At 38.3% G+C, this 288,358-nt stretch overlaps 2 protein-coding genes across 24 annotated transcripts; one reads left to right on the top strand and one right to left on the bottom strand.

Moving 5' to 3' along the window:
* Positions 1-48,048: 48,048 nt before the first annotated feature.
* Positions 48,049-194,643, bottom strand: EYA4 (EYA transcriptional coactivator and phosphatase 4). 15 transcript variants are annotated; one of them, XM_088140969.1, is made up of 21 exons: positions 193,452-194,643; positions 171,886-171,974; positions 134,632-134,754; positions 120,416-120,465; positions 105,388-105,512; positions 99,714-99,782; positions 96,476-96,571; positions 91,698-91,764; positions 89,063-89,205; positions 88,807-88,950; positions 86,417-86,496; positions 86,094-86,259; positions 77,459-77,595; positions 76,309-76,392; positions 67,731-67,820; positions 62,159-62,217; positions 61,902-62,062; positions 58,100-58,214; positions 56,351-56,472; positions 55,348-55,448; positions 48,049-53,496 (listed from the first exon to the last, which is right to left on the bottom strand). In XM_088140969.1, the coding sequence occupies exons 2-21, from the start codon at positions 171,916-171,918 to the stop codon at positions 53,419-53,421; spliced, it is 2,043 nt and encodes a 680-aa protein (XP_087997095.1). In that variant the 5' UTR covers positions 171,919-171,974; positions 193,452-194,643; the 3' UTR covers positions 48,049-53,418. The 15 variants fall into 15 exon arrangements, with proteins under 15 accessions (XP_087997095.1, XP_087997089.1, XP_087997100.1 ...); XM_088140963.1 differs by having other exon boundaries at positions 48,049-53,345; positions 193,452-194,636; XM_088140974.1 differs by lacking the exon at positions 55,348-55,448 and adding an exon at positions 55,209-55,309 and having other exon boundaries at positions 48,049-53,345; positions 88,807-88,929; positions 193,452-194,636.
* LOC112540394 (uncharacterized) lies at positions 193,290-286,704 on the top strand. Of its 9 annotated transcripts, none has more exons than XR_015796170.1 (9): positions 193,295-193,428; positions 248,635-248,773; positions 249,250-249,394; positions 253,588-253,670; positions 255,493-255,543; positions 258,571-258,673; positions 264,724-264,806; positions 266,023-266,377; positions 273,116-286,704. XR_015796170.1 is itself a non-coding variant. In XM_088141013.1 (8 exons), exons 5-8 carry the CDS (start codon positions 255,538-255,540, stop codon positions 266,251-266,253), a joined length of 423 nt encoding a protein of 140 aa, XP_087997139.1. In that variant the 5' UTR covers positions 193,295-193,428; positions 248,635-248,773; positions 249,250-249,394; positions 253,588-253,670; positions 255,493-255,537; the 3' UTR covers positions 266,254-273,053. The 9 variants fall into 9 exon arrangements, 1 of the variants encoding a protein (XP_087997139.1); XR_015796172.1 differs by lacking the exon at positions 264,724-264,806 and having other exon boundaries at positions 273,116-273,363; positions 273,694-286,703; XR_015796171.1 differs by lacking the exon at positions 264,724-264,806 and adding an exon at positions 247,095-247,213 and having other exon boundaries at positions 193,350-193,428.
* The last annotated feature ends 1,654 nt before the right edge of the window (positions 286,705-288,358 follow it).

Below are 288,358 nucleotides of genomic sequence, written 5' to 3'. Positions count from 1 at the left end.
TAGCTGCTGCAAGAAGATCGCACAGACTGACTACAAACAATGGCACGACAAAGTAGCAACAATGGTGCATTGGAATATCTGCAAGAAATACCATTTGCCTGCAAGCAAGAACTGGTGGGACCACAAAACAGACAAAGTAATAGAAAATGAAGAAGCTAAAGTGCTCTGGCACTTTAGAATTCAGACAGACAAGCACCTGCCACATAACACCCCAGACTTAACAATTCTTGATAAGAAAGAGAAAAAAGTCTGGATAGTGGACATTGTGATACCTGGAGACAGTAGAACAGAAGTGAAAGAATTGGAGAAAATCACAAAATATAAAGACCTGCAAATAGAAGGAGAATGACTGTATCAAAAGAAAGCAAAGATAGTACCAATAGTTATAGGTGCCTTAGATGCAAGCCCAAAACATCTGGAGCACCACTTGAACACCATCGGCATTGACAGGATCACCATCAATCGATTGCAAAAGGTGGCTTTACTTGGAACAGTTTATATCCTGCGACAATACCTTTAACACTCTCAAACAACAACATCTGCTTATTCCACGTCCGTGGAAGGACTTGGTAGGTGAATAAAAATGCCAAATCCAGTCTAAACATCTGGCTGACTGTGCGACCAACCATCATCATCATCATCATCATCATATGAGGAGGAGGAGGAGGAGGAGATATGTGAAACAAACCAGGGGAAGTGTTCTTAAGTTTGTGGCCTGTGATCAGCTGCTGGAGCTGGATGTTTAAGCGGGAGGAGCATTCATGAAGGGAGCAAGCAATAGGTATTCCTCTGTGGAGCAAGGGTTGCCAAATGAGAAGCTTGAATTTCTGCACCATAATCAAAGCATCAGCTTAGAATATTTAGGTGTCTGTTCCTGACCACAGAAATGCCAAAATAGCAAAACAGAAACATGTGTTTTTATGTCATGATGCAAGCTCTGCCCTTTATTGTTTATTTTTTGTAGAGCTTACAACTTATAGAGGTGAATATGTGTAGCTCAGGGTTGAACTGTGGAGTCCTTGGGGTTCTCTGAGCTTGGTTCTTTTCTTGCAAATGTTTCATTACCCAGCTAGGTAACATCTTCAGCTGTTACCTAGCCGAGTAATGAAATGTTTGCAAGAAAAGAACCAAGCTCAGAAAACCCCAAGGACTCCACAACTTACAACCTGTCCCAGTCCAAAGCACTCTGAATGATGTTGAAGTTCAAATAGCAACAACAAAAGCTAAAATAAGAAAGAGTTAAAATCCAATTAATATTTAAAAATGGACACCAAAAGCAAAGATAACATCTCAGATAAAATCCAAGATGAAAGTACATTGAAATGCAACAGTTTTTACCTGTTGATGGCATTCCAAGAGGGCTACAGATAATTCCAGGGAGAGAATGTACCATAAGGTGAGGGCTATTCCAGAGAAACTTGCCATCTAATTTACCCCCCCCCCCCAGAAACCTCACAAGGTTCATGCCTGCATCACATCACCTACAAGTACACAAAAGTCTGCATCACAACATTGCAACATGCATTATATCTAATGCGGGCCTATGGAATATCACCCTGACAGTGAAGGAGACTCAGATTCCAGATTGACCCCATCATCTCAGGCTGGCCAGGCTGAGGTAGGACCATTTTTGAATGACATATGCTCTACCACTCACCTGTGACATCTCCCTATAATAGATCCACCAGTCTTGCATTTTCTCACTGGCAGTTTTTCAGTTAGCCAAATCCGATGTGGTGATACATTGAAAAGAGTAAAAGCAGAGGTTCTGGCCATACGTAATAATGACTGATGCCCACTGAGGCTGCAGAACTGAGCCAAGGGGGTCATCACACAGAACCAGAGAGGGGGAGGTGTCTAATTTTCCACCCAAACTTTTATTGCTCCAAAGGAAAAAGAGATAATGTTTGGTGACCTTGCTTGGAAGATTTTCACATATGAGGAAAATAAGGAATGCATTTTTTCCTGCCCTGCCCTGCACAGAAGCACTTGCTGAACTCATATTTTTGAACTCCATCAGCAAGCTACAGTAGCTTTCTGGACAATGTTTAGAAAATAGATTGTTCAACAGCAATGCCCAGGCAGCCCTAGGCATTTCTTTGAAAAATACAAAGACCTTCACATTAACAAGACTTTTCTCAGGTAAGTCAGGTGAAAAAGGGCTAAGCATGGGTGTCCAAAGGACCTGGCTGTTTTGGTCAGAATGAGGAAAGCAGCATCATGGCATGAGCTGGAATGCCACATTGTGATGTACAGTATGTACAAAGGGGCAGGGCTTGGGTCACAACACTGTGATGCTGCTTTTGTCCTTCTGGCCCACCTGCAGTTGCTGCTGGTGCAGAAAAGGGAAAATACCGTGATATTCAGTTTGTCTGCTAAAAGATTTGCTATACTGTACTCACTCTTCACTTAGTGGGAAGCTACTGGGTGAAGGGAGCAACTGGAACCTGATGTTCTTCCTGCTGCCAGAAACTTGAAACATGTGCGTGTCCTGGGTGCTTGAAGGATGACTGCAACTCAAGAGCAAGAGAATTCAAGAGGGAGGCATCTTTAAGCAGATGCTTTGCAAATGAGACAAGTATGACTGTAATGGCTATTGAGTAGACAGCTTTGCTGCTGGAGAACTTGGAAAAACAATCTAAAGATAATTTGGCACAAGGAAGCTTGTTCCTCTTTTAAAAGTTTAAGGTACTTTACAATTATGCGGCTTTTTTTTTTTTTTTTTAATTAAGGGCTTCATGACCTTGGAGGTAATAAAGGAACCCAGATGCAAAATTAAGAATGGTAGATGCAGAAATAAATTATTCTGACTCTAAACATGTAAAAACAAAATAAATATTGTTTCAGTGGTGTTATGTATTTTTACCTATAGTGTTCAAGTATTTTTATCCCTGTATGTATTTCTGCTAGAAATTGAGGAAATGCACAACTCAGAGTAACTCCTCAGATGATAACAATGTAATAATCTCGAACAGCTCTTCAAACAACTTCAATAATTGGAAATGCAGAGACACGCCTTGGTGTCTTCTCTACAGGGTGAGGCTCTTCATAGTTCTAAGTGGGAGCACATTCCAATGTTCGGAATCAACACAGGGAAAAGACCATTTTTTTCTCTAAACAGTGATGTCCACAAAAGGGCAACTTCTCATTTTTAATAGGCATGTTCGAAACAAAGTCTGCGAATAGCCAGACAATGAACCATGAATTGTTTTAAAGCTTGAAATCAACCCTGGGAGTTAAATCTAGAAATCATGTGGCAGCTAGAGAAGAAATCTGCCTTGTAATTTCTCAGAAGTTTCCTTTCCTTGCAGAAGAGATGTCTGTTTTCTGACTTCATTCTCAGTTGCTTCAGGGTTCCTTTCTAATTTCTCTTGAATGTTTTCCAGTTTCCTTTGCATAAGAGGGCTCAGCTATGGGGCAGCACCTTGCCAACCTTCGCTAATAATCTCAAAAAGCTATGCCAGGTTGGGCCTGGTTAGTAATTGGATTGGAGACCACCAGGGTGTCCCAGGGCTGGAGGATAGAGTGGGAAATTAAAAACAAAACAAAATAACCACCTCAGGAAAATGCAATGGCGAACCACATTCTGCACTGTTGCAAAGGAAGCTACCTGGACACGTGTCCAAGGCGTCACCAAGAGCTGAACTCAACCTGAAGGACACTTTGCTTTTACTCTATGGGGCAGCAGAGAGTGCTGCTGCTGCTGCTGCTGCTGCTGTTTTTGTTCATTTTGTTATACATCTGTCCATCACTTAGAAGCCTCCATAGCTGACTTCCCAATCTGAAAAAGCCCCATAGGAATGGGTCTGCATGATGTTTTCCTGTGCCATTAAAATAAAGCATAGGAAGCTAGCATGGCTGTAGCCTGTTGGAGAGAGTATTATAAAAAGAAAGGCAGGATATTGCCATACTGTATATTCCTTGGCCAATTCATAACTAAGTTCAGTGTAAGACCGCCACACTCCGCCAATGAGGATTTTACAAAAATTCTCTGCTCCTTTGAAATAACTTGCGAGCTTCCTTTTATCAAACTGAATGAGAGCTGATTGAAGAAAACAAACATTGCTCATTAATTTTAGTACTGTATTAATATGAACTCTGTACTGTGGCCTGGAGAATCTTCAAGGTTAATTTGAAGAGCTTGCATAAGTGAGTAAAGGTGAAGCCACAGTCATCATCTGAATATTCAGGGGTAGAACAGAATTAATTGAATCTATGAAGCTGATATTTCAGGAAGATCAAGTTGATCCTTCAAGAACAGACTGAATTTCAGTCACAGGTTGCCTTACTAAGCTGATCAAATCCTGCTTTTAGCCCTGGACTTCTCCATCTTTCCATCTCTCAGAGTAAGCCTGAGTGGATGAGTGTATCCAGCTTTATTGATGCTGCCATTAACAAATTGTCTAAAGAGTAACTTTTCCCATTCAGAAGACTTACAGAAGATGTGGTCTGAAATCTAAAGTTCTACGTCCCACCTTTCTTTCAGAAGCTCAAGGTGATGTGCACAATAGTCTCTTGTCCTGTTTTCCATACAGCACAACCCTGTGAAGTGGGCTGAGCTGAGAGAGACCTGTTGAGCTCCCCTGGCTAGGAATGGCGCAACAAACATGTGTAAAATGCATCACTCATACTTTGCAGTTCAAACTAATGAGGCACTATCATGATTTTTCTTGATTGCAGTTCACTGGATATTGAAACAGAAGCTTGATTTTGCAGAGCAATAGGATCATAACCATTTTTTAACTGTGCGAACAGCCCTAAGGACTTCAGATTACTGAGTTTAGATAATGACAGGTCTGCTTTTTATCTCCCCAAAGATAATAAACAAAACACAGTGTGAGTATGGAAGAGAAAAGAGAGAAACCCAATCACTTTTTAAAAATAGGTTGGATTCTGATAGTTAATTTTAACATTTGGTTGTGTTTTACCTGGGAATAATTGGCTGCAGCTTTATCAGGACACCTGTCAGCATGTGAAAGTTTCAAAGGCAAATGATTCCACTCTCAGCTCAAGTTTTCCATCTTCTGCCATTCCTCCAGGATGACCCAGAATGAATTTGAACTTTGAAAGCTAGGAGAGGTGTTTTAACATTTTCATCCCATCAGATCATATTCCTTTTCCAGTGTTCCATATAGCTGGGGTGCCTGGTATAAAAATGCTGCCGGTGACAGTATAGGTTTTACAAGTTGTTGCTGCTCATATTCCACAGTGAGCAATAAATCCTCAAGGAGATCTTTAATATAAACATTAATAGTTTCCCACATCTTTGTTTAGAGAATCAGCCAAGGATTTCTAAACTTGAAGAGCTTATTCTTCCCAGAAAAATGGTTCTACTCCTACAGTTTAACCTTTCTAAGATTGGGCTTATTAGGAAACTCATCACAAATTTATAGATTATTGTATTTTGCTCTCTAGGAGATATGATTTTGAGATACTTCCCAGGAACTGATTCCAGTTAGATCAGGCTATGTGGGCAGGCCTTTTTTCAGCTTTTTTCCAGTCTAAATTTTGTCCTTTTTCCACACTGGTTTGCAGTTTTGGTTTAAGTTCATACAGAAATTCATAAGTATTTCAAGATATTTACACACACACACACCACACACACAGAGAGAGCATCTCTCCTTGTTTAGCAACTGCAGTTGGTTCCAGTAAAATGGTCGCTAAGTGAACCACATGTCAGAGTGAGAGAGAGAGAGATGCTGCAAAGTTCACTGGTTGCTGCCATCTCATTTAGATAAAGTTCTCTCATGCAGCAATGCCAGTGTTACTCGCACTGAGTACAATAAGCATTGTTGTCAGATGCAGAAATTTGGGCATAAATGTGCACATTGGTTGGAAAATGATTTGTTCACTGCCATTTACTACTGTTGATTACCGTTGCATTTGCAAGTGGTCGCTAACTGAGGTAGTCAATAAAGAAGGACTGACTGTATTTGTATATTTATTATATCCTTACACAAGCATTTGACCATGCATTTTAAGTTATCTTCATCAATATATACATGTTCAGTTTCCCTCAGTCCTCCATTTTTATGCTTTTTTATGATGAAATGTGTGAAAATGAAAAGCATACTTTTTTTTACATGTATATTTTGCAAGTGAAAATTAGATACACAGAGATACACAGTGTCAGACAACTGCAGTAGATTTTTTGTTAAAGAATGGGAAGGATGGATGGATGGAAGGAAGGAAGGAAGGAAGGAAGGAAGGAAGGAAGGAAGGAAGGAAGGTCCTGCAAAACTGGCAAAACTGGTTGGGGGAGAGAAGGAAAAAAATATGGAGAGTGGAGAGTAAAAAAGTGAGGACCAGAGGTAGAAAATGCATGGGACAGCAAAGGATGTGACTGAGTCTCTAAGAGAGTGCCTAACTCAAGAACCTGACTTCAAGCACTGGGACAGTAAGGTTGGAGCCTGGGGATTGAAGAGATGAATAGGTATAGTTATGGGTTATCCTTGCTTTTTTTTTTTTTTTTTTTTTGCTTTCTTTTTGTATTGGTTTTATTGTTTGTGTTTTTATCACTGTTGTTAGCCCCTCAGAGTTGTGTGCTACAAGATGGGTAGCCATATAAATCTTTTTAATAAATAAATAATAAATAAAGGGGTTGCAAAACATGTCAGATATTTGATTCTCCATTTCTGTATATGCTCAGATACATTGAAGACAAAATAGAAGGTCCATCAGACCCCAAGAGTCCATCATAGCCTAGATCCTAGTCCTGATGACCTAGCCTTTACCACCTCCAATTGTTTTGTCAGCTGTGCTAGCTCCTGGAAATGCTTTGTCAGCTGTACTTGCTCCTATGCTTGCTCTTGGCACTGATGATGTTACCTAGTTGGGTAATGAAACGTCTGCAAGCAAACAACCAAGCTCAGAGAGCACCAAGGACTCCACAGTTCAACTCCGAGCTATATATATTCTCTTCTATTGTCCTTTCAGTGGTGGTAACTTCTAGGTAGTATTTCTGTAACATGCTTTATGTGATGCTGCATTTGTTTTGAAACACAGCCTGATTCAGAATGTGGTTGTTGGTCTACTGATGAATAGAGAAAGGGCAGGAGAAGAGAGTGATAGACACTGAAATAGTATACTGCATGCCATATTCAGGAGAACATAGGACCTACATCAAACAAACATTCATCCTAATAAAGTAGGCATAAAAAAACCCCAAATCCATTCATAAACTTTACTAAGATCCACCAGAACTCAAGTATCTAAGAAAATAAGGCTATATTTAGAGCTTTCTTTTAAAAAGAAAAAAAGAAGCAGAAGCAGAAGCAGAAACTCAATCTATGAACTTATTTTCTGTAAACTAGATTTTGATAGTTGTTCTTTGCTCCTGGCTTTTAAATTATATTTATTTTTAAAGTCTCTTCATCCATACTTATGGCATGTGTTTAAAATAATGTGCTTGTAAAAGAAGATTTTTTTTAAGGTCTGGGAAATTATATTGAAATGAAAGACTTAAAAGCCATAATTGGAGGTAAACTGGCAGTCTCTAATGGGACATTAGTAATTTAATTGTGTCACGGAGCAACAATAAATTTTCTTCCAGAGCTCATATCCATGTTGTTTTTATAATGAAGATAAAGTACTAACAATCACTTAAAATATGTAGGCCACAACTTCTTCCAGAAAGATAGTGAGGGCTCATGTCCTCTTTATGGTATTTTCACTTTATTGTTCAACAAAGTTTGTGACCAAAGTGTGTCTAACAGCTCATTCTACAGGCATCCAGTAACTTCAACACTTATTTATTTATTTCTGTAATCAGGATCTAATCTCCTGGAACCAAATCAGTAAAAATAACTGTAATGAAAGGGGGAACTCCACAAAGCTACACATGGATGTCTTATAGAAACTTTATGAGGATCCTGCATAATGTTTGATGTTTTCCCCAAGGAATGAAATGTTCTAACCTTCAGCACCAAAACTACATGTGGGTGGAACTCTTAAGGCCTCTCCATACTTCAGATCCTATCAGAGTCAACATTTAATGCAACAGGAAAACGATGAATGCTTTATCACCACATCTTTCTTACTGTCATTGTGCAAATTGGGAACAGATCATATTTATTTATTTGATTTATATTTCACCTTTCTATCAGGAGCCAAAGGCAACATAAGGCCTGTCAGTTTTTCCCATAACAACCCAGTGGAATAGGTGGAGTTGAAACTGACTGGCACAAAATTACCCAATGAGTTTTCATCACTGAGTGCAGGGCTGAACCCCAGTCTCCCCAGTATTAAACCCAACACTTTAATCTTACATTTACCTGGTTCTTTGTCATGTAGAATGCTCTCTGCTTGATCCTTTTTCACCAGGGCCAGTTACTTGAACATCTGCAAATTTAATTTCTCTCCTAGGTGTGAAAAGGATTATAAATGTCACAACACTGCTGTGTGACATCTGCTGAGTGAAGCATTGTTTTCAAGTATTTCAGATGTATATTAAGCTCTTAAGGAAGTTTCCACAAGAGGCAAGATTGTAGCTCAATTATAAAGGTATTGCATGGTGCCAGTTTCAGTTCCTGGCAACTTCAGAGAGGGCTGGGAAAGAAAGACCCTTGGGACATTGGCACAGTCTACATCTGGCAGTTTCCCCAATCTACTGCCTTCTAGATATCTTGGGATTGCAGTTCCCAGATAACATGGAGCCCAAAGTATGTTATATCTGGAGACTACAAATTGGAGAAGGCTACTGTAGGCTGAGGGGGCAATGGTCTCACATGTTATATTCTTATAGTCCTAACACGTTAGAAATGGCAGGTTTTAGTGAGATTGTTATGGGATCATCAGGGCCCCATGGCCCTCAGTTGCTGAAAATATAGATTTGAAAAGTACACCTTCGTATTTCACCTCTACCCTCCCACCCCATTTTAACAAAAAGAGAAAAAAAATCTGCTCAGATGTTTTTAAAAGAATAGCTACGGGCATTTGATTTTGTGAATAGTTTTATGAATATTCAAGTATATGTCCCTTTTCTTCAAACATTTCAGTGGGCTTCCAATATGAAAAATGGATCTTGTCCACTCCGTAACATTGTTATGTTGGTGGACATGTATTCTGTGACTTTCCATAGCACATATTTAAGGGGGAAAATATGGGCTCCCTCTGCTTTAGAATTTTTAAAGGTTATAACCAAGGTTTGAATTGTACTAGGAGGACAATTAAAGCATAGGACCCCACTGAAGAAAGTCCATGACATTGAAAAGTTGTCTCCAAATACCATATTCTGGAACTTACCTTCAGGTAAACTCTAATCCATCCTGTCCAAGCAATCCACAAGGGTACAGATGGTGTTGAGAGCCATTCAGAGTTCCAACAAAACAAACAGCAGTATGCTCCCCCAAACTAGTTGGCAGCTTAAATAATCGCCGGAGTGACCACATTCTGTACCTTGATTGAAATGAATTCACTTTGAAAGAGTGATAGGGTGATCAAAGGTATGGAATAAGGTATGTATAAAAGATAATTTGAGGAATCTTTGTATGGCTTCTACTCTGATGATGTTCAAGAAGTCCTTGAAGACCTGGCTGTTCCCCCAGGAGTTGGGTTAGGATAAAAACTTTGAGGAATTGCTTTTTCTAGACACATATGGCTTGCATTTCTTATTGTAATCCAATAAATAAGTAAATAACCTCAAGGAGCAGGGCTTTGCATTTGATACTCTGAATGTCCCCTTCTAACATCCTCTATGGCTCTATGATTAACTAAATAGATACATAGTGGAATTAGACAGTAACTATAAAAATACCATTTTATATTGAAAAACAGCTGACTATATATGCTTACATGTTTACATGTTCCATACAAACATTCTGCACAATCCATTGTTTATATTCAAACCCTACAATTCAGTGATGCCTATTCAGATTCAGAGACACACAGCTTAGAGATTGATGGACCCTACTGAGTTTAGAGGGAACTTAGTATTGTTCTTGAAGGTTTGATGCATGGTCTAGTTGAAACCTTAGTCACTACTTGGAATGAGAATGTGGCTGGAGCTTTTGATTATGCTAGACACTAGCCTTGAAGCATGTCCTATGGAACTGATAGAAGCTCACCCTTGCAATGTTATCTGGGCTGAATTTGATCCTGTTACTCCTAAGGAAGTAGGCAGGATTTTCAGCCATCTATGTGCTGGATCTTAGCTAAGGCTTTCCAGAAGGCGATATGCAGATGATTTCTGGCAGTAATGAGAAGGGATGGTCCCATTGACACTTAAGGAGGTGGTGGTCTGCCCCCTTCTCAAGCAACCATTGCTAAGCCCCACTATTTTAGATAATCTTTTCCTTGTCTTCAGCCTTTCTTTTTTAAAGAAGATTGTTGACAAGGTGGTCCCACTGCAGCTTCAGCGGACCCTGGAGGAAATTGATGAGCTGGGCCCCTTCCAGTTGGTTTTCATGTCTGGGTATAGGACCACAATGGGTACAGGAAGGGGATGCTCTGGGTTACAGCTATCAAGGAGCGTCATCTAGATGCAGGAAACATGCCTTTTTTGTTGCTGTGCCTGCCCTTTGGAACATAAATCCCCCTGAGGATTAGGCTGAATCCAACCTACCAATTTTTCAGAAAGCCTTAACACCTGACTGTTCTCCCAGGTATAGGGGTCAAGAGGTTAGGTAAGTCTGTGAATTATTATTATCACTGTTTATTATTTATTATTTCTGTTATTATTGTTGATGGCTATTCTTGGCTGTCATTCTTCTATATTTCTGTTGTGCGTTGTCATTTTTATGATTATATTGATGTTTTCACCTCTGTTTGGCACCTAGAGCTGCTTGTCTGAGATGGGCCACCATATAAATTGAATAAAATAAATTAAAATAAATAAATTTAAATCACGCACTTCTCAGTGAATTCACATGTTCAACAAAATGGAAAACAAACACGAAATTAGATCATCGATACTTGATTGGTACCCAGGAACAAGCTAAGACAACTTCTTAACTGAAGCCACTCAAACATTTTATCAATGATTTACAACTTTCCATGACATTCCTTTGACTCCTTGCTCTGACTTTATGGTTTTACTGTTTTAATTAAAAAGTTCAGCATGTCCTCAAAGATCTTCAACTAGGAACAGCAGAGAGATAAGATGGGCAGCCTTCCTGGGACTCTCTCTCTCTTTTTTTTTTTGAACTGCATCCAGCCAGTCAGAATGAACTGTCATTTAAGTTTGAGAATTTGGGCCTGAGGTTGCTCCTTTCTTCTTTGGCTTCTCCACCCCTTTTTCCTTTTGTATTATGTCTCTGAGATTATCAATCTTAGGCAAAGACGACCTCCTCCTGCTCCTCCTCCTCCTCCTCCTCCTCCTGCTGCTGCTCCTCCTCCTCTTCTTCTTCTTCTTCTTCTTCTTCTTCTTCTTCTTCTTCTTCTTCTTCTTCTTCTTCTTCTTCTTCTTCTTCTTCTTCTTCTTCTTCTTCTATAAATAAATTTGTTGTGGGTTTCTATTGGACACTAAAGCCTTCCATCTATGAAAAAAGGAGTGAAGAATTGGAGCATCTTCATGAGAAAGGCTAAAGAAAGATGTCAGCATTTCTCTCTTACCCCCTGGGTAAATGTGGAGCCTCTGCTGCTTCCCATGCATTGAAGAATCCCTTCTACTCATGGAAATGGCAGTCAGATCTCAGCAATATTAGCATATCTTAATTCCATCATTTATAACTAAGTTGTTTACTTTTCACCTTTGCAATGCCATAGTATCCAATAGTATCTATGCAACAAAAACAGCTGCCATTCTCAAAATTGGCATCATTGCCAGAGTACCATTTTGAATCTTGATTTAATATCTGAAGGAAATATGATATTTACCTGAAGTTCAAAATCAGAGCAGAATCATCAGGTTTTTTTAAAGCATCGAAACAGGCTATTTTCCCTTGAGAAAGATTATTTTATCCCTGTATAATTATAGGTATAGATAACCCTAGCCACAGCCCTAGAACCAAATTCCACTGAATGCAGGTGATGTTGCTTCAAGGTGAACCATTTTAGGATGGGGCTGTCATGTCAGATTTAGGTTTTAGATTAGATTCTGGGTCGTCAAGCCATATACATTTTAAGAAGAGCAGGATGTAAATCAGCTTCTGCAAACCTTTTTTTCCTAATCCTTCCATATGAAGCTGCCTTGCTGGGAATGTCCTAAGTGCAAATTAGTCTCAGGCAAAACCAAAAAGTTTATTGTGATGTGGCAGTTGGGGTGTTGACCCAGGACTGGGAACATCTAGATACAAGTTGACCTTGCAGCTGTCTAGGTGCCGGCCTCACTAGGGGATTGTTGGGAGAATAAAAAAGACAAGTGACCCCAAGTATGCCATTTTACTTTACTTTACTTTATTGTTTTGTTTTACTTGTTTGTAATACTTCTACCCTGCCTCCTAATTCAGTTTTATTAATTAAACTGTTATTTAAATTCCTTTTCTGAGTTCTGTCTCTCTCCACACATTTTTATGTACCCACCTTTTTTAAAAAAAATTGATTCTACATGTTAATAATGAATATGGGTAACTTTTATACTTTTTCAACTGAAAATCTCTTCAGGTTTATCTCTGGCTTACTGTTCTTTTCACACATTTTTAATGCAAAAAAGGAAAGAGAGACCCCATCCTTTGCCTTGGGAAAAGGACCACAGAGTATGGGCAAAAAAGTCAAGATGGTGCGGCTGAAGCTTCTCACATGCGACACCCATAAAAACAGTCAGAGCTTTAATTGCACCCTCCTGCCATCACATTTTTTACCATACTTTGAGCATATCCTGCTTGGGAGGGTCATAAGGAGGCTGAGTTGATGCTGAAGGAGGGTTTCCACAGCACTCTTCTGCCAATGTTAAGAAACCAGGGAGAAAATCCCATTTCCCTTCACTGACGGTAAAATAAACATGTTCTCTCATGGCTAGAACAAGGCAGGCAGACTAAAAATTGCATTTACAGCTCTTCTTGGATGGAAATGTTTATATTTTGTGCTGAAAATATACTGGGCACTTTAACAGTGTAGCTCAAAGTTCAGCTTGTTCAATGTGAAGAGAGCTGTGTGGGATGGAGACCCCAAGGTTAGTGTGGAGTATCCTCCCTGAGAATGCTTGCTAAAATATTTCCTACAATTGGGTGCATCCCAAGGGAAATAAATTGTATTCAATATGAACTCCTGGTCCTCTCTGATAAAGAATGATCTGGCAGAGATGTGATAAGAATGCAAATTCCATCAGGATATTCTATCAGAGGAAAACCCAAGACAATGCTCTGGCACATAACTCTTTAGAGCTCTAAAAGCCAAATTAATGGCAGGGTAAAAGAGTGCAAAGATTGTGTGCATTTTCTTACAAGACCAGGGAAGAAGCATGATTTCCTCCTCTGCCCAGACATGTGATCAAGATGGAAGACATACCTTTTTACACCGTAAGCAGAATGCTCCACAATCAGCTCAGGGATTGATATAACCCACTGGTTCTCAGCCAAGGGCCCCATGGCCCCCTGGAGCCTTAGGATATTTCACAGGGGCCACAGGTAAAAAACATGTAATGGGGGGCCATGGCACTTGCCAAGGGGGCCACAGAAAGGCAAAGTGTATTAAACTGCAAATATTGTCTTGTTGACACCAGAAAATGCACCAGTTACTGTCTTATGTCCATAGCCAGAATGAGGCCTTGGACAGGGGTCCACAGGAGAAAAACAAGGTTGGAAGGGGGTCATGAGCAAAAAAAAGAAGGTTGAGAAACATTGATACAGTCAATACTTACCAATCCCTACAGGGATTGAGTTGACCAGTGCTAACTTATCATGTGCATGTGTGAACTGGCTCCTTATTTTAGTTTGATTTGATGACTTCTTCTGCATAGATTTATCATGTATTTTATTGGGGTTGAGGTCTAAGAAGCCCACTCAATTTCTGCATGGTGACATTTCCTTAGGATATATTGCTATCTGGGGAGGTCTGTGATTTGTCATGCTTTACATAACTTTGGGGTCTCAAGCACATAAGATTCTTATCTGTTGCTGAACTAGTCCAGTGGTATGCTAAGTACGCTAGAGCAGGGCTTCTCAAACTTCATGATGCTATGACCTCCTAAAATAATACATTAATAAAACTGTCAGACCACACTCTGATGTGGCTCCTGAGCATGCTGGCCTTCTGTATTGAGGCACTGTCCTCCTGCAAGAAATAGAAGGGGTGCAGTGCTTTGACTGTCCAGACTGGGTGTCCAGGCTCAGTGCCAGGATCCAGTGTGATGCCCCCACAAGAGGCACTCTTGGAAGAAGTGGAAGGTGAGCCTAGGTAAGAACTGACCTAGGTTGTTGCAGGAACCTTGATGCCCATGCAGGGACCATCAAAGGAGAATCCTGATGCCTAGATCTTGTGCATGGCCCATTCTTCAGATTTGCTCAGCTAGAGAAACCCTGCCCTGCCGGTTACAGAAGTGATGTGGTCTTTGAGTACATGGCCCTTAGGCAAATGGACCTGGATAAGATGGATAACAGAAACAGAGAAAAAGCCAGTGAATATGCAAAAAGGTGGAGGGAATGTGGTGACTAGTGTAACAATAAATGATTATTAGAAACTGCTTTAATTCCAGTGAAACAACTAGAATGATTTCAAGCAGCCTTATGCATTATTCTTGATAGAATCCAGGGAATATTAAATAAACAACCACATGTTTCCCCCAGCTTTGGGACTGGTTTTAATGATAGAGTTAGATATTTGCAAATAAATACATGAATAACTCTTGACTGTCTTAGGAAACAGTCTACTTGTTGATAGCCACCAGTCATGTTTGACTACAATACACCGAACTAGTTCCTCCACCCCTGAACCCTTCTGGCAGAAAAATGTATGTGATATTTCTGCACAATATTCATTGGAGCTTGACCTCTTCTCAGTTGTTTTACTGACCATTGACAATTGCAGCAAAAACTTTGTCCTTGTTGGGGATATTTAGGGACTGGGTTTTTACTGATAAAATTTTAACATTCTATAATGTGGAATTCAAAATAATGTTGTTGCACAAACATAATAAGGAGACCACATGCCTTCTCCTCCCACCAAAGTAGGGTAGAGCTGAAGCCAGGCCATCAGGTTCTCAGATAATAGAGGACAGTACTCAGACATTACTCTGGAGGCTACAAAGAAGATAAAGGCTTTTGCTGGTTAAGAAGGAAGGAAGCTCCTTCTCTCAATATAAGGTGTTGCAAGTTGAGACAATTCTCAGATCATTCCATCTGCCAGGATCCTTATAAGGCCTTCTTGATATGAAAGAGACAATGAAAAAGGATTGTGATCCATGAGGCTAAGGGAAGTGTATTTCAAGGATTTGTTCCTATTCTCAGTCCTTATTGTCTCTCCTCTCCTCTAACCTGGATCTTTTTGGTGAGGAGACAAACTAGACTTCTATTATGGGCTAGTTGTGAGCTCCGCTGTCAGCTTTACCAGATTCTTGCAGTACTAGTCAAGGATGGGGGTTGGACCTTCATGGTCACTCACTACTGTTTCATCCTTCTGTCAGCCAGGTTATTTTTGAACATGGGTGTAGCACTTTTTTAGAAGAGTGTCAGAGCCATGTTTGGAAATAGCCCAAGTGATAGATAGGATGCATGGGGCACCTTCACACCTGCAACCTGTCAGTCAGATAACCTGGCAGGTGCCTAAGCCAGCCATTCGAAGGACCTGCCTAAACTGTCCTACACCTGAACCACTCTATATTACAGAAAACTGTTAGTGGTTTTTTCCCCCACCAGCAGATGTGCTCAGTGAGGGGAAAAATGAAGCCTGGAGAACTGACCAACTGGTTTTCTTAATTTCTCTCACATAAAGCCTCTAAGGACAGCACCACAGAACAGACATTGGCGCTGAAGTCAGCACAACTTAACACTGCTGTACTTTTCAGCTAGCTCATGGATTAGAGCAGTGTTTTTCAAATTTGGCAAGTTTAAGACGTGTGGACTTCAACTCCCAGAATTCCCCACCCATCAACAGGACGAGTGAATAGCAATTGTGGTGCCCAGAGACTTGCAAATCAATAAAGTTAAGCTAACCAGACTAAAACACCTTGGCAGCTTAAATGGATTTTAAGACACATGCAGAGTCTTTTGCATAGTGGATTGAGTAAAATCCATATATATTTACTGAAGAATGAAATATAGCATATCTGTAAGTTGCACCCTTGCCAAAGAATGTTCTCAGGGCAGATGCTCTGGTGTTGCTCTGTTCAGAATGATAGTATTCATGAGTTGGAATTGGAGGGATTTTTCTGCATTCCTGCAAGGATTATAGCCGGAGGGAGTTATGCCATAAGCCTGGACTTCCTCAGAGACCGACCCACAACTCCATCCCATGGATGTTCATAGCTATCCAGTTGCAGTCTTTTAAAGAACTTTAATATACATGAACATAAATTAATTAGATTAATATAATTGCTATACATTCTTGGCTGTACCACTTCATTCATTTTATCTGTCAGTTTCTTAAACAAATATAGGAGGATGAACCAGAAATCTAATATCTATCATAGAAAATAAAATCAGATTAGCTTTCATATAATTTAACACCTATTCATTATTTTATGAACTATTCCAAGTCCATCTCAGGTTTGAATAGTTAATAAGATTTGAATCAGGATTTATTACTTGCTTGGGCTTCATAGGAGAACAAGTCTCAGGCTGAGCTTTTTTATTTCATTTTTTGACAACAAACACTAGAAGTGATGTGTAATCGATTCTTTGATATGGTCTTGTGGTGTGATAATACCGGTCACATAGACTTACTCCTCACTTGGTTGCCTGTGAGAGTAATCAGAGGTTTCTGTTGAAGAAATATCTTTGATTGTATTACGTATCAATTTACAAACCATAGTTTATGATTACATGATCCACACACCAGAATGAGAAACTTTGAAGTGGGGAGGTGAACTGTGATTCATCACGATTTCTCATGTCAGACCATCAAGGTGGAGTAGAGAAAATGGCTAAATTGTGTGAACACTGATAAAGTCCAGGAAAGTCTGGATCATGCTGATTAGCTATTCTGAAGCCCCCCTGAAAGTGCCGGGAAGGCTGAATGGCACACTGATAGGGTTGCTTACACAGGGGATCTGAACAGCCTTCCCCATTCATTCAGTGGCAGGAAATGCTCCACACATATCATTCTGCAAATTGTTCTGAGCATTCCTTGACAGTGAAGTGAATGTCTTATGTGGACGCATTCATAAGCAGCTGAACAGATACGTAAAGCACCAGCTTTGTACCTTCCCAAGCAATCCCCTTTCAAAGGGCCTATTGGCCCCCAAATGGCCTGAAAATGCACCAGGAGTGGCTGCAGAGGTTAACAGTGAGGAGCTTAGCAGCTGCAAACTGTCATATAACATCTCACTTAAAATGTCCTGCATGCTACTTGGTTGAAACTGTCACCCCTCCAGCAATAAAAAACAATGCAGAGAAAGCAGATGTGTTTTCTATTTAGAATTAAACAGTTTATCTCAACGACTGTCATTGTTGCTGGGGGAAAATAAATAAATAGCCCTGGTAATGTAAACTTCAAAGGGATGGTCTTGCCAGAATGGCGAATTTTGAGTCTAGCGTCCACTGAGAACCTTCATTTTGGCCATAGAGGTTCTTCCCCCCCTTCTCTAGAAAAAGAAGGGGGATATTGGCAGCTTATACTGGAGTGGAGTGGTCAGAAAGAATTTCTGGCTACTCTCAACATCCCATAACTCATGTCGTTTGTACGTAATGGTCCAGAAAATTTAAGTAAACATCATAAATGTCTTCTGTTATTAAACTTTCCATTCAAGCATTTTGTTGAACTCTTAATGGATAGTAAAGGGAACATAATGAAGCATATACTGATTTGCCTACACGGTTCTTTCTGACTCACAAACCTTGAAATGGATGGCTGAACCAAAACCACGCCCCAAGTCTGCAGCTGCACAAGTAAAAGAAGAAGCTACAAGAGGAGTTATTAGTGAACAAGGCCTTTCCAGGTTGAAAACTAATGTACTTGACCAACTTACCTCACGCCGAGGCTGTCTAGGGATTTTGGACTACAACTCCCATCATACCTAGCCAGAATGACCAAAGACTATACTGGTGGGGGATATGGGAAATTGTTGCCCAACATAACTGGAAGATGACCGATTGGGAAAGGTTGCACTAAATGAACCTTGTGCTCTTCCAAGGAACTGATCATCATAATGATTACAATGCCATATTTTCTGGGAAGAGAATCCATCACTGGATTGTTCTTTGTCTTCAAAACACAAACAAGGAATATTTAAGGAAGATAAGAAAACACACACTATGTTGGCAATAATGTGCGAAGTCTATCGTCAAAGCAAGGCATGATCTGGCCAAGTTTTTATAAACATTCAAATAAAAAAGTTCAAATTATTCTAATGTGAACAATTATGCTTCTGGTGAAAACTCTCCCACCAAACTTGATGGAAATATTTCTAAGAAACTTTAGATTATACTTACAATACACAAAGAGAAGAGTATCTAAAGCTATGCCCAATGCTAAAAATTTCCAGAAAATTTAAGTAAACATCAGAAATGTATTGTCGAAGGCTTTCACGGCCGGCATACAATGGCTGGTGTGGGTCTTCTGGGCTGTGTGGCTGTGTTCTTGAAGTTTTGTTTCCTAACGTTTCGCCAGCACCTGTGACCGGCATCTTCAGAGTGCAGGAGCACAGATAGGAGCAGGGACACAGAGAGAACTGCTCCTGTCTGTGCTCCTGCACTCTGAAGATGCCGGTCACAGGCGCTGGTGAAACGTTAGGAAACAAAACTTCAAGAACACGGCCACACAGCCCGGAAGACCCACACCAGCCAAACATCAGAAATGTCTTCTGTTATTAAATTTTCCATTCAAGCTTTTGTTGAACTCTTAATGGAAATTTTCAGCTTCCCCTTCAAGCAATGCACCTTAACCCTAAAAGGTTCTTCCAAGCATGACACCTCCAGTGCACATTATCAAACAATTCAAAAGGTATGGTGCCAGAGGTCATTTGTAACCCTTGAAAGCAAAGATGATGATGATGATGATGATGATGATGATGATGATGATGGTGATGGTTGTGCTGCTGATTTTGCACCTTCAAGTTAGTCTTGACTCTTGGTGACTGCCTGGACAAATCCATGCATTTTTCTTGCAAGATTTTGGAAGTGGTTTGCCACTGTCTGCTTCTTAGGCCCAAGGTCACTCAGCTGGCTTTGTGCCCAAGGCAGGACTAGAACTCACCGTCTCCCAATTTCTAGCCTTGTGCCTTAACCACTAGACCAAACTGGCCCTCAGGGATATTTGAAAGCAGAGACGATGGAGCTAAACACAACTCCCAAAACAGTGGGTGCTCTTGCTTAGATATTTTAATCAGAGGATAAAGAAAGAAAATGTATTGTCTTTGGACCAGAATTCTACTTTGGTTTTAGTTATTTAAGCTAAATAGTTCCTGGATTTCTGTTTCACATGATAATCATACTATGATAATTAAAGGTGGGGTAAAGCAGAATCAAGCTTTAGGCTGAATAGAGACAGCTGCACCAGGATGGTCTCATCACTAGACTTCTAAATGATTGAATGCCAGGCCTTTTCTGGAATAGCCCCACCACTGTGAAATATGCTGCTCCTGGAAATATGCTTGGCCCTTTCACTCCTGGTTTTAGGAAATCTCTAAAGATGTCCCTTTTAAAAATACCTTCCTTTTAAAATGGGCTTTTGGTGGTCCAGATGCCAGTGAGGGAGAGGGGCTCTGTCTTATTTTAGTTGTTCTCACAGTTGTTCTGGGGATGGCTTAGTTAGGGTTAGGGGTAGGATTGCTAAGTTGTGAAATTCTTCTGAACGCTCTTTAGAGGTGTTTGATTGGGGTTGTAAATAAATCTTGTTAATAAATAAATAAGGAGCAACAATGTCTTTGCTGAAAAGTGATTAGAATGGACAATGTTGTACTTACTGGCTATGAATGTTTGACATCTGTTTACTTTTGTTTGATTACTCTGACAAGGAAAATTCAGCCCCACCAGAATACAGCTGGGATAACAGACTCAGTTCCTGCCCTTGAAGATAGAATTGAGTCTTCTTAGTAAAACTGAAGGTGAGAATAGCATTTTATTATTTATGATGCTTCAGATGGTATTTTTAATTAAGTTTGTTAATACTACTTTGGTCTATATTGTTTTTAGATTTATTCATCCTTGTTTGCCAACAGCAGCTTTCTGACATGCTAGAAAACTGACAAGCATCAAATGAAAAACTGAGCGAAACATTTCCCGATGTATATTTTGTAAATTCTAAATCTATCCTGGCAAGCTGCATACAGCATCCTAACCATTATATTTCATTGTCCTGCAATGAAAAGTAACTGTTTGCCTGCAGTGTGCTCTCTACCTGACTGGTTTCCCCCGCCCTCTTATTAGAAGGAGGGAAGGAGGAACAGAAGAATTAAATCTCCTGAAATGTGGGGCCTCTTTTAGGCTTACAGGAGCCACCGTACTTTGAACAGAGACCCACCAAATGACACCCTTTGTAAAGAATATACAAATATAATGTAAGAATTCTGAAAGCAATCCTTTATTTTGGGTACCAGAAATGCATGGAGCTCAGAGTCATCCTATCCCAGCTTCCAATATTTCTTAATTTCAGGAGGATAACCTGGGACCGTAGTTCTTAAACTGAGAGTAATTTGGGCCTAAACTGAGGTCATGGAGCAATTTGTAATTGCTTGTTTGTGAGTCGAGGATCCAATTTGGGTCTGCCACTGCTGAGACATTTGTGTGAAACAACAGAGTCTGGTTTGTGGGGAGGGGCAATGACATTATTTGACAGTGGGAAAAGGGGTAATTGGGTCAAACAATTTAAGAACAACTGCTTAAGAATAAGCATACGTGTCTTCATATGTGTGAATAGTTCTATTGCTGCTATTGTAGTGTTAAACAGTTCAGAACCAGAAATTTGCCAACTATGGCAGTTCACTGAGTGATCCATAAGTAGATCCAGATTTACCTTCTACTCATTCCTAGGATGCATGTTTGTATTTATGTCTGTGTCTGTGTATATATGTATGTATGTATATATTAGCATTCTGAAGAAATCTACCGCAGGATGAATGCTTCTTCACTGAAGGTTATGAACGGTAACATATCATGCTGATCCAATGCAGGTTGGTAAATAGTTGCTGTTCGACTTTTCAGTCTAGGGCTGAGAGACAGTGACTGGCCCAAAGTCAGCCAGTCACTGTCTCTCAGCCTGAGGAAGCACTAAAACCTGGGTCTCCCCTTTCCTAGTCCACTACTTTAACCACTATACCAACATGGCTCTCACTTATTTAGTTATATGAATAAATAAAAACATGGTGATTTGACTTGGGCTTATGATTACAAGAAATAGTTTCTCCTGGTACCAGGTTGAATTTATGCTTTTCTGTTTCTCTACTGATAGGTTCCAGTGTAGATATGAACAATCAATTCATTGTTAAAGCAGGTATATGCTATCACATTCATTCATACCAACATTGCTTCTTCTGTGTATTAGTCATGTGCCCCCTGTTAACTAAATTTAGAATTGTAAGGTCTCCATCATTAAGGGTATCCATCTAAGACACATCAGTCAGCCATATATTGGTATTATCCTTCCATCTTGCTCTGGATTTGTGGAAAAGCAATTTCTCAAAAGTGTACTAAGTCTGAACTAAGCCTGGGTTATTGCTTTAAAAGGAATGTAAAATTATGCAGATGGTCAATAATGGAAGACCAGGTGGACTGCATCTGGCAATGTTTATCATTTTTAATATTTTGAAAGCAGATGTTGGTGCTGAGATGCTGTGGGTTGCAGTCATAGGAAGCACTGTTGGACAGAGTGACTTACTAATCTCTGGTAAGAAACTACAATGTTTTGATCTAGTTAAGATCAGTTATTAATATACAACTGGCTAAGCATGGCTGCAGAATGTTTTTTTAAAAAAAATAAGGAACAGATGCTTGATAGAAAGAAAGCTATCAGCCAAAGCATTCCTGATCTTTACATAAAAATGTAAACTGAAAATATTTTATTTGTCTTTTAATGAACTGCTATGAAACAGCTTTAGTAGTCAAAATATTTCATGAGATTATGCATATGCAAGTTGTCACTGGTTAACATAATCCACCTTTCAACTGTGGCTCTGAGAAAATGGGCACTATGAGCTCTCATACACCAGGATGGCAAATATAATATGTCAGGATGTTCCTAAGATTTTCAGACCTCACATGTCAAATCTGCTGTCTGCCCTCATCTGGAATGACCCATTCCTCACTGCATTGCTTATCTGGCAGCTGGAGATACTGTATATAACCTGTGATTTAAAGAAAAGATACTGAGGTGTCACAGGTCCTAAGTCCAAATACCATTTGTATCCCAGATGGTAAAATCTAGTCCTGAATAAAAGCAATGCATGATCTTGTTCCATATAAGATAAAACTATGTATATCTATGAATGTTAGTGGAAAATCTGAAGACCTTACTGATGCTTGCTGACAAAATGCTGAAGCACAGAACATTCACACCACTAGAATAGAAGTTCTTTTACTGGTTGTTCAAAAAATCTGAACATTAGATCTGGCTGTTTTGCTAGTTGGTGCTTCAAGCCCAAATTCAGAAGCAATGAAGTTCTGTACCCTGTTTATATCCTGACCACTATAACAGACTGTAATGCTTCCAAGGAGATGGGCAATGTTCACAACCAAATTGTTTAGATTTTTGGTGATGAACATTTTCCATTTTTTTACTTTGGGCAGTTTTTCATCTCTTGTAGTCATGCTTTCTCCAATATATCTGGCAATCTTTTCTGGCCACTGGAACAAATTAGATAATTACATTGTTTTCTTTGAAGCGACTACCCCACTTCTAGTACATATGAGCCATCTCTTCCTCTTCCTCCCCCCAAATGTAATTAAACTATCATATAATCATATAATTCATTCACATTCATGACCTGGAATGGACTCAATAATTATTCAGTTTAACCAATTAAACCATATCCTTTATTCTCCATTATTCCTAGAGCATATTATTTTGATATCTTTTTTAGCAGAAAGTATACAGAGCATGGATCATTATATCTCCAAATGTGCTATAGTTCACATGCTAAAGTGAACTTGGGTTTGTAAAATAACCTTTTCTTATATATTATATATTTGAGCCTAATCCCCTTTCCTATGAGCTTGTTTTCTATAGGTATAAAAATATTTATTGCATAGAAAATCAACTGTCCCACTTGTGCTCAGAACTAGATACGGCCAAAGAAAGATTATCTCATATCTGTTTACAAAATGTGTGGGCTCCATTCTGAAAGAAGAAATTAAATCATGTGTTATCTGCTGAAAGGATGCAGAATCAATGTGAACCACATCTGATATTCTATGTTAATTTCAGCAGAAAAACCTATGATGTTTCTGTGGAAGAACTTGGAAACTGTGGTTTCCTTTTCCTATCTCAGACCTGAATTTGGCCATTCTTTTTCCCACTCCCTGCCCATGACTGGGAACTAGGTGCAGTGAAATATGACACTCTGAGTTGAATTCTTGACATGTACTGTGTTACAGTGACATAAAGAAATTTTCGTGAAGCTGCCTGCGTCTAGAGTTTGTTGGGTGGAGTAGGCCCAGGGATGGAGCACAACCAGAAAGAACAAGGCCACTCCTGCATTTACCATGCTTAAAGACCTTCACACAAATAGTACAAAGAAGGAAACTACTTCACATGCTACATAAATGCTATTCCTGTTCACTTCTACCCAATTTGACATGGAAGGACATTTGTCTAGGTAGAACTTATGATAAAGGCATGAGTTGGGCTTCCACAAGATAAAAACTTCAGTTTTTTAATGCAAACAGATATCTTTCATCATGAAATAATAACTCTTGACCGTATCAAGGCCAAACTAAATGTGACACAATACATAAAATGAGCAGTTTGTGTTAAATCAATTTTAATTAATAAATGTAATCTGTAGTATTTATTATTATTGTTCTATGTATCATTAGCATCTGTAAACTGCCTGGAGTTCACCAGGATTGAGATGATGGTTAAATTGCATCATTCATTCATTCATTCATTCATTCATTCATTCATCCATCCATCCATCCATCCATCCATCCATCCATCCATCCATTCATTCATTCATTCATTCATTCATTCATTCATTCATTCATTCATTCATTCATTCCAGCCTTCCATCTAGTACAAATATTAGTCACTGAGGACCAAATGCAGATTGGACCCACAGGAGTGAGAAGGAAAAGATTAAGAAATCTTTCTCTTGTATTGTCGAAGGCTTTCACAGCCGGCATACGATGACTGGTATGGGTCTTCCGGGCTGTGTAGCTGTGTTCTGGAAGTTTTGTTTCCTAACATTTCGCCAGCACCTATGACCGGCATCTTCAGAGTGCAGGAGCACAGACAGGAGCAGTTCTCTCTGTGCCCAGGGTGATGTGACCCTTTTGTGGGTATTTATAGAGATCTGAGGGGGGAAGGGGGAATGGGGGGTGTATGGGGGGGTTGGGTTACTGAGTGGCTGCTTGTTTTGGTGTCAGAATCTGTGTGTATCTTCCTGGGGATTAGGCAGGGTTTTTTCTTCTATTGAGTTGTTAACGAGGGGCTGCTGGGGGTGATTAGCAAGTTCATTGTGTGAACTGTTCACATGTCCTGGTGGCTGAGCTGAGTTCACTGACCTTTTGCAGGCTGTATTTTTCAGGATTGGTAGCCAGGTTTTGTTGATTTTTAGACTCTCCTCTTTTTTATTGAAACTGTGCCGGTGTTTGTGAATCTCAGTGGCTTCCCGGTATAGCCTGGTATAGTGGCTGTTGGTGTTGTCCAGTATCTCTGTGTTTTCAAATAGGATTTTGTGTCCAGTGTGCTTGAGAGCATGTTCAGCTACTGCAGATTTTTCTGGTTGCTGTAGTCTGCAGTTCTTTCGTGTTCTTTTATCCTGGTATGGATGCTGCGTTTTGTGGTCCCGATGTATACTTGCCCACAACTGCATGGTATGCGGTATACTCCTGCGGCGGTGAGGGGATCCCTTTTGTCTTTTGCTGATTTTAGCACTTCTTGTACTTCTTAGTACTTCTTGTACTTTTCTGGTGGGTCTGAAGATTGTTTGGAAATTGTGTTTTTCCATCAGAGATAGAATAAAGTCTGTTCTTTCTCTTAATGAGAGAATAAAAGTTGTTTTGTAAGAAAATATTTTAATATGTCCATAGGCTGACAATGATGACTGACATTCCTCTGCTCTAAATTGGGTCTTCTTGTGGCAAAAATTTGGTTACGTACAGAAGTGATATTCCTTAAATAGATGGGTAATTAAGAGAAAGAACAGAATTTATCCTATCTCTGTGATGGCCAAATTAAACTAAGATGTAGTTCATACAATTATTAATTTGCATGAATGGTGTTTTATTAGCATCAGCATTTGGTAAGGAAGAAAAAGATTTCTTAATCTTTTCCTTCTCACTCCTGTGGGTCCAATCTGCATTTGGTCCTCAGTGACTAATATTTGTACTAGATGGAAGGCTGGAATGAATGAATGAATGAATGAATGAATGAATGAATGAATGAATGAATGATGCAATTTAACCATCATCTCAATCCTGGTGAAGATAATATAAATAAAATATATAGAGTATATAATACTCTATATATTTTATTTACAATAAATATTACTGAGTTAATAATATGTAATATAAATAAAATATATAGAGTGTTATTCCCAGATTAATTTATATTCTAAGAGGAATTCCAGTTCATATATCTGGAAAATATTTTCAGAAAATAAATTCTTTGTTTAGAAAATTTTTATGGGGTTCTTCAATTCTGAGAATATACCCATAGAAAATGCAATTACCAATGAATGAGGGAGGATTCGGGTTTTCCAAATCTGGAGCTATGCCATCAAGCTTACCTACTGTCAAGTATTAAAAACTGGAAGCCAACAATTGGTATTAATTTTCCAATTTGGGCAATTTTGGAATATACATATATAGCACCTTTGGTTGGATGGACAGTATTAGGATCTAAATACATTAGAACTCTAGTATAACTGGAAACAATTATGTTAGTCACAAAGGTATGAATGTAATGTCTAATAAAAAAAGATCTGACCCCTTTTCTCATGCTAAATTGACTTTATAGGGAAACCCAACATTAAAAATTTGGAAAAAGATGGTGATATGGAAAAATTGGATGGAAGCAGGGATATTGACTTTGGACCAATTGATAGATGATGAAGATGAATTTTTAACATACACTGTATTAAGAGATACATATCGTCTATCAGATGTAACCCAATGGCAATATTTACGGCTACAACATTTGTTAACAATACTGTTTGAACCAGCAGCATTTTCCGCTTCTGAAACATCTGGGATACTAGAACAATTTGTTAAATCCTTTAAAACTAAAAAAAACTACTGTTAGTTTTATAGATATTTGTTATCAAATCAATTTGATATGCAGATGTTAAGAAATGAGTGGAATAAAGAATTAGAGGTTCCTATACTGCCTAGACAATGGGAGAGTGTCTTAACTTCTATAGCAAGAGTGTCAATGGACTTTAAATTACGATTTATACAACAAAAAATAATATTTAGGATTTATTGGACTCTACTGTGAGATTTGCCCCGTTCGACAGAGAAACGCTCGTGACACGTGTGGTTCACAAAGAAGGTTTACTCATGCGTAACGTAGTAGTCACAAGCAAAGCCAGGACTGGCTTGGTACAATTGCATCACTTGTTATATTCCCCCCTTCCCGCGCTTTTTCCCGCCTCGTGATCGCGTTGCGGCTGTGGGCTATTAGGCCCCCCAATGTCCCCCCTGATCGTTCATGATGGCAGGGGCGGTCAGAGTCCATTGTCCTTGATTGCCAGTCCCCCTCCGGCTGGGTTGGTCCCTCCCTGCTATGTGCAGACCCGCGGGTTCTGTGCTGCGTTGCAATCTTGTTTCGCTGCCCTGCGGCCCCGTTCCTTGCATGCTCGTGCCGTTATCAGTTCATAGTTGAAAGCTTCCGCTGTGGTTTTCCTGTTTAGCTGGCCGCAGGTGGCTCGTTAATTAGCGGCGCTTTCGGTTCCTCTTTTCCCCGCTAGCTACCGCCGGTGGATTCCGCGTGGTCTGGTTGCGAGCTTCCCTGCAACCCCGTGCTTCCCTGAAGCTTCGTGCTGACCGAACCTGACATGCCGCCCCCCTGACGACAACTTCCCCCCCTCGGTCCTATTTCGGTTTCCCGGGGTATTTACTGTAAAAGTCCCGCACTAGGTCCGGCGCCCTTATGTGGGTTTTACTCACCCATTCGCTGTGGGACTTGGGGAAATGTTTCCATTGCACTAGGAGCTGGGTCTGCCCCTTGTGCCTCCGGGCGTCCAGTATCCAGTTGATTTCGAAATGCTGCTCCCCCTTGGTCTGGCTTCGGGTCACCGCCTTTGCAGCCAGCCTGCTGGCGGGGATGACGGAGTCCACGATCTCCTCCCGTAGGCTGGCGTGTTGGGGCATGCGAGACAGTCCATCCGCTAAGAAGTTGTGCTTCCCGGGGATGTGTTTCAGTGTGAACCTGAACCTCCCGAAGTATTGGGACCACCGTGCCTGTTTGGGGGATAGCTTACGCGGGGTCTTCAGGGCCTCGAGGTTCTTATGGTCCGTCCACACCTCAAACGGTTCAGTTGCCCCCTCCAGTAGATGCCTCCACATGGCCAGCGCCCACTTGACCGCGTACGCCTCTTTCTCCCACACCATCCACCTCCTCTCCGTCTCGGTGAATTTGCGGGAGGCGTAGGCGCACGGGTGGATGGCCCCCTCCGGGCTGGGTTGGAGCAGGACTGCTCCCGTTGCCACGTCTGATGCATCCACTTGGATTATAAACCGCCGGTCTGGGTCGGGATGGCGCAGGATCGGCTCCGCGGTGAACCGCCGTTTTAGTTCCTCAAACGCCCCCTGGCATTCTGCAGTCCACGCGAGTGCCATGCTGGGCTTGGGGGGTTTCCCAGTGCCCTTGGTTTTTAGCAGGTCGGTTAGGGGAAGGGCGATTTGGGCGAAGTTCGGGATGAACTGACGATAGAAGTTCGCAAACCCTAGGAAGCTTTGGAGTTGCCTCCGGGTTCGCGGCGCTTCCCAGCCCAGGACATCCCTTACTTTCGCCGGGTCCATCTCAATTCCCCGGCTGGATATTCGGTAGCCGAGGTAGTCTAGTTGCTCTCGATGGAACTCGCATTTCGAGAGCTTTGCGTACAGCTGTGCCTTCAGCAGTCTCTGGAGCACCGTGCGCACCAGGCTCACGTGCTCCGCCAGGGTCTCGGTGTAGATGAGGATGTCGTCCAGGTAGACCAGGACGCCCCGGTAGAGTAGGTCGTGCAGCACCTCATTTATTAGCTGCATAAATACCCCCGGGGCCCCTTTTAATCCGAACGGCATCACGGAAAACTGGTAGCTTCCGAGCGGGGTGTTGAACGCCGTCTTCCACTCATCTTTTGCGCGGATCCTAACTCTGAAATAGGCTTCGCGCAAGTCCAGTTTTGTGAACACCCTCCCCTTCGACAGATGCGACATCAAGTCCTTCATCAGGGGGAGGGGGTATTTGTACTCCGTGCTGATTGCGTTCAGCCCCCGGTAGTCTACGCACATACGGAGCGAGCCGTCCTTCTTCTCCCGGAATAACACCGGGGCCGCTAATGGTGACTTCGCGGGTTGGATGAATCCCCGCGCTAGGTTCTTGTCTATGAACTTGCGCAGGGCCCCCATCTCCCTCCTCGACAGGGAGTACATTTTCGGCTTAGGCAGGGTCGCTCCTGGCTCTAGCTCGATGGCGCAATCACTGGGCCGGTGTGGTGGGAGCTGGTCGGACTCCTTCTCCCCGAACGCTGCCGCCAGGTCTCGATACTGCCTCGGGATTCCGCCGCCCGTCGGGGGTTCCCCGGGTCCGGCCCCTCGCTTTGCGGTCGCCTCGCCAGTCGCCGCTGCCTCCCCTCGCCTCGGGATCGTGGTGGGTCTCCGGGGTCCCGGCGCTGCTGCTGCTGCTGTTGCCGCCCGGGTCTCGGGCCCCATCTGCTCTTGCCCCGTCTCCCGGTGTCCCGGACCCTCCGTTTGCCCGCCGGTGGTTGCGGCTGCCTCCGTCTCCACGGCTCGGTCCCCTCTGCTCTTGCCCCTCGCCGGTCTGTCGACCCCGAACCGCACTGCCTCCGCCGTCCAGTCGACTCGTGGGTTCCGCCGCCGCAGCCACGCCAAGCCGAGTACCACCGCGTAGTCGGCCACCGGGACCACCACGAACCTCAGTTCTTCCCGGTGACTCCCGATCGTCATCTGGACCGGCTCGGTGTAATACTGAGCTGGCCCCCCCCCTGCCAGCGTGCCATCTAACTGGCTGAATGAAATGGGCTCCCGGAGGCGCCTCAGCTGTAGCCCGAGCCCCGAGACCACCGCTGGGTGCATCAAGCAGTGGGTGCAGCCCGAGTCCAGTAGCGCCCGTAGCTGCGCCTCCCCTCCGGATCTCACCCCCCGGACGTGTATCCTCACCCGGAACGGTGGGCAGTCCTCGTCTCCTATTGGGTCCGCGCGCCTCGACTCCCCTGCTCGCACTGGGACGCCGTTCAGTGCGAGCGCGCCTCGTTTCCCGCCGGCTCCGAGTCCTCTCCGGAGGATGCTGTCTCTGGGGTCGACCACCCCCCGCGTCCTTTCTCGGTCACCACCGCCACTGCCCCCTTCCGCGGTCGGTCACTGGTCCTTTTCCCGTTCGCACGCGGGGTTTTGACTTCGGGCCGTGGTGGGGCGCCTTCCCGCTCCGTCGGGCACTGCGCCGCTCGGTGGCCTCTGCCTCCGCATCGGAAGCACAGATTCGGGGCTCTGGTCGCCTCTCGCCTCCCGGTGGACTGCCGTCGACCGCTCCGTCTCTCCTCGGGGGTCCTCTCCCTCGGCCGGTCCCTTGTCTGGTCCCGTCGTCTTGTGCTCTGTTGGATCTGCCGCCACGCCGATTCCGCCGTTCCGGCCAGCCAGATCCAATCCTTCACTGTGGACGGGTCGTCCCGCCCCAGTGCCCGTTCCAGGATCTCTGGGTTGAGTCCCCTCTTAAAATACTTCACCTTCAGGGACTCCGGCCAGTCCGCGAGCTTCTCGGCCAACCTCCGGAACTCCAGGGCATATTCCGATACCGATTTGCCCCGCTGTCTGAACTGTAGGATGTCGTCCTCTGCCCGCTTGGCGCTCAATGTGTCCTCGAATCTGTCCCGGAGCGCCTGCATGAAGTCCGGGAAACTCCGTAGTTCCGCCGCGTTGGCATCGTACAGCCCGATCACCCAGCTGGCTGCTTGGCCATCTAGCAGCTCGGCCACGTAGGATACCCTGTCCTCGTCTCTAGCGAATAGGTGACCACCCCTCTGCATGAACCCCCTGACGTGCGTCAGAAAGTGCGGCAGCTGTTCGGGGTCCCCTGAGAACTTCCCAGTGATACCTCGAAGTCTCAGGGCGTCTGCTGCCCGTTGGTCCTCCGACCGGGGCGCCATGGGTGGTGCCGGCGGGGGTGTCGGACCGCCCCCCCTGTCGCTTGCCTCCTCGTTCACCGCCGGTGGCCCCACTCTCTGTAGTAGGGTCTGGAGCATCGCCTCCACGGCGTCTAGGCGTCGCTCGACTCTCTCCTCTAGTCGGGCGAATTTCTCGCTCCACTCACGGTTCCGGAACCCCGAACCCCGGGTCATCGTAACGCCTGAATCGTCTGGTCCTTGGTTCACGCCCATCGACCACCGCTCGGATGGAGTGCGCCCGGCCCTGGCCGCTGCCCCGTCGCTCCCGGGCGGCTCTGACCGCCCTTCCGCGAGCCTGGATCCCTCGCGCTCCAGCTGACCCACGGATTCCTCGTCGCTGGTCATGCCTGTATTGAGAAAGAAAACGCTCCTCGGTGGTACCGGGTAGCGCTGACGGTGAGTCCTGGCTTTATGTGAGATTTGCCCCGTTCGACAGAGAAACTCTCGTGACACGTGTGGTTCACAAAGAAGGTTTACTCATGCGTAACGTAGTAGTCACAAGCAAAGCCAGGACTGGCTTGGTACAATTGCATCACTTGTTATATTCCCCCCTTCCCGCGCTTTTTCCCGCCTCGTGATCGCGTTGCGGCTGTGGGCTATTAGGCCCCCCAGTGTCCCCCCTGATCGTTCATGATGGCAGGGGCGGTCAGAGTCCATTGTCCTTGATTGCCAGTCCCCCTCCGGCTGGGTTGGTCCCTCCCTGCTACGTGCAGACCCGCGGGTTCTGTGCTGCGTTGCGATCTTGTTTCGCTGCCCTGCGGCCCCGTTCCTTGCATGCTCGCGCCGTTATCAGTTCATAGTTGAAAGCTTCCGCTGTGGTTTTCCTGTTTAGCTGGCCGCAGGTGGCTCGTTAATTAGCGGCGCTTTCGGTTCCTCTTTTCCCCGCTAGCTACCGCCGGTGGATTCCGCGTGGTCTGGTTGCGAGCTTCCCTGCAACCCCGTGCTTCCCTGAAGCTTCGTGCTGACCGAACCTGACATCTACTACGTTTGTATAGAAAAGGATTGTCTAAGACAACGTTTTGTTGGAGATGTAATAAGGATAATGTGTCTTTAAAAAAACATGTTTTTACAATGTCCTGTACTTATTAAGTTTTGGGAGAAAGTAGTGGATTATATAAATGTGATTGTGCAACAAAAGCTAAAATTTCCAGAGGATAATATTCTCTTGAATTACATACCTAGCACATGGAATCTGACAACTGGACAACATAAATGGATTCTCCGTGCCCTTACTATGGCCAAAAGACTGATATTGCAGCATTGGAAAGGTAAATGTATGGCCCCATTTATTCAATGGATTGAAGATCTGATTGCACTTGCTGCTTATGAACGGATTGCCTATAGAGGTAGACTTTGTATGGACAAGCATAATGAAATATGGGACTCATTTATACAAAATACACTGGGTTTAAAGAAAAAAGCATGATAGCTATATAAGTATATTAGAAATAAGTATGTTTATATTTGCATAATATTTGCAATAATAAATGTGATATATAAATAAAATAAATAAATAAAATTAGATTAATATATATAGAATTGAAACTGTTTATTGTTGTAATGGTATATTATACTTTGTTTTTTTCTTTTTCCTGTTTTTTTAAACTTTTTTTAAAGTACTTTAAAGTACTTAAAGTACTGGTTTTTTCCCCTTTGACAATGTATGTATTTCTATCATGATTATCGTTGTTTTGTTGTTTTGTTCTTTTTCTGTTATTATTTTAAAAGCAATAAAAATAAATTTAAAAATTGGCTCTTCTTTTACAGAGTAAAATATCAGCCTGGAGAAATATCACCTATGGAAAAACAGCCTTCAGCACTGATTCTCCTCAGCTCTTCATGCTAGAGCGGCCTTTATAATCAAAATACGTTGAAAGTCTGGGACGGACTAGTCTGGAATTACCCAGATATCATGAAAAACAGTGTCTCTCACAGCACCACCCCAAATGTGACTGTGGCTTAATGTTATTATTAAGTTGCCAGGTATGTGGTTTTCTTAACATTACACATGGTGATACAGCTTTCACCAGCTAAATACACCTGATTATTTTTTAGATGAAGATGAATACTATTGAAATATTGTCTTAATATGTAGGGGGGGGGGGCGCGGAATTCTCAGATATCAAGAATTAATCTGCTATGCCAGCTTCCAAGCACTGGTTTAGTGGGAAATAAATATAGTATTAATAATTTATTTTCCTTTCTCACCAGAGCAAGGTATTGACACTGGAGTTAAAGAGTATAATGCCCTCTTGTGTTATTAAGGGACATAGCTAGACCTTGAATCAGAAAGAAAGAACAAAATATTACAATTTAAAATGTAAAAATCTACAATTAGGTGAGACTGTAAAGAATACAAAAATATTTGCATTTGAATAACTGAATAACTGAAACAAACTTGGAAGGATTAAGATTATTGTTGTGTAGGGACAGACAGGTTTGGGGGATATAGGTTCCCCCCCCCCAAACCTCTACAATTCTGAGAACCTTCAGTTGAAGCCTATTGCAAAAGACATAATTCAGGATTAAAAGTTGTGAATCTGTTTTCAGCTCACAGGAGCCGAAAATAACAACAATAAATAAAAAATTAAAAAAACAACAAACACAACAACAAAAATTGGTTACTCCACATTTTCAGCAGTGCAGTTTCGACCAGCAGGACAGGGGGAGAGTGATATAGTTGCAACTAAAGTTAAAACATTGGGAGTTAGACATTCTTATTGTTCGAGTGCCAGGTATTTAAAGATCATTTCTCGGCCTTTTGGCTAAGATCAAGTGTAAGATCTAGAAGCAGATGAAAATATATCTTCTGTCATCTGCTGTCCAAAACTAGGATTCAAAGCCCATCCAAGAATTAGGAGCCAGGGTTTCCACAAATAATAAGCAAGTTAGAGAATGGCCAAGAGACATTATTCCAGCAGTGATTACTCGGAATGAAAGCTCCTGAAACAAAACTAAAGTTTCATTTGTCAGTCATCTGTCAGCCTTGCAGGATAAACCAGATAGGAATCACAACCAGATGAGTTAATTCTACTTTATTGTAAAGCTACATTGACAGAATCTTGCAAGTCTGAAAGTACAATTCTTCCCCTCTGCTGAGCTCCCTGAGAAGGGGTGATACTTTAGCTCTTTTTTCTTGAAATATGGCAAGAGCCTCCTAAGTCATGTAATCCTAACGCAACTTTGAGGGCCTAGGACAGTGTTTCTCAACCTTGGCAGCTTTAAGTTGTGTGGACTTCAGCTCCCAAAATTCTCCACCCAGGGCACACCTTAATTCTTCGAGAAGCTGGGAGATGAAGTGCATAAAGAAAAACCTCAAGCACCTTATAAGGTAGAGTGAATCTGACCAAGCATCAGTAAGAGCCCATTTTAGGGATTTCAAAGCGGCAATAAGAGTGGCAAAATGTTCTTATTTCTCTGCCCATATGGCATCTGTTGATAGCTACTTGGTGGTCCTTTTGGAGGCAATCCAGTTCTGATGGGGGTGGGTGGGCTGCAGGAGCATCTCGAGGGCCTCTGTGTGGAATAATCTTGCTATCTGGCAGATAAAGTCAGTTGGATCCACTCAGAGTTAGATTCTGACTGAACAGATCTAGTTGAGGTGCTTGGGGCAAGGTTTGTGTGGTTATCCAGAATGAGTTTGATTCTGTAATTTCCAAGGAACTGGATAGGCTTCTCCAGTCTATTAGCTTGGCCACCTGCTTCTTAGATCCAGGTCCTTCCTATATGGTTAAAACTGACCAGGAGGTGACCTGAAGTTGGAACCATGTGGTGGTATCAGCTTTTTTGAATGAAGGATGATTCCCTTGGCCTTCAAAGAGACTGCGGTGCACCCTGTCCTCAAGAAATCATTGCTGAATCCAATGGTCCTGGACAATTACCATCCTGTGTCCAACCTTCCTTTTTAGGGGAATGGTGGGAAGGATGGTCAGGCTTTATCTCCGAAGACGCTAGAGGAAGTGCATTATTTTGATCCATTTCAGTCAGGTTTCAGGCTGAGATATAATACAGATACAGTCACAGTTTTTGACAACCTATGGCAGAGCCAGGATGGGGGTGGTGTAACCAACCTATTCCTCCTCAAATGAATCTCTTAGCAGCTTTCTATACTATCAATCACTTTTGGATTGACTTTGGGGATTGGGGGTGGCAGGCACCACTTTATGGTGGTTTTCCTCCTTTCTTTGTAGCCAGTTTCTACTGGTGTTGACAGGTGGGGAGAGATCATGGCCACAGCCCCTTACTTGCAGGGGTGCTGCAGGGTTCTCTCTCTCCTTCTGTTTAACATCTGTGTGAAACTGCTGGGTGAGGTCCTCTGCCAGTTTGGGGTCAGGTATCATCAATATGCTGATGATATCCAGTTGTATTACTTGATCCCTCTTAACCCAGTGCATGGAGGCTGTGAAGGTCTGGATAGACTTGGGCTCAATCCTGACAAGATGGAGTATCTATGTCTATTTGGGCCTTCCAAATCTGGAGGTATTCTATTGTTCACTATCAGTGTAGTTATACTTCCCCATTCAATACTTTTGTGCAATCTGGAGATCCTCTTGGATTCTCAGCTTCTGCTTGAGGAGAAGGTGGAAGCTATGGCTGAGAGGGCCTTTGCACAGGTAGATCTAGTGTATCAGTTGCATCCTTTCTTGGATTTCTTGGACTGGGAGGACTTTTATACAATCACTGATGCCCTAGTCAACTTACAATTGGATTATTGTAATGCACTGTACATGGGCTGCCCTTGAAGTCCATCTAGAAGCTAAAGCTGATCCAGAATGCAGTAGCATGGGCAGTGATAGGGGTGTCACATTATGTGCAAGTGACCCCACTGCTTTGCAAGCTGCACTGGTTACCAGTTGGCTTACAGGTGCAATTCAAAGTGCAGGTTTAAAGCCCTTCATGATATAGGCCCAGATAGAGGGACCACTTATCTCAATTGTCTCTGCCTGTCTAGTATGGTCTAGCAGGGTGGGTCTACTCTGGGTCCCATCATTTAAATAATGTCATCTTGTAGTACCCAGGATGCATACCTACTCTGTTGGCATTCCTGCCATTTGGAAAGATCTCACCCAGGGATTCATGTGGCTCCCACTCTTATGTCATTCATGAAATCACTGAACATCTGCCTGTTTTTCCAGGACAGGGTGACCAGGGAGACCTATTTGTTTTGTTTTGATCTGTTTTGATTTTGTTATGGTATTTTTGTTTTTCTGGTTGGTTATATTCTTTTATATGTTGGGTTTTTTTTTTAATTTATCAGCCATCCAGAGTCATTTAGGAGTCTGACAGCTATTAAATTAAATTAATTAAATTAATTAAATTAATAATCTCCATTATTAACCACCAACATTATATAATAGCTTATATCTGTATCCAGAATGCCTTGTTCAACTATAAAATCTGAAGATTTCTTAATTAATATTGGCATTCCTCTGCCTGTCACAAATTTTCATTTATCTGGTGTAGGCTTTCATGGCTGGTGTCAATCAAGCAGTGATGACATTTCAGGCTAAATGGCTGTAGTCTAGTTTCCTGGTGTCCTCACTTATCTGTTCCACCAAATTTTTAGCCAATACATCTTTTTCATCAGTTGAGAATAGCGCCTAGAAAATTTCCATGGTCCAATTGAAAAAACTTCTGTAACACTTCTCCATGTCAATGGCAAGAAATTGTTCATCTTCCACATAAGGAAAGTTTAAGTTACAGAAAAGTATATGGCATACCTGACCTTGAACCTGAGCAGGCTGCCAGATCTTTTTTCAAAATAACATCTACCATTTTTGAGGTTTGAATTCTCTTTTCATGTGATTCCAGACCTATTTTTCTAGGTTCTTTGGTGTCCTTTTGCAAGATTTCATACTTCTTGATATTTCCAATTTTAAAGCACAACGTGAGAGCCATCTGCTGACTAGAAACTCAGCCTGCCTCTGCCCAATTTCAGAAGGTAGCTCTGGAGTTCAAACTGTTTGGTGAATATCCCCCATCAGATACTAAGTAGGTTGTAAGCTGAAACGGTTACATCCTGATGAAGCATGATTGCTTTCTCAGTAAAAGCCACTTTCTCCAGCACTGAAAGATCTTCTTTAGAAACTGCCTCTTGACCTGGTTGAACAAAGGGAGGGGGAGAAGAGGCTTGCTTCTTATGGGTCCAAGGGATTTTTAATCCCTTGAGAATTCCAAATGTAGACGCAAATAATTCAATTAATGTTCCTGCTCACCAATTAATTTTTTATAAGTGGTCCAAAATATTGTTTCCAACAGGTTACAAAGAGAAACCTTGTCAGTCAACTAAATAAGGCTTTAATTTCACCTGAACACATCCCCTTTTCTTTTGACCAGGTTCATGTGAATGTGTGTGCACAAACCTGAGGTTGCATATTTGAAAGAGAAAAATAATCCTTGAATTTAATGTTTTTCCTGCTGCCTTTTTGTATGATCACCAAATGGTGCCAGGTTTGATTTCTTTTCATGGATCACATCTTAGGAGCTCTCCTCTAAGGATTTGCTACTAACAGTCTGCAGCTGACTGATCATCCCTTTTTATCCATTGGTTTAGCTTCAAATTCATTTGCATCCTTACCCCCCAAACTAATAGTAACATGGTGAATTGCTTCAGACCTTTAAATAGAATTCATAATGCTTACCAGATGAGGGCAGCATTTGACCATCTAGATTTTTTCTTGCACAAAGCTTTTCATAGATGGGCCACAAACCCCTTGCCAAAAAGATTTAGGGCCATCGTATGGCTTTCCAGAGCTCTGAATCTACAATTGCAACTGATATCCTATGTGAAAACTTTTTCTTGCTCAAAGAACAACAAGCAAAGATGTAAGAGATGGCAGATTGGCCTGACCAGCAAATAATGAAGTTACAACACTAGCAAAGCTGAGCAGAATACCGTCAAAGTACAAAAACATACTTTGTAGCTCAGCCTTATGGATGAAGAGCTTACAATGTCAGGCGTGGGCTAAATAAATCATTAGAGTTAATACAGTGACAAATTCCTTCTTCCACTTTCTTGCAAGCTTTGAAAGCGCAAAAGGCACATCTGTTTTTGTACTTCATTCAAAATATGTTTTTGAACTGCCTTCGGCCAAACGTCTTGTTTGTGTGTCTGTGGGAGCACCCTTTCTTTTTTGCATGGGGAGATAGTGTGCCAAGGGTGTTATCTTTTTTGTTACGGTTCTATCACTCTGTGAATGCCCAAGTGTTCAAGTATGGCGGGGGGGGGGGGGAGGATTCTGTGGGATGTTCCCTCATAGCCCTCTATTATCAGGATTTGAGTACCTGCAAACTGCAACATTATACTTGGGGGCAACTGATACAATAGGGCAACTTCCAGATGGTCAAAGCCAAAGGGATTCCAGCATTTTGGAATCAAATGTTCAGGCAGTATGAATAAGGATCTTATGCAATAAACTGTAGCATGCAGAAAAACTTAGTAAGTAGAGATTTAATTAATGTAGGGAAATGGAAGTCAGTTCTTAAACTTTGCTGGTCAAATGAGGATGCGGTAGCTGTGAAATAGATAAATACAATCAAGAAACAGAGATCAACATTACTTGGATTTTCCCCAACAACTCAGAAGCTCAGCTCAGTAATGAGTAGTTCAGCTGCTATTATCAACGAAGAACTTTTTTGTGGTCTTTATTCATTCTGGAGCTTCCAGGATGGACTCTAATTCTTTCCAGACTGAGAGCGATAGCTCATTTAGAAGATGTAACTGCAGTGGGCGGCACACACTTTGACTGTGAATCCAGCTCAGCTGCCCAAGGAAGGGAATTGGTGGCTCAATCTATTTCGCCACCAAAAGTTGCAGAATTTTTCCAGAAATAATCTATTTAAAGAAAGACAGTATTACAGTCTATTAGTTTGATTTCATTAACTAATGGCATTCTGGTAATGTTAACGTGTGATGTTTCCAGCAACTAACAAACTGAAAAAGGTGTGCTTAGTGGCTCTCCCACTAACCTTAGAGGAGTATTAAATGTTAAAAATGTATCTGCCATCAGGCAGAGTGAGACTGAGCATGATTGCAACTAAAGAAGTGGAAAATAATCTAAAGCAGAAGTCAGAATATTGCAATTATCCACCTTCTGTTTGTGTAAAATCCACACATTAAGCAAAGAGTTGCCCATGTGTGAACATGGATATGGAATCAGTACTGGGCCATCAGCAGGACCTTGAGATGATGCAGGAGAGAGGCTATCCAACATCTAAAACAAGCAGCAGACCAGAACTCATATCTGAATCACAACTGAGAAGCAAACTGGAAATGGTAGTCATGGCCAAAAGCAGAAAGGAGACAGGGATGCACCAAAGCTTGGAGACTTTATTCCTCATACAATCTTTTTAGTAGTCAAGGCCATCCAGGGGGATCTAATGGTCAGTCCAGAACTTCCCCCCCCCCCAAATAGTTCTATTCTTCAACTGAGAAAATAATTGGAGCTGCAAGTACACATTTATGGAGATGCATTCTTGTCCTGCCTGTCCTCAACCTCTCCAACGGCTACCAGCATTTGCTGGAATGGTGAATGACAATAGCCAGATCAAAACTACATTGGGAAGAAGAGGTGTTCATTCCCAGTTCATGTGGAAAAGGAGTGGTAGTTTGCTCACTGCTCACTCACGGATGGACGTGGGTACTCCATGTTCATACTCCAGCATGAAGAAAATGTCTCCCTTGCAGTTCTCACAAACCAGCTCCATTGGGGATATAAGTTGAAATGTTCTCCTTCTATGCAGCCTATGTAATGAAGCTGAACAATGCAATGATGAATGATAGAGATACCTTGTCTTTAAGTCTGAACTGCCTCTGAAAGCAGCTAGATCTCACTGGTTAGCATCCTGTGCTAGACAAGCAGCAACATACTGTAATTCTAATAGCATTGACTAAACAGTCTCGAGAGGCCTTGATTCCATGATCCAGAAAGTTGTGATGGGGGCAACTGAAAGTGGCATGAATACCAGGTCCATTAAGAATGGTTCTGTTGATCCCTGAATCAATTTTTCCACGCCTAAAACAAGAAGCAATTATTTTGTAGCACAAAGTGGGCTACAAGAAGCAATTATTTTGTAGCACAAAGTGGGCTGAAGCTTTTTTGTACCCAGAGCAATCCAGACCACCTCAGATTAATGAAACTTATTTTGTCTTTGGGCCTAAGTCAGAACATAGTCTAAAAATTTACTAATTGATATAATTGATGCCAATAATGTATTGCAGATCCTAACATTGTCATAAACACACTGGATAAACAGATAGTTCTCTTTTTTTGAATCAACCTATGTTACAGTTTCATACTCCAACACCTAGAACTACATAGTCATTTTCCCCCATAAGATATTTATAGATTTGTAGTACTTTCCATTCATGTATTCCATTTATGCTAGTTAGTGAAGCATTCCTATGTGGAAGGGGAAAAATAATTCATACGGTATGCAATTTTTAAATCCATTTTGTGGTTCGTATAAAAAAATGATAGAAAGTGCGTTTTTCTGTAGTAGTTACTTCTATTTCTCTAAGTGGTTACAGTGGTGTTATAGGAACAAAGAGGTACTAAAATGAGGCTGATCAGAAAAGGCTGATCAAATTTGCAACAAAACTGGACACTGTTTTGCCCTGTGGCAGCAGGTAGGAAGAGAGGATTCAGTGAACACACAGCTGGATGAAGTTTCTTGAATATGTTGTTTTAAGGATAAGAGGTACAAATATGTTTCTTCAGCTGTCATGAACCCCATAGATCACATCAGACAAACTGAAAACTGGCTTAGGTGCAACACCATCCTGGGATCCCCATCTATGCAGAGGGTTGTCTCTCGGGGATGAACTTGTCTGTCTGTCCTTCTGAATGAATCACATCTGTTGTTTTGAGAAAATATATTCCCAGCAGCTGGCACATGCCTCAGACATTCCATCATACATGGATAAAGAAGTCCACCTAACCACACCAGTCAGCTCCCTACTCCGGATGGCTAAACCTGGGATCAAAGCTCTGAGATCATGATATGCTGAACTAATTGAGGAAGGGTCTGGAAGAAACACTGACATCATGCTATGCTGATTATCAGGTCCCCAAAAAGCAAAGGCAGAAGAAATAAGATTGAAACCATCAACTACTGTTTTACACGTAGAAATCCTTAACAACTGTTTACAGTCTATATGCATTTATTACCTAAAAAAAAAAAGAGGGGTAACCACGCACATACGAAAAAGAGCACACCTTACCTTTCTTCTACAATTCCACTTACAAATACCGCTATGCAAATAGAAATATAAAATATATACAAGATATATTTTAGTGCAAAAGACTGATTTTAAGAAAGTCCACTGAAGGCTTATCTGCCTAGTATATCATGGCATGTGCCAAAGGCACGTATCTTTAAGGTGGAAGAAATTTGTTTTTTAAAACAGGATCAGCTGTAGCATCAGAGTTTTATGTTAATCAAACAAATCTTTGATGAGGCAGAAAAAAGATGAACCACTAATTTGAGGTCCACATTACTTAAACACCTGATGACGATGAATGAATAGAGCATACTATAGCTTGCTTCTATAGAGATAAGGTGTAATCCTTCAAGTTTCAGGAGCCATTCCTAGCTCTTTCTGGAGATGACAAGGTTTAAACGTGGGACTTTCAACAAACCAAGAATGTGCACTTTCCCTGAGCATGTGTGGAAGTATTAATCATGGCACCATAACCATATCATAACTTAGACAGAACACAATAATTAAAATAATCAAAATTATACACAATTGGATTCAAAGAATATGTTCCTGGAATGCAGCAAAAACAAATTTAAATTGAATCATGCAAATGGGAACTTAGCATATGTTGTTTCTTGCTTACGAGGAGGTATACCCATGCAATTTTTATTTATAGTTTATTTATTTGGTGACCAAATGGTTGAGAAGTATATTCTCTCCATATTGTTTAATTATTGTTTTACACAGAAGGTGAAACGGTTTGGAAAAATGATGGAATGGGATCCATATAAACATTAATTGCTCCTTGGAACCTTAAAATAATGCAGCAAGAATCATTCAGGAAACAGAGCCCATTCAGGAAATCTGCATACATATGGCTTAGCAGTAATATCAGGAGCACTTCTTGGTGGGGAAGGGATCAAAAAGACAAGACAGTGGCCACAGCCATGTGACTGAAACAGCCATCTTGACTTTTTTGACCCTCATCCACCCTGCTGATGCAGCTGAATAGTACAGAACCATAGATGTTTGCTGGGCCTCCTGTGCCGAAGGCAGGCTGTTCGTATTTTTCTATCCTCAACCTCTTGTGTAGTTGTTTTTTATCAGAAGGCTTTGTTTGTAAACAATAAATTTAGCTTTCAGATATGCTTGTGAATCAGGCAGAGTTTATCAGATTCCTAACTTGACTGGATTCAGGCTGCTTCTCCAGAAACTTATTTCTAAAAATAAGACAACCACAAGATTGCACAAAGAATTTCCCCCTTTTTCTTTGTAAAGGAAGCAGTAGGCCTAGTTTAGCCTGTGAATAAGTCACAGCTCCAGGCTTATATGTTTGGCTGACATTCAGAAACTCTCTGGGTTGCTTATCACGCGTGGTGCCAGTGCCAAAGTTTTGAAACAGTTATTGTGCACATCTCTCCTCCCTTTCTTAGCCAGCTACAGGGAACATACCCTGCGCTCTATTTAAACTTAGCCGCATCATATCCAATGTGCTCAGATTCCACAAGATCCTGGCTCAGATTTATAATGTCACCCCATCAAATAAATCTCTGAGGCTTTTAAAAGCAATTCCTATAAACTACCTTTTAGGAAAGAGGCCCTAGAATATGATCTGTCTGTCTTGTCTACCCCAGAATAGAAGCAGGCACTCCTTAAAAATAGGCAGAGCTCCTAGCAACATGTTGTGGTTAGTTATGTTGGGGTTAATTTCTCAAGTCCTGCATCTTCAATGTTTAGATTTTATTTTGTTGGCGGCTTATTTATTTTTAGCTATATTTGCCTCAGCTGCTTAATAGCTTCGGTGCAGCGCACAAAAATATCGGAACAACACTCAGCATTATGCAATATCAAAACCATGAAGAGGAACACAGCCAAAAACAAAACAACAACCAAAAAAAAACGTTCTACCAAAGAAAATATAAAACTAGCTTACCAGCACAAACATAAAACAAATTAGAGTTTCAAAGGACAGATTGTAAAATGTTAGATGATGGATTGGAGCCAAATTCAGTCTCGCTTAGTGTTAGATGCCTCCAAGTTCTACGGGACTAAGTCTAAGGATGAAATAACTAAATTTGGATTCAAGCAGTTTGCATTGTTATAATTAACCTTAATATTTATTACGTATTTTTTAGTATTGAGAAGAAAAACAAATACATTGAAAGTGCTTTAATAAGAAATTGAACGAAATACAACAAAGGAAAAAAACATGTTAATATGTCATTATAACAGTAAACAATTACAGTTCTATATATACTATATACTTAGGTATATAGTTCAAAAGAATATTATCCTTTGAAAATTTTAGTTTTGTCACACAATCATATTTATATAGTCCACTACTTTCTCCCAAAACTTGGTAAGTATAGGACATTGTAGAAACATGTGTTTTAAAGAAGCATTATCTTTATTACATCTCGAACAAATGCTGTTTTCCACAATCTTTTTCTGTACAAATATAACGGGGTCCAATATATTCTAAATATTATTTTTGGTGTATAAGTCATAATTTGAGGTCTGTTGACACTATTCCTTTAGAGTTAAAACACTCTCCCATTGTCTACACAAAATAGGAGCCTCTAATTCTTTATTCTACTCATTTCTTAACATCTACAAAACTGGGAAGTCAGAAAATGTTTTAATTGATTATACCACAATTCTATAGTTTTAGACATGCCTCTTGAGCACCTCAAACCATTTCAAAAGCTTGATGAGCAATAATTTGATCTAAAATTTAGCCTATGATTTCCAAATAAAGAATTTACCTGCAATTTTCTTTCTTTTTGTAATTTTCGAACTGGGACTATTCCAGTGTAAGACTTCTGTTCTAGCATCTTCCAAATATCCCTTGCAGTCTTTGGTGCTGGAAATATAATACAATTGTGACTGGGGGGAAAAAAACAACAATTCCCCTTGCCAACATGATTTTCAGCTTTATCACAGGGCATAAACTTTCTTCATGGAGTTTAAATGATCAAGTTCAAAACCACTATGGACCTAATTAGAAAGTTGTTAATCACCACTGTAAACTTACTTTTGGATATGGTTTAGTGCATGCTGTAAGACCACCTGTGAAATTAGTCCCAATTGTTCTTGAGACTGTGTATTAATGCAAGATTACAGTGGGCAATCTAGTCAATAATGTGAGATACAAGTTTTTAGTGACTTTTTTCTCCCCAAATTTTCATTTCAAATTTGTATCCTGAACATAGTTTGGTGTTCTATTGTGGAATTCTCTTGTAAGTTCCTACTCTGTAGTATAAAATGAGAAAATTGATTTGTGGGCTTTTTCCTACTGCAGGTTTTAGCTGCTGGTCTTCTGAGTGTAAACCATATGGAAATGAAGCCAGCTTAATAAATATTTTTCCAGTTTTCAATTTAAGAAATGCAAGATGAAATGCACACAACTGAGCTGTTTGCTACAAGAACCACTTTATCCAATTGAAAACTCTGAAAGGTTTAATGACACATTAAAATTTACCTCCATATTCCCCAGTCTCCAAACTTACCTTCTTGGCAAGGGAGTGCAAATACTTGGAAAGTTCCAGTGGAACATGTTTTCTGCTACAGACTGGGTCTGAAAACATTGACATTAGTAATAAAAACTGGTATCTACATTCTTCTCCTCGTAGGAATGGGTAAGCTTATCAGTTTTTAATTGGAGTCAATGTTCTGTTGATAAAAGAACTTCTGAAGAGACCTTGGGAATATCTGCCTATCTTCTCCCTCTTTTCCAAAGGACATTTCTTGCCTTCAGTGCAGGAAAAAAGAAGGTGGTATGGACCCAGCTTGGAGGACTGTGGGGAACAGAGGCCCCTAGTATTTCCAGTATCTTGGCTGTTTGCAGATATTTGAGGAAGATGTACATAAACCAAATGTTAAACATGCCAATGATGACAATGTTTGATCATCCATTGAAATATGTGCAGGGAAACTTATAGTGCTAACTGAAATTACAGTGGGGCAAAAAAGTATTTAGTCAGCCACCAATTGTGCAAATTCTCCCATTTAAAAAGATGAGAGAGGCCTGTAATTTTCATCATAGGTATACCTCAACTCTGAGAGACAAAATGGGGGAAAAAATCCAGAAAATCACATTGTCTGATTTTTAAAGAATTTATTTGCAAATCATGGTGGAAAATAAGTATTGGGTCACCTACAAACAAGCAAGATGTCTGGCTCTCACAGACCTGTAACTACTTCTTTAAGAGGCTCCTCTGTCCTCCACCTGTTACCTGTAGTAATGGCACCTGTTTGACCTTGTTATCAGTATAAAAGACACCTGTCCACAACCTCCAACAGTCACACTCCAAACTCCACTATGACCAAGGTCAAAGAGCTGTCGAAGGACACCAGAAAAAAAATTGTAGACCTGCACCAGGCTGGGAAGACTGAATCTGCAATAGGCAAGCAGCTTGGTGTGAAGAAATCAACTGTGGGAGCAATAATTAGAAAATGGAAGACATACAAGACCACTGATAATCTCCCTTGATCTGGGGCTCCATGCAAGATCTCACCCCGTGGGGTCAAAATGATCACAAGAACGGTGAGCAAAAATCCCAGAACCACATGGGGGGACCTAGTGAATGACCTGCAGAGAGCTGGGACCAAAGTAACAAAGGCTACCATCAGTAACACACTATGCTGCCAGGGACTCAAATCCTGCAGTGCCAGATGTGTCCCCCTGCTTAAGCCAGTACATGTCTGGGCCCGTCTGAAGTTTGCTAGAGAGCATTTGGATGATCCAGAAGAGGATTGGGAGAATGTCATATGGTCAGATGAAACCAAAGTAGAATGTTTTGGCCTAAACTCAACTCCTCATGTTTGGAGGAGAGAGAATGCTGAGTTGCATCCAAAGAACACCATACCTACTGTGAAGCATGAGGGTGGAAACATCATGCTTTGGGGCTGTTTTTCTGCAAAGGGACCAGGACGACTGATCCGTGTAAAGGAAAGAATGAATGGGGCCATGTATCGTGAGATTTGGAGTGAACACCTCCTTCCATCAGCAAGGGCATTGAAGATGAAACGTGGCTGGGTCTTTCAGCATGACAATGATCCCAAACACACCGCCCGGGCAACAAAGGAGTGGCTTCGTAAGAAGCATTTCAAGGTCCTGGAGTGGCCTAGCCAGTCTCCAGATCTCAACCCCACGGAAAACCTTTGGAGGGAGTTGAAAGTCCATGTTGCCCAGCGACAGCCCCAAAACATCACTGCTCTAGAGGAGATCTGCATGGAGGAATGGGCCAAATACCAGCAACAGTGTGTGAAAACCTTGTGAAGACTTACAGAAAACATTTGACCTCCGTCATTGCCAACGAAGGATATATAACAAAGTATTGAGATGAACTTTTGATATTGACCAAATACTTATTTTCCACCATGATTTGCAAATAAATTCTTTAAAAATCAGACAATATGATTTTTCTGGATTTTTTCCCCCATTTTGTCTCTCAGAGTTGAGGTATACCTATGATGAAAATTACAGGCCTCTCTCATCTTTTTAAGTGGGAGAACTTGCACAATTGGTGGCTGACTAAATACTTTTTTGCCCCACTGTAGATGCTGTAGGCCAGCCCATTACTTGTATGCTGTAGTTATTATAAATTCATCTTCCAATACACAATTTTGTCAAGGGTGGTATTAAATCAGGCTGCATTCAGTTGAAGAGAATTAAACTTGTGCAAGATGAGGAAACAATATTAGAGCAAGGTTGCATTTTTTCTTCTGCAGCTACTGTATATACTAAGAGTAGCATCAATCGTACTATTTGGGTCTCATACGAACTTTGATCCCCAATTAAATAGCTTGATAATGGAGAAATTTTTAAAAAGGAGGACATTTTCTATGCAAATGACTCTGTATGCCTTTTTTAAATGAAAAACAAATGCTCAAAAATTCTAGAAACACATATTTGCAATTGCTGATACCTTTTTTCAGACATGAACTTTCAAAATAATAGCAGTATCTTGCAGACAAGAGTGTAAATTATTAGACATTCTTCAATAGATACCCATTTGAATCAGACTAAGGGCTTAACCACATACCTTGATAATCTTAACTCAAAGATGCCTTGCTAAATGTTCTTTAAGGATATTTCCTGAATAAACCTTTTACTGGCTCCCCCCACAAAAATTCACCAATTGCTTTTTTTAACTTTTTGCAAATTAAAGCTGTAACTTTAATTTGCAACAAGAGAACTCAGCTGTTGGGACAGATCCAGTTGCTCAGCAGAGTGGATGAGATTTAAGTATATGACACCCCCCCTTGGGGGGGGAAGGAAGGGAAGACAGGTTGGTTATTCAGATGCAGGCTACATGTGAGAAGATTACCAGGACCTCATCAATTAACAATTGTATGTTAAAAACCCATTGTCTGAGATCCCTTAAACCTTTTGATTTAAATGCATTTAATGATTTCACATTCAATGGTGGAGTTAAAGTCCCATTTTTCCAAAACAATCATGTTGAGGTCCCTTGGAGGGTTGAAATGCTCTGATATTACTTTGCCCTTACTTTGAGTCCTGATGTCAAACTTATGTCCATTAATTCTTTTGCACAAATGGGAATCTCAGAAGGTCTCAGCTAGCACAAAAGGTTTTTAAGTGCTGTTCAAATTGGTACATCAATTGCAAAAGCATAGTATTCAGTACACTCTGTTTTAAGTGCACAATCTACTGTGTGTGTGTGTGTGTGCAGACACACATGTGAGAGAAAAAGGTATAAAACACCAATAGCAATCCAAACGATAATAGATTTAATTTGCACAAAACATTTTTTTTAAAAAAAATCAGGAACTGTTTGATACACTTCAACTTTCAGAAACTTCTTTCCCTAATTTTGTTGCAATTATTTTAACCTCTCTCAAAATGCCCAAGTCAGCTCACAAAAACTTGTGCTTTTCAATAAAACGTGGTAGTAGAAAATGCGCTAATAGATTCCTGAATTCTTCAGAAAACAAATGTCTCTGCATAGGAGAAAAGAGAACAACCAACTTTAAATTTCTATTGTGGAGAGGAATTCTGTAAAGCAATTGACTGTGCAAGTACTCTTCTACACAAGAATCTCATTTAGACAGTAGACACAAAATCTTGCATGTATGTTCCAACAGCTGAGATCATTACGCATGAAATCCTTTCCAAAGAGATAATTCCTCCCAACAGGAAAAGGACCAGGAGCAAGAAAACATTTCTGACTACACAGGCTTTTCATTTAGGGAATGACTGTATTTAAGCTGTTTTGTACATCTAAGCGCTCCTTTCTGGATAGGGCCAACTGTTCGTGCAACACATTGCAAAACAGAACACATTTCAAAAAGAAAATCAAGGATACGGCAGTACTGTGATTGTGCAGAAAATGACAACATTTCCACATGTATTTATTGAGAAATACTAAAGATATACACATTTTGTACAAGCTTTCAATATTAATTTACAATTTCTTAAATAATATTATCCCTAGATAAAATCATGATTTACATTACACAGGTCCTTGGCTTTGAAAGTTCCATAAGGCTGCTATCGCTGGGCATTCAAATGCTATATTGGCTCATGTCAATTTTGCTTCTCTCTAAAGAACTAAATATCACATTTATTCAGGCATCTAAACATGGCCCCAGCCCTTCCCCCCAAAATCCAAAATGAAAATCACATCTAAAACTGAAATGGACGCAGCCCATATTTTTTCAACATGCAGAAAGATTTAGATTAGGTTCTGTTGTTCAACTTATTTGAAGAGCATGTTTACTTTGGACTGCAACTCTTTTAATTCACATATGGTTTATGATATTTAAGTTGGTCCTAATTAAGGTGTTGCCCTACTACAGAATTTGCAAACATATTTTACTAATTTAAATGTGCTCAAATTGCTACCATTATTTGGGAAGTAGAACTAAAAAAACCCTCCAACTATTACAAATAATCTGTACAGTGAGAAAAAAAAAGATCCTCTCCACACAACTGCAGGCCGACAATGGAAGGAGTGGGCCATGTATAGGTCTCCCACCGCAAGTAATGGCTGATGCACTATACCAAAGTCCAATGATAAGGGGAGAAAGGAGGGCACATTATGTCCTAAAGGAACAGACTGTATGGAAAAATATAGAACGCTGTCTGCATACTACATTTTCCCATTTCACTTTAGTAGTTTATTGATTTGAATTCCTCTATCCCAATGTTTCTCAACCTCAGCAACTTTCAGATATGTGGACTTGAACTCCCAGAATTACCCAGCCAGCATGCTGGCTGGGGAATTCTGGGAGTTGAAGTCCACGCATCTGAAAGTTGCTGAGGTTGAGAAACACTGCTCTATCCATTATTATTTCGTACTTCTCTTAAACTAAATTGTGCTGTTTCTGTATCTCAAGCCTCATGTTTAAAGTGCTTAATATTTAAGTGCTGTTTCTGTTCAAATTGGTACAGCAATTGCAAAAGCATAAGCTTCAGTATACGCTGTTTTAAGTGCACAACCTGTTTAACAAACACTGTGTAGGTGTGCATGCGCACACAGACAGATGTGAGAGAAAAAGCTATACAATACCAATGGCAATCCAAATGACAATAGATTAAATTTGCACAAAACGTTTAAAAAAATCTAGAACTTAACCTTCTTCTCTTAATTGTACTGCAATTATTTTAACCTCTCTCAAATGTCCAAATCAGGCCAATTTAAGTTGCCTCAAATTTTAATTCAGCAGCAGTGTCCTGTTTTCCCTCATTAAGATTATCATCATTATTTTTTAAAGGAATCGTTTAAAAGGCCAGTATTTACACAGCTTATTTCTGCATCTCAAGTTTGGCATTTTAATCTCTTGTTATTCTCCATGTTATGCACAGCACTTAGAATTCATTTATTTATTCAATTATATTAATGGATATAACAGGAATAATGGAGCAATGTTTAGCAAACTCAAATGAAAAGCAGAATAAACAAAGGTAATTGTGTCAGTTGAAAACACTGCAATCTGTCAACTGTACGTTACTGCCAAATGAACATGTACTGTAGTGTCATTCTGTCATTGTGATAAAACAGCTTCAATTCATATTTTGCTAGAATATATTTAAAGGGTTGAAGAAAACTTTCTACGAGAAGTCTAATTTTATGGCTAGATTAGTCAAAAATACAAACTGTTTGAAGATGGATATTTTTATTATAATCCGAGACCAGGGATAAAGCCTTGTGAATATTCATCTTAAGTAATTAAAACATGTGACAAGTATAAATTGCTTGGACAGCTTACTTTATGAACATTTTAAGAACCTATTTATCTCTAAATGTCCAATGAAGACCAAAAAACATTTCTGTATTGATGAGCTGATACAATGATGTTCAGTGGTCCTTTGGGCAAATAAAACAAGTTTAAAATAACAAGTTAGAAAAAAAAAACTTGAATGTTTGCTGCATTAAAAAAATCGTAAGTGAAATTATGAGAAATAACTTCTCTAAGCCTCTTTTGAACTAGAATTAATTTTATTAATGCAGAGGATAGCACAGAAAAGGAATTCACTGCAACTGATATACGTTTTATATTCCTATTATATAGACCAATTCATATCTGAACACTATTATTTTGTGTGTTCCAGAGATGTAAATTTTGAGTACCTTAGTCATAGTACTCATCAAAGAATCTTACACACTGAAAAAATGAACTTTACATTTCACAGTGCATTTTGACGTAACTATTCTTTAAGGCAAAATGGCACCTGTGCTTTTCCATCATTAAGCTTCTGAACCTTGCAAGGGTTTTCACTCAGTCAGTAATGGTACAGGCAGTCTTCGCTTACCAACTTCTTGTTCAGTGACAGTTCGACATTATGACAGTGCTGAAAAAGGAGATTACTGTTCTTTGTAATTGTGGCCGTTGCAGCGGCCCTGCAGTCATGTGATTGCGATTTGGGTGCTTGGCAACTGCCGTGCATTTATAACCATCCCAGAGTCCTCCAGTCACGATTGCCATTTGTGACCTTCACAGCTGGCTTCTGACAAGCAGCGTTAATGGGGAAGCTGGCAGGAAGTTGCAGGTCACAGTCACATGATGTCACACTTAACCTTTGTGGGTGACTCGCTTAATGACCGCAGCTGGAACTAATGTGGTAAATGGAGTGCAGTCATGTGATGTTTCACTTTGTGACCAACTTGCTTAGTGACAGAGCTGCCAGTCCCAATTGCAGTCGATAAATGAGGACTACCTGTACAGAGATCCACTGCCCAATCACATAAATGTCTATCCAAAAAAAAAAAATGTGGTAACGAAGTACCAATTCATCTTACAGTTTCTCAGTTCTTTTCTTTCTTCGTGAAAGGGGCCAACCCTTTTCTATCTTATGGTCAAAGTGCTTCAGGTTTCTAAACTCCTGTGGTGGTGTTTTTGAGCTTGATCTGCTATCACAGCTAACAAATTGGGAAGCCCGTTCTCTTTATCCCATATCCAACTGGCCCTCAGCCATGCATGCAAAGAATAACTGCAACAGCCATTAATTACAACAGGAGGCTGGTAACCTGCTCTTAAATACTATCCAGTCTCATTACTTTCCCCCCTCCCACAAGGCATGCCCACAAGTTATGCATGACTAGAAAATCACAGGATTACTGAATTGGAACGAACAACTTGTGGCACCTTGAGAGGAGATAATCTGGCCCTAATGAAGGTGTACAAGGCAGTTTATAAGGAAAATACTACAAAATGGACTTTAAAAATAAAAGTAGTAAAACAGAACACTAAAATAAACAAGGTGAACTTAAAACCATCCATGTCATGTTAAAAATCCTTAAAAGAGGAACAAAAGTATCCACATCAAGGTCATCGGGGGCAGAGTTGTTTAAGCTCTCTGGGGACAAAATTCTAAAGCGGGGTGCTGCCACAGACAGGATGACCACACATGCTGCCCCCACCTCTTTGTAACCAATGACTTGCACACTCTTATTATACATGCATGGGGTCAAAATAATATGCAGGGCTAAATTTACACATTCTGCTAAGCCATAATATGATTTCTTTGATTTTGGCTTAATGTATTATATGAATCAAGCCAACTGTGGTTTATTCAAGAACCCATAATATACTCTAACGTTGCTGCAAATTAAGTGTAAGCATAGTGAGTATGTGTAGGAAAAACTGACTGGAGAAGAACAGAGTCCTCCACTGAGATTCATGCTGACCTGTTAGTTGCAAAGCCAGTTATGAAGGATTTAAATGCTGGTAGAAACTCATGAACTGAAGGATTTTTTTTTGTTTTTTTACTGGACCACATAGTGGGCAATTTATAGACTACATTTTAGTTTACTTAACAATTTAATTTTAGGAGAATATTATTGTTTTTCTAGTTATCTTTTGGTTTGTCTACTGTATCTTTTGTTGCATGAATAACTAGTAATTCCCTTTCCTTTTTGACTTCACTTTTTTCTTTGTTCTTTCCTTTTATTCTGAAAGTTTCATTGGACCATATATGTATCTTACTGCATGTTAAATATACTACATAATTTGATACCAGGTCAATAGGTAGCCTGTCGCTTTTTACACATATACCATAAAATTAAACTCACTGCAACACAGGTTATCCATGTTATAATTCTTTTCTTCAAAGACAAAAATGGAGGAAAAGTTCTCAAACAATTTGTCATATTATTTTCTCACCGTACCCAATATTCCAACTTTTTGATATTTTTTAAAACTTATTTGCATACAATCAGTGGAATTATTAAGAATCTAAATAAAAACACTAACTTTCAGCTATATATTTTTTTTCTCTTACTGCAACAAACACTTAAACTGCTTTTATGCAGTACTGATTATTTGAATTCAAAATTTGGTCATGTCAAAAATGATCACAAAGATTTATCTTTTTATCTACATAATTTTAAACCAATGTTACACTGTAACACACAAACAAGATCTTGTCATTTAAGGCACAACACATCATTATGCACATTCTGTCTGCCAAGTTTATAAAAGAGACCATTATTATTATATACCCCCTTCCCACACACCTCCAAAACAAAACAAAACAATATAATAAATTGCATCCACTTCCAAAGTCAGCTGCTAGTGTCACAGTAAATTATTTCTATTAATAATTTACACATATTACAGATTCATTGTATAGTCCAAGTGCAACCCAATTTTCTGGGTCAGGTAGGTAGCCTAAAGTTTGATTCAAACCTCCGTGCTGAGAATATATCCCATAGTGAGGAATGTTGTTGAATACCACCCTTGTCATTCAGAAAATGCATGCCATTCTTCTTCTTTTTCTTCTCCTCCTCCAAGTCTATTGCAAACGTTGCTCACTCTGGCTAGGGCTCATTTGGTGTGTACCAGCAACCATTGTTATAGTTCTTTAATAATCAAAAATGTTGAATATATAAGACCATGTATATGTAGTATTAAAATGTGTGTCTCCATTCGGTGATCTGAATTCTTCACCATAGAATCCAAATATTGCTTTTCCTTTTTAAGACCATAATATGTGTAAAGCCAGAGGCACCATATCCGAAGTAAAAAAATTCAGTGTACTTTGAAATATATATAAAAAAGAATTTGTCAACTATGTAACAACAGTTACAAATACTCTAATTCCAGCGCTTGGTGTAGAGCCAGGAGGTCAGAGTGGCTAGATATTCTCCAGAAAGGCATGTTATGCTGCATTAGTTAAGGGGAGGGAGAGAAGGCAAGAAGAAATGAACAATACATCTTACACATCACGTATTTGCTTTTATATGTTCTGATTATCCTGATTTTTCTTAGTAAGACACAGACAAGAAAACAAAACAAAGCAAATGTCCAAATAGATCTGAAAGAAATATAGAAAGGAGCTGCATAAGCACCTTAGTAAATTCAACTTTATTTACTGAGCATATATTAAGAATAATATTGTTTACACTTCAATGAAGTAAATTTAGTAGCAATCAGGTAGGTGATAATCTTCACTGCAAAATACATTTCTGCTAATCTAAGGTGAACCCATGGTGTATAAAATATTACTCAAATCATTTTTACCAGATCATTGCAACCAGTTTCAATTTACAACTGTCATGCCTTGTGATTTCTTCAGAATGTACAATAAGTGAGAATAAGCAGGCAGATGAATGATCCACATGTTAAATTTTAGTGCTTGTGTTCAGTTTAACATTTAAAAGAATATGTGCACATTTCTCCCTGTAAAGTGAATGCAGAGTATACCCACAACATAGAGAGAGGAACATATACCTCTGTCTATGTGGGAGATACAAAAAAATTCTGCATTTGTTGTTATATATGAAATTAAACTGCTGTCATGCATGAAACTTTCCTTGAAAGCAACCCTTTAGTTGTTAACAAAGTCACCTAGAATATATTTATCCAATAATTGAAACTTTTACTATGATTATCAAGTATCAGTCTGACTCCAGTGAACTATGAAAACAAACTCTTATGAGGAATACCCCTTTTCTGCCATTAAAAACATTGCAAAAAGTCATGCACATGTGTGATTTGCATTTTAATAACTTTATTTTCACCGACTGCAGATCTATTTGAAGAACTTGCCTTCTTTTTTTTTTTTAATTCTACCATTGTTCATGCACACAACAGGTACAGTTAGAGGATAGCATGCCAACTATAAAATGAAGAAACCAATCGCTTAGTTTCCTGAATAGGCTACCACACAATCTCAACACTGTACTGCATCTATAAAGCAACCATTTGGAACCAGCATTTAACTGTAACTAAAGTTGCTAGAAGAAAACCAGGAGATAATATTGATTATATATTAAAAAATCTCCTTTAAAATCCCCAACGCTAAGATTGCTCTAGGTATTTCTGAACGTATATGCTTTCTCCACATTATTGATATTTATTCTGAAGTCTGGAATGCACTGGAACATGGAAGATTTCTGGCTAGATTTCTTTAAGGACACTGATTACTGGGTGCTTACATGATCATATTTTAATTACTTCAAGTATGTAGTGCTGAAATCTTCAAGATGATTTTTCTATGCTGAACACAAAGTGTTCAAAGGTTTATTGTTCAATTTAATAGAAGTCACAGCTCTCTAAATGTAAATGAGGTATAGATGAAGCTGTACCTGTCTCAAGAATGAAATCGATTTAAATGTTAATCAATTTCTTAAATATATATTTTATAGCTAATACTTTGCAATAACTAGCTTTTGGCATATCATCCACTTTTCAGATTTGTCAGAAGATCTGTGTGCTTTTTCCATTAAATGACACAAAACCCACTTTTCTGGGCCTTACAAATCTATTTAATATGTTTAATTTGCTTAGAGTTCCTTAGCTTTTTTTAAGATCTTCAATCAATATATATTTTATTCAATTTCCATATCACATCCATCATCAGAGAGCCTGTGCTTGAATCCAAATGGTTTGATTATGCCTTATTCTTTAGATCTTGGCATCTGTTACTCAAACAGTTTGACAATGTGCCATACTAACAGAAATGCAAACAAAATGAGCTTGCATAAATATCTATATAACACACCAACATTTCATGAAACAAGTTACCTTTTTTGCTGCCTGTTCTTCTTCTACACCATCCCCAATTACAACATATACTACTTTTCTGCCAAACCTTTGCATTATTCGTTCAAAGCAACTTTCTTTTCCTGGAAGATAAATGAGATACAGTTCAGAGAGAAGTTACCTGGTTAGCTGCATGTTCTTCATCTCGGCCATCTCCAATCACAACATATGTTATGTTAGTGCCAAACCTGGACACTATACGTTCAAAACAGCTTTCTTTTCCTGAAAAATAATGCACTACTTATTTGAGCTCTCAAAAAAGAAGTATCACAGTAATCTATAAAAATGCTAAGAGATGAACACACAAAAAATCTTAGATTAGACATCCCTAATATTGGGGTTCTGCCTTTTTGTTTTCTTTTTATCTTCTGCGACAAATCAATTAAAAATCAGGTGAGCTACAATTTGGCATTTTAAGCCAACATGCAAGATGTCCTCTTAGAACCCTAACAAAGCACATAATTTTTTTGTTTGTCTGGATGTACACAGCCAGGTTGCCTGCTCTCTCTCAACTTGGGTATCTCAAAAGCTGCCCTGGTTTTCTTAGAAGTAGCCCTTTTTTATCCTCAAATTTTATAGCTTCAACATTTTCAAGTTCAACAAAGTTTCCAGACTGGGAGAGTGTCAGCTGTTTCTAGATAAGGATGTTGTGAGTCAATGAAGCATGCAAAGCATTTAAAAAAGGTGTATCACAATATCCAGGTGTATGAAGAAAACATCTTTTTTCAAATCATCAAAACAGCTGTATATTTGCACAGATGCTTTGAAAGGCATTCAAGCATGCAGAGACACTTTGCTTCAGAAATCGTTGGGCCTTGCAAAAAAAAAAAAAGAAGCCTATTTTAATGATTAGAGAAGAGAGACATGTTTGCACAGTGTCTCTTCCAAATGCTTGAATAACCCCATTAACTATAATAGAGTGAACATTACATCCAAAAGCATATTATATATATATTATCTGTGACTAGGTATCTCACTCTAGTCATCTGACTCTTTATATATAGTTTTTACATGATTCTCACAAGTGAAGAAGTTCCTTAACTGAACCAAAGTGCCATCATTATTGAAGAGGTTTGGAATCCATCCAGTAAACTATGTAAACTGAAAGAAACTGATATTCTTACCTATTTTAGTTGCACTGTAAATATTTTCAATAGGAAAAACACCTCCTAAACTATACAGCAGCACTTTTGCTAGGGCTGGTACAAGTTGAGTTGTTGTTACCAAGACATTTACACAGTTACTCCTATAGGGAAAGACAGAGTATACATCTGCACAATGATAAAATATAATTTTTAAAAACAAATCAGCTAATAATATAGCTATCAGCTATATTGATAGGTCAGCCATCAATTACTATTCTAATTATTATTACAGTAATAGTAAATAATCATTCCAATAATATTCTGTACACTATGAAAATTCATGACAGCGGTGATCTAGAAATCCAACAGATAAACACACACATTCAACTGAGTTTCTAGATTCAAAGACTATACTATTTTATGAAAATCAGAGCCTTTTTTTGGTCTGAGATACCATTTTCATTTTTTCAATTTACTGCAGCATTTCTCATTTTTTGAACTCACAAAGAAATCAATACAATTTTACTGGGTATACAGTGTATAGAATATGATGGGCCAATATTCTGGCTTGGTGTCAAGGGATTGGATTCCCATCACTAAGCAATGCAGCTGTAAAGCGCGACCGCTTTGTTTATTGATGGCAATCCCTGCAGTCCTGGTTGCCACCATAAACTGAATCCCACGGTTGTTAGGCAAGGCAACTTCCTGCTGGCTTCCCACAACCAAAGTCAATGGGGAAGCTGGCAGGAAAATGCAAGCCCCAGGCCAACATGCAGGTAAGTGGCTGCTGCTGGGTCGGGGAGGGTGTACGAGAGGCATGGCGTGGGAAGGGTGCGTGGGAAGGTGCACGAGGGTGTAGCGTAGGTCAGGCAGGATGCACGAGAGGCATGGCACAGGGAAGGTGCACAAGGGTGCAGTGCAGGTTGGGAAAGGTGTGTGAGGGTGCGGGTCAGGGACAGTGCATGAATGGCTGGCACAGGGTGAGTGCAGAGGGGCTGGGAGAGGTGCATAGGTGGGGGAGACTTACTCTAATGACTTGCAACTTTCCCTGCTGGCTTCCCCATTGACTTTCTGAAGCCAGCAGGGAAAATTGCAAATGGTGATCATGAGATCGTGGGGCGCTTTAACTGGTCATAAGTGCAAAGCAGTTGCCAAGTGCCCAGATCACAACCATGTGACCACAGGGATGCTGGGATGGCTGGAACTCCAAAGACTGGTCATAACCACCATTCATTCAGCACCGCGGTAACTTTGGTTGCTGAACGAATGGTCATAGGCTGAAGACTAATTCTACACCTACTGTTCTGTTTATAATACTACCTTTGCATTATATTAGAGATAGGTGGGTATTCTGTTGGCCAGGGGACACATTTGGAATATTGCTCTTACAAAATGCCTTCTATGTTGGGTGTGGTGAGTCACTAAACACTCATCACTCCCTCCTACCACTCTGCTCGCCTTCATCTATTTTCAAGTGGTGGCCATGCTTCCAAACCAAATATGCTGTTGCAGTAATCCTCTATTTTTATTTTCTAAGGATGCCTATGGGGCCTGGAGGTATTCCTATCAATAAAGACAATACTATTTGCTATCATTTCACCATCCATTTAATTTTTATTAAAACAGGAAAACCCCAAGTCAGCATATACAGGAAGCCTAATGGGTGTTGCAGGATATATCTGCAGGAAATTGAGTCCCTACAAGCATTTTGTTGTCTGCTTCTGCCTTTAATATTGTTTTGCTTTTGCAATATAGCAAATAATTTTTTAAAATTAAGCCTGTACTCACCTTGTACTAATAATTGATAATGATTTAAGTGCATTGGTCAGCCAGGAGTCTGTGAGAGCTTCAATCTCTGCTCTTAACTGTAGCCATGCATCTCTTTTGGCAGGGCCAAGAAGTCCTGATTCATAAAGGAAAAAAGTTCTTAAAAATGCATTCTGTTTACTAGGAATTACTGTCCCATGTTAATTTAGACCTATTACATATTTTTCTACAAAAGTATTTCAATTTACTTACTTGTGAATATAAAAGTTGAGTTTCTAAATTACCTTAATAACACATATTAAAGGATATTTTGTTCCAGAAGCCGTCCAAAAGGTGGTGGCTCCATGCACTAGTTGGGGCAGAAGGAGACCAAGTTAAAGCCAAGGATATTGATGGCCCTTGAAGGAAGGCATGTGGGTTGAAGGAAGGCAGTGGGAGTATGTGTTGCACTGGAAGCCTGTTCCTTGCTGCTGAGATCAGGGCAGTTTGGAACAGGTGCACAGGCTGGTCCATCAGTGGTGGCTGACTGAGGGGAGGGGAGGGGAGATGAGGGAAGACCTTGGGAAGCTCAAGGGATGGGCTGGCTTGGTGGGATATACAGTACTGAATGCTGAGGAAAGAGAGGGAAGCTGATGAGAAGACTGGGGATGGGTGAGCCCTGGGACATGCCATGCCGGAGAGACTGGCAGTGGTACTAATGGTAGCTGAGATGAGGGAGGGTAGATGCTGGGAAGTCTGGGAGCAAGCAGGCTGGTGGGACATGTTAAGATGTCAATGATGATGGGGCTAAAAGGAGGGAAAGGGAGGGAAGGGCAGACCTTGGGAAGACAAGGGGCAAACAGGTCAGTGAGATGTCCCATGGTGGTCACAGTGATGGTGACTGAGATAAGAAAGGTAAGGTGCTGGAAGATGAGAAGGTAGATGGGCTGTAAGATATGGTACACTGGAAGAAGCTGAGGAGAGAGGTTGGGCAGCACATGCCTACCTTACCCTACTTGTCCAATAACATCACTCCAGGTGTTGGCAGAGTTTGTTTCATTTGAAACTGGAACACTCAAAAACATAATGGATTTTGGCTTTGCTGAACAGTGGTTGTCCCACTGGAATAGAGGTTTTCTGAAACTGTATATATTCTAAATGTCTTCTCTCCCTTTCTTCTCTTCTAATGCCTTTTTTTCTGCTTAAACACAGGTATTCTCTCTCTCTTCACTATTTCCTGACACCACAACACACTCTTCCTTTTATACATTCTTCTAAGTGCTTGCTTATTCCTTGTTCACTTTTCTCCCATCACTAGGCAGCAGCAGACATAAAAAAGAAACCTTACTTATTTTTAAATCTGAAAAGAGTTGTACATGTTGTCCAACAAAAGGCCTACGCATAACCACAACCTTGTTCTAAAATATGCCAAAAATAATTTCTTAAGGGAATTTGGATTCTGTCCTTCACAACTCTCTAGATTGGGTTATGTGCTTGTTCTTGAACCCTGGCTGGTTTGAAATATGCATACAAATTATGTGACATCTACAGTCAGATCCAGAAATATTGGGACATCGACACAATTCTAACATCTTTGGCTCTATACACCACCACAATGGATTTGGAATGAAACAAACACAATATGCTTTAACTGCAGACTGTCAGCTTTAATTTGAGGGTATGTACATCCAACTCAGGTGAACGGTGTAGGAATTACAACAGTTTGCATATGTGCCTCCCACTTGTTAAGGGACCAAAAGTAATGGGACAGAATAATAATCATAAATCAAACTTTCCCTTTTTAATACTTGGTTGCAAATCCGTTGCAGTCAATCACAGCCTGAAGCCTGGAACGCATAGACATCACCAGACGCTGGGTTTCATCCCTGGTGATGCTCTGCCAGGCCTCTACTGCAACTGTCTTCAGTTCCTGCTTGTTCTTGGGGCATTTTCCCTTCAGTTTTGTCTTCAGCAAGTGAAATGCATGCTCAATGGGATTCAGGTCAGGTGATTGACTTGGCCATTGCATAACATTCCACTTCTGTCCCTTCAAAAACTCTTTGGTTGCTTTTGCAGTATGCTTTGGGTCATTGTCCATCTGTACTGTGAAGCGCCGTCCAATGAGTTCTGCAGCATTTGGCTGAATGTGAGCAGATAATATTGCCTGAAACACTGCAGAATTCATCCTGCTGCTTTTGTCAGCAGTCACATCATCAATAAATACAAGAGAACCAGTTCCATTGGCAGCCATACATGCCCACGCCATGACACTACCACCACCATGCTTCACTGATGAGGTGGTATGCTTAGGATCATGAGCAGTTCCTTTCCTTCTCCATACTCTTTTCTTCCATCACTCTGGTACAAGTTGATCTTGGTCTCATCTGTCCATAGGATGTTGTTCCAGAACTGTGAAGGCTTTTTTAGATGTCGTTTGGCAAACTCTAATCTGGCCTTCCTGTTTTTGAGGCTCACCAATGGTTTACATCTTGTGGTGAACCCTCTGTATTCACTCTGGTGAAGTCTTCTTTTGATTGTTGACTTTCACACACATACACCTACCTCCTGGAGAGTGTTCCTGATCTGGCCAACTGTTGTGAAGGGTGTTTTCTTCACCAGGGAAAGGATTCTTCGGTCATCCACCACAGTTGTTTTCCGTTGTCTCCCGGGTCTTTTGGTGTTGCTGAGCTCACCGGTGCGTTCCTTCTTTTTGGGAATGTTCCAAACAGTTGTTTTGGCCACACCTAATGTTCTTGCTATCTCTCTGATGGGTTTGTTTTGTTTCTTCAGCCTAATGATGGCTTGCTTCACTGATAGTGACAGCTCTTTGGATCTCATCTTGAGAGTTGACAGCAACAGATTCCAAATGCAAATAGCACACTTGAAATGAACTCTGGGCCTTTTATCTGCACATTGTAATTGGGGTACTGAGGGAATATCACACACCTGGCCATGGAACAGCTGAGAAGCCACTTGTCCCATTACTTTTGGTCCCTTAACAAGTGGGAGGCACATATGCAAACTGTTGTAATTCCTACACCGTTCACCTGAGTTGGATGTACATACCCTCAAATTAAAGCTGACAGTCTGCAGTTAAGGCACATTGTGTTTGTTTCATTCCGAATCCATTGTGGTGGTGTATAGAGCCAAAGATGTTAGAATTGTGTCGATGTCCCAATATTTCTGGACCTGACTGTAAAATACATTATTTTGGAATGCATGTGAAGAATAATGCTTTTGAATGCTACCCTGCATTAATAATATAGGTATTCCTCATTTAGCAACCACAATTGGGAGTAGCAACTCAGTTGTTAAATGAAGTGGTTGCTAAGTGAAACCGCGACTGTGCTTATGATCTTACTTCAGCTTTCCTTTGCTTTACAGACTTGCAAAGGTCATAAATGCAAGGATTGGTTGTAAAGTTACTTTTTCATCACTGTCATAACTATGAATGGTCATTGTATAGACAGTCACTAAATGAGGACTACCTGTAATGACAATCCAGAATATAGAAAGCTACAACATCAATAAGAAAACTATAGTAGAGCAATTTGCCTAGGAAGAGTCTCTTCATAGGCATGGAGGACTGTTTTAACTTGGCTAAAGGCTAAAGTGACTGTTTGTCATCTAAATTAACTAATGCAAGGGGAGTTGAAGAAATCTACAGTTTAAGCTCCAAACTTGTTAACGAAGCTTTTTCTTCATCGACTTTTCTTCATAGAAACTCCAAACCACCCATAGTTATTTTGTATTTGTATTTTAACAGTAATACAAAATACAGATCATTGTTTTCAGAAGAATATAACACTGATGTTAACGTCACATTGAAAAAAAACCCTCTTACCTCCTACATTGTTTTTGTAAGTATTATATAATTCTTTGACTCTTCTGTAACGGAATGCCAGCTTCCTCATCCAGTCAACTCCTCCTCTTACACCTGTTGGCAGACAAAGGTTTGCACTACTTGCAGCTGCATGGAAGCCATCAGTTGCAAAACTGTAGGTACTGCAAACACCCAAAATATGCAAAAGTGAATACTATTTCTTCCTAAAAATACATACTTATTTAATTTTGTTTCATTTTTTTCATGGTATATCTTACCTTAGGTCTTGTCCATTGTCATCTGAGGATACATCATCTATATGCACTTGATCACATTCCTGGTAAGAGAGTATATTTTAGAAAGGGCACTGATATCTTGTTCAACTTTTTACATGATGTAACAGTGCTTTAATGTGAAAAATCTAAATGATGAATAGCACCTGTATTGCCAGCAGATGGCAGAATATGAGCATTTACAATTTCATAAGATAAAGCTACTACTCCTTTTCCCCCCCAACATGATCAGCCTCAGGACTTCTTTCTTAAACTGGTATATTCCTAGATTTATTGCAATACTTCAAAGCTTTGTTACGGTTGTCAAGAATTCCATGTAGTAAATGAACAAACAAAAACCGAAAGGATTATTCCTCTTTGGTCAGATTAAGATTTAGGAGTCGTTAACTCAACACTTCAGTATATGTTTGCTTATGCTGCAAAATAAAGAAACCCAGATATAAAACACAAAAGTAAAAATAAAAAGTTATTATTATTAGCACCATATCAAAAAACCAAAATTCACATCAATGTATATTATATAATAAAAAAGATGTGATGAATAATTTTTAAAATTGTCTCTATTTTTTAATGTGCATTGGCAGCCAATCATATTAATCTTTTTGAGAATAAACAGATTTTTAAAAGAAAAAAATAACTTTGTATAAAAATAGATCAAACTGCAACAAAATCTTGATTGTGCATTTTGTTGTTTCTGCTAGCCTTATCAGCAGAAATAATAATAATAATAATAACAACAACAACAACAACAACAACTTCTTGAAATGCTACAAAACTGATTGAAAGCTGGCTAAAGGACTCTTTAAAAACCAAGTTAAAATATTAAAAGGCCTGGATAAAAATAAAGGTTTTGTTCTGTCCTAAACTGTAACAAGGAGAAGGGCAAACTTTGCTTTTGAGGCACCTTGTTTCATAGCCAAAGCTCAACCATGGAAGAGACAGAACTAACCACTTTTGCTAAGCACAACCATGGCGTAATTTGCAAAATGAACCTCGCTGGAAGATTTATGGCTGTGGGAAGAATATAGTGCATATACTCTTTGAGGTGGGTATATCAACTGAATGAATGAATGAATGAATGAATGAATGAATGAACGAATAAATAAATAAATAAATAAATAAATAAATAAATAAATAAATGCAATACAATACAATACAATACAATACAATACAATACAATACAATACAATACAATACAATACAATACAATACAATACAATACGTTAGCCTGCAAGTGACGTGACTCCTGCTGCATAAGGTCGTATCCGTGATAGTGAGTACCTTGAACTGAGCTTGGAAAGCACCCAATATCCTGTTCAGCTGTTTTGACACAGGGGCAAGGTAGCACTTCCCAGAGGCACCACACATCACTTGGGCTGCTGCATTCTGGAACAGCTGCAGTTTCCAGATTGTCTTCAAGGGACATCCTCTAAAGAGGACACTGCAGTATGCCCTGATATCATCAGGGCACATGTCTGATGCTGGATGTCCTTCCTTGATGCATGGGCATAACTAGTTTTTCAACTCTAGTTGATTAAAAAAAAATCATTGCCACTGATGTAATGTGGCTATACAATGTCAACACCAGAACTAAGCTTTAGGACTATAAGCAGTTATTATTTATAAAAAGTTGTACATTTTTACTTTTACGGTTGCTTCCTGCTGCTTCTGGAAGCTGTTTTAGTGTCAGATTCTAAATAATTGCGTTATAGCAAACTTTATTGTCGATTGCCTTGAACTCTTAGAAAAAGGGCAGGATGCAACTGTTTCAACAAGACAACCAACAGATACATAGCTTTTTAAAAATCACATTAAGTATTTTTTAAAATCTGAACACAACAAAATATAGAATTAAATGCTTAGAATTAATGAAGGAAAAATTATATGGGAAAAATTCCCAGTAGGGAGTTGTAATTTCTTCCACAATTTGAATGTGGAATAAATGTTACTTTTTTCTTATTAGAAACTCAACTTTTTTCTAGAATTTATAAAACGGTAAAGATTCTCAAACAGAAGATTTGGGCCACGGTCATAAAGAGGGACTGTAGCTTGGTGGACAAACAAGAACAATCCTAACTTTTTAAAAGCCTTTTTCTCTTAGTTACCTTAGTTCCTGCTTCATTTCTTTAATTCCTTCCTTGCTTTATCAGCCTACTTGCAAGGTTCCTGCAATTTTACTTTGTCTTGTGTCATTATTTCATTTTCCATTCATCATAAAGGGGAATGAACTTGGGATTGTCCTTATTCAGAGCATATATCCTACTGTCTTACTGTCACTCTCCTGATGCTACTTTAATGAATGTTTCGTTTGAATTAAGAGTATGTAAAATGTTTTGTATAATGACGTTCCTCTCCTATCTCAGTAGAGTCTGCTGGATTACAAGTCTCTTTGAGAGGTTCTCTCCCCAGCCAAAGTTCACAGATTTCCAACAAATAAATTGTTTACTACAGCAAAATAGGCACATCCCAGATCACACTAGGTTTGGTTCTCTTTCCTTGGTTTCTTCTTCTTCCTATTCTTTTCTTTCTCTGGCATTTGTTTCCTCTGTACCTGATTACCTCATTGCTTTCATTCTGTCAAGCTGAACCCATTTTTAATTCTTTCAAACCTATATGGCATGCTGGAAATAAATAATGCAAAGGGGATCTTGTCCTTCTGTCAGCAAGATAACTTTCTAAAGACTGAACAGAATGGAACCAAATTTGATGTTGGGGCCAGTACAAGAAAAATCAAGTTCAAAAATGGGTCAGGGGCTGCAGGAAAAAAAATCCCAATGGATCCCTATGGAAGAAGCAGCTGAACATTTTGTTAGAATATTGGCAACTGCATGATTCTAAGCCTTTATCTCTCAATCACATGATTCAGAGTGGAACTATTATTAAGGGGTTGCATAGGAGCATTTTCTCACCTTGTTATTACATTACAATGGAAACTTAATCTTTGAAAAGGAAAGCCAAAGTGAGCATTTTTTCCAGGTTTCTCTTTTTGAGATCCTTACAATCCTTACTACCACTCAGGTGCTGGGCTGATCTTTTTCTTATGTCTGATTGTTTTTTGCTGATCTGCCTGATGTTACTTCATGTTATTTCATTTGTTTTTATCTGTCAGCTCATTTTATATTGTTTCATCAAATCTACACTATTATAGAGCCGTTTCTGAATCTGCAATATCCACATTGCCCTTGTCTCAACTTTACAGTGTAGTGGAATAGAGTTATGCAAAGCAGTGATGAGGAGAGCGATGGAAATGGTATATTGGTGAGCGATGTCACCAAGACATTTCAAACTCTGAAATGACTTTTGGCTTTGTACCTCCTGGGGAGAAAGAATTCTTGCTCTTACTCTGTATCTGGCAAAAAGGCATAGATCTTGGAAACAAAAAAAGAGCATTCTGGACCTTTTAATTTCTCATGCTGTCTCTTCCTAATACCAGGAAACCAGTTCAGGAGGAAACAGTAAGCAGAGAGACTAGCAGACACATGGCAATTAATATATAAGATTTTATAAGAGTACTAGCTAATACAAATCTAGTAAGTAGAACACTTGATGTAAATCCCAGTTGAATGTATTCATAAATGTATTATCAAGCTGTCTTTTATTAATGACTCATGGGTCTTTTATTCTCATGTTCTTTTTTAATTGTGAAAAAAATTATTATAATTATGTGATAGTGGTTAAAATTACTGAGTATATCAATTTTGTCTGCTTTTCCCTATTTTTAAAAATCTGCTTATAATTTGGAAATACGATGGAAATGTGGCTTATCTATTTCTTTGTCTTCTGTGGTACACCCTTTTAACTTATTATTTTGTCATTTTCTATTATGTACTTTGAAGCACAAAATAGTTTTTGTACTCTATGCTGTTTGCAGAATTATTACTGAAAAAATATCTAGTTATTTAGGCTAAATCCATAAACTGTCAAGATTTTAGGCTAACTGTAGATAATACTATTAATATATAATCAAAGACTTTGAGGATATCGACCTAAATTAATCCCCTACCATTCCCAGTGGAAATTTATAATCTGCTTGCATAATATCAGGATATTGTTTGATTATAATAGAAATGAGGTAGAAATGGTGTTGTAAGGAAGCTCTCTGTTAATGTTAATTTAAGGTAAAATACCTTTTAAAACAGCTACAGAACTGGCTATACTCAAGTCACAGTGGGCCACTGGCTGTGCAAGTTCAAAACTAAGAAAGATCAAATATATTTTCCATTACTGAGCATTTACAAACTCATGTGCAATAACTGATTTTGACTGCTACAACATTAAATTAAATCATGTCTCAGTACAACTAGTTCCTTACCAAGAATTCTTCAGAACTTGACATTTTTACTAAGGAGTGTAAAACCTACAGTTGACCCACAAAAAATCATTTTGGAAATATCAGTAATTTCATTATCCAATAAAAACAATGACTCACTGCTAGTAAAAACAAAAACTCTATTATGCAGATCTTAGCAGTTATAGACTTCAGGGTGAACACAGCTTCTATTCAACATTATCTGCCGGATAATAGCAAATTTGGTATTGATTAAGTGCCAAACATAAGATAAAAGGTTTCCTTGACAGTAAAAATACAGTGTAGGCCAACTATTTGCATAATTAAAGGGATAAGTAAAATAAAATTGGACTTATCAACCCAACATGTAAATATAAGTTTAACAAATATTTTCATTGAAATATGTTCTTAAAATTAATTACAAAACTGCCCTAATGCAAAATTCTGTAACATTAAGGAAAGATATCATAAATTTTTTATTTTGCCTAAAAGTGGAATTGATTCTAGAAACTATTCTCTTTCGGTTCTTTCTAAATAGAACACCCAGTGTAGGTCAGCAAGTTTCCACACGCTAATTAAAATTTATAGGAATATAGGAACTTAAAGAGGACTAATATACAGAATGTTCACTGATCAAAAGATGAACACTCTGAATGTCGGGATTCTGATATTCCTTCTAAGCATGAGAAATACATGTGTTAGCTAATAATGAGAAATACCTGTTCTTTCAAATCTTAATGTTGTTTCTGAGCTATCCATAGCTATTTTTGTTGGATTTAGGAACTGGGACTGTTTGTTGAGGCAGGCCAGCCTGCGAAAAAACATGAATAACTGTTGCTCCTATTGTTTGCTATAGGAGTTTTAAAATTCTTCATTCTTTTTAACATCATCCCTTGGCAAATGTATTGGTAGGCTGGGTGATAGTAGAACTCAGCATGGACTATCAGCCCATCTATTTTAATATCCTAGGATGAAAAATGAGGGAGCAAGGGGCTTCTTTTTAATTCTTACTGTACTCTGTGATGGAACAATGGAAACTTAAATCTGATGGAATAGTCCAAGTAGGCCTGATTTTTAAAATTCATAACAATTATCTAATATTGTTAATCAGTTCTATATTTTGCCAGTCTAACAAAATAAAAAATACCCTGGGAAAATGATATCAATGGTTAACCTGGTTCACATTCTATTTCTGGCTACAACTAGAAGAAATTAGAGGTTATATGGCGGGGTATAGGTGGGCTAATATACATTATATAGTATACATACCTCCAAATCATTGAAAAATAAATGAGTATCAGCAAGATTAAAAATCATTTCTTCCATCCGAAGTCCAAGAGTCACTGCTACAGGTGGATCCTAGTTGGTGTGGGGGAAACATATTCTCGTCATGTAATGATCAATACAAATTTTAGAAACTTTAATTTTATACAGTTATATATATGTAAAATAGAAAAATAAAGAACATTAGCTGCACATAATTATGCAAAAAACTAATAAGAATTGCAGATAAGAATTAAGTATATGTTTTCTGTTTGTGGACTATAATGTCACACCAGAAGCAGAAATTCATATTATCAAAATCCTGGAAAGATAAGTAACTGGAAAGAAAATTTAAAGAGAGTGAAAACAGGCATTTTAAAAGTGAGTATCATGTTTTACTTAAGATAGAAGAATTACATAACAGTCACAATCTGTATGTTGTAGGTAAAAATACTACTGAGAGTACTAAAAATATTGCTATGAAACGAAATACTTTTTATCCAAATTTAATTATTAACACAAAAAGCCTATCCATGAATTATATCCTCAATGCAGAAAAGAAATTTCCAACTTGCAATCCCATCCCTTGGTAATGACTGATATAGCAGCATACCAGCAAGGGGAAAAAGGATATTCTGGTATGATAGGAAACCACTGTTGGTACAACAGGAAAATCTTGGGTCAATTTGAGTTGGGAGTGTGACAGGAGGGCCATAAACCTTTGTTGCAAGATGTCTAAAAATAAGTGATGAAAGCTAAAACACCTTAATGGAAAGCTGTAGAGGCTCTGTGTCCTCCCTTTGATCATCAGGCACAATGAAGAATTTGATTTCAGGTACTGCAATCAATCATGGCAATGTGCCTGGAGTATAAAAGATAAAGCACTAATATTTGCTGATCTAGATGCCTCTGTTGTATGAACTGGATCCCATCTTGTCCAGTTTTGTTGAACCTATTTCAGTTATAGAAATCTGAGGACAAGGCAAAGTCACTCAGTGGGGTGTATCTACTGTATGTCTTTTTAATCCCCGGACTTCACACCTAATTCCTTTAGCTAAAGAGGTTAGCTGATGGGCCCCTTGTATGCTAAATGCATTGCTAAGAGGAGGGATATGTGTTTTGAGAAAGCCACTTCAAGAAACTCACAGTAGGTCCTGGAGTTCTTAACGATTACTGGCTAGCACTACTAGATCTAGGGTGCAAAAATCAAGATGATTACTGAATGACAGCAAAGAAAGCTTGAACTCTTTGATATCATCTATTAGACATCTGGATTTTTGTGCCCCAATCTGGTAGTCCTATATTGGCCAGTTGCTATCATCTCCTCTGGGAAGATGTTTGAGACAGTAATGCCAATGCAACTTCAGACCCTTGTAGAAGAAACTGATCATGAGAACGTATTCCAGTTTTGGTTCAGGCCACATCATAGGACTGAGTTAGCCATGGTTGCCCTAACAGATGACATTAATAATGGAGAGGAATACAGGGAATACAGTCTTGCTGTGACTATTCTTCTATCTTGTCCTTGCCTGCACTACCTGAGAAGAGAAATGGATCTTTAGACTAGTGTCTCCATATCCCACCATTCAAAACTGTTGTTTATTGGCTTAATTTGCTTACTGCAAGATAGCAGGAGGTCCATTATTTTATCCTCCCAGAAGTGGGAAACTAGTAAGGAGAAGCTATGCTGATTTATTATTTATATGCTAATTTGCCAACAAGAAGATTCAACTCAAAATGGCTCTCAATAATAATAATACTATGTACAAATAACATTTTACTAATACACTCTGACAAGTAACATTGCAAAAATAACAATTTGGATCAAATGCAATAAAATCTTGTTATGTCAAAATTAACCTCTTTCAAAAATCAACATTTTATAACATGTCATAAAAGAAGCCTAAGAACAGTAAATGTACTTTATTGCATAAATACAACATAAATTGTACATATAGAGGAACAAGATTAAGATTACAATATTACAGGCTTTCTTGGGGAAATTGGGAGATGCGGGAATTCTCCATAATTGCTCAAGCCATAAATGGTGCCTTTTTTAAAGGGACACTAAGTTCGTATACTTCCCTTACTAACTACATTCTAACTGTGGAGTCCTTGGGGTTCTCTGAGCTTGGTTCTTTTCTTGCAAATGTTTCATTACCTGGCCAGGTAACATCTTCAGTGCTAAAATGGGATGGGGTTTGCTCTCTATTTATGTGCTGTGGCCTGCCTTGCCAGTGCTGGTAAGGGTGGGGTTGTTTTGTTTTGCTCCTCTGGTAGAAAAAGACCACTATACAACATCTTCCAACAAAATGGATATCCATGTAATTTTATCAAAAAGTGTCTGACCACTCAACCTACTACAACACAACCTACACAAGCTATGAAAAGGATCACATTGCCATACATCAGAAATGTCTCAGAAACCACCAACAGACTATTACAACCATATGGCATCTCTGTAGCACATAAACCAACAAAATCACTCCAAAATACCCTAAGTAAACCAAAAGACCCAGTAGCCCAAGAAGAAAAAGCAGGAGTCATCTACAACATACAGTGTAAGGACTGTAACAAACACTACGTAGCACAGACAGGCAGAAGGCTAGCAGAGTGCATCCACGAGCACCAACTAGCGTCAGAAGACATGATGAAAATTCCTTATCTCACAATACATGGACAGACTCAACCATAGTTTTAACTGGGAAACTGTCAGCATTTTAGACCAAGCTAAATCCAAATATGCAAGAGAATTCTTGGAAGCCTGGTATTCAGACAAGGAAGCAACACATAGAAATTAACAGCATCTACATACTATTCAAAAGAGACAAAAGACCAGAAGATCACCTCACCAGCAATCATCACCCAGATAAGCAAAGGTTACCTACCACCAGGCACACAATCAAGCAGGAAACATATGCCAATCAAAGAACTACCAGAGGAGCAAAACAAAACCCCCACCCTTACCAGCACTGGCAAGGCAGGCCACAGCACATAAATAGAGAGCAAACCCCATCCCATTTTAGCACTGAAGATGTTACCTAGCCGGGTAATGAAATGTTTGCAAGAAAAGAACCAAGCCCAGAGAACCCCAAGGACTCCACAGTTCAACCCTGAGCTACACATATTCACCTCTATTGGTACATTCTAACTGCCTATTAACTGCTTCAAAGAAGTTAGACACCTGCAAAGTGACAAGGCTGGAAATAGTCAGTGAGTGCCTTTAATCCTTAATAAAAGAGTATGAAGATGTATTTTTATAAATTTTAAGAGCTTAAAATAAACAGCAAAAGGCAAGATAAGGTTTTGGTTATAGAAAGTTTCTAAACGGATTAAGGGATCAGAAAGTGTTGGAAATTGGACTTTGAATATTAAGACTCTGAAATTACTCTTAAAGAATAACTGCATGTTTGTGGGAAAGAAAAATTGTTTTTGAGACTGAAGACATAATAAGACAAGTAATTTAAAATGACGTTTAGAGATATCATTGAGGAACTGTATAGGGATATTTAATCAATTATGTCAGCTATGTTGTGTTCTTCTGAGAACAATTTGTTCTCAGAAGATGTTATGGAACAAGATATGCAGCAAAACTTACCCAAGGAAAACATGGGTGAGAATCTGAATAAGAACTTTTCACCAGACATAAAGAAAAAACTGGATGAGAATTTGAAAATTAAGAAGGAAATAAAAATGAGAATCCTAGAGAGCAACTGGAATAATTTTTGCTGGAGTCACGAGAGAGATTGTTTAAAGTACTGAAGAAAGTTCCAACAAAAGTCAACTACCATCTGAATGGATTACAGAGAAAAACCATTCTGTACAGAAGGAAAAAAGAATATAAAATTGATTTATTCGACCAGGGATAAAATGGGACATTATTCTGGCTGGTTCTTTTTGGATTTGCAGATACCTCAACCGGAAAAAAAATGTGGTACACTGGATTTGGTTATACTTAATAAGGCATTTAAGTTCTTTCCTTTATCATTATTTTATGTATCTTAATTTCATTGTATTTAAATTGGTTTTATATTTAATTGTCTTTTTACTTAAAATAAGGAAGTCTGATCTTGTTTTCTTTAAAGGAGGAACTATTTCTCTATGTTATGCTAAATTTCAGTCTTTTGTGGATTTGCTTACAGTTCAGAGTTGAGATACGGAATGTTTATCAGAATGGGCTAAGTTATTTAGGGTAAAAATGTTGTGTATTGGGGCTTGTCTTTTGTAAAGAAGAAATGGTTCCTTTTTGTTATGTTAAACCTTTTACATTGTTTATATTGGGATATTAGGACCATTTTATGCCTTTTAAATGGGATTTATTTTAGCTAAGAGTGGAGATGTGGAATGCTGAATTTTAAATATGTTAACTAATGTTGATATTTTAGAGCTCTGTTTGGACTTTTTGGTGAGAATTGGATGGGAGAAGAGGTTACTTATTTGATTTGCCTGTTGTTAAGAGATGGGTTATGGGATGAAGAGTTGTATATTGGCTAAATAAGAAGAGGTGAAGAGATTATGGAACTGTTTATACTTGTCATGCTGAGGGTGGGAAGTCACTTTTGGGGGGGCTGTTTTGTTTTGTTTTTTACATTTTTTTTTGTTTTTGTATTCTTTTATTGTTCTATCTAAAACTCTTAATAAAATTATTGGAAAAAAATTCCAATTTTGAATTTTTCAAAAAAGTTTTGAATAGATAAACAATAGGAAGACAAATGCTTATGGCACTTACCCATGAAAATAATCATGTTATTCAGTGGTAATGAGTTGTAAGTAGGTGTGCAAAAGTTGGGTTGTAAATTTAGAAGGAAATAAAAAATTCACATCCTAATTCCTACAAATCACATTTGCTGCTGCTGCTTCTTTTTAAATAATATAATGCTGTTTTTAGTTAAAAAAGAATGATCAATACCTCCAGATTAGATTGCTGTAATGCACTCTGTGGGGAGCTGCCACTGGAAAGATCTGGAAGCTAAAATTAGGGAAGAATGTGGCAGCTAGGTCACTGATAGAATTTTATAGCTCAAGGTCCCAGAAAAGTGAATATCAGGTTACACTGAAGAACATATCCAGTTACATCAGCTCTCTAGTTACTATTCTTTGGGAGGAGGTGTGTCACAGATTGTGGATTCTACTTGATGAAACATGGATGTGGACCTTTCCTATCTCGTGCAATGACATTCACCCCCTTGCATCTTTGAAAAAAAATGTATCTTTTTTTACAGCCCTTCTCCAGCTACTAATACTCTCTCATCTTTCTTTTTTAATTAATTATTTTTACCTTGAAATATTATTTTTATAATGTTGTAAATTATTCAGAATTTTATAAAGAAGAGCAGAATGGAAATACATTAAATAAAAAATAAGAAAGCACAACTGTAGTTAATGTAGTATATTACCTTTCCAGCTGGAAGAATCCAACTTTCTAGAGTGGTATGTAAGGGGAAGAAGTTACAGAAGGATGTTCCCTATGAACTTTGGTAGTTTCTTAACAGAATACTGTACTACATTGCTTTGGAAGTACCAATAGAGGGAGGAAACTTGTAACAAGGATTCATTTAAAAAAATCTATGTAGTAAGTGACCAGATTAAAAAGATATGCATCTGATTAATGCAGAATTAAAGGAAAAGAGCCAGGAACAGCACCATGGTTAAAATGAAACAGCAAAAAGAATACATGTATTAGGGTAAATATCTGATTGATATAACCTGCTGTAACAAGTTGAGCAATGTGGGTTACTACTTCTTCTGTGGATAAAATGATAACATTCCAGTAAAAACAAGAGGTATGCAAATCAGTCAAGATGCACATATATATCAAAATTATTCTTCCAAATGTTAGAGAGGTTGTCCAAAAAAAAAAAAAGGTCACTTTTTTTCATTTGTGGCAGTCATGTGATAAAGTCATGCCTTTTTGGCGTAAAATTTTGGGGGACATAAGTACCATCACTAAACAATGCTCCCAAAAGTTAGGCTTACTGCATTTATTTATAGGACCAAACCTCAAGTTTAAAAATAAGGAAGTTATTATCTATTTAATTTTAGCAGCTAAAATAATAATTGCTGAACATTGGAAAACTCTAGATAACATAACAATTGAGATGTGGATTAACAAGGCCTCTTCAATTGCCACATTAGAAAAAATCATAGACAAAGTTAAAATAATGAGACATCAGAGGCAGGAACCACAATTTTATCAAATTTGGATGGATTTTATGGTTTACATCAATAGCAACAGACTATAATATGGCAATACTTTATATATATGATACATTTGTACATATATAGTACCTGTCTATTTACATTTTAGTAATTTGTCTGTATATTCTATATCTTTTTCCCCCTCTATGCATGTTGGATTTATGTACCTGAATATGTTTGTTAATCATAGTTCAATAAAAATAAATTTTTAAAAAGTGTCATCTGAAAATAACACATTATATGCTACTTGTTCAACAATTTTCTAAAAACAAACCTGAGAAATGTACATGTTATCACTATTGCATGTATAATACACAATGCCATCTAGAGATACTCTGTATTATATATAGTCTATCAGCAAGCACACTATCTCAGACCCACTCAGACAATGAAGATTCCTTGATACAGTACAAGATATAGACAAGTAGCAGAAAGAAACAGAATTGCTTTGGAGGGGAAATAGTAGGGAGAATGAAAAAGAGAACTAAAAAGCTGTAGAAATGCAGTCAGGTTGAGAGTTAAGGAACAGTAAGGAGTTTGAATTTAGAGAGAGACAAAGGTTCACATAAGAAAGAGCAAATTGGATTTTTTTTTTTTAAAAAATAGTATACTAAGTCCCTTTTTTCTCTCTCCAACCTAATCAAATTCAAGATGAGTGAGACAGAAGAGCAGCATTCCCCCAGCAGGGTTTACTTTCTGATGTACTCTGAAGGCACCTGATTCAAGACACCCAACTGAAGATTTGAAGATTCAATTTGAAAGGATAAATCAATCAAATCTCTTTCAAACTGAATTATCCCTCAAAAGCTTCATACAGCCCTACCAACAAAGAATATTTAGAGTTTTATATTAATATAGGTTTAAAGTACATTAACTGGTAAGCGCTATTCTACTTCTTTGAATATTTAAGCAATGCACTGTTATTATATCAAATTCATGTCAATTCTCCACAGTCCAGGGATTACAGAATATAATTCTGTAGCAAACCATAGCAGCTTTTCTTCCAAAGTGATTATTAGTCATGCATGAGATGAATTCCATGCATCAGCCCGTATATGAAAAATGAAATGTGAACAATTATTTTTAAAAGAATATATTATAAAAGGACATTAAGAGACAGTAAAGAAACAAACATTTTAAGTACTACTGTCAAATTACTCAAAACCAAACAGGAATGGTTCTGCGTTAACCCCCTCCAACTGTAATCATGTTTAAACCTTTTTTTCTTGTAGGTATTGCTACCATAGATATATTAAAAAAGCCTCTCAGGTTGTTGGCTCATGGGAATAAGGGCCTTATCCAGAGATTGCCAACATTGCAAGAGAGGCAAAATCAACTATAACACTTCCCTATATCAAGATACAAATGCCTATGACATTAGCAGTTGGCATAAATTGGAGCCAGACAGTCTGTCTGTTGACTTCTGTGCTAGATTGGGCCATCTCTACTAGAATGTCTGTTAGGAGACAAATACTTAAGGTTCTCAGGAGGCTGGGAAAGAAGCCTGAGCAATGTTAAAATTTGAAAGTTATGCAATGACATCAGGAGAGAATCAAACCTTGTTTAGAGTAAGAGAAATGAAAAGATTTTTTAGGAGCACAGCTTCCAGGACTTGGTACCAATTAGATTTCCAAACTGTATTGTGAGAATTATTAAATAAAGTAATAATTATATTTTATAAATTCTGTATTTAAGCAGAAAATCTCACTTTTAAAATAAGTTAATATTCCTTTTTTTTTAAGTATACTGACTACCTAAATTGTTTAGCTATTAGAATCCTATCTTAAAATCCTGATGGGTTGTGGACTGTGTCCTTCAAGCGCTGGCTATTTGGAAAGTATTTTGAATCCTTCCTTCCTTCCTTCCTTCCTTCCTTCCTTCCTTCCTTCCTTCCTTCCTTCCTTCCTTCCTTCCTTCCTTCCTTCCTTCCTCCCTCCCTCCCATCCATCCATCCATCCATCCATCCATCCATCCATCCTTTCTAACAACTGTGGCTGTTTCTGATAATTCTCATGAAATGTATTTTATTAAACTGCCAATTGTTTTACTGTTAACTTATTATGATTAAAAAGTAGTAATTAATTATTAGTTGAATATTTTCCCAATGAATCACAAAACATTTCAGTAACAGTGGTAAGACTGACATCTAAATGGTGTCATTTGCACTAAAACGTAGTGAACCCTTGAGTGAAGTCTGAATGAAAAAAAATTCTGTCAGATCTAGGACTATTAAAACCAAGTTTTACTTATATACCAGAAAGACTACTGAATCCTATATGAATGTTTCAAGGACTTTAAGATCATAACCAAACAGCAAATAAAATGTTGTAATGCACAATATTTAGTACAATCAAAGCATTTTGTAGGATTAGTACTTCTCACCTACCTTTCCATATTTCTGTGCATAAGATCCTGTCAGAAGCGAATGGAAGACAATGATAGTTTCATCCAAATCCCAAACAAATACACGCTGAAAACAAAAAAATTAACAAATCAATATATATAAATAGCACAAGAACTAGAGGCAGTTATCCAGAAAAAAAGGTGTAGCCCCAAACAGTTTTTGTGAAAAAAAAGTTTCTTATGACTCAGTTCACCCAGATCTTTTCTTCCCTTAAAAAAAAAGCCACAAATACCTACTTCAGGTCAAGAAAGACATTACTGAAAGAAAGAAATGCAGATGCTTTCAAGGAGCTGCAGAGAGATGCTACATGAAAATCCCTGATATACTCCCAAGCATCTTTTGAACTCCAAAGCATTGCCCAGCCCTGTAGCTGATTATTCATATTTGAATCACCAAGCCAAAAAATAGAGATTAAATATACATACTCTCATTTTCTCTTTTGTGCCCCACTTTCAAACAGCTTTGTTAGGTAGAAATATCAAATAACAATTTTAATTTTTACCACAAAAATTCATATTTATGATCAATTTTTGTGGTTATATTAAAAAGGGAAATCATACTTTTTAAAAAACGATCAAATACACTATTCTTTGGAATCATACATACACACATACATACACTCCCTAATGATATCCCATATAGATGTATTTTGTAATTTGTCTATATCTTTTAGCACCAGAAAGAAAAGTTCTGCATTTTTTTCCCTATCAAATGAAATACTGTTTTTTCCTATCAGTTTTCCACTTGATAAAAGATATTTAATTTTAATAATTGTTTCAAAGGGGAAGAGCATGTCAGAGAATTTACCAAGGGTGAACATTCAAGGTGCTCAAAATATTTCAAGCTTGAAACAGAAGTTCTAAGTTTGAGATAAGGGTCTGCAGATTCCCAGGCTTCTCACACTTCAATTACATTGCAACAGAAGGCATAATAAGGGGGAAATCAAGTGATACTTTTATGAAATTAATTTCTGATTTAAAAATTGTCTTAGTCTAATTATCAATAAACAGCATGTTCTATCAAAATTTATTATTTACATGTCTCTTTTTTTTAAAAAAAATATGAATTACTTCTTAACCTGCAAGTTGTAACTAGAACAATTTCATATTGGTATTCATTCAAAAGAACGTACCTCCAAATCACTATCAGGAGGAGGAGATGGGTTATTTTTCCTCCCTCTGCCCCTTGATTTTGACCCAGAACTCCTACATGTTCTTTCATCAAGGTCTTTGATTGGTGTTGAAGGGCTCTGCACAGTATCAAATTCTCCTGTAAATAAAATAGTATACATTTATCAAAATATAAAGTATTCCTTATTCAATTTTGTAGCTTGAATAATGTACTCCTAAAGTTTTGAACTGACAATTTGGATTATCTGTAAATCCCTATTCATCCAAGAGGAATGAAAATAATCTGCTTGCTGAGATTCCTCACCTTCTTTAACTACGAGTACTTGCCAAATTACAAAGTCAGGGTATGAGATGAATAAACAAATAGAAAGGCAAGAGTTAGAGGATATCCCAGGAATTTCTGTGTAATCTCACTGTGTAATCTCATATGTGCATACTGGGGAACAGACCATTCTTTTTAACTAGAAAGAAAGATAAATATACAAGCAATTTCCCATACTATGGGATGTACAAACACAGTTCTGTTCCAGGATGGATGTCCCTTTTAAAATTCAGTCTTTCAAATATTATGCAAAGGTCAAACGCTAAGTGGAACATGCCCAAATACTTGTTTACCAAAAGAACTTCCATCTCTGAAACTCTAGGAGCAGATGTTAAGGCCACCAGGAAATAGTTTTTAGCATTATGGATATTAATGGAACATAATGCTCTGTTGGGCACATTAAGAAATTATTCAGACTGAAAATGTCTAGCACCACTAGCATAGTAAGTTATTTCTTTCTATGAGTGACCTGAGATAATTTCTTACTTTTTAACTTTACAGCGTAAGACAGTAAGAACACAGGCAGTTCAGCACTAACACTTTTCTGAAGTGCAGATTGCAAATTAGGTTCCCTTATTGAAGCATCAAATGAACTTGTTCACATTCTGTCTGATGAGATCTTTCCCGGGTGGTGCTATCTTCTGTCAGTTTTATATTCTATTAACAGAAGAACTGGAAACTAGCAGGGTGAAGTATATTTGAATTTCTGAGCAGCAGCAGCAGCTAGGAATCAGTTATACAGAACATTTCTTGATGCAAGTCTTTGAGATAATATTAAATCAGAAATTCTTCTCAAGTGGGAATGGCTGTGGGGATTTGGACTGCCCAGATCTGGAGATATTCTATCTTTGACCTTGCACAGGGTAGCACTTCCACATTCAAGAGTGACGCACAATTTGGGAGCCTTCTGGACTCATGGCTCCTGCTTGATAAGTAGGTGGCAGCTGTGGCCAGGAAGGTCTTTGTCCAGCTTCATCTGGTGTGTCTGCTGTGCCGTCTCCTGGATTGGGGGGCCCTTTAGACAGTCACTCACGCTCTGGCCACCTCATGGCTTGACTACAGCAATGTGCTGCATGGGACTACCCTTGAAGACCACCCAGAAGCTTCAACTGGTCCAGAATGCAGCAGCGTGAGCAGTGATTGCCTTGGCTTCACGAGCTGCACTGCTTGTGAGTTTGCTTCTGGGTGTGATTCAAAGTGCTGCTCGCAACCTATAAAGCCCTATATGGCATAGGACCTGGTTACTTCAGGGATGACCTGTCTTCCATAGTATCTGCCCAGCCAGTCTGATCTGGCAAGATGGGTGCACTCCAGCTTCCTTCAGTTAAACAATGCGATCTATTGGGACCCTGGAAACACACCATCTCTGTAGCAACATATGCCGTCTGGAATGAGTTTCCCCTGAGATTTGAATGGCCCCCATGCTACTGGGGTGTTTTGAAGGGCCCTGAATATATGGCTTGTCACCCAGGCCTTTGGCATGGATGACTGATGCACCATTTTCTTCTTTTTCTTTGTTCCCATCCTGTTTCTTTTTCTCTGCCAACTTTGTTTTGTTTTGTGTTGTTTCTTTGTTTTTAAATGTTTGAACAATTTGTAAACCACTCAGAGTTGCTGGGAGTCAGGTGGCATATACATTTAATAAATTATTATTATTATTAGGCCACCCATAGCAACTTGATAAATCACAGCAAACTCTGTTTCCTCTCATCACTTCCCATATGTCCTTGATCTTCTTCAGCATTTCAGATGAAATGGCAGAAAACATAAAGAAGAAACTTACCCAACTATCCCTTATCTTTTGGTATCTTGCTGGGGGAAGTTGGACTTTTCTACTTATTGATTGCATATGGAAACAAAGAAATCTAATTGTAACATGTTGGGATATGTTAGAACATCAAATAGCTGAACAATTTTGTGACTTGACAGAGTACCAAATAATTGCTCTGGATACTTGCACATCCAATTAATAATAGTATTTGATATGCCTATCTAGTGTTTCATTAGAAATAATCCAAGATTTTTATCCTCCCATGTTAATCTGCTGGTTTTATATTGCCTGTAAACAAGAATGCTGTAATGCCTTAATTCATAAAAATAATGGCAATATGGCTGTCATCATCATTTATAGATATTTGAGACATTTATATTTTGATTAATTCCTTTGGCTATCAATTTCTGTCATAGTGAATATCACACACAAAGAAATACATCATATTGAGGACTCAAGACCTTCCTGCAGACTATCAAATAAATACATACATACATACATACATACATACATACATACATACATACATACATACATTTTAATGTGATCTTCAACAACCTGTGATCAGATATCATTAGATCCTATTGTAATAGGCAAGATGCTTTTGGAGGCATGGAATCTGGACTACAATACATCTACAGAACTACTTTTGGAGGAAAATTCCAGAAACCTGACTTCTCTCAGATTTCAGAAATGTCCTCAGCCAATCTGTAACTCTTTCACATGAGTCTGCCTCTGAGCATGATCTTTTTCATACAATGCATGATTTTCCAGATTCTGCAGCATCTTCCTAGTACTGAAAACTATCTGAATCTAACAGAAAACATCTTGGTCACTTTGTTATATGTAGTTCATTCTGTGATTGACAGCAGTAGTAGCAAAGTATTATTGAAAACTATATTGGCAAAAGAAACCCAAAATGCTACTGCTTGTGATCATATGTAATCCAGTAAAATGAACAGCCACTCTTTGATTAGAACTATGGAGTGAAGTATTCCCATTTCATTTTTAAAATGACTTGTGTAAATACTTTATTAAGTGGCCCATGCAACCCAAATTTAATTTGAATGGCGGAATAAATTCCTAGGAATTTACTAGGAAGTTGTCATTTCCTAGCAATATTGAATTTTCATAAGATGCTGTCTCCACCATCATAAGATGAACCACATAAAATAAAAGGCCAAGTTTGTGTCATATTAAGTAAAACATATGGATTTTCTTCCTTAAGTGAAATAAAAGGGTAAGCAAACAGGAGTTTGCTAAAAGAATTTGGCGGGAAGGTCTCTTTTAAAATGTCCATGTAATTGGACTGTATGTACTTAGCTAACTTGTACACTTGAGAAGGAAATAAAGGCATTTCTACTGGTGATGTTAAAGTATTTTTATTATTAAGCTTTATTTATAGGTGATTATAAAGTAGTGTGCCAGTTTGGTATAGAAGGCACCAGGCTAGAAACCGGGAGACCATGAGTTCTAGTCCCACTTTAGGCATAAAGCCAGTTGGGTGACCGTGGGCCAGTCACTCTCTCTCAGCCCTAGGAAGTAGGCAATGGCAAAATACTTCTGGAAAAACTTGCCAAGAAAACTACAGGGACTTCTCCAGGCAATTGCCAGGAGTCAACACTTACTCAAAGGCACACAGACACACATAAAGTAGTGCAGAGTTGTCACAGTGACTGAGGAAAAAAGGACTGGAAGAGCAAGTGGTTACTTTTCAGCTCATAAGAGATGATCAACATTTCTCGTTTTGACAGAGAAAGCACAGGTAGAAGAAAACTCACAAGAGGAGCAAGCTCAATAGAAACAGCAGTTGGTAGACTTAATAAGCTGCTTTTGAATTTCAGAGCAAAGAGAATTAAGGGGAGGAATAAGAGACTCCTTGGAATAAGGAAAGGAAACCAATGTGTGTCAGACAGGCACCCTGGCTCACCACAGATCCGAGATATGACATAACAATTACAGAAAGTATGTCAATGTAAAATATCTTGTTTCCAAAGCCATAGTTTACAGTTGGTGGATGTGGAAGCCTTCCCAGTGACTGGGGGGAAGAGGTTTGGCTGAAATAGGTGTTGCTTGATCAGGATAATTGTAAACAAATCCTGTTAAGAACTGAGACAAAAAGTCAGATATAAGGATTTCCATTAAATATTTAAGAACCACAAATGAACAGAAGCAAAAAAGAAGTATTGCACAGTATGCTGAAAATATTCACACTTGTTCAGAAACCCAAGAAAATAAACTTGGTGGTACTATTGAGAATGTCTGGATTAAAAAAAAATCAGTAAGGAAGAAATAAATTCAGTGCTGTTATTTGTATCTACTATCAAGCACACTACTAAGGAGAGAGTATTGATAATGCAGAACCTTCAGATAGGTATAAAATAGGTATAATGTGGATCTTTAATTATCCTGACTGTTGCTGGAAGACAAATTCTACTGAACGTGGTTCATTCAGGAAATTTCTGCCTTGCCTTGCAGATATCTTTTTGTTTCGGAGAGTGGAGGGAGACAAATGTTGACCAGCAACTTTTTAATTTATTCCACCCAACAAAGATGAAGGGAAAGTAGCGGGGTCATGGGAGAATGTGACCATATAATAATATGGTCATTCTTGGTTTTAAGGAAAAGTAAACCAGAGTTAAATGCATGTTTTGGACTTCAGGAAAGTAAGGTTTTAATAAACTTACAGCAATGATAAGAGAGAATCTATGGTAGGAAAAGCTAATTGGAAAAGCAGCTGAAAATTGGTGGCACTTCCTAAAATAGAGACATAATGCTACAAGTGTGAAAAATGTGATGAGGAAAAATGGAAGAGATCTGAAATAGACAGTGTCTCTGCCCAAAAGACTTAGTGACAAACTGAAAATTGAAGGGGACATAATAAGAAACAAAAAGAGGGATAAGTCATCAGTATACATAAAGATATTTTGGAATTGTAAAATTATTGTAAAAAAATTCTGTAAGTTTAGAATGACTTATTAGTCAGAAGGTCAACTAGAGGAGCCAAAGAGCAATTAAAGGAAAATATATCTTTTAACACAATGGAGGCGTATCCTTTCAAAGAAGACTTGTTAGCTGTTTGGAATCAATGTGTCCAGGAACTATTTCTAAAATTGGGACTAACAGAGTTTATAGAAGAAGAAAAGATTTCATTAGATAAAGCAGAAGTTAAGAAAGACTTGAAGACTTTAAAATGGAGTTTAAAGAAATGCCAGATTATGAGAAAGACACGGGAGATATGGAAAAGGATATGTGGATGTGAAGATGGACTCAAAGTTGCTTAATTATGAGAATGATATGAAGAAAGGAGCTGTAATGGATCAGAAGAATGACTTTGAGAGTTTGAACTCACAGAAGGGAAACAGCAAATCTCTGAAACCTTTTCTGAAAATAGACAGGGAGAGAATGATAAGAGATTACTATCTGGGGTTTTATTTGGAGAAGAAACTGAAGATTGAGCCTTTCAAAAAGAAAGGGAATTCAAAGAGGATTTATCAGATCAGGGTTAAATTGTCTAAGTTTTGATCTTGGATTGTTAATACTGAATTTTCTTTTTCTGACCAGGACTGTAAGACAATGATTTATATCTGTAAATGTGATTGATTTGATTTAGTTTAAAATACAATTATTATTGTTGTTGTTAGTTTTTGTAGGCTTATGGGGAGAGATCTTTTAGGTTTGATTTTTAGAAAAAATTTAGAAAAAAGTTAAAATGCAAAATAGACGTATTTATTTAAACTATCATTGGCACTCATAATGCTTTTGCTGATTAGATTGATTGTTGAATATTATTTATAATTTGGTTATTGTTTACAGATGAGAAAGGGAAGAAGAGGGCTTTTTTCAGTAATATTAGAGAAGGTGTTAAGTTACTGTTAATGCATATACTTGTTTGGAGGGGGAAAGTTTTCTTTCTTTCTTTCTTTCTTTCTTTCTTTCTTTCTTTCTTTCTTTCTTTCTTTCTTTCTTTTTTCCTTTCTTTCTAGGTCTTTTATAATTTTGCATTAGTTTTTATATATATAAACTTTAATAAAAATATTATAAAAAAAGCATCTTACAGCTGTAGTCCATCATAGCGTGAATATGAGCTACTAGTGTAGTACGATTACAAAAATGCAAACACAACATTAGACTGCATTAAGAGAAGCATAGTACCCAAATAAGTGGTACTTCTACTCCATTCTGCAATGATAGGACTATGTGATGTATTTATCATGAACATGCATGTGTATTCCAGGTTCTATGTAACATTCCACACATTCTGGAAACAAGCACAACTTTGCTTGCAAATTAAATGCTTCATCAATTCATCTGCACAAGCCTTATACATAATGCAAAGGCACTGAAGATGATTTTGGAGGGTGGTGCACTGCTTTAAGGCATGCCAACAATTTTCTTTATAATTTTGTTTAAAAATAAAATAAGCTATAAAAACAGAAAAAGCTGAGTTGGCAAGGTTCCAGCATGCTTATCAGTTCCACAGGAACTGTACTGGGGAACCCAGCCTAAGGTAATGTCTTAACCACCTGATTTTAATTACACTATTCCTCTCCCTATACCACGGAGTAAGTAATAAATAATTATTTCCACTTTATATTCACCACTACTACTTGCTTCAAGCTTTATTTTTACATGACGTTTGTACACAAGAATATAATTTCCCACTAACCAATTCAGTAAGTAACCGGTCAATCTTGTATGCCCTGCATATTTACAGCCAAGTGTATTTCGTTAAACTAATCTCTATATCAGAATGGCCAGCTATCTTGTTCTTGGATACAAGGTATGATCCTATTTTCAGATTGCAGAAGCCGATGGCTGTTTGAGTAACTTTAAATTTAACAGCTTCATTTGCTTTTTATAAGGAGCAATAGTTCATTGTGAATTGTTTAATACTAAAATGGACTCTCATTTGGTCTTAATATGCTTTGCATATTAAAAATCCTCATACAACAAATGCTGCATTTTTATCCATGATATTCAGACAGAGAAAATAAGGAAAATATGTAAGAATATATAATGTGTCACAATGTCACAACACCATATATACTTCATGGTTGGTGGGATGCAGACAGCAATATGCCAGCTTGCAGTATAGACTCTAGATTAGATATCCTAGTTTACACATAATAGCATGAACATGCTTAGGGTAAAATTGGGATTTTGTTGTCTTTGTGTCAAACCAGACAAAATATGACAGAACCAATCAGGACTGTTCTTAGTGACAGCAGGGAATGCTGCATGTGAAAGGGGCGTAGTTAAGGCTGGTGCCCACTAAAAAGCATTATATGAAAGTTTTGCTTGACCAAAGTCTGCCCAGAGTTGGTTTGGAGTTGGGCTGAACCAAAATTGAACCAAATAATAAATAAGTCATTATGAGTAATAGACACTATGAGCCCATCTGGTGATGATCATGGCATACAGAAGATTGTAAATAACAGAATTAAATGATAAAAACATAAATTAATGAACACAATGCGTCCTGGGAAAAATATATATTATTTTTCAAATATATATTATATATTTCAAAAGTAGAGTCCATTAAACTTGCTCATTTCCAATGAAATCCATTTCCCATTGAGCATTTTGCAGGTGATATAATCAGGCAGAGTGGGAATAATCCAGTTCCTACAGGGCCTCTGAGGTAGGTGTGGGCATGGCCCCTATCCACAGGTCTCTGAGCCACAGTTTGGGACAGCTGGCCATCCTCTCCTCTCCCAGCTGAGAATTACTGTGTAGCCCCTCCAAAGAATGTAAGCAGTTAAGAATGCAGGCAAAGAGTTAATAGGCATTCTTTTTGATGCAGTATATGAATGAGGACCAGAGCCTAAGCCAGCCTTCCTCTTGTTGAAATTGTTTTTATGCATGTTTTTTGTTCTAGATCTACTGGAGTGAAAAGAATGGAAATGATTAATTTTTATCATGAATTTTGTAGTGTATTAAGAGGACTCTCTATACTGAGCAGCTAGCTGAAACCCAGGATTCTTAGTTTTCAGTGGCTTACTGACAAGCTGGGGAAACTTTAGGATTTATTAGTTCACAACCACTGTCCTCTCCAGTGAGTAAGCCGGGTGGGATTTAGAAGGAGAGGAAGTTAGGAGTTTTCAGTGGGTTTTTGGCTTGGAATCCCTGTGGGAAGCAGGTATCAGCCCCAAAGAGAACAGGACACAGTCAGATAAAGTTGGCAGAGAATGTTTATTCAGCCATTTGAGAGTTGCTTTTTTTTTTCTTCATGCCTGATTTTGGGTGATTCTGTATCTGCCCCAATCCTTTTTTTTTACATGTGCTGTATTGGAACCATGTAAGAACATGCTTTATTTCTGAGGAGAAATAAATAAAGGAGATCTTCTCACTTAATGATAAATGATTATCTGTTGGTACTGGCACAAGCAAGACAACTTCTGATAAGGTTTCCTTGGATGTCAAATTTATACTGGTGAAATCTGTTCTTGTTCTCATTTAACTGCAATTAATGTTAACATGAACCTATACCATGACTGTACCAGTTCTAAATGAGTGGAACAACAAAATCACTGAATGGTACCTGGTTGGCTAGTAAGCCCTGGAAGGGATTCCTGGAGCTGGTATGTTGATGAGGATGAAGAGGTACCATCTGTGGTGTTATTCGATGTCATGTATGCACCGTACGTTGATGCTGAATAATACTGTGGATACTGATTTTGGCTGAATGCTGCATATGATGGATAATCCTAGAATGTTACAAACAATATTTTAATGAAGACTAACACCTCTAAAACTACATCAATTTTCACCTAAAAAATAGCAGTAGAACAACAATCTTGTCCACTGTAAATTGCCAAATCAACTTTATAATAGTTTGTATCTTATAAGGGGGGAAAAACATACCTGTTGTGAACTGTTGAAGTTTGTAGAATTTGATACTGAATTGTTTGCATAAATAGTGGAGGATGGTGTAAAACTAGAACCTAGAGTTAAAAGAATAATTCCCCATAAGAGCCAAGTAATACATTATTCAAAATTCAGACAAATGAGAAATAAAGGAAGTTTTCAAACAAACATATAGAGTGTGTAATTAAAATATGCAGTTATCTCACAGCTTCAGCTTTTAAGGAAATTTGTTATGCTTAACTATAGTACAGTACAGTATTGTTTATAAAGAGCACTGAATACTTTAAAAATCAAATAAACTGTCAATGTTTGTAGTTGCTTCCATATATAACAATCCAGCTTTCATAAATAACTTGTTTTGAGCTTCACAGAAACACTAACGCAGGCATTCATATATCAGCAAACCTACCCAGTTTCAAGAACTCCTTTCTTGATTCCTGGCTTTTTCCTTTCTTTAATACAGCTGTAGTAAAACACTGGTAAAATATATTGATAATGGCTTGGGGAGGACAGAATATGTAATGTAGTTTCAAGGATTAGGAGATCTTCTAGTTCATGAAATGAAGTGACCATATTTAAGATGGTCATACCACTGTCAAACAGAGAGTAGCTCATACCTCTCCAATATTATCAACATAAATAGGTAAGGAGTAGAATGATAGTGAGGACAGCAAAAAGATCACTTCAAATGTATAACAACCAAGGCTGAGAAACCTACAGCCTTGGATTGCATGGAACCCCAAAGTCCCCATTTTGTTGCTTTTGGAACCCTCTCCAACCAAGGCTGCTTAAAACTCATGGCAATTTTCTAAAATTTTTAGATGAACTTATGAAAACCGTAATGTGAGTTCTGAATTAGGCATATCACTATTAAAAAACAAAGAAAACTCTGGAAAATCTTCCCCAAACCCAGCCTTGACAATATCATGTAGTCTTTGTGACCTCCAGATTGGTTTTTGCAAACTTCAACTGGTTCCAAATGTGGAGGCGCGGGCAGTTACTGGTGCCAGTTACTCAGCACATGTGATACCACTGCTCTGTGACCTGCACTGGCTTTGGGGTTCAATCCAGGGTGCCTTCATGGCTTAGGACTGGGTTACTTATGGGACCATCTCCCCCAATTTTTTCTACCTGCCCTATCCAATCAGGCAGGAAGAGAATGCTCTGGGTACTGTGAGCTAGGGAGTGTCAGCTCACAGGGCCCAGAAAGGGAACTTTTCCTGCCATGGCACCTGCCCTTTGGAACAGCATCCGCCCGAAATTAGATTGGCTCCATTCCTACTGACCTCTCTTAAAGCCTTGAAAACTTGGCTTTGTGCTTGAGCCTGGGGCCCTGGGTGTGGGTTAGAGCTTGTCTTCTGATTGTATGGATGATAGGTTAGATCATGCCTGCCTGCTATGTGTTTTTATTTTTGTTTTATATTATGTATTTTGTGTTTTTATTTGTTTTATTATAAGCCACCTAGAGTCATGTAGAAATGAGATGGGCAGCTATATAAATTGAGTGAATAAAAAAATAAATATATCTTGACTGTATTGTGGTTTCACTCACTTTACAGTCCTCAGCAAGCCTCCCACCATGTTAGGTACCATGTTAATCACCAAAATGTTGCCTATCCCTATTGATTCTGTTAAAAACACTTCCTGTTCTAATATGGACACATGGCTATCCTACCCACACTTCCATTCCTAACCACTAAACCAAAATGACAAAACATGCATCATGATATCATAACACAAGGCCTGCCCTTTAATGCTTGTGTCACACCATTACATGTAACAAATGCTGCTTGCCTTGTGACACATATTTTATCACTTGCCCTCCCCTGCCAAATGCCTCTGAACCTACAAGCATTTTATTATTGAATGTTTTGTTTACATTTAAAAACCTATTATAGCTGTTTCTTGTCAAGCTACAACAGTACATAAATATAAGAACTGTCATAAACATTAAAAATATTATTAACTTTGGGCATGGTATTCCAGACCCAGAACTGTTAAAAGAGCACAAATTATACAGATATGATCAAGATATGGATCCCCAAAAGGCTATTTCATATAGGCTTTAGTTACGATTGTTGCCACTATCATTCTCACTATCAATATTTTCATATTAATATGATTTATTACTATGAATAAAATCTGTGTAAATTTATAATAGCTTTAGTAAATAGCTCTTCCATAAATTTTAAAATAAGTTATAATAAACGTGTAAAAATGCCAATAAAATTATCAAACTAAAATTTCAGATCATCATACTTTTTTTTAAAGAAATGAAAGAATCAGACAGGTAATAAGTTTTACTCATGACACTTACCCCTTATATAAGAAAGGCATGAATTTTAAAACAATTCAAAAAGAACAAGGAAAGACAATGGATTACCTACCTGGCATTTGGTATGAATATGGTGCTTGGCCCGGCTGTGGTGTGGAGAACCCCGGGCTGTAACTCAGACACCCAGTCTGCAGCGATGATTGTGTTTGTGAAAGTCCACTTTCTGTCTTGATGCCTGGCAACATTACACCCAAATCTGTTAAGAAATTAATTTTCAACTGATTCTTACCGATGGGGGGAAAGACATGGAAGTTCCATGATGCCAAATATATTTGTAAGAGAATAAAGAACAACTGGAAGTCAAATACCGTAAGCAGGTAAGCTGTAAGGTTGCCCAGTCTGTGAGTAGGCTGTATATACTGCTGGTTGCTGCATTCCTGAATACTGCGTCTGACTGGCATAGGCAGACATTGTTTGAGCTGCTGGTGTAGAAAGAATATGTGGATAGGGCCTAAACAGCAGGGGGTGGGAGAAAGACCAGTTACATAAGGTAATACAAAGAACGTTGATTCAAGCAATAATGCCTTAGTCCCCTCCCATATGGATTACTGTAACATGTTCCAAGAGCACTTGGAAGCTGCAGTTGGTCCAGAATGCATTGGCGCATACAGTGTTTGGCATTTCTCATTATACCCATTCTAAATAAAACAGTATTGCTCCACAAGCTGCACTGGCTCCCAGTGGGCTTCTGGGTATGATTCAAGGTGCTGGTTATCACTTATAAAACCATACATGGAATACAGCCAGGCTATTTGCAGGACTGGCTGTCTCCCACTGTTTTTGCTCAACCCATCAGGTCTAGCAGGGAGGGTTTGCTCCAGATCCCTTCTATCAAACAATGTCATCTTGTTGAACCCAGGAGTCATGCCTTGTCTGTGGCAGCACCTTCCCTGGAGAACAGCATCCCTTCAGAAATCCAGACCCTCTTAGCTTTCATAAGGCACTGAAGGTGTGGCTGTTCCCTAGGGTGTTTGGGCCAGGAGATTAGGCAAGTCAATGCTGTTTTTATAAATTGGGATTACTGTTTTGACTTTGGACATGTGGTTTAGACTGTAAAAGGAAAGGACTAAGGATGTAATTGAAGTGAAGGAATGTTGGAAAGAGTATTTTTGAGAATTGTAGGGAAGGCTGGTGTGGGTCTTCCGGGCTGTGTGGCCGTGTTCTGGAAGCCATCATATTCCAGCCGTGAAAGCCTTTGACAATACAATTGCAGGGAATTTACAATAATTTTACAATATCAAACTTTGGAATTGAATAATTTAATATTAGTGATTGAAGAAAAAATGACAAGGTTGTCATAAATACTATGAGTGTGTTGAGAAACAGTAAAAGCTAAGGTTAGGGTGCAAGTGTTGATGATGTCACTCAGATATTTTAAAACATGTACAGTATGTGATTTGCTTATGGAAAATGTATGGAACTTGTTTAAAATGTGGGCAAAGGCTGCATTTATGCTTGGCAATTGAAAGAATCTTGTTATTGTTCCAATAGGGAATATATGAAGACTGAATGCAAAAACTAAAAGGGTATTAGTTTGTTAAGTATGCCCGGGAAAGTATTTCGGAGAATTCTGATTGCAAAGGTTCGATGGGTGACAATGAGTAAAATCTGGGAAGTGCAATATGGCTTTATACCAGGAAGAAGGCATGCAGACCAGATTTTTGCTCTTCAGCAGATCAACAGGAAATGTATGAATGTGAGAAACAAAGTTTATTGTATGTTTGTTGATATAGAAAAAGTGCATAGGTTTGAATTTTGGAGTTTTTTGCACAAATATGGAACTGAAGGCTGGTTGTTCAATGTGGTAACAATAATATATAATGAAGTCAAGCATGCATGATAATGAATGGGGTGCTCAACAAATACTCAACACTGAGCAGGGAGTAACACAAAATCTTTGTCTTACCAAACAAATATTTGGTCAAGATATTTACACATAAATGTAGAAAGAAAAACTATTATGTTGTTGGGTTGTATTGGTTAGGGACATGAGTATGGAAGTACATTTGTACACAGATGGTGCTATGCTGTTGGCTGAGAACCTGAATGATTTGCAGTGAATGCTAGATAAACTGCATGACACAACAAGGGATATGGTTCTGGAAATTAATGCATCAAAAACTAAGATAGCTATGTTTGACAGGAAAAATGAAATGAATGAAAAATAGATAAATTAAATTTAACAAAATGATTTAATAAGTATACATTGTAATCCATTTTATTATTTATTTAACGTATTTCTATCAACTAAATAATCCCCAAATGCTGTACTGAATTTAACAAATGCTATAAATACAGTACAAACACATAAAAACAATAAAGTACATACAGTAATACAACAATGGCCATATGTTCTGCAACACAGTCCTTAAATGTCAAATGTCATGGGGAGTAGCAGGGTTTTAATATGCACTTAAGTAGTAAGAAAACTGATGCATGAGTAGTTTATTTACACATGAAACTGCAAATCTTTTACAACTATTATCCAATGCAAAGATACAAAAATAAGATTAATAGAGGGCTATACCTAATAGTAACCAGACTTAGAAACATACAGGTGCCTTGTCATTCTTGTCAACATTACTTTTCCTAGTAATGTTGCCCTAGATTTAATCAGGAGGATTTTACCATCCTCCAAAGATGTGTGCTTGCTGGATAGTTGGAGTGGTGATGATTGGGGATTACAAATCCAGAACATAATGATGCCAGTGCATATAAGTGAGAAATTTTAAAACTTTGATTCTTCATATAAATAAATCACCCAGATATTAATGGCATTAACCAAGCAAGAAATGAGTTTAAACCAGACCAAAGTGTCAATCTCCATATAACATGCATTTTATATAAATGCAATGTAGTTCTTAAATTTAAACCAATATTTAAATGAAATACCTGCAAAAAATGATAAGCAAATAAGGTATTAGAATATACATGCACACTAACTTGGAGGGATATAGCTGCGGTGAGTACTGATGTGATGATCTTGGACTGTAGCCACTACTTGTTATTACTGTAAAATAGAAAGTGTTTAGAATGTTTAATTGATCAATAATATAATTTATTTAAAATTTTGATTGCTCTAATTAAAGTTGGTAACATTTATATTATTCTTCCTATTTTTATTTGGAAACAAATAACTAATAAGTATAACCTCTAAATGCTTATGGTCTTATTTAGTTTGGTAGAAACATTTAAGCAGAACTAGTTTTCATAAAGATAAAAAGTACTTTTTAAAAAAGTCATTACCTGTTGTTTTCCACCATAAAGTCATGCCTGCACATTTTAAAAATACAATATTATCTATATGAAGCTGCTAGGAGAGGTCATTCGCTGGCATGGAGTTCGGTATCATCAGCATGCTGATGATATCCAATTACACATCTCTACCCCATGCCAGGCAAATGATGCTGTTCAGTGCCTGGAGGCTGTAAGGGCCTGAATAGGGAGAAACCGGCTGCGACTCAACCCTAGTAAGACAGAGTGGTTGTGGGTTTTTAGCCTCCAGGATCAGGAGAGTTGACACCTGTGACTCTGGATGGGGTAATATTCCCTTGCACAGATCTGGTGTGCAATTTTGGGGTCCTCTTGGAATCATGGCTCCTGCTGGAAGAGCAGGTAGCAGTCACCTTCACACAAATCCTTCTTGGGCACCAATTCTGCTCATTCCTGGACCGGGAAGCCTTGTTCACAGATGCCTTAGTCACCTCCAGTTTGGATTATTGCAACATACTCTACATGGGGCTGCCCCTGAAGACCATCTGGAACCTGCAACTGGTCCAGGATTCAGCAGCATGTGCAGTTTTGGGTGTTGTGAGATTCACCTGAGCAATATCACTGCTGCATGAGGTACACTGGGTTCCAGTTGTTTTCCAGGTGCAATTCAAGGTGTTGGTTATTACCTTTAAAGCCCTACTTGCTGGACTGCCTCTCCCTGAGGGTATCTGCCCATCCTACTAGGTTAGATAGGACGGGCACATTCCAGGTCCACTCCCTTAAATGATGCCACCTGACGGGACCTCAGAGGTGTGCCTTCTCGGTGACCACCCCAGCCCTTTTGAACAGCCTCCCCCCTGAGATCTGAGGGATCCCTACCCTTTTAGTCTTCCAGAGGGCTGTGAAGACCTGGCTCTTTCCTCAAGCACTGGGCCAGGATGGGGGTTGAGCTGTGAGGATGACTGGTCTGGCGCCTGAGGGGAAGGGTACCTTTGTTTTTAACTATGCTTTTTATGGATTGTTGTGAGTTGCCTAGAGTCATCATGCTTTTTTTTTTTTTTAATCCACTCAATTGGATCTGATTCTCAGAGACTGCCTGGACAAGTCCCTGCAGTTTTCTTGGCAAGGTTTTTCAGAAGTGGTTTGCCATTGCCTCCTTCCTAGGGCTAAGAGAAAGTGACTGGCCCAAGGTCACCCAGCTGGCTTTGTGCCTAGGCAGGACTAGAACTCATGGTCTCCTGGTTTTTAGCCTGATGCCTTAACCACTACACCAAACTGGTTTTCATCATATAGGTGGCTATATAAGTCCTGTAAATAAATAAATAAACTTTGTCATATAAAGCTTGTGCTAACATTACCAATGAAAAGCTTGAACGTAACATATTTTATGCAAATAAATCTTAACTAAGATTTGAAAAAAAAATCAAGTGTAGTGCCCTTTGTTAAGAGTGACAAGACCAACCAATTACTCAAAATTGGTCTTCTTCTTGTGCCCTGCACATACGAGTACATAAGCTAGTAATGTTTATGTATTATGGAATATGTTTTCTGTGCATTTATTTACCATGCTAACAAATACCTTATGAGTAATATTTTCTACTGCATTTACAACTGAGATCTGTTTTAATAGAAAGCATTTATACTCAAACCAGTTTGGGTACTCAATTTTCACCACTCCTTATTTACTGCAGGCTTCTACTTCATATCCTGTTTTGTTCCAGAAAATTAACACAGAATAGGGTGAAAAGCATATGGGAGTAAGGATCAGCAAAATGAGGATGTCCTGCTAAGTCAAACCCACCATTCAGTACAGACCCCTGATTTAAGGAGCAGTGGGAACAGCAGATATGTAAACATATCAACCACCATGCACAACATAACATAATATATCCACACAGCAGCTATGCCAGCAGAAGTCTTTTCCATCCTGGAACCCTCCAGATGTGGACTATACATCTGGCTGTAAATTCTGGGAGCAGAAGTTCAACATGTCTATAGGGCAACAGGTGGGGTAATGACTGTTATCCAGTTACCCCGGTGTAAGATTTGATGCACATAGCATTCCTGACCTTTAAATGGTCAACAATGCTTGAGATGCCATGTAGAATGGAGCTATCATCTCCATTAATGTAAAAAGGGAAACCTGCTCATAAGACAGCATAGTATGCATTATGGGATGTAAGCAGAACACTCTACATTAGTAGCAAATGAGTTCAATAATCTAAGAACAGAATTTCTCTTAAATCCATTTTCAACTTTTTAAAACTGATTTTCGGAAAGCTAAAAAAGTAGGACCACCATATGCAATTGCTTAAGCTTAGACAAGAGATTTTACTAGTCCAATACAATTTTAACAACTAATTCCCAAGCAATATCCTGCACTTTTCACATTTAGCTCAGATTCAAAAGCTCTTATGCTGAACTGCACAGAACTACACATTCCAAAGGGAACTAGTTTAAAATAAAGGAAAGGAAGCATGGGGTGTCCACAAGCCCTGGTCATTTGTTATCAAAATGACAAAAGCAGTGTTGTATCGTAAGCTCTGCCCCTTTTGGATCTGCAACACTGCTTTTGTCAGACTGACCTGTTTGAACCACCCCCTTCCACCCGCTAATACTGTTGAAAGGACTCATGGAAATATTTTCATATTTCTATGGATCCTTGTTAACAGTGTTGTTCTTAGCCAAGAAGCTAGAGCAATAGATTCTGCCTTAAGTTGTCAGTATTTATCTTATTATCTCCACCTATAAAAATACAATGTTTCATGCAGTGAGGGTGAAAGCAGTACTAATTTTTCCTTAGGAAGTAACAAATTCATTTAATTTGATACAGAAAATGCATCAGTATGGTCGCTATCAATTGCATACATGCCCATACAAAGAGCAGCTGTATTTTTCTGCAGAAGCTTAAATGATGATAATCATATCCTATTAAAACCATTCAAGAATACTGCCTAGTCTGGACTGATTCCAAAAAATGCCAAGTTTCTCTGTCGTCTAACCATCTGTCTTGGCTACAGCAAATGTGTTCCAAATATATATACTCTAAAATGCGAACGAAACCTTTCAGAGCCATTCCATATCAGCACTCTAACACAGAGTGTCTTTATTAGGCCATCTGCATTTCATTCACTTTTTAAAAGATAAAAGCACTGTACAAAAGGTAGCTCTGGAAATCCTTTCGTCTAATCAATCATGTTTTTACTTCAAAGTAGTTTGCTTTTTTCAATATGCCAGCCTTTAGAATTTTATAGATATGTAGCAGTTTCCTCACCATTTTGCAAAACAAGCTTTAGGAACAAGCTTAAGAAACTTTAGTTTCTTGAGCAACGTTCTCTGAATATCAAATTTATTTATTTAACCATAATTAGGCCTCCCCCCCCCCAAAAAAAATTCTTCTTGGCATTTCAAGAAATGTGGTTAATTTCAAAAGCACTTTGTGATGTACCATAAATCTCTGCTAATTAAAGAAAGTAAAACTTTTCACTGGGTATATTGAAGATTTTTGTTTCCCTCTTTACAACTCATCTAAATCTCTCTTTAATACATGACTTTAAAATAAACCCTCAATATCATAGAGTTTAAAATGATATTTTAAGTTATTTTAAATGCTGAAAATATTTTAAATGAGTTTTGGAGTCCAGCAGATATGATATACAAGGGTTTGTAAGTAGTAGAAAAAAGTCATAACTCATTACATTATGCAGTTCTAAGCTTTCTTAGAAGTGGTACTTGGAACTTAAGTACCTCAGACGTTGGCCACTCACAACAATTTTGGAGTTTAATCAATCTTGAGAAGCATATCCACTGCAATAAATGTGTCATAACTACATACAGCAAAGCCAACTGCCCATATTATCCCTAAACTGTTTTGTATTTCTTTATGATTTAAACATTAGAACTTTTCTTACAGGAATTAAGTTCCTTTTATGAACTCAAAACCAGAAATTCTTCAGTTCCTTTGCCATCTGGGTGATACTTGCAACTTTTCATTGTCAATTTACACATTTCACATCCACCTTGATTTTGTTTAATAAAAGAAATGATTTATTTTAAATATTAGTTCTGCCATTTCATGCAGTGGGAAGATAGGACACAGAAACTGACTTTAGTATATTATGATCTGTGAGACAGTAGTTGTGGGAAGCTGTCCAGAATAGGCAAAATTACATTTTTCCTAAATTCTTCTTCTTGACACTGGTTCATGTCACTCATTATTATCTAACTTTAGTAGCAGAAAAACATTAAGCTTGTCATCAGGTATTTTTCAACATTATTACTTGTAAAGGTTTTATGCAAAGATTCCAGGAGTTCTACCTTAGAGATTATAGATCCAAAAGCACTTTCTTTATCAGGGTAATAAAAGAGGTACAAAGTAACTGCCTGCATATTTTTCCATGCATCATTAAATGACTTACTGTTTGTTTTTGTAAAGAATAACTGGAAAAATCATAGATACAGATCTACAAGCAGTATTATGAGGAAATAATGAGCATTATGTCTTTTACCTGACCCAGTAAAATTGTCAAGAGATCCGTCTCCACTTGTTGTTGTTGTTGAGTCATTACTGTTCATAGGCTCCGTTTTGACTGCGAGAAGAGACACTATATAGAAGAATGAGCAGATATGAGATTGTATTTCTAAATTTATATATATCATGCCAACTAAAGCAAAAAAAAAAAAAAAAAAAAGAATTTGAGGTGTCAAACTATGCATACAGTGGAAAAAATTAGTAAGATTCTTAGAATAACCTTCAACCATAGAACCACAGCTTTAAAACCATGCACAACTTTTTAAAATTAAAAATGCTAATGTTTATCCAATTGAACTGAATATTATTTTATCTTGATCTAGTCTTGTCAAAAGAAGAGAGAAAGCTACAACTACTTTCAATAAATTCTTCAAACATTCCTCTAACAAAAAGAATCAGGGCTTTTCAAGACTATTTTAACAGAACAAACACTTGGTATTTATTTGTAATGAGCAATTCAAAGGCTTTTTCTCAACATAAATGATTTAGTGACAGGAAAATAAATACAACTATTCCTGTCCTTTGGGTGGCATCCAACTAATATGGAAGTCCTTCAGGTTCGAAGAAGACACGCTGTTGTGCAGTTCATCTGTGCTGACACGGAGGTGGTTCTGCAGTCCCAAGCGCAGAGTCTAGCACAATGGGGGCACTGGAAGTCCATTGTGGTAGTAAATTCCTGTCCTTTGGGTGGCATCCAATTAATATCCCCATGTTAAAGGAAGGCATCCATTAGAAGAACAGAATACCTCGGGTTACGATCTTAATCTGTTCCGTGACTCTGGTCGCAACCCAATTTGGTCGCAACCCAAAGCAAATTTTCCCGTAAGGTTCAATGTAATTACCGTTAATTCATTCCGGCGTCCACGGACCACGCGTCGGGGCGGAAAAATGGCTGTGGACCACGTGCCAGGGCGGAAAAACGGCGGCGGACTACGCGGCAGGGCGGAAAAACGGCCGCGGACCACGTGGCATGGGCGGAAAAACGGCTGCAGACCACGTGGCATGGGCGGAAAAACGGCTGCGGACCACGTGGAACAGGCGGAAAAACAGCCGTGGACCACGTGGAACGGGCAGAAAATGGCCGCGGACCACGTGGAACGGGCGGAAAATGGCCGCAGATCCGGTTCGTAACCCGAGGTAAATTTTTGCGGCCGGAGCTGGTCGCAACCCAAAAAGTTCGTTAGCAGAGGTGTTCGTAACCCGAGGTACCACTGTATTATAGAGTGATTTTTTTGGTTTTTCCTTTTCCTCTTTCAGGTTCTTGATCCCACCTCTTTTTGATTTCTAAAATTTGTTCTTACGGACTGATGTATGTCTTAGGTAAAAAGTGATAAACTCAGACAACTCTATCCCCAAGCTCTCCATGTAGAGCATAATGTATTTATGGGGTTTTCCTTTGTTGTTTAATTACCTGGAAGACATATTTTTCATATCTATGTCTGTAGCACATATTTTGCATATAAATCATACACAAAACATGGCTCACAGTTTCACTACTAACCCAGATTCATATTTATAAAAGCTTAGAGAATATATAAGGTTTAACCAAAATCAGGTAAAACTTAAATAAATAGCAAAATAGTTTTTGCTTCCATTTTAACTAACTGAAATTTATATCAGAGGCAAGATAAACTTTTTCTCTACTAAAGAAAGTAAGATAACTTTAAACCATGGATTATTTATTATGGGCTGCTTTTCAAAAGTATAGTGTAAACTAAAAATAATTTCAGGTTCATAAATACAAATTAACTGTGTTATTGTTATCAGCAATTCTAATCTCTGCCTCATAGCCAGTCCAGAAGAGAAAGGAAGTAAGAGCACATTAACAAAAGATTTGTGGAGGTAATGATGAAGCATAATTAAATTACATCTAAGATCAGTTATCGTTAAGTATGATTAAATTGTCAATTCAATTTTTAACTTTTAATCAGGTAATATGTAGTTAAATAAAATCACTACCTTAATTAAACGTAATTATTTTTCTTCTTCAGAATTATTTTCCTTTTCTCAGAAAATTTGAGGAAGGAATTCTTCAAATACATTAACTATATACTTCACTGAATTACATCTGTAATTTACTACATATTTATTTTATTTATTAATAAATTTATAAGGCCACCCCACTCCATGATGACTCTGGTGGCATATAATAAAAAAATCATTACTAAAAAAAGTAAAAGTAAAAAATGAAAGTCATCCAGAAGAAGACCGTTTATTCTAAAAACAATACAATACATAGGACCCACCATCTAGTCTAACCCAAGGCCTGGGGGAAGACTCAGGTTTTAAGGGCTCTTATAAACATGGTCATGGTAGGGGCCCAATAGATCTCAAGGGGAATCTTGGCCCAGAGAACAGACACTGTGACAGGAAAACACATTTCCCAGATTTCATCAGATGACCTGGAGCATGCCAACTCTGCCTGATCATACAGATGGGGAGAAACTACAGAAAATAGGTCTCTTAGATAACCAGGCCCTATGCCATGAAAGCCTTTATAGTTGAAAACCAGCACCTTGAACTGTAACCATAAATCTACTGATAATCACTGCAGCTCATGAAGCAAAGGTGTTACATGGGCATGATGCGGCATACTCATAATTGTTAGTGCCGTATACTGGACCAGCTGCAACTTCCAAATAGTTTTCAAGCCCTATGTGCAGTGCATTGCAATAGTCTACATGCAAGATGGCCCCAGCATGAGTGGCTGTGGGTTAAAGAAAATTCCCAAATAGAACTCAGTTCCGAAGGGGGAAATATAATTCCATTCAGGACTAAAGAGAGAATATCCCCAGTCCTGGTTGTTCCAAAAACTCACAGCTGCTCTTAATTACATTTATAAAATTTTTCCAAATACCTAAGATACCAGTAATTAGCATTATACTGGACCCACATCCATGCTATAGTGATATGTATGTGGTACACAGATCGACTCTCCTCCATACACAGTGATTTTTTTCTTCCAGAGGCTGAACTTATGTCAGTTTCTCTTTGTTTTAATTTATTTTATATACTATATCTTGATGTAAAATATAGCAGAAATTCTGTTACGACAAAATCTTACAAATTCCTTGCACAGTATTTATAGAAAGATTTCTAAGAAATAGAAGGGTACGCAGCTACAAAGCAAAAACAATAAAGCAAAATATCAGATGGTCAACACAATAAATCATCAATGCAGCCACACACATGCATTATGCTAGGATTGCTCATACTTGTTGCAGAAGAAGGAGTGCTGCAACTCAACAACCAGTCTGCAGTGTTTAAAACAGTCATGTTGTCTCCTGAGAATTGAAACAGTATACAGTGGTTCATTGTCTGAATATCTGCTTAATGTAAAGAAATATTTTTCAGGATAAAAAAAGAAAAAAAATCACTAAACTGCTTTAACATTGGGATATATGATCACATGCAGCTTTGATGTCTGTGTTGCTTCCAGACAAACACACAGACTACGCAAGTTAAAATATCACTTATTTTCAGTAATACATCTTTAGATATCATGGAAAATGGACTGAGTTCACTAGCATATTTTCAGGGGTCATAGTTCTCAAAACAAACCTCACTGGATGCATATTGTAGAAAGTGGGTAAATGAAATAAACATATACTTTCATGTAAAATCCTATCCTTAATCCAATATATTCGGTACAGGTAGTCCTTGAGTTATGACAGTAAGAGGACTGGAATTTCCATCGCTAAGCAATGTGGTTATCAGGCAAAACATCACGTGACTGCACTGCAGCCTTAGCCAGCCACCCCCGGGCCTCCACTTTAGCACTTCTAAGGCTTTCCAAAGCATTGCAAGAACTGGGCACACTATCTGGAGAACTGCGTGAGTGGCCTCAGGAAGGCCTGATGCAGCCAGCAGCTGCCTCACATAGCACTAGGCCTTGTGCACCTCATCAGCAGCAGGAGGAAAATGGCTACGGTCAGCTGGGTGTGGCAAAGCCTGCAAAGCACAGGTCAGCAGGGGCTTTGCGCTGTAGCAGCTGGCCACAGCGCAGGATGAGATAGGACTCCTTGGTGGAGGTGGTGGTGCTGGGGCTGAAGTAGAGGCCCGGGGGCAATAGCGGCCGGCTGGGACTGTTGAAGGTCCTGGGCCTCTACTTCAGCCCCAGCACTGCTGCTGAGGAGTGCTGCTGTGCAGGACAGCCAAAAGGGCAGAGATGGGAGGAGATAGGCAGGTGGAGGGAGCTGAAGTGTCCCCATGATCATAGGTGCTGGTGGGCTAAGCACCTGAATTTTGATCATGTGACCGCAGGGGCACTGCAACAGCCATAACCTCGGGGACTGGGCATAAGTACCATTTATTCGGTGCCGCTGTAACTTTGAATGGTCGCTGAACAAATGGTTCTAACTCAAGAACTACCCATAATACTTATTTTAAATTGATAGGAAAAATGACTTTCAGTACTTTCTAGTATGCACCAAATGTTTCAGCAGGATAATCTTATATACGCCAAGGATAGGCAAACACTTTGGATCACGGGCCCATTTGGAATATGAGATCTGATTCGGATACTCCCATAAAAGGGCTGTCATGGAGCTAATTTTGTTTTTTAAATAAAATCAAGCTAAGTATGGAGCTGGCAGGCATCAAAAGAAGCATCTGTAAGTATCAGTGCACTAAGCCAGTTTGGTGTAGTTGTTAAGGTATCAAGCTAGAAACCAGAGACTGTGATTTCTAGTCCTGTCCTAGGCACAAAGCCAGTTGGGTGACCTTGGGCCAGTCACACCCTCGCAGCCCTAGGAAGGAGGCAATGGCAAACCACTTGTGAAATCTTTTCAAGAAAACTGCAGGGACCTGGCCTGGTAGTCACTAGGAGTCAAAAACTGACTTGAAGCAGCACACGGATCTACAGCGAGGACATTGGGATGTCATTCGGACTGGAGAAGTGTGGCAGGATGATAGTAAAGAGAGGGAAGGCAGTTAAGACCGATGGAGTGGAACTACCAGTGGGCCACATAGCAGGCATAGAGACCAGCTATAAATACCTTGGTGTCCCACAGTCACACGGGAACCATGAGGAGGAGGCAAGGAAGACAGCAACATCCAAGTACCACCAAAGGATAGGACAGGTCCTGAAGAGCCAGCTCAATGGGAAGAACAAGATCCATGCCATCAACATGTATGCCCTGCCAGTCATCAGATACTCTGCCGGTATAGTGAGCTGGCCAAAGGAAGACATAGAGGCTGCCAATGTGAAGACGCGGAAGCTCCTCACAATGTACGGAGGTTTCCACCCCAAGTCCAACACCCAGACTGTACACCAGCCGCAAAGAGGGCAGGCGGGGTCTGATGAGTGTCAAAGCCACTGTCCTGGACGAAACCCAGAGCATCCATACTGAGTACATCAGTAAGATGGCACCCAAAGATGAGCTGCTGAGAGAATGCCTCAGGCAGCAGCAGACATGGGAGAAAGTTCAAGCAGAGGAAATACCATGGCAAGACAAGCCCCTGCATGGGATGTACCATTGACAGATAGCTGAGGTGGCTAACATTGGGAAATCCTATCAGTGGCCGGAAAGGGCCGGACTAAAAGACAGCACTGAGGCACTGATCATAGCAGCACAAGAACAGGCACTAAGCACCAGATCCATAGAAGCAGGGGTCTACCACACTAGACAGGACCCAAGGTGCAGATTATGCAAAGAGGCCTCAGAGACAGTCCAACACATAGTGGCAGGGTGTAAGATGCAGGCAGGAACAGCATACACTCAATGGCACAACCAAGTAGCTGGCATTGTGTACAGAAACATCTGCAGAGCATATGAGCTAGATCTCCCCCCCAAGTCCAGATGGGAGATTCCACAGAAGGTTGTGGAGAATAACAGGGCTAAGATCCTGAGGGACTTCCAGATCCAGACGGACAGGCAGGTACTGGCCAATCAACCAGACATCGTGGTAGTAGACAAAGACCAGAAGACAGCGGTAGTGATAGATGTAGCAGTGCCAAGTGACAGCAACATCAGGAAGAAGCATGAGAAGCTGGAGAAGTACCAGGGCCTGAAGGAGGAAATAGAGAGGATGTGGAAAGTAAAGGCCAAAGTGGTCCCAGTGGTGGTCGGAGCACTCGGGGCCGTGACTCCTAAGCTGGGAGAGTGGCTCCAACAGATCCCAGGAACAACATCAGAGCTCTCTGTGCAGAAGAGTACGGTGCTAGGAACAGCTAAGATACTGCACAGAACCCTCAAACTCCTAGGCCTCTGGTAGAGGACCCGAGATTGAGGAAGACACGTACCACCCGTAGGGGTGAGAGGGGGAAAACACACACACACACACACACACACACACACACAGAGTGTTATTTCATGATTTTAAAGTAGCGTTAAAAAAAGTATTGAGAAAATAATTTTTAATCCAAAAAATAAATCTAGAAATTTTCAAACTTAGTTTCCATTACACCCCACATGAAAGTATTTTGTTGCAGGTGGTCCTTGACTTACGACCATAGTTGGGACTGGAATTTCCACTGCTAAGTGATGCGGTCATAAAGTGTGATGACATTTGGCTGCATCGCTTAGTGATGGCAATCCCAGGCAGTCCCGGTTGCCATTGTAACTCCAAGACGCGCAGGTCGTTAGGCAAAGCCCCACCCCAATCCAAGCCATTCCCGGCTTGCTCCCTCCCAGCCCAGAGCCTCTGTAAGACAAAGGGCTGCCTCCCCTTCAACTCTCCCCAACTGCCTGTTCTTCTCCACCTCTGCCCTTTTGGCTACCTTGCACCCTGCTTTGCAGGGCAGCAGGCCCAAAACCACACAGCTTTGGGGCTGCTTGCCATGCTGTGGCTTAGGGGCTTCTTGGTGCACCGCAATTCTGGGGCTGAAGGAAGCCCTTGAGCCACAATGCAGCATGAAGCCACAGCTGCCCCTGGACGCCTCAGCAGCCCCAGCCCAGCCCAGCCCAGCCCAGCCCAGCAGCGCAGTGCAGCGCAAAGCCACAGTGTCCCGAGAAGCCCCAGCAGTATGGTGCGAAGCTGCAGTGTCCTGGGAAGCTCCAACAGCATGGCACAAAGCCACAGCATCCCAGGAAGACCCAGCAGTGCAGAGCAAAGCCGCTGCACCCTGGATAGCCTAGCTGCTGTCGCCCTCACCACCCTGTACTCTGAGGCCCCTGCCACCCTGCCGCCCTAGCTGAACTTCGCCATCTTCTTGCTCCCGCTTCTGATGAGGTGGGCCTGCTCTGGCTCTTCATGAGGCAGCTGCTGGCCACCTAAGGCCATCTTCTTTTCGTGAGGAAATTACCATGCATGACCTTGGGAAGAAAGCCTTGTGTGGCCAGCAGCTGCCTCACGAAGGGCCAAGTTGGGCATGCTTGGTCAGCAGCGGGAGCAAGAAGATGGCAAAAGTCAGCTAGGGCAGTAGGGGCCACAGACTATAGGGGGGCAAAAGGGCATAGATGGGGGGAGATAGATGGGTGGGGGGAGTTGAAGTACCCCTGTGGTAAGTGCGGGTGGGTTGCCAAGTGCCTGAATTTTGATCATGTGACACAGGGGCACTGCAACAGCTGTTACTTTGGGGACAGGTCATAAGTCCCTTTGTTCAGCACTGACATAACTTCAAATGGTCACTGAACGACTGGTCATATGTCGAGGATTACCTGTACTTCTCAGCAATGTTGATTCATATCTGGACAGACATTTCAAACTGGTTGAAATGGATGCTAAGGCTCAAAACCTTATAGAATTATTTATTGAATAAGAGTAAATGGGAATTAATGCATTGACTGAATTGTAAAGTACTGCTTGAGAATTGTGATTATCTGTATCTTGATAAGCTATGTTTTATTTTCTGTATGAATTTGAAATATGTAAATATGCAGAAGTACGTATTAGCACAAATTTTTCACAAGTCAACTGAAATTAAACAGATTCAAGAAGAGGTTTTTTTTACAAAACCAGGTCAACATGTTCTTTCTATCAAATGTGGGTTGTTTGAAAAAGCCTCTCATGTTATTCTTATCCATATCAAGAAGCTACACTGTGTTAAACCCTCCATGCCAGTTTGGAATCAGTGAGGGGAATTTAAAAATATGCATTGCAATCACTGAGTAAGTTAGGCAAGTTGTGGCAATGAGCAACCTTTCTGGCCCATAACATATGGGCCAGACTACAGCTCTAGTAGCAGAATCATTAAAAGCCATGGGAGCCAAAGAAATTCTCTAGCTGATTGTGGCATACCAATAAAAACTTGGCATACCAAACAAATTCTCATTAGGCATAATTCCACTGTATGAATAAAGTCAGATCATTTACTTTCAGCAGTATGAGAATTATTATCTTTTGTTAACAAATTCACATGCTGCAGACCTTCTCCCCTTGTCCTTTAAATGCTGGCTCTCGAACAGTTGGAGGCAGACCATCTGAATAGGTTTTGTAATATTTTAAGAACTGGAAGATTGTGGGGGGAAAACAAAATTAAAAAGCAGGTAGTGGTTGTTTATCATCCAAATTGAAGGAATGGGTGAAGCAAACAGATTTCACTTATTTGAAGTAAAGATTAAGTAGCAAAATTGGAAAAGGATAACGGGATTACAATACAAATAATATGAAAGTAGGCCCAGGTATTAATGTGCATACTGGAAATGGAAGGGAAGCAAAGGTTAGATCTGTAACAGCAAGGGCATACAGAAGAACAGAGGATATATTATAAAATTACACATTAAGGCACTATTCGGTAAACAAGCAAACAAACAAAAGGTCTCAATATAGGTCTTACTACCTCATATATAACTGATTACTTGGGCTTTTTTTAAAATCTAGTGTATACTTATCTATATTTTTCAGCTTTTTCAGGAATGTGATTATTGTCCCCATGAAACAATTACATCTTGAAAAATGCCACAGCATTTTCTGGATTTAAATTGAAAGAGGTAAGTCTTCACTCACCGCCTGTTCCATTTGTTGTAACAGATGTGGTGCTAAGATTAGATTTGTCCAGTTTAGAACTACCTGGTGCTTCACTGCTTCCCACAAGATTATGAGGACTTGCTAGATCCTGCATTTCCATAGATCTATTAGGGAAAGAATAAGGAAACACTATTACTATGTTATTTGTATCATAAAAACACACAGACTCCTCTGAGCTAGCTATAGTTTAAAATAAAAATTGAAAATGAACATTTCCTGAGAACTTTACATATGAAAACAAACACTAGTTTGCAATTAGCCTCATGACTATCATCATCATTATCACTGAGAGAGAAATTGGTAGAAAAGGAAAAGACGAGATTAGAAACATTCCACTTGAATCACTGTTTTCTATCAGGCGATTGATCTGAAAATTTTGTCCTGGAAACTTCAAATGCCTTTTGGATAGTAGCCTGCAATTATGCATGCTGCAATTTAATTGAAGTTATTCTTCAATTAAAAGTGGAAATTACAGTAGTAGCCAGAATAGAGTATTGTACTGTCATGGCTCATTTCACCCAGAAAGCATTTCTGCCAATTCAGAATGCAGACAGGGGTGGAGGTGGGGGTAATATAATTAATTTGAATTATTCCAGGAGAATTGAACAAAGACCTGAGGGAATTTTTTTTTAAAAAAAGAATAACAATATCAATAGGAAATATTCCTCTTCTGAAATATGACTAAATAAGAGACAAAGTATAGGGATGTAATTTCAATAGCTTGGTAAAAATAATAATAACAATTGGCATTCAATAGGAAGTCAATAAAAGGACTTTCATACAATTTTGCTAGCCCCAAATCACCATGTATTTATGAAACAGTAACTGAGACATGGAACTATGCAGGAACAGTGAAGCAGTGACATGAATAGCAAAAGGCAGCAATATTATGTAAGCAAGCACTGGCATGCTAATTGGAGAAAATGACAATTTCCTAAAAGTTGCCACTCTCTAAAACTATTTGTTGAGTGTAGAAAATTGAGATGGTTAAAATAAAAACCCAAATACATTCTGGAATACTGGAAAATTCTTGCAAATGGAATGTTCCTACAGTTTGTCATAATAAAATAACTATATGTACTGATAAAAATAAAGGATCCTAATACATAAATTAATACAATGGGAAAGACAATAACTTTTGTTAAGGAATAATACATCTTTAAAGTATGTGGCTGATTCAGACAACAAAAGTAAGTCATGCTTTCATTGTATAGCAAAATGTGGAGACTGGGCATTTGTAGCAAAAATATACTGTGAATATTCATCTCGGAGAATCAGTGGAAGGAAGTAGAATTCTTACCCCATCTCATATTTATATACGATTTTCTATGACTTCTCAATTTTTTAAAATAAATTTTCTTCCACCCTAGCTTTATAATATAAAAAAACTACAGTAGGCATTTGCAAGTGAGAAGTACATTTATAGTACTATTCTACCTGATCCTTCGTTCCCAGGTTTCATTTTTAGCATTTTCAAGTACAGCTATAAAATATTCCTGTCTAAAAATTTGAATATTTGCTGCCAATTGGTGTAGACAACAATGAGTTGATGGACTAATGGTTTGACTCAGTATAAGGAAATCTACGTTCTCTCTTTTGAAGCAAAGGGTAAGAGATAGCAAGGCACATAGCGCCAGTGAGTGGAAAGACAGTGTTCAGATCTGCCAGTGTTCAGGGAGTTCCAGCCCTGTGCATTTTAAGAAAGCCTCTGACTTCCATCAAATCCAAGATCTGATTCATGTTATATTTCATAACTGGAACTATTCATACTACCTTTAATCTAATCAAAATATCAATTTGATACAGAGTAAAATGTGTTATAAAGAAATACTTGACACAAGCAAGGTTGGAAATTTCTCCAAGCATGCAATTTTTAAAATGATTATTATTAAGTATTTGCAGGGGCCACAAGATTTTGTTCTGGGATCATCTACCCTTTTAGCCTTCTGGAGGGTTGTGAAGACCTGGCTCTTCCCCCAGGCACTGGGCTAGATGGGGGGCTGAGCTGTGATGATGTCTGGTCTGGTGCCTGGGGGGAAGGGTATATTTTTAAACTACGTTTTATGGATTGTTGTGAGCTGCCTAGAGTCACTGTATAAGATAGGCAGCCATATAAGTCCTGTAAGTAAGTAAGTAAGTAAGTAAGTAAGTAAGTAAATATCTGGAATAAATATTCAGGCTTTGGATGAACTACAGAATAACATCCCATTATCTAACATGTGAAAAATACAAACTTGCTATAACTTTTTCATTTCCTAACATAACAGGATAAAATGTGCAACAACATTTTACATTTCTTGTATGTATGTATGTTTGTATTTGTATGTAGGCACAAGATAAACCAAAAATTCTGAGCCTGGAACAAGGCAGTCCCCTTAAAAAGGTGGCATCATGATACTTCAATGAATACTGAAAATGCTTCAAGGGTTCCACCAAAACAAATAATAGGAATTTGAAAGAAGGCCTTGTTCTTCCTTTCAAGAACTACCTGTCATCAAACTACAAAAAAATTGGCCAAATGGATGTTTTATTAAAAAAAATAAAAGAGCTGTCAGGTTGCAAAAAAAATGCTTATTTTGCTTAATATTTTTTATTTGTTTTTATAATGAAATTATCCTCTTTGCCAATTTAAGTTGGTTAGGCAATTGGTAGCTCTCAATTTCTGTTGTGAAGTATGCTTCACATACTTCTGTCACCCTAGAGATAATTTCGTTCTCCTAAGTAGTTACAGCAGGTGAACTTGGTATTCTTACTCATTTCCATGATATCCTCTTGCTGAACATGATGTTCTAAGAATAACAGATAGTATCCTCAGATTCTTAGCCACCAGGGTTAATGTGCAAAGTACCCAGAGAAGATGATGAACTGATGACCTGGCTCCAGCTGGGGAGGTGACTAATTAAGGGTTACCTGACATAGTGTATAAAATGTCCTTTAATTTTTTAACTTGTTCATAAATGCAATCAGAACTTGTTTCAAGCTTCCATTATTTCTTATAACACTAGAAACAAAATGCCTCATTTTGTTGTGTTTGGGACAGAACTCCAAAAGGTTGAGTACTTTCTTCTGAATTACAACATTCAGCACAGCCATCTTAAACTTGGAATTCTTTCATACAATCATTCTAGAGGCCATCCAACTCCAAAAGGCAGCTTACAACATTAAAAGCAAGGAAAACAATAAAACAATGAGTATGAAAAGAAGTGGGTTAAGTGGTTAAAATTCCAAAGGGACTTGAGACCACTCTAACCCAGGACGGGGAGAACAGTAAGGTTTTGAGCAACTTTTTGAATGTCCATATGGATCTCCTGGAAGATGCTGCTGCAGAGGGGAGGAACATTTTGCATCTCTTTAAAGTCTTTATGAGAAGATAAGTGTGAGTTTTCAAACTCAAGCCTTAACACCTGACAATTTGATGTACTGAGACTGGTTGCACTGAAATTTACATAGATATAGTAGCCTCTTTGGAGAGGGACATTTATGTCAAATTTTAGACAAATGTTTGTGCTAAAAAGAGGGACTTCATAAGAAATGACTGATTGCCTTCCTAAATATTTGAAGTTGATTTCTTTTTATTTAGATTTTATTTTCTGCTTTTAATTTTCTTACTGACCGTTCTTACTCTTTTTCTACACTTCTTAATGCTGCTTATATTAAAATGAAATAGTGTGATGGGTATACATGAAATATTTCTCTTACATCCATAGGAGAATTACACAGATGCATAGTCAATAAAGTATTTCAATTCACCTAAGTGGTTGTCTCCAATTGCTTCCAATTCCTTCCCCAACTCCAGTTGTCTTGTGCAACATCCCATCCCATTCCATTTTCAGAAGATTGTTAGCACTGTTTATTTTACGATGTTTCAATAGAATTGTTTTTAAAAAATTAATAATATATTCTGTGCTAAATTTAGTAACAGCAATACAAAATCACAGTAAAATGAAATATAGATGCTGATTCAATATTATATACCAAAACCACAATACAAATAGTGATATACTTTCTTTTTAAGCATCTTAAGTTAATAAAAAAATGGGCAAAATTACTGAGAGGAAGGTCCACAATTTGCCTCAACTGATCAATGGAACACCAAACAATGATAATTACAATTTTAGGAACAAATATAAAAGAGTATAACTTATTTTTATCAGTCTCTTGTGAGAGTTAAGCTACAGCTCTATGTTAAACCAATCTAACAAAAACACTAAGTGTAGAGGCAAAAGAAATAGCAGCTCCAATATCTCAGGAAAAATATAGCTCAGAATTCATACTTTTTGGCTCATTGCCTTTGTCAGTATTATAAATGTGAATTCAGTCAACTAATGCCCCCCTTCCACCTATAGAGATTCCAGTATGAATCGTGCACTTTCTAACATACCTCTTCCAACTTATAACTTAATCATGACCTGCAACAACCTCATTATTCTGGTTCTGGGCCTCTTTGAGCAGCAGACATGAAACCTCTAAGGATCAGGCTGAGACCACCATACTCACTTTCACTTCTAACCAAATCCAGATTTCACCTTTGAAAACCTAAGGTAGAGAAATGATTATGGAAAGGCAAATCCATTTCTGCTTAAAAGGCTGAGTACAGTTACTGTTCTTTGGGAACTGATATTATATTTAGTCACTTTCAAAACTTTTTGGCAAAAATACAGCATGGAGAACACTGAAATACATCAATTGTATTATAAAATCTGACTATAGTAAGAAAAATGTTGGGTGAATACTTAAATATATAGGAGTCTGGTGGTCGTTATATGAAATACCTCAAGAGGGAATGTATGAAACTCATAAAGAATCTTATATACTGGAGAAAAAATGTGTGAGTCAAGAATTAATGAAATGGGGCAGGGGGGAAGTAATCCTTCAGGATACTCGCTTTGTGCAAACAGGCCATCTGTGATTCAACCACATAAAAGGTTCATGGGCAAATCCAAACGCATTAAGAGAAGTGCTTGAAGAATCTGCCAAGGAACCAGATGCACTGATTGCAGAATTTCTTCTCTAGCTGTCATCTGAATCTTCTAACTGCCATCCAAAATATGGGCAATGAAAAATTGTAACCTATAAGGCAAGATGCAATGACTACTACTTAAATCTAAATGACCATCTGCATCCAGGAATGGCTTTTTCAAAGGATTATGTGAAAAATAGTGAAGATATGTGTCCTGATGACAGTATTATTTATAAACTATCTCTTATATTATTAAGTTATTATTAAAACAGGATTTCCTGTTTCTCTGTTTAAGCAGAGTTTCTGCTCCTTTTTTGCTATCTTTTTTAACTCCCTCAGTACCTCCTTTTCTTTAGCACTCCTTACATGCTGTATCAGAGTTGTTTTTTTTAAACAAAAATATCTACAAGACAAAATTGTACGGGTTATTCAGGTCTTCTCTGACTACCACCTTTGTTGTAATTCCCTAACTCTGTCCATCCATACCAGTTATTGCTGGAGATGGACATACATATTAAACTCACATATAAGCAATGTCTGAAGTAAAGTGGCAATTTAATATGAAGGTTGTTTGCCTACGTCAACAAAACTGGAACAACCAAAACTGCTTCAAAATACACAAAACAGACTTTATCAGCCTTGTATGTGGAGTTCTGTCACAATCAGATGCTGTGATTTTCTATGATTCCCTTATTCTGACCACCCCCTTCTGGCTGTAGAATAGGAGTGCACAATCTGAAGCTTTAGAGCTATATGGAGTTGTAAAAAGCCCTATGGTTTCTCCAAAGGTTGATATGCTATTTTTCATGTAACAGAAGGAGAAAATTATTACATACTTAGGAGATATTCACATAAACTCTATGCATAAAAATTAAAAATTTAACTATTGTTCTGGTACCTTCTACTTTTTGGAGAGTGGTTCCCTCTGAAAGGCAAAGCACATCTTTCAACTCATAAAATATTATGCACCCCTTCTGCCGAGGGAAGGAGAAATTAATAAAAACCTTTCAGCCACCAAGAACGCTTGATGATGAATTCTGTTCACGGGAAGTATGCAGCTATTAATAAATCTGTATTTAGGTGTATTAAGGCTTAAAGATGAATATATTCTTTTGTGCACTATATTTTTCTTTAATAAAATATTTGTAATTTTAAAACAAACTATGATTTAGCAATAATAGTAGCAGTAAGTTTATTTCCTTACACAAAAATCGTTAGAAAACTAATAAAACAGACAGAAATCCACTTTTCATTATCCAATGCAAGAAAGACTGCCAGTGGCAGGGCCCAGAAGGAGAGCCTTCTCAGCCATTGTCCCTGCCCTATGGAATACTCTCCCCCCAAAGGTGAGGTGGGCCCCTACTCTCCTAACCTTCTGGAGAGGGGTGAAGACCTGGCTCTGCCAACTTGCATGGGTGAGAAGAGGGGCAACCAACCCTGGGGGTGGCTGGCACCTTGAAGATGCTCCCGTAGGTTAATAACCTTTATTTACCATCAGTATCTTGGAAGACATTATTTATGTATGAACATGTTTTTTCAATTGTATTTTAATTAATATTTACTCTTGTTTTACTGTAAACCGCCCAGAGTCGCTCCTGAGTGAGATGGGCGGTGACTAAATTTGAAATATAAATGAATAAATAAATAAATGAATGAATCATGTTCTTAAACTTTGTAGCTGCCTATATAATTTAACACAAATTTTGTGAGAAAATATCCTTATCCTTTAATCTAAAAAAAAAAAAAAGTTTAATAAAATGTTTCACAGAATCTCAAATCTCTACCAGGATACTTGAATAATAATAATCATATAAATTGTTTCTGTATTTCTCTATACAACTCCCAGAACAGTAAAACATGAGCTATTGTTTCTATGTCAAAAAGGCACTACAACATAGTATGGGGGCACTAATAAATTGTACCATATATTTTATAATACAAAATAATATATAACAATTTAATAATATTATTTAATAATAATATAAAAGTTATTTACCACTGCTGCTTTCTGGGATTTTTTTTCCCCCTCCCTACTCTAGCTTACAGCTCTGAGATTTGATGATGATCTCCCATCCAACTATTTTTATTGTTTATATTGTTAGTTCAGGGCCATCCAAAACCTCTACACCATAAATATAAACATTATGAGAGATACCTGGAGGATCTGTTGTCCTCCAGGTATACTGCATGTCTATTCTCATTTTCCCCAAAATGCTCCATCACAAGCTTACTCAGTTATTTTCAGGATGCAAAATAAGGCATCATTCTCAAGATGATCTCAGTGAATATGAGATAGTATGGAAGGAAGCAATCTTTGTAGGAATGCTGATCCTAAACATTTAAGGTAGGCCTGCACAATATACAGCCCATGGGTCACATGCGGCCCAACCAGCGTTTTTTGAAAGCTGAACAAATCCACTGTTGCTAAATGTTTCGGCCTCCGGGAAGAATCCTCACCTGCCTAGTTTTTCATAGTCACCTCCCCACTGAAAGACATGCTGCCAAGTGACTCCAGGCCTCACTATCTTATTGCCACCATGCTATACTGCTAGCTGTTGACAGCTGATTGGTGTACCAGCTATTTTTGGGGGCTCGTGTTTAAGATATCAATGTGGCTCTTTCCTCTGTACCAGTTGTACAGGTCTGATTTAAATTTTTAAAAGTTATAACTAAAGTAGATTCCACTAGAAATAAATTGAAATTCAGTATATACTAATGGTTACAGCTCCACAGAATTAGGTCTAATAAATAACTTCATATCTGAATTCTCAGGCAACTTAATTTTCAAACAAACTTCAAATTTATCTGAATACAGAGTTCTACAGTATACCAATACTAATGTAACTGGGCTACATACGACCATCTTCTCCAAATACAAGCTATCAATGTACCATCATCACCTGGGCAAAAAAATTTCAATGTGCTACTTCTGTCTAGAGACTTTGAAATAAAATTTAGTCAAACAGCACTCCCAAATATAAATCTGACTCTTTAAAGGAAAAGCATCTTTACTGCTAATCACCCACACACTCAGATAGACAGACAGACAGAGCCTGCCATCCTACCACATTCTAGTCTGTGGTGTATTTCTTGACTGCTGGTTCCTCTATTGTTGATAATTGATCCTAAAAGGCAGGAGATCCAGTTTGGTCTAGTAGATAAGGCTCCAGGCTAGAAAGGAGGAGACTGGGAGTTCTAGTCCCACCTTAGGCATGAAAGCCAGCTGTGGGTGACTTTGGGCCAGTTACTCTCTCTCAGCCCAACTCACCTCATAGGATTTTCTTGTGGGGAAAAGAGGAGGAAGGAGTATTAGGTACGTTCACCACCTTGAGTTATTTATAAAAATAATAAAGGCAGGATAAAAAAAATCTAAGAAAAAAAAAAGTTATCCACTACCTCAGTATCTGCATTGTTAATGTTATGGGGTGTGGTATCACCATGCCTAGATTGAAAGACCTCTCTGTGGCTTTCAGAAAGATTACAGATGCCTATGGGTCTGTGAAAGGATTTAAAAGGATTGCCAAACAATTGGACATCAACCATTCCACTGTCCAAAAGATCACCTACAACTGGAGAAGATTTTAAACAGCTGCCGACTTGCCCAGTCCAGGCCATCCCAGTAAGTTCAGGGCAGAGTGCAAGGTACTGAAAGAAGTCACTAAGAACCCCAGGATTTCATTACTTGACCTACAGGTAACATTTGCCACTAATGATGTCAAAGTACATGAGTTTACCATTAGAAAGAAGCTGCACAAATAAGATCTCCATGGGAGGTATGCCAGGAGTAAACCAGAAGAGATCCAGAAAGAACATCAGGGCAAGACTAACATATGCTCATATACACCTAGGCAAAGACAGAATTTTGGAACAATGTGCTCTGGACAGATGAGGCAAGGATAGAGTTATTTGGCTACAGTACCAGAAGACATGTTTGGCAAAAACTGAAGATAGCATTTCATCAAAAAAACTGATACCAACTGGTAAAGCTTGGTAGTAGAAATGCTATGGTTTGAGGTTGCTTTGCTGCATTAGGGCCTGGGCAGCTCGCCATCATAGAATCCACTATGAGTTCTTAATTGTTCCAGAGGTTACTTGAGAATAATGTGAAAAGACTGAAAGTGGACCTTGCAACATGACAATGACCATAAGCATTTCAGTCAATCCACCAAGAAATGGCTAGAAATAAACAGAAATGGAGGGTTCTAGAATGGCCAAGTCAAAGCCTGGATCTAAATCCCACTGAGATGTGTGGGGTGATTTGACATGGGTTGTGCATGCATGAAACCCCTCAAACATCACACAGCTGAAAAAATTCTGTATGGAGGATTGGGAAAAAATTCTTCCCAGTCAATATCAGAGATTGGTAGACAAAAAATAAAATAAAATAAAATAAAATAAAATAAAATAAAATAAAATAAAATAAAATAAAATAAAATAAAATAAAATAAATGCCTACTTGAGGTTGTTTCTGCCAAAGGGGGCAATACCAAGTATTAGAGCCAAGGGTGTACTTACTTTTTCCATACAAGGAAATGGCATGCCTGTTAATTTTTTGTTGAATAAATGATTGCTAAGTCAATTTTTCATAGGGTTTTTTTTGTTCAATTACATCACCTTTATCTTTATATACTGTTAAAATGAAGATAAAATATTAAGTCCACATATCTTAAAAAAGGGGGAAAAATTACATGGGGTATACTTACTTTTTTCGCATGACTGTATATGGGTGAGAATGGACTTGAACTTTGCTGTCCTAGGTCTTAATCTAATACCTTAACATTACACTTGCAGATAACATGTTAGTGCAATTATCAAATTAATTCAAGTTGCGGTATAAATGATAATAATGTACAGCAAGGGAAAACAGAAGATGTAAAGCTTCCAGGCAAAATATATTTTGAATTGTTTTTAAAATGTATAACCGCTATTTTAGTCAAAACAATGAATATCTAGTAAGAACTGGAGTACTGAAAAACTAAAAAATATAAATTGCAGTAAAAAGAAAAAAAAAACCCTGTCCTACAGGGTTTTATACAGCAGAACCAAGCACAACGCAAAATGTGACTGGACATGTGTTTCTTTGGAAGACTAGTTATCATAGAAATTTATCAGTGTTTTTCACCGATAATCTTTTCCTTGAAATAAGTCAAATATAATCATATTAAAATATTATGGCTAGATGTGCTCACTTTACTGTAAAAGTAGGTTTCTTATAAGTTTACCTGACAGTATGAAAATAGTTTAAATGGAAAAAACTATAATGAGTTTTCCTAGCAGGGCATGTTTAAGAGATGATACATCAGTAATGTTCCAGCCAATAGTAGCAACTCAAATAACAAGTTATAGGAGAAAGCTTCTAATTAAAAGGAAAGTCAGTCTGAAGAGCTTCAGTCACACTTTGGCAACCACAATAAATAATCTCATTTATTTGGATGAATTAATGGAAAAAAAATCACCACAAATCAGAGCTGAAGAACAACAGAATGACCACAGAAAGCACAGTCCCAGATTATACAGGTAATCCAGCATCCAATGAGTTTTAAAGTAATTATTTTCATGCTGTGTGTCTTGAGAATCTAACTGAAATTTCTATGATGTTCCAAAGTACATATGTACAATCTACAGAACGATAGCATACAGAAGTATTTTCAAGTTAACAAGATCTTGTTTAAATCAACACTTTGGTAAATTTCTTCCTTGAACATGCAAAAAACAGATATTAAAATATAGTAGGTAATCTAATGAAAGTTACTATCTTACAAAATGATTACATTAACAGTTCGTTATTATTCACTTTCCCTTCACTAACCTACAAATTAAATATTCTCTTTTTCATTCACAGCAGGTATATACTGGACTCATTTTTTCCCTAGATGTATTTTTATATCAGTAAATTCCTTCAGATAATTATGTATGCCACAAATAACAGCTTGCATATTTCTTATAAAAGAAAAGCTGAGACAAAGAATTTGCTGATACACTCATGTCGCTCCAAGAATTCTCCTGACAACGTTCCCACACCCAACTTAATTACTTCCCTACTGTAAAAACATATTCCATCTGCACTTATTCTAATACTCTCAAGTCCAAAACCAATACACAATAAAGTCAGTTAAATAAATGAAAGATTGAAACCCATATAAAAAGTCCTGAACTATTCTGCAAGTGAAAGCATCTCCAACACCCATTTTTATGCTGACATTTCACTTTATGTATAATATTTTCATAAGCCCTGTTTATGAAAGAATTATCATGCTCCAGGCACATTCTCTACCATAGCATGCTCTGTAGTGCTATGCTAGCCAAAGTTTATTGTTGATTTTAAGTAGTACTTTGCTATACTGTACTCCAAATTTCCATCTGAAATGTGTAAGTTCAATATGAAAAAAAGAGTTTGAATCAATTCATAAAAATATGAAGGAAAAGTTTTCAAGGAATCCCTATGATAAATGAAATCAATTTACCTTTATAAAGTAAACAAAAAATTAAATAGATTATTGCAAACATTTCAGTAATTTCATTCTGATTGATCTAGTATATTATAATATATATCATCATTTTCCTTGAGAGCTCAAATGGCACACACTTAGGATTCTCTTTTTATCCACGCAACAATAAATCCTGAACAACACATTGGACAGAGGGATCGTGACTAGCCCAAAGTAACCCAAGTGTGAATTTGAGCTAAGGTTTCCCTGGTCCCAGTCCAACACTTGCAATATACATATTGCAAAATCCTGTCTACTCATTGTAGCAATGAGCAATATATATAACCAGGTCCTAGGAAACGGTGTACAGTACTTTAAAATTTATCCTGCCCTTCAATCAACAATTTCATATACAACTATCAGTATGTCCACTGGATTTAACTGAAACCTGAATCTCAAGGGGAACACATGTAATTCAGAACAAACTGTTACGTAGGTGAGGCACAGCAGGCATGTTTTGATTCTGGGCTTCTACAAAATTCTGTTCCTAATCCTGTTCTCTGGCACACTGTGAATAGCAATACCATGAGGGCTGAACCCTTTTTGCCATATACAGTGGTACCTCGGTTCACGAACTTAATTCGTTCCGCGACTCTGGTCGCGACCCGAATTGGTCGCGACCCAAATCAAATTTTCCCATAAGGTTCAATGTAATTACGGTTAATCCGTTCTGAACCATATGTATTTTTTTTTTAAATTACAAAAATATGACACAAAGTACAGTACGAAGAGAGAGAATGCTAACCTTGCTCGACGCGACTTCTGGCATGGAGGACAGGAAGGCGGGTGGGGAGGCGGTTATTGCTTGGAGGGAGAGTCCCCCTCCCTACAGGAAGCCACGACCACATGTCACAGCAGGGAAAATGGCCGCGGATCCTGTTCGTCACCCGATCCGGTGTTCACGAACGGAAGCAAAATTTTGCGAACAGTGCTGTTCGTGACCCGAAATGGTCGTGAACAGAAGCATTCGTGACCCGAGATACCACTGTATTAATATATCATGGTGAAGGGTGGAATGGAGGGAAAATATTCCAGTGACTGACAAAACCACCTTCAAATTGAAGTGATTCTTATGATCCTTATGAACAGATTTCTACTGGCCATCCTTATCACACCAATCTAAACAAGCAGCTAGGGAGGGAAGGGGGAGAATGACCACCTTATTACTTAGCATCACTTCACTATTGCCTATTCTCTCAACAGTTGGGTGTGCCAATGTTCTATGTAGAATTGACAACTGCAATGAAACCATTTTTAATAAACTATGTTTGTCACACAAAGGCGTTTGTGTTTGTAAGGTATCCATGGATACACATGAGGTCTATGTTCTGGCTTCGGGAGAAACCAGAATCCGAAGTTATCTGGGATAGACTTTAACTCATTTAAGATACGACGTACTTGTCTCAGGTACTTCCAAAAATGTTCATGAAATGTTGTCCCCAATTTACTAATTTGGGCAACACTGAAATAATCATGTCAAAAGTGGGTGGGAGGATGATTTAAAATTCTTTAGTGCTTAGTTGCACAGAAGACCGAGGGAGGCGGAATATTGGGTTCAGGGACTGACAAAATAACTACCATGAATTGTCCAAGTCACCACCTTTGGTTGGGTTTTATTGCCCATTCTGCACAGCTTCAAGGTATCTGCTTTATTAAGATATATGGAAGAAAGAGGAAGTAGGTGACATCAATAGGGCTGGAAGACCCACACTAGTAGGGTTAGCTTTGGTAGCTCTAAAAGGGAAGGGTAGGAAGGTAGCCCTGTGACATAAAACATCACCTAAACCAGTGAGATGCAGTTTGTGGCTACAGAAGAGGAATACGTAAGTTCCTCTGATGAATAAGTCACGGCACTTCCCAGCAAGCATATGGAAAGCAGGGCCATCAGTACCATTGCAGATGCCCCTCCCCCTTTTATTCTAGCACCAGGAAAGAAGACCATCCAACACCCAGGAAGCGTTTCTGGAAGCGTTTCACAGGTGCTGAACATGGGCACATGTTTGAGATAATTATAGTTAGGAGAAAATATATCGGAAACTTTAATGTACAAGCTTATTTTATTGAAAGCAAAACCAGAAGCTTCATGCTTTTCTCTTTCAAAGTTAAAAGAGTATGGATCAATGTTACATATGGTTATGATCAAAATTATATTACTGCTACAATGATTTCTTTGTAACTTTTATTCTTTGATAAAAATTATCCAAATATTTTTATCATGGGACAGATGCTCAAACTAATAGCATCAGAAAGCATGGTATTTTAAAACTTTTGGGTGTGGCTTCTCTACAGATTTGCTGATTAAAGAGAATGGATACTTAAAAAACCTGGGACTGTAAAAGAAGCACTTTGGAAGATCCAACACAATGCAAGCTATACATTTTGATAACTATTCCATATATTCTAAACTTTAGGTCAATATCATTGGGGGAAATTTGCATTTCTCATAAAGTGGTTAGAGCAGAGTGTTATAACTGAATCAAAGAGACCCAGAATAAGATCCCAACCCAAGGAACTGTTAAGAATCTGAGCAAATTTCTTGACCTAAACTATTATTATGAAATGGATGAGATTGATCAAATACACTACCTGAATTATTAGCTGGAAGACTAAGAAAATAAATCTAAGGAATAAGAACTCAAGTACTAAAAAGGTAATTGGGAATCATTTATAATTTTACTTCCTCTTGAGAGTCCTCATGAATTCATTAATTTGGTATAGCTAACAATTATGCATTTAGGTTCTGTACCTAGTAGTTACAGATTCTTAAGAATTCCAGCATTTAAGGGAACGGGAAGAAAAAAATGTAATCTCATGAGATAGTATAAAAAGAAATATTTTGCTACTGATAGCAAAATGTTCATTCCTCTCTGTAGAAAAAAAGAGTAATGCTTTGAATAACACTTACTTACATTTGGACAACATTCATCCTAGAAAAAGAAAATAAAGGGATCTATAGTATGACTGAATAGTCACCTAGCCCACAGCTGTGATACTTAATTCCTGAAAAAAAATCAATTCAGAATAGGTTTGCAATTTACTCTTATTATTTAAAACTGCTATGTTCTGTTAAAATGCCAGTGATATCTCAAGTTGTATATAATGCTGAGAATGCTTAAAAAATAATAATATTTAAGCTGAGGTGAAAATGCAATAGAAGAAGCAACTCAGAAAAGGCCAGAATATTTCTTAGTCCAATTTTTACTCAAAACACATGTCATGTCAAAACATAAATACTGGATGCATATTTAGAGTTGTTCCAAAAAATAGAGCCAAAACCATCATTAAAACAATATATGCATACAATAAACATTGAGATATATTAGATGTAATATTTTTTAATACCTGTACCATTTTTATTCCATATAAAAGACAGAAATACTGAGATGTGATAAATCATAATTCATATTTTGTCTTAGTCCAAATCATGGCATATATATGTATCAAGAGTCATTTACAATTTCTGACAATAAATAATCCACCATCTTATTTCATTAACCTTTGGCTTTAATTATTACTTCCCTAAACTAATTGCTGATTATCACTCAAATTAATCAAATACCTGGAATTCTGAGGTTCTGAAACATCCGAATCTGGACACGTTTTCTTCACCTGCAATAAAAAAAAAAAAAAGAAGAACAAGAACAAGAAGAAAAAGTAGAAGGATCGTACTTACAAAAGTTCAAAACCAGAAAGATTTCCACATCTGCAGTTCACGGACTTACTTCATACAAACGGAATATGTATTATTCACCATGGTATCTGTAAAATGCTTCTCTTATTTTACAGTATGGACATGCAATGTAAACAGTGTGTTTCATAATTGCCCTATAAACAGATGCCAACTTAACTGCCCTTCTCCCTTAGTCTGTAAAATGCTCAACTAAAATGTTTGGGAATATTTTGGCTTGAAACACAGAAACCAACGTTTCTGATTTTTACATTTCTCCACGTAGAAATCAGAAAGCTAAACTGTTCTCAGTTTTATAAAGAAATGTTTTCTGAACTGTATCACTTCTATTTTTTACTGAGGCTCATAATAATAAATACTAGATTCTGTGAAAAAAGTGCGAGGTAATGCAGAAAATTTTGGAATTTAAATTCAAAATGAAACCACAACTTTTCTTACTGGGTATAATCTGAGAAAAAATCAGTAAGAAACATCATAATTTAATGAGATATATGCTTACAGCAGCAAGAATAAATTTTGCTCAACACTGGAATAAAGACACAATTCTGACAATACCTGATTGGGAACTTAAACTTGGAGAATATGCAACAATGGCAAAACTAACAGAATATATACACAGTAGTTTGGCTAAATGTAAGCAAGAAGGGTTCCTATACAGACAACACTTCATGCAGCATGGCAAATATAATCAGTTTGACTTCTAAGGGGGCCTAAATGTCCACAAACATTGCAAATTAGCAGATGTATAAAAAGGGGGAAATCAGAAACCTAATAGCTTTTTTATTATTATTATAAAGTAAGGTAATTTAATAATAATTGATTATTATATTATAAGGTAAGTGGCTGCTGCAGAGTGGGGGAGGGTACGAGAGGGTGCACAGAGGTGTGAGGGAGGCATGGTGTGGGAGGCGCAGCGAGGGTTGAGAAGGGTGTGCAAGATGTGAAGGAGGTGCGGTTAGGGCGCAAGGGAGGTACGGGGGAGGTGTGGGAAGGCTTGGGCAGCGTCTACAAGGGTGCACGGGATGCTCAAGAGCTGCAGCGAGGGCAGGGAAGTTGCATGGGGATGCACAAGCGGTAGGCAGGTGTGGCAAGGCTTGGGGAGGGTGCACAAGTGAAGGGGCAGCGTGAGCGCAGAGGGGCTGGGGAAGGGTGCATGGGTGGGGGAGACTTACCCCAGCAACTTGCAACCTTCCCTGCCGGCTTCCCCACTGACTTTCTAGGGATGCTGGCAGGGAAGGTCGCAAATGGCAATCAATTGCAAGACAATGCAATCAGTCATAAATGTGAGATGGTTGCCAATTGCCCTGATCACAATCACGTGACCTCAGGGGTGCTGGGATGGCAAGAACTCCGAGGACTGGTCGTAACCACCATTTGTTCAGCGTCGTCGTATCTTCAAACAGTCGCTGAATGGTCTTAAGTCAAGGATTACCTGTAAAAAGGGTGGGGGGAGGAACTGGCTGGGCTAGTTATAGAATTCATATACTAATTTTAGTCTTCTGACGTTGATACATTTATGTATTTTTGCCAATATGTGATGCTCCAGTTCAAATATTTTGCAGTGATCTAATGATATCTGTAAGATATTATGTCCTTTGCCTTTTCAGTCTAATACATGTAAAATTAGCATTCAATGAGCTTATATTTAAAAAAAATTAAGAGGTTCAAATTTCCATGCTTTACAGTTTGAGACTTCTGAATCTCATGTAAGCAATTTTTACTGTAACTCTGTATGTATACCAAATTAATACACTGAGTTTGCAACATCCATTATGAGTATGTATTTTAAAACTCTGAAAAATAACCTACTATTATCTTATATTTCACATTTTTGATAGAAGGCACTTTATAAGCCTAAACATATCCATAGTCCTATAATAAAGAAATACAGTCAAGAGCTACAAAGGGGATAACAGAAACTGAGAAAAATATTTTTTTTTCAGGATCAGATACAAGCTCCAATTCAAACTTTCATTAGTGAAAATATTTATTGGCTATGTTCAAAATACAACTGAAAATCATTGTTACATTTTACTCAACAGCAATAAATAGCAAGTCTTAACTCCCTCACCCCTTTTTTTCTCTTCTGCACCTGTTATCAAAAACTCAAAAGAAATCTACTGCCAATTTTTAATACACCAAAGTACATGATTTACAAATGTATGGAACTGTTTAATATTCTGAGAACAAACCAGGGTGTTCAGTACAGTAAAAAAGAAAGATATTAAGGGAGAAAAATAGGTGAATGGTCCATAAGGAAATGAAAGTACTTCAGATAAGTATATACAATAGGATTGTGCAAACTATTTAAAAGGAGCACTTTGTAGAATGTGTCGGCACAAGTAAAGCACCCCTCTGTGAAGAGCTAAAGCAGCCACATCCTACAGAAGGGTTCTTCCTTGGCTGGCTACCCACATGTACTTGCATAGATAATACGTTTCTGGGGACACCTGTGAAAAGGATTTGCATGCATACACATACACAGCCAGCTAAAGGAAGACTTTGATGCAGCTCAGACCACCATTCAAGAGGATGTATCTGCTTGAATATACAAAGAGAACGTACTCTGCAAAGTGCCCTTACAAATGCTTTGTAGAGACCTATTACAGAATCTTCCAATGTTATTTATTTATCTATATTACTTCTATACAGTTTATCTCTCTCCAGACCAGACTTATTAGTATAAGACCTGCACATATAAATGGAATTTAAGAAGATACTATGGAATATCTCTATTGTATTAATAAACATATTCTGAAATCTAAAACTTCAGAGACATTTTGTAATGGTATGTGGGAAAGACCTTGGGAGACCGTCAGACAGCATAGCCTGCAGCTGGACAGTGGGTGGGGCAAGAGGCTCAGAAGGGACTCTCCCTAGTTTCTCAGGCTGTAAAGGAGATGGGGGGGGAGAATTGTACTTTCAGACATGCGAAATTCTGTTAAGGTAGCTTTACAATAAAATAGAATTAGCTTATCTGGTTGTGTTTCCTGTCCGGTCTACCTGGTAAGGCTGACATCAATCTCACAAGTCTGAAAGTTGCAAGAAGAGGACAAAATATTCCCAGGTATTAATCTTCTATTTAAAAATCCTCACTGTAATTAAAACAACCTAATTCATTTAAAACAACAACAACAAAGAACAATGTTGTAATTCCCTCTTCCAACCCACCACTAAACTGACCTAACTTTCTCCTCCCATTTTTTCCCATCTCTCTGGAAAACAGCAGTATTCACTCCCATTCCAGTCCTTCCAACTGGCTACTTTCTTAGATGGTTCACTTCAGTACTTGCTAGAATAGAAAGGCAGGGTATAACTCAATTTAGTTCATTTATTTATGGTTGCTGACCAGTACATATCTACCCAGAAAAACATGAAAAAGAATAAAAATAATAATTATAATAAATGAATAACAATATGCTTCATCCTCTTTGCCAGGAAGGTCTCCAAACTGGGGTTGATTAATTCTGATCTCAGATTTTTATAAAAGTTACAACAGAATAGAACATGTGTAACGTATTATCCTCTCATAACGGGAGTGATAGTATAAATTTGGATAATATGCCCACTGAAACAATTTGATTCACAATATGAGTAATATTCCTATCTCCTGATATTAGGATCTCCATACAAAAATGTTTGATGATTTCATATATACCTTTGCCTCTCTGGCCTCCAAGATAAAACCCTTTTTGCGTTATGGATCACACAAATTCCATATTGTATTGATAACTCCTGGATATAATATCTGCAACCCATCTATTCTTGGCCAGTGTTCACCACACTTGGAAGATTCTCATAGAGAGAACGGCATTTGTTTTGGAAAAATTGGGACTGCTGAGAGAAGGAATTGTTGGAAAGCAGATACTTAATCTAGTGATATGACTAACAGTTAAAATATTGATTTAACTCTATACCATCTCCGGAAACACTGCTTCCAACATGTTGTTTGGTAAAGTGAAAGTTCAGGTAGCTATGTCAATCTACAATTTTCAGTTTGTAGAAACACAAGATACTTTTATTGGATTTCTTACTACATTGTTAAATTTTAGATCAAAAATTCATAGGAAAATCCATATGCATTTGTTTGCCTTTTCCCCAATGTATTTATTTTAATGAGCTGTTTTCCCTAATACGTGTTTTTATACATTCTTGCATGTATTCAGCTATATTTTTATTCAGAGAACTGCATCACATTTCAAAAAATTGACACTTTTTGACACAGAATATTTGTCTTTCAGTTCACATATTAGATCAAAATACCATGAATTAATTCAGTTTGTATTAAAATATAAATGAAATACATTTATTCCTCTGTGAGAAACTAGAGGGTTCTCACTAAAGAACTCCCTCCTTCATTAAATAAACTTACTATAAAACTGTAAATTAGTTCATTTCTAATTTACAGATCTAAACAAGAATCTAAACTAGAGCAATGCTCTTGTTAGTATCCCTGTTTCCTTGGCTGGAAAGCTTGCAAGACATGGTATGTATTCCCTTCTTGCTCCCTTGTGTCTGATCTTTAACTCCTTCTATTCAGGGAAATAATACTTTAGGAAAGTGAATGCTTGCTATCAAATCTCTTATAGGGTAGAAATTAAAGGCACAGTTTTTCTCTTTACTCTTTAATATGCAAACTTTAATTATTTTGTGGGTGGGCACTTCACTTCTAGATGTATCCTAAAATTCTCCCTTATTAGGGGTAAACATCCTGGGCATATTATTCAAATATTTTAATGTCTGAATTAATATATGCCAGTGAATAAAGATATTTATACTGCAATGACTAATTATTTGAAAATATGTAATGGCAGCACCTAATGCAGAAGCTAAGCAGGGTGGGATGGGAGATCATCCAGGAATTCTAGGGCTATTGGCTAGACTGGAAAGTTAAAAAAAAAAAAATCCCCAAAGAGAATGGCAAACTATTTCTATAATGTTGCCAAGAAAACTGCATGAATGCAGTCACCAAGAGTCAATCTTGATTCAATGGTCCCCATTAATTGTTCTATGCTTACCATTAGAAGAGAGTATGTGTAGCTCAGGGTTGAACTGTGGAGTCCTTGGGGTTCTCTGAGCTTGGTTGTTTTCTTGCAAACGTTTCATTACCTGGCTAGGTAACATCTTCAGTGCTAGAATGGAATGGGGTTTGCTCTCTGTTTAAATACAGTGGCCTGCCCTGCCAGTGTTGGTGGGGATGTGGGTAAAACAAAACAAACACCACACCCCCACCAACACTGGCAGGGCATGCCACTGTATTTAAACAGAGAGCAAACCCCATTCCATTCTAGCACTGAAGATGTTACCTAGCCGGGTAACGAATGTTTGCAAGAAAACAACTAAGCTCATAGAACCCCAAGGACTCCACAGTTCTATGCTTAATATTTTGCTGCTTCCATAGGTGGTATAATAACTAGCTGAATCTGGTTAACTGACCTCTGCATAGTATAAAGCCTATTTCCAACAGAATGGAAAAACAGAGTTTCTTAAAGCATTAAGTTTCAGCCATGTATGTTAATCATTAGGGTTGTCCAATGCTTCAGATACAGTTCAGAAGAGGGGCTTTAGACCGTACAGGACCACAGTATTTTTGGCTCATTAAAGTAACTGCATCTGTTCCTAGGATTGCACAGCTGCAGCAGAATTCTGCCTGAACTGCACAGCCTTATTACCCACTTTCTCTTCTATTACAAGGAGCCAACAGGAAATATTTGATTCTGTTTTTAACAAACCATCTTCCCTTGATATTCACTCAGAACTATGATTCGTTTAAATTATTTGCAATCAAAATGTGATTTTGTTTTCACTTTGCTTCATTGAACTGATCACTGGTAACTCCAAATTATGACACCTCAGGAAACTAACATTTGTATAACCTGCTCATCTTACCCTCCCTTTTCCTCCACTAATAAGGAAAAGGAAGCAACCAAGGATCACTGTAACAGAAAATTACAGTTTCTCATTACATCTGAACTGGACTCAACTTAATTTCTTAAAGCTGATGGGTTTCTGGGGATGAGGAAGAATACCTTCAATAGCTCGAATTAAGAGTTAGCCATTCTTTGAATGTGTTAATACTTTGTACTGGAACTAACTATGCAGCAGTACTGACATACTATTTCTGGAGTGATATGAACAACTAGAAGTATGAAGCAAAGTGAAATAGTAGGTTCCTTTGCTTTCATTACACCCTGAAGGACCTTTTTTTCCCCTGCCACTTGCTATGTGACTATTGCCAGACAGTTATTCATTCATGAGCCTCCCAACTTTTCTTAAGTAAGAAAAACAGAGGCAGCATGAGAGAGACTGTTCAGAGAAGTACATTTCCTCCATATTTATTATACTGTTTGTATTAAGCTTAAAATTCTCATGAACAAAGTTTACTTTACAAGCTAAATTATCCTTCCCATTTACTATTTCCTTTTACGGACCAAATTTACCTATGTTCTATCAAGGGAGAAATGAATGACTTCTCCAGGGGGACCTTCATGGAATTTTAAAATATTATAAACGTTGTATTACATTAATTCTCTATAACTAATACAGCTCCATTCCTTTCATATTGCTTAATCCAATAGTTCTGCCAAAGACAATATTATTTCTTCTGTTGTTCATAAACTGTCCCCCTGGCCCCCAATGTACCCACTGGTCTTTCATCAGTATCAGGGACAGGTAAACCTTTTGAGCCAGTGGGCATATTTGGAATTGTGGGAACATGTTACTGGCACAGTCAGAAAATAAGGAAATCTAATTGTGTGTTATTCAGGACAATTTTAAGTACAGCTTAAGCAATCAATTTTTGGGAAACCAGATAAGATGCTAATTCCAGAATGAAGTGTTTACATGGAAGTTTGTGGCATTTTGATTCTGTTTCTCCTTCAAGGACTATAAGACAAATTTGTATAATAACTTCTACAAATTTTATCCTCACAACTCTGGAATATGTTAAATTGAGAGATAATTGCCCATGGTCACTCTGAGTTTTATAGCTTAGCAAAGATTTGAAGTTAGCCTTCCCAGTCTCCATCATTTAGTTTATTATACTGTATTTGAGTCTATGTTCCATCTTTGCACCACTCAGCAGCAGATCGAATATGCCCATCCACATGCTGGTTGAACCCTAGAAGACATTTAGTCCAACCCCAAGCTCAGTGCAGGATCCACTGTAGCATCTCTAACAGGTGACAATCCAGTTTCTGCTTGGGTGGTTTTGGAATATGACATGCCAAAAGAAGAGAATATATGTAGCTCAGGGTTGAATTGTGGAGTCCTTGGGGTTCTCTGAGCTTGGTTGTTTTCTTGCAGACATTTCATTACCCATCTAGATAATATCTTCAGTGCTAGAAGGGAGTGGGTTTGCTCTCTGTTTATACACTATATAAAATGCTGTGCCCATGAAATTATTTCCATATATATATACAGGTAGTCCTCAGGTTATGACCATTTGTTCAGCAACTGTTTAAAGTTACAATGGCGCTGAAAAAAATGGACTTAGGACTGGTCCTTGAAGTTGCGGCTGTCACAGCATCCCTGTGGATGCTTTGATCAATTATCAAAATTCAGGCACTTGGTGACCAGCCCGCATTTACAACTGTTGCAATGCCCTATGGTCATCCTGCCCTGCGCAAACTGCCTCCACTTCAACTCCCCCACCCGCCTGTCTCCCCCATCTCTGCCCTTTTGGCCACCTTGCACAGCATGGCTGAGTGGAACAGGCTGCTGCCCCTCAATGACCTTTGTTGTCTTCTTTGCCTCCCTTCCCCTCTGCTGACCTCGACACTTCCAGCTGGCCTCAAGCCCCATGGCACGGGGGCTCTGCTGGCATGCATGCTTGCTGCTGCCCCCTGCTGCTGCATCCAGCTGACCTTTGTCATCTCCTTTGCCTTGCCTCTGCTGGGCTTGCTGACGCCAGTGGCAGACAGCATGCATGCCAGCGGCAGGCTGAGGCTGCTGATGCAGGGCAGGCCTGCCAGGAATCTGGTGGCCAGGGAGGCAGTGGCAGCAAGGGGTGGAAGTGAGCCCAACACCGACAGAGCCCCTGCACCATGAGGCTTGAAGCTGGCCAGTGTTGGCGAGCCCAATGGAGGGGAGGCAAGGAAAAGAAGATGATGAAGATCAGTGGGGGGCTGCAGAATACAGTGGCCTCTTCATCTGGGCCATGCTGTGCAATGCAGCCCAAAGGGCAGAGAGGGGGGGAGACAGGCCGGTAAGGGGAGTTGAAGTGGAGGCAGTATGTGCAGGGCAGAAAAGTGAGGTCCTTGCCTAACAACTGCAACCAGGACTGCCATTGCTAAGCAGTGTAGTCACATGAAGTTTTGCTTAACTGTCCCTTCGCTCAGCGATGGAAGTTCCAGTCCCAATTAGGGTCGTAACTCAAGAACTACCTGCATATATATATACACACACACACAACCCACACCCATTATCCCTGTATTTCTAAATGAAAGAGCTAAGTAGAAGTATTTACGAGATTCCTCAATTTAGTGGAGGAGCTGAATCTATACAAACTAACTTTCATGTATGTATAAACTTATATACAGGTAGTCCTCACTTACTGACCACTTATTCAGTGACCATTTGAATTTATGACTGTCCTGAAAAAATAACTTTATAGAGATTGGAGAGGAAGGGATTGCAAGAGAGTAAACTATTTTCTCTTCTACACATCAAAAGCAATGCGATTGTGCCAGCAGTGGGGAAGGGTCAAGCAAAGGAGAGATTACCTATAGAAATTGCTTGCTTTTTTTCTCCCACCCCCCTCATAGAGCAGAGAGATTGGAGAGGAAGAGATTTCAAGAGAGTACTGTAAGCTGCTTGTGTAGTATGTCTGAGGCTCCCAGCCTTGGGCTACCAGCACAATCACATTGGTTTTGATGTGTACAAGACAGTAAGCAGGCACTCAAGCATTCTAAAGAGCGTGGGAATGGTTAGGAGGCAAACAAAAGTCAAAGGTGTGGAACTGAGTAAAATAGTCTTGTCTCTTTCCAGCTGGAAAGCACAGTCACACTCACATGATTTCCCACTTAGTGACCACTTGGCCTAGCAGCAGAGTTGCCAGTCCCAATTAAGGTCATTAAGTGAGGACTACGTGTATTAAGAATTATGGAAGTAGCTCAGATAAGATTTGCATATTCTATCTTATACTGCTTTATTCACAATAGAACATGTATCATTTTGCAGCAATTCTAGAATGCAAAGTATAATAAGACTCTATTTGCACAAGCATCATCCATACTTCAAGAAGGAGAAAAGAATTCAGATGCTTAAACTGATACTATTATTTATTACTCAGTCTTAGGAAACCACTTCAATTTCAATCAACTCTAAGCAGCATACACTCCATATCAATAACAAATATTAAACAATAAATAACAAAAATGCATAATACAGTCATATTTTATATTCTTTTAAAACTTGATTGGATTACCAAAATGAAACAAAGTTTAGCGACAAGTATCTAAAAAGATTAGTGTTAGGATCATGTTCCAAAAACTGGAAGGACAAAGAAATTAGTGTCGTTAGGACAAACTGGATTTACTTTAAATTATGTGTAGGTCATATGATTGCTTCCTATGTATGTAACAATTTTATGTAATAATATTAAACATTCATAATAACTTTCTCCAAAGGTCATTTTCAAATAAACAATTTAGAATTATAGTTCAGTGACATATTTTGAAAATATTCTGGGATCTGCTATCCAAATGTCACAGGGGTCTGAATAAAGAAAAATAAACGGTTGCCAGGAAATGCTACTGTGTTCTATCTTATAACTCACATTTTAATTGCTCATTTTGTTTTATTTTGCATTTTAAAATCTTATCATTCTATATATATTTAATAAGTGCATGGTGAATGATTTTCTATTTTTTATTAAAGATTTATTACCTTTGTTTTAATGTAGTTTTTTTCAATTCTTACAACTATCTAAACATGCACTGCTTTTTTCCCAGCATATATTCTTTTATGATTCAGGCTGGGAAAAATATTTCTACAGAAAACTATTTTTGTGGAGTCATTTAGTGTAATTCTAAATAACCATATGCCTTTAAAAACAGTGCAAATATCAAGGATTTATTAGAAGAAATCACCTCTAGAATTGTAAAATCCTATTTTATAAACTTTAAAATTTGTAACTGATAAAAATATCAGGTCCACACAGTGTGCATCCTAATTAAAGAAACTTGTAATCTGATACTCCTGCATGCTGTTCCCTAGATCATATAAACTAAACTGTGGAACAAATCGGTTATAATAATTTATCATACTTTTCTACAAAATACTTTCTCTTAGCAACTTCTTGTAACTGTAAATCTGTTTTCACAAAGTGCTTTTTTCTCTGTGCAAAACTTTTCTATATTAAAATATTATACCTATAACAAATGTTAATTAATTTTAAAAATCCCCAAATTCTCTTGAATATGTTATCTTCAAGGAAACAGACTTTTCAAAAGCAGTATCTATTAACATTTACTGATATTATAGATCCTAAATACAATAACCATTTTAACTTTTACTCTATATTTGAACTATGTGTGTTTTAAAAACAGTAGGAAAATGTGCCAAACCAACAGTAAATAGGTCTGTTTTATAGACAGATACACCAGTGAAATCACTACAGTACTTATCAAAAAGCTATTTCTAGAAGGAAAAAAAATGATTCTGGGCTTTATGTTACTCTTTTAAAGTACTAGGGGAAAAAGGTATGTGTCATTGGCTTATACAGCAAATATTTGCTACCCCAATACAATAGTAGTATTCATGAAAACTTCACACACTTATATATACAATACACATAATCTGAATACTCTTTAAACAGCAGGATTTCTGAGTAAATGTCAACATAAGTATGCTGTTATTTAGAAAATCAATTTCTACCCAAGTTATAAGTTTCTTAATATTGCTTTCCCCACAAAATATAACTGAACAATTCAATTATTCATAAATTATCTGAGTTATCAATATGCATTTATATTTTTGTCTGTAAAACATACATTCAGATTATACAAATCTTTATAAAACAATGTTAGATACGATTAGTTGAGAACTTCTATAAGTAAAAGAGAATATACACACTACTTTATAATATGAAAGAAATTTATATTTTAATTAAAAAGATCTAATTCATGATAACACTAGTTTCTCTTAACATATCAATAATTAATCCATAATTATTCCTTAAGATATGTGTATTTTTGGTCTTCCCTTCCTTCCTTGCAAATTAGAAATGATATGGAAATAAATCTCAAGCTTACCTCATTCTCCTCTTAAGAGACTTAAGTAGATTAAGAGAATTCCCAAGTACAACAATTTTTAGCAAAGAAAAATTGTATTAGGCTTAGTACCAACTCTATTCCGCTACTAAGTGCTGAATTGTATTGGATCAGATAAATCTGCGGAGAGCATTATTGTCTCATTCAGGTAGAGCAGAGACACTTCGTTCTTCCTTGAGCAAACACAACAGATTCTGTTAGCCAAATCCAAATCTGAGTAACAAACAAGCTTGTCTCAAACATCTAGCTTTCTACATGCTTCTGTTTATATGACTTGCATTCAGAGGTCGCTCACATCAACAGCTTTTGTCTTTCGCATGATATCTGATGTGGTGCATTTCTTTCAAGGCTCTTTTAATGAACCCAGTTCCAGAGCTCCTATTTGCCTGCTGTTACTGTGACACATATGCTTTGTATTCTGTGAAGTCTTTTAAATGCATATGCCTGTGAGGATCTATACAAACTAGTATTATATTTCATTATAGACAAAGGATCAGTAGCATTAAAAGGTTTTTTTTAAGATTACAAGGTTTTTCTAAGTACAATAGAAGTAATAATAGCAATAATAACTCTTCCAGGACATGCACACAAGCATGCATTTGACAAAGTCTCTTATAGAATAGACTAATACACCAGAAACAAAGGAAAGACCCTCTACAGCAACCTACTGAAAGAGCCAAATAAAGTGGGATACTAATCCAGTTGAAATAGCAAATTAACATTTTAGTTTACAAATGAACAGAATAAAATGTATACAAAGAGTGTGATTTGATAATTTCATTTTACTGATATCACTGCTGATATCATTTTCCATTTCTCCTTTCAAAAACACAAATATAAACTCAGTAGAGTGTGAATATTTAGAAATAAACAAACAAACAAACAAACAAATAAATAAATAAATAAATAAAAGCAATAACAATTACAATGTTTGGGTACAATATAAAAACCTGTATTGATAATATTATGTAAGCATTAAAATTCTTTAGAATATTGAAAGTAATACATATGAAATGTTTATATAGTAATTCAATACTAGTATTATTGGTCAATGTAAATGTATATATTTTAACTTCCCACTCTATTCTCATGTATAAAGCAGGCGGGAATAAATTCATATTCAAAAGACAAAACAAAAACAAACCTATACACAAAACATGTTCAATACTATTCTTCAACAGAGATTTGAAACTGAAGATGGCACTCTCTCCCAACATGAATACATGCCTAGTTTGCTACTGGGGCATAGGGTTTGAGTGAAAGTTACACCTGCAGAACACTGCCGGCACAATGTTCAATGCAAGCAATATTTAAATGACAGCAGCTTGCTGCTGTTAAAGCTAATAAAATATGATTGATGACTTGGATTAAAAAGCTATCTAAATAGATTAGGATATTTGTGCAATCATTTGACAGCTCCAAGCCTTTATTATTAGAAAGAATTGCCAGGACCACAAGGATCATTAATAATAGTTAAATGTAGGACTATCTTCCATGTGATTCTTTACCATGTGTTATAATAATAAAGTTACAGTGCAAGAACAACAGTTGACAAAACACAGAATCTAGTTATTTATTTATGCCCTTAAAAAACAGATTACAGTCTTTGAAACTATGGAAATACAGAAATACAATTAATGCCAGTGAAAACTCAGCAAGCATAATCCATACAAAACCAAAATAATGGTTTATGACAAAAATAATTACTAAATGCCTTTCAATTTTTTAAATGTTTTAACCCATCCCCTAATAGCCTGTGGATACCATTATACTGGATTAAAAGTCTCTTCCTGTTTTCAGAAAACTTTGAAGAAATCAATAACGGCAAATTTCCAGATGCTTAAACTACAGGTAGTCCTCGATTTACGACCACAATAAGGATTGGAAAATTTGTCATTAAGTGGTGTGGTCACTAAGTGAGGCATTGTGTGACTGCACCCAATTTTATGACATTTTTTTGCAGTGGTTAAGCAAATCAGGTGGTTGTTAAGTAATCATGTGGTTCCCCATTCATTTTGCTTGCTGGAAGGTGGCTGGGAAAGTTGCAAATGGCAATCACATGACCCCAGGATGCTGCAACCATTGTAAATACATGCCAGTTGCCAAGCATCCAAATGATTATGTGACTGTGGGTACATTACGATGGTCACAGGTGTGAGGACTGGTCATAACTCACTTTTTTCAGCACTGTTATAAGTTCGAATGGTTGCTAAACGAATGGTTGTAAGTTGAAGACTACCTGTACACCTTCCAGGATCATCAATGAAAAACTAAATACATTTGCTAAACAGTTGAAAATAAGTGTTGAGCCAAATCTGTCAACATTACAATGGATTAATTTAATTAATTTAAGCCAGCATTAAAATAAAAGTTAAAAATGCTGTTCCATAAGTATAATAAATAAATAAATAAATAATTTATAAATCAAATTTATATGCCACCCATTGCATTATATAAATAAATAATAAATTGAAGGGGGCATTTTTGTTTAACGCTTTAATAAGACATAAGTTTGTTTTAGCCCACATATAGGCTAAAACAGTATTGGAAGTGTATTGCTGAACCCTTGGGGTATAATGAGAACTCAAAACAAAAAAGTCACAACCTTGCTAATATATTTTTAGATAGTAGAAGACCTAAACAAAATATTCCACTAAGGCTATTCTATATTCTATACATTAAAGTCTATATAACTGAAAATACAAGGTAAACCTTACCCACTTAGCCTTATTTGAATTTTGATCAAGTATGAACCAACATGACAATACAGCCCAAGGGCAGAATCTAATTTCCCTCTGCTGATGGAAAACTTACATTAGTTGAACAGTGATGAGTGCAATTTTTCACAATCACCCTCTGACTTGTAGCTGCCAATGATCCTCCTTCCCAAGTTTTTGAGGGCCCACTCCAATAGATATGTGGAGGGAATGCAGAAGACTGAAAGATATGTTAAAAAATAGACCTTTTTTTTGTTTGCCTATGGAAGCTTTATATTGTTCAACATCCCAGTCTAGCTTACAGCCCTGGCAATTACTGCACCCAAATGGCTGCTGAGTAATTTAAAGGGCCAAAGACTTAGTAAAATTTGACCACTGGAGTACCTAGTTTATATGAGTGTGGGATACATGGTGCAAACAGAATGCTGGTGAATACCTTTTGGTAAACCATCACCAAGCCTATTGTTCCACAATATAACGTTGATAGATTACATAATTTAGAATGAAATAAGCAGATGATCCAAGTTCCTCACAGCTATTACTGAGAAACATAAAATGTATGGTCAGACATGCTCTCTGATGCCCAGGTTTCATCAGAAAAGTGAGATGATATTGACCTTCTGATAGTTATGTTTCAACATATAAACCTCTTGGCTAAGTTTGGGGGGGGGAATCCTCCCCCCATATTTTCTGACTTAAAGATAGATATATCATTTAGCATCTTAACTGTTTAACAAGATAACATCTGAGTTACAAACCAGCACTAAAGTCTGCTTCTTTCTTGTGAGATATATATAGCTACTCTTTGAATGCCAAAATTTCACTCCTATCATTGCATTACATACAACCGAGATTGTTTTTAGTTCATTTTTGTGATTATAGGAGGTATGCATACAAGGTACACATTCAGGGCAAAAACTTGTGACTCAGAGATTGATTTCTGAAATCACAATATTCAATAAGGGTTCAGGCTAAGTAGTGAGATACTAAATTCATTCATTCATTCATTCGATTTACATAGCCACCCATCTCACTTTTACATGACTCTTAGGTGACTTACAACGATTGGTGATTTAATTGCTGAATTTTTTAATTGTTAGTTTTTTATTATTGTTTTTATTGTACGCCGCCCAGAGTAACGAATCTGTGAGATGGGCACTATATTAATATGATTGACAGACTGACAGAGAGACAGACAATAAAAAACAAAATACAGGGCATAATCTAACCTATCATCCATACGACCAGTAGACAGGCTCTAATCCACATCTAGAGCCCCAGGCTCAGGCACAAAGCCAGGCCTTACAAAAGGCCATCAGGGACAGGGCTAATCTAATCTCAGGAGGAATGATGTTCCAAAAAGTGGGTGCCATGGCAGAAAAGACTCTCCTTCTGGGCCCTGCCAGCTGACACACACCCTAGCCAATGGTACCAAGAACATGCCCTTCCTGCCATATTGGGTAGAATGTGTAGAAACCAATGTGCTTATGTTATTATTTTTAGAAAAGTAGCTCAGACAATTACGATTCAAGTATCTACAATGTTTCTTAAGTTCCACATTCAGTGGTAGCACATCAGAATGGTGTTTTTTTTTTAAAAAAAAACTAGATGAAAATGCTGAATAAGCTCCTTATTTTTATTAGAAGGGATGTTGTTGTTCAGCCGTTAAGTCGCATCTGACTCTGCGTGACCCCATGAACCATATCGCGCCAGGCCTTCCTGTCCTTCACTGCCTCCCTGAGTTTGCTCAGTTTCATGCTCAATTAGAAGGGATACCAAGACCCATTTCAACATGAACTTATTTTTGCAATGTATTTCCCTCACCTCATATATGGCTATAAAGCAATTTACCCAGCCCAACAGTAAGACTGTTAAGACTATATCTACTGTACAATAATACGTATTTCCATAATGTCAAGAATTGAGAAGCAAAATGAGGCCACTCACAGATGAGTATTACACAAGTAAGAACTGCTACGAGAAAAAGAAAACAAAAAATGAACTCAATTTGAGCATGTTCCACACTTCCAAGACCCACATAATATTGAAACTAAACAGGGATGGAAGAAAAAGACAACCTGCAAGCCAATAGAATTTTTAGTTTCCTGAAAGATTTTTTATCAGGGGAACGTGTACCATAAAGTACATATATACCACACCATATAAACCCATTACAAGGAAGGTGAAAATAAGATACCATTTCTTTTCTCCTCTTTCCCCTTCCTCCCCCTTGTCATACCAATAGTACTATGAGGTTACTACTGTAGCCTAGCTGAAGTCCTAAAGGATTTGGGATAGATTTTAATACATTGCTTCAAGTTTCTCTAATAACAGAGAACTCTTATAACTTGGTAGTAAGAAACTACAATAGATAAAAACAAACCTGGAGGTTTTATGCCCAAAGCTAGGCACCTTCTTTAGATTTTGCACAGATAAAGAATCATAGAAATAAAAGGAAGGGACCCTTTAACCTATCAAATCTAATTCCTTGCTCAGTGTAGGAATATCAGTTAAAATGCCTCCTGCATTTGGTAATATACCCTTTGCTTGAATATATGCAGTCAAAGGGAAGACACCATCCCACTGCGTAAACGGCGTCACTTTCAATCAATGATATATGGACTTCTTACTAACCAGCAAGAATTACCATATAATATTTTTAAAACTAGATATAAAACAATTGAGAAAGGACAGACAACTTTGTACAAGGACACAAATGTTCTCTCTATAAATGAACGAACAGAACAATCTATGAGTGTGATAGAAAAGGTCAAAATGGGTATTATACCGTACAATGCCGGCAATATATAACTTGCTAATGTTAATTAGATTATAATGCTGTCATTTAAATCTTACAATTTATATCATACATTAAAATATATAATCTATAGCTTAAAGTAGCAGGGTTCTTGTACTTTCTACTGCAACATAAATAGAATTAACAAACATTAACAGCTGGGTCCCTATATTTAACACGCTACTCTATTTCTCAACATCCATGAATAAAGTTTTTTCTTTAACAAAATGATGCCAATCTGAACCAGATGAACCAATGGCCTGATTCAGTATAAATAGCTTCCATACTCTCACAAATACATAACTGAGGGGATAATTAAATATGACACAAGATAGGTGGTTTTAAAAATAGAAAACATTTTATATTATTAACTAAGCTTGTTAATTACCAATGGCCAAAGTCTTTCTGGATGCAAATAGTCTTAGCTATCTTTCATCCAAAAACTTAAGGCAACTAATATGTTATCCAATCATTTAATCTCAAATTTATTTAAAAGACAGGCTGGCCTAAGATATAACTGAATGACCATTTGAGCCTAGTTTTGTCCAGTTTCTGAAATAGGAAACCTGAGTCTCCCCAGATGTTACTGAAATATTGATTTATTTAAAAAATGAGTATCCTGGTCTCGTACAGAAACTTTGGATAGATAAATGCAACCCCAATACCCTTGACAGCATGGATAAGAGTGAGGATGGATGATCAGCACTGCATGAATTCTATGAATTATGTGCTGGTAGAATTCTACCAGTATTACTTCATAACTCTATCAAACGGTTTTAGATTAATTCACATATCCTATGTTTAGTTTCAGCTTCCATAAAAGTATCCATGGCTGAACAGACTGAAAAGGGAACTAAGTGTGTGTGTAGAGGTGTGTGTATTGTATTGTATTCAACCTGTGTAATAACTATCATTCAAAATGACTTGGCCCAAGTCAAAGAAATTGATTTCATATAGGAGTGTGTAAAATATTTTGAATTCAATATGCTCTCTTCTGAGTACCAAAACAGGTACTTTGAGGCTGAAATGGGTTGTTTTCACTATTCTAGATGTGTTTTAAGTTAACATTTCTCATTTTTAATACACCTGTACACATACCTCTACACACACATTTAGTTCCCTTTTCAGTCTGTTCGGCCATGGACACATTTTTGGAAGCTGAAACTAAACATAGGATATGTGAATTAATCTAAACCCTTTTGATAGAGTTATGAAGTAATACTGGTAGAATTCTACCAGCACATAATTCATAGAATTCATGCAGTGCTGATCATCCATCCTGAAAAATACAGATATTTCATGGCCATAGGATAATTCTCACGTGTACCCAAATTTAAATTTCTATTTGCTAAGTTAATTTTTGCTTGGTAAGATTCACCAAGGCTTATAAACACATCTTTGTTGCAGATATATTGATTTAAGGCATCACTATCCAACACAAATCTGTTTTTCTTTTCAAATTCAGCCAGGACAGCTTGGAATAAAAAGAATAGATTACTAAAGTCTGACATAATTATGAGGTTGAACTTGACAAATTGTTGGTTGATTCAAAATTGTGCTTCAGGAAAGAAGACCTGCAACAAGATAAGATAGGCATATGAACGCTAAGCAATGAACAGTAATAATTTAATGTTCACAAAACTCATAAATTTGAAATTTATCTGAGAGTTGAAGTTCAATGGAACTTATATCACCATACAGGTAGCCCTCACATACTGACCGCTTGTTCAGCTACCATTCAAAATTATAACAGTGCTGAAAAATGAGATTTACGACTGGTCGTCACCACTGAGGCTGTCACAGCATTCTTGCAGTCATGTGATCGTGATTCAGGCACTTGGCAACCAGCACACAGTTATGATGGTCACAGCATCCTGCAGTCACATGATCACCGTTTGCAACCTTCACAGCCAGCTTCCAACAAGCGAAGTTAATGGGGAAGCAGGCAGGAGGTTGCAAGTCAGAATCAATTATGTGGTGCTTAATGACCATAGGTGATTCTCTAATGACTGCAGCTGGAACTGTTGTCATAAATCAGTGTGGTCACATGACATCGCACTTAATGACCATGCCACTTAGCAGTGGAGTTGCCGGTCCCAACTGCCATCAGTAAGTGAGGACTACCTGTACCTCTCTATTCAGAACATACTAAAACAAAGCAGTGTGAACCTTTCTGATGATTTCATCAAGGAACTGCTATTAATACCATTACCAAAAACTATAATTATATAGTAAAGTTAATTCAACTTCATGATGAAATTTCCCTTGAGAATGTAATTGTCAAACTGGAGGCATCCCAGAATGATTTGAACAATTCGACTAAAAGGAATTCGGTTAAAAAGAACCATGAAGTAATGTTAATAGGAAAACACAATGGAGCTAATCTGCTAGAGATTAAGCAACCTAAAACAAGCAGAGCGGCAGTATGAATGCATAGTAATTGTGTAAAATGACATAAAAGGCTTGGTCACAGAGATAATTCTGTCATTAGGAAAATAAAGGAGAAGACTTAGTAATTGGACTTAATGTTGTCCTTGCAAGAAACAAGGGGAATTATAGTATGACTGTAGTTTCCAGAAACCAGGAGATTGTGAGTTCTAGTGCCACCTTAGGCACAAAGCCAGCTGGGTGACCTTGGACCCATCACTCTGAGCCCTAGGAACAAGGCAAGGGCAAACCACTTCTGAAATACTGTCAAGAAAACTGCAGGGACCAGTTTAGGCAGTTGCCAGGAGTCAACACTGACTTCAAGGTGCACATACCACACCCTGTTTAAAAAATAAGGGGGGGGGTGGTGGTGTGTGGAAACAATTTCCTAGGCTTGAATTCAAACAAGCCAGCCAGCCATTGGAACTTATTTTTTCAGATAATATGCATATATACCTAAAGAAAAAGGAATAATGCTGAGCTATCAATTAGGAATAAAAGGCTACAGCGTTCTGGACTGGAAAAGTAAACACATGCAATGCTGCTCATATTAATGAAGAATAACTCCAATTGAGCTACAATATTAAATACTAATGCAAACAACCTATTTTTACCAGTAGCATCTTGCACAGCCAGGAGGCGTTACTGAAAATGAATCTGGGACAGCCAGCAACATAGAAATGAAGGCACAGAAATGAAGAGAAGCTACATGGGAAGAAATGGAATTCTTGCACAAAAACAAAAGATGGAGTCTAACAGAACTACCAAAATGCAAAAAAGCCCTAAGATGTAAGTGGGGTTTTGAACAAAGCCCATTTTGCTAGTTAATTGTGTTTTATGTCTGTTGATGTTTAATAAATAAACTTCAAGTTATATTTTTGCTAGTTCAACTGAGTGGTGTGTGATTGCTCTGATCTAGATAGAGAGAATGATTGGGAATGTGCTGGGCACAAACTAAACTGGAAATTAGCCATAGTAATTTTCCAATAAGCACAATCATTCACACATAAAACATGTAGAAAGCTACAAGTAGGCTCCTTCCCCTGTAAGTACTTTGGTGCAGATTCATAGGAGGTTACACAGGCAAAGAATACAATTGTGTACTTTTTTCTAAATTTATTTAAATATTTTTTCAAAGTCAGCATGCTAAGTACACAACTTCCTATAAGAAATAAGAATAGCAAGAAAAGTTGCTAGCTTAAGAATATATGAAGATTCAGATATGAGAGTCAGATGACCAACACCTTTGTCTCCACTGAAAGCTCAGCCTGGGCTGAGAAAGATGTAAATAGCAATCAATGATGATGACCAAAAAAAAATAATAATAAATGCTGGATCTCCAGTTGAAAGCTCACAATACGTGTCACAAGGCTGATGGTGGAGCCCCTCTACTTGACATATGGGAGCATCACACGTTTAAGTTCTCAAAAGTCCTTACTACCTTCAAAAACCTTTGGTGCTGACTGGCTCTGGGCCATAATCTTGTTATTCTACAACTCCTATTGTTCAGTTCCACTATCTTCCATACATGAGTTATAAATTGGCTAGCAGTTACTAGCAAAAATGTCAATTCCTTAGGCAACAATTTTGCATTTGTTCCCTTGAATGATGATAATAAAGCCAACCTAGAGTCCACCACAGTATCTTGGTTAGTTATTTTCTTATTTAAATAAAACTGATTTGCCAAAACCACTGAAATTTTGCATGACAACCATATATGTAACTATGTTTCAATTCTGTTTCATCCTTGCCAATGCTTTGGACCTGTAGTGGTTTTATTAAGCTCAACCTCGTAGGAGTTAGATATCATCAATGTAACAACTTCAATAAACTTTCCCTAATTTTAGCTGATATTTGATTTAAACGGTTTTTTGCTTGATGAAGTCTGAAACTTACAGTGCAAATTAGCCCCTTACTGACATTAGCCAAGCTCCTTATTTCTTATCATTCCTCGCTTCCTAAAATATAGCATCTCCATTATACTTATGTTATAAACCAGAAGAGCATAAACAGATCATAGTTTGCTTACTTTTACAAAGCTCTAAAAATAGTAACAATAATAGTAATAATGGTAGCTCAATGCGAAAATAAGGTTGTGCCCCATCTTGTTTTTGCCATGGTGATCAATCAATGAAATACATGTCAATATACTCAACATTCAGCAGAGATAATGAAACGCTAATCAATCCATGTGAAATTCCAATAGCAAGTAGAAACAGGAAGAGAGAAAAAAAATACACATTAAATATAATGCAGGCATAAGCAACATTATCGACCCAATACCATACCATGATTACTACTTAAAATAGAAACAGGCCTAACATCTAGAATGGGCAAACAGGAGCTGATGAGTTTGTGAAGCTGATCATCTACATTTAAGGAGGCTTACTTGCCTAATTGGCTGAGGGATATGTTTTTCTTCTGGATGAGTAGAATGTGTGCTTGTTGCCTTGCTCTGAACACACAAATAAAAAAAGGGGGGGGCGCCTACAACTCATTAACTAATGGGTAAAGGAATTTCCTCAGCCAACCATTTGATCCCACTCAGCACTCTTTGGGAAGAGGAAAGGCAGTTGGGAGCTTGCAACTAAAGCAAGCAAATAGTAGAACAAGCAAGAAAAGGGGTGCTTTGTGAGGGAAATAAGCAAAAGAGATAAGCAGGGGAAAGAGCACACTGATCATCTGTCAGCCTTATGAGGTAGATCAGACAGGAAACACAATCAGATGAGCTAATTCTACTTTACTGTAACGCTACATTAACAGAATCTTGCAAGACTGAAAGTACAATTCTCCTGCTGCCTCCTTTAAACAGCCTAAGAAACCAGGGAGGGTCTCTTCTGAGCTGCTTGCCCCATCCACATTCCTGCTGCGGGCTCAGGTGCCTTTTATCTGACTGCTCCCTTGGCTGCATCTCCTTGCCCTGTCTCCCAAGGTCATTCTCACATACCATTACATCACCCATCTCCAGTCACTAAACATCAAGATGAATATACTTACTAAAGTGAGAAACAAAGGACCTCAAACTCAAAGTATTGCACACTGGCTATATTCTAGGTCAAACACTTTCTAAAGAAGAATACAATATTATTACAGATGTTGAAACAGTTCTGGGTATAGAACAGCTGTCTGGGGCAGGGTGTCCTCAAACCTAAATATGTTTCAGGTGTTTTGATCAATGGATATAACAAAGCAGGGCTGTTTTGTTTGAAGCAGAGACTGAAACACAGTTGTTCTAAACATAAGGTTTGTTTGAGTGGATTAAAGCAGAGAAGAACTCAAGGGTATCAGTGGTGAGGGCTGAGTGGAAGTATCAGAAGGAAGGTGCTGAGAAGAGCATAGGGCAGGTGGGTCACTGGTATGTGTTGTGCCAGTGTTATGACACTGGTAGTGAAGACAGTGGAAAAGGAGAGAGAAGGCACTGAGAACTTCATGTTGTGAGGGTAGGCTGGTGGGATATGCCGCACACATTAGCAGTGGCAGTAGCTGGAATGTCAAAAGTATGACTATTTGCCTGTTGGGTATATGTCATTGGTTCATGCATGGCATAATGAGCATTTTCCTCTCAGGGAACAGATTCATTCTGTTGAAACCAAGGTGACAGGTATACCACTAGGTAAATATGTAGATGAGATTCCCCAGGAAGTGAAAGAAGCCATTCAGACAGTAAACTGTGTCCCTTTGTCAATCACTCAGACAATACAAAATTCTTACAATCATATACTGTACATTCTTATACTGAAAACCTATACAGAGTAAGTCTTATTTCTGAATCTAAGTGTGCTGGAAACATTCTAGACAATCTTCTCTCATGTGAATTTATAATAATTCAGGTCCTATATGTACATATTTGCAAATGGACAATCCATTTCTTAAAAGAAAATAATACATTTTCATGCAAAGACAAACCAGTCAGTGTACTTCAAAATCTTAATCAGGGTGGACTTTCAAATTAGGGAGGGGGAGGGACGACCAGAATTACAAAAATGGGATTCCCCCCCCAAAAAAAAAAAAAATCATATCCATCTACAAATGACAGGTAATGTAGTTTTCTAGAAGTCCAGCAACAGTTAAAGTAATGGTCTCAGAATTGTATTGACGTTGTACCAATATAATTAGGGATCCACTGACAGTTATTTTGTCAATATAAAAATAATACGTTTTTCAGAAGTGTGTTTGTATAGCTAGACTTGCTCAATCAACTATGTTTAATTTGGCAAAATACTGAAACTCTGTCACTAGACTATTAAATATCAGTAGATACAAAAGTCTGTTGGGACTCCGGAATATTTGCTAGAATGCCCAAATATGTCATTTAAGAAGCTGAATGTACATGCAAAAAGGTTTAAAAATAATCTGTATTTCTTTATAACATTTTGAGCAGACAACCAAAATCAACCAAATCAGCTTATGCTTCTTTAGGAAATAAAATTCCTTATATCTTGCAGGCAAATCTTCATGTCAAAAATATTTTTGTGTGCAGATTCATAAAGAGAAATCTGAGTATTTTGCTTGCTTGACTATTGGAAAAAATATATTTTGTACAGCCTCCAGCTAAGTGAATGCTTTATACATATCTCAGTTAATTAAATTATTCTTCTTTAAAACATTTCCAGCTTAAATTCAAACATAATGTTCTTAGAAGTATCCCACTGATATCATTAAAATAAATAATTAGTCCTTAAAGACAGAGAGTGGGATTCTGCAATTTCAGAGAAAGAATTTACCAAGTGAAGTAACTCGGTAAGCATTACCTGCTTAAGCTTATATAAATAGCCATTGTTTAGAATAATATAATGTTTAAACTTAATGGCAGAAAGCGAAGAAGAACTAAAGAGCCTCTTGATGAGGGTGAAAGAGGAGAGTGCAAAAGCTGGCTTGAAACTCAACATTAAAAAAACTAAGATCATGGCATCTGGACCCATCAATTCCTGGCAAATAGAAGGGGTAGAAATGGAAGCAGTAACAGACTTTATTTATTTGTGCTCCAAGATCACCGCAGACAGAGACTGCAGTCATGAAATTAAAAGAAGCTTGCTCCTTGGGAGGAAAGCTATGGCAAACTTAGATAGCATATTAAAAAGCAGAGACGTCACCTTGCTGACAAAGATCCACATAGTCAAAGCTATGGTTTTTCCAGTAGTAATGTATGGCCGTGAGAGCTGGATCATAAAGAAGGCTGAGCGCTGAAGAATTGATGCCTTTGAACTGTGGTGCTGGAGAAGACTCTTAAGAGTCCCCTGGACTGCTAGGAGGTCAAACCAGTCAATCTTAAAGGAAATCAACCCTGACTGCTCATTGGAAGGACTGATAATGAAGCTCAAGCTCAGATACTTTGGTCACCTAATGCGAAGAGAGGACTCCTTGGAAAAGACCCTGATGGTGGGAAAGATTGAAGGCAACAGGAGAAGAGGACGGCAGAGAATGAGATGGTTAGATAGCATCACTGAAGCAATGAGCATGAAACTGAGGAAGGCCTGGCACAATATGGTTCATGGGGGTCACGAAGAGTCAGACACGACTTAACAACTGAACAACAACAACAACAACAAATGTTTAAACTAGAGACATAGCTAAGCTTACATGGCATATGGAAATAAGGGCCAAACTAGATATTATAGAGAACAGTTGTGCTTTGTATTATCCTACCCTTTTAAAAAATTGAAAATACTGTCACAGTTAATGGGTCTGTTTAGAAGAAAAGAACTGTTTTAACACAGCATTCATTTAAACTCACAATTTGCCAAACTCATTTTGGGTTTAAAAGAGGAAGATACACAACAGTTTTATAAAGCCTAGCTTGGTCTTATTTACATTAGCCACACAAACACTATTGTTCCTTTTGCTGAATCCCAGGGGGACAAAAATTTCATGCCAGAGGCTACAGATTCACAACAGATACAAAAACTGCTGATTCTACTTTACTATTTGCTTGGATCCAGTAATGCTTTGCCAACAAAAATAATGAGCAAGTAAGAAGAACAATGTTCAATGCTTCAACTTCTAAGCTTTATTTCAGGGCCAGATATTTACCTATTTGACATTGTCTTGGCATCAATATATTTGAGTTTGCAAGTCTGTCCAGACAGCATAACATCACTTACAATCCAGATGTCCATGTAAATCAATAGCTCTATTCAAGGTTCCTCATTATGTGTAAGACAGTAACCAAGCTTAGATGTACATGGCTTCAATCTGTCTTCAGGTTTTCTAGTACAACACAGTAAAATTAGTAAGGGGAAAATGGAGACAATAAGGCCAGGACAAGTATCCCCATATCCTTTCTACACTCAGACTTTTGAACATATATTCTTATATAAGAAGAGTACATCCTATGTGTCGATTCATTGCAGATATGTCTGAGGTTGCAATGTGTGGGCGAGTCCACTGGCTTGCAAGGTAGACAGATTAGAAATCCCAGCTTGTATAAAACAGAGTGAGCATACTTTAGGTAAATGGGCTTTGAATGTGCTTGTTGCATACTGCTTGCAATATGCCATACTAGCCAAAACGTGCCAGTATGCAACAATATTGTCTTTACTGTTAGCAGGGACTGCTGCATGTGGCATGGATAGCAATCTAGTCTACATCTTCTCTGTATCACTAGAAACAGTTATGTGAAAGTCTCAATTGACCAAGGCCATGGTGGGTAATGAAGATCAGTATAAATGGGCACATCAGGTGATGTCTATGGAACACCGAATGCTGTGACTTAGAATTTAGAGGAATAAATGGTAGAGGATGAAATAAAGAAGAAAGAAAAATAGATATGTTGTGTGTCTATAAAACGAAAAGAAAGGAGAAAGATGAATGAAGGTGGTCTGATATTATGGAATTGCGCTGATGAATATGGGCAGGGGAATGAAACTCTAGACTTCATTATGAATGAAAGGGCTAAAGCATTAATTGGTGTCATCTAGGCTGAGGATGCACATGAAAGTAGGAGCCCTCAACTAGCTTGATGATAGTTGCATGTTACATTCCAGTGAATGGTGATAATGGATGAATTAGAAATGACTTTGGGGGAAATTGTAGGACATTCTGAATGAATGCAATCCATGTCTGTTAGGTGACCTGAATGGATGGATGGAAATGAGACAAAAGAGTGGCTGAGTTATTCAGAGACCCAAGAATGAATGGGAATGGACCTGTTTGGTGAGCACCTGCTTAGAAAAATATTAGTTTCCTTGAATATGTGGTATAAGCATAAGTCTATTCATATACATGGCAAAGGAATGAATATGAATCTAAAAGCATGATTTGACCGTTTATGATGAAAGGGTGATGAGGGATTCTGAATGTAAGACAGAACATTTTTGGTAGTGCCAAAAGTAGATCTTTGGGGAAAAGAATCAGAGATGGAAAAAAGGAAACAGAAAAAAAGAGAGTAAAACAGAACAAAGGCAAGAAGAGGCAATTTGAGTCTTGTATGAAAACATATTAGAAGATAGATTCATTTCCCAAAAAGAATGAATGGAAAGCGGGCATAAGAAAAATGGGTGTTGAAGCTGCTTGGAATAGAGTGACACAAAAGTGGGTAGAGTCATGCTAATGAGAAATATAAAAAAGGATGCTTAAGGTAAGTAAGATTATGAAAGGAAGCAAAAGTATACAACAATTATGATGGACATTTTAAAAAAGTAGTCTCCATGAGACTGAATGAATTAAAAATAAAACTAGTGAAACAGTTTGGGATGAAGCTGAAATGAGGGAATGCAGAAAGGACTATTTTAGAAAGCTATATTGGAAAAATATGTCAGAATGGAACTGAAATGTTAGTCTGAAGAAAATTAAGAGAGAATAATAAATGCTGTGAAATTTATTCAAAGGTAACAACATGGTAGGTATAGATGGTATAACTGGATAAACTTTAAAATATGGATGCTTTGCTTATGAAATAGCTGTGTGACTTGTTTAACTTGTCTGGGCCTGATGATAGTACAGGGGAACAGTAACAGTATCCTTCTGAAGGGAAAAACTATTAGTTAAAGCTACCTTTAATGATACTTACATGGGTATTAGTTTAAGTGTGACTAGGAAGGTGTTGGCAAATTCTGATTTAAAGTATACTGGATGCGATAGTAACATCTGGGAAGAGCTTTAAGAGTGCACAGACCAGATTTTTGTTCTTCAGCAGGTAATTGAAATATATGAGTGTGAGAAGGAAAGTTAATTGTACATTTGCTGATTTAGATAAAACATATGTTAAAATGAATAGGTTTTAAGTATCAAATGTTTTGCACAAATATGTGTAATTGAACAGTTGTTGAATGTGGTAAGAGCAGTATACGATAGAAGTATGCATGAGAGTGAATGGAATGCTTAGCAAATGGTTCAACACGGAGCAGGGAGTAAGACAAGGATGTACAATGCCCCCCTGTTTATGTGTTTATGGCTAAATATATAAAGAGTATTAGCATGGTGTTAGAGGCATGTTGTTTGGAGATGTGAAAGTATGTATATATATGATGTCATATCATTAGCTGATGATCCAAATTATCTGCAGCAGATATAAAATGGTGTAGAGGTGTATGTAGATGGTTTTGAAGATGATATGTGGCAATCTTTGCAAAAACAGGAACTTAGCCCACAAAAACAGGAATGCATGAGAAAGAAACTCAAGACTGAACTTCCTTAACTCTCTTTGGTAAAAGAGGGAGGGAAGGCAAAAGTGTCAGGCTTTCAAGAGTCTGTTATTACAGCCTATATCAATGAAGTAAGTTCTAGTATTTCTTGTGGTGCCTGTTTTCTGACCTAGACTATCTCGAAGGGCTGACAAACATATTGTATGATGGATCAAGGAATAAGGTTATAAAAATTAATGTATCAAAGATAGCTTTGTTTTAACATAGAAAATGGAGCAAGTTAGTGCAATTTACTTAAATGGCAAAAACTAAAACAAGTAGATGATTTTGTGTAAAGGATAGGAAATGAATCAGGGAATAAGGATCAGAAGCAAGACATACTGAAGTTACTCTGTACCACTGAAATTCAGACACATTTTAGGTCCTTGCAGGTGAAACAGGCTCTGACTGTGAATCTCTAATGGATAGAGAGAATGATCAGGGTCTCGTAAGAGAAGAGTCACGGAAGTTGGTGATTCACCACTACAAGGAGCTGAAACTAAAGTTTAGCAAACAGACCCACTGGGCTCATGAAATGTGTTGTTTGCTAGAAGTAAGGATCAAGGATATGACAGAACAACTTCTAAGACTTAAAAAGTGCAATGATAAATTATATCTTCTTAATGACACATGTGGTGACAAATGGTACTGCAAAGAACAGCTACAAATGTAGCTGTACAAGTAATATTCAAAATAAAAAGACTCCATATACCAGCTGTTTAATGAACAAACTTAAAGCTAACAGAGAAGGAAGAGCTATTCAATTCTGATTTTGGTTTTGTTATTTCCAACGAAAACTATGTGTTCTGCTAGAAAACTATGAAGGGAAGGATGAAGGAGCAGGACTAAAACAGGAGAGTAATAGAAACATGACTAGGAAATGCCACTTTACTTGAAATGAGCTTAAATCTCCAGAATCAGATGAACTTCATCACTAGAATACTGAAGGAACTAGCTGATGGTCCTAGCCCTTATGTATTATTTTTGAGACACTGGACAACTGGTGAAGTGCCAGTTGATTGGAGAACAAATGCTGTCCCTATCTTTAACAAGAAGAAAAAAGAAAATCCAAGAAACTATAGATTGATCTGACATCAATTTCTAGGAAGATGCTGTCATAAAGACATTGATGTGATTGTTGTAATTACTAAGAGTCAGCATGGATATGTCAGGGACAAATCTTGCCAGACTCATTTTATACCCTTTGCTTTGTTTCTGATCAGGTGACTTTCTTCATAGGTTGTTCTCGACCAGCTGTTCTCAACAGCTGGGGCCCTAGGATATTTCAAGGGGACCACAGGTGAAAAGCATATTACAAGGGGGCCATGGCATGTGCCAAGGGGACCACAGAAAAGCAAAGTACATTATACTACAGGAACTGTCTTTATTATCAATAAAAACATTTATTCTATTTACCAGCCAAATGTGTAATTGGTGATCTTTTTTCACTGGTAATGGGATTTGGACGAGGGGCCACAGGAGAAAAACAAGATTGGAAGGGGGTCATGGGTGAAAAAAGGTTGAGAAATACTGCTTCAGGCATATCTTCAACTCAGCAAAGCACTGAAAAGTACTTTTTGACAGGTTGCTTAGAAAGCTAGTTAAGTGTAGGCTGGATTGAGTGAATACATACTGTAGCTGGCTCATATTCAAGGAGTCCTCATCTATAGTTCCTTATCAAATCAGAGAGGGGTCAAGTGGTGACCCTTATTCTATTTACCAGCCAAATGTGTAATTGGTGATCTTTTTTCAAGGACTGGCCCTAGATTCTCTACTCTTCAATATTTTCATTAACACTTTGATGAAGAGGGGGAGGGATGCTTACTAAATTTGTAGATAATATAAAATTGGGAGAGAGAGTTCATATTAAATAACATTACAAATGAACTGAAGAAGATGGGAAAAGTCTTCATTGACAAATAAAAAATCAAAAGCATAGGTATATAATGGGGAATACCTTGTTTGGTAATATCTGAAAAATAACTTGATATAGTATCTGACTGCAAACTGAATATGGGTCAATAGTTTGATGTGGCTGCAAAGACAGCAAATACAGTTTTAGGCTGCATCAACAGAAGTACAATTTTTATATCACAGGAAGTTCCACTCTGTTCTGCTTTGGTGAGATCCAAACGTGAGTACTGTGTTCAATTCTAGGCACCCTACTTTAAGATTCAAAGAAATTGAAACATAGTTCCAATTAAAGAAAATGCAACAGTTTCTTATGTAAACTAAACAATATGAAAAAACACTAAAGGAGCTTTATTGGGTACTTTATTTGCTTATGGTCCAAGACTAATTACAAAAATAAAGTGCAATAAAAACAATGAATAAAAGAGAAAAAATTAAAATTACAATAAAAATCTGAAAGAGTTAATAATGTGAAGGAGCAAGAATAAAGAATATCCTACGAGGAACCTAGATATTTTTAATAACCTACAGGTTCCTCATAGGAAATTCTTTACCCTTGCATGAATTGGGGCACTACCCATTAGGACAACAACCAGCAGACAGCTGACCTTTTCTACGAAAGCTGCACTTGCCTGTACTCAGATACAGAGGTTGAACCTGCATCACATATGTTGTTAAAATGCCTGTTATGTATCCAGTGGTGATCAAAACTCATAGTCCCAATTGTCACTAATTTCAGTTACTCCTGTGATTATGAGATTACCATTCTCCTTCTGTATGATCAATTCAAGGTGGCAAATATTTTATCAATAGCCATGGCTTTTAGAAACTGCCTGGTGCTCCTTTCTGGAGCTGTTCTGGGTATGATGCTATATGATGCTCAGTTATGTGCTGAGGACACAAGTCTTTTGGGAACTTCCCTGGAGTGGACTGTCCAAGGAGGGGGAGCAATTATGCTGGACAACAAAGAGGAAACACTGGCTTGGTCAATTTTAATATTTAAATCCTCTACCTCAATTCACCCAGAGTTTTATTCACTCCAACAGCAGAACGTATTGGCAAGGAAAGGCCACAATATGCCAAGTCATTCTTAATTTGACTTGTTAGGGTAGAGCCAAACCTGTCTAGCAAAGTGAGATGACCAGGGAAGTTCCCAAAAGACTTGCTTCATCCAGAACTTGATGTAGCATTAGAAGTCAAGTAAGGGGCACACTAATTTGTAAGAACTTTGACTGGATGACATCTAAGCTTAGGGTGTCCTCAGTACATAACTGAGCATCATATAGCATCATACCCAGAACTTTAGCTTTAAATAATTTAATAATTACTTCCAAAGGGATCTGTGAATTTAACAACTGTAAAATATGCTTTTGGGGCTCTTATAAGCAGCTCTCTCGTTTTTAAGAAAGATTTAACCTATTCAATAAGCTTACCACTGATCACCCATATAATTGGAGACTTAAAGTACTTCCTAGAGAATATCAAGACTTTCATTTTGGAGTAGTTAATTTCAAGATGTTCTCTAGCACAATAAAGGAATAAAGTTTTAGGACATCTCCAGAGGCCTCCTTGGGTAACAGACAGAATGGCTGCATCATCAGTAGACAGACAGACAGAAAGAAAAGGAGCAGCAGCAGTAGAGAGCTTGGTACATTTAGCCTCAAGAAAAGATGACTAAAGGGAGATACAGAATACTCTTCAAATAGCTGAAAATATGTCATATAGAAGGCAGATTCCAACTGCTTATTTTTTTGAAAAAATCCTAACAGTTTAACAATAGAACTAACTCCCAGAGAAGTAGTAGACCTCTCTTCACAGGGAGTGTTCCAGCACTCAGCAGGGAGTTGGACTTGATGGATTAAAAGTCTCTTTTCAACTCCATGACTCAATAATCAGAAGAGAGAAAACTCTTGGAAGTATGGAAAAAGTTTTCGGATTACTTGCAATGGTATATTCTTTTGGGGGATTTAGGGTTTGTTTTTATGAAGTTATTGCGTGTGTGTGTGTGTGTGTGAGTGAGAGAGAGAGAGAGAGAGAGACTATATCTCTATATATTGCTTTGATAGCTTCTGAAGAAAGATAGTATGAACACTAACAGATAACATGCCAGGCTTGGGAAAACAGTTTATTCCATATCAAACAGGTTCAAGAGATGGGGAAGCACATCCAAATCTTTTTTTCTGTCTTAAATTCTGAGAGAAAAACAAAGAAGGAAACAAATGAACCCCAAAAGTATGATGAAAAATCAGGAGAAATTAGCCTGGAGTCACAGGACACTGGAGCTACAGGAAGGCATCAATTTCTGCCAATATGTGCTTCTTGACACAACTTCATTATTTTTTTTTTCAAATATTTAAAGTTCTACATTATTTTCAAAGTAATAAAAATAGCTTAGGATTTGCTAGTTTAAAACATTCTATCAGCAATGGAAGTGTTACATTTACGATCTCAGTCCAGAGAAGATATATAACTCCACTGCAGAAAGTCAAATACTAGTTCATTAAAAAGTATTTCTGCAGTGAAGCAGGTCCTCAGCTAGAAACAGCAGACACAGCCTTCATCTATTATTTATGCTGCTTTGTGCCTATGTCAGCTCCTGATTAATAATTGATTTTAATCTCATTATGGCAGATTTTATTACAGTCTAAATTAATTAAACGGCGAATTGCCTCCCAGATGCCACCACTTGTACCATCTTTTAAATAAAGCTGATACAACACAGATTTGCTTGGGGTTTCATCCCAAATAAAAACAGCATAGAACCAAACTGACTCAAACATTTTATGTTGATATATGCAACGGATCCACTGTTTCTTAAATATCCAAATGAAGACATAGAGGTTTTGATGTAGCAACAGCACATTTCAATTCACAGCCTCAGTGAAATAATAGCTTTTATCATTCTTCATTCCAAATATCTGGATTACAAATTATTTTCTCTCCAAAGAGAACTTTAAAAAAAAGACAAAAGATTTAATATGTGAGCATGGTGTCAAGCCTTTATATGAAGATTGTTTTGGGCTTAAGATGGTAATGGAAGGTTACAAGCTTAATTAGATAGTACTTTGCCATGTGTTAAGATCTCAGGTTACATAAAGGCATTCTGAGATAAAGAAGCAATGAAAGCACTTCCTTTGAAGCTAAAAATATCAGTCTTCAGCCTTGCCTGATTTTAGCACAGGAAAGTTTTGTGAATTCTAATCAAACAAAACAGTATATATGTAATCATTGCATTATTTTTAAATTTTCTTAAACAGCAAGCTTCAACAAGATTTCACATTATGTTTATTTCATTCCAAATAGAGAAATATTGTAATTATTCAGAAAGGTTTCTAAATTATTACCACTGTCCAAGTCACATTCCACAAGTCCAAGTTTATGTTTCACCCAAAAGCCATTTTATAGGGTCAATATCCAAATATTGTGCATCCATACTCACCCTGCTGGTGGGAAAATATCTCCCAGTCAGATAGCTAGGGAACTATAGGGAACGGCAGATTTGTAAACATGGCCACCAATAAATTGATCATGTGTTTCTCTGCTACTGAATGGTGAAGGGAGATAATCCCTCAGGTTCCCAGGTTACAAAGGGCTGTAAGATCTCTCCTTATTTTAGTCCTTTGCGAATGTTTCCTCTTCCAAATTGTCAGCCTCCTCTACCTGTGTTTCACCATTGAGGATCCACTCTGATGCCTGAAATGCCAATGCTTTCCAAAAGGGGTAACAACAGTAATTTGTACAATAGTTATCATAAGGCTGAAGGGGTTGGATTGGCAGGAAAGCTGTGCCAACAGAGAAAGTGCCTAATAGCTGGAACCTTTTTTAAAAAAATAAGCTGCCAGGTGGATGTTTGTACAACCTTCTGATTAAGCCCCTCCCCCCAATGCCCCCCAGTTGTTGTTTGGCCCGTGCATTCTTCAGGTAAGAGGAAAATATTTCCCCGTGAAGCTGCACCTTTGCTTCCCATACTGTATCCCACTCCAGTAACTTTGGAGTCTTGCTTATGGGAAGAAGAAACTTGTTTGTTGTGCCAAGAAAAGGAGCACGTTTCTTAACCTTAAGAACATATAAAAATGTGGAAAGAGTCTGGGACCTAAATTATTTTTTTAAACAAATATGTATACATACACAGAAAAAGAGACAGACATGCACAATAGAGCAGTAATTCACATTATATATAATTGCTAAAAAATGGCATTGCTCACACTATAAACTAGCTACTGTATGTAGTACCCATGACACAATCTTGTCAACAAAACATCCAGAGTATATACTGTTGTTCACAAATAAACTATTTTGTCCGAAGATTGTAGAGTGCCGATATGGAGCTTTACATTCTGTAGAGAATTCTGATATCTGCAGCAATGATCAATTCTTGCTTTTCTATACTACTGGCATCAACATAAGTCTTCAACAGAACTGTATGTAACCTTAGAATTCACCATTATTGCTACCCCTTGTTGACAGAAAATACTGTTATAGGCTGAGTAGCAATCACTGATAATCTAGTTAGTTCTCAATTCAAGGTGTAGGTAACTTCATAGGATAAATACCCATCTTATCAAAGTTGCAAGTAGCAAAAATGTTACTAATAGATCTGTGAAGTGTCATTTACTAGATATCTGAATAATTGTTAGGCTGTTTACATGTAATACACTTGACTGAAAAATAAAATGGAGCTACATTTGATAAAAGCAGAACTACAGTTGTAACCACTAATCTGGGCATGTTTCTTAAAAACAAACAAAAACAAAACAAATTATCCTATCCTATCCTATCCTATCCTCATATACTACATATAAAACTATTTTTAATTTGCCAATATAGTTAATTATTTACAGCATAATTCTATAGGTGTCCACTTACAATTAAATTGTACTGTACTGCACAAACTTGGTGTTTAAAGGATTATAATGTTAATCAATATTTTTATATTAAGATACAGAACACTCCAATTTGTCGTAAGGATTGTTCTATGAATTAAGTTTCTGTTCAAACTATGGGATACAAATTAAGATTCCCAAGACACCTATATTTAAAATAAAACCTCCAGCTTCAACAAGTAATCCTACATACTGATCACCTACAAGTTTCCACTGTCCTCATCACCTATACAGACTTCCTGCATTGCCCCAAAACAAAAACAAAAAAACCAAAAAAGGAGAAAAGAGAAAAAGAAAAAATAAACAGCAAAATGAAAAAGCAGTAGAGAAGAAGCAAAAGCAACGGGGAAATTAATAGATTCTTATGGCTTCTCCTGAATAATTGATTTCATTAGAAGGCTCCAATTATATTATTATGAGGAACAAAAAAAAATATACAACCTCTAACCATGCATGTTTTCTTCTTTTAAATAAACTCTTATCATGTTCTTGTTCAAGCTTACTTTCATACCTTAGCTAAAATATACTTTCTTTGCTATTGTAAAGAAAGCTAAGCAGTTTTTAAAAGAATACAGCTAGGGATACTTTTAAATGGCATATAATCCAAAATTATCCCCAATTTTATTTAGTTGAAATCCTGCCTTGAAGAAAAAAAAACCTGGTCAATGAGAAATAGTTTATTATAATATTGGCACATAATATTTTATATCTATTCTAAGTTGAGATTCAGTTCTTAAGTGAGTTAGTATCTCCAAGCTGGTGGGATGTGAATAACAGTTTGTTGGCTTGAAAAGAATCTCTAAAGATTCTGGCTTGCATAGAATAGGGCAGTGTTGTCCAAACTTGGCCACTTTAAGATGAGTGCTGGCTGGGGAATTCTGGGAGTTGAAGTCCACACATCTTAAAGTGGCCAAGTTTGGGCAACACTGGAATAGGGTGAGCTTGTATAGGGCAAAACTGCATTTTGGTTATACTTGTGGAACAGTGAAAGTGTGCCCAAGCTGACAGGTACTTTCTTTAGCACTAGGAGGAATTTAGGATGGGAGTGATTAAGGCTGGAAAGTTAGTCTGATCCTCATTATATAAAAACCCCAACTGACCAAAGCCATAATAGGTTGCAGCTGTGGATACATTTGATGACAGCCAAGGCATATGGGGAGTGGACCGAGACCTCCTTTTCTTTTATCTCATTCTTCAACTTCTTCTATCTACTATTTCTTACTCCTTTCCTATTCTTTCTTATTTCTAGATTCTAGTTACTATTCCTTATTATCTTACACTTTGTACAGTATTCCTTACTCCAAAAGGGGGTACTGTGATGAGTATACTTGCATATAAATGGTGATTTCCTTTTCATTAAAACTTCATAGCAATATTTCAACCGATTTTTACATGAATATCATTCCAAACAGCTCAAATACAAGTAAAATTAATCTTAAAAACTATTAAGCAGGCCAAGTATGCTGTACAGGACCCACTCTAGGCATTCTATGAAAACAGTGGGGAAACTTCCTAATCCTCAAAATCCTGTAGTCCTCAAAACATTTCAGTCCTCAAAATATGATTGGATTCATATCAGTAACAGTCAGCACTGCCAACAGGTAGAGGTGCGGGAAGTTCAAGTGCACCAACACTACAATTTCTATAATGGAAAAACATCTGCCTGATATTATCATGAAGACCTCAAATTGCAACATAGGAAAATAGCACATACTTTGCTATACAGGATAAAATACTGATGTCTTGAAAGATAAGGTTAATCATTCCAGTTGCAAAATATGCTATAATGTAACAGAAAATACAGTAGAACTTGCATTCAGTAGAACCTACCACATGCACATCCTGTACATATTTTATATGTACAGGGACGCGGTGGCGCAAGGGCTTAATGACGTGGGAGTTGCCGGTCAGAATGATTGGCTCTCCAGCGGTTCGAGCCCATCCCCGCAGGACAGGGTGAGCTCCTGTCCCTTGTCCTAGCTCCTTGCTCATCCAGCAATTCGAAAGCTATTCCATCTGCGAGTAGATAAATGGGTACTCCCGTTTAGATGGGAGGAACTGGCGGTGCTGCGCAGGGGAGCAAAAGCGCTGGCATGAGCGGCAAGCGGCGAGGAAGATCTACGGAGGAGGAAAAAGCCCGGATGACCCCCTAGCGACCCCTGCCGGTCACATAACGTAATTAATTGTATAATTGTAATTGTATGATATGTACTTTGTGAGCTGCCCAGAGTTCCCCATTGGGGGGAGATGGGCGGACAATAAATCGAATGTATAAATAAATAAATAAATAAATAAACAAGTAAGTAAGTAAGTAAGTAAGTGGTACAGAGTAATACTTGTGCAATCATTATAAATTATTATAAATAAAAATAGTCACCATTCTTCTTCCCCCCTGTAAAAAAGATATCAAAGAACCCTTCAGTTAAATCAGGAAAGAGCACACATTTTTTGGACTTCTGGAAAAGAAATGGTGGACTGAAGACCATGGTAAAATGAAAGAGAATAGACGTGTACTTCATAATTCCTCTCAGGACAAGGAGACAACTTGAGATCACCCACAATAACTCCAGACAGTTGCTCCTTGTGAGGAGACTGCAAGGCAGTGGTGTCTGGTGAGTTTAGAGCTCTGGGAGACAAGGGAATAGCTATCATGCTCAAACCACGGTCGACGCCTTTAAAACGACATTGGGTTTGCACACTTCCTCTTCTAATCACTTTTGGAAATTGCTTGTTAACTGCTTTTCAGCTATTGGGAACCTTTGGATTGACACGTTTTACAGCACTAGTTTTAAAATAATTTTGTTTTTGGAATAAACAGCAAAAGGGTGATTAAAACTTTGATTTTAGAAAGTTACAAATAGACTGAGGGTCCAGATAAATTTGAAATAAGATGTTGGAATTAATTATATTAATTCTTCCAGTGGGAAAATGCTTTTGTTTTGAATTCTTTAAAAAGATGGGACTTTGAAGGTTGGTCACTAGAGGGAACTAGAAGGAACTAAAGATTACAATTAAATGACAAAAACATTTAAATTTGACTTACAAATATAGAATGATGCAAAATATTTTAACACTGGATATATTGAAGGGTATTTTTGAACAATGGACAAAGAATTAATTTTAAGAGTGTCTGCCTCTATAGATAGCGTTTAAAAAATGTTATGGAAGAGGAACAAGTTTTACCTGACAAGATTGAGACTGATCTGAAAGTGGATTTAAAAATGATAGGCTACAAGAATGATATGGATAAAGATGCTACACTGGACATACAAAGAAACTGGCTGATGTCTTAATAATTAAAAGGGGTATACAAATAACAAACCAAAAGAGTGACCTGGACAATTTCCAATATTGGATTTACAAGAGACTTGTTAAAGTTTTGAAGAATTTTGTGAGAAGGGACAAAGAAAACATGAAAAGAAATTAAGTTCTATGACATTATTTGTAGGGACTAAATATCAAGATTGTTAAAAGTAAAAGGAAGGAATATAAAGTTGGTTTATTTGACCTAGGTCAAAATAGATATGTTGTTATCTTTGGTAAACATATAATGGACTTTTGCTGACATCAGGACTGAAATGATGAAGCTTTAAGGAATTGTTTATAGGTAACAGATGGGATATGGGAAGAAGAGATTATTTGTTGTATTTTAAGAGAAGGTGATAAGTTACTAAAATTGCTTCTACTTGTTGTGATGAACATGTCCTATCCCAAGCCAACCACACACAAGCACACGAAGAGGTGGTTGCAACCTTTACTAAATAGTTTTTGCAAAGTAAATAAACGAGTGGCAAAAAACCTGCCAGTGTGAACACACACGCACATGCAGTAAAGAAATAAGTCCCCGAAAGTTTAGCAAGCTTGCCTTTAAAAAGTTCCAATCCAAAACAGCGGGCAGAAGAGTGGTCAGACAAAGTCCGAGGGTCAAAACTTTGTAGGTGGTTTGTCAAGCCGGTCCAGAGTCCAGGTCGTGAGGTTCACGGGTCAGGAGTCAAGGCACATAGAGTAGGAGTTAATGGCTGGCTGTTATCAACAGAGAGGCTTGAGCTCGCTGCTCTTCTTAAATAGGAACAGCCCCAGTGTTGCTCATTTGGAAGGGCAAGCCTTGCAGACTCTCCTCTTTGCACAGTGATCCCTTGTGCTGGGAGCAGGGAGCAGCTCAGCCTCTTCATCTTCGGAGACCGGCAGGGGCTGTGCCTGCTGGTTACTGGACAGCCCCACCTGCTCTGCCTGCAGCTGCTCAGACAGCAGTTCATCTGGTAACTCTGGAGCTGGTTACTCATTGTCAGTCTCCTCCTCTGAATTTGAGCTGAGGGGGAAGTCATTTCTTTATATATTTCTTTTTTCCCCTTTATTATATTATTTTTCCTTTCAATTTTTCTATTTTTTTTCCTGCACCTTCTATTTTTTCTTTTTTTAGTTTGTATTAGTTTTTACTGTTTTATTGTTGTATTTGTAATTCTAAATAAAATTACTATAAACAAAACACAAAAAAAGGAAAGAGCACACATTTTTCATTTAAATATTTATCAGTGGTCCGCTTACTGCAATAATCAATAAAGGTCCTGCAGAAATCACACTAAGCCACTAAAGAATCCAAGAGTCAAAAAACTAGCTTATAAATCACAGTGCTACCTTTCCTTCAAATATCTATTTTATTTGAAATATCCAAACAGTTTGACTTTAATTCAGCGATGGTAACTTTTACATGGCCAGATGCTTTTCCCCTTCGTTTTTATTGGTGGTCCACAACAGGCAGGGTTAATTATTTCTAATTGTAGTGACATTTAATGAAGATATAACGAATAGGAAGTTAATCCTAATTATGTTCTTGTAGACCTTTTTGGATTTTACACAATTTTGTTCTGTAACATCTGTTAAAATGATGTATAATATTTTTTTTTTAAATGACTTAAAATAATTAATTTACTGAATATAACATTTAATAGTATTCTACCAGGCACATTCACATATAACACAAAGAAATCTCAAGTTCCTGGTTTCAGATCCCACTTTAATTTAACTCCACAAATTACAGTACACTTGTGGTATACTGCAAACTAGATGCAACTTTTTTCTAATCTGTTTCGGCTCAGATGCAAAGGATGAAGGAAGGCGATCACAAAATAGCATGAAAGACTATCATCCAGTGCTTTTATTACCATATGAATAGGCTTTCAATACAATAAACAGAAGTAATCTTAATGTTCTGAATGATAATATCAACAAGTTTAGATAGCTTTATTATTATTAAAAACTGTAAATTTAATTTAGTCTTAGAAATAATTTAATGCAGTATGCCTATAAACTTTGCAAGTCATCTACGTTTTCTGCTAGCCTCCTCAAATTAACACAAGCTTCATTCAGCTTGAAAAGATTAGTCTGTGACCCTGGAAATTTTTGAGTCCATTAGATTCAAATGCACTTAAAACTTTAAAAAAAAAAAGATAAAAATAATAAAACTAATATAAAGAAGAAAAATGAAAAAGTAATCAAGGAGAAAGCAAGAAGTACAAGAAAAGAAAAAAAAAGTTAAAGAAAAATGGAAGAGATACAAAAAAGTGGCTTCCGATATTCTTCACAGCAGTTATAAGTAGAATTATATTTTAACCTCTCTCCAAAATTACATCATGATACTCTTTCTGTAATCTATCCTGTCTAATCATCAAAGCCATAAGTCACTAGTTCATTTTTTTCATTTTTACGCAAAAAGTCCATAAGAGGTTTCCAGTCACCAATAAATGTAGATAATATCTTTTCTCTAATCAAAGAAGTTAGTTTATCCATCTTAGCAAGATCTGTAGATTTCACCAACCATACCTCCATAGTGGGTAGTGTCGAATCTTTTCATCTCTGTGCATATAATAATCTTGCACAGAAATCACATATTGAAACAATCTTCCATGGCTTTCTTCTGTTTATCCATCAGGCCTCATTTTCTTTCATGCTCCTACTTCTGTCACTGGAAATCTACATGTTGGCTGCCCAGGTCTTTCCTTCCTTGACACCCAGAGCTAAGTGGATGAACTAGTTTCTGATAAATACCAGCCATGTAAGTTAGGCCAGATCAAGAAACAGACACCATATAGACCTAAATGTACTTTTATTAGAATGGCTACAGTAAAAGAATCTTGCAAATCTTTTTTATCTTCATGTGAATGGGGGTGGGGCTGCCTTAAGTATTGTCCTGAATCTCAGCCTTTGTATAGGGTTAAGCCACATTTATCTCTTCAGTGCCTTGGTAACGGATCATCCCTCTCTCCATCAAGGCCCTTCTCTCAACTCTCTACAATAATAAATTTGGTCACCTGTTCTTACTGAACTAATCCCCATCTATAAAAAGGGGGACAAGGGTGACCCCTCAAATTACCGACCAATTAGTTTAATAGACACAGTAGCCAAACTGTATGCTAAATATCTCCTATACAGTGGTACCTCGGGTTACGAACTTAATTCGTTCCATGACTCTGGTCATAGCCCGAATTGGTCGCAACCCGAAGCAAATTTCCCCATAAGGTTCAATGTAATTACTGTTAATCTGTTCTGACGTGGAGGACAGGGAGGCAGCTATTGCTTGGAGGGAGAGTCCCCCTCCCTACAACCACGTGTCAGGGGCGGAAAATGGCCGCGGACCACGTGTCAGGGGTGGAAAAATGGCCGTGGACCACGTGTCAGGGGCGGAAAAATGGCCGCGGACCACATGTCAGGGGCGGAAAAATGGCTGCGGACCGTGTCATGGGAGGGAAAATGGCCGCGTATCCTGTTCGTACCCCGAGGCAGAGTTCGCAAACCGAGGCAAAATTTTGCAGCTGGACCTGGTCATAACCTGAAAAGTTCGTTAACAGAAGCGTTCGTAACCCGAGGTTCCACTGTATAAGATTGAGGATTGGGTGAATGAAAAAGACCTGCTACCTGAACAGCAATCTGGTTTTAGACCTGGACGCTCAACCAGTGACAACTGTTTTACTCTATGTCACCTAATAGACAAATATTCAGCTAATGGGAATCAACTGTATACTACCTTCATCGATCTTAGGGTAGCTTATTTGACTCAATAAATAGGGACCTCCTTTGGAAGAAACTAATGGATATGAACATGGAACTCAGACTCCTTCTATTAATCAAGGCATTATATTCAAACTCCTGCCTAAGGGTACGTACTGGAGCAAATGGTGCCCTAACAGGGACCATTAATACTTACAAAGGGGTCAGACAAGGATGCATATTGGCCCCCATTTTGTTTAATCTATATATAAGTGACATCCCGAAGTTTTTATATTCAACAGACACACACATGCCCAAAATTAAAAACAAACACGTAAATATACTGCTCTACGCAGATGATATGGTACTGATGTCACACACCCAAGTAGGAATGAGAAGGCTGCTACGTAAGATTAGTACATATTGCACATGTAACTACCTGTCTATTAACACATCTAAGACCAAGGTAGTCATCTTTGGGAAAAGGAGGATCAGATACAATTGGACCCTGGACAGGGAACATATAGAACAGGTTAAGTCCCATCTATACCTAGGGCTCGTTTTTACTGAAACAGGTGCATGGCTCCCCCACTACAACAGAAGTTCCATAAAAGCTACAGCCTGTGCCAATGCCTTAAGGCAGTTAACTAACCACAGTTACCCAGGATCGTTAACACCAATCATAAAGCTTTATAACAGTAAAATCATCCCAATGCTTACCTATGGGGCAGAACTGTGGGGAAGCTCAAATGTCCCTTTGTTTGAACAGATACAGTCTTCATTTCTGAAATGTATTTTGGGGTGGATAACTCCACCCCAACCCGAGCTGTAAGAGCAGAGTTAGGCATTCGCCCCATACAAAGTCATTTAGTAACAAAAGTATTCAATTACTGGCTGAAGATCCTATCTATGGACTCAGAAAGATTACCAAAGCTTTGTTTTGAAGAACAGTTGCACAATAAGCCTCCTCGTGCTTGGGCAGCCTAACTTACCAATACAATTTCCCAATATGGATTTTCAACCCACTTCCCAGTACAATCAGACTTGAAGGCCAAAAAAAGTTTTAAACAAAGGGTTTTGGATGTGGCTCAAGAGGATATAGCACACCTTAAACATCTCAAGTCCTTGAAGTGGCTGGCCCAACACAAATCAGTCTTCCTATTAGAAAAGTATCTAACAACTCCTTTACCCCAATATCTTAGAAGAGCTTTCACCAGAGTTCGTTTTGACCAGTTAGACTCTATGGTAAGATATGGGAAATTTCAAGGAGTCCCATATGAAGAAAGACTATGTATTTGTGGCACCCCGGCTATTGAAGATATTGCACACATCCTGTTTGATTGTAGATTATCTTCAATAGAGAGGACTGACCATTTAGATTTATATTTAAAAAATAAAAAATACTGGAGCAGCCAGCAGAAACTTTCCTACTTTTTACAGGGCAAGAACCTCCGTATCACCAGTAAGACTGCACTCTTTATAACAAAGGCAGTTATAAAGAGGGCAGATTATTTAGATCAGATTGGTGTTGACTGCAGGGGTGATGGCCTGACATGAACTTGTATCATAGTTTTAGTTATATTTATATTTTTATTAATTCTTACTTGTATGTTTACAATGGCATTTATTTTATTTTATCTTATTTCCTTTATACTTAATATGGTCAATAGACTAAATCAATAAAGTTGAACTGAACTGAACTGCAACTTACAAATATTTTCTGTATCTACATAAATAGGTATCAGGCATTTTTTCAGAGTTATCCTTAAACAGCATCCAGAAAATGAGGTAGAAAATGAGTCAGCTATACTAAGTTGTACAAAACAGGCAGTTTATATTATTCCCATGCTAGACTTATACTGGTTGCCTATCACTTCAGAGATCAATCCTCTGTATTGGTTTTAACTTTTAAAGACCTAAATGATTTTGAGGCTATCTAAGAATTTTTATTTCTTTATTTCTTTATTAACCTCTTCTGCTATCAGGTTTTCTAGAAAGGCCTTCTGAGTTATTGCCACCCACAGAGGCCCATTTGTTGGGTATTTGGGCAATGCCCTCTACCTGTGTTGCTCCCAAATTCTGCAATATACTCCCTTCTAAAACTCTACTCTCTCAGCCTTTAGAAAAAAGTGCTAATATATTTTTAAAATATAATTTTCACATTACTATTAGTGTTCTGCTCACCCTTTTAAAAGATGCATTGATAGTATTTACTTTTATGAGTTGCTTTATTTATTAACCACTTAACAGTTATTATTAGCCACTTAGACCATGTTTTAAAGTTAGAAATCCTTCCATCATTCATAATCTAGTATGAATTATTTATAATACTTTTGGACCAAAAAAGAATGCCCCTGATCAACAGGAGAATCCTTTGAAGAAGTGTGAATTTGCCACCTCTTGTCTTCTTATATTATACTAACATTTGCTCTAACTTACCCACAAATCAAATGATATGCCATTTTCCCCCACCCTCCTCCATTAAATTGCCATGATATCTAACACAACCACATTGACATCTGACTAAAAAAATAAAGCCATTCCCAGCTAGGTTCCTAAAATGGAAGTAAGCTGCACCACTCCCATTGTGAGGCACTGGCCTGTAGGATGTCTCATTTCCCATCCAGAATAGAAGAAGGATTAGAGTAGCAATGAAGCCAGAATTGGAAGGGCTGGCAGAATGACATGCCAGTGACATACCATTCACTGGTATCCAACAGGTTAATATAAAAAAGATATGACCCTCCAGTTGCAGCATTATTTCATATGTTTTCACCTAATGACCCTGGCTTATTCTATAATTTACAGACCTCTGTATTTTGCTTATAAATTTAATGAAGGGAGAAAAAAATAATAAACAGGGTACCTATAAAATTCAATATTAGTTGAAGCGAAACTCTCCTGATTTTAATTCAAAGCATTCTTATAAGAATATCTATTTCTTCAAAGCTACGCATGAAAATCTTACAAGGCTTTTGCAAAAGAAACATTCACCAACTTTTGCAATCATATATGAAATAATTACATACATACGTACATACATACATACATACATTTTAGAGTGAAATGAAGAGGTGTAGAGAACTATTTAATTTATTCTGGATTTCCCTGAAAATAGGAATATTACCTCTTCATGACATGTCTAAAACAGCTTTAATGTTTAATGGCATAATTACATGACTTATTTACAGAGGACTGAACAAGATTAATATGTTTTGTTCTAGAAGTCTGAATGGGATAGGAGAGCAGAAGAGGTGCCTGAGAGGTCTCCCCCCCCACCTTGTGCTTTCCCAATTAGTTAATATTATAAACCAAGGAATTGAAAGAAATATAAGGAGAGATTTTTATTCCATTTTTTTAAATATTTCACTGGGGAAAATGTTTGTCTTCCTGCTTCTATTCATGAATCTGTTTTCTGGTAATCTTTAATCATTCACTATGCCATTTCAGACTGAAAACATATGTTACAATGATGTGTGCGTCTAAAACTTGAAAGAAAACCAATTTTAGGATTTGTAATTCCTTTCCCAAAGAGGTAATCCTTCCATGCAAGACATTATAGTATACAGACCACAAACCTGGAAGCCTTGCATTACAGCTTTTATTATAAGGACATGTGGGAATCTTGAAATAGATCCTGTTGTCATGAAATTATGGAAATGTGGAATTGGGAAAGCAAATTAGGAGTGAGAAAATAACATGTGAAGAGTAAGATATAAGTACAGCTAGGTCACGATTAACGCAAGTTCAACAAATGTGATATTCTATTTAGTGCAAATTGTACAATGATACCAGGTCACGTTTAATGCAAACCAAAATTCAGTTAATGCAAGGCTAGGACATGTACAATTGGGGTTACCGAATTACCTCTGGGGTTTGTTCTGTTCTTTGTACTTTATACAATTTAAAAAAAGAAACACCACAAATAGTATATTTTCTCAATAGCTTAACTTTTGTAATGCTACATGAAGTTAAGAGAAAGCTGCCCCATAGAATACAGAGAATTACATTACTGGGACATTAGCTGCAGCTTAGTATCAATATTTATTTAGACTGGAACCAGCAGGTAGAAAGTTGACATACATTTGATAATTAGATTATTAAGTAAAAATGGGAAGGACTATGGCTGACAGTGCAACCCCTTACTTTGTATATTAAAGATTCCAGGCTAAATTCCTAGAATATCAAATTGAAAAGACCTTTAGTAACTTCTTTCTTTTTTCCTTCCTAGCATTTTCCTGCTTGTGCAGGGTCCACTTCTTTTGGATCAACCAAATGTCGATCCTATGGTTCCAACAGGAATTGACCGACCGGCTAGAGAGTGTGACTGACCCAAAGTCACCCAGCCAGCTTTCATGCCTAAAATGGGACTAGAACTCACAGTCTCTGGGTTTCTAGCCTTGAGCTTTAACCACTAGACCAAACTGGCTTTCCTTTAATAACAATATTATGAAATTCTTTCTAGATGTTAAAGAGATGCTTTTAGTTAAAGCAAACAATAATTTAAGAAATCATCCTAATAATCTTACAAATACAACACCGGACAAAGTGGATTAATTAATTAATTAACTAACTAATACCCCTAAATTATCTTTCTTATTGACACATAGCAAAGTTTTGCTAGATCCTGGTCATTTTTACATTGCTTGCTAAAACCATAAATTAATTCAGTAAAAATCAGCCCAAATGAACCACATCAAGATTCAAGCTTATGTGCTGTTCCTTGCCATCTCCTCCTGTATACAGCTATGGGTTCTGTCCCAATTTTGTTAAATCAATTGGTTTATTTTGTCTAAACTGGTATCTCATATAACATAAAGAAATTATTTCTTTTAACATGTTTCTTGATCAAGCCAGAATAGTTGAAGTAGCACATAACACTAAGCCAAAACCGAAAAAGCCACTGCTTTTCCCACTGAATGGACTAGTATACTGATAAAATGTTTTAATTTAATTGATAATGACTGGATATTAAAAGAAATTTCAGTACTGAAAGACTGGATAAGGATTAGTGGGTAAAGGGAAGAGAACATGGGCAATCACCCTTTCATCTACAATAAAAGAAATAAAACAAATGCACATGTATGATTTTAACGTTCTGTCCCCAATTTTATCCCCAATTAAATCAAGCATAATTACATATTATTGTGAACACATCATTTGCAGTAGTTGAATCTATTGTTTAAGTTAAAAATGCAGTATCTGAAATACGTGAACTATATAAAAACTAAAAGATGATATTGCATCAGTCTTTAATAAGGCTTCTTTTGAAATCATATACCAGGAAGTTAAGTCATTTATTTTTCCTTTGTAGAAGTTTAGTTGTAAAACATTTAAAAAATAATGTGTTAACATTGTTTATCACAGACACATGTCTGTTTGCTATTCTAAAATGTTACAAATTTTGAGTGTTCATTTCTTTAAACGTTTTATTAAAAAATGTGATATACTATTTTTTTGAAGAAATTAACCTTGAACCTTGTTCTTCTATTTTTGAAATAAGGTTAAATAATTTAAATTTAAGAAATCAAAACCACAACAATTTGCCTTGAAATAAAAACCCTTTAATGTGATACTTCGAAGATTAAAACACAAAATCTTTTGTCATTGATAATATATCTCTCCTATAGATTTAGCCAGTTACAAGTGTAGAGTATATAATGATAAATACAGTGGTGCCTCGGGTCACGAACGCTTCTGTTCACGACCAATTCGGGTCATGAATAGCTCCGGTCGCAAAATTTTGCCTCCGTTCGCAAATGCCGGATCGGGTCACGAACAGGATCCTCGGCCATTTTCCCTCCCATGACACGGTCCGCAGCCATTTTCCCACCCGTGATATGTGGTCCGCGGCCATTTTCCGCCCCTGACACGTGGTCCGTGGCCATTTTTCCGCCCCTGACATGTGATCCGCGGCCATTTTTCCACCCTGACACGTGATCCGTGGCCATTTTCCACCCCTGACATGTGATCGTAGGGAGGGGGACTCTCCCTCCAAGCAACAGCCGCTTCCCTGTCCTCCACGCCAGAATGGATTAACGGTAATTACATTGACCCTTATGGGAAAATTTGCTTTGGGTCGTGACCAATTCGGGTCGCGACCAGAGTCACAGAACCAATTAAGTTCATGAACCAAGGTTCCACTGTACATTAATTTCCATTTCTATTTCTAATGTGAAAGAATGTATTCATTCCTACTGTTTTGAAAAATGATACAGGGTATTAAAGAAATTTATACCAATAAAAACAACCCAATTATGTCCGTGATACACAACTATTGCAAGCTGTATATGAGCTCAACTTTGACTTGTTCAAGCTAATACATTAGTCCTTTAATGTGTGCACTTACTCAAAGAATGAGGTTTTTTTCATACTGATATGCCAGTTTAATAAACCAGATATTAAAATCCTCATGACCACAGACAGTTCTTTTGCTTCATTCTATATATAAGGCAGTAATGAACTAAAAAAATTACCATTACAACAACATTAATCATTGTTTCCTATTTTGTCCAAGCTGGAAAACTATAATTAATGGTTTTAGGACAAGCTCAGATATTAAATCTACTTGAAACCATCTCTTGTTGCTAAGTAAGTATTCTTGTCTAGAAATAGGAATCGCTCCATGGGCCCCTGGATCAGTATAGCCATTCTGAGCTAAATGTCTATTACCTGTTCGATGGGCTTTAGAGTAAGAAAATGTACTATACTTGTAGACTTATCAGCTTCATTCCCTATTAGGCTTTCTATGGCTCACAGTTGCTCAACCTCCCAGATGATCACAAATGCTTCTTCAATAATTCACTGAATTCCATGAAAACAGAAGCAGCAAAGTATGATTCAAGCTTTTTATGAAGCTGACACTGCAGTTTCCTGAGGCCGCAGGGCTAAGAATGGTTCTGAAAGCACTGCCATAAGTAGGAAATGAGAGGTTAACACCTTGAAAGCTTAATATGAAGCTGGAAAAAGAGGGCCACAAAATTTGCAGTGGCTGAATGCAGTATAAGAATGGAGAGCCATTCTCATCCCTCTCAATTTTTCTCCACACTTCTTAAACCAAGGTCCCAGAATTAAACATCAAATTCTGTGTTAAATATCACCAGTTCTATGGAAGGCCTATTTGTTTTTGGAACCTCAGAAACCAATATAAGATAAATACTAACACCATACCCTGGTTGCAAAAATCCAGATAACCATTAGTTTTCAATAATGAGATATTCAATAATATCTCTTTACTGCCATATAGTGGTCATCCAAATTTTTGCAACCCAGATATAGTAGCCCTATACAAAAAAACTAGTCCAACAATGTATTCATAAATACAGTTATTATATATAGGTAGTCCTTGGGTTACGATGGCAAATGGACCGGGATTGCCGTTGCCAAGCAATGTGATTGTAAAGTGCGATGTCACATGACCTCATTGCTTAGTGACAACAATCCAGGCAGTTGTGGTTGCTGTCATAACTCCACGACGCGTTAAGCGGGAAGTGGCAGGAGTCCCAGGTAAGGAGCACAGGGGTACCACAAGGGGCTGGGGGAGGCCCTGGCAGGTTGCACATGAGTTGGGGGAGGGGGGTGCTGTGAGGCCTAGGGAAGGAGGTTGAGGGTTGGTGTGAGCACGAGGAGGCTGAGGGAAGGAGGGTACAGCGCAGTATGTAGGAAGGCTGGGGGAGACTTACCAGACTTTGACTTTGCTTGTGGGAAGTCGGCAGGGAAGGACATAAATGGCGATCATGTAACTGCGGGATGCTGCAACCATAGTAAGTGTGAGTTGGTTGCCAAGCACCGGAATCGCGATCATGTGAGCACATGATGTGATGTGATGGCCGGAACTTTGAAGACCAGTTGTAAGTACCACTCATTCAGCGCCATCAAAACTTCAAATGGTCGCTGAAAGAGTGGTTAGAAAGCAAGGACTACCTGTACTTTAAATCTGTCTACTAAAAGATACATTTTCTTCCATTTTTCCAAATCTGTGGTTGAATGGGATAATTCATAGTATGGGTTAATTTTACATCTGTTAGTGAAGACACTAAAAAAAGTAAAACCTGCTGCTTTTAACTTTCTAATGATCGCTGAACCTTGAAAACTAGTTTCACCTTCAGTAAATATATACATATCTTAAAGCAGGGATGGGCTACTTTTCTTCTGCTGTCCCATCATTTTTTTAAACAAACAGTGTGGTTGGGTTTCCTGGGGCTTGGGATTACCAAGCCTAAATCAGCCTTTGATGGGGCCTGAACATTTACTTAAAGTAAGTATATTAATCCTACCAGAAGCTTAACATACTTAGTTTAGGTCTTTTTAAAAAAATTTAGAATAGAAAAAAAAATAACTACAAAAACTATATTTGCCACAATTTCATCACTATTATTTTCCTGGAGAGCTCTAGGGATTGCAGGAAGGAAGGAAGGAAAGAACTTTCATGGAGCCTGTGAGCTACCCATTATGTCAAACTATGTCTGAATGTCACTTGGAATATGCCCAAAGATTTGTATATAGATATTGCACATCATATATATTCCCTAACCCAATCTATTTAATCTGTTAAGCCTAAACAGTGGCTATTATAATTAGCATACTGACTACTATTAAACTGCACTGTCTTTTAAGGCTTGATAATGAATGCTAATTATTAATTGTGATAAATGTTTAGCTCAATAACTATTTCCATAACAGAACTAAAGAATATTTAATTCAAAATCAAAAGCACTCCAAAATACAGTGGTACCTTGGGATACGAACGCCTCTACTAATGAACTTTTCGGGTTACGACCAGCTCTGGCCGCAAAAATTTACCTCGATGTGCGAACTCTGCCTCAGGGTACAGTCATTTTTCTGCCCTGACACATGGTCCGTGGCCATTTTTCCGCCCCTGACATGTGGTCCGCGGCCGTTCTCCCGTCGCGCCGCGCCCAGCTGTTCTCCCGCCACGCCGCGCAGCGCCCAGCATTTTTCCCACCGCAGCGCCCAGCCGTTCTCCCGCCCCTGACGCGTGATCCGCAAATGCCAGAACGGACTAACGGTAATTACATTGAACCTTATGGGAAAATTTGCTTCGGGGTGCGACCAAATTCGGAGGGCGGAATGGATTAACCAGATTTACATTGAACCCTATGGGGAAATTTACGTTGGGTTACGACCAACTCGGGATACGCCCAGAGTCATGGAACACATTAAGTTCGTATCCCGGGGTACCACTGTAAATAAATCTGAGGATATCCTATACTGTATTCAAGCAGTCCAACTCTACTCAAATCAGAAAAGAATGCTGGTTAAATATATTATTGTAATAGTAGTAGTAGTAGTAGTAGTAGTAGTAGTAGTATTTGGACAGGAATACAGACAACAAATACAGGAATAATACAAAAACTTTGTGCATGTTATTATAATGTAGTGTGGAATATACTCTATATATGTTATAAAAACTAATACCCACTAATACCCACAGAAATACACGTTCTTATAAACAGCTGAAAAACATCACTCAGACTATAACATGATGTGGATGTTACTCTGCTGCTGGAATTACATCTGTCAATGGAACAGATTTGTACCCCTCCCCATCTGTTCTAGAAGGCTATGGGACCTTCCAGAGCAAACTGGGGAGACACAGGGGAGTGGAAAGGAAAATGGAAAGTCCTGCTGTTTGAACAATTTTCTCACATGTTGGAGCTATCCCATTAAAAATAAATGTGTGATGATTTAACCAAATGTTTACTTACTGACTGTTCATTTAAATCCTGAGTATCTTCCATGGGGGTTACTCACTTTTCTTCCACAAAGAGAAGCAATTGAGAAGCAATTGGATGTCCTAATTTTAAAAACAACAAGGAGACAAAGTGTTATTTTGTTTCTGCAGTTACATATATACAGCTACATATTAGAAACTAGGTTCCATGGCTATACAGTATATTCATTTGTTCATAGCTGAAAAAAAAAGCATCTTTTTAAGTACAGCAATTAAATGTCATTGGATGTTTAAAAACAGATCTACACAATAAATTGAAAATGGAATTGACATCAATAATAGAAGGCTGACATTTTACTATCACCATTCTTTTCATTTTCAGCCACATCTTCCTCCAAATCATTATTTGTTGATGAAACAGAACAGAAAATTGTACGAAAAATTTCAGAATTTAACTGCAGATACAATCTTTGCTGGAAATCCCATGTCAAATCTAATTCCAGTTTTAAAATGGAAATGAGAGCCTCTGATAGAAATGAATTATATAAAAAAAAATCATTCTAGAATCAACTAGCAAAAACACTTAAGAATCAGAACTAACTATGCTTAAGCTTTAATGGATCCCTACCCAACCTAGAAAAGGCTATAGAACAGCATCTGATACAACATTTTATGTGCAGACCTTTTAAATTTAATGGTATTGCATGGTAAAATCTTTCTAAGTGGTCACTAAGAGTCAACAACAACTTGATGGCACATAATCAATCAATCATGTTAACATGGGGACTATAATATTTCATGTGAATAAATCCATAAATTTGTGATCCAATTTTAGAAACATAAGTTAACTGTTCCACTTAAAAGAATTACTTGGATCACTAATTTTTATATCTAAAAATGTAAATAATCCACTTTAATAGCCAATTCATGAAAGCAAGATGAGGAGAATCACACACTTCAGTTATACAGAATATAATTTCATACTTCATGGTAAATAACAGACCCCCCTCTTTTCTATAATAACTTGCTAAGTAGTAACTTTTACAACAGGGAGCCTTTAAGACATGCAATAATTCCTTATGAAACTTATTTTTCAAAGTTCATACATGAAAATTTTACTATCTTAGAGTCAGGATTATTGTTGACATATTTCTATACTGCTTTATTCCAAAATGACTCCAGGCAGTTTACAATAAACCAAACATACTCAATAACAATTCCATAAAATTATCAAAATTGAAATAAATTAAAATCATGATAAAAAACAACTAATATCCCCATGATGTTGTCAGGCATAATTAAGCTAGTCTGCAGGGCCTCTGAAAAAGTATAGTTTTACTGCCTTCCTGAAGGATAGGCTACTCCGATTTTAAAACCCAGGGAAAGTCATGTTAACATGGTCACAAGTTGCATCTGTTTTCAAGAAACATACCTAAAACGTACTACTAGCCAGTAAGACCTGTTCCCTATAGCAGGCCTTAGTCAACAATCTGACTGTAGCGTTCTGAACGAGCTGAAGTTTGAACACCATGTAGAAAGTATTTAAATAGGCCAAATGATAGCCAGACCTAAGATGTTCAGAAATATGTACAACTGGCACAGAGGGCGTAGCTCTGCAAATACAATCCTGAATATTTCCAAAATTGGAAATTTAAATGGAAAGGTTATTGGAAATTTAAATAAATCTGGTTCTCATCAGCATACTAGTGCCATTGAACTCTAAAACTGTAAATTTTCCTAGTGAAGTCATGTATATGTTAAATTGCATGGAAGCCTTGTACACCCTTCAGGTGAACAGCCATAGCATCAAAACATTATCAGTCTCATTCTTTGAAATCACTCTGCCAGGATTGATTGAAGCAGCTATAAGCTAATGAGTCCAACCTGCACCTTAACCAGGTAAATAATGACATCAAAAGTAACTCACTAGAATTTACTCCTTTTAACCCATTTATTGCAAGGTGAATAAAATAGCTCTTTTTAAAATAACTATCCCAAAAGTCAGATTAAAATGGATCCAGAAAATTTGCCTTATCTATAATTAAGCACTAAGAGCCACCACATATTCCAAACTTTCCCAGTAACAGAATGTGGTATATCAAATAATATATTTTTCATAGTAGAACACATTATAGGTTTTTGACTATCAGAAAACAGCAACAAATCAGTTAGATCATTCTGAACAAAAACAAAAATGGAAGTTATTTCTCCATCACCACCACCATCAAGCAGCTGTCCTTTTTAACACTCATGAATTGGTTCATCACACTAGTTATATTACTAGATCACACTAACCATCACACTAGTTATATTACTTCTCCATCTCTACTGAAAATAAGCAGGCTTATCTGGTTCTATTCAATGGGATATCAGGACTGTCAATGCCTGGGCCATTTCTCAGATTCAGAGATCAACCATAGCCTCAATATATTAATGTAAGAAATTTTTGTTACTGTATTTTTTTTCCATTTAAAAAAACTACTTCAATGATACAGCATATATATATATATCCATTCTAAATCCCTCTTTTAAGTACATCAACTGTACTATGTATTTGTTTATTATTATTATTACTACTAGTATTTTATCATCCTTCTTTTAAACAAAAGTATATTTTCAAAAAATATATTAACTATGAATAAACAGATGATGTCTGAGGTTGTACTATTATTACTCAATATTACAGTAGTAAAGGTTTCAAGCAGAGTATATTAAGTTACTTTTGTGAGAAGGCAGGGAGAAGTGAGGGCCTCAAACGAACCATGTTTGCTAAGGGAGAGCGCTGTGCACCATGGGGCAGCCTTGGGGGGACGGCAGGAGGGAGGATGGGCAGAAGGCACACTCGCATCAGAGTGGAGAAGGACGGCAGGAGGGAGGAAAGACTGCAGGCAAGAGGCACGTTCGCACCAGAGTGAAGAGAAACGGCAGGGGGCGGCTGTCGGGTCAAGTGGGGATTGGAATGTGTATTGCGCTGATTGGATTCGGAAAGTGGAATGTCTGCGGTTTTGCGGTTAATTAGCGGCGCTCCGGGGCGGTAAAAAAGGTGAGATTGTGAGCCAAGCCCTCGTAGGAGGGGGAGGACAGATAGGGGGTATAAAAACCTGTCAGACCTTGCTTCGGGGTTCCTCCATTGCTGCGGGAGGGACCCACCTTTGCAAACGTGCCCAATAAAAACTTCTGTCTACTGGATAACCGAACCCGTGTCTGTCGTTTTCTGACAAAATTGGCGAGCCAGCCAGGAGTCCTCGACGTGGACCGGACTGTGGGGAACCGGTGAGTAATCGGCCGTAACACCCCGTTGAGGTGTCTCCCATTTTCCCCGAAGTCGGGTCCAGGACGGGACTCCAATCGCCAGTCAGACAGAAGTAAAGAGGAAGTTGGCCGACGAGGGGACCTCCGGGAGGTCTGGTGAGTACAGCCTACCCATAATCTCGGGGAGATTAGCGTGGTTACGAGGCGTTGGACGCCGCAAGGGGACAGAAGAGTCCGGGACCTTCTGTAAGGTGGGAAACGTAGTCAGGAAGGATGGGTAAGGCGCAGAGTAAGAGTGTAAGGCCAGGGGCCAGTGGGAAAAACGCAGTAGGGGGAATCCCCACGGATTCTCCATTAGGACAATTGTTGCAACAATGGGAGACACCCTGGTTGTGGCCATTCACCAGGGGTCTGGAAAAACCAACCATGATAACTTTGTGCACTAAAGAATGGCCAAAATATCCACTAGTGGACCCCGAATTCCCCTACCATTGGGATACTCTTGGAATCCCCAGTAATTACTGGGTGACCCAACTAAAAAACTACATTGTGGAGCATAAAATGTTAACACAGGAACCCTATGTGGAAGTCTGGTTCCATGTTCATTGGGAGGGGCCTCGACCCAAGTTAGCCAAAATTTTTGTCCAAAAAGAACAGGAGGATGAGGAGGAGGACCTCTGGCTGACTAGACCTCAATGGGGGCCGCCACCTCCTCCTCCTCCTCCTCTTCCTACCGCTCCCCCTCCGGCGCCCCCACCCTATCCCGGGCTGCGGAAAGAGCTGGACCAGCTGAACCAAGACATTCAGAACTTGCCCTTTAGTCTAAGGTCGGCCAGTGCCTTCCCCGTCCGGGAAGTCCCGAACGGAACGAACGCACAGGGGGTGACCGTCACCAGTTACGTAACAGTTCCCATCAAACCCAGTGAGTTGAGGGAATTAAAAAAGACCCTCCCTCGTATGCAAGAGAATGCCCATACCGCCGCCGAACAATTGGAACTTTTCTCGGCCCGGTGGAATACTCCTGGGGGAACTGAATTACATTTTAGCCCACCTCTATACGCCAGAAGAGAGGGGCCAGATTCGGCGAGCTGCGCTCGGGGCTTGGGAGCGAAGAAATGCAAATGTCCCAAATGCCCCGGCCGCAGATACTAAATTCCCTCTGGCAGACCCAAATTGGGATCCCAATAATGCCGCACACCGGCAGAACATGAGAGACATGAAAGAGATGATTTTGGAGGGCATCCGAACAGCAGTGCCCCAGGGGAAGAATTTGACCAAGGCTTTTGAGGTAACCCAGGGGAAGGATGAATCGCCCGGAGATTTTTGTGAGAGGATCCGAGTTGGCCTGACCAAATTCTCGGGCGTGACTCCGGACACCCCAGCCTTTGAGACCTTGTTAAAAATGCAGTTCGTCACCAAAGCATGGCCAGACATTCAGAAGAAGATACAAAAACGGGAGGGTTGGACTGAACAGGGGATAGGGGAACTCCTAAGGATTGCTCAACAGACCTATGTGGGGAGGGAGGAGGCGAAGACCAGGCAGAAAACTCAAATGATGATGGCAGCCGTTCAGGCGGCGGCCAAGAATGAGACGAAGGGGGAGGGACTGAGGGAGGCGCGACCTTCTCCCCATCTGGTCCGGGGACCTTGGCCCCGGAGAGGTGGCGTCGACCCCAGAAGGGAGAGGTGGACTGGGGATAGGCAAGGTTGTTTCCGCTGCGGGCGAGTAGGACACTTTGCTCGGGACTGCCAGGTGGATCGCCCCACGGGTGAGAGGAGTTTCCCCCTGTACAACTAGGGGGGTTATGGTTCCCCAACCGGGACCCACGGGGAACCCTTGGTAAACATCACGGTGGGTCCCACCGGCGAGGAACGGCAGTTCCTCGTTGATACCGGAGCCTCTCGAACATCGTTGTGCCAACCGATCCCAGGGATTGCGAAATCCCGGGGCGCGTCGGTATCGGTGATGGGGGTGGGAGGTTCTCCGGTCAAGGCAGACGTACTGGAGGGAGTGAGACTGGAGTGGAATGGGAAGGAGGTAACTGCAGATGTGTTACTGATCCCACAGGCAGGGGTGAACTTGCTGGGAAGGGATCTAATGGGTAGTCTAGGAGTGGAGTTGTGGAATGTGGAACAGGCAGAAAGGATGTGTTTGTTGCGGGAGGCGGACGTGGAGGTTGTGAACCCTGAGGTATGGGCAGGAGAAGGGGGGGCGGGTCGGTTCCGCATTGCCCCAATTAGCATCCCCTTGAAACCGGGGGTGACTGGTTTGCGGCAAGCCCAATACCCGCTGTCCCGGGATGGGAGGCGTGGGCTGAAGCCCATCATAGATGGGCTGAGGCGGCAAGGGCTGTTGGAACCGGCTATGTCCCCCTTCAACTCCCCTATCTTAGCTGTGAAGAAGAAGGACAATAGTTACAGGCTGGTGCAGGATCTGAGGAGGGTCAACGATTTGGTCTTGGCCCGGACCCCGGTAGTGCCTGACCCCTACACTTTGATGGGGAAGATCCCTCCCGGGGATCGGTGGTTCACGATAGACTTGAAGGATGCTTTTTGGTCATGCCCTCTGGCAGAAGAAAGTAGGGATCTGTTCGCTTTTGAGTGGGAAGATCCGGAGACTGGGAGGAAGCAACAACTGAGATGGACGGTGCTGCCCCAGGGGTACACCGAGAGCCCCCTCTTGTTTGGACAGGCATTGGAAGAGAAACTCCAGGGGTTCTGGGCCCCTGGGGGTTCTCGGGTGCTGCAGTATGTGGATGATTTGTTGGTGTCTGGAGAGAAGGAAGTAAAGGTGAGAGAAGACTCAGTGGCTTTATTGAACTGGTTGGCTGAAGAAGGATTGAAGGTGTCAAAAGGGAAGGTCCAATTTGTGGAAAGGGAGGTCAAGTATTTAGGACATGTACTCCGGAAGGGCGAGAAGTTGATTGATCCTTCTCGGATACAGGGGATAATGCAGTTGAAGCCCCCTCATACTAAAACGGAGGTGCGGCGGTTTCTGGGTCTAGTAGGATATTGCAGGCTATGGATAGATGAGTACATGAGCAAGGCTCAGTTTCTATATGAGAAGTTGAAAGGATCATCTGACAGGGTAGAATGGACAGACAGGGACACAGAGAAGTGGGGGGAATTACGAAGGAGCCTGGTGATGGCCCCGGCTCTGGCTCTACCGAACTTGGCCCTCCCCTTTCACCTATACGTTACAGCCCATGGGGGAACTGCCATTGGAGTACTGACTCAGAGACGGGCTGGGAAATATCAACCAGTGGCCTTCCTGAGCAAAGCCCTAGAACCAGTGGTGAGGGGATGGCCGACTTGTGTGCAGGCAGTGGCTGCCGCTGCTGTGCTAGTGACAGAAGGGAAAAAACTCACTTTTGGGAGCCCCGTGATTGTCCATTCACCCCATCAGATCTTAAGTGTGCTTAGTCAGCAGGCGGCTGCTTGGATGACAGAAGGGAGGATGTTGAAATATGAGACAGTTCTCCGGATAAGTCCTGATGTGGTGGTAGGAACAGACAGGAATTTGAACCCAGCGGAGTTTTTTGCGGGGGAGCGGAAAGAATGGGAGCCGGCGGAGCACGAGTGCTCCACCCTGTTGCAGCTGCAAACAAAGACCCGGGAGGACCTGCAGGAGGTCCCGCTGGAAGAGGGTGAGGTCTGGTTCGTGGATGGGTCTAGCCGAGTAGAGCAGGGACAAAGGAAGTCAGGGTACGCGATAGTGACTGCGGAGGGAGAGACAATAGAGAAGGGGGCACTACCAGCGGACTGGTCGGCTCAGCTGTGTGAAGTGCACGCTTTGAAACGGGCACTAGAGTTGGGAAAGGGAGTGTCCCTCACCGTCTACACAGACTCGCGATACGCCTGGGGAGTAGTGCACACTTTCGGGAAAATTTGGCTGGAACGGGGTTTACTCACAACTGCTGGGAAGGAGGTGAAAGCTCGGCAACTGATAGAGGGGATGATGGAAGCTCTTCAAGAACCCGACAGGATTGCAGTGGTGCATATAATGGGACATCAGAAGGGGGACTCGATGGAGGCAAGAGGGAACCGACTTGCTGATCGAGTAGCAAAGGAGGCAGCGGAGGGTGTCCCCATTGCCATCATGATTGCAATCCCCCAGATAGAAGAACCTCCGGCTTGGACGCCGGGGAAGTTGGATGAGGTGCTGCTGGAAAGGGAAGGTTGCAGGGAGGAAGCAGGTCATTGGGTTACAATTGAGGGGACCCCAGTAGTGAGCCGTGCTGACATGAGGGGGATGTTGGAGAAACTGCACGAAGGGTCTCACTGGGGGGTGCAGGCTTTGATAGATACTGTAAAGCCGTGGTACTGGAGCCTGGGGATGTGGACAGAGGCGCAGGCTGTGTGCTGGAAATGCCTGATTTGTCAGAAAACCAATCGCAAAGCCATGAGGAGAAGGGAGAGGGGAGGAAGGCCCTTGGCAATATGGCCCTTTCAGCGAGTCCAGGTGGACTTTACGGAACTCCCTCCTGTGGCTGGGTTGAAGTACCTGTTGGTACTCAAAGATCACCTCACTGGCTGGGTGGAAGCGGTGCCCAGCCGGAGGGCGACTGCACAGGTAGTAGCAAAAGTTCTCCTGGAACAGATCGTCCCCCGGTATGGGATAGTAGAGAGTCTGGATTCTGACAGGGGGACCCACTTCACCCACAAGGTGCTGCAGGAGGTCATGCAAAGCCTGGGGGTTCGATGGGAACTCCACACCCCTTGGCATCCTGAATCCAGTGGGAAAGTGGAAAGAGCTAACGGGGTATTGAAGCAACATCTCACCAAACTGGGATTGGAAACAGGGCTACCTTGGACAAAGACACTTCCGGTTGCCCTGCTTCGAATGCGGACAGCCCCTCGCAAGGATGTGGGGGTCTCCCCATTCGAGCTGATGATGGGAAGACCTTTCCTGGCTCCAATGGGAGAGCCTATCCCCGAGCTAAAGGATGCCTTCCTGAGAAAGTATCTCCTGGTACTGTCACAATCTCTCTTATCTTTAAGAAAACAGGGACTCCTCGCTCAGCGGCCCCCCTTGCTGGAAGACCAACACCCCCACAAGCCAGGGGATTGGGTCCTGATAAAGACGTGGAAGGATGAGAAACTGAAACCGTCTTGGGAGGGACCATACCAAGTTCTCCTGACAACTGAATCGGCGGTTCGAACCCGACAGGGGGGTTGGACCCACTACCATCGGGTTAAGCGAGCTCCCGACCCCCGACCGTGGACTGCCCAACCAGGAGACGGACTCAAAGTAAAACTTAAAAGGAACTGAACTAAGGCAGGGGAGGAGATGAACAACATGAAGGCTTGCATCCAGGTTATTCTATTATGTCACTGCTTAGATGCTCTACAGCACAGCTCTAACAACAATTTTTTTGTAGAATTGGCACAGACAGCTTTGAACAGCACAACTTTTTGTGTGGGGCAACTCTTGACTGTGAAGGGTGTCACCTCCACCTGTTTCTTTGGAATGCCCATCAGCTTGGAAGCATTGAAGAATGTTACTCAGATAGCGAATATTGATATCACTGGGGATGATCCCCCGTGGGGGGGGATGTTCTATCATTTTGGGTCTTCTCCCACTCCAAGACCCTGGACTAATCAAAGGCAAATAGCTCTAAATCTCTTGGGGATAACCAATGCAACTCAATGTGTATATTTCAACAATACCCAGAACCGTACCCACCCACTGCCCTCAAAAGGTCCTGCTTTCACTTGTGGAGGGATCTATAATATCCCTTACGCCTCAACCCCTCTATACCTACCTAAAGGTTTCTTTTTGTTATGTGGACATGAAGCTTACACCTATGTTCCAGCCTATAGTTCAGGGGGCCCTTGTGCCATAGGGCGCCTGACCTCTCTATATGCCCTGCCTCCAATACAAGCGCACCCATCAAAAGAAAAAGAAAAAGGGAGCTGCCATCTGATTGTGAGAGTGATGTGACACTCTTGTCTGAAACAGAAGCCATGGCTCTGGCCCTCTCCTTAGTAGGGGTTCCTGCACTAAGTGGAAGGGCTTACCTGGACCTAAGGAAGGTGGCCTGCCTCCTGGCTAAAAGTGTCAACCTTACATCCTCTCTCATTGCAGCCCTCACTGAAGAAGTCACTGAGATCAGGAGGGCGGTCATTCAAAATCGGATAGCTATAGACTATCTCCTATTAAGGGCAGGACAAGGCTGTGAATCTTTTCAAGGTCTTTGTTGCTTTAACCTAACCAACAATAAGAATTATGTTGAAGCAAAACTAGCCAAGTTGAAGACCTTAGCCTCTCGCATATCCGAGGATCCAGAGGGATGGAATTGGTCGTGGCTCACTAGTTGGTTACCTAACTTTGCTTGGTTAAAACAACTTTTTGTACTAGCCATTGGTTTCATTGCCTTACTGGTCCTAGTATGTTGCTTAATGCAATGTCTCCCTGCTTGTGGGAATTACCTGTCCCAGTGTGTGAAGCCCCGGGTCCGGGACGAGGGAGCAATCCTGTTAGCCAGGTTTGAGGCCCAACAGAGGCGTGAAAAGAAAAAGGGGGATTGTGAGAAGGCAGGGAGAAGTGAGGGCCTCAAACGAACCATGTTTGCTAAGGGAGAGCGCTGTGCACCATGGGGCAGCCTTGGGGGGACGGCAGGAGGGAGGATGGGCAGAAGGCACACTCGCATCAGAGTGGAGAAGGACGGCAGGAGGGAGGAAAGACTGCAGGCAAGAGGCACGTTTGCACCAGAGTGAAGAGAAACGGCAGGGGGCGGCTGTCGGGTCAAGTGGGGATTGGAATGTGTATTGCGCTGATTGGATTCGGAAAGTGGAATGTCTGCGGTTTTGCGGTTAATTAGCGGCGCTCCGGGGCGGTAAAAAAGGTGAGATTGTGAGCCAAGCCCTCGTAGGAGGGGGAGGACAGATAGGGGGTATAAAAACCTGTCAGACCTTGCTTCGGGGTTCCTCCATTGCTGCGGGAGGGACCCACCTTTGCAAACGTGCCCAATAAAAACTTCTGTCTACTGGATAACCGAACCCGTGTCTGTCGTTTTCTGACACTTTTATGATATCAAAAAGTATACATTTAAGTTGAATGCCAAAATCTCCACTATATTATTGCTTATGAATATTACAAAAAAAAAGGAAAAGGAAAAAAAAGAGGAAAAAAACCCTTAAATATAGATAAATATTTAATTTCTGATTTCCCCCTCTTTGTACTCCAACCAATTTGCAGTGCCTGTTGGCATAAGCTTTGAAAACCATACTCTAAATGTTTGTATTTACCTTGCTGTGTAATATGTAATATATATAGAAGACATTCTTGTTTAAATTTAGGTAAACTTCTCTTATGTGTATATATACTGTTAATTTAGCCATTGCAGTTTATTCTCGAAGGTTAAGTTCCCAATGATATTATCGGTACTATGTCTTTTCTCCAGTATTATGCAAAGTTAATCCTCATAGCTATAAGCATGTATCTTAATAAATTATGGTATTTATATATATGTATATGCATTTATGTTCTGGAATTATACATAATTTTAAAAATGTGGTTTCATTTTGAATTTGAAGCCAAAATTCTCTGAATAGTGTTATGTATATATTTCCAATGCTTTCAGGTTTTTTTGCACGTCCACCACATATGGTAGAATGTTCCTTCTGCTTCATGGTATTTCCAACATTTATTGCTATATGATTGGTCTATTTTGACAATTATTGACAGAGTTGTATAATGTAAGAAATTAAGAAATGGCTTTTCCAATGTTACGTGAGTGGGCTTCAATCTATGCAATAGTATGTAATTTCCATTCCTCCTGTAATTTCCTTCATTCTTTCCTGATCTTTCCTTCTTTTGCATTTTTCTGCACATTTCCACAAATAAACAAAATATATGAAATGATACCAACTGCATTCTTGATGTTTTTCCTGCTCTTCTCAAATAATTCCCCTAACATTCACCAAACTCTGGTTCACTTAAAAGTAGTCTACTTTATCCTAGGAGTCTATTGCTTAGAGCCCTGCTGGACTAGAATGGTGTACAAATCTTATACATAAAAGTTTGATGCATTTCAGCTTGAACCTTCTTAAAATTTAAATCCAGAGTTAACCAAAACAATGAAAATGTGAAAAAGAGTGTCTTTGGGGAGGCAAAAGGTCTATCACAATTTATTTCAATCATCCTTTCCTTCCTCCTCTCTCTCTTTCTCCACACCCTTTTCTCTCTTCACTGAAAATCTCCACATTATAAGCAATCAGGTTTAGAAAAAAATACCCCATTTATACAGGTGGGATCACTTTTCTAAATCTAACTAATGCAAAAAAATTAGGCTGTGCAAAGCATTCAAAGAGTTCCTTTGCAAAGTAGGTTGGCAAAAATAAAGTATCCTTCCTTGAAGTACTGGGACAGCCCATCCTCCAAAAAACTTAGTACGACTGCTTCAGCAGCCTTTCCAGGTTATCTGCACATACAGATAATCTGGGGAAGCTTTCAGAACAGTTGTACCAAACCCTCCAAACTATGCGACTGCCTACTTTGAGGGACACTCCAATTGTTCTAACGTTTTTTGTTTTTTGTTTTGCAAAACACCATTCAAATGTTTTACGTTATAAACAAGGTACTCCTGATGAGTGTGGCAAGAGTTCATTCCCTCTCTCAGCGAACCAGCCCAAATTCCACTTCTATCCAGCTACTGACATATGTTCTCAAACATCTCTGTGTAGCAAGTAATGATAGGTGCTTTCCCTCTATCCCTATGATAAATGCTGATAAGGTCAGGGCCAAAGACAAAGTAAGAGGTCCAGATTCAAAGCCATCATGACTAGTGTTCCCCATGCCAGCAAAAAGAATCAAAATTTAAAGTAGAACTTTGGAACTACTACAAAAATGATCACTGATGCAGGAGCATCTGCAGGAAGGAGTCAAAAGAAGTCAAAATGGCAGCTACAACAGAAGTCCCCCTCCTTTTTGACACGCACCACACATTTAACAGATGTAAAAAAAGGCAGGGTTCTGATTGTGTGATCATGGCCACCTTGATTTGCTGACCACCCGGAGGATGCCCCTGCATTGATCAGCATTACAAATACATACATACATACATACACACACACACACACACACACACACACACACACACAGAGCAGTATTTATGACAGATGGAAAACAAACTCATTTTAGGATATGATTGTCCTAGGTTTTATGAGTGAAAACATTAAGGAACCCAATAATTCTAAAACACGTAGGAATATTCTTTTAATATTGAGACAACAAGCTGGTTCCCAAGTCAAGCTTCAAGCTTTATTTCATTTTTAAAAAGATTAAAACAGAAGATTGATACTGTTGTATCCCTGTTATAAGTCAATGTTTTTAACTTCTTTTAAACATCTTCAACAGTTTAACTTCACAATTTAGTGTGAAGACAGACATCTGCATCTACAGATGTGGTTTAAAGCTGAAGTGTTTTATAAAGTCTTAAAAAAACAATTATATGTTTTGTGTTATTGATGAATATTATAACTTTCTAGATCAATAAACACATTTAGTAAACTTTTAAAAATTGCTGAACAACATACTTACCTGATTTTTATACCAGATGTCAACTAATATGTTCATAAATAACAATTTACATTATTAGTCGACATCTGGTATAAAAATGTGTCAGAAAGTCTTTGAAACTTAATCCATATATTTTACCAGAACTAAGCTAAAGTACATATGATTCAAATAAGCTTACAGGCTTCCCTTACTTACTGAAAGTCTCTTTTTTTTTCTTTTTCTTTTCCCCCACTTTTTCTTTTATTTTATAACATAAGTTCTTTGGGTTAGATGTTACTTCATAAAAAACCATGGGTAACCCAGTATAATTATTAACTAAAATTTATCATCAAAAGAGAAGTAATATATATTACATCTTAATTAATGAACTTAACAATTACTCCTATTACGTTGACCAGTAGTTTCATCTCCTCATTCCCAAGCTTTCATTATCCTTCTTCTGCCTTCACTAACGCAAGAGATAATGATTATTATCCAATAGGCAAAAACAGAAGAGAGGCCATTCTAGATTTATGCATTCATACTTTATCATTAACAATATAGGCACAACTACTCCACTAACATTATAGCTGGGCTTGTCAGTACGAAAGGAACAAGTCTGAATGAGAAATACAGCATCCAAAACTACCAGCACGAATAGAGACAGCAACCAAGGGAAGGAAACCACCATGAAGCCATTAACTTTTGTTATTCAGGCAATGATGTAATCATATTAAGGATTTGAAGAAACAAAATATTCATTTTCTAGAGCCCTAAGATAATAATTTCAATAACAATTTCAAATTGAAAGATCAGAGATATAGAGTAGAAAATGTTCCAATTCAGACAAGTTTGACAGTTTCAAAGTAGTATTATGTTAGCTTTTCAGGTGACTTTTCTAAAAAGTCTTTGAAGCTAAAAGCACACTTCAACAGGATACTGTTTTATTGCCTAGTACATATAACATTGTTTCCAACATCCTGTTCCTTGTTTCAGTAAGGGATTTATTTTACTCCAGATTAATAGAGTAACACTGTCAGAATGCTTAAGATTAATTTACATAACATGATTGCTGCAAATATAACTGATATATATGAGGGAGACAATGATTTCCCTCTTTCGGTTTTTTTCAGGGGCAAATTTCACAAGAATTTAGAACAAAGCAATAGTCATAATAAAACTGAAATACCCTGGAGAAAGTGTCTTCCACGTACAATATACACACTCCATTGATTTGGGAGGTCCTTACAGAGGCCAGACCAAACATTTGAGGTGATGCACTGACTCGGTGCACTAAGCATTGGATATGAAGGAGCACTCTGCAAAATGACTGAAGCACCCTCTTAACGGTTCACATTTTGTCACTTTATTGTTACTTAATTGATAAATTATAGCTACCAAATGTATAATGGCTATATCACCTGTATCTCCTACAAATACATAGTTGCTATTTTTCCTAATATAGGATCTGACATCCTAATCTTATTTTTACATTCCCTAACTCATAGATATTATGGAAAGATAGTACAGTATAGTATGAATGTGTCTATACATACACACACACACCCAAGCATTTCTAAGGGCTACTTCTTCAAACATTCATGTACTTCATCAGATGTCCGTGTCACTACTGAACTATATCATAAATTAAAAACAACAACAACTATGCTTTACTTTGGGAGTGATGCAATTCTATCTTTGCAAATGACTTAAAAGTTGATATCTGTTCCTGAAGTCATACAAGTATAAAACTTTTCAAATAAATATGTTTATACCTACCATATAATACGTATATACGTATGTATAAAACAGAAAAAACTGCAGATTTTACTTTCTATATTGAACTTTTATATATCTAAAATTTTAAAATACTCCCCAACACTAACTTTTATCATTTACAAAATAGCCTGCAAGTCCAAGATGATCACTAAATATTTCCAGCCAAAAAAGAGAACAAATCAATCCCTTAACACATTATTTTCTCTATTTGCATATTGCTTTCTCATCCACCAATTCTTCTTCCATATCAAACCTGTTCCATGTATAGAAAACTATCTTCGTATGAAACTGTGTTCATATACTGCCACATACAGAATGTGAAGTGAACTGTATCCAACTGGGTTAATTCCCCTTTTTGGGTAAGTATGAGGAAATATAGAGGTAAGTAAGCCATTACAAACTGCAAATTGTCTTAGCATTTTATTCTGCTTGAACTATCTTTTCTTGAAGATAATATTAGAAACACGTAAGAGACAATAATCAGAATTTTCTGTTTGTTCATGTTGGCTCAGGGATATCAACAAAGAAGCATTTCTTAATTGCATATAATGTATGCAATGTACACAATGATTCAACATTAGCACTTTTCCATTTCTTCTAACTCATTATTAGTCTTATATATTTCTACTCAGAAGGAAGTCACATTAAGCTAAATGGAATTTACTCTCAGCTGAATTTTATTTACATCCTCAGAGCTACTGAGATGGGGTATACTTCAAAGCAAATTTGTTCAGAGTCACATAAACAATACTTCAAAAAACCTATCTATCCAAATAGATATCTATCCAATCTGAGATTCTTACTAAAATTTTCTAATATGGGATATTGAAGTAGAAAGAAAAACTAAATCAAGGCAGTCGGCATGGGCATATAATCCATGAAATGATCTGCGTCTCTCCTCACGATATATTTATCAAATTATACAAGTCTCTGAAAAGCTGGTGTTTATATCCACTCATACTAGTCTACAAATCCATTTTATAAAGGAACTGCATTATTCCAAGTACTTAAAATTATGAAAAGACTTCAATTGAACATTCTGCTGTGTTTTTGCTCAACGTTAAAGTTTATATTTATATAAATGCACGCAACTAGGTGAAATTCCCTTTAGGGTGGTAGAAAGGGAAAACATTTTTTAGCGCACCTAAATAGATGGTTGCCATGAAAACACAGTTTATGGTACACTGGCATTATTCATTGTTTTATTTTACTGACCTTCATCTTATGCAAAATATTTACAACTTATGCCTTTTCGTATTTCTCAAGTAAAAGTAAAATCTCCCTTGAGTTGGGCTTGACTCCTGATGACTCTGTAGGCACGTTCATATAGTTTTCTTGGCAACAAAAGGTGTTTGTTCTTGCCTTCAAGCTTTAAACTAACAAATTCAAAGTATATTTGATTTTATATACACAAACAAGTTGCTGCGTTGAATCCCCAAATGGATTAGTCTTATGATGGTAAAATTTAAGTAAATGGAATTGGTATTAATTATAGGTAGAATTCAAGAAAAATATTTAAACTGTACCATAGTTACATTAATGGATTCAGGCATAATGAGTGGTTATATAAAAATTCTAAAATTTCATGACTATCAGAATTTGTTTTAAAAAGTCTTAATTCCACTTTTCATATAGTTACCCGCTTATTATTTTTATATTTCTCAAAATTTTTCTCTCCCATTGTTTCTGCTCGACCCACCAGATGTAGCACAGAGGGCATGCTCTGGGTCCCCTGCATCAAACAGTGCCATCTTGTTGGATCCAGGAGTTGGGGCAGGACATGTCCTGTGGAACAGCATCCCTCTAGAAATCCAGACAGCCCAACCATGTTAGCCTTTCACAAGGCTTTGAAGACCGGGCTCTTTCACCAGACATTTGGGCCAGATGGTTAGGTGAGCTCTGCTGTTGAGGTGGTTTTTCTCATTGAGTTTTTGTGTTTTAACCTCGGGTGTCATGGGTTGTATGCAGAGGTGATAGTTGTTCTAATCAGTGAATGCCATCCAGAGTCACTGTAGTGAGATAGGCGCCTATATAAACTATTTAATTTTTTTTTAAATACAGATCCTGTCTTACAGAACCACTATTATATTTGTCTTCAGTTTATTTTCAACTGAAGTGAAAACATATAAATACTTTACAAAGATAGCAGAGATAATGTAATGTATGGCTCTTATAAAAATAATTAATAGCAATATACATATAGGTATAAAATATATAGTTATTCTAAACTTTCCCAAACTATCAACTATAGATCCTCTGTTGGCACTGAAATATTGTCTAATAATATAATGTGCAATTACTGTCACTTCACAAGGAGCAACAAGTCAAAAAGCTCTACTATATATATATTATATAGTGCTTTATTAGTGTTTTATTAGAATTTAGTGTTCCCTTTTGTTTATGAAGACTTAACACAAATGAAATGCATTTGTCTAAACTAACCCAGCAAAGTATTTAAGAATAACTAAATAAGTTTTCAGAATAACTGGTTATATATGTTGAAATCTAATGTTCTACTGGAAAACAAATATGCAAACATTATGTAAGCAACAAAGGTCAACTCTCAACTTGAATAAAAAATAAAAACTAGTATGTAATCAAATAACAATTCAAAAGATTCTAAATTTCTAAATACTGATGTTAAATGGAGAATGATTGTTCCATTTGCACCCCACAATAAGCCATGGTCTCATCTTGCAAAAGGACTGCTTTTGTCCCTCTTGCCTTTTGATATGGGGGCGGGGGGAGAATTACCATAGCTTATTATTTCATCAAAAATTTACAAAGTGTGATTTCTTTTGACTATCATATCTTTGAGGTACAGAAATATTAAGCCCCAATTTATAAAGCTGGATTGGTTCAATAGGCCATGGTTAAGATACATAAACATTTAGGGTTCAGGCATAAAACTGCATAATCTAAAATGAAAGCAGAAATATCTGATCTTGTCATTGATGTGCTAGAGCACAGAATTAAAAAAAAATAAAGCTTATATTCAGCGTTTTTTAAGAAAACATACAAACGTATTATTAATATCCAGATTTACCATTAAACCAAAATTTTATACAAAACAATGAGATTAAACAATACTTTAAAAGAACATGTAATTAATGAAGTTTTAAGTATCATAACGAGCTATTATGGATATGCTTTTAAGATCAATTAGTATTTTAATGATATGGAAAAGTTTTGTTCAGCTAATATTTACACAATATTCAGTTTTTGAAAAGTGTCCTTGGTAAAACTGTTCCATTTACAGTTAAATCATGGATCAATTTTAAATATTCACAAAGTAACTTCTGCTGCAAAACAATGAAGCACTGTTGAAAACTACTATACAAAGCAACAAATACTTATTATAAATATTTATAATTATACCTTTATGAATGATTCCCAAGATACGGCTTGAAGTCATGAAGATGTTCAAGCCTATGGCATGATTTAAGACATTATATAGAGCTTATTGTTACTAATAAACACAATGTATCAGTAGAGTAAATAGTATTTATTATGCTTGACATCAAATTTCAAGTCACACCTTTTAGTCCTTGGCATTATTAACAGGTTTACACACTATTTCATTTGTATTAATTCATAATAAAATAATTAAAGACAACAGTATGCAGATTTCAGATGTTATTGTATAAAATTTCAAGTTGGTCACACGTTTGCAATGTGAGTTTGAGGAATCAGTTAAGATTTCATTGCCCAAAGCAGATGAACAATGTAAATTATTTTTTTAAACAAATGTTAAGTAGAGGTAAAAATGGTTATGAAACAATTGCTTGCAATGACAACATTGCATTTTTAAAATACTGAACTGTATTTTAAGAGTTTCTTTGCAGTGGAGTCACTTCACAAAAGAGACTAAAAGCATATTACATCAAGAAAATAAATTATTTCAGCTATTCTTTTTGTTTAATTTTTAAAATGTACCTGCTTTTGTTCAGCAATGGACTTTAGAGAATAACTTCTCCATTTATTTCTTTAAGCAGCAATTGGAAATATTTACTACCAGGCAGTACCTAATTTTAGGTTTTAAGTGCTTTAACAGCTCTATGAAATATGATCAGCAGCTGCTATATAAAAGTATGCTGAATAAACTCCTCAGGTTAAAAAAAAAAACCCTTCTCTAAGCAGAGTTTGGACATCTTCATTTTTAAGTTATAGCAACAACTTTACCAAAAGTCATTCTAATAAATACAATTATGCCCCACTCAAGATGAAACAGTGGTACTACCTGAAAATCAGAAGGTAAATATCTAATAAACCTTCACTTTAATATGTAGGTTTGCAGTTGCCCTCTTCTGTAAAATAAGTGTATCAGTAGATTTTGTCCATGATCACTTGCAAGATAATTTGGTTCTGCCCCGTTCAAATGAATAAGAATACAATATTGTATATAATCATTTAACTAACTTGGGGGGAAAACGGTATTTGCTAAAGTTAAGCTTCTACACATCTCTGCGTTAAGAATACTGTGACCTTTAATAGTTACTTTAAGAAATCCCTTTGATATCAGTAGAACTTCCATATTTTTGTATTTAAAAATAGAGCTTAAAAGTTTTACATTATTATTATATAATTATAAAGATTGTACAAATAAGGAGTTAAAAGCAATGGCAGGATGAGCTAGAATTTTATAAGTCAATTCTTCTTAAATTACTGTCAAAACAGGTTCCTACTACAGAGGAATTCAAAATTATTATGCTTCATTAGAAAAAAGTATGTACTGAATTAGTGCTAGCATACCTCACTATAGAAGTACTACATTACCAGTTATGCTTATCACAAAGCTATAAGCACATCGTTTTTATTTTATGCTAAGGATACCTTGAGGAAAAAAACCGCTGCAGACAAAACAGAGTATTGGTAATTGACTGGATACTGCTTAATAAAAAAATCTTTAAATAAACAAAGCAAAAAACGCAAAGCATTATTTTAAACAGAGACTGGATGAATTTAAGGAATATATCTGCATTCCTAATGTAACTACTGGAATGAAACATGGTACATTCACATATTGTCTGTATCATGACTATGAATGTAATGCTGACAGACTAAAGAAAAAAAAATAGTGTTTGGATCTCTATCACTCTAATCGCAAAAGCCTGGTTAGAGAATAAAGGATATACAAAAGCCTTAAATGCAGGGAAACCTATGTATGCTGGAACAGGACTCAAACCAAACTAATACATACATTTATGAAAACTAACTCCATTAATCAATGTTTCCCATATTATTCTAATGTAAAGTTAATTTCATATTTCAAAACTACTAATTATGTTGTCTGTTCTCCATTTGTCAACTCTTGTTCGTTCTAAACATACAGATATAAAAAACAGGAATATAGATCAGTTTTATGTCAGGTTTTAGTGACAGTAATTTTCTTCCAGGTGGACAAATTCCTCAGTCAATAGTTGTCCTTGGAAAGTCAAAACTTTGTATGCCAATGTCACTACATGATAATGAAATAGTTGCAAGTAGAACAACAATATACAACAACAGTAATAACAGACAACAATAGCTTGGATGCATTAAATTTTTTCACCATTTCAGCTGCAGCATTTTGCACAGAAGAAAGAGTGCTAAGTTTGAGTAGTCCAGAACATTACTATTTTGCCATAAAGCAAGCATTCTTTCTTCAGTTTCTCCTGTACCTAAGTGTTTAATGAGAAGGCAGCAACATCAATTAATGGCCAAAGCCTGTGGACTAAATACAAAATAATAAAAACAATTATTTCAAGGAGGACCAGCCACAGGAAAGTCTTCCACGTGGTAGTACTTTAAGATCAAAACATAAGCCATTGACTGTATAGTATTCATTGCACCTCACTCACCTGATCAGCAAAGTCAATTCCTCTGTACCCCAAAATAACAGGAAGAGGGAAAGGAATTTAATATATGTTTTGTAGCTGTAAGTTTAAATGCACCCATAAATGTTTTGGGGTTTTAAAAAATATATAAATAAATAATACAGAGAAGCAGCTTGCACCCCATACATTTTTTATTTCGTATGCTACTCGAAGTCTAAAAACAAACCTCCTTATTAAGACTTGCATGGCTTATAAATGCAAACTAACTTCTTCAGGAAGAACATGAAGGCAGACTGGAAAGTTCCAGGTTTCCAATGCAGCGAAGTAATGCACAGTTTAGCTTCAAGATTTATAATCCAAGTTAGGGGGGAAAGAAAAACCCGATTGTTCCAAAAAAGCTGGCACAGAGTTTCTCCATTTTAAAATACGAGTAACTTAGAAGAACATCCCCCCGCCAGAGTTTTGGAGAGTTTCACGATTTTTCCGGTCCCCCACCCGGCACCCCACTCCGACAACGACGGTTCCCTGCTGAAACGCCACTCCGTCCCTGTCTGAAGCAAGTAAGTCGAGCAGTTATGAAACAGAACGCTAGAAAAACAAGCGATCTTTTGAAACAGAACACGAAAACCGAGGAGGAACCACCTAGGGCATCAAAAGTGGTCGTTTGTTTTCTCTTACCGGTATGTCACGTTTGTTATTAGAGTGACATAACCAACGGAGGCAAGAAACCCGAGATGGAATCAGCCTGGTGAACTGGGAATTCTCGCGAAAGAGCCAAGCGAACTTTTCTAAATGTTTCGTCTTATTCCGAGGGCCTACTCAAAGGCGAAATCTCCGTCATCTGAAAAGGCACCAGGGCAGCAACCCAGCGCCGACAGAGCCCACGGCCCGCAAGAGTCGCCCTCTCGAGAAACCCTCGCAGGTTTCCTGCGAGACCCAAACACACGCGCGCGCGCCCTCCACGCCTAGTCCCGTGACGCGAAGGGCGAAATGGACTTGAGCCGCTCGCGGGGCACCGAACGAGACTCTCCGTTCTAGCAAGAGGCGCCACTTGTCAGCAGCTTTTTCTGTTTCAGTCGCCAGACTTTCCCACGTTGTTGTTCTTTCAAAGCAAAGCAGACCACAGCACGGCTAAACAAGGGAGCAAACGGGTTCCCCCACCAGTTCGCCGCCACACGGAAAGAGGGCTGGGGAGCTGGAGAGGACGGAGAGAGAAACGACGGGAAAGGTAAGGAAAATAACTGCACCCACCTTTTCCTGCCAGGACTCCTACGACAGATTCTTACAGTTGCTGCTCCTGCTCGCTTCGGTATTATTTATTCTCTCCCCGACTCCAAGTCGAAGGTCCCCTCTTGAACAACTCTATTTTTGTTAAAGTAAGAGGAGGAACATCCCTTCCGAAGTTATACCCTCGCCCCGTCTTTCTTCACGCGCTAAAGTTACAACTGAGGAGCGGGGACAAAAAGTATAGAGGGGGACTTTTACTCAACCGCACTGCCAACTAAAACTTCAAAAGAAAATCCTTACTTTCTGGAGGTGCCCCTCTTGAGGTGTCCCTAGTTTTGCTCCTCGCAATTTTCAGAAAAGCCTCTCCTCTTAAACCGCTCTTTGTAAGGCAGACTAGATCTCAGATCAACACCCAGAAGTGAGTGTCCGGGGGGGAAAAAAAGTTTTTAAAAAAGCGCGCGCCACGTTGCCCAATTTTCGAGATGCCTCCTCGTTTTGCACTTGTGCGGCGACTTGTTGCGAGTTCGGGAGCAGCGCTCAGAAGCAGCAGAACGTTGGCGCGTGCGTGCCTAGTGCGAGGTGAGGGAGGGAGGAACGGTGTTTACAGCTGACAGCCGCTCGTTGTCATTGGCTGCTTTCTCGCGTGACTATTGGTTGATCGCGGGGAGCTGGAGGGAATCGGCACGTGGCTGCTGGCCCTCGGACTGCAGCCCCCGCGGTCCCTTGCGGACGGGACTGCGTGGCGAGGCGAGCCTGCCGTGCTCTCTTTAGCTTCTCGCGCGGTGTTCCTCAACACTGACGCGCTCCCCTTTTGGAAGCGTTCCTATCTTAAGGAGTAGTAATTTGTACTTGCCCAACAGTAAGCAAACACTCAGCTCTTCCACTCGCAGGATTTAAGGCCACACCTACCTAAATCCCCCCTCCGTTTCTGTCCTCCCACTTACAGACCTACAAGAACAACATAAGAGAATGGACTCTGAGGCACCGAGGCTTGTTCTTAAATAGGCTGTTGTCAAGTGCAGGGCCACTAGCCAATTTCTCTTAGGCCATATAAAGCCTGTTGAATGTCCGGATTCTTGCAAGTTGTAAACTGGTTACTTCATTTTGGAAAAGGAATCACTGCCCACGGCTGGCAGTGGGTAGTTCTGCCCAAATGCACTTCTGTTTGCTTCTCTTCAGCTTGAAAGCCTGGGACTAGAGAGCACTGTGGTTCCCCTTCTACCCTATGTGGATTTCAGAGTGAGCCAACAACTGAGTTGGATGTAAACATAGAGTCAAAGCCAAGAAGGCAAATTTTCGGGGGTGGAGAAGTCTATTAGTGCCTATCACCTACTGCAAACACAAATGAAATGTCAAGTGGTGCTTTCAGTGATTGCCAAATGCCAGAGGACAAATAAGGATGAGTGGCTGACACTACGTATCTTGTGAACTTCTCAGAAACAACTGGTTAGGTAGTCCATGGAAATAAATATGCAGGAGACTTCCCCTAAGGTAAGCATAGGCACTGATTTTGTGTTGGGCTTTGGAACACATTCAGCTGTACCTGAAGTAGAATTGCCCTGGAGTTGGTGGTACTATTAGCATTTCACACCAGGGGATGTATATTAGGGTAGCAAATAATTTCTTATTGTATAATGATAATGGTCAATATGATTGGGTAGAATTGAAATAATTGGGGGGTACTGAAATAATGCAAATCAATCAATCATGACATCCCATATCTTTTTACTCCTGCATTTTTGCTCATTGAATTGCGTAAGATTGGAACCTTTCATTTCTGCTTCTTTGGTGGAAAAGTTGGGTTTTAAATAAATACATAAATTCCTGTTCCTTGGAGAAAATATTTGAATTGTCTGCACTAGCCACCAAAATGTCTCAGGATAACTCTAAAATAGTTAACTATTGTCCTTTATGTATTAGCTGCTGCTACTTTATTAAAAAAGAGCCAGCTTGATGTAGTAGTGAACGCACTGGGCTAGAAACTAGGAGACCGTGAGTTGTAGCCCCACCTTAGGCAGAAAGCCAGCTGGGTGACCTCAGACCAGTCACTCTCAGCCCTAGGAAGTGGGCAATGGCAAGCTACTTCCAAAATCTTGCCAAGAAAACTGCAGGGACTTGTCTAAGCAGTTGCCAAGAGTCAACACTGACTCAAAGGAACAAACAAAACTATTAATATTGCACTTATTTGTATATGTATCTGTGTGCCTTATAAACAGCGTGCTCTAAACCTCTAATTTCATTTGTTGCAAGAAAATGTCTCTTTTTATCTTTTAAAAATGTACTTTAGAAAGTACATCTTTAAGCCAGAGCTTTGCAGATTGTGAGGGATCTCAGGTGAGACAGAAAGATTACTCGGGTATGGATCAGCTGATCTGCCATCTCTGTTTCGCTTGATTTCAAATCCATGGCTTTTTAGTGCATTAGTTTGTTTAGGTTTGCAACAGTTTCCAGAAGGGAGGCTGTATTGGTATCTTACAGCTAAAAACACCAAACTTGTGGTATTTCAAAGTTGATGAGGATGATGATGATGGGACTATACTTTCATCTGCCTTTTCCCCCCACCCCCTCACCTAAGCACCATGTTACTGGCCCTGGCTTTGTGGTTCCTCCGTAAGGATGATTAAAGTATGAATTAGCCTCAAGTATCCTTCTCAGCTAGATGAAAGGAAAATAATCTACAAATGCAACAAATACTATAAGCAATTCTCAATTTGTAGTTGTTATAGAATGTACTTGGAATCCATAATGACACAAGCTTTTTGCTTTCCAAGACTCTTGTCTCTATGACCTTAAACATGCTCAGATCTCATGTTATGCCACAAACTACAATTTCTTTTGATGAGATTCTTTGAAGACCTATTCCTGCCCAGTGCAGGTTCTTTGTTTCTTTGTCCTGCCCAACACAGGCTTCTTTTCATCTCAAAGCAATTTCATCAAACTGTGCTAGACCATATACTGAGAATTTCACTAGTGTTTCAGAGGCTCAAATTCACACAAAGTAAAATGGAACGGGATATTTTTATTTTTGTTTCAACTGTCAAGCAAAATGAAGAAAGGTAGCCAAACAATTATTAGACTTCTTACAAGCTGAGATCGACTTCTGATAATTTTCATGTACTTTTCTTGGCAACAATAATGTTGTTTACCATTCCTTTCTTCCAGTTTTGTTTTATATTGTTTTTAACTTCATAGTCTAACAGCAGCCCTGGGATTTCCTGAAAACTTCTCATCAGACTCATTACAGACTAAATAGGTCTGACCCTGCTTATCTTTTTGAGGTGGGCCAAGGTTGGCCATGTAGTACCAGCTGCTATAGACAAAGACACCTTATTCAATCATTCGTCATAAATGTTTTCTATGGATTTTACAGACTACCTTTCCCAATATTGGGAATTATATACTGTAAACTTTTCAGCTATGCCTGTACATTTACTATTTTCCTCTTCTATTAAAAGCATGAGTTACTTTAAAAATTGAATGTATTACTTTCTATGATAAATATCTAAGCAAATATTAAAAACATGCTTAATCATAAAATATAAATTGTTTTAGATATTTAAATAAATGGCTTTCGTCTAAGTGATCTGACTTTAAACTCTCAAACAAATTATTGAATTTTATTAAATGTATCATTTTATTTATCTATTTGCTTTATGCTTATTTCCTACACCCAGATTAGTTGCCATTACTTTTCTCCATTGTTTTACAGCGCTTACAGAAGCATGAATCAGGCATCACTTCTAACGTGTGATGCAGTTGTTCTATGTGAAGTGCTACTAATTTGCCCTTTGAAGTTTATAAGATCAATATAGACAGAAGTTAAAATAGAACAAGGTCATTTCTGCTATGCAGCAGTATGAAACACAATGATGGTCAGGTGTAAAGGAAAGTAATATTTTATTAACATTTTTTTAAAAATGATTTTCTTTTTTTCTTTGTTAAATATTGCTTGAAATTGTTTTTTATTGTTTACTTGGCAAGTGAAAATAACTTCTGTAGCTGAAGTATCTTATAACACAGTCTTGTATATACAGTATTGATTTTGAAGTCCTGTTGAGCTTAATGGGATTTAATAGCTGGTAAATGGATACAGGATTGTAGTTTGAATTAACATAATTAACTCATTAATTTTATGTTTTAATTAATTCACTTTAAATAAAGATGATACAGTTGAGGATTTAATCATGATTGAAAGAATTTGTAGACTGCCCCATTCCAGACAATTCTGGACAGCTCTTTGGAAAACCTTGCTCCCTGAGGTCCAAGATGACCTCCAGCCCCTCTCTTGGTGGAAGAGCTACTAAAGCATTTTGGACAGGTGGCTGTCTAGCTTCTAAAGACCTCCATTGAAGTAGAACCATATTTCGAGGCAACCTATTCCATTAATTGGCAGCTCTTATCCTCATAATATTTAAGCTGAATCTTCTTTGTAGTTTCAACCCATTGGTTCTGATCCTGCCTTCCAAGGCAACAGAGAACAAATCCACTCCCTCTTCTGAAAACTGAATACACCAAGTTTTTTTTTTTAATTCCTCATAGTATTTCATTTCCACTGATCATATTAGTGGTCCTCTGAACTTGCTTCAGTTTGTTGATGTGATTAGATTGCAGTACCCAAAACTGGATACAATATTCCAAGTGAGAGGGCAAAACAATTACTTCCCATGATCTTGTCTCCATGCTTCTTGTCTTTTAAGCAACTGCATCACATTGGTGGCTCATGTTCAGTTTATGATCTATTAGAACATCCAGATCCATTTCACATCTACCACTGCCAAACTAGGTTCCATTTCCCCCAACCCCAAATCCTATACTAGTGGCTTTCATTTTTCCTTTCCAGATACAGGCTTCTACATTTTATCCTGTGTGTTGTAGCCTACTATCCCACTGCATGTGTCTTTTTGAATCTTCTCTTTCTTTTTCAAAGTGTTAGCCATTCTTTCTAGTGTTGTGTCATCTGCAAATTTGATAATCATCCCTCAGTCCCTTCATTTAGTTATTAATAAAAATGTTGAACAGCACAAGGTCCTGAACAGAATCCAGTGGCACTCCATTTGATACTCCATTCCAATCTGAGGTGGAACTGTTTATAAATATACTGAGTGAAGCAATAATGATTCCAGCCAATAATGATTTCAACAAATCATTAGTTAGCATTCAACAGTCTGTCCTCATTGATAAAATGATGAAATATTGGCTGGGTGAATATATTTTGTTTTTAAATAAATATGTTTCCTACTGTCTTTCAAACTCTACAACTACTTTTGTTTTCCAGGCTAGCAAAAGGGTTCTAAACTCCTCCTCCTCCTCTTCACTTTTAGTTAGTACATTAAAAATAATGTCCATCAATATAAGTTTATATGGTATATAACTGCTCTGGTTTACATTTTGTGTTATATAAATTAGGAAGATCTTATGCGAAGCTCATTCAGTTTCTAAGACTTTTAAAACAGTGCTTTTCAAATTTTATACATATTTTTTTTTTAATTAAATTAAATTAGGACTAAGGGCACATCATAGCATACCCTTATAAACCAATATGCTTTGCTGATGACAATGTACACCAGTGCTTCTCAACCTTGGCAACTTTAAGCTGTGTGGACTTCAGCTCCCAGAATTCCCAATGCTGGCTGGGAAATTCTGGGAGTTGAAGTCCACACAGCTTAAAGTTGCCGAGGTTGAGAGACACTGATGTACACTACATTCCCCTGATCTATTATGTTAGTAACTCTGTCAGAAAAGGAGATAACATTAGTCTGACTTGTTTGTGACAAACCTGTGCTGGCTCTTGATAATTGTTGCATTGTCTATTGACTGAGGCTAGGTACTATATGTTAAGTTACAAATAAATAGAATAGCAATCCAAATACCTGATAAATGTTTTCTGCATTCTTTATAATAGTAATATTTCTGTAAATGTATTTTTCTTCTGCTTTTCATGGCAAACTCAACTATTGATATAATCTCATTTTTTTCAGTCTATACTATAGATTATAGGAGGATTCAAAATTGCTAACAGTCCTATGAAAAGAGTTTATGAAATCATCAACAATGTTTTGTAAATAATTATTAGTCAGTCAAATATAAAGTTCTAAGAATAGTTCACAATATTTTTTCTACCAAACACAAAAGCAAAGCAATTATTTCATTGTTTAAGCTCTTGCAAATATTGCCAATTTTTATAATTCTTTTATTAATAGAAATATTTATTGGCATAATTAATAGATATTTTTATTTAATTGTTAGTAATTTTTAGTTTTGACATTTTGTCCAAATAATCAATGCCTGAGTTCCAGCTTTAAAGATACAATCTTCTCAGGAATTTAGTTAGAAATGTTGCCTGCATAGGTGTACTGATTTCTAACAATATAATTGTACGAAATTGGTAGTTTATCTCCTAATACACACACACACACACACACACACACACATATATATATATATATATATATATTATAGAAGTTATGATCTGTTGCCTGAGCTTGTTTCTTTCCTCTTTCCTCTTCACTCCTCACCTCTCTTTTCCTTGTATACTATGTCATTTTATTTTAAAATATTTTATTATATGCACAAAATAGCACAAAAGCATATTGTTTTTATTTACTAATAATAAACTAATACTACTGTTCATTATATGTCGAAGTTGTCTTATAGAATTAAATTAACATATACATCTTTTTGCTTATTAAGAAATAAAAAGTATTCAGAATTAAATTGTATGGCAGGTTATTATTTTTAGTATTTGTAAATAAGATGTTATATTTTGGATAAATAGTAATGTTAGAATATTTTAAATAAATTACACATATTTAAATATATGAATTTTATGTGCACATGACTGTGTATAGTTTTCAAACTGGTAGCCGGTGAGTCTTCTGCAAAAAAAATTAAAGAAGGGACTTGAATAAAATGTGCCAGAAAACTTCTTACTGTAAATCTTATACAGCATTTTAGCATGATCAACTATACACTGTTACATCAATTTAAGTAAAATGTATATTTTTATAAAATCTTGCTAATGGAAACATTTACAGTAGCTAAAAAGAAAAATAGAAATCTTTATTTGTAATTAATTTTATATTTGAAATCTCATCTAAAGATGAATTTATCCTGAATTAGAAAAAAATGAAATGCAAACAATGTCATCTGTTAACACAAATCAACAACTTATCCCTGCTTTTTGAGACTCTGCATTCTAGTCCAGCTTTAGTCATAGCTGGCTGACTTTAGGCCAGTCACTGTCTCTCAGCCCTAGGAAGAAGGCAAGGGCAAACCACTTCTGAAAATGTTCCCATGAATACTGCATGGATGTGTCAAGGTAGTCACTAGGAATCAAAACTGACTCAAAGACAATTAGTAATAACAACAACAACAATAAATACTTAGGTGCAATCCCAAAACATCTGGAGCCCACTTGAATATCATTGGCATTGACAAAATCACCATCAATCAATTGCAAAAGGCAGCTTTACTTGGAACATCCTGCAATGATACCTCTAACACCATCAAACAACATCTGCCTATCCCAGGTCCTTGGGAAGGATTTAACGGGGATACAAATGCCAAATCCAGTCTAAACATCTGGCTGACTGTGCAACCAACCATAAATACTTGTTTTAAAAACACACACATCTAACTAGTCTATCTTTCATAGACTTCTACACAGCTCAGATAGCTAAAAACATTGCTGTATGACCCAAATGCACATGACAAAAGAGCTGCAAAACAAATAACACAACAGCTGTGAAAACTGCAATTGATAAAACTATGCAAAATTATGCATGGAAGATTTTAGCAATCCAAAGTTACATATATTGCAAAGAATTCTGAATATTTGTTTAGTTTGATAAAAGGTAGGATGTATTTCATTTAATTTCTCTGAAGTGCTCTTTACTCTGATTTGGCTTTTCTACTGGAAATGCAGAGTTTTACTCAGTACTTTCACAAGCATGAAGCTGGAAAGAATCCCTCTGCAATGAGAAGGTCTACCTTTGCTATTTCAGGAGACACAATTGGCAATACGGATTTAAGGGACTATATGACAAAATGATAGCTTTGCTCCATATACCTTTTTGTTACCACCAGAATCACTATTGGTTAAAATTAAACATTTGCTTAGAATACTTATTTTATATGTAGCTTGGATCATTTATTTGGGTGGGGGGGGAAATGGCTTGGTAAGATAATATGTTTAATTTAAGAGGCAAACAGATCTGTGATCTTCCAAAGGGTGGCACCTCTTTAAGCACCACCTCCCGAAATCCTGTGGTGCTCAGGAGCATATATCAGGATTTTGATTCCTACGGCTTAGTCCCTTTTTCCTTTCCTAGCAATGAGGACTTGAAAATAGAGGAAGTATATGGGACTACAGTACTGCATGTCATTCAACCATTCATTTGGATAAGTAAAACCCTCTCGATAACTAACAGCTCCCACAGGTCTGATTCCAAAGCATTATTTGTCAATGGGGAAGAGGTTCAGTGCCACAATTGCTAATAATTGGAGATGGAACAGCAGGGAGAAAAATAAGGTAGCTCTTTAGAGACCCAAATTTGAGACAAGGGGTATCCTCGTGAGAGACGTAAGTGAATGTGAAATGTGGCACAGCTGCGGTCTTAATTTCAGAATGAACATCAAGCCCTGACTGTTTTCTGATAAATATCAAATGCTGCAGCGCAATTCAGCAGTGAAAGAAGGACATCAACGGTAATTGAAAAATGCAGAAGAAAATGTATATTTTATTTTCTTTATTTCAGGCAAAGCATTAATGTAAAATTAAAATTCTGCTTGGCACCCTTGACCATTCAGTGAGTAACACTTTTCTTCCAGAAATATTTTTCAGTATAAATATTCAATAGCGTCAAAGAATGAGAGGGAAAACAGAGTTAAAAAGAAAACAACCTACAGATAAAGGCTATAGGGAGGTCATGTGGAGATCACTAATATGTAGTCAATAGACAACACAAGCTCCACTATGGATTTAGGTAGCATTACATTTCCTTTACCTCTAAGGATCCAATTTTGTAGATGTATCTAGTGTTATTTAGAACCTTTTAAACAGGAATATGAAAATACCTTATTTAACTCTCTCATTCCATTTCGTCCCAGTGTATGTTCTGCTTTTTGCCCTACTAGCTGGCTGCCATTGGGCGGTGAGTTCTGAAGAGTGCTAGAGATAAAAACATGACTTATTACAAAAAGAAACAATGTAATTCACTAAAACGTAGATGCTGTACCTGGGTGCTGTACTGACTTAATACATCCAATATATCTAAATGGGCATTGCTTCCATATAATTGTGGTTAAGCTAGCCTGAAACTCTGCTTTAGAACATTGCCAGAATGACCTATATTAAGTAGAGCTAAAATCCAATCAAAGATGCTTCACAGCACAATATTCATACATGCATACTCAAAGGCAGAGCCATCCCAAGAGACAAGAGAATAAAACAGTGTTCTCTCCCACACATTTCTATAGGCTTTATAGTGTTACTTTGCCACCAGTGTTAAAGGAAGATTCAACTGACATAAAATATATAGGACCTAACTGAACTGCTAGTAGAATAGTACTTTAGTTCCAGTGACGAAGTAGCATCACGTAGTACATCTGCAGGTGGGGCAGGCTAGATACCTCACACATTTTTGTTGACCAGTAAAAGGGAACAGTCCAAGAGTTCTGCTACTGATTGCCAAATTCAGTTGCCTGAAGCAATTGATTTAGGAAATTCATCACTTAATCTAATTATTAAATTTAGGTAAATTATTATTAAATGATATTATTTAAATTTTTTATATTTTCTGTAAGGATAGGTTTGATCCATCTCTCTGGACCTACAAAATATTGTCTTGGTTTAATAAAAGCATTTGATTTTATTACTCCATAAAACTATAGAGAGGTTAGTTTAATTCCTTTTTCTTTACGTGACCTCATGACACCTTCAGTCTCAATGGATATCTTTACTCTGAGAAGGATAGCAGAGATGGCTTTAAACCAAGTATTTAGAGGTAAAAGTACAACCAAGGCTATTCCACCTATAATTTCCTTTCAGAGAGATCATTTCCTCTTGGCTCTAAGCAATTTGCTTTCATTGCTCAACAAAAATGTTGCCTAACCACTGTGCACAAACTGAAATATGGATTATGGATTTCATGAGATTGTTTGGTTTGGGGTTTTGTTTTCATTTTGTTTTTTTGGCTTTTGAAAAAGTGTTTTTCTTTTAAACAAGTATTTTAACATTCATAGATTTACCACATGCACAAATGAGTAGACACACATTGGGGGGGAAATGAGATGTTGAAACAGTACACAAGAAGTTTCTATCTCACATTCTGCAAAACAAATGACTTTTTGTGCATCCATTTATCAGTTTCAGTTTGTCAATCAATTCCAATGACTGATTTAAAGAAGGGGCGTATGCATGTGGACGCAAATGCTTGCACATCAGACTATGAATTGCCTATATAAATGAATGCTTTACCAAAGACCAATTTAATGCATTATTACAATAAAAATATACCCTAGTAATGTTACAAGAAACTGCCATTCCCTTTTGTCAAGGATTTTTTATTTTATCACAAATTTATTAGCTCTGAATGCAAGACATTACTTATCTACCTATTGACTGGGGAAAATAAGTGAATTCATGTGACATGTTTCTGAGTATATACAGTTTTTTTTCTATATGCTTGTTTAAGACTGACAATATGCTGCTTAGCAACTTTATATAAATGGGTGTCAGCAGATTATTCTGTATTAAATAGTTTTTTTGAAACCTTGTTTTCTCCTATTATATAAAAAAGCTAATATATTGAAAAACTACATTCATACAGAAAAATAGTTTTGATCTAATTGAAATACATTCTCTTAGAAATATTGCCTAATGCATTATACCAAAGTATTGCTTCTCACTTCCTTCTTATCTTCCTGCATAGTTAACTGCTCAGCCTACCTTCTAATACAGAGGGAGAGAATATATAATTAGCTACATTCCAGTCAGTTTTGGACCTGCCAAAAAATCTTGGCAAAGTAGAGTTGCTTCAGTAGAAGTATATCAACTGACAAGCAAATTCATTCTGAAAATTCATTTCTTAGAATAGAAACATAATAGAATGTTTCAGATAGAATGTGCTGTATGAGTTTCTTCCCTTCACAGCAGCTCCTTGAAGAACAGACACATTGAGGCCCAAGAATTTGAGCAAGTAGTCTTGATTATGTAGAAGAGGTTTTCTTTATGAAACCTCAGTGAGAGCTATATTCCATGACACTTTACCTGGACCGTCAGCTGAACACCTCTCACATTTTAGAAAGATGGCTAAGTAGGCCACAGATATTTGGCCTTTATAGGCAAGGTGATTAGTTTCTATGAAATACTGCTATATAGATATTTTTCCACATACAGTATGGAATATTATAGATATTTCTGCAAATATGTAGTATTTTTCCATATATGCCTTATAGCACATAAATATTGGATCACCGTGTCAAAGCTGTAAACCTGATGCCCCTTAGCGAACCAAAACATCAATAGTTATACCAGTTAGTATTATTACAATGTTGCTATTCCCTTCTGGAAGGGCTATCATAGCTTCTATGGGGTCAGACAGTTTTGTGCTTGATTAATGCAACAACCAAATTCATATCACAGCTTTAAGATTTCTTGCAATCTTCCTCTGACCATAACTTACTCTAATCTTATGCATCTGTCCCTAAACACAGTGATGCCAGGATGATTAAATGCACATTGCAACATTATAGCACAAGCTCTACCAATTCATACATAAGCATTAATGGGATGGAGTTTACATCATGATGTTATGGTCCACGTTTCATCACTTCTCCCTGTGCAAATTGCCCATGACTCTAATGACAAAATATTTCTAATGGGATATGTGTTAGTAATGACTGTGCATAAAATTTTGTGTAAATGATAACTGTATAACTAAATTTTCTTTTATGAAAATGAATGCAGTTTCTCCCTCTTATGCATACAATTTTTCTTATTAAAAATTTCAGAGGCCATCCTGAAATATTTTCGTATTGTAAATAGACATTCAGTGTATCATGGAAGTTACCAATTATGATGTTTTACATTTTCACCCTAAAAGCCAATACCTGTTGGGATATTAATATTAATTATAAAGTATTTAGAATGCAACAAAGCAAAACACAGAAAGCATAACTAGAAAAGAATTAATCATAAGTATTTTAGGCCCAATAGAGAATGACTTAATGGCATCACTGCAGCTTAAATATGCAGTGGTCAAAGTGTGGGACAGCATGGTTGAAATCCCCATCCAGAACTGAAATTATCTAAACAATCTTGGGGCAGTTGTTATAATTCAGCATAAGCTAGACCCAAGTTTGTGAAGATAAAATGGATGTGGAGAGAGGGAGAAATAACTGGATCTTTCCACCTTCCACATTTTCCATTCTCCAATCCCCTCATCTTCATGGCTGCCCACTTTGAAATGTAGATAGTAATGCTACAAGGAGAGTCAAGAGGAGGGATGAGGTGAGAGTTCCCATAAACGGGGGAGTGGACTGTGTGAAGATTTGCTACAGTTTCAAATAACTGCTGTGAAGCTTGTAACAAATCAGCTCAGCCCCCAGACCCTCTGATGTCGTAAAACAGGTAGGTTGGAAATTAAGTCCAAACTTTCACAAAAACCTTTGAAAGACTGTGGGATATAGTACAATGTATAAAAGGGGTGGCGGGGGGAGGAAAACCAATGTAATGTGGAAATTAAAGTATCAGGCTAGAAAAAGAGAAATGTGTACAAATCCCCATTCAACCACAAAATTGGAGTAAAGCCAGTCACTACATCACAGCATTGTTATGAGGATAAAAATGTTAAGACTATTATTTGAAAAATATTATATATCTATTTCACTTAATAGACGGGGAATCCCATGAGTGTTGCATAAAACTCATATTAAGCACTACAGTTCTCTTAAAAATCTTAAAAATGCTGGGATTTGGGATTTGAATACGATGAATCTCATTGGACCTCTTTGTGGCCCGGAAATTCCTTTTAATATCCTGTTGCAGGCAATCATGGTTAATCATGAAAATAATTCAAAGGTGACAATGCACGTTGCTAAATTTACACTTTTCTAGATTTAATGAAGATGTATAAGCAATTTTTTATACATTATTATTGCAAATGGTAATGCCCAATTAGTCTGGCCTAGTTGAAAGGACTGTGATTTCTGAGAAGACATTGAGAACATGACCCAACAACTTTTCATAATGAATCTTGCTGTTGATATATAGTCCACTTTATATTTATGTAACCTAAGAAATTGTTGGTAACTGCCAGGTTTGTTACTAGGAAACTAAAATACCTATTTCATTGGATCAGTCATATTTAAAAGTGTGGGAAACTGCTCTGGCTGAAAACTTAACAAGACAGAGTTTTGGAAAATCCTTTAGCAAACTACACATTTACTGAAATCTGATTGTGTTTATTAGCTACACTAAGAGTTTTCCTAGCTGATTTTCTTTGTCTGTACAGCAGTTGTTCTGGATGGAAATATTGAATATGGATGTTTAAAAATATATGCATGAGAGAGAGAGAATATACATACGTTCTCATCTCCTTTATTTTCAACCTTAATTACATTTCTTCTTAACTCTGGATTTTTTAGGATTTTTTTTTTCAGTTTTTCTCATCCTGTTTTCTTATGCAATATAAAGGAGAAATGTTTGCTATCATGAGCTTTGTAGTAGGAAGAGTGGATTTAAAAAATGAAATGTTCAATCAATTAATTCAGTGAACTTGATTGGCTTAATAAATACAGAGCTAACAACTATACACTCTGCACAATGATTCTATGCCCACATAACAAGGAATCTGCATACTTTCCATGTGAAATATAAAGGCATTATAATGACAGAAATATCCGTATGGAGCATTCAGTATGCATGGTGTAGTATGATCATTTAACTATGAAAGGAATATATACAGAATAATTTTATTAAATAAACAATTAACTCCAGATTCTATGGGAATGTAAATAGCCTGATAAGGATGTGGGGAAAGGGAAGTAGTGAAACTGGTTATGAATCATTTACAACATGTGAGTAGAAATTGCTCTATTTTCATTAAATGCTAGCATTATATATTGACAACAATCTGTCAATTAGAAAATCTGTTGAAATATTTTCCCACCATACGACTCTCCAGCCAAGAAAGAATCTGAACAATGGCTCTACTTTTTAGTAATGACATTCTGAGCAGTCCATTGTTCAGAATTGGTCCCACAGATATCTAATTTTTAGTAGGAACAAACATGTTATTAGATCATACTAGAGTTTTTAATCCAGAAAATTTGTGTTGTACTTCACAGATTTAAGAAAAGTCTATCACCATATGGGGTGCCTGATGATGATTTCTAACTACTGTGATCTGGAAATGAATAAACTTTGCACAGCAGCTTCAACTGTGACAGATGAACATGCATGCAGGGTGTTTTTATGAGCCAGAAACAGGGAGTCTCTTTTAACTCATCAAAAAGAGAGTATAATGAATAGGCTTAAAGCATCATCCATTTACTGCTGTTTTATTGTTTCTGAAGTCTACTAAACTGATTTGTTGTTTCTGATAGAACGTTGTCATTCTTATTTCTCTAAAATCACTAGTTCATGGTGAAACTTTAATCTATATTTCAATTTTCACATATCTGGAGAATCCTAAAAGCATGATCTTAATGTGTTCTCCATAGTTAACACAAGTAAATGCAAAAGAAGCTATTGTATATTTAGCAATAAGCAATAACTGATGGGTCTAGCATGATCAATTATGTTTCTATCTTTCCCGCTCCTGACTTGGAAGTTTTCGGCTATACTAGCTGGAGATTATGGAAATTGAACTCCAACACAATTAACAGGCAAAGGCTGGAGAAGGATTGCATAGTTTTTGACTGAAATTGTGCCTTATATTTTCTGGCAAACTAAATGTCACCTAAATAGAATGCACAGACTAAATATGAAGGCTTTGGCAATCTAGACCATGCAGGTGGCATTTGGGACAGATATCTTCTAGAGTTGTCTTGCAAGCATAAAGATGCCTGCTTACCCTTTTCTAGACAAGAGGAAAGAAATAGATACTCCTCTTCTCTCCCCATCCTCTTTCTATAGCATAAATTCCTCTGATTCTTCAACTGGTCCTGAATACATTTTAGAATTACATCTACATAAGCATTAATCATAACATTCATCGGGTTTTCTCTTAATCTTGGTTTCCAAACCTACTTCAAAATCTGGCTTTTAAACATGGAAAAAAGAGAACCCAATTAGTTTACACTCATTCATTAAAAATAGTTTTGGTGATGATATAACAGCAAAAACAAACAACAAAAAAGGAAATGAAATGAGAACATATAGTTCCATTCTTTCAGACAGAAGAAAAAGAGAAGGGATGAATATGACAAAATTCCAGATTGTAAACTATAGTATGAGATACTGAATGCACTGTATTGGTGCACTTGCACTAGTCCTTATTCTGAGTCACGTAGGCGTTCCCTGAGATAATGATTCTTCATATATTTGCCCTGTGATTAGATACTGCATTCTGTACGTGAAAATCCCAAGTGGTATGTTCTTCAAGAGAATGATTATTAAGACAGCCTTATCAGAAACAAGTGCAACCGTCATTATGATTGTCAGGATCACTGAAATTAATTGCAAGTACAAGAGTGATGGAGCTTAAAATAGCATGAGCTGTTGATGACCCAAAAAACCACTCACAGCATGTCCAAGCTAGTATTTGGCAGAGCACATGCAGCTTAAAAAAAGAACATAACCCTTTAGGTTCATACAAGCACTTAAACATTTTGTGGAAATGTCAGGCCATAAGTAGGAAAAGAACTTTCAATTGTTTATAAAGCATTTTCCTCCAGTTAGTGAGACAGATTTTAATGTTTACCTGCTTTTTTTTCTCCTTGAAAGAACCGGATAAGCTTACATTTTAGAGGGCAGCTGTTCAATTAAAAAACAATAATTCTTGCCAAGATAGACCCCATGATTCTTATGGTGGAGTGGGGGAGTATGAGTAAATGCCAGTCAGCTTAGCAATATTTAAAGATACGTAAGGAACTTAGCTTGGAAGCTCTGCTGACGATGTACAACTTGGAGATATTTCCAGAAGTGTCTGTCAGACAAAGTGTAAAAATAATCAGAGGCTGATGACATCAATTAATGAGACTTTCGCTGGAAGGCCGAAGCACGCGACAGAGCAGAAAACAAAATTGGCTTCATTGTTGCCTTTTTATTGATCAATAAATTAAAAAGGAAAATGATGCTCCAAAGTGTGATATGCTATGCAGTTTATATAATTTTTTTAAAAAATCATTAAAACTCTGAAATGATCTAAAACCTTGTTTGTGTGAGGGATCCTATGTGTGTATGTTGGAAAGTATTATAGACTAGCACAGGAGATGAATGTGAGGGTTGTCAAAGCAGAAAGGAAGCATATCCAGAAATCCTATATATTGAAAGTCCCACCTACCCCCCTTTTTTAGGGCAGGGTACAAATTATTCCATTTACTATAAGCATCCATGGGGTGGGGGGGGGAGAGGCATGACAGGGAGCAAGTGGCAAAACATCAAGACAATGTTGGGACTCAAGTACAAAATACCAGGGTTTGAGTTGTGATATTGCAATGTACATTTTATCTTGTGTGTGTGTGACTATAGTTTGCATCAAATGCCTATGCTATCCATCCCTTCCAACATTTCAAGATTTTAAAAAGTCAGTGGTATTTAGGACATGCCAAAGTGTTAATGAAAAGCCCAGGAAATAGTTGCAAAGATACATTTTCATGTCCCCTGAAGAGTTCAAAGTCAAGATAGGCAGCGTAAAATATTCCCTATCAAGCAGGCTTTTGAACTTTTCCTGGAATTACTGCCCTATGCATCAGTCATCCTGAGAAATTTGAGAAATCTTCTATTTACATGATTACAAAGCACTGAACACTGGGCTCCAAAAACGCAGGGCTCCAGTCTTCTGGAATGGGCAGCCATATTAAATTGAATAAATTAAATTAAAATCCTACAATGACAGTTAGTAGTCAGAGAAGTGTGAGCAGGCTGAGGTTTACTGTTCATAGTTCAACCACTGACTCCAATACTATTTAAATTTTATAAATCATTAAATAGATCACTGGCTAGAGATCATTGCATAGATCATGGCTTCTATATATTTGTATGGGTTGCAACTTAGATTTTTAATTTCTTATTCATTAATCATCACATAGCTACTAACTAGAAACATAACAGGGTCAAAAAAAAAATGGCTCAGGCTAAATTGTCACCTCTTTAGTATAAAACTGTATGTCAGCCAGAACAAATATTGTCACCTAGCCCCTCAAGTGAACAAACTGACATTCAGGGAATCAGAGATAGATGAACCATAGTTCTGTCATGCTTGATACGGGCGGGTGGGGGGGGAGGGGAGGGGAGAAGTTTATCAGCAGTGACTCCACTTTCCAAAAGGAAGATTGTTAATAATTATCACTTTACCCTTTGAGATTGTCCTTTGCAAAGTTGAATATTTGTTAGCAAAACAGAAATGCTATGAAGAGTTGATAGTCAGCATTAGAAGATGCCACCTATTTTTTTTTTCAAAGCAGTAAACATTTGACAGTATCTAACAGCTGGCATTCAATATTTAATGGTAACTAACATGTAGCAGGCAGCGTTTGACAAGACTTGACAGGTGATATACACCAGCAGGTAATACATGACAGTATTTGGGTTGGCCCTGAGTTTTAGAATCAGTAATTCAGACATAATCTCTTCTCATGTGTGAAACTCTTACCAATTATATAAAGTACAGTCCCTACTCAGAAGTTTAGCCCAGCTCAGCTCATAGAGCCAGATTTCCTACCACCAGCTGCCTGCTTCCCTCATTTTCCAAATGAATAGAAATGGGTGGCCAAAAAAAAAACAAAAAAACAAAAAAAAGTCTAATCACAGCAAAGCTCATCTTTAATTTCTAATGTCCCTAGAGCTGTTAGTGCTGCTGTAATCTCTTATTTAGTTTCCAGCTAGAGGAATGAAAGGACAGATTCCAGCAGTTCCAGATTTTCCAGCAGTGACAGAAGTGGATGTCACAGAATGTTTGAAAGTAGTGTCTGTAGGCCAGGGTTGTTTAGACCATAATACAACTATGCCTACTTGGAAAGCTGAGATGTATCATCATTGGATCAACCACATATGGATGGACAGACCTTGGACTGAAAAATCTTCAATTTGCATGACTGCAAAGCACTGAACACTAGACTACAAAGTTAAAATTGTTAAAATTTTCCAATTAAGCCAAAGGAAATTTATCCAGTGTATGAAGCTAGTATGCACCCTTCGAACAAGTACTTCCCTGATTTTCTTTCTAGGGGTTCACTTACTGATGAAGTACTAGCTTTTAAAATATGCCCCACCCTCCAAATCATACTTTTCTTCTTCACCAGTCTATGCAATTCTACTAATGCCAGGGAAGAAGAGACTTTACTTTATAGTCATCAGAAAAAAATCAGAAGGGAGGGCAGGGGAAAGGTGGAGCAGTTCATTAATGGGATTTCCACATACTTACCTGTATGACATTGATGATTACATGGTGACCAGACAACTGGTTAAATATAAGCATACAGTAACAATATAAAAATCCAGAATCACAAATCTTTCCTGCCTTCAGTGTCTCTTTGTCCCTCATGGTCAGCTTGGGCAAGAGGGAGGGAGGGAGGAAGGGAGGGAGGAGGTGTCTGGAAACTTTGGGGGTTTGGATGGGGGACAACAGGCTCCAACTCAAACCAAGCAAGGCCCTGGTTCTGGGGACTTTCCACCTCTTGTTCTACCCCAAACAGATTCTGTGTGCAATTTGGGGGTCCTTCTGGACTCATGGCTCCTGTTTACCTCTTCCCAGTCACATGTACCCATCCCACCAATCTGACAGGAAGGACATGCTCCAGGTCCCATCAGCCAAGGAGTGTTGTCTGGCAAGGCTGAGGAAGAGAGTCATTTCTGCCATGGCTCCTGCACAATGGAAGATCATCCTCCCAGAGATTAGGTTGGCCCCCACCCTGCTAGTTTTTTTCAAAAGATCCTGAAAACATGGTTTTGCCAATGGGCATGAGGACCTGGGAATGTGATAGAGCTGACACAATGGCTGTACTGAATGCTGTTGGTAAGTATAATTGCCTTGGCTGTTATGTGAAGGTGAAGGATGTGAAGGATATGAATTTTTACGATGATTTTTATAGGCTCTTGTATTTTTTATTGTTTTAAATTGTTGTATTGTTTGGGTTTTTTTACATTGTTGTATATGTCTGTAAGCTGTCCAAAGTCATATATGTAAACTGGGTGGCTATATAAAGTAGAAAAATAAATAAATAAATGTACGTGTGTGTATAAATATTCTGAGAATCTGGAAAGACAAAAATCAAGACTCACTGCTAGAAATAGTTTACAGCTGAAAAAAATCAATATTTGACAACTGTTAATATACATGTCAATATCTTGTAATATTGCCACTGAAATTTGCTGAGTTTCAACATTTTGCATTCCAAAACATTTGGAAGCTCAGTGGTCCTCAAACTTTCCAGTACCACAGCACCCTAAAATGATAAAAGGCCTGCCCATGGATAATATTCATGATTCCAGTGCTGTTAGGGATGGGAAGAAACAAACATACCATTTTTACTAATTAATTTTTAATCTATGTATCACAGAGGTTCTTGAACTTCATGGTACAGCAGCCACATGCTGCAAACTTGTACAGGCAAAATAAGTAGCAAAGTCCAGAATATATTTTGACAATGCTCCCATTTTGCCTGTGCAAGCCTGCTCACGTTTAAAACCATAGTGCAAAACTGGCATTCAGAAGCTACACAGCAACATTTCTACTCTTTATGGGATTTTTTAACATACTATACATCCCAGCTTAAGCAATTCCTCAAGTCTAGAAAGAAATGGAGCGCAACAGGCTGAGAGTTTTGTAGAGTTCAGGCTAGCTGATCCAAAGTTTTTGAATAGTAATTTGTGGCTTCATTCATCCATTCATTCATTCGATTTATATAGCCACCCATCTCACATATGGACTCTGGTGGCATACAGTAAAAACAAACCATAAAAACAAACATTAAAACTTATAATAAAAACATTAACATTAATTAAAAAGACTGGGAGAGAACATCTTTGATGTTATGTGCAGTGTAGCCATCTCATCAGTTCTCCATTTCCCTGAGATCCCCTCACCTGCTGACCTAGCCACGTTTTAAGGGACTTGTTGGCTTGATGTTCCTTTGGCCAAAGAATGGGGCCCAAATTGTCACAGCTGACAGGTGAAGCTAGAGTGTGCTACCCCTCATCTCTTCAGCCCCAGATCTCTGTATTCTCTCAAGAAATCATATTTTAGAGATTACTCACTTGTAATGCCATGGTGAATTCTCTAAGACAGAGAATTATGAATGTTGAATGTTGACTATATCATTCACTTGAAGAATATGGCCAATGTTATGTAAAGTCATAAGATGAGAATTTTCTCATCAGGTGACTTCTGGCATATAAAAGATAAACGATTCAGTGTTAAGCTGTGACAGCATTCAGTAAAAAAATAATTTCATGACATAAACAAATATATTTCTATGATTGCATGGTGAATATAACTTAATTTGAGAAGTAAGCCATAGCAAATGAACAATCCACTCTTGGTTTTATCTGTCACATTGTAACATAATTGAAAGTAGTAGTCTTGCATAATATGTAAACACGTAATTTGTATATACATGCAAATACAGTTTAATTACTGGTCAGCACTGTCAAATGCTATGTCTCTTATACAAAAATATTTTATCCAGTATCAGATGTTCTAAGGCCTTTGGCTTTACTAGTTTCAAAAATGAATCCTGTAAGTTCATGATATAAATTTCAGTTCTAGCTTGCAGTTATTGGGTTATGTGGCACGAATATGTTTTTTTCTCTGTTGGATTTGACTGAAGCAAAGACTCCATTGACATTTACATTACAGTGTTTAATTGTAATATCAACCAAATGAGGGATAGAGCTATGGACATAAATATATATACTGAGTGGAATTGCATGTGTTAATCTCAACAATTGCAAAAGATCAAACATCTGAACAATGGTTTATCCAATGGAAAGATGTCTTTAAAAAAGAGAACTTTGGATTTTTAGAAAATGTAAAAGGCATATGAAATACCCATGAAGTGAATTTCAAAGTTGTGCTACCAGTACCAGTTCTAGTCACCAACAGAATAAGGAAGCAGCAGCAACTGAAGACATACTAAGATACTCCAGACCCCATAGCTGGAGACTAGTGTGGACTGAGAACCACCATACAGAAGTCAAGAGGAAATAGCATGAAGGAGGCTTTAGTGAAGGAACTGTGAGGGGCAATGATCCATGCATACACATTCTCCTATAAACAATGTATATAAAATAGTGTATTTGCTTTTCCAAAAGTCTGTGTGAATATTATCTTTTCTCAGTCAATAAATGAGTCAATAAGTGGGGGGAAATAAATTAAAACATGACAACTTGACTTTGGAAAGTAAATTTGATGTAAAATTCCACAGAGAGCTAGAGAGAGAAAATTTGCCTATGCTTTAGAAGTAGACATTTGCACACTCACAAATATTTTTGCTACAATCACTAAATAGGTAGTTTGCCAAACACTTAGAACTTCCAGCACAAACATGTGGAAAACCCCCAAGTGCTTGCCAGAACTGTCCTGTTCCATGAAGTGCTTGGAGCAGACCATCTTTAATTGCCCTGCTTGCCTTACAGAGGTCCAGGGTGGCACTCAGTCTCACCTGGACCCAGAGAGTGATCTGATAATGGCAAGGAGCGGATTGAAATGCATCCCATATCGAGATCACTACACATCTGCTCTGAGACAAAAGCAGGGTCCAACATGTCCCTGCTTACATGTGGGCTATAGATTACCTGGGACTGCCATGTAGTCTATGAACTTTTACCAGGCCAATCAGGCTATTTCACCTCCCATCTGAAGCAGCTCCCCTGACTCAGTCCTTCAATCCATCCCCTGAGCATCCGTAAACCTTAGGAGCCTTGCAGAGGAAATTATTAGTGTGGGGCCACATTCCTAGGAGCCACACACCAACCCCAGCATGTCTCCAAGGCCTTCAAAGCCAAGCCTCCAGAGTCACCACCAGAGTTAGCTGAAGCACTCCAATTTACACTGTGGCATTTTTCAATAGGATATCCAAGAAGATAATATTTGGTCTCTTTTCCTGAGGGTGGCAGGGAATGCTGATTTTTAAAAAGAAAAGGGAGGGTGTTTTATTTTTGTTTTATTGGACAGATAAAGAGAAAGAGGTGACCTGCAGCCTAGATAAGTATTCACCCCAGGAAATTCACAATGCCATTAACAGCTGTTGCTGTGATAGCTAAATCAGTTCTTGCCATGGCCTTCTACACTGATGTCAGAATGAGATCGATTTAGTGGTAGCAGTTTTGCTAGACTAGCTTCTATACAGCTGTTTGGTTCAAGAGGAATCCACAGACACTGAAAAGAAAATAACACAATCACCACCATATTCCAACCTACTTTCAGTGCTTTGCTGGACAGCTCCCTGATGCGAAGCATTAAGAGAAGGTGAAAATGGGCAACAGAGTACTCAGTTCCAAACAAGAAAGTAGTTTCTGTGTCATAAAAAATAAATTATAGCCCTCTCATTTTGGGGCCCAGAGACAGGACTGGCAAGTTCCTATCTGCATGATTTCTGTTCTGGCCTTGCTCAGCATTTACTAGGGGTGAGAGTAATTTATGCTGTCTCTTTGCATGAGATGTGATTGAAATGAAAGCACACCAAACCACTGACCCAAGAAGAAACACAGGAGTCCCCTCAGAGCACAGACATTCTTATTCTTACATCTTTTTAGATATAAGAATGAGAATACCTCTCCTGCTTTAATTTTTAAAACAATGTGCTATCTAGCAGAAATTTGTGAAATACTGGAATAAAGTGTAAAATAGCAGATACACTTTCCCGTGGAAAACCTTCCTAGTTTTTGGAAGTTAACTTAGTAACTTGATGTTCCCAGCACATATATATGCATGCAGATGTTATTTTACTTTCATATTATCATTTTACTAGCCTGATTTATAGATACTGGATTTGTATGCTTCTCAGAGTGATCAGTGAGCAGAGCAGCATATAAGCCCACAAAGTAAAATAATAAAATAAAATAAAATAATTTTTACTTGCTGTTTTAATTAAGTTCTGTTTAAAAATACTTTTGATTAGTGTGTGTGGTGTTTTTCTCCTATTGTTTAGTGCTTTATATTGTACAGGTTTGTTTTAATTCTATATTTGTGTGTCTCTGTGTGCGTGTCTGTGAGAGCCATGTGGAATTTTCTGGAGAATAAGTTGAATGTCTGAATGAATGAATAGGGACAGGCAATTACTCAGTCACCCTCTTTCTGAATGGAAGCATCAGGCTGGCTGCTACAGGGAATGGAATGCTGGACTCTATGGAGCCTTGTTCTTATATTTCAGGTTTAGCTAATCAGTGTAGTGATGAGATACTTCTCTAGCTCTGTATAAAACCAATGAAATGTAGTGTAATGAAGATTTAATTTTTTGTTTTTTTAAAAAAAGTAGTATTAAAATACCAAGTCATTCTTACTGAGGCTTTTAACAGTTGCCACAAGGCTATAGAAAATAGCTACAGTTTACATGTACAGCTAGTTGCTTTTCTAAGTGCTACAGCAAGCTACCGCTGGAGAGAACAAAGGCAATATATAGCACATTGTAAATTCTTCTGCAACTCTTCTGCCAAATGGTCAGAGTTCAAATTACAAGTTTAAAACCAACATTTGAGAGCAATTCTGATTGTACTTTGAGAAATCACCTAAGGAGGTTGCTCCTCCTTGTTTCATCTAATGTTGCAAAAAATGCCTGCCGGAATAAGATGGAGTCCAAAATGCCACAATCTTTTGACAGAAAAAAAGGAGAATTTCAAGAACAGGTTGACAAATCTATAACACATTTTTCAACAGTTTCAGTTACCTTTCCACAATGCAGCAAATGTATTATAAATGATTACCAAGCACTTGTTTAACTCTATTTCACTGAAACCAGGCTACTTAAAGACAGACTAGACATTCAGATCCCTGAGAAACAAGGGTAATAGCTTCCCTATAGAAGCATCCATAGTACTTTTATGAGGAATATCATATAGTAAGCATAAACATCAGTACCATCAGGTATTGCCAAGAGGTTAGGCAATTCTTGCTGCAAAAGAAGCAAATTATGCATATCTTTGAAATGAACAGGTCCAAGTTATGCTGCCTACTTGTTTTGCAAAAAAAAAAAAAGTCAGGCATGCTGGAGGAAACGAACAGATCACAATACTACCACAACACAATATCTTCTACTCAGGGCAAGGAAAGATTAGTATATTAGAGCAGACTCAATATGAGGAGATTCCCCCTGAAGAAGCAGAAGTAAGTCACCACAGAGGTTAGAGAACGTTGCACATAAGAAGCTATGAGGGACCAAGTTAATGTATCATCATAAATCACCATCAGCCATTCAATCTGAATGAATCAGTCAGATTCCTATGGAATGTATGGTTTTGTTTATAGCTGCTGTCATGTACCATTTTCAGCAGGACAAGGGTAGCTGTCTTGTACCAAATAACATGCAGTTGAAAATTCAGATGGCAGACTTGCCCATGGTGAACTTGATTTCTGATATTTGAAAGAGCCAGTGTGAATGTTTTGTCCCACACAGCATATAAGACTGAACTTGTGGGGACAGAAGCAAGGGCAAACACTTTTTAGATTCTGAAGAGTGCAAGAAGAAAGGCTGTGTAGATCATTGAAGGGGTGCTTTGCTTTGTCAAGGCTTCAGTCAAAGTACCTCTTCAAATTAAAGCAGTGTCCCATTTGTCTTGGTTGAGGCAGAACAGCTTCTTTGATTTGCTCAATAATTTATTACCAAAGTGATATACCTCATCCAGGATAAGTCCTGCCTCAACTCTCCATTAAGGCAAAGCAACACACCTTACTGCCGGCCATTCATGTGATGTGGTTGGCTAGAATTCAGATGTTTCATGTTTTAGCAGACAGTGTTGAGGCTAGACTCTGGATTTATGGACATAATAATTCAGTGGTAGGAGACATCAATCCATAGTATAGCCAGGTAGATGCGGAAAAATGTCTGTCAAAAACTCTGGAGACCCATTTATGAGTCAGTATGGATAATACTGGATCAGATAAAGCAGGGTCTCATTTACTCTGTGTAAAATTTCTAGGTTTTATGTACAACAGCAGCAGTTACAACAGTAGAAGTTCTCTGCAAAACAGGACAGGAGCCCTGGGCTTGTGAACCAGGGAAGGACAGACAGGCAAAGAATCTTCTCTTGTCCTGGGGTTCCAACTAGATATGGATCTCCCTGTGACTTCTGCTTAAGAAAGAAAAAGCAAACATGGACCAACCTATGATTAACATTATATTACACTTGGCCTTTAAAATCTATTTTTGCTGAAATCAGCACAGCTAAGTCAATCCATGAAAGTCTCACAAATCCCTATGTAGGAATGATTCACTACACAGTAATCTTAATATAGGGTTTTAGATACCAGCAAAGAATTATGTACATGTTTCTATATTTCTTTGCTCCCATCTACTGGTCACTCAAATTTTCTTTTTTTTTTAAAGTAATTTTTATTAAGAATTTTAACAATAATAAAAGACAATACAAAATGAAATTAAAAAAGAAGAGAAATATAAAGAAAAGATAGAAAGTGCAGAAAATAAAAAAGGAAAGAAAAAGAGAAAAAAGAAACAAAAAGAAAAGATATGTAAAGAAGTGACTTCCAATCTTCTTTACAGCAGTTACAAGCAAACTTAATTTCTTTCCTCTCCCTTTGAAATTTCGTTACATGAATCACTTCTTCCCATATCTCAAAATTTTTCATCAGCAAATCCAAAAATCATTAACAGTTCTTTCTGGATTCTGCGAAAAGTCCATACAGGGTTTCCAATATTTTATAATTATTATCAAACAAGTCAATTTTATATTCTTTTCTCTTATGCAGTATTCTGACATTCTTGATCCTTAGCTTGACTTCAAAGTGTTGTCGTAGGACCCAATCCCCATCCATATCTTCTTCCTCCCATGCTAAAAGTATTTTTAAAGCTTCAACCTTACTGTTTTCTCCAAATTGTTCTGTAAATACTCTTGGTCTCAAAGAAGATTCTTTCTCATGTACATCCAATAGTAATCCATTATCTATATCATTTTCCATCTCTTGACTTACTATTTGTATTTCCTCTGTTTATTATCTCTGTTTTGTTTTCCAAATTTTCTGTTTTATTTTCCACAATTTCCCCCTTGCTTTTGATTTGTCTCTCCATTCAATTGTCTTTCAAATTTTTCAACATTATTTTTCATCTTTTTTTTATCTCTTCATTTACATCTCTTTTGAATGATGTACTCACATAAACATTTATAGATGCTGTTATTGTAGCTGTTACATTTTTTTCCAACTCTTCAAAAAAATTTTGGAATGTCTCAAGTTTAATACATTTTTCTGTCATTTCTGTATATTTGTCAGGCCTAGCCCAAGGAACTCCAAGAGACAATGCAAAATCAGTTCAGCTATGTTTATTAGCTACAACCTCTAGCAAGAATCTTCCCAGACTGAAACCCCAGCTCCCAAGTCAGCCAGCCACAACAGTGTGAATTCCTCAGGGAGGTCCCAGCCTCATCCTCTTGTAGTTCCCATGCTCCATCGGCGAGCTAAGAAAATGCTTATCTCCCTGAGCCTAGCCTTCATAATTCCATCCCATCACAATATTTCACTACTTTTCTAATAACAGCCATTTCATCAGGTACAGAAATAAAAGTAAGAGAAGGGCTTTCCCCCCCCCCCTTTCCCCCTTTCTATAATCCTTAAGTCTTTGGTCCCTCCTGGCACTTCATAATTTTATGGTCACATGGTCTGTCTCAAGTTTCCTTTACCTCTTTATTTTGCAAAGTCCACCAATAGTCTCGTCAGTAAAACTAAACAATCTGCATTCCCACAAAAGTATTGTTCTATTTATTTAATAATTTCAAAAACACTTTACCAAAAATCATAATATTTCAAATTTGACTGGCCCCTTAGTCCATTTTAAACATTCTTAAGTAAAATTCTTGTCAAGCTTTTTGCCATTCATCTTAAATTCTTTAAATTTGTTCTTTTCTGTAATCTTTAATCCAGAATGATGGATCACTTGCTGGGTGGTGTTTTTTTTTTTACCCCCTGCTGTTCCCAAGATTTCTTTTAGCTGTAAAATAATTATTTAGGTGTGCTTAAGAAAGTGAGGTTTTAGTGAACCCAGTGTCTTTACAGGCTCCTCTGCAGCTGTGAGCTTGTTGGCTTTTCCATGGCTGCAGCTCCAAACTCACAAGTCAACCAGCACTCAAACTCATGAGATGACCACAGTCCTGCAGTCTCCTTGCAAGAAGCAGCTGTCTTCTAGCACAAGTGAGCAATCTCAATGGCCTTTCGTCCAGAGAGGCTCCATTGGCCTGGGCTTTTTGCCCGGCCTTCAGTTTTTCCCGCAGCATCACCTCCACTCCTTCCGAGACATCTTAGTCCACTATGACTTCACCCAGAAGTCTCTTCATTCAGATTTTCACAGTCTGAATCTGGTAGCCCTATCTAAAAAGAACAATATTAGGCATTTTGCTATTTTTTTTAATTAAAGGACAAGGAAGACTGTTTTATTATAATAGTTAAAGGCCAGATTCTTATTTTGAATTCCACCTCAAGCAAATAAATCCTGAATTTAGCAAATATGATTGCTAAAGTGGTATATATTATGTGGATCCTAAGTACCGATAATAAATATGTGCCATAAATCAACTCTAGCACTTTGATTTGAAGTATATTTCCAGGACTTATATGGTAAATAAACACTAATATATACATTACAATTATATTATCATTTGTTACATAAGTAGAAGATTATAAAGCTATAAAGAAGGACTGTTCATGTCTTAAAACTAAAGAGTGATCCTTTAGAATTATATAATAAACTGAACTAGAATATAGTTTTCTTAATTTTCGCTTATTGTGTTTTGTGAATTCAGCCATGTGTATAGAACTGTGTGAATCCAGCCAATAGGGGCTAATACAATAAATCTTGGTTAAAGCAGACATGACTGAGTGCACTATGAACCCAGGACTAAATAGAAATATCTTTGGCAGAGATGCTAAGTCAGCCTCCCGATTCACCTAAGCCTCATACAATCTGGCAGTGGCTCTTCTGAACTATGTTCCAGTTATGGCTGCAAATCCTGGACATATTTGCAGTGTTTTTCCGGAATTTATATCAAGACAATTACATAAATGAGAGGAAAGGGTGTGATTTAAAAGTCTGACAATTTAAGACTTGGAAGAAAAATATATATCCTTTCTCTAACAGTGATACACTATAAAACATATTCTTTAACAGAACATTTCACCCTTGAATAATGCTTAACATTCTATTGGCAGAATTCATTTGCACCTGGCCTATTCAAAAACTACTTCTGCTCATTAAAGAAACTTAATAAGCACATTTCACAGGTGAAATAGCTCAGAATTAGGTGCAAAGTTTTCAATGCCTTTTTTTTTTTTTTAGTTGGCCTGTGTTGTTTATTTTGTTGTTTGGTTGTATGCCAACCACATTCCTCTGTCATCACCTTTTTAAAAGGTTATTAAAAGCCACATTGTAAAGACACTTTTATTAATATAATGGTTTCTGAAGAAAAAATGGGGCATGACTTCCTCTGAATCTTGGCCTTTGAGCGGCAGGCCAAGGACATACTAAACAACAGTGGGTAGGGCCAGGACTAAAAATTAAATTTGATGAAGTTTAATTTTCAGTTGGATTCAGATATTTACAGATTACTATTCGATAACTTCTTTTGGAAATCTTAGAAGGTTGTGGTCAAAGATTTCTGGACCCCATGCAGTCTTGTGACCTTAAGCTATGTGTGCCTGTTTAAAGGTGTGAACAAGACAAAAACCAGTATATTATATGAGCAGAAGCCAGTATAATAGGGCTCCTGCTTGTAGGCTTCCAGTGAACCATTTGTCATAACAGAAGTCAAGGTCAACCAAATGGGCCCTATCCCACTGGAAGAGAAAAACAAAGAACCCTAATATCAAGGGTTGTTTAAGGGCCTTTGAATACAAACCTTAAGAGCAATATTAGCTTTTGCTTTTCTTAACAACAGCGATTCATTCTCATCCCAAACAACTTTTTTTGAAAGGTCTGTTCCACAGTTGCTCAAGACACAACCTTGAGCTTCACAAATCCAGAACCTCCTTTAATGCACAGAACTATTTTGTACTTCTTTGAATCATACTGATACTTTCTTCTTCTCATTCGTTCTTCAGTGAACATTTTTCACTTTTATTGCTAAACGTTTTTAAATTGTTCTATTTTATAAATACATTTTATCCATGTTTCATCAGAATATAGGTACACTGGGGTATGGGGTTTTAGTGTTTTGTTTTGTTTTGTTGGATACAGGAAGCTGTGCAGAAAGATTAAAAACTAAATAAAATCTACATGTGCTAATGTGAAATTTTTTTGCAGAACTGGATCCTAACAAACATCCAAGCTGCTTAGCTTTAGGATTTTGCAAAAAGCTTGAGTATTTTAAATCTGTCTCAGAAGGCTGAATCCTGCCTGGAACAATTTTAGCAATCATTTTGCCTGCTTATATGAATTCATTGACTGCTACCATCTCACCCCTTGAATGCTGAACATGGCCTGCTTGTTGGAGCCTTGACCCTCAGTCTGCTATTGTTAGACTTCTTGTAACTCCGACTAAAGGCTAAGGCCCAATTTATGGTTTTGCAACCAAGTGTGATAGGCAAGTGGATCTGATTTACAATTAGTATGTTAGAACCCTATTAGGCAGCAAAAATGTATTCTTGTGTCATCCAGCATGTGCTATTCAGAACTGTACTGCCTTTGATACTGAAGCAGCATATCACTCTTGTGAGTTGAAACCCCTGTGGATTTGCTGATTCCCCTTTTAAAGTTAACCTGATAGCCATCAACATGTCAGGTGATAGAAAACCCCCATTGTTTAACTACAGGTAGTCCTCATTTAGCAACCTCAATTGGGACCAGCAACTCAGTAGTTAAGTGAAACAGTTGCTAAGTAAAAAAAATCACATGACCCTGTTTGGGTTTACAATTTTACTTCAGCTTTCCTTTGCTTTATAGCATCAGAAGGATATGACCTCAAACATCTGGGTGGGCTCAAATGGCGGAGGAAGGTTTCCGGAACTCGACTCATGAGGAAGCTGGGTAAAAGGGCAAATCTTATAGCCCTTTTTGCTCATCCCAGAGCTGGGATAATTAGCAAGAAGAGAATTAATATTTGTACTGACATTCATTGGAGAGGAAGAAATTACAAGAGAGTAAGCAGGCACACAATGGAGAATACACATTGAAAGAAATGTACTAGCACTGTCTGTCTAGCAAATTCAGAGGGCTTAGGAGGCAAACAAAAGCCTTTAGTGTGAAACTGGTTAGGGTCTTGTCAGTGTCAGGCAGCAGCTGCAAGCTGGAGGGTTTTGTTTGTTGTTCGGTCATTAAGTCGTGTCCAACTCTTCATGACCCCATGAACCATATTGCGCCAGGCCTTCCTGTCCTTCACTGCCTCCCTGAGTTTGCTCAGTTTCATGCTCATTGCTTCAGTGATGCTATCTAACCATCTCATCCTCTGCTGTCCCCTTCTCCTTTTGCCTTCAATCTTCCCAGCATCAGGGTCTTTTCCAAAGAGTCCTCTCTTTGCATTAGGTGACCAAAGTATCTGAGCTTGAGCTTCATTATCAATCCTTCCAATGAGCAATCAGGGTTGATTTCCTTTAAGATTGACTGGTTTGACCTCCTAGCAGTCCAGGGGACTCCTAAGAGTCTTCTTCAGCACCACAGTTCAGAGGCATCAATTCTTCGGTGCTCAGCCTTCTTTATGGTCCAGCTCTCACAGCCATACATTACTACTGGAAAACCATAGCTTTGACTATGCGGATCTTTGTCGGCAAGGTGATGTCTCTGCTTTTTAATATGCTATCTAGGTTTCCCATAGCTTTCCTCCCAAGGAGCAAGCGTCTTTTAATTTCATGGCTGTAGCCTCTGTCTGCAGTGATCTTGGAGCCCAAATAAATGAAGTCTGATGGGAGGTGGAGAAAAGCAACTTAGCAAGAAATAGCTTGTTTAGGCAATCTCTCCATTCTGCAAGAGAGGGAAAAAGAAAAAAAAAAACAGGTCAGGCATACAATAAGGGGTACTAAATGACTATAATGGTGAACGTGTGACAGAGAGAGATGCTGTGAAGATCGTAAATGTGGGCATTGGTCACAAAGTTACTTCTTCATCATCATCGTAACTGTGAATGGTCACTCACTGAGGCTGTCGCTAAATGAGGACTACCTGTATGTGCTGTGTGAATTCATTTATTTATTTATTTATTTATTTATTTATTTATTTATTTATTATTTATATTTGCTTGTCTTGAATTTCCAACCATTTTGCTCCTATCGATGACTTCAGGATCAAACATGATGAGGGACAGAAAAAGGTCTTCTGAGGAAACCTCTCTGAACATAAGTGCTCTTCTTTCAAAAACTTTCTTAAGCTCTTTTGATTTAAATCTGATTTAGAAGACTGCATGTCTGAAAACCAGTATTAGCCATGAGAAAATTCGTACAGGACATTATTTTGACCACTCAGTTCAGCCAGATGGAGATGATACATAGGACCAATCACCTCACTAAGTCACATTATTGCAAATTCCATAGACCCAAGGGCTCCATTTCAAAGGGCTGAGGCTAGGACCCAGTCAGCTCAATTTCGGAGATGTGGAGGGATGAGGCTTAAAGGGGCAAAGTGGGTGTTCTCCAAATCCCCAAGTAGAAAATTAGATGCTGAACTTTGGGTCCTGCTTATTCTGGGGGCTCCAAGAGGATATGTGGCCCATGGGATGCACTCTAGCATTCTGCACTCTGTGGTCGATGTGAAGAAATCTTACCACTTGATGAGGGCCAGCTTTTACCACATGTTAAAAGCATGATAGGAAAATTTTTTAAATATTAGGTTGGAATTCCATCTTGGACATCAATTTTGCTGACATCCACTTTTTTAAAGAGCAAATTTCAAATGATGCGGGAATTTTCCCCATCACTTTTGATAATACTGACAATTTCTTAACCATGAGCAACATTTTGTTGACTTAAATGAAGAAAAGGTGCATTTTCCACATCACTGCTGCTGTGGTTTTGTAACATTCCTGAGTCAATGAGAATATTTAACCAAGGAGTCTAGCTACCTTTTTGGAGTTAGTGCAGTTCTGGCTGGATTACAGAAACACATTTTTTAAAAAAATGATTGGAATCAGATTTGACAGAAAAGAGCTGAGTTCTAAATTAACAGGTGTCCTTCAATTTTTATTTGGCATAAAAAAACACTCTGCTGGAAAATACAAGTTTGCATCCTATTTAAAGTAACATTCCCAGCAGCAAATATTTTTTTCCCATATCTCTTTTGGGGACAAAGCCCATTTTTAAAAAGATATCTGATACATTCTTTAATCAGCTGAGACTTGTCCTTTCAAAAACAAAATGATTTTGTTTCCACACTCTTTTGTGATAAAATAGTTGCTTCTCTCTCTCTCTCTCTCTATTAAATTGCTTGCCTGCAATCTTATGCACACTTACCTGGGAATAAACCCCACTCATCTCACAGAATCATAGTTTTATCTTAGCTACACTCAGGAACACAGCCTAAGGGCGTAGCGTTTGTACAGTACACATACAACAGAATAAGTGTACCAGATTGATTCAGCTTTAGAGCTAAGGGCATGTGTGCACTGTACATTTAAGCTGTTCCTGTCCTGTGCTTTTGTTGGTTTGACTGTAACACAGCTTAAGAAAATCCTGCCCAGACTTGAAATACTTTGCCAGCCGCTTGCAAGATACTCAGTGAGGATTACAGGCTACTGCATCCTCCCTTTGGACAGTTCTCCTGCTGAGAGGGAGAGAGAATCACACACACATATACATCAAAATGCCATGTAGCAGACACAACCAGCTTTAAAATACAGGATTGTCTGCTGGGCTATTTGTTGGTTTGTTTTAGTAGGTCTACTGGCGCTCCCTCACATGACTGGGAAAATGATGAAAGAGTGCATTGATGGCCTTAATAAAAAGCAAACAAACAACCCAGCAGGAAGTAAGTAGCTCAGGAAAGATGTATGTATGCATGTATGTTCATTTCTGTCAATTTTGAACCAGGTAAGGGAAGTATTATAACCATTATGCTAGTAAGCTAAGCTAGCCATAGTAGGATCTGCAGCAGGTGTTTTTGAGGAAAAGCAGGGAAACTGTGGTGAAGGGACAATCTGGCCTGTACGAAGTAGCCAGACAAAGTGGAAGGGTTGGCCTATGAGACAACAGAGTACAGTAGGCAAACTGGAAAGCAAGGCTTAGGCTGCCAGAAGTAGAAAAACACCGCTTTGAAAGAACAGCATGAGAACTTGCCCAGAGTTTCAGCTGCTGGCCTGTGCTGATACCAGGCAAACTGGAAGTATGGATAAGGAAACAAATGTAAGATGAAAGCACAAATAAGTTGCTTCTTCATTTCTATTATGAATTACTTTCCCATGCTTTGAGTTTCAGTTACATTTCCAGGGAACCCAAGAAAAGTTATTTACTGGCTTCGTGAATCTCCAGATAATCAGTATGCAAGTTACAGTGGATAATTTGTTTTTAAAGAGATTGATAGTCATGGTGAAGTAGACTACAGAATGCAAGATACAAGTTATGTGTGAATAAAGCATAACTAATTCTCACCCCTAGCACATTGCAACCTGAAATAATGATACAGTAATGATATAAAGTTACCTGCCTAAAGAGTAGCTTTCCCAGGCAAAATGTTTTTATAGCCTCTGATTTAAGGTTGTAAACTACAGATTACAAACATATTTAGAAGGCTCAGTGAAAGGCAGGAATGCCCAAGATGTGAAACATATGATCAAGTAACAGTAGCTGAAGGCTTTCCATCAGATTGCATATTGTACATATAGCATGTTTGTTAAAGCAAAGTCTCCAGTTTTTAATCTCTGTAAACCCTTCTTCATTCCATAGGGTACATAGCTATAGGCCTTTCTGGATGTGAACTGAATTAAATAAACAAAAGATAAAAAATTTAAGAGTACATGGACACATGGCCAGTACATGGAGACACACACAAACATACAGTATATAGCATTTCAATAACAACAAGCAACCAACTAAACAGATTTTAAATTCCACCAAATTTAGTGAAGACTGATTTTCATTCTGGCTAATGTTCTCATTTCAGGAATTTAATGAAAAGGAGAGGGAAAATATCCTACCTTTTGGCTCCCACTTTCTTGAATGTGTTTTTCCTCTTGACACTTCACCCCTACCCCCTGAAGTGTATGCAATTTCATAAGGTCTGAAAATATTTATTTATTAATTAAACGTGTATGTTGCCCAACTCTTCAAAACATGCTTATTCATTTTAGTTATACTACAATCTGATTATGGGAAAAGGGATTGCACACAGAGATATTTGTGTCAACTAAACCCATTGCTCAAAACGCACGTTCATAGTTCCATTGAAATTCATATATTTAGTATTAACTGTAGAAAAATCCTAGGTCTTATATTTTCTATTCTTTTTTCCAAGGATTAAATCAAGGCAACTGTCCCAATTTAACATCTCCCAGATTTATTTCAAATTTATAATCTCTCGTTTAGGTGGAGTTGTTCTCCATTCCCTTTATTGACTGAAGCCTACATTCAGATAGACACTTTGTCAGATAGTCAAAGATACTTTGACTAAGATCAACATAAAGCTACATCATGATCTATTCAACCATTTTTATAGGAGCATGTTCATAACTTGTTCAGCCATAATGAGACTGGCTTGTCAGCGACTTAATGGATTGTGTGAACCCAACTTTCATTGGCAGCTCCCATGTTCAGTCTTGAAATTTCTTAGTTTAAGTGCTTTAAAGTCTGTAAAGTACCAGCGAATCCAGAGTAAATGTGTTTTGAACAGAACCATGAGAAACAGACTGATTCACAAAACCATTGAAGCATGTCAGGAAGTGGGCTGAAGTAATCTGTGTTTGCTATTTTTCCATGGTAAATTGGTTACCAGGAATGTGAAACAAGTCCCTTCCCCTTCCCCTTCCCTCCCCTTGACACATCTCCATTCACTCAAATAATGATGTCTGCATTGAAAAACAGTAACATGGATCTCTAAAAATTATTTCCATCTTATGAAATGTTCTTAATCCTGCATATTTTGGAAATGAATTATTAAATGCTAGTGTAGCAGTTCCACAGAATTCACATGAAATGCACCTTTCTGCTCTATAGTTGCAACATATTTTGATTAATTATTATTAATTTGTTAGATTTATATCCCGCCTTTCATCCAGGAGCTCAAAACAGCAGACATAGCACTCCCTACTCCCATTTTTCCCCTACAACAATAAGCCTATGAGATTGGTGTGAGAGAAGCAAAGTCACCCAGTGAGCATCCGTGGCTGAGGATGCATATGAACCTGGATCTCTCACAGTCCTAGTCCAACACAGTTACCACTACCCCACACTGGCTCTCATACAGCTGAAATCAGAAATCAGTTCAGTGGGAGTTACTCCCAAGTAACTGCCTATATGATTGCCTCCTAAGTAAATAACAAGTACTGTAATTCTAGACATCGTAACATATTTACTATTATATGCATGTAGAGTTCTGTTCTGAATATGAATTTCAGCTATGAATTTCATAGCTGAAATGTTTGGAAGTAAGAGATCATCCTGATATATTTCCATTTGTGATGCTTTAGAATAAAGCTATTCTCTTGGAATAACTGCCCTATAACTTAATATAACTCATACAAAATTATTCTGACTACACAAAAAGTAGCATAGTCCCTCTCTCACTGTATTGATACATTTAAATCCTAAACAGCAGTAACAAAATGAGTGTGTACATGTTTGTTATGATGTCTGTCGGTGACAAGCAAATAAACTGGAGAGTTTTCAAAACCCCTTTTTCAAACCCTCCACCATGTATTGCAAAGTCATTGGTGCAAAGGCCATACGAGAAATCTTGATATAGTGAGATAAATTCCAATCTCACTGCCACACTGTAAAACTATCTAATAAAAAGGTAACATATTACATAGCCAGGGGACCTCTTTGGCTCTGAGCCACCTGCATTATATTGGTTGACTATAAAACACACAATATTAAGTACTTTGTCCAATTGTATACCTTATTCCCAGTTCTGTAAGTCATAAGAAGGAGAACAATTCATTTGATTCTTATTCAGAATGTTTGGTTAATTGGTGATTTGGGGTTATTATTTATCCCTGGCTAAGTATCTCTAAGAAGGGGCCATATACTCTACTGAGCCTGATATAGTCTCCTTTAAGATGGTCACTTGTACATCATAAAAAATCAAGTTAGAAAGCATTGGTTCAAATAACAATTGCATATTCTAAATTATAGAAATGCAATTTTAGACATGCCTAATCAAAACAGAAATTGGAAAGATTTCACCATATTGTGGGACCACTTCAAAGCCCATGTTTTTCTTCTTTAGATAAACTGGATTTCGACATGGTAGATCTTCCAGTAAAGACTGTCCCCTGTAAAGTAGGTCAGATGGCCACTTTAGTTGCATTGTTTTTAGTGAGACTTAAGTTACAACTAACTTAGCTTAAAATGGTCTCGTGTATATTTGAAAATGGAATCATTAAACAAAATGTTTATCCTGAATATCAGTGTTTGTATGTGAATGTATGGATATTGTGGAAAAGTTTTGCCTTAAGATAATTAAGAAAAAGTTAGTGAGTAGAAATAATGCATTGTCTTGAGTTAGCATTCCTTTGTTTTCTGAACCTTGCTATTGAGGTTATGTATCTTTTTTTAGGGACAAAAATGGGCATACTGTTTTATAGTAGTGTTAGGCTTTAACTTCCAGTATTCCCAGTCATCCTTGGGCCAGGTTGGCAGGAAATTCTGAGAGTTGTCAGAAGTCCAGCAGACGGCACCTAGTTGAAGAAGGGTAGAATGAGACAAAAAACTGATGAATGATGATGATGATGATGATGGTTGGTCACACAGTCAGATGTTTAGACTGGATTTGGCATTTTTATCCACCTATTGAGTCCTTCCCAAGGAGTTCGGTTAGGCAGATATTGTCTGATGGCGTTAAATGTATTGTCACGGGATATAAGCCATTCCAAGTAAAGCTGTCTTTTGCAATTGACTGATGGTGATTTTGTCAATGCTGATGGTCTTCAAGTGGTGCTCCAGATGTTTTGGGATTCCACCTAAGGTGCCTATAACTACTGGAACTATCTTTGCTTTCTTTTGCCATAGTCATTCTACTTCTATTTGCAGGTCTTTATATTTTGTGTTTTTCTCCAGTTCTTTCTCTTCTATTCTGCTGTCTCCACGTATTGCAATGTCCACTATCCAGACTTTTTTGCCTTTCTTATCAACAATTATTAAGTCTGGGGTGTTGTATGACAGGTGCTTGTCTGTTTGAATTCTGAAGTCCCAGAGCACTTTAGCCTCTTCATTTTCTATTACTTTCTCTGTTTTGTGGTCCCACCAGTTCTTGCTTGTAGGCAAATGGTATTTCTTGCAGATATTCCAATGCACCATTGTTGCTACTTTGTCATACCATTGTTTGTAGTCACCTGTGCAATCTTCTTGCAGCAGCTAACTAGGTGGTCCACTGTTTCTTCAGCTCCTTTGCAGAGGCGACATTTGCTGTCTGTTGCTGTCTTCTCAATTCTAGCTTTGTATGCATTTGTTCTTAAGGCGCAGTCTTGTGCAGCCAGAATTATCCCCTCTGTCTCTTTCTTCAGCTTTCCTGCTCTTAGCCATTGCCAGGTCTTGTTGTTATCTGCTTTGCCTCCTAGTTTGTTTTTTTTTTTTAATGTACTGGCCATGTAATACTTTGCCTTGACATGTCTCTTTTCTATTCTTCATTTGGCCTTTCTTATAGGCCAGTTTGGTTTCTTTAGTATTCAGTAAACCTTCATGGTGTACTAGCTTCAGTGCATCTTCGTCACTGTCCTTCAGATATTCTTCCAATGCCCTTTCTTCTTCTTCAACTGTTTGGGGTACTTGTAACGTTCCACTCCCACCTATGTTCCTTGATAAAAGAGTCTGTCAACATTGCTGCATGGATGAAGGGCATGAATCATTGTCATTATTTTTCTGGTCTTCCTATCAGGGCTTTTAGTTCAGCTTGAGTCCAGTCCACTATTCCAGCTGTATATCTAATGACTGGAATTGCTCAGGTGTTAAATGCCTTGATGGTATTTTTGCCACTGAGCTTGGACTTTATGATCTTCTTCACTCTTCTGATGTATTCACTACTAACCTTCTTCTTGACCAGTGTGCTTGATGTTGTCAGCCTGAAGGATGCCCAGGTATTTGTAGTGATCTTCTTCATTCAGACTCTTTATGTTATTTCCATTGAGCATCTTGATTCCTTCAGTTTTTACTGTTTGTCCTTTGTTGATGGTAAGGGTGGCACATTTGTTCAGTCCAAACTCCATTGCAATATCTTGGCTGTATATTTGGACAGTGTTGAGCAGCAATTCCATTTCTGATGGTATTTTTCCACACAGTTTCAGATCATCCATGTAAAGGACGTGGGATAACCTGGTAGATGTTTTTGGTGTTTGATAGCCATGGCCTGACTTGTTCAGTTATTGTTGTTGTTGTTATTATTATTATTAAACATTCTTCTTTCATAAAAATGCTGTATGCCTGTTTTAAGGGCTAGATTTACACATCATTCTGAACCATCATACTGTTTGTTTAGTTTTGGTTCTGCATGATGTGTGAACCCAGCTCTTACAGTTTGTGAATCTTAATGTGATAAATGACCCAAGATACTGCAGCTGGTTTAATGAATCACATGGCTTAGTGCCAAACTTCTGTTGGCTCAAGAGCAGCACTAGGCTGTACTGACATCCTAACACCATACTCTGGAAGCATGAGGGCCAGGACTCACTTTTGAAGAGAGATTTTGAAGCTTAAAGAACCTATCTGCAAGTCTTAAGATACTCATTTTGCCCCTTATCCTCATGCTAATTCCAAAACTTGTGAGAGGAGAGGAGAGAAGAGAAGAGGAAGGAAAGATAATGAGAGGTAAGGTATCATGTTTCCCATAGTTACCATAGTTCCCATAGGGTTGCAAAAGTTGGACCATGAAAAAACTAGACAGGAGGAAAATCAACTCGTTCAAGCTGTAGTGTTAGAGAAGGCTCCTGCACATTCCTTGAACAGCAAAGGTGACAAACAAGCAAATTCTGGAGCATATAAAACCACACTTATCGCAGGAAGGCAAAATCACAAAATTCTGCCTTACTTATTTTGGCCATGTCATGTGATCAAACTCACTGGAAAAGGCAGTTATGTTTGGAATGGTCAGCAGGAAAAGGAAATGAGGTCACAAAAAAACACAATGGCTAGACACCATCAAAACCAACACCAGCCAGAGCATAAAACAATTGAAGGAGCCATACAAGATCAGAAAATGTGGAAAGAGCTGGTCCATAGAATCACCAAGAATTGAACACGATTGAATGGATCACATCATCATCATCAAGGTAAGGCTGTTCCATGCACCATGAGAAGGCGTTCTGGGGCTGTAACATGTCCCAAAGCCACATGTCCCAACATGTCCCAATATGCAACATGTCCCAAAGTCACATTCTTATCAACCCTGGTTTAGTTTAGTGTGTGAATCCAGCTGAAAAAGAATAGAATTTGATGGTTTCTGCACTTTCAGGCAGTCCAGCTCTTCCTCCTCTGTTGTTATGTGACATTACTTGCTAAAACAAAGGCCAAGTTATCTAAAGATGGAGTGTATTGTTATATGGTTGGAGTTTGATTGGCCTTGGATGCTGTTGTGCTATTATTATGTTATTGTTGTTTTGTTATCTTTTACTCTTTTCTTCTGTTGGTTTTTAATCTTGTGTTCATGACCCAGAGTCCCAGTTGCAAGATGGATAGCTATATGAATTGATGTAATAAATAAATAGATGAAAGCTAAGCTCAAAATACTGTATTATGTTTGAATAACAAGTCAATAAGACAGTTCTTAGAAAGCCAAAGGACTTGATCCTCAAAGAGCCTTTGTGATGCTCCTTTAAGTTGCTGTTCATATAAATAGACAGAAGCTTTCCTGACACTCAGGTCAGCTTCCAGAAACACTTAACCAAGCAAAGTGCTTATAAAATCTGAAACTTTTCTTTTGGGAGTGGGAGAGGAAAAAAAAAAGAATGCAATCACTTTGTTAAGCAGTTTAAGGACTGGAGTGGTAATTCCCTCCTACCCTCCAGCCCTGTCTAATACGGCAAGTGAGACTTGGAGACAAAATGGATGAAATACATATAAAAATGAAGACCACAGAAACTGCTTTGTGGTGCATTTTTCACTTGGTTTTTTAGAGCTTGGAAACGTGTCCTGTAGAATGATGTGAGCTGGAATCAAGATTCACATCTCCTAAAATGCCAGATGGTAGGAAGTGTAAGAATATTCTGATCTGAAGAAGGAAAGAAAGAAAGTGAGAGATGTTAAGTGGGGAACCCCCCCCCCCCAAGGCTTTAGCACTCTATCTTGAATGCTACGTAGTTTGATGAATGGGAAACATGATGCCCCTGTGGAGAGGAATAAAGGAAAGGTGATTGATCGGATTGTACAGTGTATTTATTAAGGATTATTAACTGCTATACAGATAAGGAAGAATATGAAACAAATGGAAAATCCTACTACTACATTCTTCTATGCTCATATTAAAATTTGCTTTTCAGTACTGAAAGCAGAATTTAAAGCAACATGAAGTTTCCTTTGAAGGCCAAACATCTACAAAATGTAAAAGGAAGCACATTTTCCCATAGGAATTGAAGTACCCAAATCCCATCCCCCTCTTTAATTTTTGTCTCAGATGTAGTTCTTCCAGGCAATGGAGTTGTTCTCCTGCCATGTTTTGTACCGCTCTACCAAGGTCCCATTCCATGAGTTTGAACAAACATTCAGGTTTATTTAGGAACCTTATCTTCATGGGAAGACTAGTTGTATGGGCAAAATCTCTCCATGAATAAATGCAGTTGAAAGATGACCAGGTCTTAATTATTTTGGGATCTGCAGAGACAAGTCCAGAGTCCCCTTATGAGTGTTCCTACCTCACTGAAGAGACCTATAATACAATATGAGGAATCCCAAAGGGCTCAACAGAGCCATGTTTCATTATCCTTCATAAACAGAAGTACACAGACAATAAAACAGAGCCTTCCAAAGAATAGGAATTCTGATCACTTAAAAATCACACAGAGGAAGATGTTGAAGATGCATATTCTTCTATTATGTAGTTGTGCTGATAGAAATGCAGTGACCCATTGACTGCTGTAGGATTTCTCTGCAAATAAATATACTTGGGCTAGACTTTGTCTTCAATGCTTTTAGAAATATAAAATTTTGAATGACATTATAACTTCAGTCTCCTTAGCATAATTTATCATGATATGTAAAAGCTTTATCTTTGTTTTGATGAAGTCTTGTGACTCCTTCAGTATATGATAAAGTTGCAGTTACTGAATCCAAACCTTAACCACAGACATTTCCAATGATATGTTTGTGATCTTGCTGCATATTAGTCTGTTCACAATACTATATGACTATAAAAATGAGGGTGGGGGAAGGGGAGAGAGGCTTGTAATTGAAGTAATTTCTAACTAACTCCTAGTAAAGAAACAAGTTGTGAGCATGGAGAAGGGGTCAGTTCAAACAGTCTTGCAAAAACAGGTAATATTATTTAAGCAAACTTGTTTTGCAACTTTTTTTTTTTTATAAAAAGTCTTTTTTAATTCTTTTCCATGAGTCTGACAATATTAATTCTGGGGATGATGATGATGTCAACGACAACGACGACAATGATGATGATGGTTGGTCACACAGTCAGCCAGATGTTTAGACTGGATTTAGCATTTTTATCAACCTATCAAATTATTCTTATCATCATCATCATCATCATCTTCATCATCATCATTTTATCCCATCTTTTAAAAATATATATAAGGTGGTATAAAAACTTGAGATTGTCAACTCAGGGTAGTGAACATACCTAAAACTCCTGCCTCCTATTTTCCCCACAACAACTCTGTGGGGTGGGTTGGGCTGGGGGAGAGTGACTGGCTCAAAGTCACCAACTACACCCAATGGAATAAGAAACTGTTGCTAAAATTGAGTCACAGTCTGATGGAGTAAAGTTATTTTATCCTTTAATTCATAATTTTTCATTTATTGAGAGTCAGATAGAAATTAGATCCAAAGACCAAGCTAATCTATAATATATATTGGAAAAGTCACATTAAAAAACCAAGGTTATCTATAGTACCGAAAAACTGCAAAACAACATACTCTTTGTCACTTTATCTTACTCTGTCTTGACCCAAATATTTTAAAGCAGAAGAAAAACAATCTGAAGGATAGATAGAAAGAAAAAAAATACCCTTTAAGAACAAGGTAATGCCATTTTGCTTCTTAATGTTCTTGGTACTTTTAAGAACAGCCAAACTGTAACCAAACACTTGCCCAAATCCAACCAAACTCTCTACTTAGCAGTCTTTTGGAAGCTCATGTATTACCATATAACATGAGGGAAACTAGATTTGATAGGAAGTTGGCACTTATTTTAGAGAGGGTTTTGTAACATGAAACTGTGAGCTTACATGAATTATGTTGAAAGTGAGCAAATGGATCTTGAAGCTTTTTGCATTATTTAGCTGATATGTTTATTATTGTTCCATTAATATATTGTGAGGGGGGCAGGACTTAGGAGTGTGATCTCTACAAACTCACTGTGGCAATAGAGATTCTCCGCTGGGATAAGAATAAAGCATAATCAAGTTCTTTTCTATTTGGCCCCTTTCTAGCTTAGATGTTTCATGATGAACTTGATCTTTGTAAGTGAGCTCCTGTCTCTAAAAGTGTATACAGTTATATGCTAGTTTGTAGTTAGGCTGCCACAAGATTCCTATCTGTTTTCATTACAAAATAATTTCATGATTACCTATTTCTATAGTCAGTTAAGAAGATGAATGAATGAATGAATGAATGAATGAATGAATGAATGAATGAATGAATGAAAGATAAGGACTGGCCTGAGTCAAATTACCCCCCCTCTCTTATTTTTCTCCTCTCTCTCACACACACACATACATATATACCCCCCATCTTTTCCCTAACTCACAAATTCCAAATCCTTGTACTAGTTGTGTTCTTTCTCCACACCCCTCCTGGATCCAGTGAAGGAGATGGATCCCCTTTTTTCATAGATTACTCTTCTAACCCAGCTCTCAAGTGTTCTAGATCACTTTGCTACAGGACCATTTGCTAAAGAATGATTTAAAGATCGTGAATAAATATAATCCAGGCCATCTTGATAATGTGGAAAAATGGGGAGGAGGGGGATTCTTTTTGATTATGATATTTCAGGTACTATGTAAATCCCCAGGGCATTTTACAACCTGAATGCACCTTGCTGCGTCCTCCCTGAGAATCGGCATCCACATGTACATGTGTGTGTATTCAAGAAAACCAAGAAGGTGGCATCCATGACCATGTGATTGAAGCTCTACTTTTTTTTAACATGTGTTGCATATGATAATATAAAAAGAGTGGGGTTTCATTCATGAAGTAGTGACTGCCATCTTGACTTTTGTGACCCCTCCCCCTCCTGTAGACAACCCTGTCCCTAGTCAAAGTTCATAAGTGCCAGAGATAGTGAAATTATTTCAGTACTTGATAAAGAAAAAATCCCATAATTGCCTCTTCTATTCCATTTCATAACAAGGATGACAATAATGAATGAAATGGTACCAGGCGGTGTCTAAAGATAAGCCCAGCTTTCTTTGCACCACAAAGATCAGTGCTGGAGACAGTCTGAAAGCCTGTTCTCTGATGAGGATAGGGACCCTGATATTTACCTTTCTGATGGGGAAAGCCAGACTTTCTATTGAATAAACAACCATTCTTACAGAGAACCATTTTTTGATATCTAAAACTAAATACTCCAAACTTTCATGGTAGATTCTAGGTGTAAGCAATATAATATTAGCCCCATTTGAGTGGATTATGCTATGAATTCTTGTACTATCTCTTCATCATTGTATTTAGTCCCCTGAAGCTTGTTTAGTTTGGATTTCTATACAAGCTGTAATTTTCATGTCCTTTGCTCAAAATATTGATGTAATTTTGAAGACGAACTTGCATTTGTACATTTAATTTATTTAGCATGGGCTAAACAGTCAGGAGTGAGAGAATAAGACCTAGAAAACCCCCAGCTGACTTAACAAAGATTGTTTAGGGTTGGAGAAACAGATTCAAAATGATTCATTTGAAATTCAGAGGATATGTAAACCTTTTACATATGATGGCTTTTCCTAAGTGCCAAATACAGTTCCATTTTTCCCCTCAGCTTTTTGCTGCAAAAGAAACTTTTACGTAGCTGGAACAGGAAACGGTGTGATCACTGCCTCTTTTCAGTCTTGATAGAATATATAACAGGGGTGTACAACATTTTCTGGGCTGAGGTCCTCATTTGGCCTTTGAACAGCATGCTAGGCACCACCCCATTAAAAAAATAGTTGATGGAGTTTGACAAAGGCTAAGATTAATATGATTTCATATAGGTTTAATAAACATTAAATTTAGTTAATAGAATTACTCCCTAATCATATATTTAGCAGTTTTTGTCATAGTAATTGTTACCCATGACATTCAAACATAGGTTCAGAATCAAACTGGGACAGGGCAAGACTACACCATTTCCAGATTTTTCTCCTTTATTCAAGTTTACCAAAGCAGAAATAAGCAGATTGGATATAGAACAAGCCTCATCAGAGTAGACAACTATTTTCACTTTTCAGCTTCATTAATTGTTTGCATTCTTTAGTAAATTAATCCCCCTTCTGTAACTAAGTATAACCCAACAAGCCCTTTTGCATATATTTTTCCTCTAGACTTGCATTTGTTCCCTGAAGAATTCTAAGTAAGCAAATATTAACTCAGTACGTTGTATTGCATTCCTAATATACGTACAGGTAGTCCTTGCTTACCAACAGTAATTGGGACCAGGAACTCCATAGCTAAGTGAAGCAGTCGTAAGGCGCAACGTTACACAACCGCACCAACTTATGATGGCAATTCCAGCAGTCCTGTTGCCATTGTTAGGTGAATCCTGCATGGTCACAGCACCCTGGGGTCACATGATTGCCATTTGTAACCTCCTGCCAGCTTCTCAAGTGACTTTGCTTGTTGGAAGATGGCAGTGAAGGTCGCAAATGGGGATCACATGACAGCAGGATGCTGCGAAGGCTGCAACTACAAGGACCAGTCGTAAGTCCCCCTCATTCAGCATCATCATAACTTCAAATGGTCACTGAACTAGCGGACATTAAGCAAGGACAACCTGTACAGTACCCTCTAGATCTTACTAGTTCAGCTCTGAGTTGGACTCTGTCTGGGCAGGCCCTATGGAGTTGATTGAGATAAGGTCTTATAATGTTCTCTGGGAAGAATTTGAGACTATTAGTCCTGAAGAAGTGGACAGGGTCTTTGGTACTGTGGACACCTATGGTTTAGATTCATGCCTTTCCTGGTTGATTAAAGCTCTAAGGAGGAAGACTGTGTGTGAATCCATGTAGTACATTAAAGCTTCCTTGAGAGAGTGATCCAGCTGGTTATGAAAGAAGTGGTGGTTCACCCCCTCCTCAAGAAACCATTGTGGGATTCCACAGCTCTGGACACTTTTCATCCAGTTTCCAACCTTCCCTACAGTTCCAAAGGATTCTAGAGGAAGCAGATTATCTGGATCCCTTTCAGACATGTTTCATATTGGAATACAGTACTGAGACAGCTTTGATCACATGTGTGGTTGATCTTTGGTGGGTTCGGGGTGGGCATGGTATATCCATCCTGGCCCTCCATGATCTCTTGGTACCTTTCAAAACCATCAGCCAGGGATATTCTGGACTGGCATAGGGGGATAAGAGTGGGGTGCATTGTTTTGTGGTAATTCTCCTTTCTCTGCGGTCAATTCCAGTCAATGTTGTTCGGGTAGTGGTCTAGTCCTAGGCCCCTGTTTGTGGGGTACCTCAGGGCTCTCCCCTCTCTCTTCTTCTCTTTAACATCAAGGCAAAACTGCCAGGGGTGATCATCTGTGAGTGTTGGGTGCGCTATTATCAATATGCTTATTATACTCAATTGTACATCTTTATACCTGTCTGCTCAAGTGAGGCTATCAAGATTCTGCCCTGAATGTCTGGTGGCTGTAGAGATTTGGATGGGGAAGAACAAGAATGAATCCAATCCTACCAAAACCAAGTTGCTGTGAATCTTGGGCCTTATGAACCCCAGAACTGGAGAGATTTTATTCCTGACACTGAGCGGGGTTACACTGCCTCAGTTGGATTCAATGTGCAGTTTAGGGATTCTCCTGGACTCACAGCTCCTGCTGGAAGAGCAGGTAGCAACTGTGGCCAGGGTGGCTTTTGCACACCTTCATTTGGTATGCCAGTTCTGTCCATTCCTGGATTGCAAGGCCCTGCTCGTGGCTACTCTACTGGACTATTGCAACATGCTCTAGGAGGGGCTGCCTTTGAAGACCATTCAGAAGCTTTAATTGATCCAGAATGTAGCAGCACAGGTACATGGGTGTTTCTCATTATGCCCATATGATACCTCTACTCCGTGAGCTGCGCTGGTTCCTAATAGGCTTCAAGGGGCAATTCAAGATGCTAGTTATCGCCTACAAAGCCCTACATGGCATAGGACTGGGTTATTTGAGGGACCACATGCTCTCAAGGGTAACAGCCCATCCCACACACTCCAATAGGAATGATACTCTCTGGGTGCCTTCCTTGAAACAATGTCATCTTATGGGCCCCAAAAGGCATGCCTTCTTAGCAGCAGCTCCTGCCCTTTGGAACAATATTCCCCCAATATATGGCTGGCCCTGACCCTGCAGGCCCTTAGGAAGGCACAAGACCCAGCTCTTTCCCTGGGACTTTGGGCCAGAATGACCAGAGTCCTCATTTTTAGGAGGTATAATGTATTTTAGCTATGTTCACCATTTGTTGTGTGCTTAATTTTAATTATTCCTCCCTCCCTCCCTCCCTCCCTTTGCTGTTGGAGTTCGGCAGCTATATAAACACTTTAAATAAGTGAAACTAAAATAAACCCCAATTTAGTAGTCTAGTACTAACGGAAGTGTTAACATAATTAATGAGCATTGTATCATCCAGATGGAAAAGATGGTGGGTGAGTGATTGGTTGTTCTCTGACAGATAAAACTTAGATCTTATTTTCTACCACCTTCAACCTTCTGCTCCCAGTGTCACACAGCATCCCATAAATCCTAGTTAGTGGAAACTGCTGAGTCCACTTAAGATGTACCAGCCAAACTAACTCTGGATGGAAACCAACAGAACACAGGCCATATTCCACAGCCTCTGGAGCCGTCAGTCCATCTTGGCCATTATAGAATCTTTAGCTGTCCATTTCTCCATTATTCAGCTTCTTCTCCTCAAAATCCTCTCTGATGGTGTTTTAACTCCACTTCTAATGTCAACTCTTTATCTGCCTATCCTCCTCTTATGAGCCCTCTATCCCATGAGAAGCTAATCTACTGGTCCTTAACAGCAAGGCAGGTACAAAGCTAAAAGAAGGGAGGTTGTCTGGGTGGTTCTCTTGCTTTCTCTCAACACCCACCCCAGAGTTCATACACCAGCAGGGATCTGTGACTAGCCAGCAACAAAGCATGACTGAAGGCCTGACACACTAAACATTACAATTTGGTGACAACTTTTGAAAGTCTCTGGGGAAGGGTAAATTCAAGGCTTTCAGGGATAGCAAACAATTTGGCAACATTGGCAGGGAACTTAATATCCCAGAGTGATATAAGGGGTGACGCAGCATGGACAATGAACAGTATACCACCCAGAGTCCATTGGAGCTGGGTGGCTATAATAAATTTAAATAATAATAATAATAATAATAATAATAATAATAATAATAATAAAAAAAATGGCAGGCTTCAGATCCGCACTGTGACTTAGCCTGTGTATATTCCTAAAGCAAGTCAGAGTGACATTACATTAAGGATATTGTTGCTATTTAAAATGGCCGTTCTCACATCCTTTCCTGCCTGTTTTTAATGGCCCATGGTAGGAATCCACGGTGTCCTGATGGCAATCCAGCAGCCATTGAAAGATGTTGCTGACATCAGACTCTTCTATCAACATTTCCCCCCTGTTAAATACATCAAAGTCAGGAAAACAGAAAGGAATTGAGAACTTTTTAAAATAAAAGGTGAGATGTAAATGGGTTGAATAAATAAGTAGTATTAATCAAACATTAATAGAAAGGGACCTTGCACAGCAAATCATAGACTGAGTAGTGAGCTAGGTTTAGATGTTATCAAAGAGTTTTAAGGTCTTAAAAGACAAACTCTCCCACTCCCAGTCCTTCTTTTATTTCTGTTCTTATATTAGTGAACTGTCCTCTGTAATGCTGGTATGTAATGTCCATTCAATGACAACTAAAAATATAAGAGACTAACATTACAATCTTAGGTATGTCCCCAAAGGACTCAACTAAGTCCCAATGGGCTCATAGGATTTATTCTTCCTAGGTAAGAATGTATCAGATTTCAGACTAAGACTTTTACCAGTACCAAAATGTGAAACACTATACCACATATTTTTACACTTCTCAGTTGTACAGAATAATTATAAGACTATAGACAATTTAAGAAGAAGCAGAATGCCATTCTTTTTCCCCTCCCCTCCCCCCACCCCAGCCCCATCACCACTCACTTTACATTTAAGTTAGTTTTGTTTTCATGAATGGAAGGATATCATTCCCCCCCTCCCACCTCTGCATTACTTTATCTATATCTTTGGTTTACCATTTTGAGTGGTATTTAATTGAGTTCATGTGCAAGTCTCTGGAGTTACAGCCTGCGGCTTCAATAAAACTGTTCTTGTTTGTAAATAAAAACAAATATAAACAGCACTTGAGTCTTGTTGGACACAGATACCTGTGCAGACTCAGAAAAAGAAGATGTGACTGAATTTTACTAAAGTAATTCTCACCTTTCCAATTAATACCTTGAAATGGACCTCACAAGACTATCAGGACATTGTAGGAAATAGCGGCCTAACATACTATGAGCAAATTATGCATTTTTACAGACTGCGCTAACATAAACACTGAGCTGAGATCCTGGACATGTATGTCTCCTGAATTCCTAATAGTTTTAATTTGTGTGTGCACATCTGTGTGTCTATGCGCAATCCAGGGAGTTGTGTCCAAAAAAGCTATGTCAGAGCGTGAAGCAATTGATAAGGTGGCAGAAAACGAAATCCTTGAGGAACTCCAGTGCCACTGAGGAAACATGCTCCTGAAATCCGTGTGCTTGGAAACATGCAATGTGACAACCAACCAAACGGAAGGTCCCTGTCAGATGCTATGAAAGGGCAGCTGCTAGCCACTTCCTTTTCCCAGGACATTACCCCAGTGGTAAAAAGAAAAGAATTGCCACTGACATTTTGTTCAGCCTACTTGTAGCTACTCTGACAGTCTGCTAACTATTATGGCCAGGCAATCAATATTTCTCTCTTCAACAGAGGAGTATAAATAATGATTTCCAATAAAACCTATTTCAGACTGTTCTGACTAGAGAACAGAGACAAGTCATTGAGAATAGTGCGCTGAAAGCCTCCTTCTTTTTAAAAGCCTGAATAATGGAAGAAGATCTAGTGATAAGGTGTGGGAGAGAGCATGTGCACACAGACATGCAAGCATTTGGTCCAGACCAGTCTGCTTTACTAATGGCTGTAAGCTGATATCCATAATGAAATAAAAATGTCTCATCCCAAGCACATAGCTCCACAATTGTTACCAACACTAGCCCTTCTTTACCGTCTAAGCGATAGGCACTGGAACTGTATTTTCCCAATACGAAAACAGGGCCAAAGCCTGCACAAATAAAAGATTCATGCTTATTTTTATGTGACATCTTTTTGCCTTTTGAGTAACCTCTCAGTGGTGGTTCTGGAGGTGGCCTCTGCCATGTTTAAATATAGTAAGTAAGTAAAGAAGAATTGTAATGCAGAAGCTAATATAATGTTGTGGGAATAAGCTTTGTAAAACACTCATGTGCTAACACACACAGAAAGAGACATGTTTGTCCATCCCTTCAGGGACTCTTACCCACTGTCTCAGTATGTCTATACCAGTGTTGTCCAAACTTGGCCACTTTAAGATGAGTGGACTTCAACTCTCAGAATTCCCCAGCCAGCATGGCTGGCTGGGGAATTCTGGGAGTTGAAGTCCACTCATCTTAAAGTGGCCAAGTTTGGACAACACTGGTCTATACTGTGTACCAGAGAAGTAATTATATTATGGGTTTGGATTTAATCTATCCCATCTCCAAAGAGCTGCCATAGTAAGCAAAATAAAAGCAGCATATTGTGAAGCAGATGAGCTATTATAGTTCCAAAAAAGTTTAGTGATTCATAAGAAAATGCAGCAGAGGGTTGGAAATCATCTAAAGAGGGATACACACAGAGAGAGTGCATTTGTAATCCATGAGAAGCATTCACAGACACTTTGTGAATATCATTATATTTACTGGATTTATTGGATAATACATTATATACAATACAATACAAATACAAAATACTTTAATGACCAAGTATAAAATATATACAAGGAATTTGTCTTCGGTGACGAACAGCAAGATCAACCGTGCGTTTGGATAGCAACAGAAAAATAATAAACAATAACACTACATAGTAAAATAACTTTTTCAAAGGAAGAAGCCACTGTCCAGCACATATCGAGTCATGTATGTGCATTGACTGCTTTTTTAAAAAGCATACATGATCACTGTCAGATGTATCTACAGTTTAGTGTATTAGATTTTTTTTTCTTTACAGGAATGTATTTTGGGTGCAATTATACTTCAACCATTCTTCTCAATCATTAGCGGTCCTGATGATATCTTCTGTTTATAAACTTCCAGGGTTTTTCAATGTTTCTTCCTTCTTTACTTCTTACCACAGAAATTCTATTTAGGAAGGAAAGTTAGATCTCATTACAAATAGCAGATGCCAGATTGTAGATTTTAGTTTGGGAAATGTGTCTGTTTTGAATTCTCAGGATTGATCAGATGTAGTCATGGCACACAGTACCTTTATGTAAATCAGGTCAATTTCTTTTTCATAGAGTATCAAGGATATAAAGACATTAGTTTAGTTTTTTTTTTTTTTTTAACGAAACTGACTTATTTAGCAAGTTCATTATGCAAGTGGCATTCAGTTATTGCATACAAACAAAGTTTCAGCTCCCCCTCCCCCTTCTGGCATCTGCCTTCAAAACAGAATGGGATGCGGCAAATTGTTTTGTAGCCTAATTGTTCTCCCATTCTAAGATTAACTTACCTCCTTGCCTACAACAGCATTGCTTCTCCTAATATAACAGTATGTGTATCCTAAGGTGTAGCTGTTATTAAATTCCTCAAAGAGTTAATCAAGGATTTCAGTTAAAACTTAGCTGTCAACCTTTCACAGCTTGATCTTCTGTTTAGTGCCTTTGAATCCTCTTCTCCCCATAGACATCTGTGCCAGATAGTTTCCACACTGCATAGTTCTCTTCCTTGCCAATAGAAGCAAATATGTGTAGCTCAGGGTCGAACTGTGGAGTCCTTGGCTCAGAGAACCCCAAGGACTCTCTTCCTTGCATACTGATTTCGATGCCAACTCCTCTTTGGTGATTGTGAATCAACCGTGGAGCCTACATAACCAGCAGCCTGAGACTGCTTAGTTATATTTTTGCTAGCTAGCCATTTTCTTCTTCTCCTGCTCTGAGCACAACTCCCATACTACTAATTTCCTGCCAGCATCTTACCCCATTTCAATTTCTTCACTCTGTATGAGATACTGTCTATGTGTGAAACGCTCTTATTTGGTTATCTTTCAGCTATTTCCCAGGCTGAGATTATCAGCCACATATTAAAATATCTGGGCAGTCATGTGACAGGACAGCGTATAGTTTTATTTCTATAAGCTATAGAAAGTTGAAGTTTATCACAGTGGAACTTAGTTTTGATAATTTAACTAATTGTGCTTATTTCATTTCAGGGTGTTTTTTTATTAATGACTGCTGATTTTATTAAATGCAGGTGATGTTATTGCTTACTTTTAATAGGCTGTGATGTAATTTTAATTGGGTAGTGGGTTTGTGTTTAATGATAATGATAGCTATGAAATCTTGTAACCCATCTTTAAAAGAAGGAATTTTACTTCTCCCATTTTTAAAATCCCATTCAACAGTCAGCAGACTATCCCCTTCTACATACATTGTTTTATTTCATTTTATAGTACACAGATACATCAATATACATACCAATTAGGGTATTGTTGCTGTATGTTTTCAAATTCAGAATTCCCTTCAAGCTAACTGATACTTTACTATGTCTGATTGGTGCCATTTTGGCTACATAGGAATGATACTAGGAGAATGAATTTGCTATTTGTATTTAGCATATCTGTTTACTTCCATTTTTGTGAATTGCAAGGTACTGTATGTTTGGGAAGATGGCTTCTATTTAAGAAATAAGTGAATATTGTCTGATAGAGAGTTGGGCAAGCTAGTAGGTTAATAACATATCTCATCTGTATAATACAGAATCATATTTCCCAGTTTAGTTTCATTTGCTCACCCTTCTTTCTGTTTTGCATACTGCAAGCTTCAGGTGTAAGACATTACATACCCAAGTGCATTCAGATTGAATTGCCAGGTTACAGTGCTCATACCTGGATCTCCTCGCAGTTTGCAGTTGTTTAATTTCAGTCAGAAGCAGCTCCCTCTGTTTCTCCCTCCACATGGGTAATCATCAGTCCGTTCCTGCTCTTTGATGAATACCTCCCAGCATGTGACACCTTCCACTAAAAAGAAAAGTCTCCAGAGCTTTCACTGCTCCATCATTAATGAACATTCTTTTGATAACCTTCATTATAAGGCATAATGAAATCTCTCTCTCTTTTCTTATAGAAGGTAGACCTCATGTGCTTCAAATTGAAAGAGCAGAAAGATGGAATCACTGCTGGTTTCCATCAGTGGACAACTTTTTATGGGGGGCATTCTGTCTTTCTGCCCTGCTTAAGGACCATTTCAAAGACTCCCTAACTCTGTGGGTGGCTTTGGGCCTGCCATTCTCAGTCTAATCTAACTCAAAGGTTTGTGGTGAGGAAATAATATGATATGGAGAATTATGTACGTTCCTTGAACTCTCACTGAAAAGCAACATTCAGTAGCAATAGAATCTGAGATTATTATACCATGATACTACTTGTATGTATCGAATATGTTTGGTGTGTTGTGTATGTGTGTATATGTGTACACATGTGCATGTATGTGTATATGCCTATCCTTATGTGTCTATATATGTGCATGTATATGTGTGCATCTCCTTCATTTTCCCTAGATTCCTGTCACAGGAAATGTGATCTCTGCTGTTGTACCCAGACAATCTGAGTAACTTTGGCATTCAGTTCAACTCATCTTTCACTTCTTTGCTGGGCTCAGTAACTAACACAAGCGTTTGTAAGTTCTCATATACATGATACATATCACATTCTTTATAGCACTTTACATGCAGGGCTGATTTCTATTGTATATACTTCCCCCATATATTTGTCTGTCTCTGAAAGTTTATAACTTATTTGCTATCATGCTCAAACTTACTGTATAGACCACCTATTTTTACTTGTTAAATATCGGGATGTGACCTTTCTGCTAATGATGCTAGTGATAATGGAATTTCTATTCTAAAATATAGAATTACTGCCTTAATATACATAAATTGTAAACCTCCCTAGAGAGTAACTTATAACAGTGAGAGGGCTGATATTAATCCATCTTTTACAGCATGTTTTTCATGTATAGTTACTTCAGTTTCCTTGAACCTATAAGTGTTGGGTCTCTAGCAGGATGGATTCTGCTCCATGTGGAGCTGCAGCAGATTGTTAAACATATGCAATAAATAAATTACAAGTCTACTTTTTCAGGAAATAATGTTTTCCTACACACAAAACTATTGGCATATTTCTGGTTTGCTTCACTCTCAACTTGAGGGTTAGAAAGAGTTCACTAGATTTCATCTTCACTCTTAACCTTTTTACAATTTAGAATTCCAGAAAACTGCAGGAATGAAATATATATTTACTGGAAGTTCTTGCAATTTAAATTTAAGCGCTGGTGAGCTACATCTTTTCAAAAGCATCTAAGACCCATTTTCATTGGTAATGAAAATTTAATTGCTGCAATTTTCAGATTTGGCAACTTCTCTAGTAAATGTTTAGATATAGAAAAAGCAAATAACATGTCAAGCCTAGAAGAAAATAATATTTGTTTTAATGTAATTAAACTGTAAAACAACTATAGTTGGAATGTTGAAATCATTAATCCTATCATGATCATTATCACTGTTCACTACTGTAACTTTTAGTAGGTTTTAATGTTGCTATTATTTGTACATTGCTTATTAATTTATTGATTTAATGGACTGTATTATTTTTCTTTTCATTTTGGATTTTTGCCATGGTCATTTAATTTATATTGCATATTTCTAATAAAGCTGCTGGGAATCAGAAAAAATTCAGCGACATATAAAGCTAATACATAAATAAACCATTTAAAGCTATGTTGATCCTTCTAAATGTCTGAATCCTTGGCCTATACCTCCTTAGATCGTAAACTGCCTGTTCAATCTTAGGTTATTTTTTAAAAGTTGCTTGAGTATCCCTATAGCAGAAGGCTTTTAATATCTGACTGATCATGCCTTAAATAGTAACACAAATAATAACAACTGTATTATTATAACCCCTCAACAACTAAGAAAGTTAGTATCAAAAAAATTGGGCACTTTAAAAACAGTGCCCAATTAAAACAACAGAGACAAATAGGCAGGCATAATAAACTAAAAAGGAAATCAATTAACTAATTTCTATAATAACTCTCTCCAGGTCAAGGCAATGAAACAAACAGCTGGCCTAACAGCTAGAGGACCTGTGGAAGGTGACTCAAGATGAATCCATTCAAGCATGGCCTAGAATCCTTATTAAGGCCTATGGCTCTGAAAGTGGCTTGTCCATTCCTGATGAGGTCAGATTGAACTAAGGGACACGTGTTCTTGCTATTTCTTAGATGGGATTTTTACAATGCACTGTAGATGCAAATGTCTTCATAGGTGTCTGGTATAAATTGTGATGACAAAAGAAATGATGTATGTTTTCGTACAGTGCAACATCATGATGTACCCCTGGCCTTTCATATCCCATTGGACATGAGTATAAAAGTCACATGGTTTGCCTCATGACATCACAGTACAGGTTTTGTCATTTGTTCATCTTGCGCCCCCCCCCCCCCGGATGCAGCTGCTTTAACTCTTTGGGTGGGGGGAGGGTTGCTTGGGCCACCCCACTTTGTGAAAAGCTTCTTTCAAATGCTTTGCATAGTTATACTGTCAAGGTATATGAAGGACATTAATGTTAACTTGCATATGATGGGAGTAGGAAAAATGTTCTACAGTTTCACAGTTACGTTCATTCCAACAGCCTCCCATTTCTTTCAACTTTTAGCCAAGAAGAAGTGACAATTAGACACATGCTGGCATTTACTCTTCTGCTCAAAAACTGTGCTTGACAGGCAAGACGAAATCTACCAATACTTACCAATTGAATAAACAGAAGTGGGATGGTGCCTCAGAAATATCACAATTCCCAGGTAGACAAGAGGGTTCTCTTTCATCACTCCCAAGCAGTGGAATGCATTCTATTTAGAATACAGTATGTGCCCCCCCCTTCTAACTTTCAAAAAACTGTAACAATATTATTATGAATTTATCTTTTTATATTAATTTCAATATGTTATTGTTTTGTTTTTCAAAAGGCTTTTAAAGCAGTTACAGTTAAATGCTTTTATTTTCTACACAGGCATATTTTCTTGAGGTTATTTTAACAAAAAGTACATGTATACACACACACTTTTCTGGATGTATATCTGTTTATTTGTTTAGAGTCAGATCTTAACGCCTTCCTCCAGGAGCTGAAGTTGGCCCACATAGCATACACTTCTTCCTACTTTTCACCAGAACTTGTGGGATATGTTAGGCTGAGAAACGAGTGGCTGAGAGTGCACTGAATCTGGATCTTCCAAGACTTAATCTAACACCTTAACCATTACACCTCTCTCCCCCCCCCACTCTCTCTCTCACACACACACCCACACCCATACACCCACACACTAATCTAGGAATATACTAAACACTTCTATTACTGATGTGATAAAAATGATCTCTACAAAATCTTTGGGGGGGGTGTTTACAAAATCTATCATTGTAAAAGAAGAAAACAAAACTTTATGAGGGCAGACAAATAGACTCAAAGATTGTTAGAAGAGATAATTTATTTGGTTACATCTATGAACCCATTATATTTATTTTGGAGAGAATGGGCCATTCTTTGTAGAGAGCTGGGTGAACCTTTAATAACATTTCACTACTACAGTCCATTTCAGATTACTAAAAAAAAAAAAAAAATGAAATGATTTTCTATCATTTGTTATTTTTAATGCCTCTTACAACAATGTATGTTTTTCAGCTGAAAAAGAAAGTGTTGAACTATATATGAATCACTTTCTCTCTCTTTCTCTGATCATTTTTCCACTCATTTCAGTAAGGGTACTTTAATAATTCCTTAACACACTGTTTGGTTTATGTCTCCTCATTTTGCAAAGAAGCCCATATCTCTATTAAAATGAGACTGAATGATTAACTAGATGAATTTGAATGGATATTTTAAAAGAGCTGCTTCTCTATAATCATTGTGCTAAAAAATGCTCATGTCTATTTGCATTAAGGACCTCATGGATTTTGCAAGTGAAAAATGAAAGCCAAAAATTCAGAACTGATGCCTGATTGGCAAAAAGCCAGTGAAGTGAAATTAGGAACACATGTTGAGAAATCCATTTTGTGACAGCAGATCCATTTCTCAAAAATGGTAGCTTAAACCACCATCAGTGTCTATGGGGCCTTTTTTCTTACTCCTCCCTGCCTTGAATTTTCTTTATATCAGTGCCCTTCTCCTTGACACATAGGTTTATTTCCCAGGGTGGGACCATACTAGCTGAAGGATCAGAACACAGGCAAGGTTCTCTCATTTAGCTAAGCTATAGTTCGTGATCATTATGAGTAGTCGAGTGGGACATAACTGAGTATATACAACACCCAGGCCAAAAAGAAACCAGATTATCCCTTTTAGTGGCCAAGGGCCACATTTTTTATTTTTTGCATGACAGAGAGATGCAATATTAATGGGGCCACATCACACATACGGGCAGGAGTGGCATTTGGGGGAAGAATTTTGGAGAACTTTATTTTTATAATTGTGATGCTTTTGTTTTAGGGCTTACATTACAGTTAACAAGTGTTTCCCAGTCTCAAAATGATGGGGAAACACACGTTTCACGTCTAGCAGAAAAATTTCTGAGGGCCATACGAAGGGATGTACCTTGTTGTTTTGGGGCTGCAATTGCTCAGTTCTGGCTTAAAAGGACATGTGAATCCAGCAATGCCTTATACACCTCTATGGATGAACAATGTGGGCTTTCCAGCAGTAACTGCATTCTAGGTCAAATGGGATATGTGATCCTCAAAATACAACAGTAAGATTTCATAAGATTAATTTATTATCAATCTGACAAAACATGAATGATCAGCCAAAATATCTTTCTTCACTTTTCAGTGCCACAGAGTGCCACAGTTAACTTGGTGACTAACAACAAAAGTTCTTTTTATCATCTTAAACAGTGTTCATCTGAAGAAAGAGCACAAGGCTTGTTCTCTCATATGTGTAAACAGCGTAAAACATAATGCAACTTATCTGCCTTCTGAGTAGCTACTCTCACATGTAGATGGTTCTCCTTGAGGAGGAGCCTATAAACTTTTATAAAAGATTGTAAACTTTTATCAATGTTCTGCAATGCTGATGACAGTGGAGTAATTTACTCTATTACCAGAAGTCTTTTTTATCCATGTTTTTACCCATGTTTATGTAAAATTAAGGATGGAATCATGCAAAGAATGTCATCAGCTGTGGTTTATCCCATCACAGCAATTATATAAAAGTGGGCACATCAAGTTCAGTTTTCAAAAAGTCTATTAAATAAGATACCTGCCCATTTTCCAAATCATTAAAGATCATTACAGGTAGTCCCTGGGTTAAGAACACCTGGGTTACAGACAACCCATAGTTAAGAACGGAGCCTATTGTAGCAAAATTTGAGTTAAATACACAATGATTCAAGTTAAATACACAATGGTTCAAGTTCATTACACAATACTACTTACACAGCATTATACAAGAATACTGTTCCAGCTTACATACAAATTAGATTTAAGGACAGATCCTGGGAACAGAACTCGTTCTTCAACTAGGGACTCAGTTCAGTTCTAACTTTGAATTTAAAATGGGACTTTCTAATGTGACCTGAAATGGAAAGAAATACTGATTGTGGCTTGATTTGTAAACTTAAGCTATGTTTAATGCTCTATATTTCAAATGTGCAGAGAACTAATCCCAGAACATGCTAAAAAAATATAACTCCTAATCCTGGGTGTTATAAAAGAATTAGGTGAGGTCAAGATTATAAATAACCCTTCTGGAATTTTAAATGTTTTTAAGTGGTACCAACTTCATGAATGGATGCACACATCCTCCAATCCACCATGAGAAATGCCTATTATATACTGCTTTAATCCAGCTACACAGCTGGATGCACAGCTTTGCTCAGTTGGGAAATGGAGCAGTTAAATTCATTGGCTCCCATTCCTGAAGAGACCTGATAAGACTATCTCTGGCTTCCAGAAGAACTACCTTCAGCTCTCTTGGTGAGATCAGAAAAGGCCCCCACACACCCAGAACCTATCTAAAGTACCTTTGTTGCCAAGGGAACCCAGCCACTGTTCCATCATTTTAGTGCATACAGTACATCCCAATGTACATCCCACTAAGGCACCATGAACGCGAACCTTCTTTTTGTGCTTTGCATGTCTTTCAATGTGTGGCATACCCCGTTAAAGCATCAACATCCATTCTTAGGTGCGTGAATGTGACCTCATTTGTTTACATTGCATGATTTCTGCTGGCAGCTGACTTGTAGGGCTATCTCAAAGGGAAGACAGAGTTGCATGAAACTAAACCACCTTGGTCCAGCTCAAAACTAGCAAATCTAGAAGCCTCTTTCACAGAAGTATGGACCCTCATTAGTTTGGGATAAGTCCATGTGCATAGCTTGGGTTTGAATGTGACACTTTCAGGATAGAACCTGTTATACTTTGATTAATAGAATTAAAACTGTACATTTGCCCTTGACTGCTGCACTTTTTAACAGAAAGAGAAAGAAACAGGTGTGATTTTCATTTACTCAGCAAATCACACACTTATTTCATTGTCACTGTGGTAATGCATTATATATTGTTTTACTTATCAGCATTGCAATTGGTGTTTATATTTTGTGGCAAGCAATCTTTTAGAGAAGGAAAAATGAAATGCAGTATGTATAAACCAAGTGAAGCAGTCTTGGGATCTGACATTGATTAACGACACAGGAGCAGCAAAGAGGGAGGTGTCTATGCCTTAAAGTAATAGCTTGCCTTCCTTACCACTTTACAATGTATTGAAAAACTCAAGTACTACATTATGCAAACATACATCCGAATTAGCTGCTTGTCAACAATTATACTTACCTCATTTACATAGTCTTTGAAATAATTTCATGTTGAACATTTTGGATATCATGAATGCAAACGCTTAACATTCCTCTTAGAAAAAGGAAGAAAATGTTTTTTTAAAAATCACCCGGCTCCTGTGCTGTGCATTCTTTTATGATGGTTGGAATTTTGTGGTTTTGCTTTCCAGATGTATGTTTTAAGGAACCAGGTCCAAGGAAAGCAAAATGGAGGGTGTGATTTTGGTCCAGATGAAAGCATTACCTCAAAAAGGTAAATTTAACCATTTGAAGGTGTTTTGTTTTGTTTTTTTAAAGAAACTAGTAGAATTTGCCAATCAAAGCACTGATCTAGGGAGGGTACGAGCGTGTGGTAGAATAGATTAGGAACGTAAGTATTGTATTTGAAAGGACATTTACATTTCAAAAATAAACTAGTTCATGCTACTATATGGCCTATCCACTGCACAACAGTCTGCTAGCTGTTCTTTTGGCTCCCAGGACCAGTCTAACTACTGTTCCTGAAAATCGATGGGGATCCAGAGGAGGAGCTGTGGGAGATGAAGCAAGTGAAAAGATATGGTGGCCTAAAGCCAAAAGTGAATGTGACCAAGCACTAGTTGGAGTTCAGGTTCAGATCCACACAGTGGCAGTATGAATGGCAAAGCATGTATACTTTCCCCCTTGTATTGCATATGCAAATTCCCACTCATCAGCCCTATTCAAGGTAACAGGAAAGGTTGGGTGGGATAAGATATCTGCATGCTGCTATGATACTTTGATAGGTTGCTTTTCAAGTAAAGTCACTCACATTTACTCAAAGTTAGATGCCAACTCAGCACAACTGGGTGAGGTGAGTAAAGCAACGTCTTGCAGTATTAGGTGGGCTCATTTGAGTTTGTGAAGGAAGGAAGGTGAGGAAATAGAAAGGGTGCTTTGTAATATGAGCTATTCCACCTTTGGGTTGGACTCATGCCCCACCTGGTCTCTTCAGGCTACTGAAAGAAGGTTGGCTGGACTCAGGAAGTGATTAATACTCCTTTCAGGGAGGAAGAAGTGCCATCTTCCTTGAAAGAAGTGGTGTTTTGTCCTCTCTTAAAGAAGCCATCTCTTAATCTAGCTATAGTGGACAACTTCCTCCCCCTTCCAGTCTTCTATTTTGGGGGAAGATTGTTGATAGAGAAGTTGGAGGCAGATCAGTTACAGAGATTCTCAGAGGAACCAGATTATCTAGTTCCCTTTCAATCAGGATTCAACCCCACACTCTGGTGGATCTTCATTGGGATTTGGATTGGAAGACTCCATGCCTCCTGATTCTATTAGCCCTCTCTATGAGGTTCAGCACTATTAACCATAGTATCCTACTGGACTAGTTGTGAGGGTTGGAGGTGCTGTTTTATGGTGGTTCCACTCCTACATGCATGTGCAATTCCAGTCAGTAGTTGTGGGGGAAGAACGATCAAGTCTATGGCACACAGATGTGGCTTGCCTTAAGGTTCAGTCATCTCCTCCATGTTACTTAGTATGAAATGACTGGAAGAGGTCATTGTTTGGAAGCTGTTAAGGACTGGAGGGGGAAAAGCAAGCGGACTAAATCCTAACAAAATGGGCTTGCTTGATGTTTATAAATACATTGGATTCCAGGAAGCCTTGGTTCCACATTTAGCTTTCACGTTCCCCCTGAAAGAGATGATCTATCTCTTGAAGGCTGTCCTAGATTGACACTTTTGCTTGAACAGCCGTAGAGTCTGTGGCCAAGCAAGAGGTTGCCCAGCTTCATCTGGTGCTCCATTTTTAGCCCTACCCAAACTAGGAGGCTTTGACAACAGTGATTCCCATTCTTATCCTTGTATGATTGGACTACTGCAACATATTATACATGGGGCTGTTTACATGGATTTTTTACATATTATACATGGGGCTGTTCTTGAAGATAACTCAGGAGCTACCAGTGACTCAGAACACTGCAGCCAGGCTAGCTGCTACCCGCTATGTAGAATAACCCCTACCTTACAGACACTGCATTGGTTACCAATAGGCTTCCAGGCCCAATTCAAAGTTGATTTCTATCACCTATAAAACCCTATATATTGCAGCTCTGGGTCACATCAGGAATCACCTTGTCAAGAAAGAACTTACTCATGCTGGTAAGTCATTCTTTTTAAATGGGTTTTTTGAAGTTGAAGCTAAATATGTTGGTCTCTTTTTCTTTTTAATTTGTATTTATAGTATTGAGGGTGTTTTTTTTTTTTTTGATGGGATGGTAAATATGTTGTAGAATTTTGTTACTACCCAGAATCTTGCAGCTGGGATAGTCTAGGCATTCTGTTAAATAAATAAACAGTTGAATTTAACAATTTAATTTAATTTAATTCCTATAATAATATTAACATCATGTAAACAAAAAAGATTTTCTTCTCTCAAAACCAAAGAATAAAATATCCCTGGTCACTTTTATTATTGCCCCACCTATTGTGACCCTTGGACTCCCCCAAAATGCCACTAACACCTCTGTTTACCTCTCTTCTAAGCCATCATGTAGCTTGATTGGTTTTGGATTAATATAAGGCTATCTGATCTGCAAAGTTCCAGAGAAACACTAGATGGCAACAAACGGTATTGTTTTCTGTATGTAAATCTTTGCATGTCAACCCATGTACAAAGGGGCTAGGCTTGCCATTCTTATTATATTCAGCGGTCACCCTACTTAATGTTCATAAAATATATTAATGTTCAATAAAATATTCCATAATTCAAGCCTATTTGCTTTATTGTACACTTTCTCTAAATCAAATAAACTTTCTTTCTGTCAGCCCTTGGTAGGCCAGGTCAGGAAACAGATACCACAAGCGTTAGAGGAATGCTACTTTATTATTTTGGGGTATAATAACAGAATCTTGAAAGCCTGTCACCCTTGTTTCCTTCACTAATTCTCTAAAACTTTTATCATGAATAATCAAACCAAGATGGCTTTAGATTTATATTCATTCCTGATTAGAATTTCTGACCATAGGACAGATAATTTCTGGTGGGGTCTAAAATGTATCTTAGGAAAAATTTGGCATCAGGGAGGTTCATAGGGTGTGATTAAAAAAGTCAAAATGGCAGCAATGATGTGTAGATGACCTTGATGGAGACACACAGGCTCTGTTGCAAAGGCAAAGGGGGCTGAAGCATTTTTTAAGTCCAGAATGTCCAGATAACATTCAGAAGCAGCTCAGACATACACCTCCCTAATTCACTGGACTACCAAGAAGAGGAGGAGGCAAGATTCTGTTATAATAGCCAATCTCAATAAAAATAGTTTAGCCATCCTGTGGAGTTAATGTCATGGTCTAGTCTACCTAGTGGAGCTGACACAATGGGGTGATTGAAGGTTCACCCATTTTTATATGCATCAGAGACCACTTCACTCCAGAAATGCTGTTGGGAACAGCTCAGTCTTCAGTAGCTTCTGGAATACTAACCAACAGTGAGGACACTAGCCCAATTTCAAGAGGGAGACTATTCCAATAATATGAAAGGCATTGCCTATGTGCTGGAAATATACAATATTTCCACAAAAGGAAAAAAAAAGAAATGAAATATAAATTAGTACAATGAGTGACCTCAGTTCAATTGCTTGTTTCTAGATTTTGTCATCTTGTTCAACTGTCCTACCAGGATACACATAATGGAATACAAGCATTTAGTTTCCATGACTTCTAGTTGTACTCTCATTGTCACCATTCCTTGACCAAGAAGCTGCTTTGCTTGAAAAGTCTTCAACAGTTAAATCACACTCCACTTCCCCCTGATCAGAGACACTTCTCTGCCTTTGTACCCTCTGCTGCTGAAAGAGAACAATAAGGTTAAATAGGCAGGTAAATATTGGAAGCTCTGTGGTGAGTAAACCAGCACTGGGACGTCAGACCCCATTTTATTCTCAATCCTTAGAGTCTCATTATGAACTCATAATGGGGAATTTGGGGGAAAACAGCTCGGCTTGCTGTTTACTTAATAGAAATGGGCAGAAGTGGTTATCCATCCTATCAGTGGTGCCTGGAGAGGAGCAGGTGGGCAGGGTAACAAAAGCTTTGTCACAGTTTGAGCCCCACCCCTTTTGTACATGCATTGCAATGTCGCACACACATACAAAAGGAGTAACGTAATTCTGCAACACTGCTTTTGTCATTTTGATGAAAGCAACAAGATCCTGCAGACACCCCTGATTCTAATAATAGAGAAATGTGACCTTCAGGATCCCAGGTATGAAAAGCTGCTGTATTACCCAAGAAAATGAACAATCAAGATCTGTTAAGGCATTGCTAGCAGCTGAGTGCAATTGCACGGCTTTTCTGCCACTATAGAGAAATGGGTAGACAACCTTGAAGAAGGTAGGCAGGGACAGTGAAAGCAAAATAAGAGGCAACTTAGTACTGGGAAAGAAGATGGTGTGAGAAAGAAACTCAAAAGAATCCTGCCTTGATTCTGTTTGGCACGAGAGGGAAACCCTGTCAGGCTTTCAAGTTCCTGTTCTTATACTGTACAACAATAAAGTAACATGCCTGTAATGCCTGTAATCCTTGCACTCTCTGTTTCCTGACCTGGCCTACCTCAAAGAGCCGACGGCCACAGACTTGAATCTGTTATTGTAGCTATTTCTATAAATTTTATTTAACTTAACTTCTCCTTTGTGGAATAATGCAATATCCTAAGGTCCCTTGCATGGTGCAATGCTATTCTTCAAAATAATATCCATTTTTACTTCTTAGGAGTCCACGGCTTGCCTATTTTTCTTCCGTGCCCAGTCTTGGCACCACACAGACATGCCACCGATCTTTATCTTTGAACCTGATTATATACAGATTGAAATGGAATCTTTTATCCCAGTGGAGTAGGGGATAAAACAACATCTGGTTCTTAATATGCAGTTGGTCAAGAAGAACCTCTGTGAGATCACTTAACTGGTGTATTAAGCCCTCACCCTGAACATTTAGTCCAGTGTTTCATGCTGCCTCGTTACTGTTGCGAACAAGACCCCAGAAAATGTCTCTGATTTACTATATGCAGCTTCTGCTTCCACATTTTTCCTGGGGTGGGGGAGGGAGGGTGTAAAAGCCAATTTATGTAAGTTCTTTGTGCATGAATGGGTTTTTCTATTGGGATTTTGCTTTTTTTTTTTTTTTTTGCAGGTTTACTATAAAGTTCTGATCTCTGCCCTCAGTTTTAACCATTTCAAGATCATTTGTACTATTACATGGAGACCGAACTCTACTTTCTTAAACCCATTCAGTGGTGGGTAACTTTCATGATACTTTTTGAGAACTATTACTGAGTAAGCTTGCTTATGACTTCATTGAAAGTCGCGATGCTGTATTCACTTATTTGATAGTGCATCTAACCAAACTTGATGTGATTTACGTCTAAGCGTGCATCTCCAGGAATATATTGGCTCTTTGAATTTACTGCCTTGCTGATGGCACAGTCTATTCACAGTCCAGAGTTTAGTGATGCTTATTCCCAGGTAAGATGATACCATAAATATCCGTAGTTTCCATGTGGTGCTACTGCTTAACTGTTGCCTCTTAAATAACAATTTTCTTCCGTCTGATGCACACTATTCATACAGATTCTACTAACTGTCCAGGCTTTTTTAAGCACCCCAGTGTAAACAGGATCTCTAATAAATTGCAGCCTTGTAGAGATAAGGTGCTCACAGAGCTTAGCATAATTTTCTTATGATTTGAAAATATGCTTGGCTTCCTTGCTTACAACTCCAGTTAGAGGTACATCCACTTTTTCATTGTAAAGCTAGAATGCTATGAAAGAACAAAACTTCCATTCTGCAGGTATGCCTACAGCTTTCTGGGGCTAAAAACCTGGCATGGCCAGACTATTTTACCTGCTTGAGAGAGGGAGATGAGGTCAAAATAGCCAATAGAATTAACAGCCTGGTTTGCTCTATGCTAAGACTGCCTTTACACAGCAGACTGTTCTGTCCTAGGCACACTAACACCTTTTCTTGGAAGAGCAGAATTGAAGTTGAAGTTTCCTGTCAGAATCATATGTGAAAATGGCATCTGCTTTGTTATGGAATTAACTGTAACACTGCTCTCCCAGTAAAAGGGGGCACTCTGACCAGCATTGTTGTGTCTTTTTCTTGTTCTTTTGGGAGGTGGGGGGATTTAGCTATTTCTAAAACAAAATTAAAAGTGAATGTGGAAGATCCTGCTTGGGCCGAACAGATATCCATATTTTTAAAGGTCATTTCCACACTAGTGATTTATAGCTTCTACTAGGGTCATCCAATCATCGTGGCATATAATAGTAATGAAGACAGGCTTCAGCCATGGCCAGGTGATGCTATGAAGATGCTACAAGTCACTAGTGTGGAAAGGACTGAAAAATCATTGAATTTCTTGGACATCTTATTCCTTTGACTGCCATACTATTTCACATTAACTTGGAGCATCCTGTCTTGCCTGCAAGAATTATAGAGTAATATTTCTGATTCAGATGAACAAAATTGCACAGAGGGTCTCAATGAAGCTTACATCCAGGTACATGAGAATGGCATTGCAGAGTTATGATGCAATCCTACACATATCAACTCAGATATAAATTTCACCAAGTTAAAACGCACTCTTCCCAGGTTGTGGATACAGAATTGTGAAATAAATACTGAAGCCTACTTGAAGTTGAAATTAAATCCTAATAATTAATACAGAATCCTAGGAGACAATGAAATGCTTCTGAAATGGATCAGAATGCAAAATATGACCAGACAGCATGAGTAAACTTTCCTGCTCCATAGGAGCCTGCTGAAATAGTGCAGCTGTTGCTTCCGCCTTTCACAGCGACAGATCCTTAAAACAACATAAAGAGCATTTTCTTATAAATAAGCTATTCACAACATCTGGAAAGATAGGGATGACACAAGCCTGTAAATCTCTCATATGTAGAAATACTACAAAAGCGATGAAAGCTGCATAAAAATATGTATTGAACTCCTTAGAAATATGCAGATTACCTATTTTGTTTCTCCACTGTCTCTGTGTTTTGGGAAGATCTCAAGAGGATCCATGAGACCTTGATTGTAACTATACTCATTGTGTACTGTGCTCTAACTGAAAATTTCGGGGGTGGGGAGACTGTGAATATAATTAGACATGGGATACTTCTAACAGCTGGATGGATTTCACACATAGGGCCTAATTTACAAAACGTTGGATTTGGCACCATTTCAGCACTAGCCCTGGAAGTCATAATTTCTCTGACATATTTTTGGCATGGGAAATTATTTATGTATGCATATATATCATTGTAAACGTTGGGGGAGGGGGTCAAATTATTCTGCCCATACCTGGTTAGTGATGAATGAGCAACTTCAGAAGCAATGCCAGAAATAAATAATGATCTTGCAAGGGCTCGTGTTCAAAATGTAAACTAATTTCTCTTCATGTTTGGAAAAGAGCCTGCTCTAGATTTCCACATTACTGAAACTGGCTACAACGCTTCTCTCATGCTTTAATGAAATCAATTTGTGTGAGATTTACAAGAAAAATACATTAGAGAAGTGCCAGTATGCCAAAAGTAGCTATTACAATACAGGCTATATCAACTCTGCAGTTTATGTTGATGTTACTCTTTTTCTCTGATGTTGTCAGACGAGGCAAGGGACAAAGTAAGAAAAGTTTCACATGGCTAAGCTGAAACCCAGTTTGTTCCAGCACAGAATAGATTTGGAGATGATTGCTACCATATCAGTTTTCCTAAACAAACAGCTGCATGCTAAGACAGTGATCAATTGATAAAATCAATGAAGATCACAATTAGATAAGCACATATTCCATTGAAATCAGTATTTATTTTATTTATTGATCATATTTATATAGCCACCTATCTCATAAAAGAGTGACTCTGGGAGGTGTACAACACTCAATTAAAAACCCATAAATTCATATAAAAACAATCACTAAAATTATAAAAAGCACATAAAATAGGAGATGATGATATTAACCACAGTAAGGGAGCCATCACAAAATCTCCCCTGGTTTCCTGGGATCCCCAGGGCTAGTCACATAGCCAAGTCTTGAGGGACTTGTGGAATGTTAAGAGGGATGGAGATAATCTCACTTCTGGAGGGAGAAGATTCCACAAGGCAGGCACCACAGCAGAGAAGGCCCACCTCCCGGGGCCCACCGAATGGAATTCTCTAGCAGACGGGATCCGCAGCATGCCTTCTCTGCCAGATCTGATGGGACGGGCAGATGTAATCGGGGAGAGATGGGCCCTCAGGTAACCCGGCCGAATATCAAGACAATGATGGTGGGGATTGTTCATTCCAGGCACCAGTCAAAATAGCAACTTCTCACATCTTAACAAATGAGTGGATACAGTTCCTTTTTCTGGATGAATTAAGTACAGTTCACAGAAGTCTAGCTAAAATAGCCAGGAAATCTGGGATTGAGATCCAGCTCAGGTGGAAGATACTATAATGGCGAAAGCTATTTTAGGTCAATCTAATGTCAACACTGGCCTTCCCGTCTGTCTGTCTGCCCATCCATCCATCCGTCCATCTTAATATGTCCAAATTATTGCTATTTTGTTTCACTGGTAGTAATTGTAGGAAAAAAATGAAATGCATTGCTCAAACAAATTACATTTATAATAGCTTGGCAAAGGAATAATGTGGCCTCTCATTTGGAACAGGCATTTGAGTTGAACAGGCATTTGAGCTGTGAATTCAAAAACACAATAAAACTGTATCCTTTGCTTAAGAAGGGGCAGTGTATTGATTGGTATTGATTGGCACTGCGTAGCTACTTAGGTCTATATGCTAAAGGAAGGGATATGTCTCTGCTTGTGTTTGGCCTTGAGTCGATGATGATGATGATGATGATGTTGATGATGATGAGTATTTCTATATCACACTTCCTCCCAGAAGAGCCCAGGGTGGTTTAAACAAATTAGATATTATTATATTGTTTGTCTTTTTGATGTTAACCACAAGGGGTCCTTAGAGATTCTGGCAGTATGCAAAACAGTCTAATTAATTAATTCAAAGAAAAGTATTATATAAAGCCATCACAATAAAACCAGCGATGCTTAAAAGGACTGCATGCAAAAATTAGAGCAAAGTTCATTTTGAAAAACAGAAAGACGTAATACAGGCAATTTTAAAAGTGGCCAAGTCCCGGAGGAGTTATTATACCATAAGTGACTGGGTGTGCAGACATATCTTCATTTTTTTTTTAAATATATTGCATGGAGTTTGCCAGACATTGGTCAGGAAGGATGTCCAAAATTGGGGTGCTGTCACCAAGTAGACTCTACTTCTAGTTACTGCCCTGTGACCTGAAGCCACCCAGGTGTGTTAACTAGCTGGATTAGCTGACACATGAGAAGCAGTTAAATTTTCTCACAATCATTGCTGCTAAGGCAAGTAGTTGGCTCACATTTTATTCCTGCTCTGCTGGACAAGCCAGCTAATCTAGGGAAAGTGGAAAGGGATCAAGTTTTACATGCCCTGGCTAAACCACAGCCCTGACAGGTCTGTCTTCTGGGTTCTCTGTCGGACCAACCTAGCCAGCTTGTCTAGGCACAGTAGGGAAAAAGATAAGCTTATATTTTAGCTCTAACTGTATTGAAAGTGACTTAAACACCTAATTAAAAATTTAACTTCAATTTATTTTTTCTATTAGAACTTGATGTATATAACTGTAGTTTATGAATGATCATATTCCAAATTAGTTCAGTAGAATTTTGGACAGAAAACGGTATAACCTCAACCCAGTCCTAAGCAGAAGTGACTTAGCTTTTGTATTATTTTCTATACCTTACATAAATAGCTATTTTATTTTATTTTATTTTTATTTCTCTTCAAAAGCCAAGCTAACTATTCTCCCCAGTAGAGGAGAAATCACTTTAAATGCAAAGCTGTAGAAATGATAGCCTGGCTGGAGGAAATTGTGATAGAAGAAAGAAAAAATGACGAGACACTATTGCAGTAGCATGAAAAGGCTTAGCAGAAGTTTTGATCCAGCAGCATCTTTGTGACATTAGAAAATCAGCCAAACTGTGATGAGAAGGAAAGAGGAAGGAGAAAGCATCATATTTTTCCTGTCTAGTGAAGATCCAGAATGATCTTGTTTGCTTCTGTAATTAAATGCAAATGTTAAATGGATGAATAAAATGCTTTGGCTGTCATTTAATCCAATATGGATTTCTGCTTTGAAAAATTAGTGTTTCCCATTAAAAAAGGAAATAATTTAATGGATATTATATATAGCTGGAATGTAATCCCTTGATCTTACAAGAGAAGCAGGATAAATATATTGAACCGTCATGAATTTAAGACACAGTTCAGCCATAGTTAAAGCACTAAATTAATTGTTAACTCTTCCACTAAAACCAAAGGGATATACTAATGTTTAGCCCTAGATGGACCATATCCTTATTTTTAATATTAGAGTTCCATGATTTCACAACAATATCCTCAGTGCAGTTTTCCCTCTTGGATTCCCACTGACATTAGGGAGAAGAATTCTAGCAGGTGCTGCTACATAAAGGAAATAGTCTGGTTGCAATTTTTGGTGAAACTTTTGTCCATATAATAATCAGATCTAAAAGCAAAAAAGGGAAGGAGAACAGGAATGTTCACCAGCTCAGAAACGAGATTTTAATATGCCATCTTGGGAGAAAAGGAAAGAGACTGATTTCACCCATCCCTTCCAATATCAAAGGCTTGTAAGTAGGATGTGTAGACAGAGCCTTGGGCATGTCATTGTTCTCCCCACCACTTCTCTCCAATTCACTGTCATTACCTGATGGCACGTCAGTATCTGAGATCTTTTTTAATTACACACAGCTACCTCACTCTTGCTGGTGCCTAATCCTTCGCATTGGGAGATCCTTAGCTCTTCCATGTTATTTATCTGCACAAGATCTAAATTTGTTTTGTCTTTTTTGAAAATTTGAGGATGGACTAAACTTGTTGGGTTCCATCCCCAAGAGAGGGTCAGTTGATGGGTGAATGACAATACTTATTCAGTAGCACTGGACATGCTAGCATCAGGAATGAGAGGATGAAGATGATTACTCCAGGATTAAAAAAAAAAAAAAAGTGGAAAAGAATTTTTGCTGTATATTTATTGAATGTACATGGCTTGCTTAAAAATGGCTTGCACACAGGCACATGCCATTACCTGCCATAATGTATTGAAACATGAAAGCCAAGTGGTTAAACTTAAGCTACATAATACAGCTTAATAAACTACTTAAACAACTCAGTTCTATATGTCTGATTTTGTTTTCACACCTAGAGTGTTTTGTATTTTCTGCAGATGTTTTCATGGCAAACAAAAATGAAGGAGGTGCCAGACACTATTTATCCCTTTCAGGTTTTGTGATGCCAGGAGCTGACAAGGTCAGACACCTGCAGGAATTATAGTTATAAATTAATAAACACTTGTATGAAATTACAGCATTATCTAAGTCAAACTTTTTCATAAGCAGTATTAATGAACAGGATCGATTGGAATCTTTTCTAATATTTGTGTACTACCAGAAATTCTAAAAATGAGATCATATTAACCTTCAACCCTTGTGAACTAGTTACAGATGGTGCTGGGCACTGTTCAATATCTTGCCCCTCAGTGGGAGATCATTTGATGACTTAGGCTAAATCTGTTAACTGTCTTCATTATTAAATAATAAATCAGGTGTTAATATGGGTAATGCTGGAATGTTCAATCTGATATGCCTGTTTCACACAATTAAATCATCCCTTCTTTCTTTAGTGATCAAATGGTGGATATACATCTGTGAATTTTGGTTTGGCTTAGGCATTGTGTTAGTCCATTGTTAACAGTTTATTGAATAAGCCACACTGGCTGACTTCAAAATGCTTGTTCAATAAGCCATAATATCTGGGTTCACACAACATGCTGAATAGTAGTGGGGTGTCAAAATTGGCAAGTGGCATACAGAGCATTGTGATGCTAGCCCTGCCCCTTTTGTAAATGCATTAACATCCCACACATGTTCATGGAGTGGGGCTTGCACTGCAAGGCTCCATCCACCATTTTGCTAATTGTGATATGCTCCACCCCAATGAATGCCACTGATATCAAACTGATATATCCATCCATCAATCCATCCAATGAATCACATTATGGCATAATCCAATCATTATTTAATGAACTGAGAACAAGGGGAAGAGAGAGGGAAGAACTAGCCATATGTTTTCCCCCTGGAATCTTCAACATGCTTGGAGTCCTCAGTTGTAGGATGAGAGAGAATAGCTGAAAAGAGTCCTTATCAGCAGCGATACATAAAACCTGAAAGTAATCTCTCTCCTTTCCATAAACTGCTTCCAAATGTCCAGTTATGCACGGAGGGAACACTGGGGTGGGGGTAGGGGTGCTCTGGGGTGGATATGGTCTTCTTGACTGCCAGTGAGGGGGAACACCTCATGCCTAGCATGAGTGTAAAACATTTTAACAGAATTTATGAGAGCAGTAGCTCTAGACAAAGTTCTCTTGTCAGTTGCATGGCTGCTATACCCATTGGTTTCACAGAGAATTGCCTGCCGATGATGGATGTCAGGATTTGTTCCAACCAAATCTCTTAATTGTTTTCAGCTTCACCTCTCTTGGCACAGCGTATGGTTTCCATTCTGCGCAATGCATCAGGATGCAAAAGAGAAGCATGTTTTCCAGTTTCCCTTCATTACGAGGGGCAGACCACCTTTGCCTGTATTTCTTGGAACTGACCTCCTGGAACCAACGGGGCTGCCTGCCAGGAAAATGTACGGAAGATGGAAGATCCAGATTTCAGTTGTCTCAACAACACTGATTCGCTTCATACTTTAGAATAATACAGTTTTAAATACAGAATCCAGAGATTACTGTCATGCTTAATAGTTAAAGCCAGTTCACAGAAGTTGTTACGCTGCTGACCCAAGACTACTGTACTGTCTTCAGAAAATGTAATACGGTATGTGGGCAGGGCTGCTTCTGGCATACAAGGTGTCATTGTGCAAATTCCACTTAGCACCCTCCCCACAAATACATTTTTTAAAATATTCAAAATGTATGAAATTTAATTACATAACAAAAATTATGTGAGGGCCTGCTGGGTTATGGTATAGGTGTTGTCACTGACCTTGGTGGCCAAGTGTGCATGCACAAAGTCAGTGTGCCTGTGTTGTTGATATTGTATCTCCTTCTCATTTTTCACTTGCAACTGTATATGTAGAACCTTACATTCCATGTTCCTCTCTTTGGTCAGTATGAATTTAATTCAAGATATTGGAGAGCAACAAGTTTAGTCAGACTGGCCAGTCAGTCAGCAGCACTAGAAGAACAAATGGTAACCCAAGAATGAGGAATTTCCCTGCGTTGCTGAATTACAACTCCATTGCCATACTAGCTATGGCTGGTAAACACTCATTCACCAACATCTGGAGAGCCACCAATTTCCTATCCCTGTAGAACCCCCCCCCCCCCGCCCCACTCTTAGCTGCTAATTGGATTGACTACAATGGCTAGAGAGGAGGATGAATGCTAGGAGCATGGGATTGATTTTTCAGGAAATTTGAAAAACTGCTCTTGGATATGTTAAGGTTTATATCTGTGAAAAGTATGCATTGCTTTCTTTCCTCTCTGTTTGTTTTTGACCTTAAAATCATTATAAATATGTTAACATCAAAAGCCAAATAGTTACCTTTTAAGTAGTGAGTTTGGGCTGCATGCATCCATATACTGTATGTAGGTCTTTTGGTTTATAATGGGGTGAAGAATCTGTTTCTGATGTTCAATGTGCTCATCAAAACCTGGCTCCCCCATTTTAGTAGCAGGAATAGTCAGAAGCAAGGGTGGGATTGTCCAGGGAAAAAAAAAGAGCAAAGGAAAGTAAACTCTAACTCTTAGCTTAGCTGTCTATTTATCAGAAGAAAAAAATACCATTTGCATCAAGCTTTCTGCAATTTTTTCCACCCTCAGCTTTGTAGTTAGGGAACAGAACAGGCTTATATCAATAACCTGGAACTCCAATAGGGAGGCAATGTGGCCTGGAGGGAGTGGATGTGACTTGGAAGGGAGATTGAATGTTTAGGTTCAGAAATGTAGAGATAGACATTTAGTCCTGTTTATGACAACAGTTGCTTATCTTTTGATATAGATCAAAAGTTCTATATCTGTCAGGTTCAGCCCAAAGAACTCCAAGAGACAATGCAAATACAGTTCTGTTGTGTTTATTAGCTTGAACCTCCAGACAGAAATCTCCCCAGATTGAACCCTAGTTCCCAAGCCAGCCAGCCACAACACTGTGAATTCCTCAGGGAGGTGCCAGCCTCATCTTCTTGAACTTCCCACGCTCCTGTTGGGGGCTAAGAACGCGCTTATCTCCCTGAGCCTGGCCTTCATAAGTCCATTCCGTCACAATATCTTTGCTTTTACATCTGTTTCTGCCCCCCCTTTTTTAATAGTAATAATTTTTAATTTTAAAAAAATGTGAATAGAGTTAAGCAAAACAAAATATGAAGTCTTGATAAATCAAGCTGACAAACTAAAGAGAAAGAAAAAATAAAAATATATATTTTTAAATTGTTCTCCATTACCACAATGCAGGTATAATAATCACATCAGTATATTATTACAACTTAATATTTAAAGAACAAGTTTAACCTTCACCACAATGAATCATATTGTTAGTCTTTCCTCTTGACCTATAAGAAATCTACTTGACATTTGAAATTTACATAACTAAATTTACATAATTTTTAAAAAATACATGATTTACTGAGCCGGACTTTGATATCTGGTATGAAAATGTCTTTTAATGAACACATGATTATCTTTTTGCCAACTGTTTAAGGACAACAGATCCAAAGCTCTTCATAAATAGGCAAATTCTGGATTTTGACAATATAATTTAGCAACACATCGACATCTTTAAATATTAGCTGACTCCGAAGAGCCTTGTTCACCGTAATAAAAACATGCAATCAATAAGAAGTTACCTATGGACATAACCAAAGCACGTGTACTAAACTGCTTTCAGATTTATTGCATCTCCAATATAAGAACAACAATCTTAAAAATACCACTGAGAAGTCTCATAAGCTAAAATATTTTTTATTGATTTAACCTTATTTTAACATCATAAGAAACATTGGATCCAGAACTACTGATCTTGTGATACCAGAAATATCATTTTCCTGGGCGTCATGAACTGCAGAAGAGAGGCATTGGGAGACAAGACATCTATTTGCTGGTTCCCCATCCCACCCCATCCTATTCCACTTTTCAGAATACAGCTGTGGGGAGAACCCAGATCTGAAAGCTGAGTTGCAAGTGGCAAGGGAACTGATTTGCACATAATGCTAGGACTGAATTTGATCAAGCCATAGAGGCTTAATTGTTACATGATGCTAGGCCATACCAGGTGGCTTCTCACATCACATTAAACCAGAAGCAGCCATACTTGACTCAATGTGAAATGTGAACCATATTTGTATGTGAGGTATCAAGATGAGATAGAGAAATCCTCTTCTGGAGGGTTTCTCTCACCAGTTTCCCTGACAAAGATCTGCCAAGTCTCCTCTAATACACAGTTTCCTCATATAATGAAGGTGCTTCTGGGTGTAGTTCTCCTATGTTATCAGGCAAAAGACATTGTAGATCTTGCCTGTTTTTCCTTCCTTAACAATTTCCTGTGGTATGAAGGGAGGAAAATAATGAAGAAATAATGTAAAAAACATGGCAGGATGTCAAATGAGAGGCATCATCAATTGGAAGGTCCTATAAAATTCTGTGACTGAGGAAGGACAATTCCTCAGCAAAAGCCTGTCTGAAAATACCCTGATTTGTAGCTGCTGAGCCATGTTTTAGAAATTAGTTATCTAGAGAGCATTTAAATTAAGGTCTTAATTTAATTGAGTAATTCATTGTGCATGTTTTTAATAACAAATGAGGCAACTCTTCCCTTCTCAAGCATATGAGCTTTGTTGCGTTTCTCGTGGGTAATAACTAATTCCTTTAGTTAGGCTTCTTAAATTCCTGATCTTTTTTTTTTTTTGGAAGCTAATGGCAGATTCACCGTGCATTATAAGCTACTCTAATAGCTTTTTCAGAGAGGCTAAATGGATGCCTGCATACAGGATGACCCCTAAACCTTCTCTATTGTTTATTTCAGATTTGGAATTATATTTTTGCCCCCGAATTTAAGCTTTTAGGGAGCTTTATGAATCCAGCTGCAATGGTTATTGGTAGCTTTTATAGGCCCCTGCAAACCAACAGACCCATATGTCGCATGGCGTATGTCGATACCGAATCTCTCACAGTCACGCAACCGTTCTTGAGGTGTGCTTGTAAACCCAATAGTAAATGTACCACCTGTACTCATAGACCTGCATTAGTGGCTTGCTTTCAGCTGCCTTACAAAGCACTCTTGGCAATAAATCTGTATATGTACTTGAAAATATTTTTAGCAATATTTGAAAAGACAGAAAAGACCATTTCCTGTTCTCTTATCACTTCCCCATAGACCAGGCATGTAGTGGAAAAAGAAAGTAAATGGAAGGAATGAACAACCATAATTACAAAAAAAGGGGGGGGGGAATCAGAATATTCTGTCCTTATTTATTCTGAAATTCCTTTCTATTTTGTAACAATGGAGCTTTTAACTTTAAAAAAGAAGAACAGCTTTAACAGATTTGGCATTTTTTCCACCTATTGAGTCCTTCCCAAGGACCTGGAATAGGCAGATGCTGTTTGATGGTGTTAAAGGTATTGTCGCAGGATAAAGCCACCTTTTGCAATTGACCGATGGTGATTTCATCAATGCTGATGGTCTTCAAGTGGTGCTCCAGATGTTTTGGGATTGCACCCAAGGCACCTATTACTATTGGTACTATCTTTGCTTCCTTTTGCCACAATTGTTCTATTTCTATTTGCAGGTCTTTATATTTTGTGATTTTCTCCAGTTCTTTCTCTTCTATTCTGCTGTCTCCAGGTATTGCAATGTCCACTATCCAGACTTTTTTGTCTTTCTTATCAACAATTATTAAGTCTGGGGTGTTGTATGACAGGTGCTTGTCTGTTTGAATTCTGAAGTCCCAGAGCACTTTAGCCTCTTCATTTTCTATTACTTTCTCTGTTTTGTGGCCCCACCAGTTCTTGCTTGCAGGCAAATGGTATTTCTTGCAGATATTCCAATGCACCATTGCTGCTACTTTGTCATGCCATCGTTTGTAGTCAGTCTGTGCGATCTTTTTGCAGCAGCTAACTAGGTGGTCCACTGTTTCTTCAGCTTCTTTGCAGATGATGATGATGATGATGATGATGATGATGATGATGATGTAAAGCAGCATAAGGACCAGTGTGGTGTACATTAGGCATGAAGCCAGCTGGGTGACTTTGAACGGTCACTCTCTCTCAGCCCTAGGAAGGAGGCAAGGGGAAACCACTTCTGAAATCTTGCCAAGAAAACTGCAAGGACTTGTCCAGGCAGACTCTAGGAGTCAACACTGACTTGAATGTGGGACTAGATTGGTGTAGTGATTAAGACATCAGGCTAGAAACTGGGAGACCATGAGTTCTAGTCCACCTAGGCACAAAGCTGGCTGGGTGACCTTGGGCCAGTCACTCTCTGTCAGCCCTGGGAAGGAGGCAAGGGCAAACCACTTTTGAAAACCCTTGCCAAGAAAACTTCAGGAATTTTCCAGGCAGTTGCCAGGAGTCAAGAATGACTTGAAGGCACCCCTCCTCCAAAAAAACCAGCACATAATAAACCACTAACTAACTAATAAACTGCAATTGTGCTTGAGGTCACATCCTTAGTTGCTGCTGTTTTGGAGAACATTGCTATTGGTATATTTCAGCTTTCTTCAACCCACCAGTTTCCAAATGGATTGGACTGCAATTCTTAAAATGTCCAGTTGGTGAGCCCTTTGGCAGCCTTTATATATGATTAGCTCAAATCCATAATTCAAAATTTATTGATTTGTAATTTAAGAAAGTCTGTCAACAATCTGGGCAAAATAGAATGCCTTTCTTTTTCTTGAAGCCCTGCTAATCATCATTTGCAAAAATATGCACATTCTTTTTAGCTGCATGGACATATACTTCTCTCAGGGCCAGCTCCTCTTCAGTTGCTGCAAACACTAGAACCCGGGAGATCCGCCATAGAGTGGGGTTTCATCTGCGCGGTCATGGCTGCCATCTTGACTTTTTGGACACCTCCCCACAGATGTCACTGGTAGAGATCCTACGATATCATAAGAGCCTTTGAAGTGTGCTGCTGTTTTCTAATGAATGGGATAGCCACTGAAAATAGAATGTATCTATATAGCTCCTTTAGGCCCATTAATGCTTGCAGATTTATGGCAGGAATAAATGGGAGTGTTAGAGAAATTCTTAACAGTAAAAGCAGGTTGAATGTAGACCCCATTACCCAGGGAGGGAGTGGGAGCTTAATCTGAGGAACATACCAAAAGCAAGAGTTCAAGAGTGGACGGGCCCAAGCTATAGTGGGTATTGTCAGGACAAAAACTAAACATGATTTAATTTAAATCTGACATGAATTAATTAAATACAATTAAGATGATTACTGGGCATGTGTTTAAGACTGTCCATTAAAAATTGCACTTCAGTGGAGCTTTTAGAGAATGTGTCCCTCAAGATCAAAAGGACTGCTCCAGCTTTGGATCATTAGATTTTGCTTCCCTGTTTTAGACACTACTATCTCTTGAAATATTAATTTTAACAGGTCAGTAGGATTTTACAGATTTAACTGAGGAAATGGAAAAGAAAAAAAAAAAGGAGTTTCCTGTTAGGGTTATTACTGCGTATTCCTTCTTGTACTACAAAGGGAAGATAGACAGCAATTGACATTCAAGTCTGACTCCTGTAAATGTAGGACTTTTCAGTGTTCAACTGGCATGGAAACTATAGTACATGCTGAAGACAATCCAAAGATGTCACATGAATAATGCAAAAGATGTCAGACGGGATTATACTTGGGGAAGCAAACATTGGCTTTCAAGCAGAGCAGCTACAAGAATTGTAAAATGGGGTCTGGGGAAATCCTAAACTGCTGCTGGTTGTAATGGAGTCAAGGAGAAAATGTATGAACGTTTGAAAATAAAATGGTGACACTACCCTGAACAGTACTACTATCAGAAAAGAGAACCACTGCTATGTTTTGCTTCTGTCTAAAATAATGCACAATGTCAGTTTTTATGTTCCATAAATGTTGCTGCCATCTTTATACTATTTTGGGAATAAAGTTAGTAGGAATATTTAGAAGAATTTTGATACCAGAACAAATATGAGCCAAGCCTATTTAATAATTAAATCAGACACTTCTGTGCTCCCAATGTCAGGAGTAACTATTTCATCTCATCTCAGTTTTAAATTCATGCAAGTCACTGTCCTTGATTTCCTTCTCTTGGTTCCAATTCCCCATAGACACAATAAAGTGAAGATGCAAGAGATGCTGGCAGGATGATTATCTGCTCCAGTTAAGGCTCCTTAGGTGCTTTTTCTGCACTTTCTATTATTCTGTATATTTTTAAGGTTATATCATTAGGAGAAACCCAAATTTAAGATGTGATATGAACCCACTTGTAAGATTACAATCCTAACATGATTATTATTCTGTTCTAATCCTTTTCAAATATATAGCTATCTTGAATCTTCTGATCTGGCCTATTTGCTTATTCCCTGATAGGCCTGTTCTACGTACAAGGGTTGCACCCATCTGGGATGGGTGCCAGGCTCAAGTGTTCCCACAATGCAGCTGGTTTTGGGGAGCAATTCTGCACCTGAGTCAATTACCTGGTGGTCCAAAGGAAAGAAGCAAGGATTACAGCACTGCTTTTCTGAAGTTCCAGAGCAGGAGATTTCCCACTGATTGGAATTCTCACTTCATTTTGTCTGCCAGCTCCTCAGATCACCCTCCTCCATGAAGGAGTCAAGGTATAGTTGTGCCTTGTTTCTGTTTTTCCTTAAATCTGTGCCAAGCAAAGATTTGCACTCTCTCCCATGGTGTGAGGGTGGCCATGGTTTTCCTTTTTCCTCACTGCAAAAACAGATGCTGAGCCTTCACACCAAACACGTCAATAGATCTCTCCTGTCTAGGAACTCTACCCCACGTTCAAAAGCTAACTAACAGCAGAAGATTTGGAGCACAGAGAAACTGCTTTATTGCAGAGAAGAAAAAAGTCATGTACGTGAAGAAGGTCTACCTACATTATGTTATATCTATGTTTGTATGTGCCTCCGAGTTTAATTTTTCTTGTCTTTTAGAGTCAATGGAGTTTGGGCCATTCTTTTCACAGTTTGGGAAGCACTTCCTCAGAGTTTACACAACAGATGTGTCTCACCTGAGCATGGCTGGCTTTGGTTTCACAGCTTCAGACCCTACACAGACATAGCAAGGTGAAAAAATGGGGGTGGGGGATTGGGCTCACTGCTAATGTTATTGTCCCACCATTGGCCAGTTAAGGGGATACTGGTTACTCAGTTAAGGGGATACTCTGCATAACTGGGCACTCATGAGGTGACACAGATTGCTTAGAGGGTTTGAACGATGAAACTGATGGCTGTGTGGAAGTGCTGTTCAGTTGTCTTTTGTACTCTTGATATGTTATTGAGCTCTATTCTCCCTCTCATGACCCCATCTGTTCTTGGCATCCATACTTTACATATTAGTTGTGAGATGCATCTGTCATGCAATCTCATATTCTTAAAAGGTCCAACTAATTTCTATGGAAGAAGATTCAGTGATGAGTAAATTCTGATCCAGCCAGCATTTTGTACCTTAATAAGATTTAGGGAATAATAAAAGTGGCTAATAGAACTAAAAGTTCACACACACAAAATAGTGTATGCCATGATTAGACTGCCAAATATAACAGTTCTTTGAAGCTGTTCTTAGCAAAATGAATCACCAGACATAGAGGTGTGGTAAATGATGCATTTTATCAGTATTACATACAACACTGTATCAGGAATAGATGCCATTGTGGTTTAATTAGGCTAAAGACTTGCTCAAAATGGAATTCTGCTTGGAAAAAAAAGTTCCATAAGCAGCAGGCCTGTTCCAAAAATAATGTTTTATTAGAGGAGAAGATTGGCGAGAATAACCTTTTTATCAAAATGGAGAGCTAATGGAATGATGAATTTAGTAAGAAGACATGCTAACTGTTCTTAATTTCCAATGGTGAAGTGAAATTGCTCCTGAGAAAACATCATTTGCAGCTAACTGCTTGGGCTAGCTGAAATGCTAGTTTTGACAAGCTGTGAAGATGATAAAATGTTGGTTTTGGCACTTCCAACTCTCCAAATGGTGCCCTGAAAAAAATATCCTTTTAAAGGAAGGTGTCAATTGATTAATGCACCTGCAGGTAGGCCAAATAGCTCGTTGAGATATATAAGAATTTTTCTTCTACGTTTAGAATGTAATTCCAGAGATGTCTACTTGGGCAAGTCTGATTCAGTACTGATACAGGTCCAGGACTGCAACCTTAGGCTGCTGTTTCATGTACTGTATATGGAGGTAAACCTCACTAACTATATTGGCGTTCTTTACACATAATGCTAAGCCATTTTTAATAATCCATGCTTTGCTAAACAAGCAATGGTGACCTAATTTATACATAACACTATGCAAAAGAAAAATAAACCAATATGAGTTAGTATGATGTCTTCTGAATTAATTTCTAAGGAGACAGATACAGGATTGCATTATCACATGATACACCCATCCAGGACAATTCCTTTCTATATTTTTTGATGCTCAAGTGGAATATTTTGAAAAAATTTAGCCAGCAATGATTTTAATAGAGTTAATAGCCTTTTAGGGATTATACTCCATTCAGAGAGAGCCAGTTTGGTGCAGTGGTTAAGGCATCAGGCAAGAAACCAGGAGACTGGGAGTTCTAGTCCCACCTAGGCACAAAGCCAGCTGGGTGACCTTGGGCCAGTCCCTCTCTTTCAGCCCTAGGAAGCAGGCAATGGCAAACCACTTCAGAAATCTTGCCAAGAAAACTGCAGGGACTTGTCCAGGCAGTCACCAGGAGTCAAAAACTGACTTGAAGGTGCGCACATACACATCCCATTCAGGGGGAAATATGGGCAGACAAAAAATCTGGGGGTGGCCAATCTTAGATCTGTATCATTATGTTGCGAGAAACTGAAAAAAATAATGCTAATAACTTAAAAGAGATGCATGAGATATGGGACAGATTCATAGTAGTTGTTTCACTGTGAAGACACATACTGTTTGATTTTTTTAGTAAGTATTTCATTTGGATACTAGAAAGTGAGTTTGGACCGTCAACCATTTATTTTACTGTTGAGATGTATTAACACAAAAGTGTATACTGCAGTTTAATACTGAGGAACTTGCAGTCTTATTCTATGATTAAAAATTTCAATTAACAAAATCAAAATCAACAAAAAGCTGGCTGTAATTATTAGGAAATGTCTCACTCCTGGATGATAGATAGACAGACAGACAAATAGATAATATTTTTATATACATATATAAAGTAATAACTTTAGAACAGCAGGGAAAGAAGGAACTGCTGTCAGAAGTAAAGCTGGTCCCACCCTAACTGCAACAACTCCAGAATATAAAGTCACTTCCTCATCCAGATAAGATTAATTCCACCTGTAATTTATGTAGGATAAAGGCCAGTTAGGATTATCTATCATGGGTCTGGATGGAATCTGATAGATGCTTGGGAATCACATTATCTAGACCCTTTTCAGTTTTCAGTCAAGCTTCAGATCTGGGCATGGTACAAAGACAGCATTGGTCATTTTTGTGGATAATCTTTTTCTGGACCTGTACAGGGACAGTGTAGTCCTCCTGGTCCTTTAGATTTCTTGATGGCTTTTCATAGTATAAACCAGACCTGCACAACTTGTAGAGAGGAAAGGCCACACTGATAAATTAAAAAAGATTGAGAGCCACAAAGGAAGCCTGGCACACCAGTAAGTTGTTCATTGGCTAACAGAATGGCAGCAGTTATGGAGCTAATGGTAGTAGTGAGGTCTGGAGGTGTTGGAGGCACTTGACAGCACATCTCTCAGGACACTGGTGGCAGTGGTGATTTTGACTTTTTAAAAAGTGCTGGTAGACCACACAAAGCTGCTCAATGGGCCACATGTTGTACAGGCCTGACATAGACCATAGTTTCTTTCTGAACAACCTGTGAGGTTGGGGAATGGAGGCACTATTTTACAATGGTTATACTCCTTCCTTACTGAGTGGTTTCAGTCAATGGTTGTGGAAGAAGAGAATTGGACTGGAGATTATTCTTTTGTCGGGTGCCACAGAGTTTGTTTTCTTTCCCCATTTTTAACATTTATGAGGGAGGTATCCATCTATTGATTTATAGTACAGTATACATTACCATCAGTTGTATGCTATGTTGATAATGCTGTTAATGTCATGTCCCAGTGTTTAGAAGCTGCTAGTGTCCAGATGTGATAAACTAAGCTAAAGCTGAAGTCAGTCAAGACAGAATTGCTCTTTGCATAGTTGCTCTGTCAGCTCAGGTATTGTCTCTCAGCAGGGTGGCACTACCTCTGAAGGAGCAGGACCTTAACTTAGGGAGCCTCTTGGAGGAGGTCCAAGACTGAGGATTTTCATGCTACTGGATGGGCCAGCAGAGTCTGTGGCCAAGGGGACTTTACCCAGCTTCAGCTAGTATGTGAATTGTAGCCCTACCTGAAATGGAAGAACTTGTGATAGTATCTCATGCCTTCATCACTACTCATTTTGTGATGTACTCTACACTGAGTGTAGACCATTGCCTCTGAAGACCACTTGGATTCTACAGTTGGCCCAGAATGCTGCAGCCCATTTCTTAATTGACACTTGCCGCCATGAGCGCATACCTATGTCACAGGTCCTGTACTGGCTTCCTATTGGCTTCTGGGTACAATTCAAAATGTGGTCTTAACCATAAAGCCGTATATATTTGGCACCTTCAGGACTGCCTTTCCCAGTTGGAGCCAACCTGTCTAATCCATGCGTGCTAGGTGCATGCAACAGGTTAGAGGAGTTGAGCTCTGCAGGTGCTGTTTCTCGGTGGCAATACATATCTTAGAGAACTGCCTCCCGCTGGCGATCAGACTCGCCCCCACGTTGTCTTTACAGACGTTACTAAAGACAGAGCTTTTTCAGAGGACCTATAGAGTGTGAGATGACAATGTTATTGTAGGTTATTGATGTTATGCTGTTCTGATTTCTTATTTGTATCTTATTGTTTTTGTTTTAACTTATTCTGTACCATGCATGTTTTAGTTACTATTATTGACCCTGCTATTATGTGTTAACTGCCAAGGCTTGCTGCACTGTACAGATTTGTTAGATAGATAGATAGATAGATAGATAGATAGATAGATAGATAGATAGATAGATAGATAGATAGATAGAAAGATAGATAGATGTAACAATCCCCCATTCTTTCCTCTCTGTTGTTACAGAAATGTCCCCCTAAAGATGTTACAATACCCAGCACTGTAGTGTGAAGTTTCAAGGGGCCGCTTTATTTCAGTGAAGCTTCAGTCAAAACATCCCCTTAAAAGGTGTGGAGATACCAGAGTTTTGTGCTGCAAAGCATCAGACCAAGCAGCTGAACTGTGGGAGGGATTAATAGAAGGGGCTTCTGCACATGACCATTCTATGTGCAGATGCCTTTTTCACTGAAGTAAGGAAGCCAGTCAAGGTAGGTCAGCCTCCTCTTAATGCTCTGTCAATGCAAAACCACAGGACTCATTGTGGTTAAGCGTCTCCTCAAGATGGAGCATCCCAATCCCAATAGGTACTAATCTCTGCACTCCAAGTGGTTTATGGATAAGAAATATGTTTGCTTTGACTGCATTTTTATATTGTTTTAAATCTGATTTTTAGTGATACAGTTTTAATTAACCAAAGCTACAGCCTATATATCTTATTTCACCAGAAATACTTCCACCTGCAAACCACAGCTTCTCATGGAATCAACTTTTTTTTTTTTTTTTTTTGCAAGTACCGTCTTATGGTATTGTCGAAGGCTTTCACGGCCGGCATACGATGGCTGGTGTGGGTCTTCCGGGCTGTGTGGCCGTGTTCTTGAAGTTTTGTTTCCTAACGTTTCGCCAGCACCTGAGACTGGCATCTTCAGAGTGCAGGAGCACAGACAGGAGCAGTTCTCTCTGTGCCACGTTAGGAAACAAAACTTCAAGAACACGGCCACACAGCCCGGAAGACCCACACCAGCCACCGTCTTATGGATTGCCCTGTATGTGAACAAGTCACAGGACAACTGATGGACATCCAACCTAAGTTAATTGAGTTGAAAGTCAAACTAATCAAAAGCAAAGAAAAACATTCTGAGGGAGGTAAATGTGAGTTTGAGTATTTGTTAAAGAATACAAATACTCAGAAGTTTATTTATGAATTTGAAAAGCCTTTTCAGCTCAGCTTTGTTTACTTTGGTTTTCTTCCAAGTGAATTTTTACCTCCTGAATTTCACATTCAGTCTCAGGGTTAAATGAACAAGAAATGCAATATATGTCACACCTGAAGTTACCAAGGATCACTTGCTTTCACAGTGATACCATATGAAACTCTCCAAAGTTGTATTTCATATAAGTTTAATTGGAAAAGCTTTAAACTGTTGATTTATGATTATGCTCAGATATGTGAAAGGGATTTTGAAATGAATAGCAAATCTGTCAGAGATCTTGAAAGAGAAAGATCTTTCTTTCAGGGTTCAGGGTTCAGTCTTTCCTTGTCTGAAAATTCTACATACTTCTTCAGAATTAGCATGAACAAAAGTGATCGAGTACAGTCTTCTCAATTAAACCTATTGCTTAGAATTCAATATATAATAAACAACTTGGAAGAAGGGATAGAAAATATCATTAACACATTTGCAGATGATACAAAAGCAGGTGGGATAGCAACATTTTAGAGGACAGTATCAAGGTCCAGGAAGAATTTGATAAGCTGGAACAATAGGCATAAACCAGGAAGATTAATTTCAACTGGGACAAATGCAAAGTCCTGCACCTGAGTAGGAAAAATCAAAGACATAAATATAGGTGGTGGTGGAGAACTATATTGGGCGGTGGTATGCAAAATTTGCTCAGTGTGAGGAAGGTTCATAAGAAGCATGATGCACCTGCAAGAAACAAAACAAAAAACAAAAACAAATGTAATGCAGGCTGTATCAACAGAATTATAGTGTCAGGGTCAAGAGAAGTCACTGTGCCTCTCTCAGGCTGCACTTAGAATATTGCATCCAGTTCCGAGCACCGCATCTTAGGAAGAACATTGACCCACTGGTACTTGTCCGGAGGAGAGCAACAAGATGATAAGGAACCTGAAGGGAAAATGCAACAGGAGCAGTTGGAGGTGTTCTGTATGTTTAACCTGGAGAAGGCTAGATTGCAAGGAGACATGAGAATTATCTTCAAGTATCTGAGGGGCTGGCATGTAGAAGGCAGGACAGAATTGTTCAGCGTTGTTCCAGAAGAAGAAAAAGAAACATCTTAAATTACAAGGAAATAGATTTCAGAAAAAGGTCCTAACAAAGCTGTTCAACAATGGAGCAAACCATGCCCTCAGACTCTGAAAGCTCTGATATAAATCCTATACTAACAGTAGTCCCAAAGTGTTTTTCAGATAACATAGGCAGCAAGCAGCATGGTAGAGAAAACAATCACGACTACTACAGCAATTCCACCAGAAGCCATTGCAGCTCTGAATTACGCAAATGTAATTTGGTATAGAGCTGAACTGGGATGTACCCCAAAATTCCCCTAAGAATGTTCATGTTGGATATTTTGAAGATAATTTTTGACAGTGCTCAGGTACTTGTTATGTATTTGCTGATATTTGATACCTGCAGTTCTGATCCTCTAATATTTACTTTTGGTGTTTGGCATCTAGCAGCTGATAAGAGAAAATCTGTTTAAGCTCTAGACAGAAACTCACTTTATATGTTTACACAACCATTTGGAAGTAGGGGAGCAACTGTCAGTCATGGTCCTGACTAGAGATTAGGACAGTGTTTCTCAACCTTGGCAACTTTAAAATGGGAGGACTTCAATTCCCAGAACTCCCCAGCTAGCTGGGGAATTCTGGGAATTGAAGTCCACGCATCTTAAAGTTGCCAAGGTTGAGAAACACTGGATTAGGAAGTAGGGGAGATCTGTATAATGTTGCAACACACTTTTAGCAAAAGTAGGGCTCATGTTGACCACTGTAAGCCTCTCTCTTTGCACTCATGTACACCCTGCTTCCATCATCCTATCGCATTCAGTGCCCACCCTTAGACTCCATGCTCATGCAAAACATTCCAGAACTCAAGCCTAATCACTTTATCATTCACCTTCTCAGAATCAACAAATCTGCAATAAACTTTCTTTCTTCCTTGCCCAGCATTAAACTTCTCAAATTTGGTTCACTGTCATGTCTCATATATTTTTAATTAGACTTTTAATCCAGCATCCTCCCAAGCACACTTAACAAATGAATCACACTGTAGGGCCTGCATTCAGTCTTGCTCCCTTTCTGTTTGTACAAGGGGACAATAGCAAAGTTATCAGGCACAAGGCAGTCTTCACATACATAATATCAAGGTCATACCATCACTCCATAAGCAAACCATATTTATATTTTAATAAGCTTTCTTATTTTGCCCAAAACTGCTCGGCACTTTCGGTGGCTCTTTAGTCTTAATTAGGCCTTGCTCTGTTTCACTACATTCTTTGTAACATTTTTTTCCTCCTCATTACAACACCCTTTTGGGGGGAGCAATCATTTTGTTTCATGCACTTTTTCCTCAGCTTCTCCCTCTTTCAATTCATCGTCAGACTAAATAGCCTTTTTCATATTTCCTATTAGTTTAATGCCACACACTTCTGTGCTATTCTGTAACACAATTTTTTTCACTCTCTTCTTGCCAACTTCCACATGGTCTTTCCTTATCCCCACTATCCATTCATTCACTTTATTCACAAAGAATCAAATCAATCATGCTTGTAGTTGTATATTTATTTCTTTGCAATGCACATAAATGAATATACTTATGCTTAAACCACATATTTTTCCAAGGAAATAGGAAACAGCCTCATCAGTTTTTCTGTATTGTCTCATCTCATATCCCTGTATCCATTCATGTCATTTAACAGGGGAAAAAAATAAATAAATCCTGGATTGCATTCACTGAGAATGTTGCACACTTTTCCTCCAAAAGTCTGTCACAGACCCATGAGATCCTACCTTCATGTCCACCCAAAACAACCTGAAGAACATTCTGAGACATATTTTAGCTCTTTCATTCATAATTAAATCTATACCTTCATTTCCCTGCAGTTATTCATCAACTTCACTCCACATGATCACTTTCTCAGATCTATTTCTTAATTTCATGGACACACAATGTAGATATCTTTTCTTCCCTTCATTGCATTTGTCAATCACGCTTAACCATTTATTCCTCTTGCGTTCCATGTCACAATCTTCCATATGCTGTAGTGGTTACCAGAGGGGCTGATAGGTTAATAGCTGCACCACCCATCATGGCTTTGGTAAATCAAGAATTTCACATGCTTGTAGTAAGATAAAGAAGGTGTAGACTAGGTTACCAGTCTTAGTCATACCTGTGCTGCACATAGCATCGCCTGTTAACTGTAAGAGTAGTAAATGCCCATTTGGGTACATTTTAACCAATATGCCATTAGCATAATCAAAGGCCAGCTTTACCCCAATCATGCACACATATTATAAGCAAGTTAGAATGTTCCAGACTATATACAGTGCAAATTTATAGTTACTAGGGATTTTCAAAAAGTGAAAGCTAAAAGGACAGCGTGTGATTGCATGATAGATAACTGAAGCTGATCTGAGGAGATGATGCAGCAATAAATAAGAATGGAATATTAAACTGGACTCTAAAATAAAGGGTAATCACAAGAGCTGAAAACTATTAAGAAATCAGAGTCTCTTCCTCCCCCAGGCATAAGTATGATTTCCAGTTATATTCACACTTAAGTTTTGCTGGCTTATATATGATAAAAAAAGTATTGCGCAGTACTTTCTGTACATTGAGGTCAGCTGTGGCCATCAATCAATGGACACTTTGCCTTTGGCAGCACATGTTTCCATAAAAAAGAGTCTTTGGCAGGCCCCCTTTCGTTAGTAATGACAGCGTAACCTCTGTGTCAAGTCATATACTTGATAAATTTTGCATGTGCTGTTGACTGACAGAAGTTCTGGCTTCCTGTCGAAGCAGCGCATACAAGCTTCAAAGCGCACAGAAATCCTTTTCTTCATCCCAAGTGAAAAGCCCTGAAGAAGAAGAAGAAGAAGAAGAAGAAGAAGAAGAAGAAGAAGAAGAAGAAGAAGAAGAAGAAGAAGAAGAAGAAGAAGAAGAAGAAAAAGACTCCAGTCAAGTTGAGCCAGAAGACTGCTTCTGGGGATGGGGTTGGGGGGCATGCTGGCATTCAGCAGGCTAAAATCTTCCTCCCTCCTCCCCCTCCCTCCCTTGCTGCATTTGCTTGTCACTTGCAATCACTTTGCAGCTCCCTCAGAGTTCTGATGGGGTGCTTAGCAGGTTCAATTATGTGAAATAACAGTCTGATTGAATGATCCTGCAGCTGAACGGGTAGAAATCTAATTCACACACTCCCACGCTGGCGGAGATTCCCTATCTTTGGAAATCAGGAAGGATGGTGGAGCAGTAGCCCTTTGTTTAGTCTGTGTGGATATGGTAATTATGTGCAGCTGGGCTCCTGCTTGGCTTTGATTCGCTTTTAAGGTAATGCCCCAGTTACAGGGATTCTGAAACCCACTGGGGATTTCCTGCGTAAAGAAAGAGGAAACACTGTTTGAGCCTTCAAAACCTTGGCCGATTAAGGGTGGCAGGGCCTTGCGCATTAGCTGCAGCACTTTCCACTCATTTCATGCACTGTGTGCTGCTGTGGGTCTCACCCAAAGATCCCAGGAGAGAAGGGGGGAGAGAGAAAAGAATGAGATCATTAGTGCAGAATTCAGCTTCCTCGCTATTTACGTTTAAAATGAAAAGTTATTATCCCTTTGGATTACTGAGCCTTCAACTGAATTGAATCGACACTTTCTGTGGCCCCTCTTCGCAGAGCCTGGCTGCCCGGTGTGGAAGAAACACACCACAAGGAATTTCTCTCTTCCCCCAAAGGCACTGAGGACTCTTTTTCCATCTTCACAGAATCCACTGGAACCATCTGCCTTACGAAGAAGAGGCGGCAGCAAGGAGCCGTCACCTTTCACAGAGTCCTTGTGACAAACTGGCCAGCAGGGGGTCTGCAGGGTGGCCAAAAAAGTCAAGAAGATATGCAATCAAAGCCCCACCCCTATTTTAGAGACCTTGGTTGCACAGTTGTGGCTACCATCTTGACTTCTTTGATCCCCTGTGAGGAGGAACCTCCCATTACTATTACAACAAAATAAGAATTGTGCTTCAGCTGTCTTGCTGTCCTTCTCTCTCCCCATTCCCTTTTCCTTCTGCATTGTATATTTTAAGTTAAACCTGAGGGCAGGGACCGTCTGCTTATTGTTATCATCATCTAAGTCAGTGTTTCTCAACCTTGGCAGCTTGAAGATGTGTGGAATTCAACTCCCAGAATTCCCCAGCCAGTGGCTAAGATTGAGGAACACTGATCTAAGTCATTCAGGCTAAAGAAGAGAGCATACAAGCTAGAAAGAATAATTTAAAAAATAGTGTTCAGAAAAGTGGCCATGGGGATGTCATCAGAGACCTGCACAGAGCTTTGCCTCTCTCCACGAGAAGTAACCTAAATTATGCACAATTGAAAAAGTAAATTTGCCAGATTGTTATAGTTTATACAAATCACATCATCTAGAATAAACAATGTTGCTGGATTTTGTTCTTCTAGCAGAGAATATGCACTGAATCCTGCAGTTGTAGGAGAGCCATATTTGTCCCTACATTGTCCTTAAGCAATTTCTTCTGACCCCATTGATTCAATACCATTTGTCTGTAGCTAAATTGTAAATTCAGTGCACTGTTCCCAGGTACAAGACTAAGTATGTTGAATCCAGTTACAATCATAGGATATCATAGTGCTGTTACTGGATCAACCACCTTGCCAGAGATGTGGAGTAAACTCAGTGCTGCAATCTGGTGCACAGTTGAAATGTATATCATTGAAATGACAGGAACAGACATGTTGAATGCATACACATGAGCTTTTCAAAAGTTCATCCACAGGCATGCTAATGCTCACATCATTAGTCCTCACATGCTGCCTGGATGAAGACCATTGATTAGGTTATGGTTACAGATGAAAGCCTCAGTCATAGTCTGGAATCATGTTTATGTTAGCTTTATTTCTTCAATCCATGGGGATGGAGTGGGGGAATCTATGGATAACTCTTTTGTTCAGTCCCTGAATAAAGAGATATGAGGCTGAAGCAGCCATAAAATGGGCAGATCCAACTATAACATTGCTACTACTCTCAGTGTGTGTGTGTGTGTGTGTGTGTTTTCTGTCACCATAGACATATATGTGAAAGAATGCAGTGGGGTCACCAAGGGGGTAGAGTGTGATTCAGCTTTCCCCATCCTATCTACAGTGGCCTTAGTCTTAATCAGGTCACCATGCTGTTGTTGTTCAAGCTATATTTAAAACAAACAAATCACCCCATGTTGAATTGGCTGGCCAGCCACTGCATAGCATCTAGGATACAGGCCAAAATGGCAGCTAACCAGCAAACCCCAGCTGCTTGCAGTTTGCTGGTTTGTCTAGTGCCAAATTGATGGATAAATGGCTTGCCCATGGTGGGTGGCAAATTTGGCATAGCTTGTTGGATAAACACATTGTATGTCTAGATAGTCTGCTTACAAAGGCTTATGGATACAATTCACTCTGTACTGAATTTCTCCAGTAGAGAATATAGGGCTATGAATGGATCAAGTTGACTGACTTTTGGATGTCAGATCTGGAGTGCCCTATTTTCTGAACTAATGTACTGAACACTGATTAATGCCTTGGAGTTTGTGCATAATTATGACAGATTACAAAGCAGCCAATACTGCTAAATTTTTATGGGCTTTACAAATCCTACCTGAGAGAAGAATTTTTCAGAGCAACTGAATCAATGGCTAGAAAATTTCCTGAACTTGCATCATCTGAAGGTGCAGGTAATTGTTTTTAGACTTCCACACAAATTAATATCCCCATACATAAGAAAACTAGTACATCAAAAAGAAAAATTCAGCCAGGCATTCACATACTCTATTTTCTGGAGAAATGATATTTTTATATAGAGAACAGATGGATCATGCTTTTCAAAGAAAGCAACCAGATCTGTAGCCTGGGGCGATAAAAAGAAGCTTTATCCTTTAATTCTCTTGTTTGTATAGATGCCAATTCAAGTCTGATCCTGGTTAATACTAATGTTTTGGTTTTCATTATGGAATTAATCCATTACAGAATTATAGATCTTTATGCTATAATCTCACTGCCAATGAAAGATAGAGATTACCTTTTCCATCTTGGAGATTTCAGTTCATTTGCACAATATTCCTCATTAAAAAGCAACACAACACATAACAAATCCATAACTCACACTCCACAGCCACAACAGCAGGTTTTCTCTTGCTGCTCAAACTCTCTTGCTCATTACAAAGTGCTCGCTCCACCAGTGAGCCACCCCAGCAAAATGTAACAAATCATACTTGACTGTAAGTGCAATTACAAATCTACAATGGCAGTTTCATTGCTTACAATAGCACAACGCTCCTGAACAACAAACGGACTGGTTCAAGTTTATTTCGAAAGGAACCCAAGCCACACTTATCAACAGATGTCATTCATGGTGCATCCGTCAAAATGATGGTGTTTATGGAACAAGAAATTTAAAACCAACATTTGTGTTAGCACACTAATGGAAAGTGGCTTCTTTACTTCAGCAGCTGAGGTTGGTTTATCAGGCAACAAGCTGGAACCTACCCAAAGCCAAAGGACTGTATGTTTGAAGAAACTCCCTATTTAAATATCCTGAAAGATAATGGTTGCTTCTGAAACAGCTAATTTTATATGTATTTATATATGCCACCTAAGATGAAATATGAATTCCTTGTAACCACAAACACCTTTAAAAAAAAAAATAGATGAAAGGTCTGGCAATTGTCTAAAACCTTTTTCTTCTTTCTGCTACTCTTAATATTCCACACAGAATGTAAACTCATAAAGAAGTAATAGTAGTCTTGATACAATTAGGAATGCTAATAAAGATAATTGTTATCTATTGTTTCTTGTCATGAAGATTATTTCTAATCCATAGCTTTAGAGAATTTACAGGCTGCCTTGACTCTTTTTAATGGTAGTGCATCTTTAATGGTAATGCATTTCAAAATAAAATGAAAAATAAAATATCTTTCCACATTCAGTTATCTAGATATAGAGAGTCTGATACAGGTCTAAGAGGCCGTATGTTCCTCTTGGAATTGAAGGGTTGAATTCAGGCTGGCAACACAACCCTACAAAAGTCAACTCAAAAGTCAGTCCCACTGGATTTAAGTAAATGACTACAGTTTGCTCTTAATCTAGTTATCTCTCTCTGCTTCCTTACCAAAGAAGAGATTTGAGAGGAGAACTCAGAGCTTAGCTGTTGCTGCACATCGAATCTTTAGTCACACAGAAATAAATCTTTGCAGCCCATCAATAAGATTTAGCACTGCAAATGCCAAGCACAATAAATGTAGCTTCCATTAACACAGTTTATTTACAGAGTTCTACATTTATGAAAAGGAGACATTTTACATCTACATAAGGTTTCCTTATCAAAAATTATATTGTCTGTATCAGGCCTGTATCCTGAACTGAGGATTAGATTATGACCCAGTCGAGCTGAACCGATTCTTTATTAAAGCTAAGATCTGTTCCCCTAGGGCTACCAGAACTGAGTTGCCCAAATCTGGATGACCGTGAGGTAGCTGACCATAAGGGTGCCTTAATGCCCTCTCTCCCACCTCTCCTGCGAGGAACACATCACAAGGACCTAGTTCCACCTTAAGCTACTATAGCTTGCAGTTTTGTGTGAAGCAGAAATCACAGTTAGCTTTAATTTTATTTAATCCAAACAAACCAGGATCAAAACTATAATCATAGTTTACTTTGAAAAAAATCATAGCTTAAATTAAGCGTTTCTCCTGGTTTGGACAACCTAAAAATAGCTTCTCCTCCAAGCATCAGCTTTTGATATTTTCCTGTTAGGTATGCCGGGATCTCATGCATGTAACGGCAAACTATAGCTCAGCATCTTTCTGTTGGGTACAACTGGTTCTTCCTGTTAGCTCCCCTTTGGACATACCCCTACTAGTAACAAATGCAAATTAAACCTTAAAGCACAACCCTAGAGATACATTGCTGTCATATTTTCTAACAGATACATTCTACTGCATCCAATGGTCTTACTCTCTTACAAAATAAATGTATTTAGAATTCAGGTTCTTATGCATCGTCTTACAGATTTTTGTTATAACCATTGCTAACTGTAATAAGGCTGGAGTATCTTTTTTTTTCCGAGCAGCTTAAATGAACCCTTGAATGTTGAAAACTCTAAATATGTACACAGTCAAAACAAAGCAAACAAAACAAAGAACACCTACTGGCATAGATTTCATATGGTATAATCCTCACCCAGCCAATGAGGGTTTTAACATATTTCCGTGAGTTTAAATATGAAAAGAGCCCTTGGGAAACCCAAGCCTGATTAGTTTCCCCTTTTTAGTACAGCCTGCAGAGTGTAAAACACAGCACATCAGAATTGAATTTGTCATCTCCAGACCTCACAGGAATTTTAGGAACTAAATAGTTAGGAAGCCATTCTGGTCCTTCTTGTTGCTTTAATCATAGTCGAAGTTTCAATTTAAACATTCAGGAAATCTCCCTTATTTAAAGC

The sequence above is a fragment of the Python bivittatus genome, unplaced genomic scaffold (genome assembly GCF_059951505.1).
Source record: "Python bivittatus isolate LINGU-HERP-01145 unplaced genomic scaffold, Pbiv_v1 ctg000020_np1212, whole genome shotgun sequence".
In the NCBI taxonomy this organism is placed as follows: Eukaryota; Metazoa; Chordata; class Lepidosauria; order Squamata; family Pythonidae; genus Python; species Python bivittatus.
This window is presented reverse-complemented; position numbering and strand designations above follow the sequence as displayed.

What these genes read in the sequence shown, in the direction of transcription:
- EYA4 (XM_088140963.1), bottom strand. Translation starts at nt 171,918, where the DNA reads ATGGAAGATACTCAGGATTTAAATGAACAGTCA. An exon ending in CTCATCACTGTTCAACTAAT is followed by an intron (nt 120,466 to 134,631) that starts GTAAGTTTTCCA and finishes TTTTTATTGCAG; the next exon opens with GTGAAGAAAACGTGTCCAGA. An exon ending in CACTCCTTCTTCTGCAACAA is followed by an intron (nt 96,572 to 99,713) that starts GTATGAGCAATC and finishes TCTTCTATATAG; the next exon opens with TGTCTCTTCTCGCAGTCAAA.
- LOC112540394 (XM_088141013.1), top strand. An exon ending in TTTCTTAAACCCATTCAGTG is followed by an intron (nt 258,674 to 264,723) that starts GTGGGTAACTTT and finishes TATTTTCTGCAG; the next exon opens with ATGTTTTCATGGCAAACAAA. An exon ending in TGATGCCAGGAGCTGACAAG is followed by an intron (nt 264,807 to 266,022) that starts GTCAGACACCTG and finishes AATTGTTTTCAG; the next exon opens with CTTCACCTCTCTTGGCACAG.